The following is a 286,586-nucleotide window of genomic DNA, read 5'->3' as shown; positions in this document are numbered from 1 at the left end:
AACAACCAGTAGTGCCACCTAATCTCCAAAAGGAGGCTGTTCCAGAGGGTAGGAAGCTTCATGAAAAAAACTCCTGTTGTATGTATAAGTCTCTGGTAAATTAGAACTGAGGGCATGGAATCAAACCTCTCTAGTCTCTTGGCTATCTTTGAAGCCATCGCACAGAGATATTAATTTGGCATTGGTCCTTTTGTTGCAAGGCTGTAGTATTCACTTTCCTTTCCACTATGCATTTTCCCTTCATTCTGCCTCTCTCATGTATTTCCTACCTTGCCTCTAAGAAACTCAAGGTGATATATATGGTAGATTCATCCTCACAACAAGTACTGTATTGGGGAGATAAGCGGTGGGTAGTTGTGGAGGACTCCCTGGTCCTGAATGGGGTAACTGTACCTCTGAAGGACCAGGTGTGCAGCCTGGGAGTCATTTTGGACTCACAGCTGTCCATGGAGGTGCAGGTCAGTTCTGTGTCCAGGGCAGCTGTTTATCAGCTCCATCTGGTACGCAGACTGAGACCCTAACTGCCCGTGGACTGCCTCGCCAGAGTGGTGCATGCTCTAGTTATCTCCCGCTTGGACTACTGCAATGTGCTCTACGTGGGGCTACCTTTGAAGGTGACCCGGAAATTACAACTAATCCAGAATGTGGCAGCTAGACTGGTGACTAGGAGTGGCCACCAAGACACCGGTCCTTAAAGACCTACATTGGCTCCCAGTACATTTCCAAACACAATTCAAAGTGTTAGGGCTGAACTTTAAAGCCCTAAATGGCTTTGGCCCAGTATACCTGAAGGAGTGTCTCCACCCCCATAATTCACCCCTGACACTGAGGTCCAGCTCATGGTTCCCTCACTGCAAGAAGTGAGGCTACAGGGAACCAAGCAGAGGGCCTTTTTGGTAGTGGCACTCTCTTATGGAATACCTTCTCTTCAGATGTCAGGGAGATATATAACTTGTAGAAGACATCTGAAGGCAGCCCTGTATCGGGAAGTTTTTAATGTTTGATGTTTTTATATGTGTTGGAAGCCACCCAGAGTGGCTGCAGCAACCTAGCCAGATGGATGGGGTATAAATAATAAAATTCTTATTATTAATTAACAATCCTGTGACATAGGTAAGGATGGGAGGTGGTGACTACCCAAAGGTTATCCAGTAAGTTTCATAGCTGAGGGGATTTGAATCCAGGTCTCTGGTGTTCCAATCTTAGCTCTAACCATACCACCACAATGGCTCTGTTTTCTTTTCCTAAAAAGAAAAAAAATGGATCCAGCTGAATTTTTATTTGATGCCTTTTTTGATGCTAAAGTCTAAGCCACAATAGTAATTCTGAAAAACTAGGGCAACATAGGGAGCTGTGTCAGATCCACCATCCATCTAGCTTGTCTACATCAGTTGTGAGGAACTTTTGGCCCTTCAGATGTTGCTGAGCTACAAATCCTATCAGCCCCCACAACCACAGCCAATGGCCAGGAATGATGGGAGTTGTAGTTCAACAATATCTAGAGGCAGTCACATTTGACCTCTTGGCCAGAGGTTCCCCATCCATACACTACATCAGCCCACATGGGGATGCTGGGTCCAGGGAACTATGGTTCTCTGGCTATAGACCCCACAGCTCCTGCCCCCTGTCATGACTAGCAAAACCAGACTAAAAGATGCAGAGGAAAAGGAAAGGAAGATTGGAAAAGAGGAGAAAACCAGCAAATGTGCATTATTTATACATGTCACAGAATCCTGTCTCTCAGTCTTAGTGTAGGGTTACTGTTTTTTTCTTTCTAATCACAGATAACCAAGCAGATCTCCTGGAAAAGGGTAAGCACTGGCTGCTATATGTGGAAGAATATCAGCAGTTCCAAGAGGAGTGCTCTGCTTCCCTCTCCTCTGTGCACCTGAGCAGTCTATTCCCTTCTGTGCAAGCTGCACCAAAATTGAGCTGTAACAAGGATGTTCCCAGTGGCGAGTCAACTCCTCTCTGCCCTTTTCAAGTTGCTCCCAGGCAATGATGAATGTTGCTGATACTGATCCGCCATCCTTCTCTTAACGAATCAAGTTCCAGCAGGCTCACTAACATGACTGTATCAGACAGAGGGAGTCAGAACAGGGCAGACCAAAGGTCAGCAGTATTTTTTACCTTTTCTTTTTCGAAATTACAAGGCAAGTCACTTCCACAGCAGAAAGCATTCCTTAGATGAGAACACACACTTCTTTCAGGAAGCATTATAGAATTCCCAGGGAGACATTGTGCATAAGCAGCCCATAGAACTGTTAAGAACTTAAGGAGATGCCTGCTGAATCAGACCAAAGACCATCAAGTTCAACATCTTGTGCTCACAGTGGCCCACCAGATACCTATGGGAAACCCACAAGGAGGAGCTGTCTACCTGTGCTCTCCCTTCCTGAAGTTTTCAGCAACGTGTATTCAGAGGCATAACTGGCTTTGATGGTGGGGACAGAACATAGCCACTGTGGCAAGTAGTCACAAGGCTATTATTGCCTTGCCCCCCATGAATTTGTCATATCCTCTTTCCAAGCCACCGAAGTCGGTGGCTATCACTACTTCTTGGGGGAATGAATTGTTGTTCTTGAGCATCCTGTAAATGCCATAAAAATAATAAGGTGAATGGGTTCTAAGACTAAGATTTAAACAGAGGAAGCCTTTGTTGCCAGTGCCCTAAAGGACTTGAGGCAGCTTCACGTCCTCTTCTGGGGAATCTAGGGGTTTCTTTTATCAGGTATCAACCCAAGGGGCCCCTCAATGGGATTCTCACCAACTTCATCATTGTAATCGTAGTCGTAGCAGTAGTTGTATTTTAATCCTTTTGATTTAATGTCAATTTCAAGTGGAAAAAAATCCCCATACGAATAAAAATGTATGTCAGTTGTAAATCTATTTTTCGGATGTCGAAAATGACTTCCATTGAGGACCTTCACTGAGGATTTAAATATCTAGGTATCAGTGTATGGGAAACTTTTTCAATGGCATGTGAATTGGAACAAGTGAAGGAAAATCAGATGAACTCTCCACAGTGGTTAATCATTTGGAATAAATGATACAAATAACCAGTGCTTTTTAAAAAAAGAAGATATGCACTAGTGTGCTGTACTGCCACCTCTCCTCTGCCCCCCATCTCGCCACTGCCTGAGCATGAGAAGGGCTATAAAACCTATGAAACAAAGTATGCCAATGGTATAGGGCAGTTGGGGCTTCTTTTGCCCATGTGCAATCTGTTTGGGTACATCTCTCTAGAGGCTCAGGGATAAAAAAAAATCTTGCCCATCCCTGGCTACTTTTAAATTGAAGATGCCAGGGATCAGGACTAGCCCAAGACATCTTGCTGCCTGAGGTAAAGGATAAGATGGTGCCTCCTATTCCATGTGCAGGATACGACCAGTTTGGCAGCTGAACCTTATATCAACCCTGTTTGGTGATAGGATAGTGTCCTCCACCCAAGGTCAGAAGGTTAGTTCCTTCCTGCCTAAGGGAGATGCCCCACTCTGCCCAATGGTAGGGGTTGGCCCTGCCAGGGATTGAACCTGAAGGCTTTTCCATGCACACTACCGTTGTACTGTCACACTGTCACCCCTCTCTAGTCTTACCTCTAAAATTTATTTTGCATTAAATAGGGCAGAACATTGCTGAACCACTGAGGGTTCAGTTCTTTAGCTGACCTCTTTTCTGCATACTATATCCCTCGCAGTACAAGTAGCAGAAGACAAAAGTGAGTGAGGGTTGTGGGGTGTCTCTGTATGTGCATGGTGGGTGTGTAATTTATAAACCTTGGCTTGGCTATTTGCTTCTGATCCTTTAATTTATCAACTGCCGGGACAGCAGTTTCCATTTGGCAAATAGAATCTGTCACTTGGGCATGGAATGTTCCTCCCCATAATCATGCATGGCTGGAGTTTAAAAGCAAATAATTGCTCTTTGAAGGGAGCAATTAGTTTCGGGGAGCAAAGCATTAGAAAGGGAGAGAGCAAAGGGTTGTGCCTTCTGGATATGTTCAAGTCAGAAAGTACACTTTCCTTTTATCGTGGCCAAAGATTTGTTCCATTTAGTTATTTTATTTTTAGAATAAAATGTCCTTCATTCCTCAAGATTCCAGGGCGATGCACAACCACAATATAACATACATAACAAATAGTTAAAATCTCAGTACAAAAAATGAATACAGGCCAGTAGTGGGCATTATTAAACCCTTATACAATCTACCCTCCACCCCAAAATCCCTATGTGACGAGATATGTCTTGAACCATCAACAAAAGATCATCAGTTGAGAGGGCAGGCACATTTCCAAAGAGAGGGGCTTCTATAAGCAGGGGGCCATCACACAGAAGGCCCTCTTGTTATGGTCTGGTCCAATGCCTGATCCCAAGGAGGAGGCAGCAAAGCGATGCTGCTCTGATGTTGCAGGACCACAGACAGCTCCAAGCAATCAGCTAGCTCCAGCAAAATTTGGAAGCACACAGTGAGGCCTTTTCAGCCTTTTTCTCCAAATAAATTCCTCCAGATTTCACTCCTTGGGGAAGAATTTCAGAGCTCTCTGGCCTGAAGACAGGAAATCCTCCTTCATTCCTTAACCTGATGTGCTTCCTGCATTGCTTTTCTTAAAAACAAAGCTAAGATTCCAGTCCTGATGGTTCTTAAGAAAGTGTTGATTAAATAGGAACACAGGAAGCTGCCTTATACCAGGTCAGACCCCTGGCCCATCTACACTGACTGGCAGCACCTCTCCAGGATGGAGGACATTCCAGTCCAACCTCAGAATGCAAGGCAGATTGAACCTGAAGATTAAACCTCAGCCTTTCTGAACACAAAGCCACCACTGTGACCCCTCCCAAAAGGTCCACACCCATTAACACAGGTGTGCAAGTATTATCTTCTAGGAATTGCATGATTGCATTTGTTTTCCTACCTGAAAGCCTCCTTCACCTTGAATTTCAGTTGTGAGCATCACAATATGTTTTGTGTTCCCTTCAGTGACTAACTTCAGGCAGACCATCATGTTTTGTCTTGACCCAGGGTGCTGACTCGCCATCCTCAGAGTAAAAAGCCATTGATTTAGAGGACATCTTGGACCAGGGGGAGAATGTGCAGGGAGATCGCCACATCTTGGTGCTATATTGGGGCTTGTATGTTTTTCCCTGCAGGCTGTTACTGTATATAAAAGGACCTGGATGAACCTGGGAAGGCATCTTCACTGTGAAATCTCTCTCTCTCTCTCTCTCTTTTTTTAAATAATATTTATTCAAATTTTAAAGGTTACAAAAAGAAAAAAGAGAAAAAATAAAAATAAAAAAGACAGAAAAAATACAATCAATTAAAAAAGAACAAATCGAACCTTTACATAGCTTTCTTTCCTTTACTTATTTCCTTGACCTCCTCACACCTCCCATTTTTGTATTCTAATTCAAATTGTTATTTCAGCAAATCCTTCCAACCTTGTTTTTATCTTAATAATTTGTCTTAATATACTATAATTTTACGTTCTCTCTTTCACCAATTCATTTTTACTTAATCCTTTTATGTCATTTCTGCCAAAACCACATAATTTTCTTTTTCCAACATCTTTCTAACAATCCTTAATTTTACAATATTTTTGAAGATAAACTTTAATTTTTTTCCAATCTTCTTCCACCGACTCTTCTCCTTGGTCCCGGATTCTGCCAGTCATCTCAGCCAGTTCCATGTATTCCATCACCTTCATCTGCCATTCTTCCCGGGTGGGTAGATCTTGTGTTTTCCAATACTTTGCAATGAGTATTTTTGCTGCTGTTGTGGCGTACATAAAAAAAGTTCTATCCTCCTTTCGCACCAATTGGCCGACCCAAGAGAAAGGCCTCTGGTTTCTTCTGGAAGGTATATTTAAATACCTTTTTCATTTCATTATAGATCATCTCCCAGAAGGTCTTAATCTTTGGGCATGTCCACCAAAGGTGAAAGAATGTACCTTCAATCTCTTTACATTTCCAACATTTATTATCGGGCAAATGATAAATTTTTGCAAGCTTGACTGGCGTCAAGTACCACCTGTAAATCATTTGCATTATATTCTCTCTTAAGGCATTACATGCCGTAAACTTCATACCTGTGGTCCATAACTTTCCCCAGTCAGCCATCATAATGTTATGTCCAACATCTTGTGCCCATTTAATCATAACAGATTTAACCATTTCATCCTGTGTATTCCATTTCAACAGCAAGTTATACATTCTTGACAAATTCTTAGTTTTAGGATCTAACAATTCTGTTTCCAATTTTGATTTTTCCACCGAAAACCAATTTTCTTGTCCAAGTTATAAACCTCCCTTATTTGATAATAATGAAGCCAATCTCGTACTTTATTTTTTAGTTTGTCAAAGCTCTGCAGTTTTAATCTATCTCCTTCTTGTTTCAAAATTTCTCAATATTTCGGCCAATTTGCCTCCATATTGAGTTTTTTCAGAGCCTTAGCCTCCATTGGGTTCACTGTGAAATCTCTTGTGATCGACCAAGCACTTGCCCCATATGTCTTGGGCCATCTGATTCCATCTGTCACCAGAGACAGCACCTGAGTGGTGAATGAAGGAAAGACACCAGGTTCAATTCACTTCAGGCTGCCAGTGTGGCAGGTTGTATTTCAGGTGATGCTTGGAAAACAGAAAACATCTGTAATGGGAAAGGATTGCTGGCGAGCTTCCTGTGCTTGTCAGTCACAGGTTCTGCCTTTTATAACTTGCAGTATGTGGTCAGGATCAGTTGTCTTATAAACAGTTTTGGTGCAAGCCGGCCACATATTCAGTAGCTTAACTCTTTATTCCTTGTTCCCCCATGTGAACCAAAAATATACATTTGCAATCCTATGCACAGCCATGTTCACTTGAGATTCAACCCATCATTACTCTGGTCGCCTCCTGACAGTCATCATCTTGCAGGGATCAATTCAAGGGCACTGGGAATTCTGGTTTGCAGAGCAAAGCACTTGCCCTAGCAAGACAAAAGCGAGGAGCCTACAATCACACCCATCTGACATAGTAAATCTGCACGCATAAGAAGCCTTCCATACGCAAAGGTCACATCCAAGTACACATTTAAAGATTATGACCTTCAGGAATTCTACTTTATCCCTTACAGAGCTACAATTCCCAGCACCCTTAACAGACTTCAGTTCCCAGGATTCTTGGGAGAAGCCATGTATTTAAAATGTATGGTGTGAATGTGACCTTAGTTGGCACAGAGGTAGGATGCACATTGCCATATGTGTGTGTGATGCTAATCCAGGCCTTATTGAAGCAGTTGGGTGCTTGTTTTTATGCAGAATGGAGAGCTCTACACTCTCACCTGGCTACCACTTGCTCATGAATTCAACAAGATCTGGACCTCAGAGGCTCTCTTCCAAGGAAATATGCACAGCACCGCGCTTAAAGTACCTGAAGCCACATTTGCTAACATTCGTCTCTCATTTCCCTTTCTACTCCCATTGTTCCCTGCCTCTAGTAATTCCTTACCTTTGATTCTTATTGTTAGAGGGGGATTTTCCACTGGTGGCAGATGACAGAAGACTGTGACACCATGAGACCAGTGTAAAACGAAACTTAAATAAGGACTTTATTACAAAACAACAAACAGCAAAGCTTGTGGGTGTTTTTCCTGCAGGCAGAGTTCAAACTGCAGCTTTTCTTTTGTAGCCATGGCCAGCTGCAACCAATTAGCCCAGAGCTCACAAAAACTGTTCTTAAAGGTACAAACATGTTTCTGTGCAGAATGAATCCCAACACTTATTTGACTTTTCTCCTCATCTGCATTTCCTCCTCTTTCCACTGATTGTAAGCTGATTGTGAGCTCCTTAGGGCAAGCATCTGCACTTTTTGCTTACGTTACTTGGTAAACTTCCATTTACATTGCTGACACTATATAAGTAATGTTATAATTAATAAATAAATAAACCTACTGTATGTTTTGGAGAGCTGTTTGTCCACCTGTCTGTCCATCCGTTCTCTATGCATTCAGTAAAAGGTGAAAGATTTATACGATCTGAAGAGAAACCAGAGTATGTTCTCTATGCATGCAGATGCCTCTTGAAATATTACCAACAAACTTGGCAAGAAGGCTCCCAAGATGAAGGAGTCACTTTTCATCCATGTTTGGAAACCATCCAGTTTTGAAAGATGGGGAACTGAACCATTCCAAACTGTATTGATTTGTTCACTTCTAAAGATGTCATTGCCCTGTTTGGCATGACAATTTCTGAGATGAAGGAGTGGGTTTGGGACTATATTGGGGTATTATCAGACACCATTTTGAATTGAGATGGTGGACTGAATCATTCCAAGCTGCACTGATTTGAACACTACTGAAGATACTGTGGCCCTGTTTGCTGTAGCAGTTCATGATGGCTGGTTTTGGTTATGTTTGGATACTGTCAGACTCTATTTTGAACTGGGATGGTGGACTGAACCTTTCAGACCTTCACTTATTGGTATCAATTCTGCATTTAGTATTAGTATTGTTATTTAATTAAAACCCTCAAGCACTTCTGCTTGCAGGGTGGCTAGTGAATAATATTTTCAAGCAGGTGACTTCCCCCTTTAAAAAAACACACACCTTTAGGTTGGCAAATTCTGCAGGCATAAAAAAATGCCATTAAACCACCATCAAAGTTTACAGCTTCTGTAAAATGGGTTTCATCATCTAATGAAATGCTTTCTCTCACTCTGACTGTCCAGCACAAGTCAAGCTGTTCTTTTTATTTTAAAAAAAATGCACACACACGAAATAAGGTGTCTATAAATCAGCACTTGTCATCTCAGCATTGATCGTGAGTCATAGCAGATCTGTTCTGCACCCACAGCTATAGCCTGAGTTTATTTTTTCTTCTTCTAAGAATATGGTATGAAGTCTCATCTAAGAGTTGTTCAATCTGCTTTCGAGAACTGCACTCAGGTAGGAGCAGCAATCTACAGAAGTGTCTGCAGACGATATTTGACTATCACATTTCAAAAACACAGACAGCCTGCTACTTCAGCCTAGCATCAGAACCAGGGAGAGGAGGGAAGACACACAAAGCAATGTTGAATAGCTGCAGCAATTTGTGTGGTGTGTGTGTGTGTGTGTGTGTGTGAACAAAAGTTGTTTTTAATCCCCCTTTTCTGTCTCAACATGGGACACTCAAAGCAGACAGAGATAAGATCAGTAGAACGTGAATCAAGAAGCCTACAGGTTAAGAAACATAGTGGAGAGCACCTAATAGAAACCAAGTTACAGCAAGGGTTCCCACCTAACACATGCAGACAGAGGGTCTTACCCATAAGTAAGATAGAGATCTTTATTCAGGCAAGCAATGGTACAGGCTCAGCAGCAGGCACAGTGCTTCAGAGGGACAATTCAGAAGTCCATGAGCAAGGCATGAACTTCAAGAATGGACAGAAGGAATGAAGATGCCGCAGCAAAAGTCCCCTTCCCTCCCACCACACTTTCAAAGGCATGCTCCATCATGGGACTCTTGTCCTGCGAAACTGCCTAGATTGCAAGCAAATCCTCTGACAGGGTGTGTTGCTCTGTTCCCATCTGTGAAGGCAGTGCCTGGTTCTAGGTGACAGGACTGCACAAGCACGTGTACACACACAGCCCATTCCAGGTCTGGTTCAGCTACTGCTGCTTTCTGCTTGAATGTCAAGATGCTGCCCCCCCCCCCCCCGCTCTAGAACAGTCACCAACAGTTGACCAGCCTCAAGCACAGGACACAGGATATTGGGTTTTGGTGCCTATCCTTTTGCATTCCTGAAGAGCTTCATATTGGGTGAGAAGGGCAACCAGGAATGTTAAGTGTGAAAAGTGGAGCATGGACAAGCTTCATCCTATCATCTTTATTCATTTAAAGGCATCTATAAACTGCTTATGATTTTTAAAATATTTAAGCAGTGCACAATGTAAAACAATACCATTAAAGCAAAAATGCAGATTAAAACTAACAGAAGAGCTGTATAAAACCCGATAAAAACAGGTAGTCGGGGAATTCAAACAAATAAGAACAGGGTCTGGTCTAATGGGGCAGAGAAAGCATAGGCAGAAAATATGGGTTCTTCAAGATGTTTGAAGCAACTGATTGTTCCTGCTTCACATATGGCTCAGGGAAGGACATTCCACACTACAGGGGCAACAGCAGAAAATCCCCATTTTCCAGTTTGTAGGGCATGATAGAATTTTCTATCTTACAAGTCTGCACAGAGACAGACTGTCTTTCAGGTAACCTGATCGCAAATTGTTCAAGGCTTGAGCACTCCCCCAGATTGGAGAGAGGAGGTGTCGCGGTACCAGTCAGGAGCGATTCTACACTTGCCAAATGCATCCTTCCCAGGAGCCATCCAATGGTATTTGGAAAATAATAGACATCATTTTAGAGACTGAGAATAGTTTCCTATCTAACAGGTAGTGCGGTGAGATTTATTTATTTGTTTGCTTGCAACAATGGGGTTGGGGTTTTTTTGCGGGGGGCGGGAGTTAACAGTAGCTTCCAAAGTTCTTCTGGCAGGAGAGAAGCTCCAGAGAGGGAATAATTGATTGCGAAAGCAGCGAAAGTCTGGGAGGATTGCACAGCAAAGGAGGGGAGCGGAGCGCAGAGGGTATGCTGTTTTCCTGCAGGCAAATGCTCTTGTCAAGCAAGCTGATTCCATCTTTGGGAAACACATTTGTTCCCATTGCAGGGGGGAAAGCAAGAAGAATCTAAAGGCGAGTTTAATGAACACTGCAGAGCAGCCGAAGGATACTCTGCTAGAGAAACAGTGACACCTACAGCCGTCTTTTGGAGAACTGATTTCTCTGCAGTGCGGGCACAGACATCGTTTTTCCCTGAGAATGAAGGGCATTCCTGCATCCAGAATGAAACCGCCCTGCTTCCTGGCTGCATCCAAACAGAACTGAAGTTAGTGCGAGCTTTGGGGTGGAGGGCAAACTGTCAAGCTTGCTGGGTTGGGGGGAATCAGAGAGTTAGTTAATATATTCAGTGTTTGGGAACAGAGCAGTATTTGTTTCTAACACTCCTATTTTAGTCCCCCGGCTGCGTGTATCTTGGATTGCTCTTTGCCTCCTCAGGCAGCAAATATGAATTGTGAATGAATAAAAAGAGATTACAGTAAATGGAAGCTGAATCTTTCCATGGAAAAAAGAAAAACCCTTCAAGTATCCTAAGCAATATTCTATGAGATGTTGCTGGATCTGTTTGCAGTTCCTCCATCGGGTCTGTGACGGACATAGCTTCCCACCCTGGGCTGGTTCCATGCACACAGATTGACCACTGGGTCATCCTGGGGAGGAAGGAGAACAAAGGGGCTTCCCATGCCAGTTGAGGCTGCTTTGAACAACATGGTCTTCTGTATCATTGGTTATTCTTTGGTCTTGGCTTCTGGCTCTGTCCATCGCTCTTCCGATGCCAGGCTGCTGGCTGACCTTAGATTTCTGCCCCCTGAGATATATCCCACCCGCCACCCCTGGTATCAACACTAGAGGGATGCTCAGCAATCTTTGGCTTTTGCAAGGCTGGAGAGGTAGAGAGGTACTGCAGGGACACATTATCGAGACAGGATGGTGGCAGGTCCATGTCTTCCAGCCAGCAGGACCCTGAATAACTATTAGACCTCCTTCCTCTGAGGAAGTAGAATGAACCTGGTTCTCATCCAAACCTCCACTGGGCATTGTTGTGCGTTGTGTAAGAAGGAGAGGGGAATTTGGTCAATGAAGGAAGAAAGGGCCTTTGATGCAGCTTTTGCAGACTATTACACAAATTTGTATACTTCCTCTTACCCTGATGCCTCCCAGATCAAGCAGGTTTTGAATAAACATAACATTTGTCCTTTCTTAGAGGGGTATAAAGAAGTATGAAATGAGTTAATATCAAAGGAGTAGATTAAAGAGATAATTAAAAATGAAAACGCTTTAGGTTGCCTGGCCCAGATGGACTGCCTGGGGATCTGTACAAGCAAATGTAGGCGGGGGGGGGGGAGAAGAAATCTAATACCCAGATACACCCTTCCACCTTGAAGGAAATATCCACTTTGGCCCTTAATATCTGTTTCTGTCATAGAGGGTTTTTAAATTTTAAAAGGGGGTGGGGAGACAGAAATGCCTTGTTAATTATATTGCTTCCAGCAGACGGTAGGGCTTTTCATCATTCTGTTAATTAGACCAGCAACTGTGTTTAAGGAGGGGATGTTTTTAAATTCAACAACTCATAAGGTAAAGAAGCACAATATTGCTCAGAAGTAAAGAAAATGGCTACTGCTGTGGTGTTGTAGCATAATAGCATTTTTAAAATCCTCTTTGCAGCCCTCACATGCATCTCAGTGTTAGGTAAATAAGCTGCCTTCTTTGTCTCATTTATTTCATCGTCAGCTTCCACAAGACCCTTTTTCTTCCTTTCAAAAATGCCATCTCATTCTACCACCTCCAGGATCCCAACACATTTCCTCCGACACATTTATATTACACCAACAGACTGCAGTGGATTAACCTTTGAGCAAACAGTACAGAGATTGCAAGCAAGCAGCTTTTCTTCTCTTTTTTAATTGAACACCTTCCGACCTCTTTTGGCTACTCCGAAAACTTACTCAGGTTCATTTCTGTATATGTGTCATTCTTTATGATGCATTTGAAATCTTTCTATAGTCAAAACTTGTATTGGTTTTACACCAGTTTAAGGGTCACAGCTTTGCGGTTGACAAAAAGGAATCAGATGCCATTCCTAGTTCATAAGGTCTAAACTCTATTTCACAGTTTGGAAGAGCTGTGATGACATTCATTTTAAACATAAGCGGAAGGCTATCTAACTTCCCTTGTTATTCACTCAAAGACGTGCTCTGGACTTTGCCCCCTGATCAGTTCAAACTTGAACTTTCTAAGAATATAAAAAGGGCCCTCCTGGATTGGGCCAAAGGCCCATTTAGTCCTGCACCCTGACTGCTGTCCTAATCCTCTTACTTAGCTCCACATACATTGATGTATCTTTCAGTTTATAACTTAAGCAAAAGAAAATTATTATCACAATTATCTATATAATTTCAAAACAGAGTTGGAGTTGAAGAAAGCTTGTTTAAATAAAGTTCTGTGTTTTATAATACTCCTGTCTGGTCCTTAATGATAATTAACTTGAAACACATACTACCTCCGATAGGAAAGGAAGAAAAAATCTATCAGGGTTAGTAGCCCTTCATTACCATATCCACCATGCATTTGTCTAATTGTCTTTGAAAGCTTTCCAAGTTGCTCACCGTCACTATTTCTTGTTTAACTATGCACTGTGAGAAGAAGAATGCTGAAGCCCATTTGTTTGAGCACCCAGCTGGGCTCAGCATAGGTCCCTTCAGTTGCTCGTGGCCTGCACTCTTCCCATCATGCTCCAAATTACCCACAACTCCCACTGAGGAAGATCCTCTGCCCCCATGCAGAGCACATACTCTCTGGGCATTTATTCCCCTAGCCACTTTCAATGGCTTACCTACACTGCAAAACTGTGGTGACCTTGGGCTGTCCAGTCATACAATTTTCTGATGCCTGCCCCTCATAAAACACTGTCCCTCTTTTATTATAAGAGCCCTACTAGATCAGGTCAAAGGCCCATCTAGTCCAGCATCCTGTTCTGTCAGCATCCCAACCAGATGCCTACTGGAAGCCCCCAAAGCAAGTCTGGAGTGCAAAGTACCCTCAGCTCTTTGTGATTCCCAGCAACTGGCATTCAGAGGCATACAGTAGAACAGGGTTTTCCAAACTTGGGTCTCCAGCTGTTTTTGGACTACAGCTCCCATCATTCCTAGCTAGCAGGACCTAGCTAGTCAGGGATGATGGGAATTGTGGTCCAAAAGCAGTTGGAGACCCAAGCTTGGGAAACACTGCCATAGAGGAAGAACATAACCTTCACGTCTAATAGGCTGTTGATAGCTTTGTCTTCCATGTATTTCTATAATCCCTTTTGAAAGCCATCTAGGTTGGTGTCCATCTTATAATTGTGCGGATGCAGACTCCAAACTCCACTCTGCACTGTGTGAACTACTTTTTTTGCCTAGCCCAAATCTTCCAGCTTCCTGCTTCACTGAATGAGAGAGGAAGAAAAATGTCTCCCTATCTGCTTTCTTATCCCTACACATAATTTTGTACACCTATTTCATGTTCCTCCTTACTCACTATGTTTTCTAACTGAAAAGCCTCAAATAGTGTAGCCCCTCCTCATAGGGGAGTGGCTCCATCCCACTGATCATTTTGGCTGCTTGCTTTTAAACATTTTCAAGCTCTACAATATCCTCCTTTTTTGAGACAAGAATTGTAATGAAACTATAATGTCATTGGGTGCTTTTTTTAAGAAAAAGAAAACCTGTGACTTATTAATTCAAAGTTTCAGATCAACATCTAAGTGCAAGTACATAATAACGTAACATGACATAAGATGTAGATTGGTTTTAGAACTAACTTTAAAAATTTCTTTGATCCTGCAGCTGTAGTTAATTTCGAAAACTAAATATTTGAAACAGTTATGTTCTGAAAATATGTCCCTGACCTATAGGAAAGGGAGACGTTAAATGAGGACGTAGTGCTTCAGTAATGGTCTATTCTCGCTTCCAGTAAATCTGATAACCACTTTTGTGGTAGAGGATAATGAGGTCTTTGGGGGATAAAACTGACATACCATTTTGCATTGTTTACTGGTGCGAATGTGTGGCCAGCAACAATCCTGCTGACTGATATGTTCTGTTGCATCAGGTTATTTAAAATTATTAAAAAATTAAGCTAAGGAAGATCTCAAGTTGTCGAGGCCATGCTAGTTCTTTTCTTCTTTGTTTAGCTAACATATGGCAAGCTTCTTTATCTCTTTGTGCGGAAATGTTCTAGCTTAGGAATGTGCATTAAGAAGCCCTTTCCCACCCTTTGCCCATGGTCACCTGGGGCGAGAATAAGAGTTATCATGACCTGAATCTCCCAAAGATTCATTTCTTTCTCATGCAACACGAGATAAGCTCCCTTGGCATAGTAATGGCCCCTAGCCTAGATGGCACTTTTCCAAATAGGACAAGGCCAGGCAAAGGGAACCTATGTCTCTCCAGTAGTTTCTGCATTACAGCTCCCACTGTCTCTGACCATTGGCCATGCTGGCTGCAGATTAACAGAGTGGGAGTCCAACAATGTCTGGAAAGCCACAGGTCCCTGTGCTATGGGTTAGTCAAGAGGGTCACTAAGAATTCAGTAGGCTCTAGATATTTTGGACTACAACTCTCATCAGCCCCAGGTAGCATATGTTGCCTGGGGGTGACAGGAGTTGAGGTGCAGAGCATGTGGAGGGCACCAAGTTGGCAAAGGCTGGGATAGCTCTGTCCATGGATACTAGTCAGGGATGGGGAACCTGGTACCTTCCAGATGTTGTTGGACTACAACTGTCATTGGCCATACTGGCTGGAGCTAATGGGAACTGGAGTCCAACAACTTCTGGATACTGCTTAATGTACATGCAGAAATAGTATAGCCCTGAATACCAGGTGCTGGGGAACAAAACAGGCTGTCTCCCTAGTGCTTTCTTGTGAGCTTCCAAGGACATCTTCATGACCACTGTGGAACAAAAGTGAACAAAATGGACTTTGTTGCGCCTCGAGGCCCCAGGACCCACCTACAATAATAACTTCACTCGGACACATATTTTAGTTTTAACTTTTGGGGCAAATTTTGGCCACAGCTTTATTGAATTACAATCACGTGAGCGGTATTGGCTTAGGCATTGACTCCCGACTATAACTGGCTCCACCTCTCTGGGTGGCAGTCCAATGGGGTAAACCAAACGAGGGAGCAACGTCAATGCGGACCAACCAAAGCTCACCCTGGGGTTCCTGTGGTCCTGGCATGCCCTAGCCCCTCAAGCGGGCTTTGGACGAGATCCAGGACCCCCAGATTCCTTTAACAGAATACCCAGTTCCTGGAGGGGCAGGTGATGGCCACACCTCCCCTCCCCACAATCCAACTGAGCCAATGCCTAACCGCCACCTTACAAGTTGTGACGATTGCTAAGGGGTAAGCAAAAACCAAGTGGCTAGAGCCAGTTTGCCAAATGGAAAAAAGTCTTACCCGGCCCCTGTTCCAAAACAGGCGACCCAAACCAAAGCAAGGCCAGACGAAACTACCTAATTCTAGGGAGGGAGGGCGAGTGTTCGGCAGAAAGACGCAATTGCCCCTACCTGCATCATGCTGCCACCTTTTAAAGCCCCCGGGATCACACCACCCTCTGGGGATTGTCTAAAACAGCCTGGCATGATCCAGGGGCTATAGCCAAGTCTTTAGCTACTCCCCTCACCACTTAACCCCTATGGGGGAAGTCCCAAGGCCCACACGCAACCAGGACCCTCTAATAGGAGGATCCCATTTACCCAACAATGTGATTCCGGTGTCTTTGTCAGCCCAGCACAGGTGCTCCCTTGCTAATAACACAGCAATGAAATCCCCAACCTTGCTAGACCCCTGGGCACATTCAAAAACCAAAGACACCATTACAAGAGCCATACCCATCTGGATTGTGTGTATTTATTATACACACTGTTGTGTGCATTTCCTCTAAAATACATATTTTCAAAACTTGTCAATGCATTTTATTCCTTAAAATACATGTTTTATATGCATTTTTAATTATAAAATACATTGTGTGCACTTTTTGTACACTGAAATGGCATTGCAAAATCCAGAGAAGTGCATAATCTAAACGGGAGTTATGATCCAATCTGCAAGCAAGGTCAGGATTTGTGTTGGTCCCCGGCAAAAAGTGAACCAAACTTATCCTACCCTATTCAAAGTACATATGATCAAACCTTTTTGCTCACAATCATAAAGCCATTAATATTTAGCCTGCCTGCCCCCTCCCTGCCAGTAATGTTTCAGCTGTACATGTGATATGATGGGGGGCACTCAGATATTTGAATGGGTTATTTAAAAGAAAAAGAAAAAAATGGGGTTTTTAACAGTAATGATGACAGTCATAACAGCAGCAACCGCGCAAAGCTACTGCTATAACTTGCCAGTGGAGAGATAATACATTTATTAAGATTTGACAGGACAGTCAATCTCCCACTGTTACACTAATCACATTTATTAACTGCAAGAGTTCTGCAATGGGAATAGAAAATCCAATTTGGCAACTGTCCTGTAGGATACCTCTTCAAGAGGAATTGGGGGGGTTGTTGGAAAATTATGTATTTTGCTCAGATCCTGAATCTCAGAAATGAAAGATAGCAAATGATAAAAAGATGGGATTCTGATAAAAGAACATTTCTGAAATGCCTTGATGATTGAGGGTCAAGGAGCAATAATGTCATCCAATAACAAGTAGGCAGGATTTACAATGCCTGTCTTTGGCGCTGTGATTTCTCCAGGTTTAGAAACCCATTTGAGCAGATTACGGATGGCAGGCTGGTGGGAGCATATTTCATATTTAATTATCTAAATTCCATGAGTGCTTATTTACAGTATTTTATTTTCAAGCTTAACAGCTAGTTTAGATGGCTCTTTCCATACCATGCTATGAATGGGAAACAAGTCATTCAAGGCCTATCACCTATGAGAGCTTATTAGAACCTCCATCTATATAGGCAATCTCTCTTGGAAGTCACATTCACAACATACATTTAAAGCAGATTAAAAACATATTCCCTCCCCCTAAAAGAAGCTTGGGAACTATAGTTTGCTAAGGGTGCTGGGAATTGTAGCTCTGTAAAGTATACAACAGTCTCCAATCCCAAATTCATCTAATCATATTTGATCAAGCCAGCTCCCCAGTTGCAGTTCTGCCCATTAAAAGGGAATGGCCCAAATCTCATATGGTTGACTGCCAAAATGACCAAAACTATGATTGTGGGGAGGAAAGAAAGCTGGGTCCTAAGTTTCAAGCCAAATTATAAATTTGTATAGCAATTCGCTTCCTCCTTGTAACATGCTATTGTTTGTTAGTATTGTAGTGTGGAAGGCTGGGTGGTATGCTTCTGTTTTTGCTGTTTTGAGTGATTTATTATGTTCAATCAAGGGCCTTGAACTTACTGATGAAGATTTGATAGTTCCCAGGATTGGGGAGCGCTTTAAACGTATGCTGCGTGCGTAGCTTAAATATCAGATGGTGGAAACAAGGGGGGTAACCATCGCTATCATTCCATTTTTGTAAGTTTCCAGAGGGATTTGGCCACTCACTATGAGAAACAGGATGTTGAACTGGACGGACCTTGAGGTAATTAATTGGTACACAATAAGTTCAAAATATGAGTCAAGCGAAAGTGTAGATAAACCCTAAGTCTCATACATGAAGGAAGTTTTTATGTTCTTCATGGGAAGTCCAAGTAGCACCTCTCTATTTTAGAACACACTTCCACAACCATGGAGTGATATAACTCACCGCCATCTCCAGAGCTGGGAAAGTACCCTGTCGAATGAATGAATGAATCTTTATTTGCGTCAGCCATCGGCCATAGCAATAAAACAATATGATATATGAAGAATAGAAATAAAAGTCAATTATATAAAATACATTTTAGGGTTTTGAATCAGTAGTCAAAGAGTGGGTCTTATTCTAACTGCCCCAGCTAAAAACCTTGCAACCTCTGGCGTCACCTGCTCATCTTGATCTGCCAAGAGGAAGAACACTGTGGCAGTGGCTGGGCGACCCGAGATGGACAATAAAAGAGGGGTGACAATCTCATTCCAGAAGTGCCACGACCAATCAGCATAGATGATACTGAGCTAGGTGGAACCATGGTCTGGACTCAGTATAGGGCAGCTTCACATCAGCCCAAGCTGCCAGGCCAATGTTCAAGGATGATGGGAGCTGTGTGGTCCAGCAACATCTGAAGGGTGTCAGTTTAGGAAAGGCTGCTGCATAGATATCAGATACTTTCAGACCATTTTCTAGCTACACATCCAAAGAGGGAATGAGAAACACAGAAAGCTGCCTATACAGAGTCAGACAATTGGGTTTATCTAGCTCAGTCTTGTTTACACTGACTGGCAGAAGTTCTGCAGGGTTTCAGAAAGGGGACATTCCCAGTCCTTTCTGGAGATGCTAGGGATCTGCATCCATGGCATATTTCCTGTAATTCCTTCGGATGTCCCGAGAGAAGCCATATCCATCATCAGCAGGCTCCTTCAAGTCGTAAATAAATATTATAAGCTTGTGCATTTGTGGAAAGTATGTGTGTTGCATGTGCAACTTGCCTGCAATGCACCAACCCACATGACCCCAGTGTAGCTTGCAAGGCTGCAAAATGTTCCCAGCCCTCATTGCAAGCATTTTACCCTGGCTAGCAGAGTTCAACAGATAAATGTTAAAGAGGAATGGTAAGTCTTTACACAGGAGGAGGAGGAGATAGGAGCCACGCTTCCTGCATCCCTGCTGAAACAAGTCCAGCAATAAGTCAAGCAAAGTAGAAGAATGAAATACAGTTTGAATGGACAGCTAAGGTTAATGTTTAATGGTCAATCAGAACCAGTGTTCCGTGGTGAGTGAGGAGAGTAGCAGTGTTCCCATAAAGCACATAATGAAATCCCACCTTATCCAGGCGCAGAGGGCAAAAGAGGGTACAGAAAAAAGAACTACTCTTCAAATCTTTTCATTGGCCTCCCATGCTCTTCTGTACCCAGCCAAAGTCCTTAACTTCCAAATTAAAGGCAGGCTCCAGGAGCTTCACCTCCTGCACCAACAAATGTTCTCTTCCTCCTACAAGCCTGGCAAGTTCTGCACTTCAAGCGCACCTAGACTGCAATACCAACCTGCTTCATTATTCCGTCAGCTGACTCCCAAGGGCCAATTTCCGACTGCCAGGCCCTATTATAAAGCCCTAGCCTCTGAGCACCTTCACTCTGGAATAAGGGGCATCTGCTTCTGGCTTGTATTATTACTCATGCTTGGAAACAACTGTGCTCTTCTAGTCCTGGTCTGCAGCTCTGGAACTTTGCAGCAGCTTGTTTCTGGATCACGCACCCGCTTTTGGGCTACTTGAACTGACAGCCAACTCCCCTGGACTCTAGAACCAGGCTGACATGTCCAGATTCATTGCTTTTGTTGCATTGTTGTTTTTATAAATAAATAAAAATTGTCCAGTAGCACCTTAGAGACCAACTAAGTTTTATTTTTTTTATTTATTTCAACTGTGTCAGACCAACACAGCTACCTACATGAATCTAGAAGTGTTGTCTTTATAATTGTCTTTTTCATTGTTTTTAGTGGTTGCCTATTAGGGGAGGTTAAATATTTTTTTAAAAAAATTCTGAAAACTTAAGGATTCCCCCAAGAATGCTGATACCTCACCCCTGTTTCTCATTGGCTCCCTGCTTTGGCATCAAATCTGTGGGCACTCGCCACAGTTAGAGGGAGTAGATTTTTTTCAGTCGGTAGATTTTCTCTCTTTTGAAACTACCTTTAAGGGAGCCCAATTAGCTCAACTTGCATAATTCATACAGAAGGTACAATTCAGCTTGTCTTGGAAGTCACACACCCCTAACCTAGGATCTGTGATGGGCTTTCTGCCCCTTCTGCTTCAGCTCTGCGAAGGGGGGTGGAGAACCAAGGAAAGACAGAATTGGGTGCTATGATGATGGCAATGAAGCTGAACTCTATACTCAGAAGGAGGTGGCAGTAGGTTCACTTAAAACATTTAAGTTCATTGCTATTCCTTTTTGCCAGCAGTTGCTCAGTGACATGTTCCTAACGCTTCTTTATTATGAGGAGTCCAAAGCTGATCACACCATAAATACATGTTTAAGACAGAGTTTGGCTTGGAAGAACATGGCTGTCAAATAAAACCAAGGGCAGGAGGAAGGGAGACGAGCAACCGCTGTGATATAAAGCTGCCAACTGAAGGCTGACTGCTTCATTACACAATCAAGGCAAATATTCTGCCTCAAGGACAATATTTTACATAGTTTATTCCTGCAAAAACTTGAGGCAGTATTTCCTTCATTCCAATTTCAATCTGAATTTTTAAAGCCTAACGATAACAGAATGAAAGGAAAGTTTTGTTTATAAAGCAATGTGCTTCTGAGATGGGAGGAGTGGGGTGCAGCAGCCCTACATGTCCAGGATCAATATGAGGGGCCGGTTTTAACATAGGGATGGGGAGCCTGTGACCCCCCCCCCAATGTTGGTGGACATTTCAACTACCATCAGTTCCAGCCAAAGTTGTACTCCCAACAACTGCTGGAGGGGCACTAGTTCCTCCCCTTTTTTATAAAGTCCCAAAAGTCTTGGGACCCATGTACCTAAATAATTCCTCCCCCCCCCCATCTGTTGTCTCTTTTATTCAGTTCAGCATCAAAGGCTTTTCTCAGGGTGCCTCTGGTCAAATCCACACCAAACATTTAAAGCACTCTTACAACACTTTAACCATCATGTCTTCCTCCAAAGAATCCTGGAAACTGCTAAGGGCATCACCCTCAGAGAGCTACAGTTCCCAGCACCCTTAATAAACTACAGTTCCCAGGATTCTCCTTGACTGTTAAAGTAGCATGATAGTGCTTTAAAAGAATAGTGTGGATATGACCTCTACCGAGAAATCTGAAAAAGTGTTGTGGGTGCCAGTCACAAAATGGCTGTCGTGGGGACATGGCATATTACAAAATATATATTTACTAAGATCCCTTTTTGCAGGCACTATAGGAAGCACTGGTGGGCACATTGGCAGTTGCTGTTCTTTTTCTTTTTAGGCCTCTGAGGAAGTTAAGAGGCCAGGGCCCTGAGGCCTCACCCAGCCTTCTAAACAAAGTTTTAACAAAAGGAGATGGAAACAGGCAAGAGATCTGACGCCAGTCCCAATGACCAGGAGCTCTGGCCCTGTCCCAAAACGCTCAAACAATGGGTGGTTTCCAAGGTCAGGTATACTCAGCATAGGCCCATTGAAATTAATGAGCATGACTAATTTGGCTCCATTAATTTCACTGGGTCTAATCTGAGGATGATTTAGCTGGATACAACCCGATGTTTGTTGGGAAGATCCACAATGATTTTAAAAAATGCATTGGGGTTTGAAGAATTGATTTAGCAAAACAAGTTATACTGGAGTCTTGATTAAACAAAATGCATTTCTTTTGAGGCTGACAAACAAAGATACATGTTGTTATGTACTGAAGTTCTCACCCTGGGCCAGCAGGGGGATACTGTAGATAGTTATGCAAATGAAGGATCGAAAGTGACGTTTAGTGATTGGATAGTTTTGTATGCAAATGAAGGATCGAAAAGTGACATTCAGTGATTGGATAGTTTTAGAACGTTGAAACAGTTACAATTGTTCTGTAGCTCTATATAAGCAGGCTGACTGAGCTCCTGAGTTCAGTTCTGTTCCAGCTTACAAAATAAAGAGCTGCTTTGGAGAAATCACTGTGTCGTCTGCTATGTCAACCCACAACTTAACACATGTATTCCTCAGCTACCAGATCATCAACTTGGTCACTGGTCTGGACAGATTTTAAAAGCTCAAACTGACTCAAACTGGTCTTATGCAAGACTTGAGAAATCTCAGATTGAACTTCATCCCTTCTTACTGGTTCTTTTGTGATTGTTTATGCCATCATTGTGTTAGTTCATTGCTCACTTTATGGATTAGGAGTGAAGAGGATATGTGGGGGTATTCAGCTTGTGTAAAAAAACCCCAAAACTGTTACAGTATATAAATATTGAGGTTTTTTAAAAGAATACATCTGAGGCATGCCAGCTGATGATGGGTGCTTCCTGGCAAAAGAGGGCAACCCACTCCCTCCAAGAACACAAACCATGATCAGAATAAGGAGACAGAGCTGGAGCTGTTCCACACAGACATAGAAAACATCGAATGAGCCTGGCTACCATCTTCACAATGCCAACACCTACTGAAAGACACAACACTCAAATACATGCATGCGGGCCACTCGCATGGTTTGAATCCATGGTCATGAACACAGGCTACAACTGCAAAGGACCGGTTTCCCTTATCTATGGGAATTAGTGGGAAGTCAGACCAAAACACTCCAGGGTTTGAAGCAAAGCTTGGAAATGGACCTTGAAGAGCACATAGGAGATCAAGATTGGAAAAATATTTGGCTACATAAACCAGCCAAATCCATATCAGCATACATTAGGGAACTTGCCGGCAGATGGTATAGGAGCCCAGTCCAACTCTCCTATACGACCTCAGATTCTTGTATGAGGGTGTGTACACATAGGGTAGTGATTTCCAACCAGAGTGCCATGGCACCCTGGGGTGCCTCAAATGATGATCAGGGGTGCTGTGGGCAACACTGGCCTCTGTCCCTCTTTCTTTTTTTCTCTCCCTCCTCTCATGCCCTCTCGTGCCTTTGCCTCCCCAAGGCTTGCACAGCTGTTTGCTGCAGCAGCCCTGGCTACAAGCTCCCCAGGCGAAGGGTGCCTCTGGGGCTGGCCAGGGGGTGCTGGTCGCCAGGAGCTGAGGCAACCTTAGAGTGGGTAAGCAAGCAAGCAAGCAAGCAAGCAGGTGAGGGAGCCCAGCTAGCCTGTCCACCAGCCTTTGCTGTTGGGAATGAACAGAAAAGTGGGAGGCCAGGCAGGTAGGAAGGTGCTGTGCTGGCCTTTCTTGTGCTTGCTGTGTGGAAGGCCTGCCTGGGAGTTGAGTGCCCAGTGCTGAAGGGGAGCCAGTCTGCCATGCAGATCCAGCAGCTCCCGCTGCTGCCTCCCAAGGTAAGGTGCTGGCCTCACGTTCACCTTTGGCCAGTCTTCGTTGGGCCACTAAGGCTGAGGGCATCCTCTGCCAGGCCCCTGTGGGGCATTGCGAGGAGGCACCTCTCTTTGGGGCAGGGGGGGCAGCTCAGAGACCAGAGGCAGCAGCAGCAGCTGCCCAGAGGACACCCAAGGAGTGGAGAGAGGAGAGGAGGTTGGAGAAACACTCCACAAGGGAGTGTTTGAAAATGGGTGGGAGGCTGCCAGCTCTGCAGGCAAGGGGTGACATAACTGGGCTCCTGAGCCCCACAGGGGTGACACAGAAAGAATGTAGTTGGTCAAGGGAGCCGTGGACTCAAAAAAGTTGAAAACATCTGACATAGAGGAACATATTTCTATCTCTGGTGGGAATGCACAAAGGTTAAGGTATCCTGGAATGTAGTCAGGAAATATTGAAGATAACTGGGGGAACAGGGCTCTTTCACCCCCACAGCTGCTGCTTCTCTTCATCTTTGTGGGAGAGAACAAGCAGCTTAAGTATGAAGCACTGCTGACCTTCTTGGCTGCTGCAGGGCTGGCAGCAGCCCAAGTATGGCATGATCCACAGGGCCTCATTCTTGAACTGTGATGCAAAAATATTGGGAAACTTGCAATATCAGAAAAGATTACGCATATAGTCACAGTGACCCATGGAAGAGAAAGAACAGATGGCTTATTTGCAACATGGTGGTCCTTTATTACATACACAATCTTGGTCTCATAAATAAACTTTCAGAAACAGCTTTGCAAATCTGGAGGTCATGAGCAGTAATCGGGCTCATCGCTGCTCTTCTGACAACAATTCTCAGGCCACATCACCCCAACTCTACGCCATCTTCACCACCCCTCTTTTAGAACTTAGTTATGACATTCATATGTCTTTTCATTCTGTAAAATCACAGAAGGGGGGTGCTTTTATTGTATCTGTATTATATTTTCTTTCCTTATAATTAATTTTAAAAATCCTTTTAAAAAAGTATGAGACGGAGCAGCAGTGAAGGTTGATCTCTTACAGCAAATGAGGCACTGTCCCACCAGCCTCTGGCTATTCTGAGCCAGCTCGCACTTGCCTACCAGTGATGGGCGACACTGCCTGCCTGCTTGCTCCTGCTTAGTCTCACTGTTGCCCTTGTAGCACTTAGTACTGAGGAGGAAGGGGAGAAAACTAGAATTCACTAGCTGTATCCAAAATTGGCTCTGGCTCCACCTACTGTTGGTATCCTGCCAACACACACACACACACACACACACACACACGGGGGGGGGGGGAGCCCCAATTTGTACCAGGCCACCACTGTAGAGCAACATTCTCTACTTGCTTTGCAACCTTCCTCTGGACTCCAGGAAAAGAGGAATGAGGTGAATACCTTCCAGGTGGGGGCCCACGGACAGCATCTTGTCAAAGCCCTCCTGGACCCATCACTGCTGGCTGTAGCATTTTGGATCTATATAACTCTCTCAAGGCTACAGGCCAGAATGCACTCTTGCAGCTACTTTCAAAGGCTGCTTTTCCCCCACGACTAGGGAATACAAATTAGAATACAAATAGAAGATGTGATAAATAACCTTCTCTCCGTCTAGCACCCCCAACACACCGATTTCTTCTTTGACACGTCAACCTTCTGACACAACGTAAATTAAATCCCTTCTGCGGTGGGATCAAAAAAAGGGGGGGAGACCCAGTGAGTGCACTATTTGCAAGGAAAGCAGTTTCTAAAAAGCACAGAGATAAAAACACTCTCTTGAGCAATGCAGGCTATATTTCAGTGTGCCATCATGATTTTGATGACAGGCTTCTAGGTCTGCCAGTTGCCTCTCCCCAAAAAGCTCTCCTCCACACTGCTGCAATGGCCTTTTGCTGAATGAGGTGCAAAACCTTTAGCTCTGTTTTCCCTCCCTCTAAACTTCCTTTTCAAAATAAACTATAAACTTGCCAGCATCCCTTTTGAAGGTCACTGTAAATAATTACCTCTCTGAGCAAGTGGGGGGTGGTGGGGGTGAGAAACAGCCCCCCTCCCTTTGGTTCCTTGGAACGGCAACAGATTTCATATTAGAAGGTTGGAGAGAAGAAACATTCAAAGATGGACAGACTAATTTTTGATCTTGTCATATATTTTTTCACTACACTGCTCCCGGCGATGATAAATTGCTGCACAGTGAGGACCATGCAGACAGCAAGGGTGCTCTTTTAACTCTGCCAAGTGTAAGTGCTGTCTGAGCAGCAAGCAATGGCATAGTTGTTGTTGCAACCTCATGTATGGTGGGAAGTTAACAAAAGAACAAGAAGAAGAAGACCTGCAATAAATTGTTGCAGTGCCGAGTGCTCCTGTCCAAGGTTTAGCCAGCCAGCCAAGATGCTCCATTTTCAAGGTGCTCCATTCCGTTGCCACACCTGGTTCCTCCTCCACAACAGTCTGAGCATCCCATAGTGACTGAGGTTGCTCGATCTTCGTTGATTACTTCTCTCCCATAGACTTGGGAGTTTACCCTCCTCCCTGTGCTAATAAATAAGCAAACAAATGTATTTCCACAAATGTTTAAAAGCCAAGACTCATGCATGTAAGTCATTTTGGCTACATAAGAACACACACTTGGGGAACAAGTTTGCTGTCACTGCCATCATCCACAAGCATTCTTATTAATTTATATACCTCTGAATGCCAAAAGTGACTTTAAAAAAAGAATGAAAACCAAGCACACAAACATTAGAGTACAAACATCCAAGCGTTTCCTGCTTGGCAGGGGGTTGGACTCGATGGCCCTTGTGGTCTCTTCCAACTCTATGATTCTATGATTAAAATACACACTAAAACAATCCCACGGAAACAACAATTAAGCAATTAAGACAGTGAAAAATTGTTAGAATATGTCGTCTACATGAGGACCATTTGCGAGACAATAGAGGACTTCCAAACAGGGATTCCTACCAAAGGAACCCAGATGAGTTCTTGCACCACATGGAAGCTTGCCAGGGGAGGAAGGTGCTGGTGTCCTCTGCAAGACACCTCTGTGCCACTGCTGTGACTGGCGAGAGAGTGGCGTTGCAGCTACCATTTCAGCAGGCATCAGGTGGCATGAGGAGACAATGAGATCCCACCTGGTCCTATAAAGGAGGGTTGCTTTGTGGGAGGGACTAACCTTGGCATCTGGAGCTGCTACTGACTGTAGCTTTAAGAAACTTTTGCTTGAGCTTGCTTTTCCCTTCTCCCTCCCACTCCTTTTACCTTGTGTGCCATGTCTCTTTTTTCAGATTGGAGCCTGAGGGCAGGGAATGCCGTAGAACTTCCTTGTTAGGCCGGATCGCTGCTATAAAGATGAATGTATTGCCAAAAATGTTGTTTCTGTTCCAAACTTTACAGATTGTGGACAAGATGGATTGTTTCAGGAAGTGGCAAAGAGATATTTCTAAATTTGTCTGGCAGGGCAAAAAGCCCAGAATAAAGTTTAAAATATTGACTGATGCTAAAGAAAGAGGGGGGTTTGCCCTGCCAGACATGAAGTTGTACTATGAATCAGCAGCATTCTGCTGGTTGAAAGACTGGCTACTTCTTGAGAACACTGACATTTTGGACTTGGAAGGGTTCAATAATGCTTTTGGGTGGCATGCATATCTGTGGTACGACAAGGTAAAAGCTAATCGAGCATTCAAAAACCATATTGTCAGGAAAGCTGTGTTTAATGTCTGGATAAGATATAAAGACCTATTGGAAAACAAGACCCCAAGGTGGTTATCACCTATGGAGGCTAAGGCTTTGAAAAAACTCAATATGGAGGCCAAATGGCCGAAATATTGGGAGATACTAGAACAAGATCGAGACACATTGAAATTGCAGAGTTTTGAGAAATTAAAAGATAAAGTGCGAGATTGGTTACATTATTATCAAATTAGAGAGGCCTTTAACTTGGATAAATAAAATAGGCTTCCAGGTGGAAAAATCGAAATTAGAAACAGAATTGTTAGAACCTAAAACTAAGATACTTTCGAGAATGTACAACTTGCTGTTAAAATGGAATACTCAGGATGAAACAGTTAAATCGGCTATGATTAAATGGGCACAGGACATTGGTCATAATATTATGTTTGCTGACTGGGAAAAGTTGTGGACCACCGATATGAAGTTTACGGCATGTAATGCCTTAAGAGAAAATATTATGAAAATGATCTATAGGGGGTACATGACCCCAGTCAAGCTTGCAAAAATTTATCACCTGCCTGATAACAAGTGCTGGAAATGTAAAGAAACTGAGGGAACATTCTTTCACCTTTGGTGGACATGCCCAAAGGTTAAGGCTTTCTGGGAAATGATCTATAATGAACTAAAAAAGGTATTTAAGTATACCTTTCCTAAGAAACCAGAGGCCTTCCTTCTGGGCATTGTCGGCCAATTGGTGCTAAAGAAAGATAGAACACTCTTTATGTATGTAACAACTGCAGCAAGAATACTCATCGCAAAGTATTGGAAGACACAAGATTTGCCCACTCTGGAAGAATGGCAGATGCAAGTGATAGACTATATGGAATTGGCAGAAATGACTGGCAGAATCCGAGACCTGGGAGAAGAGTCGGTGGAAGAGGACTGGAAGAAGTTCAAAGAATATCTCCAAAAACATTGCAAAATGTTTGAATGTTAAAATGATGTTGGATATAAAGATAATATGGCATCAGTGACATAGTAAAAAGAAATATGTAAAAATGTTTTAAGAAAAAAGGGTAAGACCAGAGTAAAATTATGTCGAAACTAAACAAAAGATATAGGGGATTAAGTTACAAAGAATATGTAAGAATGTATTTAAAAAGAAAGGGAAAATAGAAGACATAATAGGTTGGAATGTATAATATTGACTAAGATTTGAAAAAGGGTAAGGAGCTGCTAAATTTGATTGAGTAAAGGGGAACGCAGGAAAGGGAGATGTGAGGAAGTCAGGAAAGAGGGTTATAAAGATAAGAATTAAAAAACTAATTTTTCTTTAATTTTTGTTCTTTTTTACTTTTTCTGTTATATGTTTTTATACTGTGTTTTTTATGTTGTTTTTTATTGTATTTCTTTGTTGTTTTGTTTGATTGTAATATCTGTTTTATTACATAAAACCAAAATAAATATTTATAAAAATAATAATAATAAAAAAGGGAATGCCGTAGAACTGATGTTTGTAAGATGTGCTGAGAGAGCCTTTTTGGCTAAAGGGTGGGGGTGCAAAGCCACAGGTGAATAAATAAATAAATCTTTCCCAAAAGAGGACTGCAACCAGGTGAGCTGCTCAGTTTGCTGTCCAGGAGCTAAGTGCTAAAGGCCAAGTTCAAAGTCCCTGCTGCTATCCCTTCTTAAGGTTCTTTATCTTTAAATTAAACTCAGACCAGACCGCCCTTAAAATATAGAAGTCCTTCCAACAGATAACTGTTCTCCAAATATTAGGACCCAGATCACCTTTTGCTGGGCCCTGATAACACCACCCGCAAGCAGTCTCAGCTTCCAGGCCTACTTTACCTCCAGCGTGACTTTGTCAACTGTGTACCTTCAGTTTTAAATCAATGGTGATGGATTAATCAAGGTTGATTTGAACCTGCTGCACCCTGTCAGAGTCTTTAAGTCTGATCTTCACGCTACAGCGATTCTCCATTTTAACCAATTCTGTCAGGGATGAGGTTTTCAAAACAGCCACCATGCTCCTTGCTCCTCTTCCACAGGCAGGCAATTTTCACTAAAGCCGGCAATGAATTGTCTTTTAATGGCGAAAGAAGGCGGAGTGAAGAAACGGCTAGTCTCGTTTTTTTGTCAGCCCCCATCAGGCAGTCCTGTGAATCGCACACATCCTGTTCTGGTCTGATGCTGGGAGAAAGCAGTGAGGCTGGTTGAAGGATTTAGGTCCATGGATAGGTCACAAAAGATATTTGTATATCTCCCTTTTAAAATCTGCAGTACATGAGATACAGTGTGCTCTTCTGTCAGTTCCTCTTTGCAGCAGGTCAGCTTCTCCTACACTGAATATGCCCCTTCAGAGATGCCAATATTTCACTTGATGCCAGGTTTGGACATTCACCTTTCCTTCTGTTCTGAAGAGAGGGGCAAATAACTTCTCTACGTGAGAGACGAAAGTGATGGCTGGTACAGGGGTCTTCTTTTTCCATGGATGAGTGAGCTAATTGCGGGCATTCCCACACCTGCTTGTGGTCCCGTCTCACTTTCTATTCTTTTAGATTCGGCAGCCAGTTTGTTATGCAGTGTCCCCTGCAGCACCCATTTTGTCTTATGTCTCACCCTCAAACAACTATGTTGTGACTGACCACCACAGCTTCTCTATTTTTTCAGATGTGCCCAGAAAAGTTGGAGAACCTTGCATCCTTGAGCGACAAATTAGCCTGAGGTTTGAAGAGCTGGAATGGAAGATCAAGTGGCTAAAACATAAACATTCTGAATTCGGAAATAAGCCGGGCAAATTTTTGGCCCGGCAATTAAAGAAAAAACAAGAATTATTAATAAAATCAGAATAGATGATAAATGGTTTGATGACCCAAAGGAAATTAGCAGGTGTTTTGTCAACTGCTACAGAGAACTATACAAAGAAGGTTCCGAAAAAGTGGAAAAATTGCAGAATATTTGAAGAAGAATGGTAACACGAGGTAAGGTAAAGGTAAAGGGACCCCTGACCATTAGGTCCAGTCGTGACCGACTCTGGGGTTGTGGCGCTCATCTCGCTTTATTGGCCAAGGGAGCCGGCGTACAGCTTCCAGTCATGTGGTGAACCAGAGCAGCGCACGGAAACGCCGTTTACCTTCCCCCTGGAGCACTACCTATTTATCTACTTGCACTTTGAGGTGCTTTCAAACTGCTAGATTGGCAGGAGCAGGGACCAAGCAACGGGAGCTCACCCCATTGCAGATTCGAACCGCCAACCTTCTGATCGGCAAGTCCTAGGCTCTGTGATGTACCACTGTACATAAATAGGTCTCAGCCGGGCCTAAAAGTGATCACTGCTCTCATTACAAGGGTAGATAAGAAGATGCCTTATACTGAGTCAGGTGGTTGATCTATCCAGCTCAGCATTGTCTCGGCTATTGAGAGTAAGTTGGATTGCTGAGCCAGCATCAACTGTGCCTCCATCTCTTAGGACATAGAGGTGTCAGCACCAAAACAAATACATCTTGCAAGCTCAACCCACTCAGAGCAGTGCCCATTTACCTGCCCAGTTTTGGGACTCTGTCCATTTGCTATGGTAGGTGCTGCCTTTCCAAAGGGAAGTGCAGAGATCATGTCACTTGTTGCATCAACATCTTGGCTTACACCTAGTCATCCAATTCCGCTATATTGTATAACATGCCTTGCTTATGTACCCCTTTGATTTAAGCATTCAAGTCTTTGGCAGAAACCAAGCTGGCAGTATGAGTTCTTCACCTGGCAGTGAGGGCCAGGACGGATTCCTGAGAGATGCTGCATTGCTGCCCTTTCTCAAAGCCTTTCTCAACAAACACATTCTCTGCTTATAAGCCTCTTTGGGGCTTGTGCACTCCCAGCCTACAAGCTGTAGACATTTCTTCAGGTCTTCTTAATCAAAAGCCAAACATATATTTTGTTGTTTGTCAAACACAAGCACTTCATTACATAGGAATGAGGCAGATAGACAACATGCATTAAGACAACATTATTGGAAGATAACGGTGCCATTAATACTCCCCAATGAAAACAGCCGAACAGAGTAACTAGGAGCAGTTGAAGGAAATTGCAAATTAGGCAGGCTTCTTTTACATTTTATTGGAGGAATGAGAGTCTTAATTATTCAAGGGGTTGGTGTGCTTCTTTCTAAGCAAAGCTTTAGACCATTCACTTTGCTTCTCTGGTCTACCTTGCAGGCCTTCCATCAAATTGGCTTAAAGGAGACCCTATGCCAGGAGTCAGTGAAGACTGATCCATTAGGTCAAATGGGGCACTGCCCCACCAACCTCCATCCTGATGCCTCCAAGCCCACCTGCCTGCCTTCCTACCTACAGCCAATCCAGGGGGTGGCACTGCCTCTCAGCTTCCTCCTCCTGAAAATAAGTTTGGCCTTGCAGAACTCAGGAGGGAATAAATTGGGACAACCAGGGACTCAAGTTGGACGCCGACAAGTGTGCACCAGAAGAGGGGGGCAGTGGTTTCTGGGGACCTGTACCAGCCAGGAGGCAAGAATTAGAAGCAGGGGAAGCTTCAAAGCTGGAGGGTGGAGCACAGGATGGGTCAGAAGATGAAGAGGAAGAGGCAGATCAGGCAAGTGAAAGGTCAGTGCTTCCTCACCCTTTCCTGTACCACTGCCTCCCAGAATCAGGAGGGGGTTGAAAAGGGAGGAGCAAAGGCAGTTTTTGTGCAGACACAGTTTCCAGCTGCATGCGTGCAACCCGTTGGGGGAAGGTACATAAACTGGTGCAGGGGGAGTGGCCCCCTGTTGCTGCAACTGCTCCATAGAGCATGGATCTGTGAATAGCTGCCTAGACGCTAGATTGGTATGTGTAAATAAACAGAACTGTAGAAGCGACTGTAGAAGTGACCTTTGACAATAAGTAGTTGGCTATCTGCCATGTGCTGGGAAGCACTCTTTGTTATGTAGTGAAGTTTCACCCTGGGCCAGCAGGGGGATACTGTATATAGTTTTCACTCAGGTCTGTCGATAGTTTTCACTCAGGTCCACGTCAGTTATTTTAGGCGGGAACTCTGGGCTGTTGTTGCTACAATGTTGACAGCCGGATGCCTATAAAAGCAGGCTGGCTGAGCTGTTTGCAGTCAGTTCTATTCCAGCTTACGAAATAAAGAGCTACTTGGAGAAATCGCTGTGTCGTCTGCTATGTCAACCCACAACTTAACACTGGCGACGAGGATGGGATACGATCCAAGAGAAGCTCCGCAACCACTACGCACCAAAGCCGTCCAAGATTGCTGCCCGCCATGCATTCTACTACCGGAACCAGGCAGAGGGGGAGTCAATCAACAACTACACCACCGCCCGGCGACAGGCTGCAATGCACTGTGAGTTCCGAGACTTAGACGATGCCCTGATGGATCGAATCGTCTGCGGGGTCCGGGACATCCATCTGCAACGGCGTCTCCTTGCCAAGCCAGACCTCACGCTGCAGAAAGCCATTGAGGAGGCTGTGGCCTCAGAAGCTGCTGAAGATCCACAAGTCCAGCAGCCCGCGTCTTGCTAGGGAGCCAGTTCCGGTGCATCATGAAGAGGCCAGCAGTGATGAGGCATCCTCCAGTGAAGACGATGACGTGCACCAGACAAAGCGGGAGCGCAGGAAGTTCCAACAGAAGTCCAAGGGCCAACAGGAATGTGCCGGCTGCGGAGGCAACCATTCCCGTGCCAAGTGTCGATTCAGAGACGCCATCTGTAGGAAGTGTTCCAGAAGGGGCCACATCGCTAAGGTCTGCCGATCGGCTCCGTCTGACACCCCCCCCCTTCATCGACTCGCAAGTCCAAGTCTTCACTCCAGTCTGCCAAGGGAAGTTGTTTCGCTCTCACCAACTGCCGCTGCCCGTCTGGAACCACGATTAGCCAAACCGACTCGCCTACGCGACGCAAGCTGAACGTCACGGTGCTCATTGAAGGAGCTCCATGTGACATGGAGATCGACACCGGGTCTGCCCTGTCCATCGTGTCATGGAGCACCATCAAAAGACTGGTACCCAGAGTGTCCAAAAGGCAACTCGACTCTCACCGCGTACACCTGAGAGACTACCAGGGAAACGACATTCCCGTGGTAGGCGTTGGCCGGTTCCGGATCGCCTTCAAGGATTTTTCGGGCCTGCTCCGGTTGGTGGTGGTCGAAGGTCATCGGCCAAGCCTCCTAGGGCTAGACTGGTTTGATGCCCTCGGCCTGGAAGTCACCGGCATCAACTGCATCTCTAACGCAGAGACTGAGGGTCTGGTCAAAGACTTTGCCGAGGTTTTTGACGGCACCTTGGGGCAATATACAGGTACGCCCATCTCCTTTAGCCTTGATCCACAAGTCGCCCCCATCAAGCTAAAGCCACGCCGGGTTCCCTTTGCTCTCAAGGCTAAGGTGGACGAACAACTGGACAAACTGATCGCCCAAGGAGTTTTGGAGCCGGTTGACCACGCCAAGTGGGAAACCCCCATCGTCACACCTGTCAAGCCAGATGGGTTGGTGAGAATCTGCGCTGACTACAAGTGCACGATCAACAAGGCACTTCAGCAGCACGCTTATCCGGTTCCTGTTGTCCAACACCTGCTGCATTCCCTGGGTGAGGGTAAGGTATTCGCTAAGCTGGACCTTGCCCAAGCCTATCAACAACTGCCAGTCGATGATGCCACTGCTGAAGCCCAGACGATCGTCACCCACCAGGGGGCATTCCGTTGCCGCCGGTTGCAGTTCGGGGTGAGTGTGGCTCCTGGCATCTTCCAAAGCCTTATGGAGCGTCTCCTGCAAGGGCTTCCGGGCGTGGTACCATATTTTGATGACGTCTTGGTGTCTGCAGACTCACACCAGCAGCTGTTCGAGCGCCTCCGTGCCGTGCTGACCAGGTTCCAAGAGGCCGGGCTCAAGGTAAAGAGAGAGAAGTGCCAGATCACCGTTCCACAGGTAGAGTTCCTGGGCTATCTTATCGATGCCTCCGGCCTTCACCCGACCACATCCAAGATCCGCGCTATCCAGCAGGCCCCCACTCCAAAGAACAAGACGGAGTTGCAGGCATTCCTGGGGCTGCTGAACTTTTATAACATGTTCCTGCCCCACAAAGCCACAGTGGCTGAGCCTCTTCACCGACTCCTTAGCACTAAGACGCCTTGGGCCTGGGGTCATCGGGAGACGGCGGCCTTCACCGCGGTCAAGGCTCTCCTTTCATCAGACAGTGTGCTGGTACAGTACAGTGAATCCAGGCCGCTGGTCCTTGCCTGCGACGCCTCACCTTTTGGCATCGGTGCTGTCCTTAGTCACCGTTTTCCAGACGGAAGAGAAGCACCGCTCGCCTACTTTTCCAGGACGCTATCTCCGACGGAACGGAATTACAGCCAGCTCGACAAGGAGGCACTGGCACTTGTGGCTGGAGTGAAGAGGTTCCATGAATACCTCTATGGCAGGACTTTTGACCTCATCACTGACCACAAGCCACTCCTGGGCCTCCTCGCCGGTGATCGTCCAACTCCACCAGTCCTCTCGCCACGCATGCTGCGATGGACTGTTTTCCTGGCTGCCTACCACTACCGGCTCATCCATCGCCCGGGGAAATTGATGGGCCATGCCGACGCCCTCAGCCGTTGCCCTCTTCCAGCATTTGTGGAAGACCCAGCTCCAGCTTCATCGCTCCTTCTGATTGAGGATCTTCCGGCAGCGCCTGTATCGGCTGCCACTGTGGCCTCCGCGTCTGCCCAGGATCGCACCATCAGCCGGGTGCTCAACTGGGTGTGGAGGGGGTGGCCACAAGGGCCTTTTGCATCAGAGTTCCAGCCCTTCGCAACCAGACAACATGAACTCTCAGCTCATCACGGCTGTCTGCTGTGGGGAGACCGCGTCGTGATTCCCCAGGGACTCCGTCAGCGCATCCTGAAGGCTCTGCACGTTGGCCACCCGGGAATTGTCAAAATGAAGGCGTTGGCTCGGTGTTACGTCTGGTGGCCTAATATGGACGATGCCATCACTGCCTGGGTGTCCGCCTGTCAAGCGTGCCAAGAGTCGAGGCCTGCACCACCGGCAGCTAAGGGACACACCTGGGAGACGCCAAAGACACCCTGGTCGAGGGTGCACATCGATCTGGCTGGCCGTTTTCACGGCCGGACCTTTATGGTAGTGGTGGATGCCTATTCCAAATGGCTGGAGGTCGCCCTGATGCCCTCCACCACTACCGAAGCTGTCATCCGGGTGCTGCGAGGCCTGTTTGCAACGCATGGGTGTCCTGATGTCCTTGTCTCTGACAACGGACCGCAGTTCACGTCAGGCACGTTTGAGCGGTATCTTTTGGGACTGGGCATCCGCCATGCCCTAACGGCACCCTTTCATCCATCCAGCAACGGGCAAGCGGAAAGAATGGTGCGCTTGGCAAAAGAGGCACTGGCGCGCCTGGACCGGGGAGACTGGCATGAGCGGGTCGCCGAATACTTGTTTGTGCAACACATCACCCCTCATGCGGCCACAGGGCGGAGTCCTGCTGAACTGCTTATGGGCCGCCGCCTCAGGTCACTGCTCGACCGGCTACACCCGGACTTTGCCGTGGCTGAACCCCCAGGCTGTGCCAACGCGCCACGGTCATTTGTCCCAGGAAACCAGGTCTTTGCCCGGAACTATGTGGGGGACATTCCTTGGGTGCCAGCCACAGTAGTGGGAGTCACTGGACCTCGCTCGTACCAGGTGGCACTCGAAGACGGACGCTTGTGGCGACGGCACATGGACCAGCTTAGGCGCAGGGTTGGGGACTTGGACACTACCGAGGTGCCCCCAACTGCGTTTGCGGCTCCAGAAGAGACACGTACAGATGGCGAGGCCCCACCTACACCTCCCTCGCAAACTGCCAGCGTGGAGCCGAACCAAGCCGCTTCAGAGGGTCTGCCAGACTTACCACAGACTCAGACCACTCCACTTGCGGAGGCTCCACCCACAGCAGCGGATCCAGGGGAGTTGGTTCCAACGCCACCTAGGGTCGCACCACAGCCTCAGCAAGAACTGTGTGGCCCTCCGGACTTGGCTACCAGTCCCCGGCGGTCTGGCAGAGTTCCCAAGCGCCCAACTTATTTAAAGGACTATGTTGTTGGACAGGTATCACTGTTGGTCTAAGTATGGGAAATGTAACCGATATGCTTTTGTGCCTAATTGAACCATTACGCGTAGTGCTGTATATAAGGAAACCATTACGATTGTAACTAACGCCTTATCTCGGTGGGGAGGGGTGTTATGTAGTGAAGTTTCACCCTGGGCCAGCAGGGGGATACTGTATATAGTTTTCACTCAGGTCTGTCGATAGTTTTCACTCAGGTCCACGTCAGTTATTTTAGGCGGGAACTCTGGGCTGTTGTTGCTACAATGTTGACAGCCGGCTGCCTATAAAAGCAGGCTGGCTGAGCTGTTTGCAGTCAGTTCTATTCCAGCTTACGAAATAAAGAGCTACTTGGAGAAATCGCTGTGTCGTCTGCTATGTCAACCCACAACTTAACACTCTTGACAGTTGTTCACTGTTGGGCTCACTGCTTTCCACCCCACCAGCCACAATGGGATCCAGCCACCACTTCCAGGAGCCAGCATAGCCCCTGGTCAGGGATGATGGAAATTAGAATCCAGCAACATCTCCATGGCCTCAGGTTCCCCATTGCTATCCCATGTTGAACCATTCTCTCTTCTCTTATCCATCTTGCACATTCCTCGCTGCAGGAAGCTTTCACATTTAATGCAGTTTTAAGCACACTGCATGTACAGCTGCTTATGCTTCTCTGAGGTAACCCTTGACAGAAAGTTCAGGATAAAAAAAAACCCCACAATGTCTTTTTAACACAACTAAAGAGCATTATTGGGTGGATGAGACCAGTAGTGGGTTCAATGGTCAAGAAAGCAGTTTCTGCACGTGCTGTAGGGGAATATGAGGGGCAGACGGGACTCATAAACCTGGGAAACTCTAATCCTAAACCTCTGCTGCCCTGTGGGATATCTTCAGAAGAAGAAAAGGCTCAGGTGTAAACCCTACACAAATGCAGAGTGGCATCCCTAAGAGGGTTGGATGACGCCTTGTATGCCTCCTTCCGGCAACTCCTGCAGCCAAGCTGGTGCCAAATGTATTGCTCTGCTTTTCATTGGTGCACATCAGGGAGGCCAATGAGGGGGTTGTGTTTTCTGGGCAGTCCCGGAGAGGCCATGTGGGTCCTGCTAACACAGCGGTTTGACTTCACCCTCGGAGGCACACTCCATTGTGTCTTGAGACAGTAGGGTGGCAACAACAAGAGATGAGAAGCATGAAAGGGCATTGAAAGAAAGTCAGTACACCAACCCGGCTCACATATCCAAGGTTTCGTAAAGAAAATTACTTGCTTATTGCTGTGCTGCAACCATATGTCCTCTTGGGATTTGTGTGCATGCAGATTGTTATCTGCGCGCACACACAGCACCTCTCTGCTTCATTGAAAATTCACACCATTTGCTACTAGAGCCAGTATTTGAAACAGACCAGCGACAACAAAAGAAAGAATGGAGAGAGTTACCGTAATCAATACAGTCTATACTTCTAAGAAGCTCAAAATGACTGTTTGCAGCAGGAAGGTAGGCTTGTCACTAAAAATTGCTTTCCATCCCCTTAATTAAGCTTCTGGTTATATCTTTCTCAGAAAAAGCTTCAGATCTCGGCTACACCTTGCCTGCCACCATCCCTCCCAAAATGTTACAAAGACAACAGCCGAATGGAATTAGACGGAAATGAGTTAGTAACAACAGAAAAAAAATAAATGCATCAATTCCAGTCATCTGTGTATGTAATGTAGCCTTCCCCAGCATGGTGCACTCCAGAAGCTATGAACTACAACTCCCATCAGTGCTAGCTAGCTCGGCCAATGGTCAGGGATGATGGGGATTGAGGTCCAGCAATTTCTAGAGGCCACAAATTCCCTGTCCCTGGTTTAAGTTGCAAAGCCTCCATCCATGCTCAACCTGCATATTTGTAAATAAATGCAAATAATACCAAAAGCCTTAAGTTTCCAGTTACATCATTCAAAGGACGTCAAACCCTAGAGTAGGTGCAGGAACTCCTGGAGCCTCATCACCCAGGTAATTGGCTGCATATAAAAAAACTGAGGGAGCAGGCTGGAGTTTCCAAATGGAGCATGTTCAGAGAAGGGAAAATATGGGCTACATCTACATTGATCTTTTAAACGTTATTAGAACGACATTAGATAGATCATTCTATAACTTTACCTTACCTTTAACATGCAGTTTCCCTACTGCTAGTGGTTCGTTGCTCTGTAGCACCCTTTGGTGTCACATTTTAATAACACATTATTAATGTTATAAACCACAAGTGCTGATCCGCCCATGGTCAGCAAACCAAGACCTAAGAAGAAATATTTAATCTAGAGAAGAGAATACCGGGGGGGGCAGTCGGGGGGAACACATGCTCACACTCTTCAAATGCATAAGAAGCTGTCATGATGAAGAGGTCAATTGGAAGACTCTCCCTCTTGAAATCCACTCTTGGTCTCATCCACTCAATCCACCGAAGTCTGTCTTTGCATGCAAGGTATGTCCTTAACTCACCGAGGGCTTGAGAACCAATGGCTACACGCACAAAGCTCTTTCCAGGGTGTGGCCACTGTCACATGCTGACAACTTCAAGGAGTCACATGGTGTTCTCCACCAGAGGTACTGCCCCTCCCCTAACACCCCCTCCCACATCTGTCTGTACAGCCACAGCAGGAGCTGCAACTTTCTAACAGCTTCACCTCACCCCCAGAGGCCCAGTCCTCCATTGTCTCCCAAAACAGATGGATGCCAACAAGCAATTGAAATCTCATGAAATCTGGCTGGCACAAATGCTGGTTTTCAGCACTAGCTAAAACTTTGCCTCTACATCCAGACATTGAAATGTTGTCGAATTGTTGTGAATTAGACTGCTGGCTTGTAGGAGTTTTTCTACTTATTGGCTTTATATTGTTTTAATGTTTTTACTTGAATCCTTGTATCATTAGTTTAATTTTATCACTACCTAGGGATCCCTTGTTTGATTATGGATGGGGAAAGGAGGGAACATTGGTTTCGTTTGATTTTAAGTAACGTATATTCCCAGAAAATACTTTCAAAATTAAATTCTTTACTAAGAATATGCCCAGGATAGTCGACTCCAAGACTATCATTATTAAAAATGCACTTACAAATTAAACAAAGAGGATTTGGCTTTCCAAATCTGGAACTACATCATCAAGCTTATATTGTCAAATATTAGATACTGGAAACCCAAAATAGAGATGATTTTCTGAATTCAGCAATCCTAGAATATCTTTATCTTTATCTGGATTAACAGCATTAGAAACAAAATATATTAAAACTCAGGAATCTCTCAAAACAATAATCTCAGTCGGAAAGTGATGGAACATCATCTCTAACAAAACTTTATTGTTAGACCAGTTTTCCCACGCTAAACTGACTGTGGGAAAATCCTATTCTAAAATTAGGGGGGGGGTGGTAATATGGAAGAATAAGGGTGGATGCAGGTATACTGACTCTGACAGACGAGAATGATTAATTTTATGCTTCTACTATATTAAAAGAAAAATATTATCTATTAAATTCAGCTCAATGGCAACATTTCCAGCTGAAGCATATGTTAACATCGCTATTTGGACTGACAGCTTTCACAGCCTCTCATACACCTGAAATACTAGAACGATTGGTAAAATCCTTTGAGACCAAAAAGCCAGTGATTCTTTTTTTTTTTTTTACATATATTTGGTTTCAATTACCGTATTTTTTGCTCTATAAGACTCACTTTTTCCCTCCTAAAAAGTAAGGGGAAATGTGTGTGCGTCTTATGGAGCGAATGCAGGCTGTGCAGCTATCCCAGAAGCCAGAACAGCAAGAGGGATCACTGCTTTCACTGCACAGCGATCCCTCTTGCTGTTCTGGCTTCTGGGATTCAGAATATTTTTTTTCTTGTTTTCCTCCTCCAAAAACTAGGTGCGTCTTATGGTCTGGTGCGTCTTATAGAGCGAAAAATACGGTAATCAGTTTACTGCTGGCTCACTCCTGACATTGAGCTACAATTCCCATCAGTGCTAGCAAGCACCCCAGATTGTAAGGGACTGGGGGGAGGGGGGCATAACATTGGCTATCCCTACTCTAACAAAAAAAAATTAATCTGCTGTCTGCTTTGTCAATATCAGCCTTTAAATCAATCCAACATCTGTTAGTGGCTTACCCATCAACAAAATGCTGCAGAGCTTTTACCCAGATGCTTACTTAACTTTTGGCCACTTCCTTTACTGGTTCACACTCTGTCAATTTACAAGGTCTCTCCTTCTTCTGACCTATATACATTTGTAGATTATCATTCCAAAGAAGAAATTGCAGAATTGCATTCTGAGTGTCTTTCTTTCCTCTTGTTTCACAAGGGGAAAAGGAGGAGCACAGTACAGGTGGCTAAGAAAGGAAAGGCACTGCCTAAGCCTTTTTCCTTGAATGGGAGTCTAATCAGCTACAGTGCAGCTGCAACATAGCGTTTTGTGTTCCGTTGATTTATTACCACAAGGGCTGGCAGACCTCATCAGCCAACGTGCTCTTGTGAAATAACAAAATAGTTCCCCAAGAAAACATAAAATGGAACCAGTTCAGCATTTTTTTTAAAAAAATAAAAAATCTTGATTACTGTTTCTTTTGGAAAACCATTGCAGGAGCTCGGAATGATGGTGGTGAGCAGATCTCCCTTTCGCTCACAGGAGTTTCAGGAAGAAAGGCCAGTTGAGGGTAGAAACTGCAAAGGAACACTTATCCAAAGAAAGATGTTGAGAACAATATCTAGGGGTGCTGGTGGTTCAGAACCAGGCAAAAGGCTCCTCCAGACGTTCATATTGGTTTACTTGCACAAAGCTTACACAGAGGTTAGACCAGGCATAGGCAAACTATGCCCTCCAGATGTTTTGGGACAACAACTCCCAAAACAACTGGAGGGCTGAGTTTGCCTATGCCTGGGTTAGACTATGCCTGATCTTTATTAAGCATTTGTTCTGATTTGTTTGCACAAAACTTATGCAGAAGTTAGATTGTTGATTGTTTAAATGACTTTTTACAGTAAAGAAAGTGATGGGGGGAAGCACTGGGAAATGTGGAATAACAATTGCTTGATGTGCCACTGCAAAACAGCCCCATAAACAAATTGAAACAAATTATCAATAAACAGTGGGCATTGTATAACCTCCCTGCAAACTTTGTGCAACCAAATCAGAATGAGAAGTCAGGCCATAAAAGGGAATGCTCATTGTGCTTGCAATTTAAGACGATACCTCCCAGGACAAATTTTGCAGCAGCAACAAACTTTGATTCTGATGGCAGAGCAAACAGATATATGCTTTTTATTAATGCTAATACATATTTTGAATTTTAAAAAATGTATTTTGGCTGTATTTTGTCATTGCATATATTTCGTTTTCCCTCATGCAAAATGTGTAGGCTGCACATCTGTTCAAGTCTGCTACAAGCCAGGCAGTTTTCCAAATGATCCTTGAAAAGTATCAAAAAACCCGCTAACAGGATTCCCAGCATCTTTTGCATCTGGTCATGCTATCTATGAATCTAGCTCACATTGTGCCAATCACACTTTCTTTCTCTTTTAATGTCTGCCTCTTCCAAGTTACAGCTTGTCATCCTGACTCTCTGAGAGGCATGTATTACTGCTTATTGACTTTGATGCCTTATCTACCTTGGCAGCTGAAGCTGTTGCTCTTCTCACCCTAGTTGTGTGGTGTGCATCTGCAGAAGCGTCTGAACAACATGTGGAACTCAAAGGCTGAGTTATTGTGAGAATGATCAGATACTTCAAACCAGTGCTTTTTTTCTGGAGCGATGGAGGGGTACGCATACCCCTAAACATTTGTGAATCTTTGTACTTTTGTCCATTTACTGTGTTTATTTTTCCCGATTTGAAGTATAAAATGGAGATTTTCTTGAGTCAAAATGAGAGTATCTCTAAACATTATTATTATTATTTTAGAAAAAAGCACTGCTGCAAACCAAGGGAGATATTTCCAGCAAGTGTCATGCATCTCTCCCCTGCTCCCTCTCTCTCTAAATATATGTGTGGATGGGTCTGTATGTGTGTCTTCCCACACTTACTCTTTCTTTCTCTTTCTCCCTCTCTCTCTGTGTGTGTCTCTCTCTCTCTAACTCTCCTCTTTCTCTGTCCCTCTCTCTTGTCTAGCTGTCTCTCTCTATCAGGTAGTGTGGAAGGCAGGGAGACTGGGACTGAGCAGAGAGGGTACCACATCTCAAAGCCCTGTAAGGGAGGCTCTGGGCTTTAGGAAGGAGGCATCAGGCTCTGGCAGGGTCATAACTTGGGAATTCAAAGTGAGCTGCTTTGATTCATGTGCTAATATTAATTATTTTTCTGTGCAGATCATAATATCCCTTTCCATCAGGGTTTTGTTGCATCAGTCAGCTCTACCTGTACACACACACACACACACGCGCGCACACACACACACACACACACATATATATATATACATATACACACACACACACAGTATATACACGCATGCAGATAGTAGACATTCACTGAATCTGCTTAGGGTTTATAGTGAAGAACTCCAGATGCATCGAAAGTAAATTACAAAAGGAGACACCAATAATTGACTGCATTTTGAGCACTTGGCTAGTTAATTATGCTGATGTTATCTTTATAGACAACAACTCAGACAATGCACACCACTGGATGCAGAAATGCTATTAAAGATTGAATAATGGATGTGAATTCTGCCTCTAAATTTAGATACCAACCTTGAATAACTTCAGCCTGGAACTCTAACTCTCCGTCAACAGACAGAAGTCTCTGGTAACAGGGAGATAAATGAGACCTTTTTTCCAGGGACTGGACAGTCATTAAAATGCCGCCGTTGCAAAAGACGTCAGTAGGCATGTCAGTGGTTACAGTTTGACATTACTTGAAATAAAATTGCCATCAGGCATATCTTGATTATAGCTCATCTCCAGAAATGGGGAAGCTGTGACTCATAGGTAATGACCAGTGATTTTAATGTCCACGTGGAAGCTTATTAGACAAGGGTGAGGCACCTTGTTTTTTCTGCTTAATATCTTCATTCACTCAGAGGCAACCTGTTGGTGGAAGGCCCACTTGCCAGTGGTGGGTGGAGCCAGAGCCAGAGGTGGGTGGGGACAAAAAGATGTGGGAAGGGCCAGAATCAGTGGTGGGCAGGGCTGAAGACAGTTATGGACAGATATAGCATCAAAAGTGGAAGAGCTAGCAGTCAAAGCAGGGGAATTTTTCTCTCTTTCTGTTATCCCCATTTCTTTCTCTTATTTATTTCTCTGCCATTGCCTTTCTCTTCCCTTACCCTCATATTTCCCTCCTTGCTACCAGCATGAAATCAGGCCCAATGCCAAATGAAATTAAGCCAATACTATATGCAATCGTTAAGCTGCAAGTTTCCCAGCCCTGTATAAGACATTGCTGGCATCCGTCTGCCTCGGGAGACCAGCTTCGTTTGCTAAGCAAAAGCTACAACAAGGATGTTGTCTCTCTAATGAAGAGTAAACATAGAAACGGAGAATAGAAATTGGACTACTTGAATTATCCTACCTAGGCAGACTAACTCTTACTCCATACCCATGAAGAATGGAGTATACTCACAGCTACTGTTGGCATTCACCTGTCCTGAGAGACCATGAAAGAGTGTGCCGTCGGGGGTAAGGTCAAACCATTAGAGGTTACAGTGCCTGCTGTGGCTGTAGAAACCAATATGGGAGAGACATTCATTGCAGCTGGAGCGAATGAAGGTGTCTTGTTTTGCTGTTACAATTGCGCAATGGAATTTCTTCTCTCTGCATTCCTCCCAGCAATCATTTCTCCTCTATTTATTGCTGTGTATTTACCACCTGTCTGTCTCCAGGCACTGTGGTCATCTGCAAGCGATTCCTATAAGATGGTGCTAATGTTGCCAGCCTTCATGTCACGTTTACAGACATTTTTTGTAACATAGAGTTGGTCTGCCAAAGGCATGGTGCCGGGAGCCAGCTCTCCATAGAGCACATCCTTGATGATCCTTCCATCTTCCATTCTGTGGGCATGACCAAGCCAGTGTAGACATCACTGAAACAGGAGTGTGAACATGCTGAGAGAGCATATATTTGTTTGAGACTGTGTTGCTATGTGATGCCCAAAATCTTCTTGATGCAATGCATGTGGAAGGCATTGAGGCAGCACTCCTGGTCAGTGTAAGTTGCCTATGACTCATTTCCATTAAGCAGCATGCTCAGCACACAAGCCTGGTAGACCTTCATCTTGGTATTGTTTGCAAGCGTCACATTTTCCGAAACCGTTTTGGAGAGGCAAGTCATTGCCAATACGCTTGACCCGCTCAGCATGATGGAAAAGTTGCTGGTTTCAATGGAGCCCAGGCAAACTTCAAATGTGTGGTCACCAACACTGATGCGTAGAGTGCTGTCGACGTCCTGACCCAGGATGTTGGCTTTTGTCAGGATGACAGTGAGTCCAACCTTCACACAGGCTTGGGCAAAATGGTTGATGAGTCTCTGTAGACCTTTCTTGGAGTGCACAGTCAAGGGTGTCATCTAAAAACAACATCTCTTGGATAAGGACCCCCTGCGCTTTTATTCTGGTATGGAGAAGTGACAGGTTAAACAAACCCCCGTTGCTCCTTGAATGGAGTTTATGAAAATGTGTGCATTAGTGAAATTACCATACAACAACAACAACAACAACAACAACATATTAAATGATATTGTTTGCAAAAGTGTGTATTTCAGGCAAAATTTCATCCAAAACTGTGCTTATTAGGAGAACACAACCATGTGTGCATTTTTGTGTGAATTGCTTCCTTTAAAAAATATCACAAATTGTGTGGAAATGTGGAGAGCTGAAGTTGGAAAAATAAGAGAAATCAGAATTGACAGATTCATTCATCTCTGCCTCTCACTCTGTGAGTGTCATACCTAGCTCATTCCTGTATCAAACAATATTGTCAGTCCAGTTACAGGCCTTAAAGAGCCACATCAGGTTAAGAGCTTTTCCTTGCTAATCTTCTTTCCAGTAAAAGGGGGACAGAAAGGTCAAAAATGTATTGGGGTGACACTTGAAATCTGCTGCTGCATTTGTCATGCTGTCAAGAGCATGGAGAGAACCTGCCTTAAAGAGCAGCAGGAAAGCAATTTGTTGAAGCAGCAAGTTACAACTCATTGAAAAACATCCCCGGCACCCTGTTACATGATCAACAGCAGCTGAAGTAGGGCTTGATGATGCAGAACAGAAGATATATAATGCACACTTCAGAATGACCTCCAGTCTGCAGGATTTGATCACCACCATCTGCATCTCATGCTGGGAAATGGTCTGAAACATGGATTGCCCCGGCCGTGTGCGTTCAGAGCTATGACTTGAATGTCAGTGCTCAGAATGCAAAATGTGAATATACAAATGAAACCTATATCCTCAACTCCGAACTTTTTCAGGGTTTCAGACCATCAGCCAGCCAGTGATGCCCTCTCCATGTATACTATAAATTGTAAGGTGTTCATCAGTTTTACTGGGGGAGGGGGGTTCTCCCCCAGCTGACACTCAATATTCTGTGGTTTCTGAGCATATTAGGTCCTCATTGGACTGGTGGTTCTCTCCCCTCTCCCTCTATTTTTTGTTTTATTATGTGTGGGTTTGTTTGTTTGTTTGTTTGTTTGTTTGTTTTGATCTGACTTGACTTGATTTGATTTGATTCTGCAAACCTTGGGGTTTCTCTCTGAGCATGTCAATACCCTTTTGGGCTTGAATCCTGCTGGCACTCATTACCTGAATTCACCATTTAAAGGAGGGATAGCTCATCCAAGTTACTATTATTAAAATAATAACAAGTAATTGTCATACCATACTCACTATGTCAATTATAAGGATAATCAGAACTCTAGGTTGAGCCCTTTACTCTCACAATTCTGAGCGCTCTTCCCATCATTGTTCCTGTCCGTTTGCATGTTTCACTTCCTTCTGTAAGTATACTGTACTGCTTGCTACATTACCACAGTCTTTGTTTAAGCATAAATTCCCTGCCTTACAAAAGGTTCCCTTCTCAACTCCAGTAAGCTGCACTGGATGTTTCCTGGCCCTTCCCTCTAGACCAGAGCTTGTTCCAAACTGTGTGTAGCGACATGTTACTGTGTCGGCTGCAATGTGCAGGTGTCACACAAATGCGCCCTGTGCTCCTCCCAGGGTTGGAAAGGGGTTAGTTTAACCTCAGTAAACTGAACTACTGTGTCTTGAAATGATACATGTCTAAAAAGTGTGTCACCAACATGAAAAGTTTGGAAAGCTCTGATCTACACCTTCCTTACCAACTCCTTCTCCGTCTCTCCCTCTCTGCCCCCGCTTTCAGATTTCTGCTACACTTTCTCCCAGTCTCCCTCTACCCTTCAGATTCAGTTTTTCGGGCTCCCCTCTCCCCAAAGCTATCCACTTTGCCTGCTTTCTCGCTCTGGGTTTGGGGCTCTCACCTCAGGGGGGATGCTGTGGGTTGGAAAAGGTTCAGAAAAGGGCACAGAAAATGATCAAGGGGATGGAGCAACTATGAGAAAACTATGTAAGTTCAGCTACGAGGAATGATTGCATCATTTGGGGTTTCTGGTTTGAAGAAAAGGAGGAAGACAGGAGATATGATAGATGTGTATAGAATTATGTATGGTGTGGAGAATGTGGGTAGAGAGAAGATCTATTATTTACAAAACAGGAATGCAAGAATTCCAGGAAAACCAACCAGACCAAAAATAAAAGTTTAAAGCTTTATATGATAAGCAAATGTTACAGCAAGGATGTTCTCTCCGTCATGAAGAGTAAACCTTGACATGGAGAATAGAAATTGTAGTAACTGATTTATCCTACCCAGGGTATACTATTTCTCACACATAACATAAGGATTCAAGGAAGAGATCCTGCAACAAGCAAAAATAGGGGAACAGCTGAACATTGCAGAGACGTGCTTCATTGGATATTGCTGTTTAAGTCTTCTCCGAATTATAATCCATTTTTTACTTGTCTTCCTCCCAATTGGTTCTTGGTCTTTTCAGTTACACTAGACCTTAATGGGCTTTTCTGTGCCAACCTGCCTTCTCCACCTTGGCTTCTCCACTGAATTGCCTTCTCCAAATTAGCACTGAGGCAAAACTGTCCGTATATCCATATGGGGTGGTGAAGCACTGTGCTATCTCACAAGATCCAGAATGCCATTGGGCTGCTAAAGTAGCATAGGCAAAATCCAGGTTTGTTTCTATACGGTCCTCCTCACGTGCATGGGAACATCTCACATTTCACAGAGGCACAAAGCTCAAAGTAACAAAAGTCCAGATTGTCTGCTTGCTCATCTGCTTCTTTGCCTCTTAGCCCTCTTTGTAAGCAAAATCCATTCTCGTACAAATACACACACACACAAATGTTACTGTTCTGTCCATTTTGGCTTGGTTTCAAGGCTGAATTGCTCTGCAAAATTAGTGGTCCATGTAACTGGGTTAAAAACACAACTTAATTTGTAAAAGGATGTAATAGAATAAAGAGGTTTAAAATTATATATGAATATATCATAAGCATAAATGTTTCTAACAGTAACTTATTATGTTGCCAAATACACAAGTTGTCCCTGGTGTGTCTGCCTATTTTTATTGAGCTTAACAATTAAGTTTGCTTGTACTGTACTGTACTATATCAATGAAAGATTCAGTTCAGAAAATTCTGGGACGTTCTTTTCTTCGCCACAAGATGGCAAGCTTTCCCTTCTTACTTCTCTTTTATTCTTCTCAAATTCTACAGGAGCTCGCAAGAGCAAAAGTCCGCGGCAAAGCTTGAATGACTTCAGTCTTGCAGGGTGGGCTAAATTTAGCTGAAGCCCCTTTCCCTTGCTACATCCCACCAATGTGTTTTAAACAAATAAAGCAAGAGCACGCAGTCACTACAATTGCGTAAACTTAATCTGCAATCTTACCGATCCCTGACTCTTTCCTGCTTATGAAGTTCCTGGACTGGATCAGAGGTACCAGGTGTCAGAACTCACCACGAACATCTCCCCTTGTTCTCTTCTAACGGCAATGGTGCCCACCTGAGAGGTGCCGGAACTGAGTTTTGGTGAGTTCCGGCTGGGGGAAAAAAGCCCTGATTGAGATAAACGCTTTTCTTCTCTCTGCGATCAGCAGGCTGCTTTCCTTCTGCCCCTGGGAATAATTTTAGGATTTAATTTCACCCAAGGATCACTAGAGTTCACCCCTGTTTTCAGTACTAGAGTTCAGCTCTGGAATAAAGTCAAAGGTTTTATTAGTTAGCCAAGAGACATCAACTGCACACACACATGATAGAATCCTTAGGGTTTTTTCAGTAATATTTTCTGTTATGGGGTTTCGTTCTGGCTTCTTAGACAGGATGGGCTTCTCTTCTTGCCTGACCCTTGTTCAAAAACAGAAATGGGGATATAAAATTCGGCATTTATATTTAGCCTTTATTGTTGTTGTTGTTGTAATTTGGGATGTCTTTATGTGGTTTGTATTGGATTATGTATTAAATTGGAAATTTTAATAAATATTATATTTTTTAAAAAAAAAATAGAAATGTGATAATGAGAGAGCCATAGTCTTGTGACACTCCAGCTGTTACTGAACCATGACTTCCATTGCCCTTGACCATTGCCCATGCCACTGGGCTTGATTGGTGTTGGGCCATTTCGGCTGTGGCTCGACATCTATAGAATGCTCTCCCCAGTGAGGACCACCCAGGACCGTTGCTGACATCTTTTCGGGGCTAAGTAGGCTTGCCTTTCCCCCCCAGGCTTTTGCTGAACTGAGCTGATTTTGTTCTACTTAGCTCAGCTGGTAGAGCAGAAGACTCTTAATTTCAGGGTTGTAGGTTCAAGCTTCACGCTGAGCAAAAAGATTCCTACAATACAGGAGGTTGGACTAGATGACACTCAGAGTCCCTTCCAACTCTACAGTTCTATGATTCTACAGTTAGTGCTACCAAGGCTTCCTGTGGCTTTTATGGAGGGTGTGTGTGTTGTCTATATAGATATGCATTTGTGGGTAGATATGAACATGTGTGTGCATATGTGCATGTATGTGTATTAATGAGTTATAGGCATATGAAAATATTGGCATTTTATAGGAACTTTTTAATGGTATGGTGTATTTATGTTTTTAAATTTAATTCACTTGGGGAACGTTTAGGCAACAAGCAATCAATTGGTCTCGCAGCAACTGGATGGGTATGGGCCATATATTCCCTGTCCCAAACTTTGACCTTCCTGGGCCATTATGGACTCCTTCAGGCCAAGTTCGTTTTTGCAGTTTCTGTAGGTCCTCTTCTGTCCACCTCATAAAAGGGAAGGCAGGAGGTCAAATGCCAACCAGCAGTCACAGACATTTGCTGGAGAGAGATAAATGCCTAAGTATTTTCCTGGGCTGGTGTGTCGCCATTGGTGCGTCGCCGAAGCCATGAGCAATCCCTCCCTCCCAGCGCCGCAAGGAGGCTTGAAAGAAAAAAGTGTTGAAAGCACTTTGCAGACTGCAAGGTTCTACCGAAAGAATTAACAAACAGAAAGTTCTACAGAAATGATTACTGCTTGGAACATTCAGAGAATGCACCTTAACGCCATCTTGGTAGTCAGAATAACCCCAAACTAATTGGTAGTTGTTGTGAGAATGAGCTCATATATGTTTATATTCTTTTGCTTTGATCTATGCTGATTTTCTTGCTTTGATGCTGTGTTTATCTCCAGATGCTGGGCTCTCGGCCCTGAGACAGGAACAACTTTGGACAGTTGCCACCTCTGACCTCACTGGCCAGGTGTGATGGAATTCCTGGCCAAAGTTATATATGTTGCTTTTTAAATGAAGGATGTATGCATGTTTGCTTGGGTGCAGGCAAGGAGATGTATGACTCTGTACTTTATACCCTTAGTCATGTTCCCCTAGACATATTATCTTAGAACTGTAAGGTTGGAATGAACCCTAAGGGTTGTCTAGTCCAATTCCCTGTTGATTTAGATGTATGCCTACTATTCCTCCGGCCACCATCCCACTTCTTGACTAAGATACAACATTTTATTCAGGTAAACACAAATATGCCTATTTGTTATATGCTTAGATACACCCTAAAAAGAAAGAGCTAAGAACCACACGAAACAAAAATCAGCACCCTCAACAGCTGAGCTATTCTGCTCATATATTTTTTACCCAAAGCCTGGCAGAACAAAAGAGCTTGCTCTTCCCACACCCCCAAAGGTCAGGAATGAGGTCCATAGATGAACTTGATATATCTTGGAGCTGTAACAAAAAGCCTTGAGTTTTGCTGCTTGAGGGTGTTCTAACCTCCTGTTTAAAAAATAAAAATGCAGAGCAGAGCCCTGTATCAAGGTTTTAACAGTTGGTGGATCACAGGATCTGCCCTATACCAAGTCAGATTATTCTATTATAGTAAACATTTCTATGGTGCTTTCAAGCGTTTAATACATTTTGTGTACATTATGCTCCTTGCAGGAGCCCTGAAAAGCAAATCTGGACTATTATGTCCAAATATTACAGGTGTGGGAGATGATCAAGGAAAGTAGTAACTGGCAGCAGGTTTCCAGCATCTCAAACAAAGGACTTTCCCACCACTTGGCTGTGCTCAGTGAAATCTCTGAAGCCCCTTCAAAATCTCCTGTACCTTTCCTTGGATTAGTGCTGCCACTGCAGCAGCACCCATTCCTGCCCAATAAGAAACACTATTTTGATATTCCTCAGACTTATTACCTGGATTCTAAAAGCATTTTCATTCATCTCCCCCTCAACACACTTAGAAACATACACCTATATAATTTTTCTGCCTGGCATAAGAAAGAAAGAAAAAGCTCCAAATTACTGTTCATATTCAAAGATTTACAAAATTATATCCTGCTTTAGAACTAGAACACATTATTGTCTTAGAAATGTAATAATTACTGTTGTGGATGGTTTTCTCGAGAGGGAAGAAAGGAAAACAGAAGCTTTTCAAGCTGGATTTGGATGCTTTCACTGTTTAACATTTTACACTTTTATGATTCTATGACTTGTCTGTGGTTTACCAGATTAGATATGGCCCATGGCAGTAGCCAGTCATTCCTCTGCTGCTTCAAAGTTATCAGTGAACCTCCTCCTTCAGTTCTTCTGTGAACTGGGAGGGCATCATAGACTCCTAATGCTATTCATCAGTTAGAAAGCTCACTCAGATGCCCTCTTAAATACGTAAATATTTAGCTTCAGCTGTTTTCTTTAAATATGCTCCACATTACATGAAAGAGAACTCTAGGAGAGTTGAGACTACAACAGTCTGCTGTTTTGTTGACTTTTGCCCAAATATAAAATGTTAGTGAAACTATTGTGGATAGAAGAGATGAAGACTAGCTTGAATGTTATATGTGTGCCTACAGCTTCAGCCTTCCTGGCTTTTCTAAACTACCTCTCCCAACATCCCTGGTCATTGGCTATGCTTGCTGAGGCTGATGGGCTTTGTGACTCAGCAACATCTGGAGAACCAAAAGTTCCCTACATGTGTAGTCTGTGGAGCCATTTATGACATCTGTTTCCTTTGTTATATTTGCCATTGAGATGCATTAAGGCAAATAGCTTAATTTGAGCAAGATACTGATATTTAAAGAAAGCCACAGTGGCATTTTGTCACACCCTTCCAACAAACTGGTATCACTGGATGCCTGTTCCTTGGTGACTAGATCACTCAAGGTGGGGAGGGGAATGGCTATCCAAGCCTTGGATTAAATGACAATGGACAATTATCTTCCTCTGCTACCTCAGTGCACCATTCTGAGGGTTCTCCTGACAGACACACACACACATCAATTTGTGGGGGTGAGGGGTGAAGCCCGGAAGCCTGTTACACTAGCAGAGGTCCTTGCGTGAGCTTCTGCTAGCTAGTGGGACCAGTTAGCTGAATCCAGCTCACAAGGCCTGCATGACTTGTGACCCACCAGGTGTTGTGTATTGAGTCAAAGGATTTTATATCTGTATTATTATTGTCTGTAATTGAATTAGGGTAAAGTAACTGCCTTTTGGTTCCAGAGGGTACAGCTACTATTGGTTCATTTAAGCTGCTGTATTTGGATCCTCTGTCTTATTGGTTGCCTCCAAAAGGCAGGACTGTGATTGCCTGATATTGTTCCCTCCAAAATGTATCCCTTCTAGCTTGTTCCCTGTCCCTATAAATGTAGCTCTCCCCTCCTCAGGTTTTAGTCTTGTTGCTTTTAATAAAGAAGTGTTACTAGAGAACTGTCTCCAGCATATTATGTCAAGAGAGCTGAAATCACAAACCCCACGTCACAACAACTGGCGATGAAGGTGGGATCCGGAATGCTGAGGAGCGGTTAAACGCAGCCCTGCCTCAGAGTCCGGATTGTAGCTAAGAACAAGACTCACTGGCCGGCTGAGAAGACGACCCTGCCCACAGGACAATGGAGAGTCCAAGGGTATTGGAGCCCTTCCAGCCATCAGAGCCCCACACGTGGGAAGACTACATCGAACGCTTCGAGTTCTTCGCAGTGGCTCAAGGGATCACCGATGCCAGCAAAAGAAGGGCCACATTCCTGAGCTACTGTGGGCCTGAGACCTTCAAGCTGGCCAAGGCATTGCTTGCCCCAGCGAAGCTAAGTGAGACATCTCTCAAAGATATTCTTGCCTGCCTAACAAGCCATTTAGCGCCTACTGAGACCAAGATGGCCCGGCGGATGGAGTTTCATAAGAGGCAGCAGCGTGCTGGGGAGTCTGTATCTGCATTTCTAGCTGAACTGCGGAAGCTCGCTCAGCACTGCGACTTCCAAGATCTGGAAGAGACTCTCCTGGATCGGTTTGTCGGTGGTCTGAGCAGCAAGAAAGCCAGAAGACGCATCGTGGCTAAAGAAGAGGTTACCCTTGCTTCAGCCTTGAAGGAGGCCACTGCCACGGAGAATTATGAAAGAGAGGAGCTTGATGCCAGTCGCAGGGCCCCTAAGCCACAGATAGAAGTTGCACATGCCATGGACGAGCTAGAGGCTACTCCGAGCCAGAGCCCAGTCCGTGGGGTCGAGTCAGTGCGTCAGGCCTGCACAGTGCACAAAGATCACTGAGGCAGGTGCCCTGGTTGTGGCGGAAACCATGAGCGGAAGAGTTGTCGTTTCCGGGATGCTATGTGCCGGACGTGCGGAAAGACAGGTCACATCGCCAGGGTCTGTAGATCGGCGGCATTGGGAGCGACAGGAGCACCTAGACTGGAGCATCGCAGATCGCCCACAGCAAACCATGTTCTAAAGGACTGCCACTACGTAACGGAGATCAACGGGAGGGTCGTGCAGTTTCCAGCGCAAGGCAAGGCACACGTCAAGGTGAAGACTGAGGGTCAGCTGTGCGACATGGAGGTGGACTCCAGATCTGGATTCACTATCGTGTCGGACCAGACCGCGAGGACATTCTTCCCCAGGGGTAAGTTGCCCCCTCTGGAGCCCTTCCCGGCAACTTTGCAGTCATACTCAGCGGGCCGCATCCATGTCATGGGAATGTGTGCCATGAGAGTACAGTTCCAGGACAAACAGGCGGTACTGAAACTGGTGATTGCGAAGGGCAGTCGCCCCAGTCTCCTGGGCACTGACTGGTTCCCCGCCCTGGGACTGAGTATATCAGGGCTTAATTCAATCCAAACCTGCCCTGAGATGAGCAAGGCATTATGCAAAGAATTTGCTGGTCTCTTTAAGGGAAAACTGGGTTGTTATAAAGGGCCCCCAGTTGACTTCGAATTGGACCCTGGGGTGGCCCCAATCCGACTCAAACCAAGGCGAGTGCCATTTGCACTGCAACCCAAGATTGAAGCAGAGCTGGATAAATTGGTCAAGCAGGGAGTTCTCTCACCCGTGGACTCCGCTAAGTGGGAGACTCCAATTGTCACGCCCCTTAAAGCAAATGGGGAAGTCAGGATCTGTGCTGATTACAAATGTACTATCAATAAGGCACTCAGGGGAAACTCATACCCCATTCCAGTCGTATCACATCTGTTGGCTAAACTGGCTGGGGGCAAGGTGTTCGCCAAAATTGACCTGGCACAAGCTTACCAACAGCTGCCAGTAACCCCACAATCAGCAGAAGCACAGACTATTGTCACACATAAAGGGGCGTTCAGAGTTAACAGATTACAATTTGGAGTTTGTGTGGCCCCAGGGATTTTTCAAGGGCTCATGGAACGCCTGTTAAGAGGTCTGCCGGGGGTCTTGCCATTTTTTGATGACGTTTTGATTGCTGGAAAAGACCCACAGGAACTGGTTGCGCGTGTCCGTGCAGTGTTGCTCAAGTTCAAGGAGGCGGGGTTGCAACTAAAAAAGGAAAAATGCAGTTTTGGGGTGCCAACTGTGGAATTCTTGGGGTTTAAAATTGATGCATCAGGCATCCACCCCACAGATGCTAAGGTTAAGGCCATCATCGAGGCACCACGACCACAGAACAAGACAGAGTTGCAGTCATTCCTGGGACTTATTAACTTTTATCATTTGTTCTTACCCCAGAAAGCTTCGGTAGCTGAACCATTACATAGACTGTTGCAGAAAAAGAATGTGTGGCGATGGGGGCAGGAGCAGCAGAAGGCTTTTGACTCCTTGCGAGGAATGCTGAGTAGCAAGAGCGTCCTTGCTCATTATGATGAATCGAAGCCGCTGGTCCTGGCATGTGATGCCTCTCAATACGGCCTGGGGGCGGTGCTGAGTCATAGGGAACCGGATGGGTCGGAAAAGCCCATCTCTTTCTATTCCCGTACGTTGTCGCCCACGGAGCGCAACTATGCTCAAATTGACAAAGAGGCGCTTGCAATGGTGGCAGGAATCAAAAAGTTCCATGATTATGTGTACGGTCGCCATTTCTCCATTGAAACGGACCACAAACCACTGTTGGGGTTGTTCAACCCGAACAAACAAACACCACAAATTCTCTCCCCCAGAATGTTGCGTTGGTCTATATTCCTGAACGGGTTCCAGTACACCTTGACCCATGTGCCGGGAAAACGGTTGTGCCACGCTGATGCGCTGAGTCGATTGCCCCTTCCTGGCGGGAGCAATGAGGATCCTGCTCCAGCTGAGCACATAATGATGCTGGAAACACTTCCTGGGGCTCCTGTAACGGCTACTGATATTGCTGAGAAAACGAAGAAAGATGCTGTTCTCTCCCGTGTGCTCACTTGGGTGGGGAGCGGGTGGCCAGGTGGTCCGCATGAGGACAAATTCAGGCCTTATGCGACAAGGCAGCACGAGTTATCCATGCATAAGGGTTGTCTCCTGTGGGGAGATAGGGTGATCATCCCAGCACCACTGAGAAACAGGGTTCTTGAGACGCTTCACATGGGACACCCGGGAATGGTCAGGATGAAGTCGCTAGCCCGATGTTATGTGTGGTGGCCTGGAATGGACCAGAACATAGAACAATGGGTACGAACATGCAAGGCATGCCAAGAGGTGCGGCCAGAAGTGGCCAGAGCACCAGTTCACTGGTGGGAGCAGTCCAGATCTCCCTGGAGTCGGCTGCACTTAGATTTTGCTGGGCCATTCCAGGGGAAGGTCTTTTTGGTTATCGTTGATGCATATTCCAAATGGTTAGAAGTGGCGATGGTCCCTAGCATGGCATCAGCTGCCGTAATCAAGGTGTTGAGGCAGCTGTTTGCAACCCATGGGTTACCTGAGACCATTGTATCAGATAATGGGGCAGCTTTTGTATCCCAGGAATTCAGGGCATTCTTGGCTGATAACTTCATAAGAGGGGTCACATCCGCGCCCTTTCACCCATCCTCCAATGGGCAGGCTGAGCGCATGGTAAGAACAGCCAAAGAATCCATTGCGCGCTTAATGGAGGGTAACTGGTCAGCTCACATCGCGCGAATGTTATTTTTGCAGCATGCGACGCTGTGTACTGTGACGGGCAAGTCGCCAGCTGAGCTGCTCTTGGGTAGAAGATTGGTAACGGTGTTGGATTATGTCCACCCGGATAAAATGCCAAACCGTAATTCAAGAGCAAACCCCCAGGCTGAGACTGACACAACAAGGTATTTCGCCCCTGAAGATCTGGTCTGGGTGAGGAACTATTCACGAGGTTCGCGGTGGGTGGCTGGTGTGGTCACCCGGGCTAGTGGACCTGTGTCCTATTATGTGACCTTGGAAAATGGGCAAGTTTGGAAGAGACATATAGATCAGCTGAGGCGCCGGGCGCTCAGCAGGGAGGAGTCTGATAATTCATCCCTGGCTAACGACGCAGAGCTGCAAGACCAGAGTGAAAATGGCCCAGAGGTGCAATCACCAGGGGCTTCAGCAAATGAACCAGGGTCTGCTAGTCCTCAGGATGACGAGGTACAGGTAGGGGACCCTGAGATGTCTGGGACTCCATCTGTTCCTGACGAAACCCCTATAGCAGCCCCCCTACCACTGGTGACACCCAATCCAGAACCAGCAACACTTGTTGTCAGGAGATCAAGTAGAAGTTGTAGGACCCCACAGTACCTGAGAGATTACGTCTGCTGTGCTCACTGGGGGGGAGGGGTGTTGTGTATTGAGTCAAATGATTTTATATCTGTATTATTATTGTCTGTAATTGAATTAGGGTAAAGTAACTGCCTTTTGGTTCCAGAGGGTACAGCTACTATTGGTTCATTTAAGCTGCTGTATTTGGATCCTCTGTCTTATTGGTTGCCTCCAAAAGGCAGGACTGTGATTGCCTGGTATTGTTCCCTCCAAAATGTATCCCTTCTAGCTTGTTCCCTGTCCCTATAAATGTAGCTCTCCCCTCCTCAGGTTTTAGTCTTGTTGCTTTTAATAAAGAAGCGTTACTAGAGAACTGTCTCCAGCATATTATGTCAAGAGAGCTGAAATCACAAACCCCACGTCACAACACCAGGTACTTGGCAGCAGCCAGCAAAATGTAAGGAGATCTGTTCTTTGTCTAGTCCTGCTTGCTTCTAATGACAGAAGTCAACCAATGTATTTATGTCCAAATATTACAGGTGTGGGAGATGATCAAGGCAAGTAGTAACTGGCAGCAGGTTTCCAGCATCTCAAAGGACTTTCCCACCACTTGGCTGCAGGAAGCCCACAAGCAGGGCATAAGCACAATAGTCTGCCTCTGCTGTTGTTCCCAGGCATATTGTATTCAGTGGCATATTGTGTCTGAAGCTGGAGGTCCCATATAGCCATCACGATACTGTATTTTATATACAGTATTTGTATAATGTTGCTGTACACCACCTTGGTATGTTTTATTGTGGGTGACTGATGCATATGTTTATATATACGTAACAGCACTCGGTGATCCAGCTAGAATTGGGCAGTGGCCCATCAATAGATCAGAATCCACCTGCAACCCCTAACACGGTGGTACCTTGGGTTAAGTACTTAATTCGTTCCAGAGGTCCGTTCTTAACCTGAAACTATTCTTAACCTGAAGCACCACTTTAGCTAATGGGGCCTCTTGCTGCGCCGCCGGAGCACAATTTCTGTTCTCATCCTGAAGCAAAGTTCTTAACCTGAGGTACTATTTCTGGGTTAGTGGAGTCTGTAACCTGAAGCGTATGTAACCTGAAGCGTATGTAACCCGAGGTACCACTGTATACGGGGCAGGGAATGGAGATGCCTGGGGCAGATGACTGCATTTGTATTAGGAGCGTTATCATGGCCATCACCTGGCATCTGAAGCTGGCTGCTAGCCAGGCAGAGCAATATCTGAGAGAGGAGTTGACTTCTATGCTATCCATTGCAGGGAGGCAAACTGGCAAGCGGAGAATGAGGTCCAGGGGCAACAGATTTCACAGTAGACTCAATCTCTGAGCAGGCAAAGGAGCAGTTACTTTTCAAAGGCAAGGCCCTCTGCACATGTTCATCAACTCCTTACCCACCCTTAAAAATAAATAAAAATGATTAATTCTGCTTTGTGGAAAGGAACTCTGCACGTACTCAAGAGATACCCAAACTCAAGTGAATTTCTACATAGCGGGAAGGAAATCTGCACGTCCTACAGATATGCAGGCTTGGGTGAATTTCTACATGGCTGGTAGGGAACTCTTCACATGCTCAAAGATGCTCTGACCCAAGTGAATCTGTACTTGGTGGAAGTGAACTGTGCACATGCTCAGGCATATGCAGCCCTGTACGAGGCAGTTTTATTTAAATGCAGCGTGTTTATTTCCCCTCCCTTCTGTCGAGTCGATTTAAAGGCGCCACGCCTCCCAGGATTATTGCTTCTGAACTGTTTCCGTGGCAACACCGGTGGTGAATGAGGGAGAGGCAGCTGAAGCGTCACAGCCTGGAAAAAGAAGACGCATGCGCAAGTGAACTGGCACGAGGGAAGGGAGACTCGCGGAGTTAGACCGTTCCCAAAGGGGTCATAGATTTAATGCCACTGAAGCAACACTTCCGGTTTCCCAATGCAAATTAATACTGTAGAGGAGATAAATACTGTAGTGGAGAGTTTCTTAAGATTTGGACCTGGGTTCATATTATCCCTCACTAGGCGACCACTTTCTCATGCAAAACGCAGGAGGGGAAATTTTCCACCTGGAAACTGGAATGAGAATGTCCAAGATGAAATAAGACTTATTTCATATTATTATTAAATAATAATGTTATTAGATTATTATTTTAATATTATTTTTAAAAGCGCTCGAATGAGTACCGGAAATGATAAGCGTGCACAGAGAGCTCTTTTCTTTCTACCTCTAAGAGGCTAGTTGCGTCACGCTTTCTCCTCCCAAGCCCTCCCTCCAGAAACGAGTCCGCGTGGGGGGCGTGGCCAAGGCGGAGCTGCGGGTTCCACCATAGAGAGGAAGCGGAAGCGGATCCGGTTTTTCTTCCTAGAGCGGGAGGGGGGGAAAGTGGAGGTCGGTGGTGGCTTCTCTTGGCCCAGCTCCTGCTATTGCCAACCTACCTAGGTGAGTCTTATGAGGTCAGGGGGGGGGGCTTCCCCTTCCCCTTCCCTGATGCAGGGACACTTTTAAGCATTTGTTAATTATCATGGCATTCGCATCCCATCCTTCTTCCTCCCTCCCTTCTCTGTTTTATCTCCACAACAGCCCTGCGAGGTGGGCTAGGTTAGGTTAGGTTGAGGGATATAGTTGGCAGGTCTAGTAGACCTCGTGGTTGAATGGGTAGATCTTCATATTCTTTCTGTCCCTGTTTTCCTGCAAGGAGCTTGGGGTAATATAGCCGTTTGTTTCCTCTTTCCCCCCCAAACCACCCTTTAGGTTTAGGTTTAGGCTGAGAGAGACCATGGGTTTCATGGCTGAGTGGGAGATGGCTGGGTTTTTTTTTAAAAAAAATAAAAAATCCAAAACCCTAAACTGTTCTTCATCCTGACAAATTGCAGAGGGCTGTATACAATAATTGGCAGGCTAGAGAATAGTAATAATACAGTAATAAGAATGCAATGTCACATCCCCCCTGTAGAAAAAAACGAGAGGCTACAATTTATTATAGCACTGCAAAGCAGGCAACAGTCAGTTTGAAATGCCTAAGCAAACAATAATCATGTGAGCAGGTGGCAAAAAGATTGTGGTGATTATTCAAGTTGAACTTCCTTATAAAGGCAGGGCACCACCACAAAAAAAGTCTAAAACACAAGTATTCTGCCTCTCTCCCCCAACCCCGGCCACCACCACCATTCCTCGTTTTGATGCTCTGTCTGCTGTACTACATTGTCTTTTTCTCACCCCCAACCCTCATTTCAGTGGCCTCCTTGAAAGCTTTGTGCATTTGTGCATCCGTTTAATGAGCTGAACAAAGGAAACTGTCTTATACAAAGTTGCACCGCTGATCCATCTAGGCAAATATTCTCTACACTGGCAGGCAGCAGCTGTCCAGAGTTCAAGACAAGAAGTCTCCCAGCCCTACCTAGAGATGCTATTGGGGATTGAACCTGGGACCTTATGCATGCAAAGCAGATGCTCTCCCACTGAGTCACAGCCTTTCTAGGACTATACCATACACATTCAGACTTATTATTGAGGCACAGATGCTGCACTAAGACCAGATCCCAGCACAGGGCTGAATGATGCAAACTGCCTAAGTAGGAGAGAGGGAGCAGGGAAGGGGGCGGATCGTCTCTATCTTTGTGGCCTTGATTTTACCCCCAAAAAAGGAGTATATTCACACACATCTGCTTTTGAAACGTTTAAGGCTGCCTTAGGACACTGACAACAAGGGAGTGGCCTGTGAAATGAATGCCAAAATCAGCCTCTAAAGCAGCCTTCCCCCAAACTGATGCAGTCCAGATATTGCTGGACTCCAGCTCCCATCAGTCCCAGGTGCCATGGACTATGGTCAGGGATAAATGAAGTTGTAGTTCAAATCATCTGGATGGCACCAGGCTGAGGAAGGCTGTTCTCAGGCATCAAACCTATTTGTCCTGCTGCTGCATACCATGTGTCATGTTTTCCAAGGCCTTCAGTCATCCTTACAACAACTGGGCAAGAGAGGTTAGTATAGGTATCCCCATATTACAGGGTGGCAATGAGGGGAGCCAAGAGAATAGTTGCTTGCCTAAGATCACCTTGTGAATCCTTAGCTGTTCAACCAACCAGGATCTGAACCAGCTAGGGCCTTCCTACTCACACTCTCACCCACTAGACTACAGTAGCTTTCTAATGCAGTGATAGGCACTGTGGACCTTTAGGTCTTGTTGAACTCCAATTGCCATCAGCTTCAGCTAGCATGGCCAGTGATCAAGGATGATGGGAGTTGTAGTTCAACAACATCTAGAAGACCACAGGTTCTATCCTCCTAACTGCAGTGTATTTAGATTTTAAATACAAGGGTGGACTAAAAAAAGGAATTATTAGTTACATATAACTAAACATGAAAGGGACACGGATGGTGCTTTGGTCTAAAGCACTGAGCCTAGGGCTTGCCGATCAGAAGGTCAGCAGTTTTAATCCCCATGACGGGGTGAGCTCCCGTTGCTCGGTGCCAGCTCCTGCCAACGTAGCAGTTTGAAAGCACGTCAAAGTGCAAGTAGATAAATAGGTACCGCTCCGGTGGGAAGGTAAACGGTATTTCCGTGCTTCTCTGGTTTTGCCAGAAGTGGCTTACCATAGTCATGCTGGCCACATGACCCGAAAAACTCTGTCTGCGGACAAACGTCGGCTCCCTCAGCCAGTAAAGCAAGATGAGCGCCACAACCCCAGAGTCGTTCGTGACTGGACTTAACTGTCAGGGGTTCTTTACCTTTACCTTTAACTAAATATAGAGAAGGGGAAAGGTAGTTTCCCTTTTCCCACTCCACCAGTTCGAGACCCAACAGTGTTGTGCTGATTTCAGCTGAAGACTGAATAATCTGTATAATCCTTCCTTAGGTCCTTTCCTGCCATATGCACAATATCTAATTTATCTTCAGTCTAGAGGAATAGTCATCCCCTAGTGCAAATTTCTATCTCACTGTGTCCAGAAATAAAGAACATTATTGTACAGTGGCTTTTTGCTGCTACAACAGCATAGTTAAATGATAACTAGGTGATATTAAAACAAAAAGTGTGGGCATCTGCTATTGGTATGTTAGCTTCACAGCAGCTATGCTCTGCCTTTTTTTTGTCCCTCAGAATGTACAATGCTAAGGTAAAAATTATTTAAAAGACTTTCATAACCAGATAAACCTAGAAATTAAGTTGATTTATTTGGAGCTGGAGTATCTTTTCTCATAGATCACAGAATTGTAGATCTGGGCGCAAGAACGCCTTTGTCTTTTGCAAGGTAGTAATGCTGTTCAGAACATTATATAGTTCTGCCCATATATGCTGGCCAAAGAAAAGAATGTTGACCTCTGTTCCATGTTCAACTGTTTCTAGATTAGGCATGTTGGAACTACACCTTTGTTCCTGCTTTGCTTTTCTCCACTCTGCTAGCTGCTGGTGGAATTTTCTGCTGGCGTGTCAATTAAGTTCTATCAGTGAATATGTCATACCAGCACTGTTGCTCCAGATCTGCCAAATTCTGCCACTTTCTAAAGCCCCTCAGGCAGGGTAACTGCAGTATAGGGTTGTGTCCTTCGTTTGCTAACAGTTTTCTGTCACTATATTTCTCTCCTGTAAACTCCTAAACAGTAGGTGAGAGATATGTATGCCAGAGAATGATCATTGTCTTAAAACATTGACATATACATTCCAAATGAAAACAGAATATATACTTTGGGCTGCCTGGCTGTTTTGTGGTGGGAGCTTTCAGATTTTTATATAGCGCATAAAATTAACATGCCACACTTCTTTTCTTCTTTTTTTAGTGCTATTGATTTTTTTTTTCCTTTTGGAAAACCCACCTACTGACCAGAGCACTGTGTGACATCAGAACAAATATCCTTCAGGTTTGTGGAAATAGGTTTACTGAGTGATATTCAGCTACTTCATAATCAAGGTGGACCTACTGAAACAATGGTTTTGAGTTCAGTTAACGTCACTGATTTCAGTGGGTGTGGTCTGAGTATGATTGACATTGAATAACACCCCATACTTGCAGGGGCATACCTAGGGGTTGGCCAGGTTGGGCTCTGCCAAGGGGGAGCCAAAATCATGCCTTTCAGCTCTGGTTCTGAGTGGCTAGGAGGCTGCCCACCCATCTGTGCACTCCTCCACTGCTCTGGATAGCCAGGCAAGGCATGCAGGCTGCTCTGGGCACCTCCATGGAGGAATTTGCTTGCTGGTGTGGGCCACCACAGCAGGGGGCCCTCCCCAGTCGGCCAGCTATTAGAAGTGTGAGTGGAATGCCCAGCAGAGCTTGGGGAGGGGGAAGAAAGACAGGAAGAGCAGGCAAGAGTTGCAGGAGGAAGAAAAAGGAAGGAAGGAGACAGAAGGGAAAGCTGCGTACGGAGAGAAGCAGGCAGGCAGATGGACAGATGGAGGAGACACAGGAGGGGGAGCAGAGCAGATCCAACCCTGATGGCCACAGAGGAAGTCACTGGCAGAGAGTGGAAGATGACAAAAAGCAAACTTTTTGAGTTTCTGATCCATGGTGTCGCCTGGCTCAAAGGCACTGATACACCTCCTTCTCTATGGTGTCGGGTGGTCGACAATACAGCTGCTTGCCAAGTGCACAAGTGAGCTCTGCCTACTTGATACAAGTCCTCTTTCCCCACCACCACCAGCATTGGTAGAGTTTGTGGGATTTGTTAGAGTGGTGGCTGCTTAGAAGCTTATCAGGTTGCTCTCTGAGAAAACTAGTAATGGAAAGCAGGCATTCCCTGAATGACACATTGTCTACCATAATCAATATTTCCCCTGCTGCATAGCTGCAGGAGAGTGTTTGGTATGTTCAGTTCCATGTTTGCAGGTGACGGGTCTGCAGGATCTACCTTGCATTTTACTAGAACTTTGGAGACCACTAACCAGAACCGCACCCCACCCCTGGAGGCGTGTGGAGCCAGATCCAACATAGTGCCTCAGGAGGCAAGCCAGTTATCTGCTGCACCCTATGTGCAGCACATATATATGGTGACCTAATCTCCCTAAGGTGAAGAAGGGTATTTAAATATAATTAAAGAACAGTTCAAGGATATGAGAGAAAAGCTACTATAGCTGCAATAGTGCAGCTGGTTCCTATAGTAAGCCCCACTGAACTGTTTGAAACTTAATTCCAATTAAACATAGGATTGCACTGCAAGTAGCTGTCAGACTATTGCTGGTATAATGACCACTTTTTCCAATTAAGAGGTTGTTATCTTTTATCACAGTTTAGCCAGTCCCAGAATGTCTTTGTCAGCAAGCCAGCGTGAAAGGCTCTCTCTCTTTCCTCATCCTCCCTTTCACAGAGATATTAGGATTTTATGTAGCTATGTCATTCTCAGAGTATGCCAGTCGAAATCAATCAACTTGACTTATTTTAGTCCATTGATTTGTGTGGCTGTATCCTGAGTATGACTTCAGTTGCATATAACCACTAGACTCCTGCACAGGAAATACCATCCTACTTTATGCTATGTTATGAGTGTTTGTTCCTTATCACCAGTGGGGGAAAATATCATGCTAAACCTCCTCTTCATTTAAGCACTTGAAAGCAACAGCTGCCTTTCTAAGATAATGACACTGAAGCTAGAACATTTACAAGATTCTATTAGATTCCCTCAAGTCTTTTTCTGGTAGACCGGGGTAGTCAACTTTTTTAATACCTACTGTGCCCACTAATGCATCTTTCTTCGTGGTAATATTTCCTTACCGCCCACCAGTGCTCGATGGAAGGATTCAGCTTGTGCCGCAGAATCCCCACTGCCCACCTAGAATCCTGAAACACCCACTAGTGGGTGGTAGGGACCAGGTTGACAACCCCTGAAGTAGACAGTTTGTCTATTGAGCCTAGTGTTGTCTCCTCTGACTGGCAACAGCTCTTCATCATCTCAGGAGGCCACTGTCCCACCACCTGCTACCTAACTGGAGATGCTGGCTTATATTCAGTTTAACACTTAAGTAACCATCCCATCATTTACGCTTGCACAATGATACTTCAATGCACACCAATCCCCACCATGCTCTGGGTGGGTTCTCCTAACACTCCAGAATAGATTTGGGGAGGATGCAGGGGAGAAAGAGGGGGCGGAGTCCTGTTGCAAGTGTTAAATCCTTGCACTGATGGGGATGGTTACTTAATGCTGCATTGGATACAAGCCACTGGAACTTGAACTCAAGCCATTGTGCACACATGGAAAGCATGTGCTGCGCTCATTGAGCTATGGTTCCTTGGGAGAAAGTCCTGCCATACTCAATGCAGTTTACTCCTTAGTGTGTTGAGGATTGCAGCTGTAGTTGGTTACAAATTCAGATGGGGTATTTGTTTGTTTATATGTTTGGCAAAAAGCATGTGTTTCTTCCCCACCTGCCCACCCACCCAGATCTCTCTTAGGAAACATGATTTCCGAAAGCGGCTCATTTGTGAAGGGCATGATGCTTGGAGGGATTTTCTGCATCTTGGTCACTCTTCTAGGACACATTAAGATGGGCCACAGCACTACGTCTCACGAGCATCGCCATCTCCAGGCTCCCAAAAAGGAGGATGTTTTAAACCTCTCGGAGGACGAGCGCCTGGAATTGAGCCAGAGCATCCGTGTATATTGCATCATCCTTGTCAAACCAAAGGATCTTGGGCACTGGGCAGCTGTTAAAGATACATGGAGCAAACACTGTGACAAGGCAGAATTCTACAGTTCCGAGAAGGTCAAAGTCTTTGACTCCATCGTGCTAAACACAGATGACATGTGGTCAATGATGAGAAAAGCATACAAATTTGCCTATGAAAACTACAAAGATGACTTCAACTGGTTCTTCCTGGCCCACCCTACCACATTCGCCGTTATTGAAAACCTAAAATATTTCTTGCTGAAACAAGACTCGTCCCAGCCATTCTACACGGGCAGAACGGAGACATCTGGAGACTTGCAGTATGTGAACGGTGATGGAGGAATCGTCTTAAGCATAGAGTCACTAAGGCGCCTTTACAAAGTTTTTGAGGATCCAGACAAGTGTCCTGAACAAGGGGGCATGATTTGGAAGCTCTCTGAGGATAAGCAGCTAGCTGTCTGCTTGAAGTACACTGGGGTACACGCTGAGAATGCAGAAGACTCTGAAAAGAAGGACATCTTCAACACCAAGTCAGTTGGTTCTCTCATTAAAGAGGCCATGTCAGTTCACCCAGATGAGGTGGTGGAAGGCTGTTGTTCAGATATGGCTATCACCTTCAGCGGATTAGCTCCTAATCACATGCACGTTATGATGTATGGAGTTTACAGGCTCAGAGCATATGGGCATAGCTTTAACGATGCCTTGGTTTTCTTGCCTCCCCCAGGTTCTGATAACGATTAAGACTTGTTCCTCAGGAGATTGTATGTGAAGGGTGTAAAATGTGTAGTCTTAATGTATAGTATCCTTCAGCAAACAGCATGTACATAAGCTGATCCAAATTTTGTATTTGAAGGTAATGATGTAACTACATGTTTTGCACAAACTGGTTTTATAATCTTTACAAGTGGGGAAAAGGGGTAGGGGCTTAAAAACAACAACTCTCTCTTCCAGAATTTGAGTTGTTGCCTTCTGAAAAATTGTTCAAGGTTTCCTTGTCAACAAAAATCTCTAGTGGGTATATGGATATTTAAAATGAAAAATCATCCTCAGTCTACTGTAAATTAAATCTATTTTTTGCAGTTTTGGGGTTTGTGTGTCTTCCATCCTTTCATAGTGGCAGCTTTTCATGCTCGAAGGGGATGGAAAAATACAAATAATGCCTTTAAAACAGCCTTCAGTTATTTCCTTTTGACTTGGTGGGATGGGAGATGAACTCAACCTTATTGTTTGTTTTTAAATAAAACATTTCTGTTCTTGTCATTCATGTAAAAATGTGGTTAAGTACGTACTCCATTAGGCACCCCGAGGCTACTACTCCCCATCCATACGCCAGTTCTTACTGCTAGACCCCATTCAGAGTATATGCAGCAATGCAGATAGATGCACTGAGGGGGCAGTGGCTAATGAAAACCTAACCTAGGGGAAACCTCAAGTGTAGGAGTCAAATTTGGTCCTCTAGCCTAAGGACTCTTCACAGGCCACAACTCACTTGATCCATCATTTGAGTATTCTTGTGTGAGTGGGTTGCATCCCTGGAACTGTAACAACTTACTTGCCTGGATGGAGGTGGGAGGGTCAACATCTCTGCCTTGTAACCTAGTGAATAGCCATCTATTGCTCTGCCCACTTTTACTTCTGGCCTCACAGGTTGCTGATAAAAGGAATGAAGTTCATGGGCTTTAAAAGTTTATCCACTGCAGTTTCATGTTTCCAAGGACTGCTGCATGCCTAGTAGACTGTTCTTTTTCCTTTTAAGCAACAGGCTTAGGATATCCAGAGCTCCAGTTCCACTAATGCAAGAGACTTCTGCTTGTGGATCAGAATTTCCCCCTCCTTTCCTCCCCCCTGCAGGGCTGGGGACCCTCTGGAGCAGATTTTTGGGGCACATAGGGAAAGGAGAGACAGAAGGCCCATTGCATGCACAGAGTTCTGATCATGGAGCACTGGATGCAAATTGCAGTTACTATCATTGTTTCTGAAGCTTTTCAGTTTCCAAATAAATTAGGCCTCTGGGGTAACTGCTGCCTCTTAAAAGTCACTCTGAAGTTGTGGGTGTATGTTTTGTTGTGGTTCGCAGCTTTTTTAAATTTTTATTTTCATTGTTTATAAACTGCTTTCACCCTAAATGGTCGCAATAATAAATATACTGATTTGTGTTTTTAAAAGAATACGGCAAGTTCAAGTTCAATAAGCAGGTGTAGTACAAATTACTTAAAATGCCTGCTGAAATAGAAAGGATTCTGGCAAGCAGCTGAAATTCAACAGGGAGGGAACCTGTCTAATCTCAGGCAGGAGGGAGTTGGGCAACATCAGAATCACACCGCTGAATGTATGGATCCTGGTGGATTAGCCACTAACAGAGGCCCCCTCAAGTATCTGAATGACAGGGCAGGGATATAAGGAATCAGCCAGTACTTCAGGTAACCAGGCTTTGTAAATTAATAGAAGAACCTTGAACTTGCCTCAACAAAATACGGGCAAGCAGGGCAAGCTTTTAAGCATCAGGGTTATATTCAGGCATTGCGGGCTGCACATTATAAACTCATTTTGTACATGCTCTGGTTATTTGCAGTAGTCATTTATTACACTAGCTATTACTGAAGCACATAAAAACTTGGTTTAACAATTTCATGGATGTAGGCACCACAGTTCATGAGAGTTAGAACGCCAAAGGACAGGTGTAAAGAAAACCATCTCAGCTGATGATATTTCAGCATTCACTTGATTTATTTAGCATCACCACAAAGTTTACATTTAATCACACATTTTAAAAGAAGAATTAAAAACAGGCCAAGATGAAAGGCAATGGATTCTTCCTGCTGTTTCACTTATACGTCTTCATATGCCAGAGACCATCATTTAAATAGTGGATATTCTCAATGCCAATTCCTTTGTTGACCTTTTCACTGCAGAGGAAAGGAGGGGAAGAGAACAGCAAACACTGATTTCCAGATCTCCAGGATAGGTATTTAGAATATAAACCAACAGGACTAGCCTTCACACCAACTTGTTGAATTAAGACAAATACCTTTTCCATTGATCCTTAATAACAACTCTCAAAACTATGAGCATTTTATTTTTTGGGGAAATGGCCACATTGAGAACTTTTTATAAACACATACACACCTTGGGTGTCTTTTACACTTTTAAAGTATAAGAACTGTGAATCATCCTCCCTCCTTCCAGCATATTAATCCTGTCTCAGCAGAAATCTTGCTCTTTTTATTATTTATAATTTTGAGTGTATTTTTTCTTGTTCAAACATTCCTAATAGTTTATAGGGAAGGATAGTTGATGGAAGGGAAGCAGGGGAGTTAATTTTATCACCATCATACATCAGATTACATACTGTATTTATGTAAATCTAATGCGCCATTGAATCTAATGCACACCCTAATTTTCGTGGTGTGATTTGGCCAAAAAAGGTGCACATTACATTTGAGTAAATACAGTAATTTAAAACTGTCCTATACTAAAACAGATTACTTAGTCCATCTTGCCCCATCTTGTCAACGCTGTGTTATACCGAACTACATCATACTTGGAGTAGACCCTTCAAAATTTGTGGACATGACTAACCTAAGGCCAATAGGTATACTATAACTTAGCTAGCTAAAGCACAGTGACCGACATGGCTCTTAGGCAAAGACTTTCTTCCAGCACTATTTCAGATCCTTTTAACCAGATCCTGGGCCCTTCTGCATAAGAAGGTTAACCACTAAGCTACATCCCCTCTTATTAAATTATATGGAGTACTGCCACCACTTATTAACAGATGCAATTGGAAGGAGATTTGGATGAACATCTACTGCTGATCTGGAAGGCAATTCGTTTTGCAAATCACCTGGGCAAGGAACTCCAGTTACTGATCTGTGCAAAACCAGCATGGTGTGCTGGTTACTGCCAATATTAGGTCCTGGGAGGCCCAGGTTCAAAGCCCCACCAGCCATAAAGTTCAGTGACACTGCCATCTCTCAGCCCAACACGCATCATAAGGTTGCTGAGGGGGGTGGGGAATGGAGGGGTGGGGAAGAGAACTATGTACATCACCTTGAGTTCATTGGAAGGGAAATAAATGGCACAATCTCATGTAATAATAAAAGATTCCCCGAACTCTCTAGCCAGCCACAAAAGATCTATCCATCATCATATTTGTTCAAGGGCTCAGAGAATGCTAGCAGTAAAAGTGCAATAGAATGTTATTAAGGCATATACTTCAAAATCCTGGCTGAGGAAATTTATAGCTGAGGACATTTCATTTTTGTGGGAAATCTCAAAACTCATAGTTAAGCCCACATTCCATGTCTGGATCTTAGTTTTGAATATATGCACCTTTTAGGAAACAAATTGCAAATATACATTTCATCTAAGAGCTTCATTTCACTATTTAGTTGCCACTTAAAGAAAAAAAGAGGAGAGGATGTACAGTTACAACCAATGAAAAGTGAATAATTTATGGGTTTTCCGAACAATTATGTAAATGGAGAAAAACCTAAAGTCTTCCTTTGGGGAGGAGAGCTTTCAACCTGGATCAGAAAATTAATTTACAGTACTCCTATAACTGATATGCAGTTGAATTACACCCATAAGGAACTACTGCTTTGTTTTGGAGATGCAGCAATATATAATAAAAAATTCCAATGAAACCTATAATTCTGCTAGACTTGGAAATCTATGCAATAATTGAATACAGGCAGGCACCATTTGCATGGGGGTTACATTGTGTGGCACCACGCACGTCAGTGAAATCACGTATAACAAACCCATTGAAAAAGCCAGCAAATTCCCTGTTCTGCCCTGCCCTTTTAGTGATGTTTCAGTGACAGCTTTATGTTGTTTCTGGGTCACTTCCAGGTTTGGCATGATATGCATAAAACAGTCACACACATATAGAACACACGTAAACAGAGGGTTGCCTGTATGTCTCAGTTTTGGTTATGTTTGGTTTGGTTTTAAGTTGCTTTGTGTTGCCTCGGGCAAGATAAAGTGACAGCATTATCATTATCAGCACCATAATCATGTTAGTAATTTTTCTTTGTTAAAATCCAACTTCTATCAGATGAGACTTGTCTGAAATATGACACTAATGCATGCTTCTTTCCAATACTTTTGGAAATAGAAGAACAAATTTAAAGTGAAACACTGGAGGTGATGGGAAGAGCCTTGTCATTCAGTAATGGAAAAGGACAATGCAAGTTTGTATTTAAGCATTCACCTGGTAGTCATAGAATCATAGAACTGTAGAGTTGGAAGGGACCCTGAGGATCATCTAGTCCAACCCCCTGCAATGCAGGAATATGCAGCTGGTCCATACAGGGACATATGTGACATTGACACGGAATTGCATGCAAGCAAGTGGGCTGGCAGAAAGAGAGAGAGAGAAAGAGAAAGCATTCCACTGCTCTTCTGTACCCAGAAGAGAACCAAGCTGCCCAACCAGGCTGCCCAAGGAGAGACATCTCCTCCTCTGCACCCAAATGCAGTCATGGGAGTGGACATACAGGAACTCTTGGTGCCAGCTGTACCAAATTAGTGCAAAAGGTAACTTCACAGCTTAGCAACTTTTGTGGGCTTATTTACAAGGCTGGGCCAACACCATCATGAATGATCATCAGACAATATTAGATATTCACAGAGATGTGAAAAACAATGAAAGACCTATTTGAAGGTAGATGCTGTGGATCGCATCAGCTCAAGGGATCACCAACAGCCTGAGAGAATTTTATTCTACATTTTGGACCATTTGCTTTAGTATTTGAGAACTATAAGCCATCTTGGGTATCTTGGCAGAAAGTATATTCATTGCATTACCTACTGCTACTATTACTGCTACATTTCCATGTTACTGTGGCAGCTGGATGAGTTTGTGGGTCTGAGTCAAAATAAGTCTGAAGTTTTCGAAGCCCTTCATGTTGGCCTGAGCTACACCACTCTAAAACAGGCAATGACAGTAAAGAGGTACATTATTTTTCTTAGAAAATTAACTCACATATCCTCTGCCGACATCTTCATGACTCCAACACACAGGGCATGTTGTTTTCCTTCGGCCATTATTGCCTATAATCACCAGCTAAGGAAAACATCTGATATGTAGTATGAAAAAAGACAACAAGAACAGCAGCAGAAAGACTAACAAGGGAAACACTATTTCAAAATGGTCACAAGAATAGCGTGCTGAAGCAACTAACCTTTCCCTGTAACTATGGAACATTTAGGTTTATAGTATAGCTAGAGGCACTGAAAAATACAAGACTCTCAATCCCTAAAACCTCAACCCTTTCGCATCCAAGCAACCAATTATGTCCACCCAATTTATTTCTTTTATTTTTAATCACACTTTTCAGACATAAATATTGTCTCACAATGCAGCTCACATCAAACTAAGTAGCCAGCTAACAAACTAAGAAGACAAAGCATGCAAGGGAAAGGTAGAGGAAGGAGATCATCCAATCCAATCCAGTCCCTGGACCCTCTACAATCATCCAATGGTTTGCTGTCCCCCCAAGTTGTGTTAACATTTATGTGGAAAGATCACCACACTGGACTATAAAACCTAAACATTTAATGCAACTTTTTAAAAAAAACCTAACCCTTTATGTTCAGTACAGCTTGCCCTGTCAGATGCCACAGTGAAAAAGAAATATTGAGCAACACAGGGCAGCTATCCAAGGATACCACGATTGTATCAGCAGCTGATGAATAAAGTTTAGCTCCTGGAGACGTCAGACCAGGGCACATGATATTTGCTCCGCTAAGTACAAATTTAATGGCTCCTTTATCAACTTGTTGATGTGGTAGAATGAATGGATCTGAGAAGGGGCAGGGGAAAATTAGAACAGATACAACACTGACTGTTATCTGAACATTTAATACAGTCATTTAGATTATACAAACATGTACTTTAAAGATATATGAAATTGTATTGGAAGAAAAATGGTGTCACCAGCAAAATATTCCACCACTTCCATGTATTCTCTAAAAAGTGATCTTACACTTGGTATGTTTTAGGTATTTATAATCTTAATACATTGATGAAATTTAAATCCATTTATTCAAACATTTATTTCAATTAGGTATTTTCAAAGCAACTTGAATAATTGTTCATGTTAATTCTATAAACAAATTACGAAATAAACTATGACACTGAGAAAAAGAAGCCATGAAACTGAAAAAAGCAGTCATAAAAAGCCTTCAGCAGAAAAGGAACAATTCATTCACAACTCCGCTGACTACCAGTTAGCTTCCGTGCCCAATTCAAAGTGCTGGTTTTGACCAATAAAGCAACATCTCAGGACCACAATACCTCAAGGATTGCCTCTTTCCATATGAACCAACCCAGACCCAGCAATCATAATCTTAGGCCCTTCTTTGTGTGCCTCCTCCACAAGAGGTCCAGAGGGTGGTAACCTGAGAATGGGCCTTTTTTGTGATGGCTCCCCGCTTGTGGAATGCTCTTCCCCGGAAGAATTGCCTGGTGCCTTTGTTACATAGCTTTAGGCTCCAGGCAACAACATTCCTCTTCAGCCAGGCCTCTGGGTAATTAAACAACCTATGGCCTTTTAAACTGTGGGGTATTATATTTGTTTGTTACTAAGTTATGTATTTTTGTGTTTCTATATTGTAAACCGCCTGGTGATCCTCAGATGAAGGCTGATATGGAAATGTAATAAATGATATAATAGTAAGCGCTGCAGACCCTCACTGTTCAAAACCAGCAATTAAAGCAGGCAACCATTTTGCACGGGGGTTACATTCCTGACCCCCACAAATGTCAGTGGAGTGAGCATAAGCCCTCTCCGCTCGCCCCCTTTTCTGGCCATTTCCGGGTTGTGGCAATTGCACACATATTGAACAGGTAGTAATTCTCTCTTTTTATCCACCTCCATGTTCCTTTACACTATGGGTAGGCAAACTAAGGCCTGGGGGCCGGATCCGGCCCAATCACCTTCGAAATCCAGCCTGCGGACAGTCTGGGAATCAGCATGTTTTTACATGAGCAGAATGTGTCCTTTTATGTAAAATGCATCTCTGAGTTATTTGTGGGACCTGCATGGTGTTTTTACATGCGTAGAATGTGTGCTTTTATTTAAAATGCATCTCTGGGTTATCTGTGGGGCATAGGAATTCATTTATTCCCCCCCCCCAATATAGTCCGCCCCCCCCACAAGGTCTGAGGAACAGTGGACTGGCCCCCTCCTGAAAAAGTTTGCTGACCCTTGCTTCACACTGTCTAACTGTAGTAGCTAACCTTCTATTCCCCTCAACTTAGTGGATGCACTGGAGGAAGATAACTGAACCAAAAAGGCAAGCCTCATAAACGGCAAAGTGTAAGTTGGAGGCAAGCAAAAGGGAAGTATAAATATGTAATGCAATGGGCAGGAAGCTGTTGCACACTAAACAAAATAAAGGACATAAGCAGAAGAGCACATCAGTGGTATATGAATATACCCATAATGCACAATACAGCAACTGAAAACACTGGAGAATGTACAACTTAATACAGATACAAAGTAGTGAGCCAGTAGGCTTTTCACTTCTCACTTGTAGTTATGAAGCCACCTATTTACACATATCAGAGTGCAGAAAAAAAATTGCATGCTTTAATAGTTATGACAACCCCACTGCTGCACTCTTTCAACTGCAACCCAACATGTCTTCTCCAACACACTTACATTTATGAAGTAATCTGAGCGTGGGATAAAATGGTCCTTCCCTTTGCCTGAAGAACAACAATTCTCCATTTACTGTGAGGATTTCTATATGTTCATGACTGGAAGATACAAAGTTTATGGGAAATTTCACAATTCTGAGCAATAAGGAAGTGAATATTTCAGACTGTGCATGCCTACATTATTTCATGTATTCCTCAAAACCAAATGGTTTAGCTCTTTCAATATTTACATCCACTCATCTAAATGAAAACCATGACAGAGCAATATTCCAGGATTACTGGATATTATTACCGGCAAACATGAATAGACCAATATAACTTGGAAAACAGTGTGAAGGGAAATACTGACCAACGTACTATCTTCACAGGGTCTTTCTTTGGCATAATTTGGTTTAACCATGGTTCGATCCCAGGAAACTGGTCTATCAGCTGGTTCTTAATGCCTTTAATAACAGACGTTTTTAGTTGGATGCAGTTGGACACATTCTCCTTTTCATCAAATCTGCCAAAGGGAACAAGATTTTCAGATGAGACTTCCCGATGCACACAGATACCACTCCGGGCAATAAAAAAAACACAGTACATAAAACATTAAGTCACACCCGAGGGTGCGAATGCAGAGTCTGTGGTTTTAAGCAACTTGAGTCCTTTTGAATCTGGCAGGTCATACTCCTGAGTATGCTTTATTTAAGGTCATCAGCAGTAAAAATAAAAATAAAAAAGACATGCAATCCTAGGCATATTTTCTTTGAGGAGAAGGGGGGGGGGCTCGATTCTGAACTAACATGCCCAGGATCCCTCTGTGAACAGCCAGAAAGCCCCAGGCTGTGAGGCCTTCGGGTGTCAAAATCCTGCCCACGTTTCCTGCCCGCCCCTTACTCACTTTTTGAACATCTTGGCGGGGTTCCCGGGAAAGCACTAAGAACCGAGGACCTGGAAGGCCAGCGACTGACAGCAGCAGCAGCAGCAGCTCCCACACAAGCCCTGTTCCCACCCTCCAGCCCACGCAAGCACGAGGCCTCTCGTGGCTCTTCCTTTATCCCCCGCGCCAGCCGCAAAGGAAACCCGCGCTGTTTTACCGCCCCCTAGCGTCGCGGAGGACTGCTTTTTCCGCGGGGCCCTTTTCCGAGAGAACACAGCAGCAACCGGAAAGCAAAATAAAATGTAGAACTACAACTTCCAGAAAGCCATGCGGTAGCTTGGTTCTTTTTTTGCCTTCCGGACTTTGGCGCTGCTGTTGCTATGGAGACCAATCAACCACAGTTTAGCGTGCCCTTTTGTTTTTTGTGGCTGGAGACGAAAGCTGCAGGTCTAACCCCACTTACCTGGGGAGTGCAGCCCCACTGAATTCAAGCAGGACTTACTTCGGAGTGGGCATTGTTCAGATTGCAACCTAGGCATCTCTCAAACACACCCCTATACATACTGTGTGTGTGTGTACATTCATTATATATTCATATATATATAATTCACTGTACAGTATGTATAATTAAGTGCTTTTGAAAGGGTTTTTTTTTTATTAAAAATAATAGAATCACACCCTTGCCCCCTTGCTTTATGGTCGTGCCACACAGGTTCAACATTTGATCAGAACTGTTGCTTCAACCAAATTATTATACTTATGCTAGTATTTTTGTCACTTGGTATTTCAAGTTACTTTGAAATGCTGATTTGCATTACCAAACTGATGCAGGCTAGAGTTTCAAACTGAATTGCCACCAAAATCAAAAGGGCCTCCCATATGAATGCTTCTTATTCTGAGAACGCCCTGAGACTCCAGGTACAGTATAGGGCTGTGCAGGTGTATAAATTCAATAAAAAATAATAAATAAATAAATAAACAAAATAAATAAACAATAAATAATAAATTATGCCCTGTTCAGGGAAGTTTTTAATATGTGACATTTTAGTGTATTTTTCATCTTTGTTGGAAGCTGCCCAGAGTGGCTGGGGAAACCCAGCCAGATGGGCGGGGTACAAATTATTTATTTATTTATTTATTTATTTATTTATTTATTTTATTATTATTATTATTATTAATATATTCATTAACCAGACTGGAATCCCCTCTTCCCACACAGCCTGACATCAAGTACCCCTTTCAAATATTATTTTACCAAGCTCCTAATAAAACAAGCAGGCCATGCTCCCAGGGTTGCAGCCTTAGCTTTAATCTCAAGGAAACATTTGGTTGCGTCCAGCATTAGTCCTCATCAGAGTGGACTCACTCAAAGCCTTAAAACATGATTGACTTAGACCCATTCATTTCAGCGGGTCTCTTCTGAATTAAAACATAGCTATATTTGCAACCCAGTATTTCCCAGTTCTGGACTTTTTGCAGTAAACAAACTCCTGCTTTTTAAAGGCTACGCTTGCCAAGTCAGATATGCAAAAGTATGGAGCATCCCAAAGCACATGTTGTGCTGATAGGAAGGTCCATACCCTACTAGCATCTGAGATAAGAAACAACCATTACTTTATTTGAAGTTGTGGGCTGCTGACCCTTTTAAAAATAAGGTTTGTGAATCTTTGGAGTTGTGAGGCCCATTTGCACAACATAATTAGATAATTCAGGGTTTGGTGAACCTCCACAGTGTTTGGTATGTTGAGAAGTAATCTTGGGATAAAATCGCTCATCTGCTGCTCAGGCCATATGCCATGAAAATGAAGGAAGCATGGTTGGATTGTGTCAGCTAGTCACAAGGAAGTACCGGTAGGTACATGAGAGCATTTTGCACCATGCTGAAGCCTACTGTCATGTAGCCTGATTGTAGACATGGTATACTCAATAGCTCACTCGAAGGTAAGTATGCAGTTCTATTTACTTAGTTGATTATATCCATGTGACATCCTAGGTTTTCTTATAAGTGCTCTTAGTAGGAAGCAATTTCCTTTTAAACTTGGGGTGGGTGTGGGAGGGTGTCAGGTGGGGGCTCAAGTGCAAGAGCAGAAGAAATGCCAGAAACTGATTTGACTGCTTGAATCTAAGAATCTCTTCTTCAGAAAGTGAGTAGTAAAGAACTTGAGACCACAAGCCGCAAGACTTGCTGACTTGTTATGGCTTGAAACCCAAAATCCACCGCTGCTACCATAACTTCTCTGGTTTCATCTTGAATTCCTGCCCTTGACCTGCATCACTTTCTCTCTCTCTTATCTAACCCTGTAAATGAGGCTTCATCAACTTGGTGCCCTCTATACTTCAATTCCCATTCATGGGAGACATAGTGTGCATGGCTAAGCTTACACATAAAGGCTGGATTTAGACACATAAAAAAGGGGTTTCAGGAAAACACATTGTAAACCTCAAAGTGGGAAATCATGTTGGCAAAAGATGGAACACACAGTGCAATCTGGTGTCACAGTATTCTGTACTAATGAATTTGTAATTTTTGCAGTTTTTGTTTGTATTGTTTTATGGGTTGTTTTTGTTTTTTGTTTTTATTGTTTTAAGGTTTTATTGTGTTAGGCTGCGAAAGAATAGCATTAATTGCCATCAATGGAGGCTACTATGAGGCTTGGGATTGCTACCGTGGAGGGGCGAGGGAGGTATGGTGGTGGGGGCAGATGTTATAGGCGAAGGGGATCGAGATATGGATATGCTCATACCCCTTCCAATCTGCGCCTCATCCCGAGGGACGAGGGTAGGGTGAGCAAGGATTACTCACTTCCGTCACTGGTGCTGTGCAATGCCAGGTCTATAGGCAATAAAACCGCCACGCTGCGAGATTTCTTTATCTCGCAGGGGGTCGACCTGGCTGCGCGAAGGGGCAACAGTTACCTTACGAGAGATGGCGCCCCCGGGTTTCTCCGTCCTCCACCAGTCGCGGACTGTGGGCCGGGGGGGAGGGGTGGCATTATTAATCCGGGAAGATTGTCCTTTCAGGGCTCTACCATCGCCATCGATCCCCGGCATTGAATGTGTTGGCCTAGTGTGGGGCTCCGAGGAGAGCTTGGCTGTCTGGCTGGTGTACCGGCCACCTAGCGCACCAGCAACCACCCTGTCAGGCCTATTGGAGGCGGTGGCCGGCTGGGCCTTGGAGTTCCCTAACCTATTGGTATTGGGGGACTTCAACATCCATGCTGATGCCACTCCCTCCTCACAGGCTCTGGACCTGGTGTCTTCCATGGCGACACTGGGGCTCTCCCAGTTTGTTTCGGGCCCCACACATCAAGCAGGCCACACGCTGGATTTGATCTTTGGCGTAGGTATAGATATGATCATGTCTCCTTCAATGAAGGTGCCATGGTCTGATCACTACGCTCTGAAAGCCAGGATTGACTTTCCACCCCCACCCTGCTTAGGTGGCGAGTTGATTTGGGCTCGCCCGCAGAGGCTGATGGACCCTGATAGATTCCGCCAAGCCTTGCGGGACCTTGCTCCCCCTGGCGACTCATTGACTGAGCTTGTTGAGGGCTGGAATACCCAGCTCCTGGCAGCCATCGAAGAGATTGCACCTAAGCGCCCTCTGCGACCCCGCAGAAACCGGGCTCCCTGGTTTACCGAGGAGCTCCGGAAAATGAAGCGGGACCTCAGACGGCTAGAGCGAGTATGGCAGGGTGCCCATGATGGAGCCTCAAGAACATCTTATAGGGCTTTTATGAAAACCTACGAGATGGCAGTGAAGGCTGCTAAGAAGTCTTACTTCTCAGCCTCCATTGCATCCGCTAGCTCTCGCCCAGCGCAATTATTTAGTATAATCAGGTCTTTAATGTCCCTTGAGGGACAGCCAAATTTAAGTAACAATTTGACACACAGCTGTGAGGCATTTGCAAGCTATTTTGCGGAGAAGGTCTTGTTGCTCCGCCATGACGTCCCTGCCAATTTGGATACAATAAAGGAACTGGAGGCCCCTCGACTGTCCTCGGGTCCAGTATTGGACCACTTCGAACGGATATCCCCAGCCGATGTGGACAGACTCCTCCGAGCTGGAAAGCCCACCACCTGTCCTCTCGACCCGTGCCCGTCTTGGCTGATTAGAGCGTGTCCAGACGAGGTGCGGGCCCTCCTGAGGGATATCATCAATTTGTCCCTTGGCACGGGGACATTCCCAGGGGAACTGGAGGAGGCAGTGGTGCGCCCGCTCTTAAAGAAAACATCATTAGATCCTTTAGATCTATCCAATTACCGCCCTGTTTCGAATCTTCCGTTCCTGGGTAAGGTGATTGAGAGAGCGGTTGCTGAACAGCTTGGTGGGTTTCTGGATGAAACATCGGCTCTTGATCCATTCCAGTCCGGCTTCCGCGCTGGTCATGGGACCGAGACGGCTCTGGTTGCCCTAACAGATGATCTCCGTAGACAGCTGGATCGAGGCGGGTCGGGGCTGCTGATTCTTTTAGATCTGTCAGCAGCTTTCGACATGGTCGATCACGAACTTCTGGACCACCGCCTTGCCGACGTGGGGATCCAGGGCACAGTCCTTCAATGGCTGCGCTCGTTTCTCTCTGGTCAGGGACAGAGGGTGGCGCTTAGGGGGGAATTGTCATCGCGCCACTCCTTGGTGTGTGGAGTACCTCAGGGTGCGATACTCTCCCCAATGCTTTTCAACATCTTTATGCGCCCCCTCGCCCAGCTTATACGGAGTTTGGGGCTGGGTTGCCATCAGTATGCCGATGACACCCAACTCTATCTGTTGATGGATGGCCATCCTGACTCGGCCCCAGACACACTGACCAGATGTTTGGAAGCTGTGGCTGGATGGTTACGTGGGAGCCGGTTGAAGCTAAATCCTTCAAAGACAGAGGTCCTGTGGCTGGGACGGGACGATATGGGATTGGGGGGGGCAACTCCCATCTCTTGCGGGGGCGCAATTAGTGCCAGCACCGTCCGTTAAGAGTTTGGGTGTAATCTTCGACACCTCCCTTTCCATGGAGGCACAGATTGCAGCTATAACAAAGGCGGCATTTTTCCATCTCCGCCAAGCTAAGCAGGTGGCTCCTTACCTCTCTCGCCCTGGCCTAGCCACACGCAACGGTCACCTCCAGACTGGATTATTGTAACTCGCTCTACGTGGGGCTGCCCTTGAGACTGACCCAGAAACTCCAGCAGGTGCAGAATCCTGCAGCGAGACTCCTTACGAGGTCTTCGCTGCGAGATCACATTCACCCGCTGCTATACCAGCTGCACTGGCTCCCGGTGGAGTACAGGATCAGGTTTAAGGTGCTGGTTTTAACCTAAAGCCCTATATGGCCTAGGACCCTCATACCTACGGGACCGCCTCTCCTGGTATGCCCCACAAAGAAACCTACGGTCTTCACATAAAAACATCTTGAAGGTCCCAGGCCACAGAGAAGTTAGGCTGGCCTCAACTAGAGCCAGGGCTTTTTCGGCTGTGGCTCCGATCTGGTGGAACACTCTGTCATAAGAGACCAGGGCCCTGCGGGACTTGACATATTTCCGCAGGGCCTGCAAGACAGAGCTGTTCCACCAGGCCTTTGGCCAGGGCACAGCCTGACTCTCTCCCTCGGCAATCTTTGTGGAGCTCTGGCCCAATGGCTGCCGGTGGCTTGAATTAATTAATTTTATAATGAATGATTTTAGAGTGTTGTTTATGCTGTACTTTTGTACTGTTTTATTGTTGTTAGCCGCCCTGAGCCCGGCTTCGGCTGGGGAGGGCGGGATATAAATAAAATTTTTTATTATTATTATTATTAATGTAGCTCAGTCCACAGTAACAAGAAGTGTAGGAAGACAGTGAGATAATATCTTTATGGGGAAAATCATTGGCCTGTAGAGTTGGAAGGGATCCTGAGAGTCATCTAGTCCAACCCATACAAAGCAGAAATCTCAGCTAAATTATCCATTGGTTGTTTTATAATGTACTAGAGCAATAAGGAACAACATAAACCCTTGCAATAATAATATCTATTCTACTTGATCTTGGCATGGACATTTTCTTCCTCGGTGTTCAGTTCTAGAATGCCCTTTTCATTTTTTATTGTGGCATCTGTTGTTATACTTTGTTAACATTTTATTGAAAATAAATATATGGGGAGTGGGGGGGGAGAGACCAAGCGATAGAATACAAGCTCCCGTTGCAGATGGGGGGGTGGGGATTAAGTGGGGCCAATCTTCCTACTTGGTGCACTAAAGTGTGATATAGCTAGAAAAACTAAATGATAAGCTGTGTCATACCTGCTTGGTCTGATTTTATTTCACTTTGGGGAATAACATGGCTGAGCTCCCCCCTCGGCCGAATATGGCTGATGCAGTGACTCAGGGCATTTGAATACTTTAATTCCTTACCTTTGGTATAATAGGGTCCAAGTTTTGTGACCCTGTCTTGCTTAACCATGGACTCGGCTAGATTGGTAAAGAAAAAGCACCTTATACATATTGTATACAGTATATGAAATAATACTGTGACAACAGATGGCGCTGTGGAGTCCCGTCTTTCCCTACCAAATTTCCCTGTATGAGTTTACAACATGTTTAACTGATCCAGCCCATTATGTCTGTGCTGTAAAAGAATTATACAGTGGTACCTCCGGTTAAGTACTTAATTCATTCCAGAGGCCCGTTCTTAACCTGAAACTGTTCTTAACCTGAAGCACCACTTTAGCTAATGGGACCTCCTGCTGCCGCCATGCCGCCGGAGCACGATTTCTGTTCTCATCCTGAAGCAAAGTTCTTAACCCGAGGTAATATTTCTGGGTTAGCGGAGTCTGTAACCTGAAGCGTATGTAACCCGAGGTACCACTGTATAACACTGGATAGTGGCAACACTCCCAAGGGAGGCTTGCCTGGCACCTTTATTACATATCTTTAGGCACCAGGTGAAAATATTCCTTTTCAACCAGGCTTTGGGCTGATTAACATCTTATACCTCTTTTTAATGTTTGTGGGGGGAGGTTATTGTTTTGGTTAGTTTTTGTTTTAATTATGTATTCTGTGTTTTTATCTTGTATTTTTTAATGTTGTGAAATGCTCTGAGATCTACGGGTGAAAGGTGGAATACAAATAAATAAATAAACATTATTACAGTTGCATTGTACTGTTCCTACATGGAATTCAAGGTTCTATATACATGAGTGATGTACCATGCACAGGGACTGATCAGATTCAGATCTGGGTTATGTACACATTACCAGCTTAAAATGTAGCAAGGTTGTTTTCTCAATTTGGATTGAAGCTGTTTTAGGGGGAAATGCATCAAAACACAGTATATCGTAAGAAACATCAGAATTGATACAGGACAGATTTCTGGGAAATAAATTGCTAGCAGGGTAGGAGTTTTGCTCCTCTAACCTGGGCATATTTCTTCCAATACCTGTGTTTGGGCCAATACAATGAATCTTACCTTCCCCAGTGGAGCATATCTATATTATTATTAGGACAGGTGACAAAGGCAGGAGTCTTACGGTTCAAAAACTTCCTGCCCCTTCCTTTCAGGTTGCCTTTTCCAGGCTGCAGTTCCCTTTCTCTAGAAAGTACAGGGAATGGATATCTAACTTTTCATCAGAGGGTGATTATTTTGACAACCTTCTAATCCAAATAACCACACTCTGTCAGCAAACATGTGTTAGAGACCAAAATTTATCGTATACATCAGGATCCTGAAAGCTTCGATACTGCCCCTCTGGTTACAATTAGGCAGGCATTTATGATGTAAACAATTTCCTAAATCCAAGGAAGTCCCAAAAATGGCTTGAATTCCTGCTTGAAGTTCATATTTTGTTTTCATTATTCTGCTGGATTTCTTCACTGGCCAGTTATGAAGGACAATCTGTCTGAAGGCCTCTTCCTAGAAGAATCATCATTGGAATTTGGACTTTCCCTCTCATACCTTTTAGAGCATGTTTGTTTATCCATCGTTCACTGCCTTTTCCTTCCTTCCTGTACAGTAAGAAATGTGTAGAGCTGACCTGAAACCTCCCAAATTCCATCAAAAGACACCACATTGGGTCTTGAACAAATTAGATTAGGTGGAGGGCCAATATAATTTCTTTGGAAGGTAGCAATTGAGTTGTCAGCATACTCATCCACTATCAGTAGCCTTGGATCTGAAGGGTTTAGATTAAGAATGGAAAAGAACTCATCTAAGCCCATCTCTTGATCATTCATATTGGTGCAAAAGCAGGTTTCTGAATTCAAGTTCCAATATTTATGGATGTCATTTAATTATTTAGTTACAGAATCTGAAAGGGGCTTGGCAAAATCAGACCTATCCCCATCTTGATGTACCTTCAAACCATCACTAACTTCAGTTTCTTTGCTGGTAGGTATTTTCTGCAGGGGCTAGTCAGAATTCCTGTCTCCACTAACCCAACCAGTGTACCAATTACAGCACACACAAGTTTTTCCCCCACATCTGTTTAGATAATAAACATTGTTCACATAAAAGTTCCCATGGTGAAGGAATTTTTTGTTGTGGTTGAGCCTACTAGGCAAAGATAGTGATTCTGCATTGTTCCCACAGTGAGGGAATTTCATTTTCTTTTGTGGCTGAGCCTACTATGCAAAGATAGTTATTCTGCATTGCTGAGGTTTCGTACAATGAAGAAAGCTGAGGTTGCCTATAGGCATATGTATCAGCTCCTAACAAGTCCAGATCAATTGACCACTTTGCTAAGATTTCATTAGAAGAACAAGTAGCAAAACCTCTAACTTGGGATAAGGCATATCCAGCTCAATTTCTTGCACACTTGCCATGTAAAGGACCAGGGCTATCTATACAAGACATATTAACTATATCTTGCTACAGTGTTGAAGCAATGATTCTTCAACATCAACTTCGTTGGACTGGTCATGTTGTGCGGATTCCTGATTATCGTCTTCCAAAGCAACTACTCTATTCCGAACTTTAAAATGGAAAGTGCAATGCTGGTGGTCAACAAAAGAGATTTAAAGACTGTCTCAAGGCAAATCTTTAAAAAATGTAGTATAAACACCAACAATTTGGAAACACTTGCCAGTGAGCGCTCCAACTGGAGAACAGCCTTTACCAAAGGTGTCATGGGGTTTGAAGACACTCAAACTCAGGACGCAAGGGAGAAACATGCTAAGAGGAAGGCACGCTTGGCAAATCCATGCTGTGATCTACTCCTGCCAGGAAACCAATGTCCCCACAGTGGAAGGACGTGTGGATCCAGTATTGGCATCCACAGTCACCTACAGACTCATTATTAAAAACCATGTTTATGGAAGACAATCTTACTCAGCTATGAGTGATCACCAAAGAAGAAGATCTTGCTACAATTTCTTTACAGTTATCTCTATCTCCCTTGCTCCTATTGCTGGGTTACAATTTCTGGACTAAATTTGGCAGTGAAGTTCTGGAGGATTTGTATAAAGCACTGCGGGTCCGTGCTTATGTGGTAACCATCTTAAAACTACAGAGTGTCCTTCGGGCAAGTTGGAGTGGGTAAGCATTCCTTATCAGCTAAATGCTGAGCCAAAGCAGCTGCACTCCCAGTGCTTGTCCGCCAATTAAAATATATGGCTTTCAAGCCCACGTAAAAGCAAAACAGATAATACAGATATGCTCCTTGTCTGTATGTTGCAATTAACACTGCTGAGCTAACTGACTTTAAAACTATTCAAAATAAAAACAAACCAAAACTAGGACAGTAGAGTTCCCATATTCTATACTTGTGGAAAACAAGACAACTTTCCTGCCCTACCCTCCTTCTCCTGGAGATTTTGCTGGACTCCATTTCACATGATTTTAACATGTGTCTACAAGCGCCACGTTCTGAAATGTTATATATTTATAAGACAAAGTTGACAAACTTCTGAATTGCAAGAAGTCTTCTTCAAACAGAAGTGCTAAAAGTCTGGCTACTATTGAGTTGCATGTATATTTAGGATAGCCATGCTGTGTCTCTGAGGTCACATACAGCTTGGAAGGTCCCATGTTAAATCCCTGGCATCTTTAGATAAGTCATATTAGGAAAGCCTAGAGAGCTGCTACCACTCAGGGTAGACCATGGGTGCTGGTGAACTACTTCCATAATTCCTGATCACTGAACATGCTGGTTGGGACTGATGGGAGTTGTAGTCCAAACGTCATCCAGAGCACGGAACCTTTATTTCTCCTGATGTTGTTGAACTACAACTGCTATCAGCTCAAGGGGCCAATGATTTAACTCAGTTTAATACAGCTTCCAATGTACTCATGAAGAGAGCAAATGACATGATTTCCAAGTCCCAAAGTGAGATATATGGCAAAACACTGCAGAGCAGAATGCCTTTGATTCAGAGTTCCATTCAGACAATCATAACTTTTCCCAATATACTCTTATATTTCCTCCTCACACTCCCAAGTCAATCAATATTTCACCACCACAGAGCATGCTCTAACCTCATTTTACTATTCTGGAGTGCTCCTTCAGGATATTTCTTTTATACTTGTGTAAACTCTATGTTTTTTCTAAGCTTACTAATACCTCACATGTGTGTTTGTCTGGGAGCAGTGCCATTCTGGTGTGTGAAGGTCCATATTGTAGAATGCTGTTATTAATATACAATGTAGCATACTGTGAGTTCATTGTGCTCTACAGCAACAAACAGCCAGCTTTCCTGCCCTAGTGGAATCATAGAATTGTAGGATTGGTTGACTCCAAGGGTCATCTAGTTGCCTTCTGTAGTAAACAAGAGTGAAATGATAATCATGCTTCCTTTTTAAAAATTCCTCATTAACTTTATTTCTCAGCATATATGCTGTTGTAAACAAAATCTGCCCTTTTTCCCTCACGGAGAAAGTGGGTTCCCTATCGGTAGGAGAAAATAACAGAGGCCAACCAGAGAATATTGAGAAGCAAAGCAGGAAAGAGGAGGAACCCAGAACAAATGTGTGCCAGCCCTTATACAGTGGTACCTTGGGTTAAGAACTTAATTCATTCTGGAGGTCCGTGATTAACCTGAAACTGTTCTTAACCTGAGGTACCACTTTAGCTAATGTGGCCTCCTGCTGGCGCCGTCGCGCGATTTCTGTTCTTATCCTGAAGCAAAGTTCTTAACCCAAGGTACTATTTCTGGGTTAGCAGAGTCTGTAACCTGAAGCGTATGTAACCCGAGGTACCACTGTATAGACTTTTGAAATTGCCCACCCTCAAACTCAAGACCACCCCCAGAAACATCATACATACATCACAGAAGGGGTGTAGCCCAAGACCACCACCCCAATACATCATACATAAATCACAGAAAGAGGTGGTCACCACTCCAGCAAAATCCTGTCTGGCAAAAAACCGTCAATGGTCACTGATTGGATCACACGGGCAGCCTGGCCATTCTTTTGTAATGATAAATACTTAATTCCTGAGCCAGGTCACAGGCTCACCCTATTCACACCTTAAATGTGCCCTTAAGGGCTGGATTTGTGAGCACAGAGACAATGAGGAGTTTTGTTTTTTTCATTTCCTCCCTCCTTGCAGAGAAACATTTGGTCAGTTTGGGAGAGTCAAAATGGTTTCAGGACTGTCTTCCTGTACTGTTTTGGACATGTGGTTTATATATTTATGTACGTGTTTGCCTTGTACATTTAATTTACATATTTGAGACCTTAAATTCTTGTAACAATGCACAGGTATGATCCACTGTGAAATGATTCCTTGCTCCACAAACTACACATAACAAAATATATTTTACCTAAATGTCCCCACTGTGGGAATTAAGACTCTACAGAATTATGTGGAAAAGAGCCCGGTTGTTTGACCCTTTAATTAGTTCTATTTTTACTCCTATAAAAACTACAGAAGACACTCCCTGTTTAAAGTTTAAATAACAAATAAGTTTTACTTAGTGCACTTGCAGGTTAAAACTCTGAGGCAAACAGCAGTGCAACACTTCAGCTGCTTTCACACAAAAGGCTGTTCATAACTGTCATAACTGTATCCACTGACATAACTTGCCTCAGATGTATGACATCACAGAGTTCTACTGCCCTTGTATTAACCCTTTGATTAGCATCTTGGATGCTTCCATCTCACCCCTCCCCGCCCCTAATGCAAATACGATCTGTACTTCAGGCTGATAATTATAAAAAAACGCAAGCCAGCAAGGAGGACGAAACTATCTACCAAGTCCAACTTCCCACTCGTCCTGCTCAGGATGATGCTATGTGCATTTATTATTTTATTATATTTTTAAAAATGTAGGTGAAAAGTGGAGGCGCACTTCACGTCGCTCCTCAACTGCAATAAAAAAAAAAGAAAGCATGGAGGCGTGGCGGGAACCGGGACCATCCCCTCAACCAATTTCTGTCCAGGAAATAAAGGGGGTGGGACACGCGCCTCCTCACCCTTTCCCCTGCAAAAAGGCAGAGAGGAGAGAGTGGTGAGACGGAGAGGTTGTTTCTCAAGGAGCTCCAGCTCCTCCGCTCGCGTGTGCGCGAGGCAACTCCGAAGCCAAGGAAGCCAGAGGGTTTGGGGCGCTGGGAAGGCGAGGCCAAGGAAGGACCAAGACCAGGAGGACGAAGAGTTGCTGCAAGCAGCAAGAACCAGGACCAGGGCAAGCGGCGTGGTTCGGGAGACCAGCCGACACACTTCGCCGGGGAGATGCAGCACTCCGGAGGCGGCAACCCCGCCTCTTCCCGCGAAGAAACATCACCAGAGCCTGGAGCGCGGGACTCCCCAACCACCCCGCCTGGGCACGAGAAGGACTCGCGCCCCCAGCGCCGTCAGCGACGCCGCCGCCGCCGCCGCCAGCAGCACCACCAGCAGCAGCAGCAGCAGCCGCCCGGCAACATGAGCACTTCCGGTAGGTCAGAGGGCAGGAGGAAAAGCGGGTGCCAGGTGGCCGGGGGGGGGGACGTTGGGGCGCGGGGCCTGGTCGGGGGCGAGCGGGTGAGTGAGAGAAATGGGGCAGGGTGTTCGGGACTGCCCCCCCCCCGCGGGCTCCGCACACACGGAGCGCGAGTTCCCCTTGCCGAAGAGCCCCCTCAGCCGCCTCTTTCGGAGCTTCCGGGCGGGGTTGGTCTCCCAGCATGCCGAGCGGCCGGATGTACCGCCATGTTTTGGGCTCCCTGCCTCTTGTGCCTATAGTATTGACAATAATAAGCGGCGCGGCGGCCTCCCTTGTTCGTTTCCCCCTCTCCCGGCCGCGAAGGAGGTGGCGGGGAAGCGAGAGGGAGAGGGAGCGGGAAAGGGAGCCCGGCTCCCCTCTCCGCCCCTCCTCGGGAGAGAGGTGATCTCGGGGAAAGGAGCGAGGCAGAGAGTGGAGGGGACCCTGGCCGCCTCCGGGAGCTGAGAAAGTGAGGGGACGGGCAGAGGCAGAGGTCCGCGGGAGTCCGGGGCAAGGTGGCCAGGCGGAGCTGCCCTTCCCCTCTCGGGGAGCCAGACGCCTTTTCTGAGAGATCGATCCGAGCGAGAAGGGGTGAAGGGAAGGCCGGCAAGGGCTTCCTTTCCTCCTGAGAGGGAAGAGAAGAGAAGCGAACCGGCTGGCAAGGAGGCACTTGTTCTGCCTGGACAGACGAGGCAGAGATCTTCCGCGACTTGCTCTTCCTACCTGTCCCACCAGAAGGATTTGATGCCCTTCAGCCTGCTCACCTCTGTGGTGTTCATGTTTCCCACAGGTTTCACTTCCCCCAACCCCTCAGCAGCAGCAGCTCAGGAGGTCAGACCTGCCACTGATGGTAGTAGTAGCAGCAGCAGCAGCAGTGGTGGCGGCGGTGGCGCCTCGTCTTCTTCCAAGAAAAGAAAGCTAAATAGTAATAGCAGCAGCACTGATAGAGAAGAGGTTGAATCCATCACCTCCTGCTCCTCCGTTCTTCCCAGAAATAACTCTTCCACATCCTCTATTGCTACTACTACTACCACGACCATCACCACCACCACCACCCCTGCCACCTCTGCCTCCTGTTCCTCCTCATCAGGAGTTGCCTCTTCCAACCATTACCTGCAGAAGAAGTTGCGCTTTGAGGACTCCTTGGATTATTTTGGACTTGATGCGAAGATGGCTGAAGAGTCTTCCTCCTCCTCTTCCTCCTCGTCACCTGCTGCCTCTTCTCAGCAGCACCACCAGCAGCAGCAGTTCAAAAACAAAAGCCTCTTAATTTCCTCAGCTGTGGGACACCACGCAAATGGCCTGACCAAAGCTGCCTCTTCCACTGTCTCCAGTTTTGCCAACAGTAAACCTGGGTCAGCCAAGAAGTTAGTGATCAAGAACTTTAAAGGTAACATGGTTATTTCATTCCTTATCTCTGAAATGTGTATCTACATAAAGAAGGATGGCACGTACTTTGCAGAAATCTTTGGTGTGTGGGATCATATTCACCACTCTGCCACGGAATCCCTTGTTAGAGGAAACCAGACCACTTACCAGGGATCCATTACAATTTTATCCCCAAGTGTAGTGCTTTCTTTTTTGCCAAACAGAAAAAGCGTCAGGTGTTCATTCATATAGCTGGTTTGAAAAAGATATGTTTTGTGGAGTTAACTCTCCCTGTAATTGGTCTTTGCAGAGGGGAGGGACAGGAATTTTTCATTCCTTCTCCAAAGGCTCTAAAAATGAAACCAGTCCCCCTCAACATATCCCCAGCTCTTCACTATACATCCATGCTCCGGTTTCCCCTTTCTTGCTGCAGTTCTCGAATTAAATGGAATGTGAAGCTTTTAAAAGTATGACAAAAAGATAGAATATTGAAGACAGACTATTTTTAAGTTGCAGCTTAGAAAAACTTAGATTGATGCATATGCTTCTGTTTCTTAAACATGTTTGTGAAATTACAGCTCTTTTCCATAATCATGTGTTTAGAGATTTTTAAACAAAGTTTTATGCTATTTCCTGCAGCTGCATGTGTGGATCCCTGCTCTGAAGTACTAGTATGCAGTGCTGGTACAGAACAGGGCAGAGCATCCTTGACCTCCTAAAATCATACACTGGGAGTTTTCATTAGAATGAGGTAGTAGCTATTTCATCCTTTCCTTATTCCTCAGTCAGTTTAGGATAAAATTGTAGGGATACTACAATCATTTCCACAAATATAATGTGAATCCTGTACAGTTGTTTGCCAGAGACATTCATCTTGGGTGGTAGGGAAGGAAATGAGAGGATCCTATCATTTCTGGAATTTTGTATTTTCTCGAGGCATGTGTGTCTCCATAGTTTGAGAACCTGTCAAATATTCCCTCTAATGTTTGGTTGAGTCCCAAGTAAAAAGCTTAAAATTATTCTTGTAATCCACATACATATATTTATTACATGGAGGAGGCTAGATGGAAAATGAGAGGAAGCCAAAGAATTTTGCCTGGACACTCAGGTTTTTAAAGCAGCATGTAATGTGGGTGTTAAATTAGGGTTGTAGCACTCCTTAGATAGAATGAGTTCTGTTTGGTTCTGGTTCTGAAAAGAAATTCCTATGCTCATAATGTGCTCAGAGGCACCCTGCTCTTTAATTCTAACTGCAAATCTTTTGCACTTGTCGCTGGTTGGCAGATCTTGGGAGTCTAATAAAAATAGTAGATCTGAGCAGTGGGAAGATTGCCCATTTTTAACCAAAAGTCTCAAAGTTAGGTACTGTAACTTCAAATGGGGTTAATTTGTTAATTTGTTGCAGTAAAAAGACAAAAAAGCCATGGGGGACCTGATGTACCAACCTTAAGTCTGTTGTTAGTTTTTTTAAAAAAATGTTTCTAATATTATGTTGCAACTGCTGCAACCCACCTTAGGGTGAATGGTGGATATAACATTCTCTAGTGAATTTTGATATCTGTATGCGTGGGGGGGGGGGGAGTTTATGGATATACACATACCAAGAATGATAAAGCAGGCTTTGATGTATTAATCTCTGGCTTTGAAGAGCTTCGTTATGTCTCTGAAAAAATATATTTTGTTTTTAAATATCTGTCTCAAAACATTTCTGCTTTCTAATCAAGTTAATTAACTTGCTTTTTTAAAGGAAGTATCTTACTTCAGGAAATGATAGAGTATATTGGCTGTTTCTTACTTCTAAGTACCTTCCATCACTCTATAAAAGAAAAACAATACAGATGGTCCTTATTTTTGTAATTATAAAAAATATTTTTATAATTTTGGCCTCACCACCATACACACATTCCTGTTTGTCTACCCTTAACATGCAGGTCAAGCTGTCTTTTGTTAAACCGTGTTTGCCTTTCCCAGACACTTTCCACTCATTTCTTTGCTTCTGACTGGTAAATGTGAATCTTGCATTTCCATTTCCTGACTCGTATACAAGTCCAGTTCTCACTGAGCATCCATTTGACTCTTTTTATGCTTCTTTTGGGCAAATGCCTCACTGACAAATTAATGGTACCAAGCATGTATGTATTGTGAAGAATCTGTATTTCTTTTCCTTTCCTTGCTGTATATATACTATTCTTGCCACAATTGAAGAGTGTAGAAATGTCTGTGGATGAGGATAGGAATACATCTTCAGCTGAAATGGTAGATCTAGAAAGGGAACATCATCTGCTAGCATATAAACTGTACTGCAAATCTGATGTTCAAGCCACACCACATGAGGAATATGCACAGTTCCTCAAGAGCTGCTTATTAGTAGCCCTGGCTACTAATCAGTTTGATCTTACATTATGTTGAAATGATGCTAAGTCAATAAGAACATTTGTATGGCTTGGTTTTCAAACTCCATACAAATGATATGCTTAAGGGGGCATTTTAAAATTGATCCATGAAACTAGCAGCACATGAGGAATGAATCTTATCTACTTCGTAAGTAGGATATAGTATTTAGAACGTGGTAAGATAAAAGCCAGTACCTTGAATCCTGCCTTGAAGACTTGCATATTGGAATACTTGTGCTCCTTGTGATATTTCCGTTTCATGAGACAGGCATTGTCTGTATACTGAAGATTCTGAAAAATAATCAAGAAAGCTTTGCACACAATACATTACAGCAGCTGATTTTTTAAAACATAAATGCTTTTTAGTTCTGAATTACGGGAGCAGGGATAGGCAATCGAAGGCAATCTAGTTTTGTACTGGTCAACTATTGCTTAATAGAACTGTCAAGTTCAGTAGCAAAGTCCCCATGATCTGCAATCCATTTGGTAAAGGTAAAGGAACCCCTGACCATTAGGTCCAGTCGTGGCCGACTCTGGGGTTGCGGTGCTCATCTCACTTTATTGGCCGAGGGAGCTGGCGTACAGCTTCTGGGTCATGTGGCCAGCATGACTAAGCCGATTCTGGCGAACCAGAGCAGAGCATGGAAACGCTGGAGTGGGTACCTATTTATCTGCTTGCACTTTGACGTGCTTTCAAACTGTTAGGAGCAGGGACCGAGCAACAGGAGCTCACCCCATCGCAGGGATTCAAACCGCCGACCTTCTGATCGGCAAGTCCTAGGCTCTGTGGTTTAACCCACAGCGCCACCCGCATCCCGCAATCCATTTGACTCATCCCGAATTCAACCATTTCACCATTCTGATGGGTCAGTTTAGCAGAGATCTGTATTGTTCAGAGACAATGTCTAGTTTTCATTTGTTTACTTGCAAGTCACTATTGTGACCTGGCTACTGATGGGGCAGAAACTGGTATGTTGAGCATCTCCTAGAGGGATTATTTGTATGTAAGCATAAGTACAAATGCTTCCTTGATTATGAGTTTTGACAAAGAAGTAAATCTTGTGGGTCACTATTGAAAGCTCACTAAATCGCCTTTGGTCTGCTCCAGAAAGGCTGTTCTTATGTTCTTAAATTATATATTTGCTGTAAAAGACACTAATTTTTAATATCTTGCAGATAAACCTAAACTGCCTGAAAATTACACAGATGAAACCTGGCAAAAACTGAAGGAAGCTGTAGAAGCTATTCAGAACAGTACTTCAATTAAGTACAACTTAGAAGAGCTCTATCAGGTAAGTGTCAAAACTTGTAGCATTCAATAACATAGGTAAAGCCGTACTAGACTGTAAACATCCCTGAGGTTTTTAGCCCACTTTCTAGGGCCTCAAACTATCTGGGTTTGAAGTGTGGATAAGGACCCATAATTACTCAGTGAAGACCAGGTTGGACTGATGGTACTTCAGAAAACTAACGAGAGCTCCTTCACAAATTCATCAAGCCAGATATACTTTTTCCACCAACACAGTAAAATATTCAGATGTTCATCTGAATTGCTTTTTTCTGGTACATTCACTATGGCTCAGGCACTCTAGAATTTGTAGTGGCTCTTCAACAAAACAGTGAAGACTGGTCACAATTTTAGGTGTCCGGCACTTCAGAGAGGGACAAACTACAGTTTGAAGTACATCTTCAGGAGTACTATGCTGGCGTGACCAAAGATTCTCTGGATAGATAGGATGATAAGCTTCACAGGGAAACAAAGGTTCTGCTTATTGCTGGGACGACAACTTCCATCTCAGTTTGTTTCTTGTTCCTAGTGTGCTGACACAGACCTATGTGAGGCTGAAACATTGCAGGCAGGGAGGCTCTTTTAACATGAAATTGAAGTAGAACTTCCCCAGTTTTTTGATATTTATTAGTAATATATGTATATATTATATATTGCACACTTGTTTAAAATACAGTGGTACCTCGGGTTAAGTACTTAATTCGTTCCGGAGGTCCATTCTTAACCTGAAACTGTTCTTAACCTGAAGCACCACTTTAGCTTATGGGGCCTCCTGCTGCCGCGCTGCCGGAGCACGATTTCTGTTCTCATCCTGAGGCAAAGTTCTTAACCTGAGGTAATATTTCTGGGTTAGCGGAGTCTGTAACCTGAAGCATATGTAACCCGAGGTACCACTGTATCAAGATGGTGTTCGGCACATATAATAGAACATAAAAAATACCATAAAACATTAAGAGGAATTGTTGGTGCTTGCAGAAATATGAGGTCATCCACCTCTCTGCAGCACTCAAAATACTTTTAATGCTAGTGGGAATGTAAATTAGTATACTACCATTAGTTTACTCTTCAAATGAGTAAAGTTAAAGTAATCTGAAAAAGCTAGAAAGGCAAGTTGTCATAAGTAGATCCAAGTTACAGTATCGCTAAAAGTGGGGAACTTAAGTTGCTTACTGACTTTTTTATTTGGTATTTACCTACTTCTAGAGAAGCAGGAAGCAATGATGAAATGTTTCAAACTCCAGCCTCAAATACTTGAACACCTGGGATTTTGCTTGTTTTTATAGGAAGCACACTTAAGATATCAAAAGACATAACTTCAGTAGTCCCTTTTACTACAAATGCTTGGTATATTCTTTTCTTTGTTGCCTTAAAAGTAACAGATTCCCTTACCTTAAAGAAGCAGCATTTACCATATTTTTCGCTCTATAGGACACACCTTGTTTTAGAGGGGGAGAACAAGAAAAAAAAATCCCCCTCTCTGCTCAGCGCCCCTTCAGCGAAGCGGCAGGAGAAACGGAGCTCCTTCCATTTCTCCTCCCGCTTCGCTGAAGGGGCGCTGCGCAGCTCTCCCTCTCCTGAAGCCAGGAGAGTCTTACTCTCCTGGCTTCAGCAAAAGGAACCCGCTGCGCTCCGGAGGCTTCAGGCGGAGTCTTGCTCTCCCAGCTTCAGCATAAGGAACCCGAAGCCTCTGGAGCACGGAGGGAGCGCTCCCTCTGTACTTTGGAGGCTTCACGTTGCTATCGCTGAAGCCAAGGAGCCTGCATTCTCTCCATAGGACGCACACACATTTTCCCTTAATTTTTGGAGGAAAAGTGTGTCCTAAAGAGTGAAAAATACGGTATATGCAGAGTTAAGCATTTGTATCATTTTCTTGTATATTTTACAGGATTACCTCATCTTCTTTATCACTTACCATCCCTTCTTCCCTATCTGTTCCTATATTATTTTGAATGCATGTTTTTTCTCTCTCACTTTAGTTTTGCCAGTTAACTGTTGAGTTTTCTGTAGAACCACAGTATTTCACAGACCCACTAAGCCTTTGCTTAAGACTTTATAATCTGATTATGTGTGCTTCTATGGAATTACTTTGCATCTTCACTGATTTTTGGAAAGATAACCTTTACTTTGGGTTTTGTGAATGTCAAAGCAAAGATTCTTAATCTGCATGCAGTTTGTATTCAGTTTGTTCAATACCTGTCTTTCAAAGGTCTTCTTAATGTAGAGTATTCTGTAGCTATTCCGGTTAATAACTGTGTAGGATTTTGAATCTTTGAAACTACTATTTGGATATCACTTGTTAAGTGTACTTTTTATCCAAGGGGGGTGTTGAATTGTTTCTTAAATTATCACTATTATCACTATTAAGAAGTGAACATTATTCCATAGGATAGTATAATCAAAAGACTGAAAAATAATGACTGAAAACATTGGCTATTTGATGTTGCTATTTTAAAATGGGGGGTGGGAAGAATCTTGTTAGAGTGCTTCTTGTTGCATCGCTGTTTAGGACAAAAGTTCCTAACATTTAAAATATAAAAACAACACTCAGTTATTATTATTAATATTTTTTTAACTAGTTTTTTACCCACAAAGTTCTCAAAGTGAGTTACAAGATTAGATACAGCAGATAAAAGCAATAAAAGCCAGAAAATGTAAAACAATGTATAGTGCAAAATACAGAAAATGCTAACACAGTAACATACGAATAAGTCCTATTATTTGTGATACAAATTTGATACACATACGTCTCCTGACATAACTTTCAAATGGAGTAAAGTCCAAATTTTACAGTTGCATAGTTGGAGTTGGAATGGCCTTGAGCAGGCAGCCCTTGCTTCTAAGAGCTGTTGTTCTAATTGGCTTGTGGGAATCTCTCTGGCCTCAGAAGACAAAACTAGATTTAATTGGCTTAAGTTACAAGAAGGTAGATTTTGGTTGAACATTCGGAGAAACATCTTAATGGTTGGATAAATTCAACCATAGAACCAATTACAAGATAGGCTTTCCATTGTTGAAACCCTGCAGGCACTGGCTGGGCAGGCCAGCATCTTCCAACAGGGTTGGGAGAGAATGCTGCCAGTCAGTGTAGATGCTACTGTGCTGGATGGGCCAGTGATCTCACTATATACAAGACTGCTACCTATGTTCCTCTGGATTTTCTGCCTCAAGCAGGGAATGGGACTACGTGGCCTACGAAAACTGTGTCAACTCTTGAATTCACATAGGTAGAATACTGTACTAGGTTGATTAACATATATTCCAAGCTTTGCGGCTGATGGGAGAACCTTCAACATCTTTTCTCCTTGGGAGTCCCTTAAAAGAAATAGTAACTAGAAATTGAGTTGTAGGCATACCACGCAAATTGTCTTGTGGCTTATCTCCATGTTTCTCTTACCTCTTACTTTGAGAAGGGTGTCTTGCTACGTTATTGATAATGTTAATGCATTGTGCTTTCTGGCACACAGCAATTACTGAGAATTAATTATCAAAGCATTCAATTGGCATTCTGCTTTATTATTTATTTATAGCATTTGTACCCTGCTCTTTAGCCAAAAAGGCCTCTAAAATGACTTACATAAAATCAAAACAAGACACTCTTTACCTACAGGTTTACAATCTGAGAAAACAACCAAACAAACCCCACAACACACAAGGGGGAAAGGATGGAAGAGGAAAATAAAAATAAAAACTCTGGCACCAATTTCTAGACTGTTTTTCCTATATACCTGTCGGCACAGTTCAGAGGCAGATGGTGCCTGATGCTGGGCTTCCAGCAGAGCCAATGGACTGACCCTGCTTACTCTCCCATTGAGGCAGTCTGGTGGAATGGCTTCCCCCAGAAGACAGTTTAGGGAGAGGAGGCTTGATGGGTCTAGTCAGTGTGTCACAGCAGAGCCTGTGTAATGAGCTCCGCTTCTTAGCTGTACATTAGGAAATAATGGTTATTTAGCAGAGTAATTGACTACCTCCGGAGGTAGCAGGTCTCCTTTTGCTGGAGTTTTTAAGGCAAGAATTGGGTGGTCATCTGTTAGAGATGCAGGAGTTTCATCTTGTATTGTAGATCCTTCGCTGAAGAGGGGCTTGGACTAGATAACCGCTCTTTCTAACACATTCCATAGACGAGCCTTGTGGAAGATAGTGAAAAGCTCATTTAAGGGTTATTTGGGGATAAACTTGCATGTTTTCAACCAGTACTTCTGACATCTTAGGGTAAGATATCCTAGTATATTTTTATATGTATGTTCTGTGGAAATCTGTCAGCCTCCTAAGGTTAAGGCCTTAGGGGACCCCTCTCTAGTATGTGTTCAAAGTGATCTCTCAGCTAGCACCAGATATTTTTACAGCAAAGTAACTGTATTTTCTATTGACACTATTCGTTTGCATCTATTTTTAACATGTGTTAAAAAATAGTAATATAAGTTGCTGGTGATGTGAATACTTGATAAAACTTCTGCTAAAGAGCAGCTGCCCGGTAAATGTAGCCAATTCCAAATGTGCATTTTAATGCATGATTATGTATGCCACAGAACAAGATATTTTTCTCCCACATTCCTCAAAAAGATTCTTACGAGTATTGTTTTGATCAGCAATATACTCCTTAGTGCACTACTTCCCCTGCTGGCAAAAATCTTTGTAAAGCAACACTAGATTATTTGAGTCTCCCACTTCTTCAAACCCCCTTAGTAGAGCTTTGAGGTGAACTTATTCATACCAGTCCCCTTCTCTCAAATGTGCTAAATTTCAGATTAGTGAATAAATTTGGATCTCCTTTTCCAAGATTTGTCTGAATTTAGTCCATAATAATTTATTTAAACTTCTTCATCAGTAGACCTGGTGCTTTTGCAGAAGAAGGGAACAAGTGACATAAACAAAAGAAAGATTTCTGTCCTGAAGTCCTTACAATAACTATGCTTTAACATGGAGAGGGCGAGAGGTTAGAATTAATATGAGCAAATACAACTAACATGTACATAGACTTTGTTTTAGTTGATGAGGGTACTTAGCATTTATAGACAATGTTCACAGAGGTAGCTATATTACTGTTGCAGCAAAACAAAAGAATCTTGTAGACTCTTGAAGGCTTGAAAATGTATTATGGTATAATATTTCTGGTCCACAAAAGATTATGCCACAATAAATTTGCTAGCCTTTAAGGCTAACAAAGGGATTATCTGATCCATAATCCCTGACCATTGGCCATGCTGATGTGGATGAAGTCCAACATCTGGAGGGTCACATGTTCATGTTTCAGTGTGTTTCAAGGCTTCTTGTAGTATTTACATAGTGTAGTTGAAGTGTTCATAAGTGCTTTGTGTTCTTATTTGATGAGTATTGTCTCCATATACCAGCAAACAACTGAAATGACATTTGAATAATTTTAAAATACAGCACCTAAAATAAAACACAACAAATATATTCCTTGTGGTTTCAACAGCCAGTAAAACAGTAAATTCTAGCAGGCTTCAATAGTAACACCCAGCAGATATTTGTTGCATGGAAGCATAACCATATTTACTTTGAAGTAAATTCCGTTGCGGAAAATGCAGTTTAAGTAAAGGTGAAGGGACCCTTGACCATTAGGTCCAGTCGTGACTGACTCTGGGGTTGCGGCGCTCATCTCACTTTACTGGCCGAGGGAGCCAGCGTACAGCTTCCGGGTCATGTGGCCAGCATGACTAAACCGCTTCTGGCGAACCAGAGCAGGGCACAGAAACGCCGTTTACCTTCCCACCAGAGCGGTACCTATTTATCTACTTGCACTTTGATGTGCTTTCGAACTGCTAGGTTGGCAGGAGCAGGGACTGAGCAACGGGAGGTCACCCCGTCGCGGAAATTCAAACCGCTGACCTTCTGATCGGCAAGTCCTAGGCTCTGTGGTTTAACCCATAGTGCCACCCGCGTCCCTCAAAATGCAGTTTACTTACTAGTAAATGTTCTTAAAATTGCAGCGTTGGTTTTAGAGTAGCGTACAAATAATTTTATGTTTGAACTATAATTGTGAATCTTTGCTAAGCAAAATTAAGGTTATGCAGTCTTCATCACTGGGTCCTGTTTGGGCTGCATGTCCTTTAAGTGTCAGAGTTCTTTGTCTAAAATGTTGCTTATTTGCTAGTCTGATATTCCATTGTTTTCTTCCATTTTCTTCTTCACGGTGTTACTGTAGTTATATTAAATGAGCTCAGTCAGCTGAAAGGCACTCAGCCTAGGGGAGTATGAATGCAACTGCAGTGCATTCTGGCATGTATTTTTGTTCTGTGAACTAACAGCAAAATTGAGAGCCAGATCTTTGGGGTCCCATTTTAAGTGAGTAGTGTATATGCAGAAAGTATCCAAAGACTGCAAATGACTTGAGACCTGTGAGCAGACTTCCATTCACATACTGGGGATTTCCCACGCCCATTGTAGTTCTTGGCATCTCCTGAAAAGCCACTCTTGTGGGTTAGTCATACTGTATTCATTTAATTGGGTCTAATCAAAGTAGGTCTAGTTTTGAATACCACCCTTAACTTTGATCTCTAATTGTCTAGTGATGCCCCCACATCGGATAGGCATGTTTTTTTAAAACTCGCTGGGAAGAATCATTTTGACTTGTGTTTTTCTGAGAGCTGGCATGTACAGAAAAAGTTACGAATTGTAGATGGAGTCTTGCAAATGTTGGTGGAGTTTTTTTTCATGTGTCCTCCTTTTCCTTTTTTTAGGCTGTTGAAAATCTCTGCTCATATAAGATTTCTGCAAATTTGTACAAGCAGTTAAGACAGATTTGTGAAGACCATATCAAAGCACAGATCCATCAGTTCAGAGAATATCCTTTTTGTGTAGTAAGTCTGCTTGTGGACTTCATTTTTATAATGCCTGAAATCCAGATACATACACACATCTGTGTTCTTCTGTGTTTCCCTCTGAGCATCTTCCCTGTCAAACTTCAGGGTGGATATTTACATCCTTGGAGTCTTAAAAATCAGTTTAGTGTCTAGGATAGAGTCTTTTGAAACAATAAGTACTGGGAAGTAGGTAAGATTTGGTCTCATATCCTCTGAGGCTGTGTATATGCTTATGATATTACTAGATCACAATGCTTTGAATATGGGTATTATCAAATGTGGACACCTAACTTGAAAGATAAGATAAGTTCTTTCATAATTTTAAAGCTATTGAGTTCAATGGAATTGTGTCATCACAAGTGTTTGATTAACATAGTGGCCCATTAAATTAGAATGGTGGTCTCTTGGCCTTTAGCTGATTTTAAATAAACATTTTTTTCATGATCACATCCTAGCCTAAAACAAAGGCTTTAAAATTGGGCTGGGAGTTTCTTTTGTTTCTATTGAGTTTTCCAGCGATGACGCAGAAGAACAATGTCATCAGGCATTGGTGTTGTCCCAGTTGTTGTGTTAAATTTCTTAACTCCTTCATCATGGATTCATTGGACAGTGTTCTTTTTCTCAAGAAAATAGACAAATGTTGGCAAGACCACTGCAGACAAATGGTAAGGCTTGTTTTGCTTCCAAATAATACTTTTGTGAACTTGGATCCCAGATGGTTTCCCCCCACGAACACCTGCAACTTCCTGAAAACTGCCTTGCCAGTTGGAACAGGAACCATCTTGAGTAGCTTTCCAGGGGTCACAGATAGATGTGGAGGCAGGGGAGATCATTAGCTGTGCAGAGAGAGAAGTGCTTTCTGCTCACAGATATTTAGGCAAATAGAACTTTTTGTTTTATACCAATATTAGGAAATGATGCAAGCAATTATATATTTAGGACCTATTTTTGTTGTATTGCTTTTGTGTCCTGACATCTAGGCATTCAGTTCTCAACTCTTGGTGACAGTTTCTGTTACTTCAAATCTGGTACATTAAGCTGCATAATTTTTAGGAGTCCCTTAGGAAGGTAACCCTTTTTGCAATGCGCCTCAGCAATTTTAAAAGGGCAGCGCCATAAAACCTGCTTAAAGAAGTATTTCATCAGAATATTATATGAAGAATTAGATTAAAATGTGCCCTCACTTCAGTCTCTGGAGGGAATGAAGTTTCCCTAGGTGACAGGAAGTGCAGCAGCTTTTCAGTGTCTCTTACCCTGTCCTGGTTGTGGAAACCTGCACATTAATGGGGCAAGTAAGAGGATGTGCACCATTCATCTTAAGGAACATGGTAAAGCAAGAGGGAGGAGTCGGTCAGTTAATATGTTTGACTTTCTAAAGTTGCAGTCAATAAAGCATATTTGGAAGCAAGGCCTGTTAAAATTGGTGGCCTTTCCAACCAAGTAATCATGTTTAGGATCAGGGCACAAGAATGATCTTGCTTTATGTCAAAATGTTTATGGCTTGATTTTTTCACCCTCCCCCTTACAGATAATGATTAGAAGTATCTTTTTGTTCCTGGATCGAACATACGTTCTTCAAAATTCAATGCTGCCATCAATTTGGTGAGAATGAAAAGAGAAGTATTGATTTTAGACTTCCAAATGCTTTGTCAAAAATATAGATTCAGTTTTTCTTCCCTTCCATTGTGATTGAGAGTCACAGTGAACTGACTGTGAATAGAGAATCTTTGTAGCATGGCTGGTATATATGTTTTCTTTGCTATCCTGACCACCCATATTTTCACAAGGGGTGTGTGTGGCAGTTTAAAGCTAAAGTTAAGCTAAACCAATTTCATATTTGGAAAGTATCAACTAGCTCCAGAACGGTGAACGAGGTCACTGTGCATATTGTTTGGATACCAAGAATGGCAGCAGTGCTACATGTTGGGAACAATTGAGCCACCAAGAACCAGCTTGGCAAAAGGGTCTCGTGTCTTCTGGTACCGTGTTCAAACATTACAATAAGCCGTACACAAGCCATTTATGCCTGCGTCTTGCCTCTCCACCAGCACTGTGGAGAAACAAAGAACAATTAGCATTGTTTCTTTTGTTCCTGGTTTTTCAATCACTGTTTGCGTGAGCACAACAATTCCTGGTTCAGGTATAATGCCAAGCAGGTGTTATCATGGTTTGTTTCCTCTGCACGCTCACAGTGAGAAGCAAAACAATCCAGGTTGACGCATTCATGGTAAACCATTAATTATGCTTTACTATGAAACGGGCCAGTGGCAAAAGCAAATAGCAATTTAGTCTTGAAATTTTAAAACAGGTGATGCAAAAGTAGAATGCTGCTAGCCTGGAACAATTGACTGCTTGTTTTTGTTTTTAACCATGTAGTTAAGCATGCTTAACAAAATGCAGACCTTTGGGTTATGCCCTCCAGAGCTCTACTCATTGTCTGTGTACTTATTTAAAAATCTCCTCAGTGACTTTTACAGGAACAAAATGTGTCAGAGTTTGGTTTAGAGCCTTGTGTTCCCAGTGCAGTATCAGTGTTATAAGTGGTGCACATTAGGTTGGACCTCAATTTATCATACCGTTTATAGAAGGACTCCTTTCGTGAAAGGAGCTATAAGTTTTTTTCCAACCTATTTATTGCTTGTATTAAACTTGTTATTATTATTATTGCTTGTATTAAACTTGTTATTATTAAATTCTGGAAGCACTCCTTTTGTTTTCTCCCCCAGCCAACTGCCTGTTTTTAATCTTTTAAATCCCATTCTCAACTTAACTCTGGAAGAATTCCTAGTATGTATGTATTTATCCAAATTTCAGGTTATATGAGTAGGTATATCCAATTCATATGAATACATGCCTCTTAAATGCATTTACACACATTTTTTGGTGCTTGGAAAAATGTACAGGTAAAATGGGCCCATTCCACCCTTGGGGTAAGAGCTTGCTATGGACATTTACACAGATCACTTAAGGCCTGGTCAACTACTAGTTTCTGAACCCTTTATGAGAATCTGGCTTGCTGGGTTAGGTCATATATGCATGAAAGAGCCAAAAACTAACTTTCTCTTGTGCTGTATTCAGAAAGTAATACCTGTAGATTACTTCTGCAGTTGAGCGCTTAGACAAAATAAATGTAGAACAAAGTTGCCTCTCTGTGTTGGTCTCTGCTTCCTTATAATGATTTATTCGTTTCCAGGGATATGGGGCTAGAATTGTTTAGGACTCATATAATTAGCGATCAGAAGGTCCAAAACAAGACCATTGATGGCATCCTTCTGTTGGTTGAGCGAGAGAGGAGCGGCGAGGCTATTGACAGGAGCCTTCTTCGCAGCCTTCTCAGCATGCTTTCAGATCTTCAGGTAAGCAAGGGATGCCCCATCACATTGAACCTGTACTTGTGTTGTGTTGTGTTGTGTTGTGTTGTGTTGTGAGAGCATCCTAAGCAAATGACCCATTTCTGTTTTCCACAGATTTATCAGGATTCTTTTGAACATAGATTCTTAGAAGAAACAAATCGCCTATATGCAGCGGAAGGACAGAGGCTTATGCAAGAAAGAGAGGTATTTTATTATCTTATTGCTCATGGGCACCATGGGGACATTAACCTCCTGGTTAATGAGGGCAGAACAGTAGCTCCCAAGACTTGCTTTGCTGTGCTGACACAGGCTACAATTAAGTATTTCAGCAATAATACGACAATATATAATAATGCCCCTCCAATTTGTTTCTCAGACATTTTTCCCCCAATAAAGGATATACCATTCTCACCTTATTTAACTTTTCTCCATAATTTATTCAATCTGTCAGGTTCCAGAGTACCTCCATCATGTCAACAAACGCTTGGAAGAAGAAGCAGACAGGATTATCACCTACTTGGATCAAAGCACTCAGTAAGTGTGGGGACTCCCTCAACCTGGTGTGTTAAACATGTTAAAAATGACCTCCTGGTTTCAGCATTTCTTTTTGCCAAAGTGTGGTTTAATTTCCTAGACATAAAGAATAATGTCTAGCAAGGCCACACTCACATCAGTTGTCAGAAATTACATAGTTTCCAGAAGAAAAGACAAGCGTTGACACCATTAAAACCATGAAAAACTTAAACAAGTTCTGGGAATAAATTGTCAAAGATGAGAGTTGTAGCTCATCAACATCGAGAGGGCATTGCATTGGCTACCTCTGCTCTAGATGATTTATCTGCTTTATATAAAAGACAGGAGAGACCAGAAGCAGTTTTTTATACACACCCACACCCACACCCACACCCACACACACCCACACCCACACCAATCTGGACCATAAACACATTGTTAACAAGTAATTGAAATGTTATTGTTTGAAGCATCTAGGTGTTCCAGTTGGGTTGAAAATGGTTAACTGGTAAGCAAAAAGAATGTAATTCTAAACACTTTTTCCTATAGGAAACCACTAATTGCTACTGTAGAAAAGCAGCTGCTAGGTGAACATTTAACAGCCATTCTACAGAAAGGTAACCTATCTTCCTTCATATAAATCTTTCTTCTTACTGCTTCTTCAGGGCTTTCAGTTCCCTATACTAAACAGAAACGACCCAATCAGATTCTAAAGTCCTTCTTGCCCACCCAGTTCATGAAATAGCTGAACAGTATACGAAATGATGACTTGCAAGCAGTGGCGTAAGCAAGGCCAGGTGGTACCCAGTGTGGAATTTTTTTTGTCAAACCCCCCCCCCCATTTGAAATTATTAAAAGGAAAGATACTTACACAAGTGTTATTTTCTGTTTTATTTACTTAACATTGTGAGCATAAGCACCTAAAATGTTTTTTCCCTAACTTTGTCTCAGAGACTGTATTTTTAATCTCTTTTCAACCATCAAGGCATTCTTAAGTGTTCCCTGCTTCCCGCCCCTACCATCCATATCTACCCTATGTGTCTCCTGAGTTTTTTTCATGTTAGTCTCATCCATTTTTCCTAATTTCCTCCCTTCCTTGCTTCAAGACATTCAATTCTTCTGTTATCAATGGTTCTATCTTAGTAGTCAGTTCTGACACTATTTCCATATTTTTATCCATTTGGGCTCGAATCTTGTCTGCTAAATTATCCCAAATTTCCTTCATTTCCTTAATCAATTCTTCTTTCCCCACAGAGAAAAGTCCCCTCAATTCCAAGCAAACCTTGTTCCTTGATATGTTTTTAACTACTCAAAATACTCAGGACCGTGTGGAATTCACATAATTTACTCTGCCTTCCCTGGTTCTCAAAACAGTCAGTTTTTCAACAGTACCTTATCACTTTGTCAAGGCTGCTTTCCCAGGAAACACCACTTCCTGTACTTTCCTGTACTCTAGTCTGTTCCAAACTTTAAAATTCCAATTTATCTATAAGAATTCTTTGAAAACAAACTCAATCTTCTTTAAACCACTCCAGCCAAGGTGTATTCACAATCCAGTCATAAATCCAGTTGAAGGTAATAAAGAATGGGTTTCAGTTACCGTATTTTTCACTCTATAAGACGCACCAGACCACAAGACGCACCTAGTTTTTGGAGGAGGAAAACAAGAAAAAAAATATTCTGAATCTCAGAAGCCAGAACAGCAAGAGGGATCACTGCACAGTGAAAGCAGCAATCCCTCTTGCTGTTCTGGCTTCTGGGATAGCTGCGCAGCCTGCATTCGCTCCATAAGACGCACACACATTTCCCCTTACTTTTTAGGAGGGAAAAAGTGAGTCATAGAGCAAAAAATACGGTAATTTTTAGTCTGAATGTCACATCAACAGGCAAATATACCATTGCTGCTTGCCTTGAGCCCCGCCCCCCGCTGCTGGCGGCATTGGGCTCCCCATCTCTACTGGACCGACGCTAGTGTCCCCAGAAGCGCAGAGCAGGGCACATAGGAGGAGCAGGCAGTGGCACCCCCAGGCAGGGCTCTGTGGCATCCCTGCTGCCTCCGCTCTATCGCAGGGGCCCATCCCAGCACATGTTCAGGTAGGGAGAGCAGGGCCTGGCTATGGAGGTGCAAAGGGGATGTAATACAACTCAACCCCGCTCAGTTCCTAGCTGTACGAGGACAGAGCATGGCCAGGGAGAGCAGGGCCTGGCCTGGCCGACAGCGCCTGATGCAACTCAGTCTCAACCCCACTCGGTTCCTCGAGGTAATTGCATGTGCGCCCTTCGCCTCAAGTACAAATTCAGAGATGAGTTCAGCCAGCATTTTGTCACCCGCCCCCCTCCTGATGGCACCCAGGGCAGACTGCATTCACCACACACCCCTTGCTACGCCCCTGCTTGCAAGTCCTGTCCTCATTGCAGGTAAGGAGCCACTGTAGTGCCTTCAGATGTGTTTCAGAATGAAAACATAATATTCCTAGGAACAGAAAAAGAGAAAGTTTGGGTACAGGTTGTCCGATAAGATTTGTCAACCCTATATAGCATTAAGAGTTTCAAGGCAATATGGATGTCAACTTTCAGTGGAAGACAAGGGATAGGTGAGATAAACGAAATGTTTTGCTTTCTTGCCTTTTAAAATGGTCATTATGCTTAAGACACCATGCTTTTCAAAGAGAATGAAATCTGCTTTTCCTGAAGGGCAGTTAACATAGGATTACCAGAGAGCCTGTAACCCATATTGGTGGGAGTTGGGTGCATGAGATACAGACAGAAGCATTGTCCACGAGATTCTAGAGCAACATCCAGGAATGCTGCCACTATCGTGCCAAAGCTGATGGAGGGAAAGGGGGTGTTTTTAAAATCACATTTTGCTTACTCTTATGTGGTGTGTGAAAGCACTGAAAGGGCTCCCTCTAGCTGTACAGAATGGAAGTGTTTGTTTTGCTTTATCCCATTCTTTATCCTAGGAGTTTGTGAAGGTGTACATTATTATTCTCCTTGCCACCATTTTTTCAATGTTATCCCATTTTAATATAAAAAACCCATTCTTCACTAGAAATCATGTGGCAGGAGCAGCAGCCTCAGCAATAGATTTAAGACCTTCACTTCTGAAAACTGTCTCATCCAATGTGGTTTCTCAATTCATCTGTTGTCTCACTTTCAGTCTTCTCCCACCTTTTAGACCTGTAGTTTCTTAAATATTCTCAGTTGCATTTGTTTCATTTGGAGTAATTAGTAACACATTTTTATCTTGCAGGTTTAAATCACCTTTTGGATGAAAATCGAATTCAGGATTTGTCTCTATTGTATCAGTTGTTCAGTAGAGTGAAAAATGGAGTGCAAGCTCTCTTGCAGCAATGGATTGAATATATAAAGGTATCAATATGTGACTTATTTCGAAAAGTTAACTTGGAGGAGCAAGTCTTAAATTTATTGAGGTGGGGAAAGATGTCTGCAAAATCTTGGTTTATAAGCCATATATGACTAATCATGTGGCTAAGCTGTCACCAAAGTTTTCTAAAATATAGGCTGAACAAGTTTGCATCAACATTGTTGTGAGCACAGTGAGGAGCCATCATCTCTATTGGATCCATTTCATTCCCTTTCTTAACATTCTGAAAATCTTCATGGGTTAACATAAAGCTTCCCTGGCTGACTTTGTACCAGCTTCGTTGAGTTGTTGTGGTAATTAAATGGGGGTGTAGGAACCACGTACACCACCTTGAGCTCCTTGAATAAAGGGCAGGGTGTAATGAAATAGGCAATAAATTGATTAGTGCATACTGCTTTTGTGTAAAGCATGCAATGTGTGTCCTTACGCACTGGATCTTGTTCAAACTATATGTGGCATCCAGCACAAGTGTGTGATAAATAACTTTCCTCCTTCGCAGGCATTCGGCAGCACCATAGTAATCAATCCAGAAAAAGACAAAACCATGGTACAAGAGCTACTAGACTTCAAGGATAAAGTTGATCATATAATTGACATTTGCTTTTTGAAGAACGAGAAGTTTGTTAATGCCATGAAAGAAGCCTTTGAGACCTTCATCAACAAAAGACCAAATAAACCAGCTGAGCTTATAGGTGGTAGTTCTTCTTCTTCTTCTTCTTCTTGTTATTTCAACTTGTTAAGACTCCTACTAATAATAGTCTCAAGATGGTAGTGGAAAGCTCAGTGAAGATGCTGAACCATGTAAAAAAGATGAATTGCATGCTAATAATCATTAGGCATCCAAAACAAAGCTGCTGCTAATACTATAGTGCCGTTACACAAATATATGGAGCAACCACATTTGGAATGCCCTGTACAATTCTCATTCCCTTGCCTCAAAAAGGATATTGTGAAACCGGAAAGGGTTCGGAAAAGGGTGACCAAGATGATCAAGGGGATGAAGTAACTCCCCTTTGAGAAAAGATTACAACATTTGAGGCTCTTTAGTTTGGAGAAAAGGCAAGTGATAGAAGACAGCAACCAACTTGGACAGCAACTCCAGTACTCCTGGAAACATTCATATAATCACAGCTGGCACAATTATAGTCTAGTGAAATACTTATTATAGCTAGCAGATACCTTGTGCAAGGTTGTATTTCTGAGTTTGGTTCTCGATCAGTCTAGTTCCTCTGATGGAGCTTTGCAGCCCCTTGGCTGTGAGAGGGAAGAAGAGGGCTGGCTTCCAATCAGACCTGATATTTAAGAATTGGTCATACAGTCATACCTCGGGTTAAAGTAGCTCCAGGTTGAGCATTTTCGGGTTGCATTCCGCGGTGACCTGGAAGTAACGGAACGGGCTAATTCTGGGTTTCGCCGCTCATGCACAGACGACCCACGCAGACGCGGGTTGCATTCTGCTGAGGATGCAAACGGGGCTCCGGAACGGATCCTGTTCGCATCCAGAGGTGCCACTGTACTTGGGAGCAGCAAGGTAGGCTGGAGAAGATGGTGGTTTTGAATGCTCAGAGTTTTTAGTTCCCTTTTGCTTTCCACAGTGATGTCACATTTGGTAGATGCTAAGGCTGTTGCTGGCATGACACTTCTTTTCTGTTAGAACTGACAATGAGCCAGTAGAGGTTATAGAACACTAGCCTAGTCAAGAATAAACTAAGACTTAATTTAGGAGTTCCTACTCAGATCTATCTCTTCCTTTTTGGTTTTGTGTTTCTAGCCTAGTCAAGAATAAACTAAGACTTGATTTAGGAGTTCCTACTCAGATCTATCTCTTCCTTTTTGGTTTTGTGTTTCTTCAGCTAAGTATGTGGATTCAAAGCTTCGTGCAGGTAACAAAGAGGCTACTGATGAAGAGCTCGAAAAGATGTTGGATAAAATTATGATTATATTTAGGTTTATTTATGGTAAGACCTGGTCTTCTTCTTTACATTAGGCACCCATGCATATCAGCAAAAAATATAGGCCCAATAATGCTGACTGAATAAGACTTAATGAATGAGAATAAGACTGTTATTCTCCCAGCTTGTTTTGGGGTTTAGGTCTGCAGGAATCAGAGTTAATTAAATACTCAAGATTGCATAACTCAGGTTCATTGCCTTAACACACAGGAACTACGCACATCGATTTTTAAAAATGAATCTGTAAACTATTTGTGGTGTTAAATTTGGTGGGTCGGAATGCATAGATAGCAACTGGTTCTAGCATAGAGCCACCCTGAGGAAATAATAAGAAGGTTGGGTCAAACCTTCCACTGAATCTCTCTGCCATCTCAAAATAATCTATCAAGCCCCTAGACCTGTTTGGAATGAGGGGAGCTTCAGGGTTCCCCTCTGGAGAACATGTACTTGGAAAGGAGCTTTAAATCTGCTTCTCTTCTACAGGAAAAGATGTTTTTGAGGCCTTTTACAAAAAAGATTTAGCAAAGCGGCTATTAGTTGGCAAAAGTGCATCAGTCGATGCTGAAAAATCTATGCTTTCCAAGCTCAAACATGGTAAGGTTTTTTTGTTTTATCCTCTGCTAATTTCTTTTGTGTATACTTTCCATAGGAAATCCCCAATGTATGTTTTTGTACAATAAGTCACTTGAGTATTCTTTAGCCGTTGTAATGTGCATACCTTTTTCCTGCACAGAGCGTATTCCTGTACAGTGGTACCTCAGGTTAAGTACTTTATTTGTTCCGGAGGTCCGTTCTTAACCTGAAACTGTTCTTAACCTGAAGTACCACTTTAGCTAACGGGGCATTGCGCTGCCGCCACGCCCCTGGAGCACAATTTCTGTTCTCATCCTGAAGTTCATAACCCGAGGTACTATTTCTGGGTTACCGGGGTCTGTAACCTGAAGTGTATATAACCTGAACCGTATGTAACCCGAGGTACCACTGTATAGAAAAACAATGTCATGTGTGAAGGATTCCTGAAAGACAGTGTCACTGCTGCTTTACTAGGACAGAGTAGTGAGGGAACACCAGCAGAACCAATCTGCAGCAGTGGTCACCAAACCAGCCACTCCTGAGCAGCACTGCAATACTGCCCTAATCTTCAACTTGAACTGAAACAGAAAATATATCTCTGCCCTCTTGTTAATGATGCGCTCTTAGTCACTTGTTGACAGTGACAAAATTCCTAACTGCAACTTCAATACACAACTGTCCTTTTGTAGAATGTGGAGCTGCTTTCACCAGTAAACTTGAAGGAATGTTTAAAGACATGGAGCTTTCTAAAGACATCATGATACAGTTTAAGCAGGTATGGGTACAAAGTGGCCATCCTTATTTCATCATTATCCGCTTGTGTTCAGTTACATCTGAAAAGGACATTGCAAGGACTCCCTCTTGCTTTGCTTTCTCACAACACGCATACCTGCCTCTCATAGAATTGTAGAGATGGAAGGGGCCACAAGGGTCATCTAGTCCAACCCCCCTTCAATCCAGGAATCTTTTGCCCAATGTGGGACTTGAACGCACAATCCTGGGATTAGGAGTCTCATGCTCTACCAACTGAACTACTCATACTTTAGTTCCATCAACACATTTTTGCTTCTGCAAGCCAAATTTGTAATGCTGTTAAGGATTTTTGGTTTTTTTTGTTGGAGCTAGTATGATGTAGCAGTAGATAAGGAAATTCAGCTTGAAAAATCTGGGTTTCAATTTCATGAAATTTACAGGGTGACCTATGCCCAGTTTCCATCTCTGTTAATTTCAAGGTGATTGATTGGGGAGGTGGGAGTTGATTTCTGCCACTCTGAGCTCCTTGGAGAAAGGATAGGATCTAAATATGAAGTGGATAAATGGCTAATAATGCCTGTAGCTTGTTTGTAGTTCTGTATGGCAATTCTATCCATTTGATTCTATTGTAGTATATGCAAAATCAGAATGTACCTGGTAACATTGAACTCACCGTGAACATCTTGACTATGGGTTATTGGCCAACCTATGTGCCTATGGAGGTGCACTTGCCACCAGAGGTAAGATAGCTGAACAACACTTCCAAAATGAAATAAATTTACTGCCCTTCTTTGATGCTGATGACTATAAACTACTGATTAAAATTAAACATTAGTTACCTAATAATTAGAAAGCTGGAAGATGGCCAAGAAACATCTGAGATTGCATCAAGCTTTAGATTGGATATTTTGAGGGGTGATTATTTAAATTAAGTAGGTTAAGTAAGTAGTTTGGGAGCCTCTCCCTTTGTAAAAATAAATGTACAAAACTTAGAGAAGAGTTGAAGCTTCTTGCACTTTTAAAAAAAAGTGTATTTAAACAATTTGGGATAGAGGTGACTTTATTAAATCTCTTAAGAAGCTGTGGCACAAAGATTTACTTAGTTGAAACTAGCAGTTCTTAATTGAGGATTAGAAACTAATTCTAATCTTAAACCCTTTTGGTTGTAAAATGCTGGTATTAAAATGACTTGAGTATAAAGTTTCATGGTACAAATATAATAGTGATAGAGCCTTTTCAGATAAGCAGTCAGAAAGTAGAGGGTGGGGGGAAAGGGCAGAAATAAGGAAATAGTAATTGATCATTTCAACTTTAAGCTCATATTTCTCTTCTCTTCAGATGGTGAAACTGCAAGAGATATTCAAGACATTTTATCTAGGAAAGCACAGTGGCAGAAAACTTCAGTGGCAATCAACATTAGGACACTGTGTACTCAAAGCAGAATTTAAAGAGGTAATGTTTTCTTACCAGTATAGTGTTAATCACTCATTGAAGTCATTTAGTAAATGTGGAATGTAACAGGTCTTTTTAAGTGATCAATCCCATTTTAAAAAAATGGTTTCTGGCTTTTGTTCAGTTTTATTGAACCATTTCTGCCTTATTTCATTTAATGTGCTTTCGTTTCTTCATCAGTTCTGCCACCAACATCCTGTACCATCACTGGATGAAATGCCCATCTTTCGGTGAATCTTTTGGTTGAACCCTGGATGAGCATAGACTTGTATTGGTTTCCAAGTTGTAAAAGGACTTTATAGGTTGAAACCAGCACTTTGAATTAAGCCTGGAAACAGGGAAACATTAGGAAGACAGAATAGCTGGAGAATCGGGGAAACTGTCCTAACGAGGGTTTGCTCGGTATAGATTTCAGCATTGTTAATTCAGACTGTCTGCAATTTCACAACCACATTCATAGCCAATCCTAACTGGTCTAAGTGTTTCAGATACATAGTTAAGGAAGGCAAACCATAGTTACACATTATGTCTTCATAGGGTATTAAGTACTCTGCTCTAAAGACAACACAGTTGTCATGTGGATAATATTTCCTTTTCTGCAGAATGGATGTTATTTCTGCAAGCTGTAGGACTTCCCTCTGCATGCATATAGAACTATCATTAAACAAATTCCTTAAGTTTTCTAAGGAAATGCAGAAATATTTTTATCATTCTTTTTTTCTGACAGGGGAAAAAGGAGCTGCAGGTTTCATTATTCCAGACTTTAGTGCTGCTTATGTTTAACGAAGGTGAAGAATTCAGTTTAGAGGAGATAAAACAAGCTACTGGAATAGGTTAGTATTGGATGCTCCTTGTTGTTTCTGAATACTAGTGACTAAAAAACTAAACCATCTCCTTTCTATTCTAGAGGATGGAGAGCTCCGACGAACCCTCCAGTCACTAGCCTGTGGCAAGGCCAGAGTGCTAACAAAAAGCCCCAAAGGCAAAGATGTGGAAGATGGTGACAAATTTACCTGCAATGATGACTTCAGGCATAAGCTATTCAGGATAAAAATCAATCAGATCCAGATGAAAGAAACGGTACCTGTTTCTCCCCACCCCCTTCAGATTACTGTCATATGTTTTCTGGTCGCCTGATCAGTGGCCTAAATCACCCAGAAGCAGATCAGTGGCAGCTATGTTGACTCCAGCTTTCCATTTATTCTGCTGGAGTCATCAGGAGCTATTTGATATGCCAGAGGCAGGAATTACACAAACCTCTTTTTTCTGAGCTTGGGAAATCAAGACACTTGCTCTTGACTCATTACACACGAAAGCTGTCTTTTACATTAAATTAGATTTTCATTTTCCTAGTGTTTGGCAAAGCATCTATTTACATTGCATGCTTACTGGTTGAATTATTCATGGCCATCAGTTCCTTGCTGGGTGGCTTGCTAGCTATAGCTTATTCTTATAATATACAGTAGCATCTCGGCTTACATTACCCTCAGGCAAAGTAAATGTGAGGTTGCGAAAGCGGCAAACCTGGAAGTGTTTCTCGCACACACATGTGTAGAAGTGGTCTGCTGCCACGCGTGCACGCATGTGCAGACGTGGTCCCTCCGGCTGCGGAAACCTCAGGGTCTGACCAAAGTTCTGGAACAGATTCCGTCCGCAACCAGAGGTACCACTGTACTGGTTTATTTCCATTTCCTTCCTGCCGCTAAACGCCCACTAAAAGATGACCAGGAAGAGGGTAGAAATCATGTTTCATTGCAAATGTTTAAATCATAGCTTCCTCTGAGCCACCAGGTCTTACACCCCACACAGTTTTTCAGTTGCTGTTGGTGTTACAAAATGTGCATTCTTCTCATTGACACTGCCTGCACCCCAGCAAAAAGACTTAATATTTATTTAATGTAAAAAAAAAAAAATCACTTTCCATGCAGCTTTACCATTTAAAAATGAAAGCAAACAGGGCAGTTGTTGTTTTTTTAAAGCTATAGAAGTCATAAAACACTAAAACATCATTTGAATCAATGTAGCGGTAGTCACCAGTTTGGATGGCTTTAAAGAGGGGTTAGACAAATCAATGGAGGAATAGCTTATCAATGACTACTAGTAATGATGGCCAAGTACTTGTTCCAGTATTGTAGAGAGGATACCACTGAACACCAGATGTTGGACTATGAACGGTCAAGGGCTGTTCTCATGCCCTGCTATAAGCTTCTCATTTTTTTTTAAGAATAATTTTTTATTAACCGACCAATTACATCAAATCAAACCAAATTACATAAATTCCAAATTACACAGCCGAATTTTAAATTTTTGTTGGGGGTACCCATATTTCAAGTTTCAAAGGGGGTCCAATCAACTTCTTGCTTCTTACTGCTGTTTTAATGTCCACAAATCTAATCTTATGATGTTCACAGTACTATCCAGTCCTTTCTTACTGTTTTTCCACATCTTTTGTTGTTATTTTCATATATTTTTCCTTTCTCTTTGTGACCTCTGATAATCTCCGCAAGCTGGTTAGAACAGTTTGTAATCCTGCGTGGTTATTATTATTTTTTATCCAGTAGCCATATCCAGACGTTTTCCATATAACATCACTTCCATACATCAAAACAGTCTTAGCGTCATTAATCTTCACCAATCTGCCTCCTTTCTCAAAACCTCTGAGGAGATTCACTAGGAATGCAGTCTGAAAACAAGTCCTTTCTTCCTCCCGGCTATAAATGCTTTGGCAAGATGGCGACTCCAAATTAATTGCTGCACCATTCCCAAAAGCTCTTATTGCTTCTCGATCTTCATATAGCATACTTTTGGTTAAAGTTTATCTCCACACAGACCTTAATCATCCTGCTTGGGTCAGTTCAACCGACGATTCTAATGAGGAGGGGTTATTGTAAATCACATAGAAGGAAAGTAAAAAAGGTTTTCCCCCCGCATTCAGTCCCGTTGTTGTCAACATACCCAGCCTTTGGTGTATCTTCATCGTAAAATATTCCTGTTTCTCCAACCTGTCGTCTTCTTTCACAGAGGTCACTTAAATTAGCAGACTTCACTCCCCTTCTTCACTTGAAACATGTGCATTTGCTTCTTTTGTAATTAATTATTCCAAATTGCTGCAACTAGTGCGCGATCAGAGACAGCGTCCAGGAGAGCCGAGGTCCACATGGGGGCATTTTGCCTAGGGCCCTCACCCCCTTCTTTTGAATTAGAGGGTGATTTATGGGCACAGCAGGCAAGGGCAGTGTTCCCCATTTCCTTGGGGCAACAAGGGAGGCTGCCTACTCCCATAACAGCCTCTTAATTACCCCGTGTGGGTCGGAGAGATGGTATTGTCAGCCATCTTCCAATGCGCCCCCTAGTGGCCCCCACCTTGCTATAAGCTTCTCAGTGGTGTCCAGTTCACGACTGCAAGAACAGATTGCTGGATCAGCTAGACCTTGGGTATGATCTAGCAGGACTCCTGTTTATTCTTAGCCAGATGTACAATAATCAGCCTTTAAATACTATTGCAAAGGTCTGAACAAATAACAGCTTTTCAAACTGGTGCTTAAAATGCAGGATAGTAGGCGTATACAGTTATTGGAAAGGTATTTCAAAGGCAGGATTCTCCTCCTGAGAGATGCTAAATATTAGTCATTGCTTCCCTGCCTGACTTCTAAATGGCCACACCCAAATAATTAACTTGATGAACAGAGATGGTTTGTGTAGAAGCAGGTGACTTAGAATACAAAGATATATTTAGGGTATTCAGGTTTAGGGGGGTGGCTTTTCTTATCAGAAGTAGTACCTCGTGGAACACCAATGTAATTTCATCCACCCATCCCAAATTAATGGCTGATTTAAATTAATCCATTCACTTTAGAGCTGACATAATTAAAAAAGTTTTTCCATTTCTGATATGCTTTCCCCCCCAAATGTCCTGCTCCTGCAGGTGGAAGAACAAGCAAGCACTACAGAGAGAGTCTTTCAGGATCGTCAGTACCAAATTGATGCTGCAATTGTGAGAATCATGAAAATGCGCAAGACGTTGAGCCACAATCTGCTCGTGTCTGAAGTATACAACCAGCTTAAATTCCCAGTAAAGGTAGAGTATGAGTATTCTTGCTTAAACTATCGGCATCAAAATTAGTCCTGCAAATTCTCTGCTTGTTACAGAACTTTCAAGATAAAAATAGTTTTGTTTTTGAGAATGTCCAGTGTAGCAAAAAGGGATGCGGGTGGCGCTGTGGGTTAAACCACAGAGCCTAGGGCTTGTCAATCAAAAGGTTGCGGTTCGATTCCCCGCAACGGGGTGAGCTCCCGTTGCTGGGTCCCTGCTCCTGCCAACCTAGCAGTTCGAAAGCACAAAGTGCAAGTAGATAAATAGGTACCGCTCCGGCGGGAAGGTAAACGGCGTTTCCATGCGCTGCTCTGGTTCGCCAGAAGCGGCTTAGTCATGCGGGCCACATGACCCGGAAGCTGTACACCCGCTCCCTTTGCCAATAAAGTGAGATGAGCACCGCAACCCCAGAGTCGTCCGCGACTGGACCTAATGGTCAGAGGTCCCTTTACCTTTACCTTTAGTATAGCAAAACCAAAAGATTTAGTCATCAAATGATAAACAATTCCAATATAGGATAAGTTAGGACGGCTGTGAGCTTTCAACACTCAGAACATATGCCTATATGCTATGTGTTGTTTAGAATAGGAAGATTTTGTAGATGCAGTAAAGTGCATGTCCAAAGTCCACCTGTGTTGTGAATCTTAATTTCTTTCTGTTTATAAACCTTTGCACCCATGTGAAGGAATTGAATTAGTACACTAATATGTAAAAACTGAATGATCATTATATACATATTTTAATACTACCATGATTAAAAAATGGTTGCTGACTTCCTGAATTGCTTTCACAGCCCGCGGACCTTAAGAAGAGAATAGAGTCGTTGATTGACAGAGACTACATGGAAAGAGACAAGGAGAACCCGAACCAGTACAACTACATTGCATAAACACACAATGGGCCTTTCTTTCTTTCCTTTTCTGCACACTTGATGTTCTACTTGGTTGCTGATGGATAAGCAAACCTGTTGATCCCATTAAATTAACTTTTTCTACTACCAGTGGCTGAAAGGAAGCAACACAAGGGGTGGGGTGGGGGTATAGTAGAGTGGGCATTTCAATTGATTTTCACATGCCCATTTTGGTATTTACATTTTCAGAAGAATGCTGTTGAACTCTTCGCATGATATTCAGTATGGTGTGCAGAAAACTGTATGGAAGTATCTGGTCTTTGTGGTTCCATTGGGTCCTTGGTCTAAAGGGAAGCCCTTTTTAAGGGTTTGATAATAAACAGCCAAAGTATTGATTTCACTATCACTCTGAATAACAAAGGGCAATCTCACGTTCACCCAAGTTTTTATTTCTTTAGAAATAAAATTACACTCCTGTGAATGCACTTGTAAGGCTGATACTGTTCGTTGTTTTGGCACCCCATGCTTGGATTTGTGCAACCTTGAAAGTGCAGGGGTTAAAACTACTGATGCTCCCTTTGCTCGTTGCCTTCAAACAAATAAAAAACATTATTAATGTATTTTAGTATTAGTAAAATACATTTTTTTTAGTATTGCAAAGAAGAAAATGTTAACACTGTATACTCAGAAATTAATAATACCACAGTTGTTGGTTTGGGATTCCCTCTGTCTTTACGTAAGCACTACAAGAACAAAAAGCAGGGGGTTTCATCCTTTGCAGAATCCTATGGGGCTTCCTATTGGGCCAGGAATCTAGATGGCTTTTTTGTAGAGATGCATCTAATGTCAGCTGCATTGTGCCTTGAATCAATCTGCCAGGCTTCCCAGGCTCTCCTTAACTGTATAGCTGCAAAGAATCTAGAAAGCTAGTCTTCTTGAAGTATTGCACAACCCTCGGAAGATACCAGGAAGTTGGGAAAGGCAACAAGGGCATTGAAGCCTCTTTCTGACTTTGGAACAACCTTTACACCCCCCCCCAAACCTTTATACCCACGAATGGGTCGACATTAGCTTGGCTGCAGGGGTGGGGGAATAATCATATCCTCAACCTTCTTTTGTGTGTTACATTGTTTTTGAAGCTCAGTTTTCTGAATGTTGTTTGTTAAATTTGTTTTTGTTCTCATGGTTTCTCTTCAGGCTTCTGTTGGAGTGCTCCTGTTTAACAAAAGCTGAGCAATTCTATACTGAGCATGACACAGTATTGATAACAGTTACAGCTCACCAGAGCTGACTTCCCAAAGCTCCTCACAACTCCTTAAGCCAGAAAATCTTTTGATGGCTTATCTTCAGATTCTGCCCTGGTCACCTAGGAAGGGGCAATGCTTGCAGCAAAACAGACCCATTTCAAGTATGAGAGCCTGCCATTTACAGAGTAATATTGCTAGATCAAGTGAGGTTTGGGAAATCTTGGGGAGACGGTAACTAAGAATTCATCACGGGATGTGCTTTTAAAGATTGTTTTGCGTCAGCTGCAGGATGCCTCTTCTGTTGTTGTCATCCTTGCTCCACTTATATGTGATGTTTCTCAAAAGTGTCCCCCAGAATGAGCATTATTTATAGAAAATAAACTTAGGAGGAGTTCACAATGGGGGATGGATGGAAATGAAAGCTGCTGTACAATTTGGTGTGCCTGATACAAATTTGTGATTTGAATGCCTTTTGGGGAAGGAAATAATTCCTTTTAAAAGATGAATTTCAACTCAAGCAAACTCTTATCTGGGGTAAGTTCTTTGGAAACTGCACCTTAATCCTATTCTGAAATGTGCCCACAATTGTGATTGTGATCCATTCAATTGTCACATTTCTGCAAAAAACATTTTCCAGAAGCAGTGTGTTAAAATATGAACAACTAACAAACTATGCCTTTGCTTCACATTTTTCCCCCCAATGAGCATTACTAAATTACTAAGTCACTTTCCCTATCTTCCTGTAATTGATATTGAGCTATGGCAAAAACTACTTTCCAGCCATATTCTCCAGCAACTTTTTTTCTTTTTCCTGTTTTTTGCTGGAATCATGTGCCTGCTTTATTGAGCCATAAAGATATTTATAATAGATATATATAAATACATTTTCTTGCAGTGGGGTTAGACTGCGACCCAAACAGTCTGTGTGGCCAGACATTTTCAGATCTTCCTCTGTTGTGTGCAGTTCAAAGCAGTTGCATTTCTTTTAAAAACTGCAAATTTATTCTGACAAATATTTTTGTTTGGGGGATTTGTAAAAAAAAACACAAAAAACTTTATACCCTACAAAATGAATTATTTTTTCTTTCTTTCTGATTTAAATACATTTTTAAGAAAACCGTGACCATTTTGTTTCAAAACTAATGGCAAATGTGTTGTAAAGATTGTTTTGTTCTCTAGCTTACAAAAAGGTGCCAAAGTATATATGGTAAACTTTTTAAAAAGTAGAATTAAAAAAAACTTACGTTATCTATGGTTTTACTTTCCTGATCTCTTTCAGATGCTTATTTTTCTGTTTGTGTGTATATATATGTGTGTCCCGGTCTCTTAACTTTTCCAAAGCAGAGCATCTGTCGTAACTTTCTTTTTAAGACAAAATGTTTTTGGTTTTGTGCATTCTTAAAGTATCACTTTCATTTTTGATGAATTCATATAGTTGAGCATTTCCTCCTTTTAAACACATTTAAAGTTCTAAGAGTACAGCAGCATTCAAAAATGTAATATACTTTTTGTATAAAGAAGTTATTCAGAAGAATACCTTTGGAGTTGGGTTGTGGGAGGAGGCACACATTTGTGGGAGGGAGAAATAACCTGTTCCTTCAAAAAAAATGTTCTACATACACACGTCTGCAAATGGGGCATTGCATCCTTCAGTGCAAAAAACAAAAAAAGTGAAAATTTCAAAGTCAGTGGATGGGTACAGCAAGTCTTTTCTTTGGTAAATAATGTAAATATGTGTCCTTTAAAAAGAGTGAGTCTGTTATCTAGGTATTTTGTGTCATTTAATAAATAATAAACAGTTTTGTGTTGCTAAACTCTTCATTTTGTCATGTGGTATGGAATGTGTGCCATGTACATTTGGGAGTGTTAAAATGTGTTGTTTTCTCTTGACCGTTTACAAAGTCATAAGAATTCTCACAGCCAAAAAAGTTGCACCTGAACCAACCCAAAGAAAGCACTTAAACTAGTTTGGCATTACATGTAAGTTTCAGCTTCAGGCACACTTTCCTGCCCTCTTTCCCTGTACTTCCCTCTTCAGAGCAAACCATAGTTTGCTGCTCAATCCAAGCTACCAAATTATGGTTTGTGCTTCCTTCCCACCAAACCAGAATTGCAAACCAAAATTTGATACTAGTTTTGAGGGGAAGGGTCAACTGTAGTTTACCACTTTGGGAAGTAATGTCAGACAGCTTTGTTGCAGAAGGAATTGGAAAGGGGGGCACTCGCATTCCAGAGTTGCATGTGCCATGCACATGCGACTCAAGTTTTTGTCTTATTCTTAGAACTTGTATAGCCTTGTAAAATTGCCCTCCTTTCTTGGCCGCTGGACACAAGGAGGTCTATACCAAAAACTGTTGCAGTGCCATTGTGTAGCTGTACATACCACATTGATGCTGTCTTTAGGCCTGCTTGCCCACTCCTTAGTGGTTCTTAAGAAGGTTGCTTTAGTGTGGATAAACATCTGGCAAAACTTAATTTGATTTTAGATACAGCTGTTTTCAAGGCCAAAAGCCCAATAAAATAGCATTTTCACATAGCATTCTAGCCATTATAATAGTAATTCTTAGATGACAGAAGAGACATGGGGTTGGTTCCCTATGTCTCTAAGAACCCCTTGAGACTGGTTCCTTTGTATTTCCAGGAAGATCAACTGCAGTTTGAAATCAATGAATGTGGGTAAAGCAAATGACCTGGGCTCCTTGTCCTGGCATAGTATGCACTCATTGTGTATTTCGGATGTAACATACAGAGAAGACTTTTAAATGAACTTTCAGAAGCTGCACAGATGCCTGTGCCAGGAAAAACCTGGTTCCATCGTCACCTACCTGCTTAAAGTTAGCCAGCCATATGGGCCAGCAACTGCTGACCTAGCCAAGATCTGTTAAGCCCAGGGGCCAAATGTGATCCTCCAGGTGTCAGAAGCCACAATTGGGCAGGTCAGCAGTAAAACACCCAGTGTCAGTGAAGCTAATTCATTATTCCAGGGGTCGGCAACCTAAGGCCCATGAGCCACAAGCAGCCCACGGGGGTCGTTTAACCAGCCCACGAGCCACCCCCGAACCGAGCCACCCGCTTGGCAAGTCCCTGAGCTAAACCGGCACAACGCGGCATGGGGACTCGCTTCTGTGGCGCCAGAAATCGCAGATGTGCGCGCTCACAATCCAGCCCGCGGAGGGGACTCATCTGGAATGAACTGGTCCAGGCGAGGTAAACCTTTGCCAACCCCTGCATTATTCAAATAAACCAAAACAATGCAGTGATAACAGCAACTTTTATCCGTAGATCTTTCCCCAGTGAGGCAGTTGCGAGGACTGAAGATCCCTGGCTTCTAATGCTCCTTCACCAGGTCCCTCTTGCACCACCCTCTTCATTTCTCTGCATGTTCTGAGAGACCAGGGGGGAAAGGAGCTGGTTGCATTAGGATGAGATTCCCTGACTTCTTCAGTAACCTGCCTCCACTCTGCCTATTGGCCCCACACCACCTGCCTCTGAACCACTCTGTGCCCCAGCCTCTTCCTCTTCACTAAACCCTGTTGCCTCTTCAGGTTATGGCACTTCCTCCCAATCTGCTCCCTCTTCTCCCTCTGACCACTGATCTTCCCACCTCACACCCCTGGCTCTGAGCCTTCTTCCCCTGCCTCCCACCACTCCTCTGCATCCAGCCAGCCCACCATGGGCATCACCAGGATTTTTGTTAAGGGGGGGCAGTCAAAGTTGTTGAGCTTTTTTCTTTCCCTTTAAGGAAAGGGGACATGCAATCCATGACACCAGGTCTCTGCCCATTGACTAGTTGTTTTCTTTGTTTTGTTTAATGCCCTCTTGTGTGGTTGAACAGAGGATGCTTGCCACTTCCCTCCCCCCCCCCCCCAAGACTTGTGCAGGAGGAATTAACAGAAACCACCAGCAGCAGTCTTTTGTGACACCAGCTGGCTTGGAGTATTGAGGTCACAGAGCTGAGCAAAGCCCAGCAGCTTGGTAATCATCCTGAAAGGCAGACCTTGCCTCCTAAGAGGATCAAGTCGACTGGAAAGTGGTTCTGAATGACACTTCTGATGAGTTTCAGCATAGCCATGAATCACAAATTCTAGAGGGGATAAAATGATCGCAGGCAACTAGCTAGAACCCATTGGTGGTTATAGTCCTTTTACAGGGCTAAAGGCTGTGGCACAGTACTGCATGCAATGAAGTCACAAAGTCTCACCTTGTCATTTGCAGGGGATGAGCCTTGGTCCTTCCATTGCAAGGGAAGTTGTTCAGTGATCAGAGTAAAAGCCTTGCACACAGGAAGCCCTGAGTTCAATCTCCAGGTAGTGCTAGGAAAACGCCCTGAATGAAACCCTGGAGAACATTGCTAAATAAAATAATTAGTCTGCCTTGGCAGCTTCCTATGCTCCTAAGAGTTTGCTCCTGTGACATCTGCTAATTTATATATATATGCCTTCCTATAGTATGTGAACCCAAAAGTAGTTCACAATGGATGAAAAGGAGCCACAAAATCACCATGGTAGCAGTTTCAGTAAATCATAGTAGCCAAAACACAATAGAAGAGACTATATTTAAAAGTGTGATTAATAATAATAATAATAATAATAATAATAATAATAATAATAATTTATTTATACCCCGCCCATCTGGCTGGGCCTCCCCAGCCACTCTGGGTGGCTTCCATAGAAACCAAAAATACAGTAAAATCACATGTTAAAAACTTCCCTGAAGAGGGCTGCCTTAAGATGTCTTCTGAATGTCAGGTAGTTGTTTATCCCTTTGACATCTGATGGAAGGGCGTTCCACAGGGCAGGCACCACTACCAAGAAGGCCCTCTGCCTGGTTCCCTGTAGCCTCACTTCTCGTAATGAGGGAACCGCCAGAAGGCCCGCGGTGCTGGACCTCAGCGTCCGGGCAGAATGATGGGGGTGGAGACGCTCCTTCAGGTATACTGGGCCGAGGCTGTTTAGGGCTTTAAAGGTGAAATAGGATTGTATTGGACTGCAGTGTGGTGAAGGAGCCAAGTGAAGAAGAAACTGCCACACTGGAGTGTCACAGCAGAGAAGGCTCTGTTGTCCCTCATCCCTCATGCCTCAGGCGGTAACTCAGGTCTGTAGCCTGCAGAGAGTCCAAATAGGCCTGCAAGGTTGCATTTGGCCTGTGGTCTTGAGGTTCCCCACCCTGGTGTAGAAGTATAAGAAACTGCCAGCCCTTAAGATCCTCATGACGATCCCTGCTCCATGTCCTACAAGCAAGCCCACCCACCTACACCCACTGTCCCCACTGAAGCCATGTGGCTGCAGCAACTTCTAACAAGATATTGCAGAGCTCTCGCAATATCTCACTGGAAGCAACCACAACCATGCAACCTCAGTACCAGAAGCAGGGCGCAGGGTTCCTTTGGGGGCAGGATTCCACTACTTGATGTGGCTGCTACAGTCTGCCTCATTGGTGAGCTGGCCCTGCTGCTTGTGCATTTTTTGTGGTGGTTGTTGTTGAATACTGTCCATTGCTTGATAGAAGATCTGGGTTGATGCTTGCCTGGCACAGCAAAAGTAGGGGGTAGGGATTGTTGCCAAATACCTGGTGCATCACAAGTCAGTCTATTATGGTGCTAACAGACAAGGAATGTCTGGAGTGATGAGTTATCTATTGTCAAAAGTACACTTACAAGGTAGGGAAAGACAAGTCCATCAGTAGCATGTGTGTCAGTTACTTCTAGGTGTGCACCCAGTGAGGCAGTTTCTACAACAGAGGCCCCGCCCCTGTTCTCAGCTTATGTATCTCCCCTCCCCCCCCAAGCTTCATGCAAGTTTTTGCTCCTCCCGCTTCAATCCTCTTCTGGTCCTGGGGGAGAGTGGAACAGGAGAGGTGGGAGCAGGAGGAATAGGTGTGGCAGCCCTGGACTCTACACCAGCTGGATCTTTCTCTCTCTCCCTTCTGCACCTGTTCTTCACCTGCCAATCCTGCAACTTCTCCTGCCTCTGACTCTCATCTCTTAGCTGTAACAGGTCCCCTCAGTTCACCGATCCTTTCTTCCAAGTCAGCCTCCAACCCCCACTTCTCCTGGTGCACACTTATCAAAATCCAGCCATAGCTCCTCAATGTTGCTTGATCCCTGCCTTGCAGGCCTATTCCCACCTAGGAAGGCAAGACCCCTGACTGACTCCAGCTGCAAAAGCTGAGGCTGCTGAACTATGACTGGGGGGGCTTGGTATTGATCACAGCAGCATTCTCAAGGAGGGAGAGGGAGGGAGGGGCAGGAATGGGTGCTGTGGTGGCAGCACTAATCCAAAGTAAGGTAAAGAAGATGCTGAAGGGGCTTCAGAGATTGCACTGAGCACAGCCAAGTTTAGAAAGATCAGGTGGTGGGAAAGTCCTTTGTTTGAGATGATGGAAAATTGCTGCCAGTCAGATGAGATACTACTAGCCTTGATCATCCCCCACATCTGTAATATTTGGACATAATATTCCTGAATTGACTTCCAGGGTTGCTGCAAGGAGCATAATGCACACAAAATGTATTAAACACTTGAAAGCACAATACAAATATTAAGTACTATCTAACCTGGTATAGGGAAAATTCCTGTGATGTGATCCACCAGTTGTTAAAATATTAATACAGGGGCATATGGGGTGTTAGGGAAGGAGGAGTAGCTCTGCTGGGGGACACAGTGTGCTCCTTCCAGGGTAGCTTGGTCCCCACCCTGCACTCGGCTCTCACCTGTGGCTTCTAGAAACTGTCAGCATGCGACAGCGGCCATACCCAGGTAATAATTAGGGATGTGTGCCAAGAAGCCACATTAAAGGCTTCAGGAAGGACCACAAACCAGCAAGCGTCTCTCCCTCACCACACCTCTGCCTCTTCTGATTACTCTCTGTCTCCATGCCTACAGCCTCACATTCACCAAGCATGGTTAGACACTGACCACCAGTGGCGAAGAAGAGAATATCATTGGCATGTAACCCCATAGTCGCCTTTGACTGCACTTGACCATCCAGGGGGTCCTTTACCTTTTTTTACCCTTTTTACAGAGCTGATTCACTGTGGAGCAGCCAGTGTTAGGAGCATCCTATCTGGTGAAGTTAGAATTTCAGCAACAGTACAGTTCCACATGAGTATTTTATTTTATTTTATTATTATCCCTAGATGCTACCAAACAAGCCTGGCATGGATAATTCTTTCCATTTCTGCAATGCATTTCTGAGCATGCTGGCCCCCAAATAAGAGTTCAATGGACAAATATGTGTGCTTAGGATTGCCACTTTCATATGCTTGGTGTAAACCGCTGGACTTACTCAGTAAACATGCATACAACTGGACTTTATCCTTCATGCAAGTACTGTATTATCACCACGAAGGTAGTCCCAACAAATTGGAAGTTTCCCTTTATCTCTACCTTGGTCTTCCATCTGTGAAAGTAGGGTCATGATACTCCAAGGAAGAGAAAATATAGATGAAATATAGATGAACACTTTAAGTTCTGTATATACGGTAATTGTTGATTTATATGAGCATCTTCTCCTTTTTACTATCATGGTGGTTGTTTACTCTCAAATGTAATAAATGTGTTTCATATAGGTTGCAGGTTCGATCCCTGTATGGACCAGCTGCATATTCCTGCATTGCAGGGGGTTGGACTAGATGATCCTCAGGGTCCCTTCCAACTCTACAGTTCTATGATTCTATGATTCTATGATTCTATGATAAAATCAACCTGAATTCCTAGGTATCTAAATAAATGCCAGAATGCATCCTAAAGCAAAAAATGGTTACTTAAAATAAATTGCAGCATATTTGTTAGTGAGTGAGTAAAAGCACAAAAACAAAGGCCCATTGTATGTCCACTTGGGAATTCAGGTTTCACATAAGCTGCTTTTTGTATACATCTCTCTCCTGATCTGCTAAGGGTGCGAAAGTGCCGGCGCCCATCAGCAGTGCTGTCAACCTTTACAATTTCAAATACTGTGTACAAAACATACACTGCAAACACCCACACCCACACGCACATACAAGTAGCACTTTCTCGTGATGTGAGTTGCAAACTGTAGCCTGAAATCTATTTTTTGCTGTTGTTGACGCCCAATCTTGTTACCCCCGCACAACAACATCAGGCCCTTTATTTGCAATTATTACAGAAGCTGCACGTGATGGGAAAGTGGGCGGCGGGATGTGCCTTATAACTCAGCATTTTCTCTCTGTGGTTTGTTTGGTTTAATTGTTTGGTTGACTTTCTTTCAAAACACCGCTGTTGGTTCTTGTTATGACCGTGCTGTTTAGGCATAGCGTGTCAGCCATACTCGGGAGAACCACTCAAATTAGAAATAGCACGACTTACTCAGGTTTGCTCTGAGTAGAATTTAGCTCAGGGGTGAGCAAACTTTTTCAGCAGGGGGCCGATCCACCATCCCTCAGACCATGTGGGGGGCCAGACTATATTTTGAAGAAAAGAAATGTACATATGCATGCTTCTACTTCTCAGAGGTCCAATATTGCTCTATTTGCAGTCCTTGTTTTGCTGATTTCATTTAATATTCTAATTTTCTGAGCTTGTTAATTTGGGGTTTCCATCAGCTCTACGCCATGATCATCACAATTATAACAAATAAAGGCTTGACATATCTCGCTTTGCATGTCATGAGTCTATCTCATATGTTAGTTTCACCTTTTAAGTTGAATTACTGAAATAAATGAACTTTTCCACGATATTCTAATTTTTCGAGTTTCACCTGTATACACGCATTATGGCTCTGAAAATGTCATGGGATAGCCTTGGTGAAACTGCCAGAGCTAACAGCCTTCTGCCTCGCATAGGGGGTGGGTTGGCAGTTCTGGGGCTTCCTGACTTTGCCTCATTTTACCTTTGCATGCGGACCCCTGGAACTGAACCCTCATGTAAGTGGCAGGCCCTCTGTATGTGCATACCTGTGTGGGTTGACAAAGTCTTGTGGCCTTTCATATAGATATGTACATATTCTGCATGTATGTACATGCTTGCGGGCTTCTGGTGTACATCTAGTTAGCCACTGAGAGAACAGAATGCTGGCCTAGATGGGCCTTTGGCCTGATCCAGCAAATTTCTTTAGACACATACACACACGGAAGTGAATGCAGGTATGAATACAGGTATTCAGACTCGGATAACTCTTGCCACCCACCCATCAAGGTTGTCCCTGAGCGAACCCTTATGCATCTCATTCCCCCAGAAGAGGACTTTGGTAATATGATGCCCTGAGTAAGGACGAAATCTGGCACGCGCCAGTTAATTATTTCTTATTTTCACAATAATTCATTTTGGCGCAGTTGCTTTTAAAATGGATATTCTCAATACTGTATTGTCATCATTTTGCATCCCTTCGGCTTGGTGCCCTGTGAGGGGGGCACCCCCTTAAATCCAGTGCTAGATACATCCTTAATAAACTTTTTGGTTTTTAATATTCCGAAGACTGTTGTTTCTGTTGCAATAAGCACAGCTAACCTTCTGGAAATTCACAAAACAGCTCTGAAGGACAGGTGTTCTGGCCTTGGTAAGCCACTTAGCACAGATAGTGTGATTAAACACACACACTCACAGGAACAGAGAGAAAGAGAGAGTGCACATACATACACACCTTGTCTCTTTTTGTCTACAACTCATATGTAGATCTTGGTGAGCTTTAATCTCTCGTGCTATTATTTTTTCAAAGATTATAATTGTTTTTAACTGGGGTTTTTGTGTGTGTATACTTTTTAGTATCTCTTGCAAACCACTTGGTTTTACTACAATCAAGTGATATACAGATTTTATTAAATAAAATAAATGAGAGGTTAGGTGTATTTAATATGCCTATAATATTTCTTTTGCCTAACCTAAGAGGGAAAGGTCCCTGCCCCAGGCGCTTCCAGTGTAAAATACAGGTAAGCAGTAACAACTAAGAGTTACAGGTGCGTTTTTGTTGCTTTATCATTTAAAACAAAACCGATCTCTGTGTCTTACTATTTTTGTAGCGCTTCCCCTTCCCCTTTATAAGCCCCTCAAAAAAGCTTTTAACAACGTGGAAGAGGAGATAGGGCGGGCTTGGTACAAGGCTTAATGAATGGGCTAGTTTTATTGTAATTATTTGTACGTTGTAATCAGCTTTTATATCCGTATATACTGTCTTAATTCTATTAAGAACCGTTAGCGGTTCTTTTTTTTAATCAGTAAGGCGCCTCGAGTCCCGTCAGGCGGACTTTAATAAACAAAGACACTCTTAACAGCAACAGTGAGGAAGAGAAGAGGATGACAGCCTGTAAACAATCACGAGCAGCCCAACGTCACCCTCCCTTGCTGGTTGCCGGAGAAGCGGCTGAGGCTGTGAACCACAAAGACGGTGGCGGGGCGGGGTCGGCGTCGTGATTGGCTGCCGCCGCGAGGCCACGCCCAGCGACTCCTCCTCCTCCCTCCCCCGCCCCTTTCGCTCGTTCTACTCAGGTGACTGGCATCGAGGTCGCCGTCGCCACCTGCGCCTGCCCGCTCGTTTCTTCCGGCTCCGAGGAAGCCGCTTCCCCGCCGCCGGCATGGAGACGCAGAGCTCAGCCGCCGGTCGCCTCCCGCGCGCTTTCTTCTGCGCCCTCGTCCTCTTCTTGCTCGAAGGATCAGGTGAGCGCCGGCTCTGGGAGGAAAGCGGGGCTGAAACGGCTGCGGGGGGGGGAGGGGCAGTGGGATTGGATAGACAACCCGCCCCATCAAAAAAAGAGCTGGAAGGGACCCCCAAGGGTCATCTAGTCCAACCCCCTTGCAATATGCCGGAATCCCGCCCACAGATGCCCCTGGGTGGTTTCGAACCACCAGCTTTCTGGTGTTTACACCCAGACGCTCACACACACTGCACCGCAGAGAACCCAGACTGAAGCTGGGAGGGTGCCTGTTGGGCTTCTGTGTGAGTTGCCAAACCGCTCTGTGTCCGTTGCCACTGTGTTGATATAATAATAATAATAATAATAATAATAATAATAATAATAATATTACTGTGTTGATAGAAGTAGCATCCAGGTTTTTTGAGCTGCTGGAGAACAGAAGCTCTTGAAATGACTTGGGAGCCTCAAGCTGGGAGGGTGCCTGTTGGCCCCCTTCATGAATCTTAATCACGGAATTGTAGAGTTGGAAGGGGCCACGAGGGTCATCTAGTCCAACCCCTTTCAGTGCAGGAAGCAATGAATTAATCATAGAATTGTAGAGTTGGGAGGGACCATGAAAGTAATCTAGTCCAATCTCCTACAGTGCTAGAATCCTTTGCCCAACATGGGGCTTGAGCCTCAGGTGGAATCTACACACATATTAAAAAAACTCTGTGAAGATGCTTTTTAAAATAATAATAATAAACATTTTTTAAAATACATTGAATTTTGCATAGCTTGCTGTTAACATGTAGTATCACATTTGTATATTGCACTTTCAACACATTTTATTTGCAGCTGCGTAGATGAGTTAAGATCTTCATGCTCTATCTCCTGGGCTATCTCAGCTGTCCAGCTTTCCTCTCTGCAACTAGTGCATCCTGGATATTCAGCTGCTGAATTTAGCAGATCAAGAAGAATGGGCTGTCTTCAGGGGAGGCTCACCTGTTACACCCCTGCTTGAGTGGGTGTTCCAGGCACACTTGCTTCCCCCAGTGGTTCATTATTGGGGATGTGGGGTTTGGTCTATCCATGCACTATATTGAACAGGAACTGCTGTTAGTGATGCTGAGGTGCACATCAACACTGGCTACTCCAGGGAAGGAGATGGCCTGTGTTGTACAGTATGTCTCTGCATTACCTGGCAGGACTTGTTAGGCTCCCAGGAGAACTCTGCTGGTGTGTGCCTCTACCTTGAGGGCAGCTGAGTGATTCAGTTGTCAGTTGCCTTCTTCCATCTCTCTATTGGGAGGGTATTCAGTCATTTGATTTGTGTGGATGCTCATCAAAATCAATTGTTGCATCCTCTGCCTAAGTTGAGACTTGCCTCTTTCCTGTGGGAGATGTGCTCAGCACAGTGGGGTGTGCAGAAATGCAGGAAATTGGGTAACTGCTGCTCTTCCCTGCTAAAAGTGAACTTTGGGATCAGGAGTGAACTGTGCCTTCAGTCAAAAAGTTGGGGTGTATTCAGGATTGGGAGGGGCCGTAGCATGGGGCAGAGGAATATCTGAAAAGTAAAGGTCAGGTAAGGAGCCATTTTGGAAATACCGGTAGGTTGACATCTTATATTTTCCTAGCCCTTTGAAAATTCTAACCTACTTCTCAGGCAAATAAGGCTCCAGAAGTGCTCCTGTTAATTAAAAAACAGAAACCTTTGAATTATAACTTCTAAAGCATACTCTTAAAAGCACTGAAGAAAAACTAAAGATAAGCATTTCTTTTCTTTTCAAATAACGACAGGGCAGCAAAGCTAACTTTGAAATGTTAAGATTGTAGTCCTAAGCATTCTTGCCCCCAAGAAGTAAGCCTTGCTGAATTTGGAACCTGCTCTGCAGTAAACATGATTAAATGTTACTCAGGCGGTGAATGACTGAACTGTCCATAACTTGCCCAGTTAAAAGCATGATTACCTGGATTTTGAGATGGTCCCATAAAGTGCCCCTCTCAAATGGTAAACAAAAAAGGGGGGGTATTGCACTTTACTACCTTAATGAGAGTGCAGAAAACAATGTTTTGTTATATGTGCAGATGTTCTTTAAACACTTGACATGGCACTAAGGCATTGCTGTTTGCTAAGAGCAGGACATAGTCTTCAGGGGGTCATAGCTTGGTGGTTAGAGCATCTGCAATGTATGCACAGAGATTCCTCACAAATCCAGTTTAAAGGCTCTTGAGAAAGAATCTGAAGAGCTGTTGCCAGAAAAGGCAACTACTGTGATGGATGGACCATTGTTCTAATTTGGCTTAAGGCAGCAACATGTCCTTGTTTAAGAAGCCAAGCGTGAAGCTTTCCCATACCTACATATGAGTTAAACATGGCTTGAGTATGTTGCAGCAATGTTTTATCAGTCAAGATCTCTTACAAAAGAGTTAGCTGGTTGAAATAAAGTGACTTCAGAAGAACCTTGGGGTTCTATGCTGATGCTCTTGCATTTGGTGAACCAAAGTCCCCAGTCATTCCCAGGCTCCCAAGACATGTGGGAACAGGACTAAGGTTTACTCACTGTAAAGATCCAGAAGCAAACATACTCTCATGCATCACTCACTTTGTGGTTTTCTCTTAAGCAAAAGAGAAAGCTGGTTTCTTTGGAGACCCCTTACCAGAAAGTTAAATTCATAGCACAGAGAAACAGTTTCAATGACAAATGGCCCCTCTTCAGATGACCAGCTGAAAAAGCCTACCTATCGCCTTCTTTAAAAGGTCATGTACTGTAGTGTCATTATTCCAGCCTAAAGATCTGGCATACTCTGTGTCTTCCATCAGCAGAAGTAAGTCACAGTTGCAAGTCACAGTTACAAATGCTAAGCTTGTAGCTATGGAAAGAATAACAGTGGGTATTACAAATGTAGTGATCATTCTTCCAGAATAAATTTTGATGTGGGTGTTGGCAGCTGGGGAAGGGGAGGAGAGAAAGCATGCTTGTGAACAAATGGTTGTAAAATTGAAATTCGTGCTTCTACAACAGCCTTCTCAACCTGGTGACCTCCAGATGTTTTGCACTACAGCTCCCATCATTCCTCACCATGGCTCATGCTGGCTGGAGCTGATGGGAATCAGAGTCCAGCAGTATCTGAAGGCTGTTGGAATGGGGAAAGCTGCAGAATAACTGTTTCTTCCACTTTAGTTATCTTTAAAAACGCTTGATATAAATACTGCCTGAAGGTGTGTTTTGTTTTGTTTTAAATGTGGTGATTCAGTCCTTTGTTTAAATATCACCATGTCCAGATATCTGGTAGACGGCTTCAGACAAGCAACCATCCCTTGACACATATTTCATAACACTAACCTACACTTCCTGTTCTGTAAGAATTACCAAGAATGTATGGTGTGCCTTGGCTGGGATTAAATAGGGAATGTGTTTTTATTTAAAGTTGATGGGCATGTTATCATGCCTTATAATAATGGGTTTAGCAGGTAATATTATTTTGCAAGCTTAATGTAGTTAATAAGACTTCTCAGGCTGCCCTGTACTTGGCAAGAAAACAGAATGAATACTTCTAAGTTCACTTAAATGGTGAACCCTAATGTGTTGCCTTTTGGGATAGGTGAGTGGACCTAGGTCTTTGCATTGGGTTTCCAACAAAATCCCCTTGTATCTATGGCTCTTACCCTACACTCATCCACTCTTTGGGTACTTGAGCTACTTTCTCCCAAGAAGGCTTCTTTAATCCCTTCTCCTACTCATTCTCCTGGAGTAAAGGACCATCTACTCACTGCTGTATACAAGCAAGCACTGAGGTTAACAGCTGGGAGTGCTCTAAAGCTCTTTGGAAGCCTCTTTTGGGCAAGGTGGAAAAACACTTCATATTTCCCACCCCTTAAATGACCACATCTCTCCTTGCTCCCCTTTCCTTCTAATTATATCTGCACATAATTAATGAATAAAAGAATGGACAAATGAAAGGGACAAACGGACAAATGCAAACCGTAGAAACGGACAAATGCAAACCGCTTTGTAATGCTGCAAGTGTAAATGTAATGTATCCAGTGTTAGTCCTACACAGAGCAGACCCATTGAAAATGAACATGACTAATCTAGGTCCACTATTTCAGTCTGTCTGCTTTTGAAACCCAGTTTTCCCTTTCTGCTAGCACAAGAGACTCTGTGTCTCTAAAGAAAGTGGCTCACACAAAATGCTACCCAAAAGCGCTGAGGTCCCACAGAGGCATTTTGGAGTTGCACCAGTAAGCTCAGGGATGGTGTTCCTCTGAAAGACAGCTTGCTTACCACTGCTAATGTCCCTCTGTCATGTGCTGCTGCAGAGGATTATTCAGGACCATTTTATTGTGTAAAAATGTAAGCCTGTCAAAGGAGCCTGAATGCAAAGTGTGAGTTTCTAGAGATGGTAATAACACATTGTCTAATGAGCAAACAATATTCTAGTTGTTTACCAGGCTTATGCTGTGGATGTAGAAGTGAAAGATGCATCCAATGAGACATGCCTATTTGGAAGATGGATTATGAACATCTCTATAACATATGAAACTGAACACAATGAATATGTAAGTATCTAACCTGTTATTGAAACTTTCAAAATCTAGGGTATGTGTGTGTAAACATATGTTCCCATATTAAGTATGTGCCATGAATAGTTCCTATTTGGGTATCTTAATTCTAAAATATAGTAGCATTGCACTTTAATTCCTAATTAAGATGCTATTTCAGCACAAGCAAGATATACCTACTAGTGTTAAAATATTTCTTGCTAAATTTAATATCCCACTCTTCTCTTAGGTGATGGTGACTGACCCAAAGTTATATAGTGAGCTTCATAACTTGTCATAGGGTTTCAGCCTGGTTCTCTCCAGTCTCAGTACCATAGCTGTCAACTTTTCCCTTTTCTTGCGAGGAATCCTATTCGGAATAAGGGAATTTCCCTTAAAAAAAGGGAAACGTTGACAGCTATGCTCAGTACAGCAGACCTGGGTTCTACAGTCCTGATGGTAGTGTTTGTTGCAGCTTTAGGGTTTGATTGGAGCTTCACCAACTTTCAACGTCTCCCCCCATCCAAAAAATACATTTACTTCTACCTTCCACAGGCACCTGCATCAAGCATTCAGGCCCCACCCCCCTATACATACACTTTCTCATAGGCAAGCAAACAAATGCATACATGCAGCCACAACTGGTAATTTTAGCTTTCCCCACTTCCAACACTGGGGTGGAGGTGACAAGAGGCATCCCTGTTTAGACAAGATCTTTAAAGAGAGAGAGGGATTTTATCTCCCCATCTAGCACTAAGCATCATAGCGCCAAATTCCGAGATAAGCCCCTATACTTGCTCATGAATTGTAAAAGGCAGCATTTCTACCTACCCCAGTGCTGGGGTGGGGAAAATGCTGCCATTTGGTCTCAGAAGAGCAGGCAGAGAGCTTATATAAGAGACAAGAGAGATTGCTTTAGTTGTTCTACACTGATGCTGGGTAATTGGCAGATAGGTGTGGTTTCCCTCCCCAAATGCCCTACAGGCCAAATTCAAGGAATCTGGTGGGCCTAGGTAGGTCCACTCACTGGCCAGAGGTTCCCCACAACTGCACAGCACCATTCTTAGCAACACCCTGGAAGAAAAATCCCTTTAAAATCGGCTTAAAACCAGTGCGGTAAATGGGTTGCATTTAAATGGATGTACCAAATCTAACAAAAGGGATTATCTTGGATATAGGTAGGAGAACTTGAATTCTCTTCCAAAACTCAAGTACAGTACAGTCGTACCTTGGAAGTCAAATGGAATCCGTTCCAGTTGTCCATTCGACTTCCACAACATTCGGAAACCAAAGCATGGCTTCTGATTGGCTGCAGGAGTAGCCAATCAGAAGCCCTGTAGGATGTTCCGGGTTTGCGACGTTCGGGAGCCAAAATGTTCAGGAACTAAGCTGTTCAAAAACCAAGGTACGACTGTATATAGATGGCGCTTTCTAGAAAAAAGACAAAAGTCCTCCTGCTGATACTGGGGAGTACTGATCAGTGACTGCTGTCTGTTTTCTTCAAAATGTTTCAGAAAAACACAGTTCTTACGTTCCCTGAACATGTAAGGTATGATGGAAGCAGTTGTGACAACGAAATATCTGGCCCTGTGCTAGCAATAGAGTTTGGAGAAGGTCATTCTTGGAATATCAGCTTCACGAAAACAAACGACACCTATCAAGGGATCATCTCCTTCACCTACAACACCAATGATACAGCACTGTTTCCAGATGCTAAAATGAAAGGTAAGGTGGCATTCCAAGTTACCCTGCAATAGTTGTTGCAGCTCTTAACAGGGTGAACTCCTCACTTTAGAAAGAAATACCCTTTTTAAAATTCAGAGGCTGAATAATTCAAGTTTACAGCAAAATTGATTCATTACTTGAAAAATTTGCACAACTTTATATTTGTGAAATTTCCATGGATGAGGATATTACATAGTAAGTGTTATATTGCAAAGCTTTGTAGAATTCCAACCTATAATTGCTGCTCCTTTCCACTATGTGGCCCAGAAGTCCCTGTGGTGGCGTCTGGGCAAGGGCAGAGATTTTCTATAATAAAAAAAGTATCAAAAGTGGCACTCTGTTTCCATGATCCTAGTCCTAAGCCCACTGCTGTTCTTGCTCCCCTCCAACAATTGCCACCTCCCTGCAACTCTAGCTAGGATGGTCTTACTGCCTTGACCTCTCTGTTTTAAAGAGGTGTGATGATGATGATGATGATATTATTATTATTATTATTATTATTATTATTATTATTATTATTATTAATAATAATAATAATAATATATTATTTATACCCCACCCATCTGGCTTGGCCTTCCCAGCCACTCTGGGCGGCTTCCAACAAAATATTAAAATACAATAGTGCGTCAAACATTAAAAGCTTCCCTAAACAGGGCTGCCTTCAGATGTCTTCTAAAAGTGTGGTAGTTATTGTTCTCTTTGACATCAGGTGGGAGGGCGTTCCACAGGGCGGGCGCCACTACTGAGAAGGCCCTGTGCCTGGTTCCCTGTAACTTGACTTTTCACAGCGAGGGAACCACCAGAAGGCCATCAGAGCTGGACCTCAGTGTCCGGGCAGAACGATGGGGGTGGAGACGCTCCTTCAGGTATACTGGGTCGAGGCCGTTTATAAGCCTTTTAAATGCCTTCTAGTAAGACAAATTTGGGATTTGGTACATGATAAAATGTACTTTTGTAGTAAGATAGTCAGAAGAGCCTGCTGGAGCTGGTCATTAGCGCATCCCGTTGGCCCATCTAATCCAGTTCTCACCATAGCCAAACAGTTCCCTGTGGCAAACCAGCAAGCAGAGTTTGAGAATAAGACCACTCTTCCCTTCCTGTGGCTTCCAGCAACTGGAAACTTGATAGTTCAAACCATTATTGTCTTGAGCAATTTAACCACAGAGCTTTTTGTAGCCAAAATTACAACTATGTACCTGAGACGCACAAAGACCTGCTTACTTCATAATATCAGTTGTCTTAAAAGCATCTGTTCTTTTTCTTTTTAATAGGACTAATTACCACCTCTACAAACTATCCTTTGCATCCAGTTAATCTAGACACAGTTTTCATTTGTCAAAATGTGGACTTCGTTGAATCTGGCAGTGTTATACAGAACTTCCAGAATGTCGTTCTCGAGGCTTTTCTTCCATTTGGCAACCTAAGTGACCAAAGTTAGTAGTTCATAGTCTTGTGCAAACATTTTTCCCTCTCTACCCTAGGGGTTGGGGAACCTGTGGCCCTCCCGATGTTGTTGCACCACCACTCCCATCAGCTTCAGCCTTCATGGCCAGTGGTTGCAATCATGGGAGTTGTAGTCCGACAGCGTTTGAAAGACTCCTATTCTAGCAGTTTTACAAAGCTTCTGATGAACTTTGCCAGTTTATCTAGTCAGCATATGTATTTGATTAGCTGCAGAGTTTAGAGATCTGACGTGGGGACTGCTAAGGTTTTTTTGAGGCTTGTTGCTTCTTCTAGGAATGCATTTTTATTTTCATTTACTTTTTACTTCCAGAAAATAGGTTCTGTTGCTGTGGTTCCAGAGTGTTAATCTTTGGCAGTCCTCTAGTTTAAAAAGTTGCTAGTTGGCCTTTACTGGTTGTCTCCTGTTTTGTGTGCACAAGCTATAGGAACATAGGAAGCTGCCTTAAACAGAGGAAGACCATTGGGTCCATCAGCTCACTATTGTCTACACTGGCAGGCAGCAGCTCTCTGTAATTTCAGGCAGCATCCTCTTCCAGCTGTACCAAAAGATGCTGGAGATTGAACCCAACAACCTTCTGCCACTGAGTTCTGGCCCTTTGATAGTCTTCATAGTTTGATAGTATCTTCATAGCTGGAAATAGGTGAACAGATTGATGTTCTTCAGGGTCTGTGAATTTAGTTCTGTGCTGCTAGTGTATATATTTCTATTTTTCAGAGACCGTGTGCGATAAAGATGCTGTAGTCATCCCTGAGTCTGCTGTTCCTGATACCAGCTCCACTGATACCACCTCCATCACCAATACCACCTTCATCATCAATGCCACCTCCATCACCAATACCAATATCAATACCAATACCAATACCAATACCAATACCAATACCAATACCAATACCACCTCCATCACCAACGACACCACAGAGGAGGCTAACACAACAATTTTATCATCACGTTCCATCAGCCAACCAGATGAGATACCTGCCACAGGAACCTACTCTGTTAAAAATGACGCCGAGATCTGTCTTCTGGCAACCATGGGGCTGCAGCTGAACATGACAAAGGTCATTATTTTAGTCAATGTTTTATGTATTGGGCACATAAGCTCTGGTTTCAGGGCATCTAACAAAGTTAAATATAAATCGCTAACAAATGCATTTATTTATTTATTTATTTTTTTAAAAATCCATTAGCAGCCTATAAAGCAGCAAAAAGACAGATTAAAGCCATAGAAAATGCAACAACTTGTAAGGTGTTGCATAAATCAAAAGGTGGGTGATCCTCTCCCCGCCCCACACCTTTAGCTCTGCAACCACTGGCTTGTATAGTTGTATGCTTGGTGAAAGGAATGCAGTTTGTGGTGTGTATTTAGCAGGTGAAAGTGCCTTGGAATAGGACCTCCCAAAACCTTTGAAGATGGCATTCTGTTCTGCAAATTGTAAGTGCACAGCTCACCCACAGAGGGAGCCCAAGTGCATAAGGCTGAGAAGCTGGTGCTTGTTAAGGTACCGGTTTAGATCAGTTACTCTGATCTAAGGGGAAGGGGAAATAAGCATCCCCTTTTATTCTTTTGGAATCTAGCAGTGCTGATCTGCTTGGATAGTCAGGCTAGTTCTACAACAGAGTGTAGAAGGTATTCAGTGTTTATGAACAAGCATTTGACATTCTTTATGGGCATGGGGAAGCTTGTGAAAGAAGTGTTGTGAGCTGCTTAATTTTCGGTTTGCTCTGGGTTTTCATTTCTTTATTAAATTAATTTATTGAATTTATATTGCACTGCTCTTCCCAAAGACTCTTATGAACATTAATCCAAACACAACTACAGCTAGTGGGCGTTGCGGCAATAGATCTTCGGTCCTCACCCTGACAGATACCGACATCGTGGTTGTCTTAACTTTTGCTGTTGTAAGTAACTCATTATTCTGTGTGCATATATGTGGGAAATGAATTCAGCTTCATTGCAGGTTCTTGAAAACTTATATCTCCATTCAGATTGCATCACCCTTTTACTGTTATGATGGAATTAGTCACTCTCGCAAGAGCAGCGTAACAACTCAGTTATTGTATTGGGAGGGGGTGCATGAGTGTTAAGAGCCCTGTTTGTGCCTCTTGTGAAAGTGCAGGAGGATAACCAGAAATCAAGCTTTTATTTTTAAAAAAACTCCTGCTGCGTGTTGACAAAGTCGCAGCAGCATTGCTGGGCACGGTTGACATAGAAAGCTGCCTTATGCTGAGTTAGACCATTGCATCCATCTAGCTCAGCACTGTCAAAACTGACTGGCAGTAGCTCTCCAGGGTTTCAAGCAGGGGCCTCTCCTAGCCCTACCTACAGGTACTGAGGATTGAACCTGGGACATTTTGCATGCAGGGCAGATGTTCCACCTCTGAGCTACAGCACACCCTTACATTGCAATTAAGTTTTACTTGCTGTGTCACATGCCCTCGACTCCTAGTTTTTAAGGAAGAAGTTCAGCAGCTGGTGATAAGCCATTGAAGAAAATCTCTTTTTCAAGATGACTAAGGAGGGAAGAAAGGGACGCGGGTGGCGCTGTGGGTTAAACCACAGAGCCTAGAACTTGCCGATCGGAAGGTCGGCAGTTCGAATCCCTGCAACAGGGTGAGCTCCCGTTGTTCGGTCCCTGCTCCTGCCAACCTAGCAGTTCGAAAGCACAAAGTGCAAGTAGATAAATAGGCACCGCTCTGGTGGGAAGGTAAACGGCATTTCTGTGCGCTGCTCTGGTTCGCCAGAAGCGGCTTGGTCATGCTGGCCACATGACCTGGAAGCTGTACGCCAGCTCTCTCAGCCAATAAAGCGAGATGAGCGCTGCAACCCCAGAGTCGGTCACGACTGGACCTAAGGATCAGGGGTCCCTTTACCTTTAGGGGGGGAGAAGCTTCTCTAGTGTCAAAACTGAGATTTATTAATGCTAGTGGTGGCTTATTGTTAAGTCGGGGCCCCTAAAACTTCTTAAATTCTGTCTGATGCTGAACTAGAAAGTTTTTGCAAAGGTATTTTTAGGTTGTATATGTAACTTGATGAATTGCTTGCTTAAACAGAAGAACACAAGCTTTGAAAGATTTTACCTGAAAGCGGTGGACGTCACTGTGACCAACCCTGTAAATGGTAAGATTCTAGCTGTAAGAAGTCAAGTCAAGTCATCTTTTTATTTGGTCTCAATATTTAAACAACTTTTTAGTGTGCCAGCACCTTGGTTGTACTTAGCTGACTGTATGCATACTAGGGCTAATGCAAAGTTAAGGCCACTCTGCTTTGAGTCAAAGGTATCCTTGTGTCAGAAACTGAATGGTAGATTTCATGGGACTTGTTTGGGGTGGCTGTTTCCTTGCCACCCAAGATGGCAGTGTCAACAAGAGATCACCTTGTGGCATCAAGGCACCATGAGAAAATGCCTTACTGTCTTATAAAAAAGCAAGTGGGTGCTCCCTCTGAAATTGTTCACAGAATTCAGGCACCCACAAAATCAGCAAAGTTCTCCTCATTTTGCCACACACAAATGGAGTAGCAAATTTGAGCATGGCATTTTACTACAGCCCTGATTTGAAAACTGCTTATCCTATAATAAATTCAGTTTAGATCTCCTCATTATGTACACATTTCATCACAGGTAAATTTTTCCAGTTAATAGACCTCTCGAACAAAATTGGTCTGCAGTAGTACTTTTAGAAATGGGAGCTTATAAACTGTTCCCCTGCAAGTCTTCATGCAAAACGGCTTTTTCCTCCACAGGAACGCAGTTTGCTGCAAGTGACAATCTCACTTTCTGGGAGGCCTCCCTCGGAAGCTCATACATGTGTCGAAAAAAGGAGACTCTTGTAGTGACTCCTTCATGTAGCCTGCATGTCTTCAACTTAAGGATCCAGCCATTTCAAGTACAGAATGGCCAGTTCTCCATAGGTAAGAATGAATCCCCTCCCATCCCCTCCCCCCAAAGAGCAGCCTTCGGAAGCTTTTGAGTTTAGAAACCAAAGTTTTAGATAGGTATAAAACAGCAAAGAAAACTCACTATTTACTTGAGCCCAACAAGTGAGCCAAGTTTAATTTTATATGACTTGTACATTGCTTTATGCTTAACTCTTAAAAATATTTACAATACATGATAATACAATAAAATGCAATGAATAGTATCTTGGCTGGCTCTCATGGAGCAATTGGATGCTGTGCAGTAGTTAAACTTACAGCTGTGCTAGAAATAATGGAAATGCAGCTTTTGTCAAAAGTGCTATTGATGGGAGTGAGTATATTAGACTAAATTGCTGCTGTTGAATTTGGGATCTGTAAGAGCTGGGGCAAAGCCCTCTCCCAGCTGCACCATTCCTATGGAGGGATATCCTGGCAGAGATCAACCTTGCAATTACATGGTAAACCTGTTTTATTTCAGCCGATAGCTTTTAGTTCTGACATAACCTGGGATTGTATTTGTGTACTGTTAGTGCGGTTCTAAGGTTACACTTTATTTTTTGTTTACTGAGAAGGAGGAATTATTTGAAGGATGGAGTGGATCTTAAAGAGCAAACCTGATTCAGACAAGTGCATGTCACGCTCTAACCATTGGCAGGTGACTCTCCAAAAGCAGAGGCTTTTTCTATGTGGCATTTGTTCATTTATTCATTCATTTATTTGAATCTGGCTTGATGGTTAGTTTTCAAAAAGCCTTTGAGCCCGGTAGTTACAGAATAATAAATTTTAGGCAGCAGACTTGCTTGTCACCTCTCCCCCGCCAAAAAACCCCCCCAACTATATTGCAAGAGCAATAGTGATTAAAGTTATAATTGTAAATTTGCCCCCCAAACCCCCCCCCCCAGTATTTCAGGATTCAGATAACACTTCTTTAAGGCATAATGTATTCTGCAATTAGGAATAAGCATCTTCTATTTACCACAAAAATCGATCTACTATAATATAGAAAAATAGATTTTTCCTTTATAGCATTCATAGTTTTTATAGCCATAATCAGGGTTACTCTTGACATGCTACCTGTGAGCTCACAAAAAAATGAATTCTAAACTTGCTTCATTCTCCATACCCACAAAATCCTTTCTATAGACAAAAGATTTTAATTTAATTTAATTTAATTTAATTTAATTAGATGAACCAGTGTCCCAGTACCTAAACTAGTGCTAGGAAATGAGGCCCTTTGGTGCAATCTTTTGGTATTTCCATAAGTCATCTAAGGTGAAAATTGTTGGCTTTAAAAAAGGGGATTAGACAAGTTAATGAAGGATAAGTCTGCCTGTGACTGCCAACCCTGATTCCTACATTCTCCCTCCACTCCCAGAAGCTGTATGCTTCTGAATACCAGTTGCTGTAAACAATAGGGTGTAATTGCACCCAGATACTTCCTGTGAGCTGCCCACGAGCATCTCCTGGTCACTGCGAGAACAAGATGCTGGACTGATCCATCAGGATTCTTTCTAATGTTCTTATGGCAAGCATTTGATTTCTAACAACATTTTCTTGTAAGCTTAGTAACTTCAGGCATATATCTGCAAATTTTGAATCATTTTAGTTATCTAATAAAACTTCTGTTTTCCAAGTCTAGAGAGGGTTGGGATAACTTGGTTGTTTGTCAGACCAAAGGCCAGAATTCCAGCATGTAGGATTGTAATGCTGCTCGCATAAAGGCGAAGGCATAGCTCTTGGCAAACATCATATATATATTTTCTCCCACCTTTCTTGTCTACAGCACGAGAATGTTTGCTGGATGATGACACCTATCTAATCCCAGTTATAGTTGGCGCTGGCCTTATGGGCTTGATTATGCTTATAGTGATTGCTTACGCGCTTGGCAGAAGACAAAGCCAACCCGGATACCAAACCTTGTAAATTTTGTGTGACTTGTTCTTGGCTTTGGCTGTGATGTCTAAAGAAAAGTGCAAGCTCCCAAATGGAAACCAGCCACCAAAAAGGTCCACGATTCTCTCCTCCTCAAAACTGTGGAGATGGCCCCCAAAAACAAAACATGATCAAGAACGTACCTCTTCTGAACATAATAAGGACATCATAAAAATGTATTGGGACTGACTAATGGCCATGGCAAAACCAGCCCATGGAAAGTTAACCTTGCAAATACGTTTGTGTGCTAATTTCATGTGTGGAAATATACCTGTAAAACAGGCAATGGTACAAAAAGGAATCACACTTAGGGTGACCCACTTATAGTATCAGAGCAGCATGGAAAAGCTGGGGTTTGTACTTACTGCTTTGTACACTCCATCCTTTACAGCTGAAAGGTAACCTAGCTGACTTGGTGACTGTAGCCTAGGATACCAGCCAGGGGAGCTGTGCAGTGCTTAAGCAGCATTTTTCCAGCTCATGGCATTCAGCAATTAAAATCCCTTTGTAGCCACCTCAGCCCAAGCAAACCTGAATAATGCCGGCAAGGATGTAAAAGCTTTTCCTTTACTAGCACCATGGCACTAGTAACTTCTGAAGCTTGTAAATCCTAATTACTGTCCTGTCCTACCTGGTCATTTGGAAAACCGCAGAGCTGGATCTTGCGGGAGCTTAGTATTGCTTTCTTGCTATCTGCAGGGATAGAGGAGGAACCCTTCATCTTAGCATTCTCATTCCTTCCTTTAAAATAAAAGAGAGAGAGAATCAGAGTTCAAAGTGCCCTTAACTTTTACAGCAAATAACTGGGCTTGCTGTTAAAAGTCTTTTGGTTCCATTGCAGCCATTGATACTGGCTTGAAGCTGTTAAAAGTCTGTTTATACTTACTTGTGTGCTAAAATGAAAACTACGTTCTTGGTTATACAACCTTGGATATTAAAAAAATAAGATTCATGATTATCACTACATTTGGGGCAAGCTGCTACCTGAAGTATACTGCCATGGGCAGGGTGAGAAAATGTGATCAAAAATAAATTTCTGCTCTACATTTTGCAGCAAATGACTTTGGTGTACGATGTACTACTCAAGTTTCCAGTAAGAGATTTAGTTACATAAAAGACCACTGAAATATGTAGAGTTTCTGCAACAATTGATTCTCTAAATATGAAGAGTGCCCTCCAAAAGTGAACCATCTGTTCTGAGAGTTTAAATTGTGCCTGTTCAGGACCACCTCAGTTTGGAATCCTCTAGCCTAGATGAGTAAGAGTAGGATTCCCCTTAAGTCAAGGATTAATTCACTGTGGCCCTTTAGCCCTCGTGGCTCATTATGTTAAGAATGAAGAGAACAAGGTGGCAATCCCCACCCATGCTGCAATTTACCGTATTTTTTGCACCATAACACTCACTTTTTTCCTCCTAGAAAGTAAGGGGAAATGTATGTGCGTGTTATGGAGGAAATGCCTACGGGTGGCATGCCTACGGATTTTCCTCCTCTAAAAACTACGTGCATGTTATGGTCGGGTGCGTGTTATAGAGCGAAAAATACGGTATCTGCTTGTGTTTCCTCCTCCAAACATAAATCAACTTGCTTAAATCACTCTTGTGAGCTGTCTGCTAGAAAAGTCTTTCCTTGGCTTGGCAATTTGATGATTTTTGCATGTGTGTTTGTGTTAACATGTACCAGCTTACTGAATTTGTCATAGCAATTTGTCATTGCACATATGCCATAACAGATTTAGACCAGGCGCAGTGGGTAAGAAATGATGGCAAAAATGTGTCCTGGAAAGCTAAGCAAAGTGCACACCTTCATCTTGAAGGTATAGAAATGCTTCTGCTAAGCACACGAGCTTTTCTACTTAAAATCTGTACAGCTTAAAAGTGACTGGTTTGTGTTAAAACACCTGAAACTTTAATGTCTGCTTTAATCTGTTGAAGCCACTGTCTTTCTTATATAATTGTATTTCTACGTAAGGACTTGATTGTCTGTGCACAAAATGCTTTAATAAAGAATCTTCTGTTCCTAAGGAAGTTTGGTCACATTGCTTGATTGAAAAGCTTTTCTGGAAAATCTCAATCACCTTTGCCCTCTCTCTAAGGTTGGACAGTAGATTATGTGTTACTATAAAGCTTTGGTTTTCCAGATGGCTCCTTCAAGGCAACTTACCTGCTGATTGAATTATTGGTGCATCTATCATGGAAACCCTACAGAAGTCCTAGTATACCCACAGATTGGGGTGAGGGGCTGCTGTCCACTCTCTTTCGACTGCACCCTATAATGCATCCTGTGTCTGCTTTGCACAGCGTAGAGGATGATCTGTAGTGCTGGGGAAACTGTCTCTCAAGAATGTTTTGTCCCTTGTCTTATCTCCATTTTTGAAACTCCACGGTCACCTCTTTCTCCATTTTCCTGGAACACAGTTTGAAAGCTACTGCTGCAAGGGCTGAGCCAAACGACATCAACTCATCACTTGCAGTTAAAAATAGCAAAAGCTTGTGAGGGCAGGGGAAAGCATATGAGGATCGCAGAAGATGGGGGTGTTTAAAACTCTTCCTCCCTGATGCAATCCTGAGAAATTTAAGAACCCTAAAAAGTTGCTCCTGGTCTGGACAGAAAAGCCTCTGTTGGCACCAGTGCAGACTTCCCTGCGAGGGCTGATGCACCAGTTAAAAATAACAGAGTGGGGACATCAGGACCATGGCATGAGAGGAAAAGGTTAAACCTCCACTCCCCATGTTCTGTGGGCCTGGCAAATCCTTCCTTGCTATTTTTAACTAATATGATTGCAAGTCCAAAAGTTGGCTCTAAAAGCAGAGATGGCTAAAAGCTAGACTAAGTGGACCAGACAGAGTAAATAATCCTGGGAAGCTGGACCTTGAGCTCATCCAGCAGGACACACTTACATGCAGCTTTTGCAATCCTGCAGGGTTTAAATATGTAAGCTACGCAAGACTGGACTGTGGTTAGGATTAGACTCCTAAGATTCATTCCAGTGCAGACCATCATATTGCCTAGATTCTGCCTCTCCATAAATCCTCTTTATACACTTAGATGTCTTTAATACCATATTTTTATCCTATCTGAAAAGAAACAGGAAGAGCTGGGAAAACCATGTTAATAGCTGAACCCTGCATGCTCAGATGTTCTGAAAGCACTCACTTGGGCATAGAATTTGCAGCATTAATAGTTGGACCCATATTACAGTGTCCAGGTAGTATATATCAGGGCAGCTTGATTCACTCAATTAGGGTGTGCTTGTACTATTTATCAGTTGCATTGTATAAAATGGTGGCTAGCATGGCCAAGCTGCCTTATGCATGGAGGATTAGAATGTGGGGCCAAGTCCTTCCTATCTTTGGCTTGGACTAGAAGGCATCAGGTGTATAAACTAGCTGATGTCCTTGAAAACTACCCTGAAACCCCCTTAGACTAGGTGGTATCTGAGAAGGTACACATGTATGACTTACTGTCTGTATCTGGGCACTCATGTGGAGCTAAGATTTGGGCTGCTGTTAGGACACTTTCAGGGCAGCCACATCCCTAGAGAGTAGCATTAGGACAATCGTTAGCCTTGCCATAAGATGTGCATGATTTAAATCAGGCATGGGCAACCTGTGCTCTTCCGTATGCTATTGGACTGCAGCTTCCGGAAGCCCTGGCCATTGCAGTTAATGGCCATGGAAGAGGGGAGTGGGAGCCCAGCAACCAAACATCTGAATGGTGATTGGTTCCCCATCTCCTGCCTAAATGGGCTTAAGGCTGAGCTGTCTGACCTTGTGCTTGAAGTATCGCTGAAGTAGAGGCAAGGCTTTCAAATCAGCATGGCTGGGATCAGGCTGCAGATCCTGGAAACGCGCATAGTAGTAGTAAGAGAAGCTCCTTTCAGTTGTGTTAGGCTAGCTCTAGAAAATCACAGGCCCTCTGAAAGTGAACTAGTGCACTTCTATGCTTGTAATACATGTCCAGTATAAAAAGGGTGTTTTTTTAAGTATACGTAGGCATTGCTTCTTGGGGCAGCAGAATTATCTGCTCATTTTTACAGACTGCTCATTTTTACAGTCACAATCCCAATAATGTCATAGCAGGGACAGGGAGTTTTTGATCCTCCAGCTGTTGGTGAAAGCTAGCTCTCATGCTGATGGGAGTTGTCCAACATCTGGAGGGGCATAGCCCGGCACCCCAACAGTTGCTGGATAGCAAAAAGATTGGACAGTTAGGGAAAGAGAATGTTTGCAAGACTATATTGTCATATGCATTTGGAAGAAGGAAATAGCGCTTCCAAGTTACTACTGTTGGTGGGAAGGACTGCATCTGTAAATAAACTTTGTATTTTCTGCAGCTGGAGACACACAATCTGTACTATAAAATGGGTAAACTATTTCTGTGTTTGGTATCGTAGTATTTCCTGTAGGGGGTAAACTCTGTGACATCCTAATTCAGTAACTCCTGAGCGAAGTGGAGGAATTTTGCAGATTTCCTGAATTTGTACCTCATAAAATGGGCTCTCTGAGCCTCCATGTTTGGGTAGATTTGGGCCCAATTTCGTGGTCTGTAATGATACCCTAACATTCCACCAAATTCTTGGCATTTTGTATGCAAGAAAGCTGCACACATTTCTAATAGCCCTAGAGATGTTTCGCGTTAGTATGCTACCTTCAGCTAAAGTTACGACTTTTGGGGAGTGATGAGGCCAGGGTTAGCCCAGGAAATTATTTTTGCAAAAGCAAAAGGCCCTAGTTTTGGCCTTCCCAGAAAACATCTAGCTCACTATTTATGGAAACAGGGTCCTGAGCAACAGAAAACAGTTTTTGTCCCAGTAAGGTTCTCCTTTGTTTCGATATCCATGGTGGAAATGCATTGCAGAATAGTTTACTTTGATACCGAACCTTTTTGCGCCTTGGGCCCAGCAGTGAGACCATGTACACACAGTGGGGTGGGTGGGGGGAAAGAAAAGCTTTGGGTTTGGGTTATAACCTGCTGCTGATAGCTACTCAGGGAGGAATGGGGTTTATGCCAGGAATATGACTGGTGGGGATAAATATCCCAGTATGTCATCCTCCCCAACACAATCCCTCCTTCCCATCACAGTTGTGCCTTGCCCCCCCTAGCCACCAAAAGGCTATTTGGTGGGCTGGAGATAGTGCATCTGGAGGAGTGTCAACTGAGAAGGCATCTTGGGTGCTTGCATGCCCACACATGCCGCAAATGGGAAGGGGGCAGAATTACTTTGTCATCCAAACGGGACCTCTCAACTGCTTAACATTCCTGTTACCCTTTCTCCATCCAGCTGAAGATTGCATCCCAGAGGTGGACTACTTCTTTGTGCCCATTATGGTGGGAGCATGTCTGGCAGGATTAATTGCTCTCGTACTTATGGGTTATTTTGTCGGCCGCAAAACTCGTCATAATGCTGGCTATGAGCAGCTCTAAAAGCAGGGTGCAGCTTGGGCTGAGCACTTCCACTTTCAACCCGCTGAGGAGTGATTTGCACCAGAAGAGTGTTCTGTTGTCACACAGATGTTGTTCAGAGAGACAAGCCTACTGCATGCTCATAATAATTAAGTGTGAAGTGACTTGTTTTGAATGTGGATAGGCCACCTTAAGCCAAATGTACTTTTTTCCCCAAAAAACAAATCATTGCAGTGCCAAATACCATGAAGGCACAAAGCCACCTCAGATGTCTTGTCCTCTCAGACCTGATGCAAAGCTAATACTTATTTCCTGCATGCCGTAGTTTGCAAACGGACACAAGGCTGGCTGTGCAGGAAACCAGACTTTACAACAGGTTAAAACACAAGCAAACAGGTCTTGAGCGTATTTTAAAGCTCAGGTGAGAATCTGATGAATGAAATGTTGTGGACTCATTATGGGGCTTCTTGAGTGATGTGTATTAAAAAGGTCTTAAGCCATTTACCTCCTGATTTTGTGAAGTAAATATTTTGCGTTATTGGGTCCCTCTCCCATTAATTGAGCATTTTGAGTTTTCTACTTTTCAGAAGTGACTTATACCCTGTTACTAAAAAAATAGTAATAGTCCAAACATTACTCTGGTTGTGCCAGCCAGCATTATATAAAATAGGGCACTCGCTGTAGCCTCATTCTAATGTTTGTGAACGACTACCAGTTGTCTTGCTGTGGGTTGTGTTAAATAACTGTGTTTATAGAGTCATTGTGTATGTAATACACTGCCTATCATTTTGGCAGAATTGGCTTTTCATCTTGTGCACTGTTTACTAAAATAGCTGCCTTGACGTCCCTTCCTGGGGCAGAAGAACAGAATATATGCTTTTAAATAAAAATGAAGATACCCTTTTAGAACACTGTTACTGGAAGAAACATTCAATTATGTAAAGCAGAGATGGGAAACCTGTGGCCGTCCAGATGGATGATGCTGGAGTACGATTGCCATATGACCTTTGGCTATGATGGGAGTTGGACTCCAACAATATCTGGAAGGCCATAGCTTCCCCTTCCTGCTATAAGGCAAGATAGCCTTTGGGTCATCATAACTATGTTTCAGTACCGCACATGGAAAGAAAGTAAGTCAGGATCCTTAACTTTGTTTAAGGACTTCCTGTAATAACAACAACAACAAAAATGTTTATCAGGATGTTGTAATATTCTGGAAGTTGAAAATGTTATGATAATAAACTGACTTGCCTTATTATTCAAGCAGCAGGGTAGCTGGGTGAAGCCTTATGATTATTATCTGACTCTTCTTCTAGAGGCTTCCTTGAAAATCTTCCCCAAGGCTGCTTCTGAAATCCAAGCCTCTTGCTATTTAAAGTGTTGACATTCTGTTTGCCTACGCGCTGTTAAACTCTAGGTTAGATTACTGAAGCTTGTTACATGTGGGGCTGCCTTTGAAGACTGCTTGGGACCTGCAGTTGGTGCAGAATTGCGCAGCAAGATTGTGCACCTGTTTAAGGCAGTCCAAGCATAAGACGCCAATTCTGGCACAACTCTGCTGGCTGTCAGTTAGTTTCCAGGCTCAATTTAAAGTGCTGGCTTTAACCTATGTAAAGCCTTATGCAGTTCTTTACCCCCAATACCTTAGAGACTGCCTCTCCTCCCCACAGAAGCCACCGCACAGCCTGCATTTTTCATCTGAGACCCTTCTCCATGTGCAGAAAGTGGCAAAACAAGTATAGGCCTTTTGAGTGGTGGCTCCCTGTTTGTGGAATGCTTTCCCCATGAGGTATGCCTGATCCCATTATTATGCATTTTCAGGCATCAGGCATGCCTATTCATCCAAGCTTTCAATCGTTAAATGTGGAGGGTATTGGGTATTTCTATGGTGGTCTCTTTTTGCTTGTCTTTTTATTGGGTGGGGTGTTGAGTTACTTATACCTGCCCTTTTATATATATTACAGATGTGCTGTTCGGTTTTTAGTTTTATTCTGGTTTTTATGTTTTGGTTTTAATTTTTGGGTCACTTGGTGTCACCTTCTCTGAAAAAAGGAAGTAATTCAATAAGTAATCATAATAATATTTTAGCTTTCCCATCAACTCTGCAAAAGGAGAACAGGGCACAGAGCCTATCTCATGCTCTATCTTGTTCTTTCCTTGAGGCAAACATCATCATGACAGGCAGTAGTGGCCTTGCAGTTCATACACAGATGGAGTTTGAGGTGCCATATTTCTCCTGTCTTGTTTGTGTAGAGATAAGGGAACTTCCTGGCTCAGGCTAGAGGTCAGTTCCCAATTTCAAGGCACCAGCATCAGACTTTTTTGAGGCTGGGATGATGCTGGGATTTTGCGAATTAAGCAAGTTACAATAAATTGCTTTAACAGAGTTTAGACCTTTGGGGAGTGAGTCAGTACAGCCTGGCCAAAAAAAAAAAAAAAAGTTATTAACCCCAAAACAGACTAGTTATTTTGCTGCCATGTACCTGTGTTAGCATATCTGTTGCATGGATTAATTACTTAAAATGAAGTAACTTCCATTGAGATTTGCTATCTGGCATCCTGGAGGAGACTTCGACCCATCATGGGCTAGTGGCTATTTGCAAAGCTGTTTCAACACAACTAGACAGGTATATTATTCCTGCCACCTTTTCCTGCACATCTGCCTGCAGAGAACTCTTAGTAAACAATGTATGAACTTTTAAACTGTGCATGGGATTATCATTTTTGTTATTATGGTATGCATTTTTTGTGTTTTTATATTGTAAACCGCCCTGCGATCTTTGGATGAAGGACAGTACAGAAATGTAAATAATAATAATAATAAAGTACATGCTGAGAAAATTTAATAACTTGTTCCTTGTGCAGCCAATGATTGACCATTTTGTTCTCTTTGCCTCCTTACTTTCTGTTTTAAAATTCCTCTTTGCCTAATACAGTATTTCTTGCTGTTTCTGCAGGATGGTGCTAAGTCTTCAGTTTATTGTAACTCATGGATAAATGTAGAGAGTTACTCTCCTTTCTGTAGCACAGACTTCTGTTATCTCCCTGCCGTTGGCCAGATGGCAAAGTGATCTGTTTACAGAAAATATTTGAGTCACATCTGCACCGTATATCTAAAGCACATGGCTTCGCCTGATGAATCATGGGAAATGCAGTCTGTTAAGGGTACTGGGAATTGTAGCTTTGTGGGGTAGGTAAGCTACAGTTAACACGATTCTTTGGTGGAAGCCATGCTTTCTAAAAGGTGTGGATGTCATTGATCTCATGCTGAAAGCAACACTACATACCTAACAGCTAACAGCAATTCACAATCCAATTCTAATTATGTTTACTTAATGAGTTCCACTGAGTTCAGTGGGATGTACTCCCTAGTAATGATGCTTAGGACTGCAACCTAAGTAATGCATGGACAATTGGGGGAGATTTCCCTATTAAAACATGCTAAGATCCTGTGCGAAACCCTCTGGTTCCTAACCAGGACCAGTCCAAGACAATTTGCTGCCTGTGGCTAAAGAACAAAGTGACATCTCTTCCCTATTATGTGTACAAAAGCAGTTCAATCCTACCTACTGGCAGCAGAATGTACTCCACTGCAGCTGAGGTCAGCTGCCTGGCTGAGGGAGTGCTTGGCAGACATTGCCCTGCCCACTCCCTGCATTTATCCACAGAGGCAGCAGCCTCACTCTTGTCTCATAGGACAGCTAGCTCTGCTCCTAAACCCAGTCACAAGTTCTAAGAATGAGGTCAAAGGAAATCTGCTCCTTCTCCTAGAGCATGAAAGCCACAGCAAACAAAGTGAAGAAAATCTGGGCTAACTGCAAAAGCATTCAGAGCTGAGCTTTAACACTTCACTGATCACAATGCTAAAGTGACTTGCACGTATCACATTCTGGAGCCTATTTATCAGGAGTGAGGCAATGGGGTGTCCTGTAGTGATGAGGAAAAGAAACTGAACTACATATTTAATCTAAATCTAGACTTCAGGTGTGGGGTTTTTTGCTTTTCTTTAGCTGTGTGCTTTCCTATAAAACTGGTGTTATGGTAAAATCTGGGTGTGAGGCTGCTCTGCCAACCAGCTCGTCGGACTAAGTCCACGGGTCCCTGCGGAGGAAAATGAGCTCAGCCGGAGACAGGAGCAAGCTGCAGAAGATCCAAGTTTATTGCGCAACAGGTTCAAGGCGAGATTGAACAGCGAGAAAGGGGTGACATGAACTTTTGAAACTTCCCTCCATGTCCCAGAATACAGTGCAAAATACATCACAGTTACATCATGAATACATTAAGGAGAGGTTGGGTTACACAGATTACGTCATGAATACATTAGGAAGAGGTTGGGTTACACCGGATTAACATATGGAGGCGGGAATATGCAGAGCTGGAGATATGCACAGATAAGCACATCCTGAGTACCGGTGATGAGAAGACAATGGTCCATGTATACATAGTCTGCCACCTGGCATTGCCCGGAGGAAAGGCTTGGCAGAGTGATTTGATAGGATTAGACTCTTCCTGAGAGTACGTGACACTTTGCTTGGGGGATTATGGAAGACAGGGGAGGTGTCATGGAGTCCTAGAGAAACTGAGCTGATTGGCACCAGAAGCAAGAAAATCGGAGTTGTGGTTGATTTTATATGAATTTCTAAAGATTTTAGTCCATTTTATATTGATAATTGAGATTGGAAACAAAATAGATACATTGTAGCGAGATTTGACACTTTTATGGGTTCACAAGTTTCGATTCCAATGTTCTCCCAGCGGGAGCCGTCAGCAGTTTGTGAAGAGGTTAAATGAGGCGTGCAGGAGCTTGCTGAGCTAGCTCTGCAAAGACGAATGCATGGTTCTGATTGGGTAGAACGCACCCATTCAAGAAATACAAAATGTCTGTATACACGGTCTACTAATGGAAACAATACAGCGGGTATAGCGAAAGGGAGACATAAGGCGGTTTGGGCTTATTTTCGCCCGGTCTATTTATTCTAGCGAATGGACATAGGGAAAGGAGAAAGGCACTTTTATTTATGGGGTTCGGAGTTAAGTGTGGTGCTTGTGTAACAGTGTGGGGGCTGAGGGGTCCATATGGGGCTGGGTGCCCTAGAAGTCATCGCCTCAGACCCTCTGGTGACTGGCGGAAGGGGTGAAGAAGACATGCCCCCCCTTCCGTATCACTGGCAAATATTTCTATTTAGAGCCACCGTACCCGTGAGTAGAGCTGAAGCGGGAGAATTGGATTTCTAAAAGTTTAATTTGGTATCGTAACGGGGAGGTTCAATACAGGAAGTCCGCCTTCCCCTTTTGTAAATAGACTGAAGCATTGAGGCTGCAAGCTGAAGCCTTGGAAAGCCTATTGTAAAGGACTAAATTTCCATCGGTAAAGAACATTAAACCCCCCCCCTTGGAGGCAGGAGAAGGGGGGGAGTTGTGAACTGAATATGCCTGCGGGAGAGAGCGAAGAGAGTTAAAATACCACCGCTCAGACCCTGGAAACGGGCTGCTAGCAGGACTGATGTTCTTTGGAAGGCTCACTGACAGCGCGATTAGAATGTTCATTGACAGCTAGCTAATAAGAGAAATACATTGTTTCTACTGTTTCCGTCTGCTTTTAAAAAGGAGTAAAAGTAACTGAAAATTGAAACTGACTTCATTGTTTGAGCTGTGTTTAAAAGAGGACATTATTAACTAATATAAACAGAAACTGTTTCCCCCTAGAGGAAGCTTTTGAAACTGTTACAAGAGCTGGGCTGGGGAATTTCCAGCTGCAAGATAAAAAGCTGTGAGACTCTGGGACTGACCTTGAATCGGTTAAGTGTTATGGCAAATGGAAAGGAAAAAACGGACTAGTCAATTCCTGAAAAAACATTAAGGTCTGGGAGGACTTGGCAGCAATCTAGGAGGGCCTCAATATCAGGCCCCCCTGCTTCTTCCGCTATTGCTTTTGTAACAGTATATTCAAAATCAAGAGGAATGTTGACAGAAGAGGCCTTAGCGGTTGCATTAAGTAAGATAAGTGATTCACTGGAACAGCTTAACAAGAAAATAGATGTGACAAATGCGAAAGTGGACGCTGCAACTATTAAAATTGACTTAAATACAGAAAGTATAAATAATCTGGGACAAAAGGTGAATATTAATACAGAAACAATCCAGAAATTGATACAGTAATCTACTTTGATATGGCAGACTGCGGAGGAAGCTAGGGAGAAAGCCGTTGCTGCTGAATGTAAAGTAACACAATTGGTGAGAGAGAGAGAGTCCCAGCCTTACAGAGGCAACTTGATGACCATAAGTCGACGCTTGCTATGATTGAATTTAAAGAAAAACAGACGAATTTGAGGATCAGAGCCCTACCTGAATTGGAGAAGGAAAGTTTGATAGACTTCTTCACACAGGAATTTGCTGATTTTTGGGACTTGGATCTGGGTCAAGAAGAGTTTAAAACTGTGAGGGCCTTCAGATTTGGAAGAGGAGGGAAAAAAGAGAAGAACAGAATAAGAGACTGTTGGCACTACCAGAAGAACCTAGAAGTACAACAGCCAAGAGTGGAAATTTTTAAAGACGTCCCGAAATACCTTTTGGATCTTAGGTCTAACTACGGAGATTTGGTTGCCCTGCTGAGAAGGAATAAAATCATCTTTAGGTGGGAGTTTCCCCAAGGTCTATTCTTCAGCTTTAAAGGAAGGGGGGAAAAAATAAGATCAGTAGAAGACAAAGTAAGTTTTTGTATAAATACGAAGAAGATCTGCAGAAGGGACTTGGAAAAGAGCTAAGAGCATCGGACAGAAGATCACCAGGTTGATGGACTATATGGAATTGGCAGAAATGACTGGCAGAATCCGAGACCAGGGAGAAGAGTCGGTGGAAGAAGATTGGAAAAAAGTTTAAAGACTATTTATAGAAATATTGTAAAATTAATGAATGTTAGAAAAATGTTGGAATGAAGTTATATGGCTTTAGTAGAAATGTTATAAGGAATTAGGTATAAATAGATTATTAGAGTATTAAAGGAGTATAATTAGAGTATTAAAGATAATTATAGGACAGAAAATAGAGGAAGATGGAAAGGAATTGCTGAAACAATTAATAGAAGAGGAATACAAAAAGGGAGGTGTGAGGAGGTGGTTGGAACAAGTGAATGAAAGATAAGATACTGAAATTGTATGATGTGTGCTAAACTGTTTTTGTTTTCTTTTGTTTAGTTTATTGCGTTAGTGTTGTGTAATCTTTTTATATTGTATTGTATTGTCTCTCTTTTTTCTTTTTTCTTTTTTCTTTTTTTTTCTTTCCTTTTTTGTAGTGTTTAAAAGTAATAAATATTATTTTTAAAAAAATAATAAACAGGCATGGCTTCCTCCCCTCCCCCCCCCAAGAATCCTGGGAAGTGTAGTTTGTTAAGGGTGCTGAGAATTGTTAGGAGACCCCCAATTCTTCTCAGCCAGAATTCACAGAATTCCCTCTTAGGAAGCCTTCTGACTGTTAAACTACTCTGGTCATTGTAGGCCTGTTCGGGGGAATAAAGGTAAAGGAACCCCTGACCTAGGTCCAGTCGTGACCGACTCTGGGGTTGCGGCGCTCATCTCACTTTATTGGCTGAGGGAGCCGGCGTAGAGCTTCCGGGTCATGTGGCCAGCATGACTAAGCCGCTTCTGGCGAACCAGAGCAGCGCACAGAAACACTGTTTACCTTCCCGCCGGAGCGGTACCTATTTATCTACTTGCACTTTGATGTGCTTTCGAACTGCTAGGTTGCCAGGAGCAGGGACCAAGCAACAGGAGGTCAGCCCATCATGGGGATTTGAACCTCCGACCTTCTGATCAGCAAGTCCTAGGCTCTGTGGTTTAACTCACAGCACCACCCACGTCCTGCGTTAGGGGGAACAGGACATCCTAAAAACACTGAACACCCTTAGCAGACTATAGCTCCCAGAATGTTTTTTTTTTGGGGGGGGGACGACGGACGACCTCTATGGCTGTTTAAACTGACAGGATGCCACTTTAAATGTGTAGTGTAGATGGGGCCTACGTTAGGAAATAAGAGTTTCAACTATGTCACTTGTGCTTTTGCTAATTTGTGCTCAGATGCTTGCTCTCTTCACTAACTTCCTGTCCCTCGCTCTGTGTTCTCCCCTCCCTCCTCTCTTTTTCAATCTTGTCTTCCTACAGCTGAAGAATGTACCAGTTCGGATTTCCTCTTTATCATCCCCATTGTGGTGGGTGTGGTCATCGGACTCCTTATTGTTTTTGCCTTTGTCTTTTATATGATCGGAAGGCGGAAAAGTGACAGTGGCTACCAAGCTGTATAACCCTGTTATACAGTAGAAGCTGCTGCTGCTGCTGCTGCTGCTTCTGCTTTTCTTCCTTTCTGTTTCCGCTCGCCCCGTACCCTTAACTGACTTTCGAGCTCATGGTTTTCTTACAGTAAAAGAAAAGAAGAAGGAAAACACACACAAGCAAGGTAAATATAATTTGTGCATACAACAGGAGGTAGGAACTGCTGACTGAGGCTGCTGCCTACTTTGAGAATCTTTTTTTGGACTCCCCTTCACCACTTGAAAACAAGACTGATTTCTGAGGAAAGAAGTGTTGGAAACAAATCTCATCCCTCTTCAGCTTACGTTTCCAATTTGCATTTCCTGGATTCTAGTTATTGTGTGTAGCTTTAGGGAGCAGCAGCAAATGTCATAGGAAGTTTCCTTATACCAAGTAAGACTGTGGGCGGTCAAACTTTTCATACCAAGTGGGCTGCAAGAGTTTTCGACATGGAACCCACGGGCTGTACACTGCCTTGCACAGGAAGGGGAGTGAGGCCAAAATTTGACACATGCACCCAGCCTTCATTCTGCCTCCCCAAAGCCAGATAAGCAAGGGGCTGGGTTTTGGGAAGGCTTTGGGCAGGTCCCAGAGCCCTTCCACCTTCTTCTCAAAGCTGCGAAAGCACTAAATAGGCTTTGAGAAGGAGGATGAAGGACTCTAGGACCCTGTAGAGCCCTCAAGCCTCCTTCCCTAAGCCCAGTGCCTCAGTTAACAAGCTTTGGGAAGGCAGGAGGAGGGCTGGGGATGAGGTGTCAAATGTTGCTGAGGGCCACCAAAAAAGGTTCCAAGGGCCACAGGCTATGCATTGAACCACCCTGATCTGGCCTGATAACAGTGCTTTTCCCCCCTAAAAAAATGTTTTTGGGTACTCTCATTTTCCTACTCATATTGAAATACTGCCCCTCAATGAGGCCAAACTTAAATTCACAAAATGTTTAGGGGTATGTGTACCCCTGTGTACCCCCAGAAAAAAGCACTGCTTGATACTGTCGACACTGACCACCAGCAGCATTCCAGGATTTCGGGTAGGAGAACTAACCAGCCCTAACTGGAGATGCCTTGGATTTAACCAGAGAGTTATTGCATTTAATGCAGATGTTGTACTGCTGAGACACGGCTTTTCCCCTTAAAGATTTTCAACATTTGTGGGAGTGAGGCTCTGGTTAAAGTTCGATTGTAACTTTAATTTCTGTGGCCACTTCGTACATGGGTAGGGAAACTGTGACCCTCCAAGGTGCTATTGGATTCCAATGTTTGGCGGATAATTGAGGATGATGCAAGTTGTAAGCAACAGGCTTAGTAGATGAAAGTAAATCAGCTGCCTTATAGCAGACTATGCTATTTGGTCATCTAGCAAAGTAGGAACATAGGAAGCTGCCTTATACCGAGACAGCTCAAAATTCTACCTAGTATTGTCTGACTGGCAACAGTTCTCCAGGGTTTCAGATATGGGTTTCTCCCAGACCCTACCTTGAGATTCTGGGACCTACTGCATGCAAAACAGATGCTCTACCACTTCCCCGTGTCTTCTCCAGGGACTGGGAACCTCCAGCTGCTATTGGGCCAACTGTTGGCCAATGATTTCGGATGCTGGGAGTTGTAGTCCAGCAACATCAGGAAGGCCACAAATTCCCAAGTAGTTTGCCCAAGGCACAAATTGTCATGCACCCACGGGAGCTTTGGACTTGAATTTCTGGAGCAAGAGCCTCACCCCTTAACCACATCACCCCACATATCAAACTACTTCTGACACCAAAGCTGCATGGAAGGAGACATGCCTTTTCAAAGAGAATGAAAAGGTCAAACAAGCTAACTGGACAGGTGGGTTATTTCTTCCACAGTACAATTACTTACAGCACAGAAGCTTAGCTTTGGGTAGGTCCAAAATACTTAATTTACAGTGACCAAGGCACTACCTATTACAAGCAAAATGTGAATGCCCATGGAAGTTTGCTACTCATTCTGGAGATGTATAAGCAGGTAAGTCCTGTTGAGGCCAATAAGACTTACTTATAAGTAGGTTTGCATAAGACACATAAAACATAGGATAGTCACCAAACATGTATGCCTGAAGAATCTTGGCTGCCTGGCTAGAGATCCCATTACAGATGGTTATTTTTGTAGGCATTTCACTATGCCATAGGGTTGGGGAGGAATCTGTAGTCCTGCTGGAATAAAACTCCCATCAGCCCCAACCATTGGCCTTGTTTGGTGGGAATTGGGAGTCAACCAGCATTTGAACAGTCATACTGTCCTCATCCCAGGCTTTAGGTAACGTGAAGAGCCTTCTTCAAATGTAAATACACCTTGATTTATCATACTGGTATGTCATTTTTCATTCCCAAGGATGCTCGGAGCAGTTCACAATAATAAAATCAGAAGTGCAAAGTGCTGTGAGTGGTACCACATGACTTACAGCTGCTCTCTTGTATCCCTGACAAAGACCTGGAATGTATATGCTGGAAGTTGTCCTTGCAGATGGATTTGCTGAGAGAGCTGATCCATCTGTTTTTGCCCTGGCTGGTTACCTAAGTCAGGAATGGGGAAATGCATCTGGCTGGCAGGCCAAATCTTTACCTCTTCCCACTACACCCCTTGGGCCAAATTTGACAAGTGGGTGTGAGTCCATCAACTGACATGTTTTCTTTTCCTTGCACAGTTTGAAATAATACCACATGGGCAAAGACACAGCACTTTGCAGGTGCCAGACATCATCTGATTGCGATGCATGCACTCAACAGTCACAGCGGTGCTTGCAAACCCGACTTTACATAACATCAAGTTGTGTATGTGTGTGTGTGGCTTGGGCCAAAATGGTCTCACAGGCCATATGGGTTGACCTGACAGACCAGATTAAGCTCATGGGCTGGAGGTTTCCCATTGCTGACAGAAGTGAATGGGTATGTACTTTTGCTTCCAGATGAATGTGAGGGATAGGAAGGGGAAGCACACTATGCAGTGATCTGAAAGGACACAGGCTCTTGCTATGTTGTGACTTAGCACCAGAATGTAGGGGCTCAGTTGCTTTTTCCGTGTTCATTCATTCATTCACTTACTGACTCACTACTTTACTCCCCTTATTCATGATGCCATTTCCATTGCACAGTTTTCTTTCTGGTGACTGGGGCTCTCACAAAAGTGTTTCCAGTGCTGGAATTAGGGCAGTGCAGGTGGTTCCTCCATGCAGGGCAGAGCTGGGTGTGTGTGCAAAACTGAGAAGATCCATTTGGAGATGCCAGATTTTGGCCTTGCACAGGGCACCACATTATGAAAGATTACCAAAGTCTGCCCCTGCTGCTTTGCACAGCAGCCCATCCTAGCCCATTTTCTTCATGATTGCATGAGGTGGTACCCAAGCTGGATTGTGCAGCACACACCCAGCTCTACTCAATTGAATTGCCCTATGACTTAACATGAAGGCATGGCATATTCCCCCAATGGTATTTTGAATTGTTAAAAGCTACTTTAGGTTTCTTCTGGTGTTAAAAACAGGCCAGCACTTTAAATGTTGTCATAGTATGTATGACAAGTGATAACGAAGATGGACGTATGTCTGTGCTAAACAATAAAGTCAACCATGGTTGTCTAACTTGACTTTGTGTTAAATAATTCTTGGAGCATAAACGTGTAACTTTGAATGCGCTTTTCCAAGTTCAAGTTAAGTGTTGTGCATGCATGTTAACATAGCCCAATCCCACACCAACCTTTGATGCATGTTCTAATGGCAACTCCCCTCCCCCCTTAGTCTCCCAGTCTGTAATGCTGCACAAATAAAGAGACAAATGGGGTCAGTGCACATTATGAAGATTTTTACTAATTCATTTTGATTTATAGTCCACCCTTTCCAAAGAGTGTGGGGTCGAAGTGAAAATACATTCATAACAAAACTCCCAGTTACACTGATTAAATCTACCACCTGGCCCTGGCCCTTGCTGCTCACAGCCAAAATGGATAAAAAAATCAGTGTTACAGCAGTAACAGAAAGCATGTTGGCTTGGGCTACAATGAGCTGTCAGAGGATGGGAACACCAGAGCCAAGGGGCAGACCCAGGTAATTTATTTCTATGTACACTTTGTGTTTACAGTGCACATAAACACTAAGCTAAATGAGAGCATTCTCTCTATAGGCAAATTCAGGGGTGGAAATTATCTCTTGGCTAGGGTGGGCCCAGGGCTGTTTAGAGGTCATTGCCACTACTTAGAACTGAGCTTGAAAAGCAAAAGGCAACCAACACGCTGTATTTCCCCTGTTCTAGATCAGAGCCAGGAGGTCTCAGTAGATAGGCCAATAGTCATCAACATGACATTTATACTTTCTAACTTCTAAATTGGTGTGTCTGTGAACTGCCTGCCTCAAACAGAGGAGATGTGGACATGGAATATTCCATCTGAGCAGCGAGTTTTGGAGCACGTGCCTTTTTAATAATCTAATACACACACAACTATCCAGAGAGGAGATTTCCGGGGTTTATATAATCTCCAGACTCCCTTGCTCAAGTTCAAGTGCACATACAACATATTAACCTTGGGGTGTTTGTTAATTGATGAGCAGCTGATTTGCATCTGCCTGGGCCCAGTGAGGGTGGGGGTGAGTGACAATAGCAATGGTTCCTTTTGGAGTCCAAATTGCCTGCTTCATACCAAATACCACACTTGTTGATGTGCCAGTGAAAAATCTAATATAAATACATTGTGTGTGTTTATGTTTTAATAAAAGTTTTCCAACATGACATGTGTTCATTTGCTCATAGGATGGATGTTTTAAAATATGTCATCTATACTTAGATTTAGATTTGAGTTATCCATATTTCTTTCTGTTTGCTATGAAAGCCAAATAACCCCCCCAAATCAGGTTTGAATTTTCCTAGTGTGTGTGAATGGCCTATTTCTTCTTCTTTTCCGTCCTCCATGGTGAGAAAGATTTGCTTGCCATTGGAAGAGCGATAGCAAATGCTGCTCTGGCCTATGTTGTGATTTTCAGCATGAAGACTACCCGCCCCAGAAACCGGTCACTGTTGAAGTTGTTGATGATACCCTTGCCGTTCAGTTGGCACTGAACATTTATCTCTTTGTCCTTTGCCACGTCCGAAAAATGAATGCCCACCAATGGTTGTGTATAATTTACCTGGAAAAAATATAAGCAGATGAGAGAAATAGGAATGTCCAGTGATGGCTCAGAATAGCTCAGTGGGGAATGATTGGGCTAAAACGTAAACAGGGGGCAAGTCAGCTGAAGTGCTCTGTGGCTTGAATCCAATATATATGTCACGTGAGCCAGATACAGGTACAGTCGTACATTGGTTTTTGAACAGATTACGGTAGTTCTCGAATGTTTTGGCTCCTGAACGCTGCAAACCCAGAAGTGACTCTTCCGGTTTGTGAACTATTTTTGGAAGCTGAATGTCCAACCGGGCTTCTGCGGCTTCCGATTGGCTTCAGGAGCTTCCTGCAGCTAATCAGAAGCTACGCTTTGGTTTCTGAACATTTTGGAAGTCAAATGGACTTCCGGAACAGATTCCATTCAACTTCCAAGGTATACACAGAGTGGAATTTAATGCACTCAATCTATTAGCACAAGGATTTACCATTGTGCAATAGACTGAAGCAGATCTGGGGGTGGTGTGGGGTGTGTAGGGGGTGGGGAGAAGGAAGAAAGTTCCATTGTGTAAGTATACATCCTTACACTAAAGGAATGAGTGCATTAGATACTTCATTGCGTATACTGGCACGGCCTGTCCCAACGTTAGACAGAGGGAAGCATATGGCTCAGGCGGCAGATGCTGGAGAATGGCAAAGAGCAGTGAGGTGTTGGAGGACAGAGGTATAGGTGTCACCTGGCCTGCCCTACACCCTCCCTAAGATACCCTGCTTTACAATAAGCCCACAACTTATGTGGGGATTACGTTCCAGGAACTGCACCTAATGCAAAAATCGCGTATTGGGTTCAAGGGTGGGTGTGATTACCAAAGTCAGTTTTTCCCAGAACGCTGCCCCCTTTCTAAGTTTTTAATATATATCTACCATGCACACAAGTCACAGACTTTGGCACATCCTCCCAACTACAATGTGTCACAATGGTGTCAGTTTACACATTCAACTGCAGGAGATTAGGACCTTGTCTAGACTGAACACATCTGTAAACTGTGCCATTTCAGAATACAGAGGGGTATGCCACTGCTGAATGTTTTTCCCACATTAAATAAAGAAGCCCTGTCCCCAGCCCTGCAACCCCAAATGGTCTCTAGCACATCAGGAAGAAGTTGTGCTACACTTCCATTAAGTGGAAACATTTAAAAAAATGAGACCCAACACCCACTGCATTCTGGTGCGATCCGTTCTGCTATCTCAGAACTCTAATTACCCACTGCCTACTTTGGACCTCTTTCTCCTCTTCTGTTTAAAAACTGCTTTTCTTATTCTCTGCTATCCGACAAACTGCTAAAGCCAGGCAAGTGAAAAGCACGCTTGCCCAACAGCTGCATTTCTACTTACATGTGTGTGCTTGCCGTAGTAAGGGAAGTACATGTGATCAAATGTTGAAGATGGGAAGAAATCCACTGTCTTGATATCCGCCGCATCACCTTTCTGCATTAACAAAAATAAGGGCACGAGTAAGATACAGTATGGATTCATGGTGCTGATGCCAGCCATGCAATAAGCAATACAATCAGGTGGAAAAGGACTCACGTGTACATTGCAGCTCACGGTCACTGGATTCCCATAACCAGGTTTATAACCTACAATCTATGACAAAAGACAGTATTTTTAATTATCTTTGAATTAAAAACGAAAAAGGTAGCCTATGATTAAGACGAAGCCCTATTTTGCTATATGGTTCCAGCAGGTCTGCAAAGCACAGGAGGATACACATCTGTAATACACTGCCTTGGTTCGCACATAAAGTATTCCATGGTTTGTTTGGCAAACCATGAGTTGTCTCCCAGACAATAAAACAAAGGATGGGTCTTTTCTCTAACGTTTTTTATGTTTTCCAGTTGTTTTCACCTCATGCCTTTATAGTTTAGTGGCCATCTGGAACCATGTGGGCAAACAAATCATGGTTAAGGAAGGGTGTAGGGTTTACACAAAACGCCAAGCCATAGTTATAACAAACCAAGGTTTGTTAGCCATCAACAAACCATGGTATCAGATTGGTTAAGCTGCTAGGTAGGGTTTACACATAACACTTAGTCATGGTTTAGCATTACATGCAAACCAGTCCAAGAAGTATTTTTGGCTATTGAGCAGTCAACACAACACACAGGAACCTGAGAATCCTAGTGTGCATTCAGTGAAGTAACAGCCCTAGTATAACACCCAGTATAACACATTTTAATCAGCTGGTTGATTAAAAAAAAAAATCTGTTCATCAGAAATGTGCGACTAAAAAGATTTCTTTCTTTTTAAATTCCCTACAACAAATTGTGATGTAGATCCATGACTTGGGGTTTTCCCAACCCCAAAACCACACCGCCAATTTTGAGAACAGCCTAATGCCCTCCTCCAAAGTGCATTTACTGGGAAGCAAATCCAATGGTTTCAGTAAAATGTCCAGAACAGGCAAGCTTATGAAAGCAACATTAGGCACCACTATGTGTCAGGATCACACAATGTACATTCATTTAAATCAGTGTAATAAAACAGGAGCCCAGCAAAGAGTAATGTTCCTTCTCTACACTTCTTACCAAAAATTAGAAGCATTTTAAATGAAATATGTTGCACCTCTCACACAAATTTACTGTGCTATGATTCAAAGCAAATAAGCAGATATGAGACAACAGTTGTTTTTAATCACTAAGAGGGGGGTTGGGAACCAATAGTGTCGTTAGTTACCGTAACTCCAACTCCCATCAGCCCCAATCAGCATGGCCAATGGTCAGGAATGATGGAAGCTGTAGTCCAGAATCATCTAGATAGCCACAGGAACCCCATCCCTACACTAAGAGGATTGTGCACTAACACAACCATGAACTGTGAGAGTTCAATGAAACCTGCATGGTCAGAAACATGCATATTCTAGGAGGCAGCTGTCATCTTGATTTGCACAAAAACTGGCCACCACTGCAAACAGCATGCCATTTCAAAAGACTTATTTTTCTCACCAGCAAGGCTATTCTTGTGTTTCTTCATCAACCACATGTATGTGAGCACACACCTCTCTCATTCCAGGATACATAAAAAGAAATAAAAAGTAAGCCAGGGAACATACTCTATTCATCTTCAGCAAGATGCAAGGTTGTCCTGTTGAATAGCCAAACGATGGATCATCTATCCCAGAACAAGCATTTAATGCGGATCGCTTGAATTGGCAAGCCCTTTTCAGACCACTTTCTTCACCGTCTTGGATGAAATAATTGCCTTCATTGCATTTAATGTTCTTCTCTTCTTGAACTTTGTCATCATAATCTAAAGGTAATAATACAGAGAACGTTAATATTCCGTATGCCTTTCACCACAACATTTTCTCTTGCTACAGGAGGCAGAAAGGTCCAAAGGGCTCCACATTCACTTGGTTATCCTTCCAAGTAGTGGCAGAATTTGGGATTTCAAAATTCAGCAGCACCCTGTGCAGTGCCAAAATTCAGCACCCCCTGCTTCCCGCCTTCTGTCCTACATTGTTGTTGCAGCATCCCCTGTGGGGCCCTAATGGCTTGCCGTCCAGGGTGGGTGAACCAGTTGTGCTGCCCTAAATCTGCCTCTGTTTCCAAAGGCCACGTGCCAGTGGTAGGCAAGGCCAGTGGGTACTGTTATGTACTGAGTTGAATAGGATCCAAAATGCAACAGTCTGATTGGTCCTAGAACAATAGGATTTAGAATGCAGCAGTCTGATTGGCCCTAGAACAATGCAGCAGTATGATTGGTCGGCAGAAGCCACCCTATCTAGCTCCAGATAGAAGTGAATCCACAACCTGATTGGCTTACAGGAGAAGTCCGGAATTAGCCAATCACATGCAGCCCATTGTGTAAATATTGTATATAAAGCAGATACTTTGAGGGGACTTCCATTCCTCCTCACCACTATGAGCTGAATAAAGAGCATGAAATCACTTTGCGACTCTGAGTATATTTCACTGGCGACGAGGATGGGATCCTGCTGAGCTGACTGCCACACACAGCACCGCAGCACTGCCACCTGCCGCACCACTGCCTCGCACCATGTATCCAGGCTTCAGCTCCGGGACACAAGGAACTCAGAATGGCAACCGACAGCAGCTTCTCGCCGTTCAACCTGGTGCGGACCACCAAGGACACCCTCCGCCGCATGACGCAAGGGGATTGGGAGTACCGCCCTGCCTCATTCCTTATAGCACAGCACAGCACCCCCAGCTCAACGACTGGCCGGAGCCCCGCTGAACTACTAATGGGTCGACGACTCTGAGTATATTTCAGGTACATAAGATTCCTACAGGTTGGCTGAGTCACATGACTTGAATGTCATTACTAACTGATTCTTCTTCCCAGTTTGACTTCATCAGATTGGCTAATTTATCCTCTTCCTCCCCCTTCTTTTCCCTCTTTTTCTATTTCCTCCTCTCTCTCTATCCCTACTTCTCTTTCCCCCTCAACCCCATATTGCCTGCAACAAAAATGTCTCAAACTGACTGTAATTGACCTGTATGAAGGATTCTTACAATTTAAAAACAGAGACACTGAATGTACTTTTGTTACTTATGGAAAATCTTTCAATAGAATTTTTTTTTTTTTAAAAAAAAGATTGGCTAATTTATATGGAGCTGGGGGCGGGCAGGGTGTGAGTAATATACAAAAAACCCCCCCAAAAACAGAAATCCCACCTTGTAGGAACGCATGCAGGTTATCCACATATTTCTGCCACGAATCGGCGTCAGCGGGTTTGAACGCAATGTTGACTGAGCTGCTAATGTGTGGTCTAATCATAACTCCTGCAACAGAAAAAGCCAGAAAACGGAAGTGTGAATCCAAAATGGAGCTTTTTTTAAATTGAACAGAGGTTGGCAAGAAGTTCCCTGATGGGCTTTCCCTGCCCTTTGATGCCCCATCTCTATAGCACCGCTTCCTATAGTTGTGGTGGTTCCTCCTTTCCACCTCCCTTTGCTCTCTCAACTGAACCCACCATCCAGAGCGAGAGAGCAGGATGCTGCTCCTTCTTCCATAGCTGTTCCTTGCTCAAGCACCAGAGGAAGCAAGGGGGTAACAATGGCAGCAAGGACCTGCGGCCGCCCCCTGTCTTGTCCATTTGGACAGCAGGTTGCAGTGGATATACTATAGCTCCTCATCTCAAAAGAACGCAAGAAGTGGGCTGCTGGATCAGGCCAAAGGCCCACCTGTGCCAGCATCCTGTTCTCACAGCGGCCACCCAGGTACCCCTGGGAAACCCACAAGCCAAACCTGAGAACACCACAGTCTTCCCAACCATGTTTCCCAGGAACTGGTATTCAGAGGCACAACCCCATGCAGAACAGCAGTGGAGGGTCAGGGGACAACTGTGAAATGTCCCCCCACCCCACCCCAGGAGGCAGACCCTCAGAAACTACCCAAGGATGTAACAATAGCCCAAAACCAGATGCTAGGCTTTCTGTTGGTACTGAGAGGGGAATAGGGCCTCCAAACAACTCTCAGTTGCAATCCCCAGCGGGATTTATCAGTCAACTCTTCTTCCCAGGAACAGGGATTTGTCTCCTACATACTTCCAGAACAGTTAACATACTAAAATCTCCAGGATTCTTTGGGGGAAGCCATGACTGTCAAAGTGGTATGATACTGCTTTTAAAGCATAGTACAGATGGGGCCTTCCTTTCTAACATCAACATCCCACACCTGTCTTCTGGTATAGAACCCAATGTGGTGTATGTGTGGTCCCTAGGTAGTCACCCTCCATCCAGGCATTGGCCAGCCCCAGATCTGCTTAGTTTCAGCAAGGTGGTGGTCTCATGCACCTGGGATATACATGGTGCATCACCACCAACATACGTAGGGTTGATACAAATTCCATGAGCCTAGCAAGCTGTGCTCAGAGGCAACTGAGCTATAGCGATCTGAGTTCAAGTATATCATTTACCTGGTGGAGCAACTCTGTCCCTGTGCTTCGGTGTATAGGGGCTCAGAGTCATTAACATCATATACATGCAAAATGCAAACATCCCAGCCAGGAACAAGTACAAAACGAGGTAAAATAAGAGTATCAGGCCTGCAAGACAAGAGAAGACGAAACGCTGTTGACTTCCCATGAAGGTAAGAGGTATCCTGTATGAAGCAGCAGCAGTAATTATGCTGGTCCCACAAACATAGAGTAGGGGGCAGTGAGGCTCTCTATCCAGGCATACAGAAAAGGATGCTGGACTTGATCGGCTGCCCCCCGGTACTTTGTAAAGGAGCTGTAGTTCAACAGTCAAGCATCTGCTTTGCATGAAGAAGGTCCCAGGTTCAATAATCTCTAGACAGGGTTGGGAGAAATCTCTGGGCACCCACAAGTCAATGAGCAAAGCTGGAGGGACACAGCCAGCCAACCTCTGTGGCGCTACCTCTGAGAGAGAAGCTGTTCAGCTCCACCTTCCACAGCCAGCCAGCGAGTCACCCTTTGCAGAGGGGGCTCGGATGTGGAGGCAGAGTCTGCCCCCCAGTCCAGGCCCTTCCCTGCAGAAAAGGGTGTCTCACTGGCTGTGGAGAGGAGGAGAAGAGGAGCCCCCCTTCTCTTCTAAGTGCAGGCGTGTGACATCGCACGTCCATGTTACGGTGGCAGGCACTCACAACCCTGAGGGTGAGATGGCACCCCTGGCACTGCAGACAGTACTGAGGTAGATGGACCAATGGTCTGAGGTACAAGGCAGCTCCCTCTGCCCCTATTTGCTCCTGCGTTAAGATGCAGATAGTGTGGTTGAGGAGGGTGTTTATTTTATTGGGTGACAGGGGTGCCAACTTGAATAAAAAGCAATATTGATGCATGCCTTTAAGGTGATAAGATTGATAGACAGATCAATAGATATAGATATATGTTTAAGGTAATGAGGGTGCTGCATTTCCTGTTTCCAGAGCTACTGTAGTGTGTAGTGGTTAGAGTACTGGACCAGGACCTTGGAGACCTAGGTTCAAATTCCCACTCAACCATAAAGCTCCCTAGGTGCCTGAGGCTGTTTCTACTTCTTGACCTAACCTCCCTCCCTCGCAGGGTTGTTGTGGGTGTGAGAAGGAGAAGCATAAAATGGAAAAATATTTATATAAAGTAATGTTTTCCCCACTATGCATGGAAGTAGGTTGGTAACTGAGAGGTGATAATAATAATGATGGTAATTCTAAATTACCATTGCTATTAATTTGGATCAGGTAGTACTCAAAGCTGATCGCCGAAGAATAGATGCTTTTGAATTATGGTGCTGGAGGAGACTCTCAAGAGAGTCTCAAGGACTGCAAGAAGATCAAACCTACCCATCCTTAAGGAAATCAGTCCTGAGTGCTCACTGGAAGGACAGATCGTCAAGCTGAGGCTCCAATACTTTGGCCACCTCATGAGAAGAGAAGACTCCATGGAAAAGACCCTGATGTTGGGAAAGATGGAGGGCACAAGGAGAAGGGGACGACAGGACGAGATGGTTGGACGGTGTTCTTGAAGCTATGAACTTGAGTTTGACCAAGCTGTAGGAGGCAGTGGAAGACAGGAGTGCCTGGTGTGCTCTGGTCCATGGGGTCACGAAGATTCGGACATGACTAAACGACTGAACAACAACAACAGTACTCAAAGCACATTTGCTTAGCAAACCTAAGCCATGTGGAAGAAAATAATTTGGGGTGCAGGGTATGAAATGCTCTTCCCTGATGTTACCAGGAGGTTTGCTAGGTACTTAAAGGACTCTATGCGCAGTCCCATTGCCACAAATTTGCATACAGGTGTAAAGTACCTCTGGGCAAATTAAAATGGTAGTGATGGGGATCTTACTGCCCCTATGCCTTGCCGCATGTCAGCAAATTTCTTAAAAGTAAGTTCTTTAAAACATAGGAAGGTGCTTTATACTGAGTCAGACAATTGCTTCCATTTAGCTTGTTGGCTAAGATCAAGTGTAGTGTGTGTAGCTCAGTACTGTCTGCACTGACTGGAAGCAGCTCGCCAAGGTTTCAATCAGGGTTTTCTCCTAGTCTTACCTGGAGTTGCTGCGTATTGAACCTGGGACCTTCTGCATGCAAAGCAGATACTCCGCAATTAAGCTACAACCCTTCCTCAAAAGGAGAAAGGGTCAGGAGACCAGGGACCCAGCCTCAAAAACTCAAGTGTTGAGCCCTCCCTAAAAATAGACGTGTGGTTACAGCACAGAAATGCCTGTTTGCCTTTAGGCTCTGTCCTGACCAGAGACCTAAGATGATGGACAGATTGTCTCAAGAGAACAAATCCCAGGGGCTTTAGAAATAATAATGATACTGAAGCAAACTTCTAACCCAACCTATTTCTGTGTGTTTATTTCCCAGGAAAAGCCCAAGTCCAGTTTCAGGACAATCTTTGAGAATGCAGATGTGGCCTTTCACCTCCACGTTCCTGAGGCTTTTATGTTGAGAGGAACTTTTAGGTCTGAGAACAAACTGGGGCGGGCGGGGAGGAGAGCAAACTTAATTTGGGCCTGTTAGTGGCTTTGGAAAGGGGCCAGCAAGGGTGGGGAGGGCGAGAAACCCTTACTGGAGCATAGAAAAGCATCAATGCAATAGGCAAGAGGAACTGTGATTGTTCTTTCCTTTATTTTAAAACATTTTTAATAATTCACGAGGACAAGCTAATTGGTGCTATTTCTGGCATTCCCTCGGATCTGGAACCTGCACCTAAGTTCTCTCTCTCTCTCTCTCTCTCTCATTCACCAATTTGCCTTGAAAGACAGTGTAGTATTCTGGCTAGAGTGTCAGAATGAACCCTGGGAGTCCTGGTTTTGAATCACTTCATGAACATCACTGGGTGGCCATTGGATTATTCTCTGCTGCTTGTTCTAATCTACCTCAGAGGATCGTGGTTTGTTTGTTTTTTGCAATGTTGGGGGGAATGTTCATTGCCCTGCATGCCTTGGGCAGGGGGGACAGAAAATAAATGTCATACAGATGTCATAAATTCCAACACCCATTACCAGCAGCGGTGGTGGATTGAGGGCAGCGCAACCAGTTCCACCACAAAGGGCGCTGGAGCCAAAGGATTACCTTTCTGTCTCCTTCCCAAAGGCTAGTTCATGGGTAGGCAAACTAAGGCCCGGGGGCTGGATCCGGCCCAATCACCTTCTCAATCCGGCCTGCGGACAGTCCAGGAATCAGCATGTTTTTACATGTGTGCTTTTATTTAAAATGTATCTCTGGGTTATTTGTAGGGCATAGGAATTTGTTCATTTTTTCCCCTTCAAAATATAGTCCGGCCCCCACCAAGGTCTGAGGGACAGTGGACCGGCCCCCTGCTGAAAAAGTCTGCTGACCTCTGGCCTAGTTAGTGCTTACCTAGCTTTTGGAAGGAGGCTTGAGGGCTCTAAGGTAAAGGTATGGGGACCCCTAGCCATTAGGTCCAGTCGCGAACAACTCTGGGCTTGCGGCGCTCATCTCGCTTTACTGGCCAAGGGAGCCGGCGTACAGCTTCCGGGTCATGTGGCCAGCATGACTAAGCCGCTTCTGGTGAACCGGAGCAGCGCACGGAAATGCCGTTTACCTTCCTGCCGGAGCGGTACCTCTTTATCTACTTGCACTTTTGACGTGCTTTCGAACTGCTAGGTGGGCAGGAGCAGGGACCGAGCAACGGGAGCTCATCCCGTCGCAGGGATTCGAACCTCTGACCTTCTGATCGGCAAGCCCTAGGCTCTGTGGTTTAACCCACAGCGCCACCCGCATCTAAAGCCTCATGCTTCCTTCCCAAAATCCGGTGCGTTGCTTAGCTGGCATTGGGAAGGCACCCCAAGGGTGTGGGTGTCTAATTTTAGACTGGCAAATAAAATCATAGCATTGTAGAGCTAGAATGGACCCTGAGGATCATCTAGTTCAGTGTTTCCCAAACTCGAGTCTCCAGCTGTTCCCATCAACCCTGACCACAGGTCCTGCTAGCTACAGATGATGGGATCGGTAGTTCAAAAAAACCAGCTGGAGAGACTCAAGTTTGGGAAACGCTGATCTAGTCCAGCCCCCTGCAATGCAGGAATATGCAGCTGTCCCATATGGGGATTGAACTTGCAACTTTGGTGCTATCAGCACCACACCCTAGCCAATTGAGCTCTTCACTACCTGGGTACCATACTACCAAGTTCTGCCCCTTCCAGCAGCCTGGGAATCCACCCATGTGGGTACTAGAATCAGTAGAGGCTGGTTCATTAGGGCAAATGGGGCACTGCCCCACAAGTCATGGCCTGGCCACTTCCCTGCCTTCTTACTTACAACCAGTCCAGGAAGCAGCACTGTCTGCTTGCTTCCTCTTCCTTATTCTTAGCGTTCATCCTTGTAAAACTCAGCAGGGAGGAGGATGGGGACAAAATAAGAATGATTGGGCTCTGCCTGTCATTGGTTCTGGCTCCATCTTCTGTTGGCCTCCCTGTTTTCTGCTCCACTCAGTTCCAATGAGTGCCAGCCATCACTGATCACAATTTTCTATTGAACATGGTAATCATCACTAATATAATTCCTTTAGGAAGCAGGATCACTCCCAGTTTTGTCAAAATTGGCCCAGAATTTATTGCCATCCAAAGCAAAGCACCAAATGGATGTCCACCTTGCCTCTTTCCAAACAAAAAAGGATTTTCCTTGAGTTGATCTACATAGGATTGTGAAAAGTAGTGGGGAAGACTGTGGCAATATATATAAGAAGAGCCCGGTGTCTAACCAGATGCTCATTGGAAGCCTGCAAACAAAACTTGAAGGCAACAGCATTGTGCCCGCCTTTGACTCCCAGCAATTGGTACCCAAAGGCATACTGCCTCTGTTAATGGAAATACAACACCAGACCCTCTAAGTGTCCCTATTTTCCAGGGATGTCCCTGATTTAGAGAAGCAGTCCCAGTTTCTGATTTGATCCTGGAATGTCCCGTTTTTTCTTAAAAGTAAAGGTAAAGGGACCCCTGACCATTAGGTCCAGTCGTGGCCGACTCTGGGGTTGTGGCGCTCATCTTGCTTTATTGGCCGAGGGAGCCGGCATACAGCTTCCGGGTTATGTGGCCAGTATGACTAAGCCTCTTCTGGCGAACCAGAGCAGCACATGGAAACGCCATTTACCTTCCCGCTGGAGTGGTACCTATTTATCTACTTGCACTTTGATGTGCTTTCAAACTGCTAGGTTGGCCGCAGCAGGGACCGAGCAAAGGGAGCTCACTCCATCACAGGTATTCGAACCACCGACCTTCTGATCAGCAAGTCCTAGGCACTGTGGTTTAACCTGCTTTTCCTTAGGACATCCCTATTTTCATTGGAGACCCCTGAGCTGTCTGAAGGCAATCCTGTATAGGAAAGTTTGTTTAATGTTTTGTTATGTTTTTATATGTGTTGGAAGCTGTCCAGAATGGCTGGGGCAACCCAGTCAGATAGGTGGGGTATCAATAGTAAAATTATCATTATGGAATGAAACGTCCCTGTTTTCATTAGATAAATGTTGTAGGGTATAAGAACACCAGAAATTGTAGCTCATACATTTAGCACTACCACATGCAATTATAGGTTCCTTTTGCCTTTGGGGGCAGAATAAATAAATGGCCACCCTTCAGTTTTCAGGGTCCCTATCCTTGCTATATAACTTCAAAGCCCTTCTCGTATTGCCCTTAAACCCCGACACATCCCTGCCATGACCTTCACGGACTCAACTCCACATCAGCCTCAGACGTTGAAAGCTTTCATGCTTCTTCACAAGACTCTGCCCTGCCTCTTTCACTGCCCAGTGTGGCTTGGAACAGCCTCCCAAAAGAGCCTCTGCAATTCCATTTCCCTTCATACCACCTTCATTTCTTTACCCCCATCTTTGGCACCAGTCCACGATTCCCAACAGTAGCCAAGCCTAAGTGGGTGCAAATGATATCAACGGAAGGCTTTCCTGCATTTATTCCTCTGTCCACATCCTGCTACGGTTGCCTCCCATTTCAGACGGGGTGGAAGGGAATGTTGGACTTACCCCAGCTGTGAGCTGTTCTGCCCATGAACTGCCTTGTCTCAGGATTCCAAAGGAAGATTTTCATACCCTTGGCCATATCGCCCCGGGTTTTCTTGCCCATTTCTTTCTTTCCCTCCTCCTCTTCCTCCTCATTGCCGTGTCGCTGAGCTGCCTCTTCATTCTTATTTTCCTGGAATGGTGACAAAGCAAACCCCAGACACACACCATGTGAACAGTGTTTTTGTTGTCTTTCTTTCCACTCCCCCACCCTCCCCACTAATGGAGGATATTCCATTAGCCAAAAATAAATGCCAGTGAGTTCACTAGCTGGAGTTTTTCCATTTTCTCATCATTGCTCCTTATGTTACAGAAAGGCCAGAGAAGTACCTAGGGGCTGGCGAAACCCTTGTCAAGGGTGCAAGCCCAGGGCAAGGTGTGCAAAAAACACCTATCAAACTATGGGTTGTGTGTGGTGCTGTGCCATTGCTGTTACAGCAAGATCAAATGTGGGGGAAGCTTTCTGTCTTTCTCACACCATGGCACAAAAACATGCAATTTTTTCTGCCCTTCTACTTCACCTTGCCCTCACTCTGGATGCTTTGAGCACTTGGGTCATGTAAAATGTAGTAATTGCTCAATTCTATTGCAGTAAAGTGTAGTTTTCAGGGGACAATATAGCTCCTTGCCAAGGGCACAAGGGACTCTATGTACAGTATGCCTCTAAAAAGGCACAGTTTATTTACAGTACTTCTCTCTCTCTCCCTCCCCCAGAGAGTATGGTTTAGAATAAATGGTTTGTCCTTATTTTTGCTATCCTTTGGGGAAGGTCCATAGCTCAGGCAGCACCAGGTAGGGATGGAGGAGAATTTTGATTCAGTACACATGTAAAGCTAAATCTATCCTGTTTACACATTATGTGAATCGAAACACAACCATCTCTTCACACTTAAGCTTCGCAATGTAGTGCTCCAAGAGGTTAATAATAAGAATAAGAATAAGAATAAGAATAAGAATAAGCAATGCACATTTAAGGAGAAAGCATGCATAAAATTAAATATATTGTTGAAAATAACATTTAAAAGTACATTATATATGGTGAGATTGCTTGCAAAAATGTGTCAAAACTGCATATAAAAATGTGTTTATAGAAAAAACAATGCGCTAAAATGCTAATGAATTTTCATGAGTGTTTTTTTAATATGCAAATTGCTGCAAAATGTGATGAACTGAAGTTAAGACTGACAAAATAAGAAACTGAGAACAAAAATTGATGGTTCCTTCTATCCACATCTCCTGGTGGAGTTGGGAAAGACCCTTGTGTGCAACTATTATGGATAGCTGCTGTTGATCACTGTCGATCAACAGCAGCCCAGAGTGGCTGGGGAAACTCAGCCAGATGGGCGGGGTATAAATAATAAATTATTATATTATTATAGATCAAGTGGCCATGCTTGCTGGGGCTGATAGGAGTTGTAGCCTAGCAGCATCTGGAGAACCAGAGGTTCCCCATACTTCTTGGAGAAAATACTGAGCTAGACAAGCCAATGTTCCAATTTGGTACAAGGCGGCTTCCTATATGTCTATTCGTTCCTTCTAGTTCCAATCTTCATGCTGTGAGTGCCATTCCTTATTTAGCCAAAGCAGCACCAAAGCACACTAAAGAGAAATAGCACAAGGCTCTGGGAAACCTCAAAATCTGCAAAAATTTCAAGCGATTTTAGGGGGAAACCTACAGGGAGAAACCCCAACCCCCAGCCCCTCCTACAAAGACCAGGCATGCTCAGTGGCCACAGAATGCTGACTCTCTTTTGACTCACTGTTGATGAAAACATGGAAAAACCAGTGGAGGGGCAAATGGGAAGGCTGGAATCCTGAACAGAAGCAGCAGAATTTTGTTGCAGACAAAAACATTTTGTCTTGTTCTTACTTGGCATGTTGTTCCCTATGTGATATTTCCAGCAGCACCTCCTCAACCTGAACCCCCACACACCTCACTTTTGTGTGTGTGGTGCTTCCTTTTTATTCCTAACCCCCTGTATTTCTAAGATGATCAGAAGAAGAAGATGCCAAAGCAAGAATTGTCACCAAGGTGTGCCTGAAGCAACAGAAAGCTACAGCAGAGGTGATCAGAAAAACTGATAATTTTAACTGCCATCAGAATCAAGTTTCTCCACCCCCTCTAACTGGATCTTCTGCAGCCTGGAAAACCTGGAGACATGATCAATGTTTGTCTCCATGTTGTACTAGAAGCTCTTCGAGGCCCTCTCCAAGCTCTCTGACTGTATGACTAAAAAAGGTCCAAGCTGAACCTGCCAAGCCCATCTCATATTCGGCCATCTTTTCATGAAGTCCACCGTTCAACAATCCACCCAGAGTTTTTACAGGTTACTTCTGAACACTGAACTTGCCATCAGTCAGTCACTTCAGACCTGATGATGGAGCAACTTGGCTAGGACAATTTGATCCATCTATCCAAGGCTGACCCAGGAAAAAGCCTTTCCTGTCACTTACATAATGGGTTCACAAAGGGCAGCCTGTTCATCAATGGATCATGAGTGCATGAGTCACATAAGATGAGAGAGAAAGCAAAAAATTAATGCAGGAAATTAAAAGCACAATCTGGGCCCCCTGAAAGCACTTCCATGAGTTTCAGTGGGAGAATTAAACACCAGATTAATAGTACAATTTTAGGCATGCCAATGGAGAAGTCTCACTGAGCTAACTAATTAGGCTTATTGCCAAGGACCTGTGCATAAAATTGCTGCATTAATCTCTCTCATTTGAATCAATGGGTCTTAACTGTGCTTTTGCAAGGTTTTCCTTCCCATAGAAATGAAATCTGGTCTCATAAAAATGCCCAAAGGTTGTGCCTTGTCTTCTGTAGCTTTCCTTCTGGGCTAGCAAAGTGTGGAAAGTCAAATACTCACCATTCCTTTGCTGACGAAGGATCAACTCAAAGCAAAATCACTCCACAGCTAAGGAATAGATTTTGTAAAAACTGCTTAAAAGTTAAATCTTTTCCCCCTTGTGTGGGTGTGTGAGATCTTATTTCACAAGTGCAGAGTGCATCTGATTCAAAGAACCTTCAGACCGGTTCCCCACACGTATGTCCCTCTAGTGACGAGTTCAGTGTGTGAACGAGCTGCCACGGGCAGAAAGCCCGCGTTGCCTTGCATGGGCTCCAATGCATGAGCTCCAATGACCATGCTCAGCACTCCTGCAACTCATTGAAATGATGAGTCTTCAAGAGGTGAGTCATAAAGCATTATAATACATATGAGAACCAGCCTTTGGCACAGTGGTGGGGGAGATGTGCCCCCCCCCGGTGTTTCTGGACTATAGTTCCCATCATCTCCTATCATTGACTATGTTGGCTAAAGCTGATGGGAGTTGGAGTCCAATAGCATCTGGAGGACAACACCTTCCCCACACCAGTTCTAGAACTATCAAGTATCCCATACAACAGCTATCTTTCTGACCGACTGTCACTGATCAAGCCAACCACTTGAGACAAGCAAAAGACAGGTGCCTATCCAAGTTCCTGATTGCTAGTGTGGAAGCAAGCCAAGTCAGAGCCTGCAGGGCAAAGCACAAAAACCAACCCTACAGTTACTAGCCAATATGACCTTGGGAAGAGGAATTCCCTTCCTGTCTAAATATGGCAACTGGCAAAAGCCATCTGCAAAGGGTCAGAGGCTGCCTTTTGGCATCGGAAGTTATTCTTTTGCCTGTTTGGGTGATCTCAGAGTTCCACATCACCACAATCATTCTAACTTCACAACCAGAGATATAGGAAGTTAGGCAGCATTAAGTCCCCCATCCCATAACATGTTCTCAAAATGGCTCTGAGCTAGTTTAGGTATCACCTCTGCTATGTCAACCCTGTCTCCAAAAAACACACCCTCCTTCCTTTAGTTGCATCCCAAGTAGAATGGATAACATATTTTAATGCCCCTAACCCAATGTGTTGTCTCCATCACACCAGATACACACCAGAGCTGATGTACCCTGAATGGAAGAGTGCCACCATAAGTGGGGCAAGGTGCTGTTGTACTGTTACTGCTAAGCTGCTCTCAGTCAAGTGCCCTGGAACCCCATGTACCCAGGGCCAGCCCAAGGCATTGTGGTGCCTGAGATGATGGACAAGATGGTGCAGCCTTCTATTTCCATGTACTGAAGCCAGTTGGCCCAGCATTGAATCCATCTGAAGGAGCGTCTCCACCCCCATCATTCTGCCCAGACACTGAGGTGCAGCGCCGAGGGCCTTCTGGCATTTCCCTCCCTGTGAGAAGCCAAGTTACAGGGAACCAGGTAGAGGGCCTTCTCGGTAGTGGCACCCGCCCTGTGGAACGCCCTCCCACCAGATGTCAAAGACAAAAACAACTACCAGACTTTTAGAAGACATCTGAAGGCAGCCCTGTTTAGGGAAGCTTTTAATGTTTAACAGACTATTGTATTTTAATATTTTGTTGGAAGCCGCCCAGAGTGGCTGGGGAAACCCAGCCAGATGGGCAGGGTATGTATGTATGTATGTATGTATGTATGTATAAATAAATAAATAAATAATCTCACTTCGGCACTGGCAACTGAACAGTGTCCTCCACCACCTCTGAGGGCAGCACAGCTCTGTTATCTAGCACCTCACCACCACTTCCTATCCTCCAGTATGTGCTACCTGAGGCAGCCGCCTCACTCTACCTAACTGTAGAGCTGGTCCTGAACGTACCATTCTGAGCTGATGTTTTGGTTCTAATAAAAGCACTCAGATGGAGCATTTTCCCATGAGCTTGGTTCTTTTTCATCTTCGACAGACAAGTTAATTATTTGCATCAGTGAGCCAATTCATGCATGCAGACCTTTCTTCTTATTATTATTTGACTAATTCTCAATTATCTGGATAGTCTTTTCCTCCTGGGGGGGGGGGGGAATCTAGCTTTGTTTGATGCATGGCCATACTTTCCCCCTTTCTTCCTCCAACACTTAGGAGGAGAGTGTGGACAAACCTTCTGCTCTGCTCACCAACAGCAGAAACAAAGGGTTCGATTCTGCTCACAGATGGAACCTCTGGAAATCTATTCCTCATTACCCTAAGGGGTTGCTTACTTACTGGCATTTGGTGATAGTTGAGCGGGTGGTCCTTGGCACCTCCAGAGGTTGCGTTCACTTCCATGGTGAAAAAAGGAAAAAAGGGAAAAAATATGAGATGGTTAGTATGTCAGGATGTCAACTCCTGGTCTAATAACGCTGGTCACGTCTCTTCACTGAACCCTGGAATTATCCAGCAATCCCATTGCACAAGCAGATTCAGTGGGTTTTTTTTTTTAAAAAAAGAAAAATCAAGCAGGAGCAGGGGCTTTGCGACTATCACCAGGTGACGAGTTTTGCTTTACAACACTGCAGAGAAGACAGAGCATGTAAGGAGGAGACCAGCAAGCTGATTGCTCTCATCAGGCAACTGAGATCATGCAGCAGGATTCCATACAAGAATTCAGGCCCTCATCCACCAGAAGTCATTCACGTGTAAAAAGCAGCCTATCGCATGAAAAATCCCAGAGAGGGGGAAAGACCAAGAATCTTGCCCGGAAGGAAATCTTTCTGCCTTGGGAGGCTGAGGATCACCTGTTTATAGAGCGTTACAAAATAATCAGTTCTTAACAGACAGAAATGTATGTGCCAATATGTCCCTGTCAGTCATGGGGAGGCCCCTTGTCTGAATGCTTCCAAAATTGCTTTCACAGTCTGACATCGCTATATTTATCACTTTGCCTTCAGACAGGCCAGTGGTGGGTTCGTGCAGTGTCACTTTCCCAACCACCGGTAATTCCAGGAACCATCTGAAGAACCCTGGAGAAGAGCCAAGAAGGACAGTGTGGAGAGGGAATTTGGAGGGGCACTATCAGGTTAGAAGTGGACATATCCACATGCCTGCCACAACAAGCAAAGGCATCACCACCGTATGTGCTTGTTTATTTGTCGCTTTTTGCAGAAAGCTCTCTGTTCAAAGAGACTTTCAAAAATAAAACACTGAAAACAAGTGTAAAAGCAAGCATGAAACAACCTAAAATGCTTATCTATAAATAAAGGTAAAGGGACCCCTGACCATTAGGTCCAGTCGTGACTGACTCTGGGGTTGCGACGCTCATCTCGCTTTACTGGCCGAGGGAGCCAGCGTTTGTCCGCAGACAGCTTCCGGGTCATGTGGCCAGCATGACTAAGCCGCTTCTGGCGAACCAGAGCAGCACACGGAAACGCCGTTTACCTTCCCGCCGGAGCGGTACCTATTTATCTACTTGCACTTTGAGGTGCTTTCGAACTGCTAGGTTGGCAGGAGATCTATATCTATACACACACATATATATAATACAGAGAGAGAGACCCTACCCCACTGAAAGACAACCAGAAATCTAGGGTCCAAAATTCTAAGTGAATAAGCATGTTTCTTGCCTGGCATGTAAAAGCAGATAGTGATGGTGCCAGGCATGCCTCCCAGGGGAGAGAATTACCCAGGCAGGAAGCCACTACTGAGAAGGTTGGTCTGGTGATATTAATGACTTACCCTCCAACTGTCCCATTTTTCCAGAGACAGTCCGGAATTATGAAAGCCATCCCGGCTTCTGATTTGATCCTGGAATGTTCCTATTTCCCCCACAAGTGCTGCCGCCACCAAGCTTGGGAGAAAGGATGAACCGGCGCTTGTCCCAGGTGTCAGCGGCTGCAGCAGCTGTGAGGCAGCATCCCATTGCCTCTCCATGGTCTCTGCTGCTGGCCGCATCCCTTGGGCAGCTCATAGCAACCGCTGGAAAGCAGGTGAGGAGGAGAGGATGCTGCCGCCAAGGACCAGCCCCACGGGACACATTGGCTCCGAGATGCAGAGCCAGGGAAAATAGGGACATTCCAGGATCAAATCAGAAGCTGGGATAGCTTTCATAATTCTTAGCCTGTCTCTGGAAAATAGGGACAGAGGTGGGAAAATAAATGGACTTATTCTGCTAACTTTCCAATGACCAGCCCTGTGGAACGCCCTCCCACCAGATGTCAAAGAGAACAACAACTACCAGACTTTTAGAAGACATCTGAAGGCAGCCCTGTTTAGGGAAGGTTATTATTTAATAGGTTATTGTATTTTAGTGTTTTGTTGGAAGCCGCCCAGCCAGATGGGCGGGGTATAAATAATAAATTATTATTATTATATTATTATTATGACACTAACTTCCCACTATGTTCTCCTCCCTTGCTCTTCCTAAAAACACCAAGTGAAACACTCCTCACCGCCCCCTAGCCCCCCTCCCAAGAGTAGTAAAAACAAGAAAGTCCTTTCGAATAGGGACATTCTGTGACACACAATATCCTGTCGCAATTAAAGGCTCAGATGAATTACAGCCTCAATGAAGCATGTTTTCCTGCATTGCTCCATGAAGCAGCACACACACACCATCTCCTCTGCAATGCTTTCCAAAATGTTTTCTATTTTGGTTTGAGGCTGCTTTGCGCATTAGCTGCCTCGTGTTACAGTAGTTGATGGCCCAGGTTTCATTTCAGTATCTTGTTTGACTCCCTTCTGCCCCCTTCTGCCCTGAGGCACTGGATCTTCTGCGGCAATGTGCCACTGTTATCTCTTCCAGTGACACATCCAAACATGGGCACAACCTGAAAAAAGCAGGTTATAAACTGGCAGCAGCTGTTTTCAATAGAGACATTTGCTGCAAAGAAACTTTGTCATAATGTGGTAATCTTCTGCTTTCTGAAATGATGGGGAACCTGTGGCCCTCTGGGTGTTTTTGGACTCTGAATCACATCAACCCAAGCCAGCATGTCCACTGCAACTCTGGGAGTCCCTCAGATTTGCCATCTCTGTTGTCCCCTCCAGATTTTGCAGGACCACAGCACCCAACAACCCTAGTCAGCTTGTTCAGTCGCCAGGAATTATGGGATTTGTGGCTTAAGAGAATTCAGAAGTGGCCACATTGTCTACCCCTGGTTTAATCTTAATGTGGTTTCAGCACTATTTTTTTTTTTTGCCCTGTTGTTATTTTAACTTTTATTTTTGCTGTTTATATTTTGTTGTTTTCCTTTGCTTTGCTTTTTTCATCTTGTACTTCCCTACTTCTTTGTAATTATTATTATTATTATTAATGACTATAGACTTAAGCTACTGTTCTATATACACACTTAACTGAGAGTAAACCCCCCCCCCAACTCCAATGGGGCTTAGTTCTGAGTAGATGCATACACGACTGAGCAGCCAGGCTTGTCCCACAAATTGTAATGGTTTGACTTGGTGGTTCCAAATTTTGTTTTAGTTTTGTTTGACATTTGCCTTCCCCACTCTTAATTTAGATTTCTGTTGTATTATTAAATAAGTATTCTTGGCGGGTTTTTTGCCCCTTAGCCACATATTCATGTTCTCAGGTAAGGGTACATGGCTTTTCAGTCTTCAGGAAATCCTTTACTCTTCCTACAGAATTAAAAGGAGAAAACTGCTTAAATTTGGAAGAAATAGATTTTACTTTAAGCAGGGTAGGATGGCAATCTCAGTCCTAATGCAAAAATTAACCCAGTTATGGTTGCAATCCCAATCCCACATATTTCAGTGCAATGAATGAAACCCCAATGAATCCAATAGAACTTACTTCTGAGTAGACATAGTGAGGGTTGTATATCACCACTTTGCCCCACTCAGTGTCCCTTGATCACAAAAACCAAGGATTTTTAAAACTGCTGGCTGAACTCCAAAAAGAATAACATTTCAGTAAATATGTGGGCCGGCTTTCGTTTTGGCATCAAAATAGATGTGCCTATCACTAAATGAGGCATAGCATTACATGCCGAATTCTTTTGAGCTGTGGATGAATGGTAGATCTGGTTGAGAATGCAAAGTCGTAATTATCAGAATGCCTCTGATCACAAGCCAAGTGCATTTTTCCTCCATTACAGAGTAACTGCAGCTAACCTCCATACTTCTGGGATTAGAAAGTAGAATACCTAGGTGGGCTTGAGTTTGCAAATGTTGCTCTTTTTAGAAATTAATCATCAAGAACAAAAAAAGGACATTGGCTACGCCTTGGTAATTAATTCACATTTAGTACACTTGCATGTTTGAAATCCAAAGCTAAGCTTTTTTAAAAAAAGGTTAATGTACGTTAATTTAAAAGATGCCAAAGAATAATTTATGAATGGAAAAAGATAAGTACTGCAACCAATTACCCCCACTTGCAGATTCACAATATTTAAAAAAATAATTGTGTTTTTCCTCAAAATGACCCCATAAATCCAGATCTTCTCTTTTCACTGGCCCACTAAGCATAGCTGTCAACTTTTCTCTTTTCTTGCGAGGAATCCTATTCGGAATAAGGGAATTTCCCTTAAAAAAAGAGAAATGTTGACAGCTATGCCATAAAGTTCCAAAAAAATAATTACTGTAAAATCAAGTAATAGAGAAGTACTTCATAGGTCATCTTGGCTAGACCAACTAGGAAATCTTACACCACTGAGGCATTCCTGATAATGATTTATTGCTACTAGTACTGCCAATTTTACTATCATCACCACCAAGAAAAATAAGAGTTTTGGGTGATTGTTGTTTCACAATATCTAGGATAGCAATATTTAATTGGCTCAACTGATAGACAAATCAACCAACAATTTAGTAAATTAATCAAGGAGGAAATTTTTAATCATTAGGGCCAAGAGCTGAGAACACACTTGTGTTTTTCTAAGGTTACTGTATTTTGACCACGTTACTCTAACAGTAAACTACTAATATGAAAAGTGGCATTTCCTTGTTGCAAGGATTAGTAATTTTTGTGCATTCAGTTGTAAGTCTCTTTCACTTCCTCCAGTCCAAGGGCCATTCAGGACCCACGCTGCAATTTGTTTTGATGGTTTTTAATAACTAATTTTTAGTTTGCTGCAACTCGCCCTGGAACCTGGACGCCTCGGGCTAGGTTTTTAAGTCGCATGGAACCCGGAGAGACATCCGAGTCAATAGGTATAGGATCAGGCTGCCAAGCGCGGCAAAAGTTCTTGAATCGGTTAAAAACACATACCGCATGATTTTTCGAGCTCTCCTATTGATTTCTGCATGTTTGCGCCTTTCTTTCTTTTTTAAAAAAAAAGAAAAAGGAGCCACCCAGCTTGGAATCTTGCGCATCGAATAACGCATGGAAAATACAGTATACGGGACTACAGGTAGCAAACCCGCCTGCAACCCAACCGTGGCGAAACAGGAAGGTTCTCCTCTGCCCCTGCCCACATTTTATAGCGGGCTGGTCTGGTTGGCTTGTCTCTCCAGTTTGCGCAAGCGCCACAGACCGGCTCTGGTGGCCCGGAGCATGAACCTCGAGCAGCGCAGGAGGATGCGCCGCGGCCGGTAGCTCCCGCCGGACACCTTGCATTGAGGGCCCGCCACTATGCGCCAGGCCTTGACTCAGCCGCGCCCCAGCGCGATCCCCCTCTCCGATTCTGTGGGTGAGGCGCCTCTTCGCCGAGGGGAAAGGAAAGGAGGGTTTGGATTTGGGGAAGGGGCGCCTATAGCAAGTGGGGCAGGAGCGCGCGCGGGAACGGGGTGTAACTGGGTGCCGCCTTTTGCGCAACACTCTTTGGGTCCTTTTTTTTTTTTCTTTTTTGCAAAAACCAGAGTCGGGGGTGGGTGGGTATTGGGTCGTTTGGGGAAGTCCTGATCGCCTGGACATGCAGCACGCGCCCCAGGCCCGCTCCTCTCTCTCAACCTGCAGCCCTGTCGCTTGCATTGCAGCTCAAGGCCAGAAAAATTTTTTTTTAAAAGCTTGCAACGGGAGTGGAGGCGGCCCCGGGTGAAAGGCGAGCCTTGCTGTTTTCCACATGCCTGAGCAGAGAAGCTTGGGACCGTTTCTATTTAAAATCGCCACTGCTTGTTTGTTTTTAACAAGGGAGGGGGGTTGTATGGAGAAGGCTTAGGTTATTGCTGTTTGGAGACCCTTGGTTTGTATCACTTGGCTTCCTTTGGTCTGGAGGCCACGGGGCTGTTTCCCCCCACTGATTGAGTGGCCTTGTGTTATTAGAGGATTTAATTTGCCCTATTGATGAGTAGGCTGAATGTGTGGTCACCAGGCTGCTGCTCCATTCATTTATTGGAGCAAGGCCTGCAACTCAGTGGGAGAGCATCTGCTTTGCATGCAGAAGGTCCCAGGGAACCCCAAGGCAGTGCTGCAAAACACTCCTACCTGGAGGGTTGCTGCCAGCCAGCGTAGACCAGCCTTCCTCAGCCCCTGTTAGGTGGGCTTCATGTAAAACAAGGTGGAGGAGAGTCTTAACTCAGTACAACTTGTGCTTTCCACACAAAAGAACCTCAATTCAGCCTGGCATTTGCTTGTAGGTCTGGGAAATACTCCTGCCTGGATAACTGCTGCAGTTGGTGTAGACCAACCTTTTCTGGTTGAGGATGGTGGGAGCTGTAGTCTAACGGTCTAAAGGGGAGCAGGTTGGGAAAGGCAGCAGTGACCTACATGGAGCAGTGGTTTGAATCGCTCATAGGTACCTTCCTATGTCCTTGTTATTTATTTCAAACGCCCATCATCCCTGACCGTTGGTCCTGCTGGCTGGTGCTAAGAGGAGTTGGAGCCTAGGAACATCTTGAGGGCCATCATTTCCCCATCCCGGTTGCATAGGATTGTGCTAAGAGAATTTCTGCAATATTGATATAACAAGATGCAGAAATAATACGATATATCACAAGCTTTTGAATATAGAAGCCTCATTGCTGGGCAGAACTTGACAATTCCTTAAGTCAGGGAGGCAGATTTCCTGGGGACAGATTGAGTGGGCCAACTGCCAGTGATGGACCTTGGGATCTTAGATTTTAGTGGTGCCCTGTGTGATGCCAAAATTCAGCACCAAATTCATGCCAAACTTATTGCACCCTTAACTGTATTCTAAATCATAGCTGTAGCACCCCCAAGGCTCTGCACCCAGTGTGACCAAACCAGTTACGCTCCCCTAAATCTGCCTTTGCAATTGCCCTGCTTCTCCCCCCCCCTACCGCCTGTTCATTTGCCCTCTCCCTCTGGACCCAGTCTGTATCTCTGGGCATAAAGAAATAGCAAGGCAAGCAAAACCTTATGTTAGAAACATAGGGAGTTGTCTTATACTGAAGTCAGACCATTGGGTCCACTTAGCTCAGTATGTCTACACTGGCAGCAGCTCCCCACCGTTTCAGAGAGGGCTTCTCCCAGCCCTACCTGCAGATGCCAGGGCTTGAACATGGGACATTCTGTATGCAAAGCAGGTACTCTGCCGCTGAGTGATGGACCTGTCCTTGCTTTTGGAAATGCTTGTGCACTTAGAGAACAGCAGAAGAACAGGGAGCTGCTGCAGCAACAACAACAGCAAGGAGTTGGCTCAGGGTCGGGGAAGAGATTCAAGGGTCAGCAGCTGCCCCTCTGTTGTGTGGTCTTAAGGCAGATGCCCTACCATGCCAACTTCTGACGCCAGTTGTGGGAACAGGACAGACATATTGCAGAAGAGAAGGGTTTTTTAAAGAAAGAAAGAAAATGAAGGAAAACAAAGAAGTCATATTGGATATTAACAAATCGAATCAGCTGTTCAGAGTTAACTTGCTGCTAATCTGGTTGTGTTCTTCCTCCTCTCTTAACAAATTAACTGAATGAGGTTTTTCCTTGCCATGGGTTTTCTTATTTGCCACACCCTGTTGGTTAAACCACAGAGCCTAGGGCTTACTGATCAGAAGGTTGGCGGTTCGAATCCCCATGACGGGGTGAGCTCCCGTTGCTCGGTCCCTGCTCCTGCCAACCTAGCAGTTCGAAAGCATGTCAAAGTGCAAGTAGATAACTAGGTACCGCTCCAGCAGGAAGGTAAATGGTGTTTCCGTGCGCTGCTCTGGTTCGCCAGAAGCGGCTTAGTCATGCTGGCCACATGACCTGGAAGCTGTACGCCGGCTCCCTCGGCCAATAAAGCGAGATGAGCACCACAACCCTAGAGTCGGCCACGACTGGACCTAATGGTCAGAGGTCCCTTTACCCTTTACCTATTGGAGAATGTGAGGCACTACTTTCTGCTTGCAAATGTGAATTCGTGTCCCTTTTCTCAAAGATCAGCAAGAGCATTCCCCACATTTAATGTACTTAGCCTTGATAGCACAACTGGTGTGGTCACATCAGAAAGGAGTAAATCTTCAGACTTAGAGATGCCACAGGAGAGGGGGCGTGAAATGTGAAATGCAAAGTCTTTTCACGTGAGCTTGGAAGTCTGTGACAGCGCATGTGTGTGTCGCTCAACTGAATGCTGGGCAGGAGCCCTTGAAGCAGGTTCAAGATGCAGAACTGGTTAGGACCCTGAGTCCATTCTTTGAGGGAGGGTATGCCTCATTATTTGGTGCTTTGCAATGTGATTTAGGTTTCTTAGCTGGCAGCATAAAAACATAAGGAGAGACAGCTGGATCAGGCCAATAGCCCACCTACTCCAACATCCTGTTCTCACAGTGGCCAACCAGATGTCTATGAGGAGCCAAATTGCAGGACCTGAGAACAAGAGCAATCTCCTCTCTTGATATTTTCAGAGCTGAAGAAGCATTACTTCATTTGACCATAAAGGCAGAGCATAGCCCTCATGGCTAGTAGCCATGGGTAGTCTTAGCCTCCAATAAGTTTTCTAATCCTCTTCTGTGAGTATTATGCAAGTGAGATGGGCCTTTATGAACTACGGGACCTCTGTGGTGTGTATTTGACCGGCCAGCCACTAATACACTCAGCGGGTCACTGGTTTGAGTCCCTCAATGGGCAAAGCATTGCTTCTTTCTGCTGCCTTGGAGGGAAAGTGCTATAGCTCAGTGGCAGAGCATTTGTTTTGCACACAGAAGAGCCCCAGGTTCAATCTTCGGCATCTCTAAGTAGGGCTGAGAACATCCTCTGCCTGAAATCCTGGTGAGCTGCTGCCAGTCAGTGCAGACTGCATTGAGATAGATGACTAGGTGATGTGCCTTGGTAAAAGGCAGCTTCCTATTCTCTTATGTAGAGGGTAGTGCTAGATCTAATGTTGTGCTAGAGTATATTTTAGTTGAGTGTTGGCTGAAACTTTTTGATAGAGCAACTACGAAACTAACTATCTAGAGCAGGGATGGCGAACATCAGACCAATGATGTTTCTCCCAGGCCACATGCCCCTTTCTTACCCTCCTGGAACACTTTTGCCTGGCTGGAATATGTCCTGGAACTCGAACCGTGTTTCTTGTGTGCCCAGATGAAGGCTAGAGTGTAGATTTAGAGAACTTGCTCTGTCCAGTTTTGCCTCTGGCCCTGCGCACCTCTGGTCTGTGGCTCACACAGTTAGGGAATATGCCCCTCAGGCTGAGAAAGGTTCCCCACCTCCGATCTAGAGGGCTGGTGGGCTGTGCTTCACAGGAGATTTTTCAAGAATGGACGGCCACCCATTGGGAGTCTGGTCTGGATTTCCTGCACTGACTTGGGAAGTCAGGATTTTAGGAAGGTGATACAAACCTGCACAATTTGTGACTCACCAACCTGAATATAGCCTGCTGGTCACATACAGTCACCTGCTAAGTTCTTGAAAATTCCCCTTATTTTTGCCTTTCCTGGCATTTGTTTCTCAAGCCTTTGGTGGGGGGATGGGTTGATTTGGGCCATTATTTAAATCACTAAGGAGGGAAAAGGCAGGTTTAAATGAAGTTTCAAAATGTCTACTTCAAAGTTATGTGATCATTTAAAGATGATTACGACTGAATACAGCCTTTCTTTTGCCATGGGTCATAATCCCACACCTCTTGTGATAGAGCCCACAAGGCTTTTGCACTTCAAAAGAAAAAAAATTAGGCAGGGGAACAACAATAAAATTAAGGAGCTCTATTTTGGTTCGTTGTACATATGCAAGGACACTAAGAAAGATCGTTTCCTGGAAAACCAATGGCAAAGTCCTACTTAATGTTATTGGTATGCTACCTTTCCACAGTTCAAACCATGCTCAAGGTGGCTTACAACATTAAAGCAATATATAACTACAACATAATAAAAGCAGTCATAAACAATAAATAAAACATTTAAAATACTGCAATGCCTTATACGTAGGGCTGCCTCTGAAACTTGAGCTGGTGCAGAATTCTGCAGCCAGGTTGCTCACTGGTGCAGGTCGTTTTGAGCATATTATACCAATTCTGGCCCAACAGCACTGTTTCTGGGTCCAATTCACAGCACTGTTTTTTAACTACAAAGCCTTAAATGGCTCAGGACCGCAGTACTTCAAGGACGCCCTTTCCCCATATGAACCAGTTTGATCCCTGCAATCATTCCCCGAGGCCCTTCTTTGTGTGCCTCCTCCATGAGACGTCCAGAGTGTGCCAACACAAGAACTTTTCTGCAGTAGCTCCCAGTTTGTGGAATGCTCTCCCCAGGAAGTTGCCTGGTGCCTTCATTATATACCTTTAGGTGCCAGGCAAAAACGTTCCTATTCAAACAAGCCTTTGGGCTGATTAACATCTTATACCCCCTTTTAAGGGGTTTGTGGACAGCGTGGGGGAGGGAGGTTTCAGTTTCTTGTTATGGTTTTTTTTAATCATGTGTTTTGTGTTTTTATCTTGTGTTTTTATGCTGTGAGTTGCCTTGAGTTCTACAGATGAAGGGCAGTATACAAAGTTAATATAAATAAATGAAGATACGCAAACAAACAGAACAGATTCCACGTAAATCGCAACAAGATCTAAAATAAAGATATAAAAACCACGAGCAACAATTCTCCAGCAAACTACACCCCAACACAAGAGTCTGTTCAGCAGCCTTGGCTTTTGTAGCTGGAGTCAGTCAGGGCCCTGCCCTCCCAGGCCAGGTAGAAAAAGCCTGTAAGGCAGGGAGCAGGTCTTCCAGGACTCTCAGCTAATATGTTTTCTCTGAAGGAAGTCCCACATTTATTTATATTTGCGGCATTTAATGCCGTAACCCCTAATTATGGGACCTTGCAGTGTGCAATGGAGGTCTCTCTTGAGTTAAATTATCAGCACCCTACTTGGGGTACTCCCAGCTGGAGGATACAGCCCATTTGCAGACTCACAGGATGAGTCCCTTGCTCCACTTCCCCAGCTTTGCAGAAGTCAAAGAAAGGAAAATAGCATGATAACATTTAAAGAACCTAGGCAGCTGCTCTAGAGAGGCAGAGTAAGCCACATTAGCAACCTGCATAACCCTTCCTTTGAGAATAGCTTCCCGCCGGGACGACTCTTCAAGCTGCTTTTGAAGAAGGAATCATTACCTAACACTTGGAGCTAACCAAGGTCCTGTTTTTCTTCGCTATCTATGCAAAGAGTGCTTGCTTGTGGCTAGACTTTAGCAGCTTGGTGTGATCTTGTCTGTTGTGATTTGACCTGCTTAACCGGACTGGGCTTTACCTGCCCTGACTTGACTTCCCTAGATGCTCCCCTGTAAACACCAAACACTCCCAGAACAGAATTCTTAAGGGCCCAGAATTTTCTAGAGGCAAGAGTTGGTGATTACTGGACAACACCTACTCTCTGCAGGGAATGGGATCTAAATGGCCCCGTTCTTTTGCTGACGGATTAAATATTCATAGTCTGCAAACAATCAATGCAATATACACGACTTATTGTGTCATATTTAGAGTCGTTTGACTTCAAACGCCCAGCGATGTGGGATGGAACATTTTCTGCTGCTGTATTTTTCCAAAGAGAGTTCTCAGAATCAAGTGCTTCATAAAATTAATAAGTAACATAATGGCTGTGGGCAGACAATCAGATCTCTGCTTAATAAGCCGAGACAGGAATGAGCCTCTTAGTTAATGGCTTGCAAACAATGGTGTTTGATCTGGAAACTGCTATTACTGCAGGATGCAGCAGCTGGGTTACTGAGACCTTGTCAGCACATAACACCTCTGCTTAAAGACCTGTGCTAGGCGCATTTGTTACCAGGCCAAGTTCAAAGTATTAATATTATTATATAAAGCCCTTAACAGCTTAGTGCCTGTTTACTGGAGAAATCACCTTACCCTGTATGTGCCTACTCAATTGCATCAATCTGTGGAACTGGCTCTGTTTACAGGTGCCACATAATATTCATTCCACCCTTGTAAAAAACAAAACCCAGTCCTTTAGTGGAGCAGTGTCTACACTTTGAAACTCCCTGCTTGAGGACATTAGGCTAGTACCTTTGCTGTACTCTTCTTGGTGTCTGCTAAAAACATTTTTTTTGTGGTCAAGCCTGTCCAGACACGTAAAAGGAAATGTGCTTTAACCTGTTTTTAGCTTATTGTTGGTTTTAATTATATTTGGGATTTTTCAATTCCTGTTTTTTTTTTTAACTGTCTTCTATTGATAATTTTAACGCTTGTTTTATTTTATTTTTTTGTAAACTGCTTAGAGGCTCTGTTCACAACCAAGCACCCTACAAATTCCATAAAATAAATAACAATAAAACAAGCAAGCCAAGAGATGGGTGCTGACGTTATACCATGGTTTCATATTTCTGCTCATTTGGAAGACCATGGACATAATTGTTCCTTTCTTGCACAAAGGGAAGACCAGAGCATCTGTGTGTAGACACATGGAGCATGTTCATATCCTGGCTGAGATTTGATCATCTGAATGCTGCCAGTGAAAAATGCTGTGCAGGTCAAATTGGGCAACTAGAGTAGATACACTACTTCTTGACAGATCTAATGTCAGAGTGGTTATTAACTTTTTAAGGTGACTTTCTCTAGAAAGCACACAAACCCTTTGGAATTCCCCATCCTGTTGCTTGTCAGACAGGTGCCATCTCTATTGACTTTTTGGCAGCTTTTAAAGACCTTCCTTTTCCAACAAGACTTTTAACTGAACACTCTTTATCCCAGTTGGCTCTGTGTTGGTTTTGATTTTGTCTTTATATGTGTAATTGTCTGCCTCCTCCCCCCAGTTGGTGTTTTCATTGCTAGATCGCTTTGAGGTGTTTTATAAAGGTAAAGGTAAAGGGACCCCTGACCCTTAGGTCCAGTCGTGACCGACTCTGGGGTTGCGGCGCTCATCTTGCTTTATTGGCCGAGGGAGCCGGCGTACAGCTTCCGGGTCATGTGGCCAGCATGACTAAGCTCTTCTGGCAAACCAGAGCAGTGCATGGAAACGCTGTTTACCTTCCCGCCGGAGCGGTACCTATTTATCTATTTGCACTTTGACGTGCTTTCGAACTGCTAGGTTGGCAGGAGCAGGACTGAGCAATGGAAACTCACCCCGTCGTGGGGATTCGAGCCACCGACCTTCTGATCGGCAAGTCCTAGGCTCTGTGGTTTAACCCACAGCGCCACCCGCGTCCCAAGGTGTTTTATAGGAAGCAATTAATACATAGAGTGGAATGAAATAAATAATATTCATGCACACAGCTCTTCAGGCATTCTAAAAATCAGTATATCACTTCTCAGCACCTCAAGAGGAACAGGAAGTGTAAGGTTTTGGGTTGTCCTGTCTTAAAATGATTATAAATATCAGAATAAAAAATAATTTCCAAGTTAAGCCTCAGATTGGTTTGAATATAACATTTAAACCACGCTGTAGTGGTGCTTTATTGAATTCTTTTGCCTAATCAAATATTCGTTCAGCTAAGTTATGATTATTTCAGTAACTTGAAATATATATATATTGTATACAGCATGTAAGATTAATATGGCATCCTTTAAAAAAATCAGTTTACTAAATGCTAAACTAAATTGCCTTGTGTTTAGGGCAGTGGGATTCTTCCAATTCATAATGTTCTACATGAATCTCACCACTGCAAAAGTCAGCTTTTATTCTAGTTTTTGCCCAGTTCATTCAACAGACTTTTAACTTGGTTTATTTCACAGAGGGCCACAGATTCAGTTTTAAGAGACCTTAAGTGCAGATATTAACTTTCATTGTTGTTAAATTCAGATTTTGTGTTTAAACCAGGGTATTTTAAAAAGATGCCTAACAGAATTTTCTTTTTTGAAATTGGGTTTATTTATTTATTTAAAAATAATGATTAACTTGCCCTGTCTGATGGATTAATTAGTTCGGTGGGTTATAAACTATGCTGGCTTGCTGAAAACTGAGCACGTACCATTGCTCCTGTTATTTTGCAAAGTGTCCTTGAGAAGCTATTGATGTCAGGAAGGTGATTCGAGATTTGTTTGTTTTTATGTTGGAATCGAATTAGGGCCATAACTTGTGTCCTTAGTTCAACTCTTGGAACTGCCTTGGTGGGGATTTGCAAGTGTGCCAGCCTTTTATATATTTCTGTAGGGTTGAATCTTATCTGAGTCACAGTGCAAGCAGGACAACTTCTGCTCATGCTACAGAACTTTACCAACTTTGCACTGTTTCCAGATCTTTTCTAGAGGGTTGGGAGAACCCAGGACAGATCAGGGGATGGGGTGATGTGGGTGGAAGAAGAGGAAGGGGCACACTGTTCCCTGAGCAAAAGTAATTCTGTTTGTGCAATGACTTAGGCTACAATCACAATAACATTTATGTTATGTACTAAGCTTAGATCCTAGAAGAATAGGCAGGTAGGATCCTAGAATGCAACAACCTGATTGGCTTGCAGGAGCAGCCCAATCAGATCCCAGGAGGAAGTTTATCAGCCTATTAGGCCGGTAGGATACTAGGATGCAACCACTGATTGGCCTGCAGCAGCCACCCAATCAGGCTCCAGGAGGGAAACATAATCAACCAATCAGATGGTACTCATTGTATAAATAAGGTATATAAAGCCTGAGTTGGGGGGGCAGGATTCAATCACTGTTCCTATGAGCTGAAATAAAGAGCATGAAATTACTACTCGACTCTGAGTATATTTCAATTTAAAACTCCGCAGTACCACTTTCAGCCAGTAATAGCTTCCCACAAAGAATCCTGGGTACTGTAGTTTGCTAAAGGTGCTGGAAGTTGTTAGGAGACCCCTGCTCCCCTCATGGCACTATAATTCCCAGAGTGCTTTTACAATCAATCCCTCTTCACAAGGAACTCTGGGAATTGGGACTGCAAGGAATAACCCTCAGCACGCTTATCAAACCACAGCTCCCAAAATTCTTTGGGGGAAAGTCATGACTGTTTAAAGTGGAATCATTGTGTTTTAAACATATTATGCAAATAGGGGATTCTCTCTTGTGGGAATTAAGAGCTTCCTGCATCTCCTGTTGTAATATCCTGGGAACAATATGTCCAATAAAATATTGCCCTCATGGACAACATTCCGGGGGCCACATGCCAGTGCTGGGCAGGGCCAGAGGCAAAAAGGTGGGAGGGGGCAACAGATGTGGCTTTTAGCTTTGTATAGCCATAAAGAAGCCAGTGGTTTCTGTACCCACTCATCTATCCATTCTCCATCCAGGCAAACACTTCAAGGACGCCTTCCCAGCAGGTGTGTAGCCAGTGAGATGTGAGGCCCAGGGAGAAGGCATGTGCTGGGAAGAGTCTTGAGGTCCAGATGGAGAAGCTTGGAAGGCTGCATTAGAATGTAGTTCAATCCTCCTTGGACAGTATTTCCTCCCACCTACACAGGTTATATTTGACAGGTGGGCAGGACTACCCACCTGCCAATCACCCAACAACATTGTGATGTCAGATGATTGACAGGTGGCCAAACTGTTTCCCCACCCCTGGGCTAGACAGGTGGACCAATAGCCTAGTCTGGTCTAAGGCAGCTTCCTATGTTCTTGATATGGTATCTCATGATACCACCAAGAGAACTGAAACTGAATATGATGCTTATGGGGAGAGGGTATGCTTTGCTATTCAACGCTGATGGAATTAGCACATTTTTTGCATATGTATATATGTGTGTGTTTTAGGGTCTTTCAATAGAAGAAAAAGAAATTCCCTCTACGTAACGGTGACTCTTCTCATTGTGTCTCTGTTAATTCTTACGGTTGGTCTTGCTGCCACGACAAGAACGCAAAATGTGACTGTTGGAGGTTATTACCCAGGGGTTATTGTAAGTATAGAACTCCTAGGTAGGTCAAGAAGCTGTGTTGCTCCCGCCCAAGTCCCCACAAACCTTCCAAATTGATTAGAATGTCTTAAGTGTTAACCTCTGCTCATTTGCTTTCTGCCTTCATTGAATGTTTTGTTTCCTTGAGACTTTCCAGATTTTGTTGGAATGCAGCTTCCATCCTTCCTCACCATTGGCCATGCTGGATGGAGCTGGTGGCCTCAAAGTCCAACATCCTATGGAGGGTCACAAGTTCCTTACTTCTGCCTTAAAATATGGGGGTGGGGGCCTGGTCCACACATGCATGTTCATCACTGGGTGACTGCAACACGATTACTTGCATGTGTGGGCATAACACCCTTGAGCCAATGGTTTCCATATGGAGTCACATTCAGTGGCAAATCATTTGGGACTGGTACACACATGAGTATCTACCCCTGATAGGAGGAGTGAAGGAGCTGTGGCCCTCCAGATGTTGTGGGGCTCCAGCTTCTATCATCCCTAGCCAACAAGGTCAGTGTTCAGTGACAGTGGGAATTCAGTAGCATCTGGAGGGTCTATCTCTGCTCTACAGATTGCTGTTCACTTGTTGGCTGGTAGCTGAGTGTCTGACCTGACTCCGCTGGGTAGTGTTGGGAGTGAAGTGATATGGATGTTCTGTCTGTGGTGTTAAGCTTGTGGTGGCTCACTTATGCATGCAAAGGTCCCCTTGGTTATCCAGCGAGAAACATGTGCCCCTGAACAAGTCCATGGTTTGTCACTTAGTGCTTCATCCACCAAATGTGTGACCCACCTCCGTTGACAATGTGTTTCACTCAACTTCATATGCAAGTTGTCTCTGTGGCTATTTAGCTGAGGGCTCACACCTGCAGCCTAGTGCCACACCACACATGCAAGTGTGAACTAGTGTTATGCTCATACCTGGAACTAATGGTGAGAACTGGGTATTTGTGCTAGTCTCCCAATGACTTCCATTGGTGGTGAGTAGATCGACACCAGTAGATCAAAAAGGGACCACCATGGAAAAAACCTCTATGTTCCTGTGCTGTGGGTTTCAGATGTGCAGTGAATGCATGCTCAACTCCTTCCAAAACTGCAACATCAATGCAGAGGAAAGATCACCCGGGACTACTGGAAGGGTCTAGTCTTCTGGAGCAGGAAAATGCAGAAATGCCTCTAAACCCATGTCTGCAGTCGCACCAAGGTGTGATTCACAATTAACTGCTGCAGGCTCATCTGCCATATTTATGCCCCTACTCACTTAATGAGGTACATAAAATAATGGAGGCTACACAGATGGTTCCAGTCACTTGGAGGAAACGTAGCTGGAAGCTGCATTTGGTTGTAGCTAACTGACAGGCCAGCACCCATTTAGAGGCATTCAGCTCCACTTCACATGCTACAAGTGCCCCACAAACAAGTCTTAAATCTGCTGCTGTTACGTGTGAGCTATTCCTCTGATGTCACACTGAGGACACAAGACAGTGGCTTGGTACATCCATGCATGAACCAGCCTCCATTGCTCAGCCCTTAAGTACTATGACCTTGTTGCTTTACAGCTGAACATGTGAATCAATCCCATGAAAACATGTTGGATTAGTGTGGTGTGGAGTGCTACAAAAATTTCTGGTTCTGGTGTTAAATCTCTATGCTGAACTGTTTGTCCGTGTTTGCCTTTGATGTTGCATGTCCTGTACCATGCATGTCTCTATTAGCCCACAGAATGCCTTGCTGCTGAACTTATATCTGCTGAATTTGTAGCCTATCTCTGCCATCTGGATTTGTTTTTAGCAAGCTGGCTCAGAATGCAGGGTGTCCTGAGATAGCTTAGTACATATGAGAACTCAGAAAGCCAATGTTGGATTTGCCCAGTGCATGCTTAAGATAGTTGGGTCTTTGCAATGTCCTACCCCTTCTCTATATCTTTTCTGTATCTCTTCTGGGTGGAATACACCAACCCTTTTCAGAAGGGATCTTCATTCTGCTCTTATAATATTGAAACACTTTCTGTTCTCATTTTTCTCATCAGAATGTTGGAAAGTGATCCCGTCAAAAGGGCAGAGTCAGAATATCTACTACTCTGGCCCCTTAAATGTCAGTCCATGCAATCTTGGCCGCAGGATAATGTAGGTGCACTGTGGAGCAAATACTCTCATTTCAGCTGGAATGATTCAAAATGTCAGTACACGGTGCAAGACTGTGGACATTTCCACTCTGATCTCTAGGTTGCAGAAAGAAACCATCAAGCTAGCAAGTGTTTCTTAGCTTAGCACACTTTGGGTTGGTTCACACATGCATTGCCTTATTTCTCACAGTTAAATGTGTAATTGTTTCCATTAGCAGACCATTTGCTCTTTGTTATGTTATCTCCCTGCATGTAAACCTCTAATGTCTTGTTCACACATACAAGCCCGATGCTGTAATCCTAATGTACCGGTATATATGAATTGGCATTTCATAGAGAGTGTAAGCTGATTTTGTAGCCTGGTAGTGGCATCAGAACTTTAGGTTGGCACACTTAAAATGGGTTAAGGCACTCTGTCAACCTAGCACAAGAAACCCACTTAAAAATAAAAACATAACATTTTTGTCATTTGGAAAGCGATGAGGAAATGCATTTAAAAGTGTGGGATGAACAAATGACTAGTGGGAAGATGTGTAAGCACCCCACAAGGAAGTCAGGATGAATGCCCATTGTCTTAAAACAATAATTATAATTATAACAATAATCATAATTTGTCCCACAAACAAATTGGAATGACTGGTAAGTAAAGACCAGATATAGGGCCCTTCCAGACATTCTATTTATTGAGCATTCGTGATGATTTATGCTCATGAAGGTGTTGAGGCAGTTACACGTCATCCCATTTGCACCTGCAAAAGTTTCAGTTTCAACTGGTGCATGAACTGTGGCTTCCTGCTGAAGTCCTGTAATTTTTCATACCACAAATGCTCCTTTGTCCCGTTTCTGTTGTGCAGGTGTAGCGCAGGTGTGCCCCTCCACATGGCAGTAATGTGGTCATGTTGGGGAAGCATCAAAGAACTACCAAAGCATAATGATGTTGGGAAGGTCCAGTCAGAATCCATCACCAGTGCATGATTATTGACATGTTGCAAAATGCATCCATGGGTGACTGGAGGTGAAACACTAGTCTGGAAGCGCCCTTGGTCTAACCACCATGTAAGCATTCTGCATGCGAATAAGGATGAATGTTCAAAGAGGTTCTCAGGAGGGGCCATATCTGGGAATCTGTGCTTTTGCTACCTGCTTAGGTCTTGTTCCCATGCTAACCAATGCATATGAACCAGCCCCTAATGTAATCAGTACTCTACTGAATAAACTGATGCATTAAATCAAGGATGGGGACTCTGTGGCCTTTCAGATGTTGCTCTCCTCAACTCTAACCATGAGGTGTTCCAGCTGAGGCTTGGAGAGCTACAGATTCCTGACCCCTGTGTTAAACAGCTGTATTACACAACACCTTGTTTAATTCCTTTATAATATTATCTGTTAGTACTCTAAAGTCCACTGTTACTTCCTGCCAGTGTTTAATACAATCATAGAAACAGATCTGGAAGTTATCCCATCCAGTTTTAAGGATCTTTCATGTACAGTGGTATCTCTGGTTGCGAACGGGATCCATTCCGGAGGCCCGTTTGCAACCTGAAAAAAATGCAGCCCGCGTCTGCGCACGCACGGGTCAAGATTCGCTGCTTCTGCGCATGAGCATGATGTCATTTTGCACGTCTGTGCATGCATGAGCGGTGAAACCCGGAAGTAACCCTTTCCGGTATTTCCGGGTCGCACGGGATGCAACCTGAAGCAAACGTAACATGAGGTATGACTGTACTATAACACTTCCACAGCTTACAGCTGGGAAGAGGAACCTGTGACATCCCAGATGTTGCTGGACTTGCAACTCCCATCAGCCCTAGTCAGCCTGCCCAGTGCTTAGGGATGACAGGAGCTCAGTGCTTAGGGATGACAGCAACATCTGGAGGACCACAGATTCTCCACTCCTGCCATACAGTGAGCCACCATTCTGTCACATTCTAGCATGATTGGGCAACAAAACGCTGGAAGGAGTTGTGCACAGATAGAAGCAACTTCATTCTCAGTTGATTGACTCCCGACCCCTGCAGCTGGAACCACTAGGAGTAAACTTAGTATACAAGTACATCTCATTTTCCTCCCTGCCACATCTGCTACTGTTGGGGAAGTGAGGTGCCGCATTTGAGAACATTTGCAACAGTGAAAAATAAAACTACCCTTTGACACAGGGTTACCCTGCCCTTAATAACGCTTCGCTCCTTCAATCATGTCCCATGGATCTGTCATCCATCATGGGCTTTTTGCTAATTTATTCCATTAAGAGCATTTTGGCACTTATACGCTCTGGTGGATGGACAGCTCACTAAGCAACCACTGTGACCGGCAAATGACCCAGGTTATGGGTAATTAGATGCACAGGCAGATGGAATCCATATCTGGATTCAGTGTTCTCTGTCCGAGGATGATGTGCTAGTACAAGGGTGAGAATAATGGTTGCATAACATGATGTCCTATGCAACAGTTTTGCTAGGAGAAACTTGTTATGCAACAGGATGTATTGGGGCAACAGAAGACTATTCTGTGATCAGCCATGAGAACTTGCTGCACCATATCCTGTGTCAGATATTACGCTTGCGCAACTAGTGCACCACTAAGGGACTTGAACTTAGTGCTGCACTGAATTCTTCTCCCCGCCCCCATCCATAATCACTAACTATATAGAGGATGACAAGGCAAGGCAGCCCATCACAATTGGGGTGAATAAGCAACTTGCACTAAGACACCTCATGCACTACTCACTGAGCGGAAGGTTACACCTGTCTACAGGGATCTTGGCCACCCTGAAGTTTTAATTCTCAAGTAGCAGTGGTGTTTACTAATCAGCACATAGTGCCAGCAGGTTCGGTTTACATGTGCACATACGTCATGTGTTTATGCTCATCGAGACATGTGTGAACTGTTTCAGCAAGGAAGCGTTTCTTCCTTGGCTGGTATGAAAACCCTGTCTGTGACAATCAACTAGTGATTGCACATTTATGCATGCAAGTTATTGCTTGATGAGAGGATAGAACAGGATGAACCCATGTTAGGATCATATTAGTTTCTGCAAAGAGGTCTGCAGAATCCTCCTCTTCTTTACAACCTCATCCTTTCCTACTCTTGCACCCAGAGGTCAAAGTTGAGAATCGGAAGAGCTGTTTGAGGCAAGCACCTGGCTCTGTTCTGCTGTGTTGCCCCTAATACCTGGCATGCCTGTCTTTCTGGGTTCCCAGTAAACAGCAGCTTGTGTAGCTGAGCTGATTAAAGCTGTTCTCATCCTCCTGTGGAAGCAGCATCACAGGTAGCAATAGCTGTTGCTTTGGTACAGAAAAAAGACCAAAAATTCTGCCAGCGGTGGGATAGTTTTTATGCTACTGCCAGATCCATGTGATGGCTCTGAGATTGGTGGTGCCTGCCAACTACATTTATTAAGCAGGTAGCATAAGAAATGTATGAATAAGAAGTCCTTGACTCAATCGGAAGTCTGCTTCAGTTGGCTGCTCCAGTTATGTCAATCATTTGTAAGACCATTGCTGCATTATTGCCGCCAACCTGCATTAAAAATTATTTTTGCATTCATTTTGCCTAATTTCTAAAATCTCTTTATTACATGATTTACTTCCACTGGTAAAAATCAGGAATACTGTTGCAATATTTCGGTGATTCTGGTTTTTTGTTTTGTTTCTTTTTTAAAAAATATCCTCAGATTTTTAAGGTTTCTGACTGAATATGTGGTGTGTGGTCTCCCCCCCCCCTCCCCAACCCTGGTTTCTAATTCTGCATCTGTACTAAATGGTTAAAATGGATAGCTTCTAAAAGATCTAAAACATTTTTTAAAACCTTGCCTTTCAGCTTGGCTTTGGGTCATTTCTTGGAATTATTGGATCAAATTTGATAGAAAATAAAAGGCAAATGGTAAGTTTTGTAACAGTTGTAAAGTTACTGTCATGTTAAGTTAACTGTCATGTTGGCTCAATATTCCTCACACTGACTGGCAGCAGTTCGCCTGGTCTCTCAGGCCAGGGTCCTTCCCAACCCTACCAGGTGGTACCAGTAACTGAACCCAGGGCTCTCTGAGTGCAAAGGGTGTACTCTGTCACTGAGATACATGGATTCACCTAATGAACATTGGAAGCTACCTGAGACCACTGATCCCCATCTACCTTGGTAATGTCTGCTCTGACTAGCAGTAGCTCTACAAGGTCTGAAGAGGTAACCACCTATTAACCTGATCCTTTCAACTGGAGGTATTGGGAACTAGACCTAGCTATTCTTTTGCTTGCAAAGCATGTCGTAGACCAAAGTATTTATCTATTAAAATGTTTATAGCCTCCCCTCAATAAATATTTCCTGGGTGACTTGCAAGCATTAGAAATAATGTACAGCAATAAAAATCAACAGCAGATAATAAAAGACAGCAAAAGCATTGAAGCAGAAGCAACGCTTCTCCTAAAAAGCTCAGCATTTCCTCAAGCCAGAGGTTGCCAACAGATTGAGCTGTGTGCTTCGCTGTGGTTTGCCAAGGTGCCCGTGGAACCCAAAAGTGGTCCCTCTGGCACTAACCCTTAAACAAGGCCACCACCTTTCCCCAGATGGATGGGTCTGAGAAGCAGGGAGCAAAGCCAGAGCCCCAGCCAGGTGGTTACCCCATTAACTCAACTCGGACCTATTCAGAGCTATCCATTTCCCATTTCCTTCGTTGGCAGCAGTTCCATCAGGCTGCACCTCAGGGGAAAGTGGTCCAGCAGGGCCCTCCCTGTTGAACGGCTGCTTTCTGTGGGTTAGCAACCTGAAGATCAGCCAGGCCAACCCCGAGTCCACCTGCAAATCCCTCTCCCTGGAGCCACAGTGGGGGGAACTCTAGCCGTCCAGATGTTGGGCCACAGCTCCCATCATCCCTGATCATTGGTCATGCCGGCTGGGGTTGATGGAGTCCAGCAACATCTCCGAAGGCCATAGGTCCCTCACCACTGCTCTATAGGGAGGAGTCTAGAATCCAGACTATGTCATCAACTGCCACAGGCCTGAAGAGGCCGCCATACATAAAAAGAAAGACATCTGTGTAACCCCAGTGGTTGTATATATCTCTTCTGGGGTTTTCATTGGCATAAGCAGCTTTTGGAATCCGATCTCTGCTGTTATGTCAAAATAATCAAATAAACGGTCACTTCTAGGCCCCTTCTCTTCCCAGAACTGACTCCTGGAGCTCCACTATATAACTATTTCGCTTATAATAACATTGTGAAACAGCCAGTATCTTGAATCGGCTTGCTTTCCTTCCCTTCTCCCCCCATTTTCCTGACCCACAGCTCTTCTCTTAAACTGTGTAAACCACCCGTTGTGACAGAGAAGCAGTAGTTCTATGTAATAATGCAAGTACCTTGGGGCAGGTAATCAGGAAGTAGTCAGGTGGAACAGCAGTGGCCTGGCAGCCCCAGGGGATGCTGCCCCAGTAGTCTTCCTCAGTGGCCGGTTGCCCAGGCTGCAGGAGTCATGCAGGGATCAGCTAATCTTGGTCATTCCGTTCCATCTTGCATTCCGAGTTGTGCTTTCAGAATTCCATTCCTCTGTCTTCTGTCATCAGCTCAAGACACTGGCTCTTTCCCTTTTGCCAACCACAGTCTTGGGACAATGCTTCCAGTCCTAACCCTCCCAAAACTTGGGAGAATAGCATTTTGCACACATGCCTTTGCAATTGCTGTAGCATTGAGCTGAAGGGAGCCTCTATTATTTGTAGGTATTACATAGAGAAAGGGCTCATGGAAGCCTTTTTTAAAAAAACTTTACTGAGAAAGCTCTATGAGCAATTAAAGTACTTGACCAAGCTGCCATGATGATTGATCAAGAAAACTATGGCTTTGGGGACTCGTTAGCCAAAGATATAAAACAAGACTTGAGAATCTTGTGGAGGGGAGTAGATTACCTATATGTCTTTTAAAAAAATGACAACTAAAGAAGGACAAACAGCATTAGAAACTGACCTCCAGAGTAGGTGTGGGGAACTCTCTGGCCCTGCTGATGTTGTTGAAGTACAACTCCCATCATGGCCAGACTTGGTAGGGTTGATGGGAGTTGTAGTTTAGCAATACTTGGAGGGCCGAAGTTTCTCCTCTCCTGTTCACTAGGTCAAAATGTAGTTGCTTATTACTGTAATCTATTTTTGTATGATAATATTAAATAATAGCAATAGCTTTTTCATGAAAATAAGAAATTGTGTACACATTGAATGTTTATTAATTATTTATTGGGATGGAGAGTGTTTAAGAATCATATGCATAGATGTATTGTGGTATGTGTTTTTTTTATTTAAAAAAATACTGTGATTTTCTTGTCATTTATATCCAAACATTAATATTTTAAAGGATATTTCAGGCAGCAGAAATCTAACCATTAGCTCCTATTAGCAGATTGATCTGGGTTATTAAACTATACAAACCTGCTTAAAAAAGGAATAAGCAGTTGTCAGCCAGCATATCAATAAATCAGCAACTCCAGAAAATATAATCGGGGATAGGGCAAAACCTTGCATGTTTTTTTAAAATATAGAAGCAGATGATTCCATGTAGCTTTATCTTTTCCCACAGCTGGTTGCTTCAATCGTGTTCATCAGCTTTGGCGTCATCGCTGCCTTCTGTTGTGCCATTGTGGATGGTGTGTTTGCTGCCAGGCACATAGTGAGTAGCAGCCGACTGCGATATGTGACTGCGTTGCCACGTCCTCCATGCTTGTGAGCAGGGCTGCATACTTGCACGCCAGAGAGAGCTGTGGGAAAGCACAAAATAAAGGATTTGTGTGCATAATCCAGTTTCTTGGTCATGGCAATGAACATGCCTGAAAGCATGTGGGCATTGCTCAGTGGGGAGTCCAGGGGACCTCATGAGACCTGGCCTATGCATGCAATGGAATGAGTTGGCAGCAAAAATTTGGTTGTGGGTGCTCAGCACCCACTGCAGGCCCCCTGATGCAACTTCCAGGGCTTTGCAAAGCAGAGGAAGTCACATCCGAGACCTTGGAGATGCTGTCCAACGCCTTGTGAGGTCTGGGAACCTGGCTTGCAGTGCCACTGGAAGTCAGGTTCTGAGGCTGCGGGGCATCATGACATCACATTTCAACATGATGTCATGAAGTCACATTGGTGTGCTGGCCATCCATATCCTGGGGCCCAAGTTGGTCCCCTGGTTCGAAGCATAGGGTGTTCCATTTCAGGCTTCAGATGAGGAGGTGCCAATTTTTAACACTTACCTTCTATTTTTTTTAAAAAAAAAACCTTACAAATAAAAAAAAATCCTTAACCTAACACACCAGGGAGAAAGGTGATAGCCCAGCCCAGTCTGCTTTGCTGGTTTTCTATTTGCATAGTGTGTTTTTGTTTTCATTGTAGAGGAAAAAGCATTTCAAAATGTGACACAAACACACATACACACACACACACACAGAAGTGGTATAGCCTATTTTACCACCTCATTCAGCTACAGGTTTAACATCTCTAGCATTTGGGGGGTGAAGTCAGTGCCTGCTATAGCAGCTTGCCCCTTGCTATGACTAGCAGAATCAAAATAAGTTATGCGAAGTAGTTATAATAGCAAGATAAAATGCAAAGTTCTACAGACGCCTATCAGTTTGCATTGAGATGCAGAATCCAGCTTTTCTTTGTGTTAGGAAGTTAGCGGAAGTGACCTGGTCACTTTTAGGAACAACAGTCTTTACTCCTTCATGCACTAACTAGAGCTAAACATACTAGTTATATCAGGCTGCCTTTCTCACATTTTTCAAACCACAAATATTCCATTGCCTTGTTGTTTCTGTGCCACTTTTGTTCTGCTATAACATAAGAGTGTCCCACAAGAGTACTCCAGTATCAGAAGTATCTGTTGCTGGGGAGCACCAATGAGGAGGGTGCTATTGCACTCATCTCTTGCTTGGCTGAAGGGCACTGCAGAGGCTTTTCCTGATATTAACCATTAAGGAGGCTGTAATGTGCAATAAAAGCCCAAACAAAGAGCTTTTCAAAGTGATAAAAAAGAGGTTGAGAATGGAGGAAGTACCTTTTCCCAGTGAATTGTGGGAGTTGTAGCTCTGTGTGGGAAATAGCAGGGTCTCCTAAAAACTCCCAGCACCCTTAGCAAACTACAGCTCCCAGAATTCTTTGGGGGAAGCCATGGCTGTTTAAAGTGCTTAGTGGTATTGTAGTGTTATGGGTTGCCATATTTTGAAGAGCAAAAAAATAGAGGACACATTTGCCGACTTCTACTTTCAACTGTGGATCGCCATGACGACTCTCATTGTACATACTCATGAAAAAGAGGACATGTCCTGGAAAAAGAGGGAACCCTAGCAGCTGCAGATAGCACTCAGGAGGGTGGACTTTGGCCTGATCCCGCAGGCCTGTTCTTATGTTCTTGCACACTACTGGGTGTCGTTTTCCTTTGTGCTTCCTTCAAGCAGGCGGTAGGATGTCTGAAAATATGGTTAATTTGAGCATCTGCCCACTGTTTCAGCAAAAAAAAAAAAAAAAAAAAAGGTTGATTCACTTCCTCTTTTTTCATTTTTTTAAAACTCTACCCTACTATTTTTCTTACCTTTTTTTTTTAACAGGATCTCAGGCCACTGTATGCAGGACGATGTCACTACTATTCCAAAAGCACAGCTCAGCCAGAGGTGGGTCACTGCTCCTGCTCCCTCAGTTTCTGCAACATGAGTGGGCAGGAAATTCTGGGTGTTAAATGGGGGAGAAATGCAGTTTGGCTGGAATTTTAATGCAAACCTACCTAATTCATCCTTTCTAAAACAATACACGAACTGAAACACAGCCATCCTTTGAAATCTGCACTTCTCCAAATGTTGGGATGCAATTCTCCAACCAAATAATTGTGTAAAAAAAAAAATGTGCATGTTAAGGGAAAGTGTGCATTTTGAAATGTGCAGAAATAATGTATAATATTGCTTTGCAAAAATGTGTATATTAGACAAAATTGTCTACAAAAATGTGCATGTTAGGACAAAATTGCACTACATTTTTGAGAGGACTTTAAAAAAAAAACAGGATGCAGAAACACGGAGAACTGAACTGGAAAATTGAGAAGAGAGAAAAACCCAAATTGGCAGATTTGTTGATCTCTAAAGTTGCCTGTTCAAATACTCCACCTGTCTGGTCTGCAGGTACCAAACTTTTCCAGCCCTTCAGAAATCTTGTTCTCATAAACAAAAAATGATGTTTCTAGAGTGCACGACTACAGGGGGAGGAAAGCACATGCTCCTCTGCGTTAAAAAATAAAATCAGTGCATATTGAAAAGTTTGTCTCAGGGGAAATAGTTTATATAAGATATCTTCTTGATGTGCTAGGGATGAAGGTCTGTAGTGACATTTTTTTGTTTACTGTTTGTGGCGTGGGAGCATTCAGACGCATGCTCTCGCACTTGCAATTAAGCAGAAGTGGTACAAATCAGAAACAGGCTTCTGGAAATGCTGTAGGAGCAAACCTGCCAATTCCAGAAAGAGATGGTCTTCAGCTTCTGTAAGCCCTGTCTCTGTTGTTCAAACAGGCAGTCTGCCACCCCCAGCACCGCAGTCCCTGCACGCCCAAGATCAAAGGCAACACCTGCTTCTGCTGCGACCTCTACAACTGTGGGAGGTGAGTGGCATGGAAAAGCCTCACCTGTAGGCAGAGAGTGAAATGGGGGAGCTCAAGCCCCTGGGTCAATCCTGCAGTCTTGAGTATGAAGGAGTTGTTTCAGGCTGAGACCCTATCTGCACTAGACATTTAAAACAGTATCACTCCACTTTAAACAGCTGTGGCTTTCCCCCAAAGAATCCTGGGAAATGTAATTTGTTAACAGCACTGAGAGTTGTTAAAAGGTAAAGGTAAAGGAACCCTGACCGTTAAGTCCAGTCGCAGATGACTCTGGGGTTGCAGCGCTTATCTTGCTTTACAGGCCGAAGGAGCCAGCGTTTGTCTGCAGACAGTTTTTCTGGGTCATGTGGCCAGCATGACTAAGCCGCTTCTGGCACAACTGAACACCGAAACCAGAGCAGCACACGGAAACGCCGTTTACTTTCCTGCCGCAGTGGTACCTATTTATCTACTTGCATTGGCATGCTTTTGAACTGCTAGGTTGGCAGGAGCTGGGACAGAGCAATGGGAGCTCATCCCGTTGTGGGGATTCAAACCACCAATCTTCTGATCGGCAAGCCCAAGAGGCTCCGTGGTTTAGACCACAGCACCACCCACGTCCCTGAGAGTTGTTAGGAGAACCCTATTCCCCTCACAGAGCTCCACTTCCCAGAATTCTTTGGGGAAAGGGATTGCTTATTAGACTTCTCTGGGGATGATAGTTCTGTGAGGGGAATAGGGGTTTCCTTGCAACTCTCAGCACCTTTAACAAACAACAGGTCCCAGGATTCCTAGAGGCAAGCGATGACTAAAGTGGCATTATACTGCTTTAAGTGTAAAGTGCAAATGAGGTCTGAGCTTTGTGCTATAGAGATAACTTTTAGTGGGTCATGTCATTCAGCTGGCAGCCTGCAAAGTCAGATTGTCCCTCTGTACCTTTTTCTGTTTACTGTTCTTGGTGGTTTACTTAAAGCCAGGAGGGTTTAATGCAACCTACCAAGGTTGGGTAAGCATCATTATGAAATTAGGTAATTAACTGGTGCTGTCAAAGTTGGCCCACAGGGTAGAGGGAGATAAAGATCTGGCCCAAGAAGATTCCCCACCCCTAGGGTATAGGGTTGCAGCCTGAGCTGCAGATCCAAAAGTCCTTGGTTCAAACTTGTGGACTCACTAAGTGACCAGAGACTAGCAGCGTTGTCATGTGCCTTATTCCCCACATCTGCAAAATGGGGAAAATAGCACTGATTTACCTTACAAGGTTGTTGTAAGGATTACAGTTAAATGATGTTTGTGAAAAGATTTGAACACTTGAAAGTGCAAAAAAAACCCTGTTAGATAGCTGTTTTTAATGTTAAACAATCACAGCCATCTGAAACCAGAGCAGCAGAAAAATCCACAATGGACTCCTTTTTTTTGCAACAGAAAGACTAACTGGTCCCCAAAGGCCCTCCTGAAATACTATAAATTTACCATGGAGAGAAAATGATACAGTGATATAAGAAGAGCCCCTGCTGGAAAAGACCAAGGCTTATATCAGGTGTGGGGAACCTTTGTCCCTGCAGATTTTGCTGAATTAAACTCCCATCACCCCTGGCGTTTTGTCATGCTTGCTGCAGCTGATGGGGGTTGTAGTTTGGGAACATCTGGAAGGCCAGTGGTTCCCCATACCTGGCTTAACACATCCAACTCCCTGTTTTCTACAGTAGGCAGTCAAGTGCCTCTAGGAAGCACAGATGCAGAGCACAAAAGGCAATAAACCATCTTCCATTGTTCTCCATCTCAAGCAAATGTTATCTAGAGACATGCTCCCCCTGATCCTAAAGATGGCACTTAACCACCTTGATTAGTAATCATTGATAACTTTTATCTTCCATGAATTGGCCTAAACCCCCTTTAAAACCCATATAGGTTGGTGGCCATCACCACACAACTTGTGACAGCAAATCCTATTCTTTTAACTTTGCACTCTGTGAAGGAGTGTAGTTCTGCCAATGGTTGCTAACTGCTATGGCTTAAACCTACCTCTACGGTTGGAGGCAAGGGGTCTCTGAATATGAATTGTTGCGAATTACAGGTGGGGAGAGCTCTGTTGCAGCCAGGTCTTGCTTGCGGGCTTCCCACAGGCATCTATGAGAAGAGGATGTAGGACCAGATGGGCCTTTGGCCAAATAACAATACCAATAACTTATTTATACCCCGCCCATCTGGCTGGGTTTTCCCAGCCACTCTGGGTAGTTCCCAACAGAATATTAAAAACATGATAAAACATCAGACATCAAAAACTTCCCTAAACAGGGCTGCCTTCAGATGTCTTCTAAAAGTCTGATAGTTGTTTATTTCCTTGACATCTGTTGGGAGGGAGTTCCACAGGGCATGCACCACTACCAAGAAGGCCCTCTGACTGGTTCCCTGTAACCTCACTTCTCACTGAGGGAATCGCCAGAAGGCCCTTGGAGCTGGACCTCAAGTGTCCAGGCTGAACGACTGGGGTGGAGACGCTCCTTCAGGTATACTGGGCCGAGGCCATTTAGGGCTTTAAAAGTCTGCACCAATGCTTTGAATTGTGCTTGGAAACGTACTGGAAGCCAATGTAGGTCTTTCAAGACCGGTGTTATATGGTCTCGGTGGCCACTTCCAGTCATCAGTCTAGATGCTGCATTCTGGATTAGTTGTAGTTTCCGGGTCACCTTCAAAGGTAGTCCCACAGAGAGCACGTTGCAGTAGTCGAAGCAGGAGATAACCAGATCATGCACCACACTTGCGAGACAGTCTGCAGACAGATAGGGTCTCAGCCTACGTACCTGATGGAGCTGCTAGGCAGCTGCCCTGGACACAGAACTGACCTGCGCCTCCATGGACAGCGGTGAGTCCAAAATGACTCCCAGGCTGTGCACCTGGTCCTTCAGGGGCACAGTTACCCCATTCAAGACCAGGGAGACCCCCATACCTGCCTGCCCCCCAAACAGTAGTTCTGCAGGACTCTTTTATGTTCTTACGTCCCTCTAGCAAAGGTGTCCCAAAATGATTATCTACTGAAAGATGTTTTGCCTTTCTGAAAGATGTTTTGCCTTTCTTTGGATTGAACAGAGTGGAGATTTCCGGTGGTTATTACGAGTACATTGACGTCAGCAGCTGCCAAGATATCATTCACCTTTACCACCTGCTCTGGTCAGCAACCATTTTGAACATTGTGGGCTTGTTTCTCGGGATCATCACCGCTGCAATCCTAGGAGGCTTTAAAGATATGGTAAGAGGATGTCCATAGGAAACATAGACAAGTATAATTTTTTATTTATTTCAAGTGTGTTGTGTCACTTTTTAGAGCTATGTGCTCACCATGTGGTGTGCAAAGGAATGAGAGACAAAGGACAAATAGACAGACACAGCAGAAGATAGAGAGATTAAAAATTAGAAGCTGCTCTGGAGACCAGAGCAATTTTGGGTGGGCACCAGTTAAAGGTGACGAGACATTTTTTGGTAGCTATTAAAGGCAGCCATGAAGTGGGAAAGGCTTTGTGGCCTCTCTAAATGCCAGAATTCAAGTGGCAAGGTTCAAGTTCATCAGGAAGGAGTTGCGTAGTTTTCGGAGCCACTGTAGGAAAGGCCATATCTCTTGTGCATGATGACCAAACTCATGGGTGGGGAATCTTTTTGTCTTGGCAAGTCAGATAATTATATCCTCCCACCTGCAGGCCAGCTTTGACAGGTGAGCGTGACTGCACACCTTCTCCATCTTCTGTCATCCTATTGATCTCGGGTAGATCATCCCACCCACCTGTCAGAGTTGGCCCACAGAGTAAAGGCATTTGAACTCCCCCATGCATTAGCTAATGGGCAGAGGGATCCAGTCTTACATTCTGCAGGATTTGGGTGCAGAGGAGAGTTCCTTACACACCTGAACCAACCAGGACTGAGCTCCCCCCATTTCAGATGATGTACAGGGATATTTCAACCCTGCTTTTTACAGCCATGTACCTGATGTCATATAGGATGTCAAGGGGTGGGGCTGGTGGGTGTGGTTTGGGAAGAGCAGCCCAGCTGCCCAAATGAGAAGGAGGTTCCCCACAGCGGGACACTTCAGAAGGACTCCTGAGGTAGATCGTAGTGTACAGGCAAGATCTGTATTTCTCCCATTTCTCTTGCAGTATTCTGATCTCCTCTGGCCATTTGAATAAATGGACCACAAGCTAAGTGAGTTTTCCGTTTTCCATTGTGTTCATAGACTCCCTCACTTCCTGCTATAAACTGCACAGTTGAGAATGCACGGCCCACTGTATCTTACTACTCGAGACCCCAGGTGACGTCATACAATACATATTACCACAGCACGCCTCACCTGCCACCGTATTCAGCATATGACTTCCAGGTATGTTGGGTCAAATGGCTGCTGTGCTTACTTAAGAGATCAATCTGCTTTTTTTACAGAGGGGGTGCACCATCAAGCAGTTATGTTACAACTGCCTCTTTTTTCTATGCAATCTTTTGTGTTCCATCTTTTGGAGGAGAGAAAACTATTTTGCCTTCGTCTTGCTGTCATTTCGCCTCTGTTCCTGGCTCCAAATTTTACCTTGTTTTTTTGCAGGTGTGGTGAAACAAATTTCACTTTTCTGCTCAGTTTCAGCCTGTATAATTGTAGAGAACCTGTGGGCCTTCAGTTGTTATGCGGCTTCAACTCCCATCAGCTCCCAGATGATATGGCTGACAATCAAGGAATGATGGGAGTTTAGCTCAGTCGATAGAGCATGAGACTCTTTGGGCAGATCTACTCTCATGGTTTATAACGTTTAAAATGTGCTATTAAAATGTGACACCAGAGGGTGCTGGCAAAGAGGGAATGCATGTTAAACGTTATAGAACGTTACTTTTAATATCTTCCTAATAATGTTTAAAAGATCGATGTAGTTCCAGCCTTTATCCCAGAGTTGTGGGTTTGAACCCCACGTTGGGCAAAACATTCCTGTATTGCCCAGAGTTGGATTCTATAGTTCTAATATGGAGGGCACCAGGGTTCTCACTGCTGGGGTAAATTGATCCTCCTCTTCCTGCGATGATCTTCATATTTCACCAAGTTGGTCCTTGAAGCTGACATGGGGGAGTAGGGCATGAAACTTAATTTTTACAAATTTCTTCAGTAAGCTGAAGTCTTAAATATGTGTTTTGGGGGTGTGAGGAATTCAAATCTGCTATTAGTTTTGTGATTGGACAACATTTAGCTTGGCAAGTCTGTGCCTGATGAAGCAGCACATAAACTGCTTTCGGAAAACCAAAGAATTCTAATTTTACCTTCCGAAAATGTCAGGAAGTGCTGAACAAAAGGAATAATAAATACAAATAATATAAACATACAGTATAACTGCAAGTACTTGACAGTCTCTTTTAATGATTTCTATGCAATTTTACACACATTTTTACTTAACCAAGCGAAACTAAATTATATTAATTTAACCAAAACATCTTTTGAATTCCCAAGCCATGTTACAACTTTTTAGCACCCCTCATTCTGGAATTCAAAAGCTGAAAAATTCAACATGCCCTAGCGGGGGAGGCGATATAAACTCTCCTTGAAATGCCTCATAGCCAGGTCGTAAAAGGTAACAACCAGCGCCTTGCCATGGGTGGAATTCTTGTAAGGACCTCAAACTGGGCTACCAGGCTACTGGGATAGCTCAGTCAGCAGAGCATGAAACGCTTCATCTCAGGCTGGTGGGTTCAAGCCCCACATTGTGCAGAAAGATTCCTGCATTGCACAGCGTTAGATGACCCTTGTGGTCCCTTCTGACTCTACAGTTCTATGAAGCAGGAATTTATATACAGTAATACCTCCGCGAACATCCGCCCCCGTCGACTATCCATTTTGGCGAATGTCCGCAGCAAACCCGGAAGTACTGCAACAGGTTGCTTCCGAGTTTGCTGCTTGCGCATGCGCAGAAGCGCTAAACTGCACTTATGCGCAGAAGTGCAAACCACTCGACGCGCATGCGCAAAACGGCGCTTTATCGAGCATCCCTTTTGTTGAGTGTCTGGGGCTCTGGAACAGATCCCGGACTCAAAAGAAGATACCACTGTATATAGTTCAGAAGTGCATGACCTAGGAAGCTGTTTTAATTCCAGGTCATGTCACTGCTACACCTAGCTCAGTACTGGCAGTGGCTCTCAGGTAAGAGGTATCACCTGGGCTGGGGAGGCCTGCCCAGGTAGAGTCCTGAGGGCCAGAAATAGGGGCCTAGAGTCCACATTTGGCTCTCAGGCCGAGGATTCCCCCTCCCACGGTGGTGTTGACAATGATAAGCTAGAAGGACCAAAGATTGGGCTGTGCTTGAGGCAGCTTTCTCTATACTGAAGCCACCTCTCTCCCTTTCGTTGCAGCATTCCAGTGTCTTCCCGGCCTCCACACCATCTGGCCTTTCTGACGATCCTTTATCGCTGTCGCCGTCGCCAAGCTACGTCTGGTCCCCTACCGCTCCTCCTCGTTACTCCCCACCGTATTTTCCACCTTTTGAAAAGCCACCACCTTACACGCCATGAAGGAAGGACGGGTAGAAACTGTGCCACTGGGGCTAATTGTGAAACCTTTTTGTACTGGAGGGAGGGTGGGGAAGAGAGAGGGGGCACACTTATTACATAGCATACATAATCCATTTAAAATAGGGGAACCCTGCAACAGTCTTCCCATAGACCAGGCCTAGGCCAAATTGATGCTAAGTGCCAGCAGCAAGAAGGGACAAATTCTGCATTCAGCACCTGCAGTCTTGCTCTGTTTGCTTCTTCAAAATCCATCATGATTAGTTGGCCGCTGTGGACTTGTTGCTTTGAGGGTTTGGTCACTTTGAGCAAATTGCTGAAATTGCTGTGTGGCTAATCAGACACACCCTTCTTTTCTCAAAAAGTGTTGATAAACTGGTGTTCCTAATTCCTTTTCTCCTCTTTAACAAAATTGCTGGGCTGAGTGGAATGTAGCTGATGGTGAAGATTTAAAGGAGGAACCCAAGAGCTTGAGTGTATGAAATGAATGCTCTAGACTAGTAGGAGGAAATAATAATAATAATAATAATAATAATAATAATAATAATAGACATATGAAGCCTTAATTTTGCACACTGAAAATAGGCCTTTAAATGGGAATTGAAGGTCACTGTAGGTGCAGCTGTTTGTTAGGCAAATGGCATTCTACTGACACCTAGCGACATTCTGTGAGCATTACCTCACAGTAGAAAAACAAAAGTTGCTTCACACACTACTTTTTATCTTTACATATGTTGGTGATGGATACATATAAATTGGCCTTTATTTTCCTAGTTAGGTTTTTAATATAGCCACAATCAAAAATAGGTGCTATGCCAAATATTTTCTGCTCTTGTAAACAGCACAAAAGCCACACAGTTTGGCTGGATGCACATGATCAAATGTAACTTCCCCCTCTTTCCTTGCAAGAGGATGCTAATTAAGCTGCTTAGCACCATCAAGCACTGGATTTCCACCATCTGTTGCAACATAAGCCCTGTTTGAGTGTTCAGGCACTCTGCATGTAAACAAACAGATGTAAGAGATGTGGGAAGGGGGGTGCCAAAGCCCACCCCTTACAGCTCATCCTCCACACCCCATTTTATATTAAAGTTCTGCAGCTGGAGGTCTTCTGTACTCACAGTGGCTGCTTCTGCTGCTCAGTGGTAGGGCATTTGCCTTGCGTATAGGAGTTCCAAGGTTCAGTCCCTGGCATCACTGTGTAAACCGTTGCCTGAAATCCTGCTGCCAGGCAATGTACACACAATCCTCAGCTAGATGGACCATTGTTCTGATTCATTATAAGGCCGGCTCCCCGTGAAACTGACACAAATAGGGGGGTTTAAATAGTGCAAGCAGCTCAGCCTCCACAAGAAGAGGCGGCTCCCCACCTGTCTTCACACCACTGGAGTCCCTCAAGTAGAGAGTGTTCGGTGTAGCCATTTTGGGACTCTTGGGTGATCAGGAACTGAGGCTAACATTAACTGTCCTCTAAGCTGTGCAGCTAGACCTAGACTGCATGCCTGCATTATTCATAGGCTTACACAGTCAGCTTCAAATGACACACAACTCTGCATGCAGAATCCTCAGCTTGTACAAATCCTAGGAAATCGTGGTCTGGTTTACACTTTATGTTGCAGTCTCTCATACATCTTAATAGGGACCACTCAAATGTTTGAAGCAGGTATGTATATAATTGCAAGTCTCCCCCCCCCCCAAAAAAGACCCACAGATCCTTAGTGAGTGTTCACTGTGTCTTCTTACAGATCTCTCCCCTTATTTGCAAAGTCCACCACAGTCTGAAGTGGACCGGAGATTCCTGCTTTTAAACAAACAAACAAACACCTTAATGAATTTATTATAAAGGGCTGCTTCTGCTTGCGACTGAGTTTGAAGGAAGGGGATTTGCCCCGAATAAGAAAAACTAGTATTTTAAAGAACAATGCAATTGGAAAGCTTTTAGCTCTCACAGCTCTAGCAATTTAGAAAGTTGCATTTTGTATGTGTGGCCGGTTTGGTGAATTGGACCATGGTTCACTGCAAACAGCAATGCAGACCTAGGTTCAAATTCCTGCTGAGCCGCCAGCCTAACCTACTTCTTGGCATTTGGGAGGAAAACACATGAAAGAGATTTTACTGCAACATTTAAATACCTGAATTGTGTAATTGCTTCATGGTAGCTAATCAAGTCTGTATTTTAAGCTGTAGGAGATGGAGGAGTTTGGGAAGCCATGCATTGCATTGCTTAATAGAGGGGTATCCAGTGTGTCCTCCAGATGTTTCTGAGCTACTTCATTCTACACCATTGGCCATGCCTGCTGGAGTGATAGTTGTAGGCCAGCAACATTTCCAGGGCACTACATTGGCTACCCCATATGTGCTAAGCATCTTAATACTGATACTAGGGAGCTCTCAAGACTTTGTGAGCTTGTGTGTCCTATCACCAATTGAGTGCTGTTCTGGATTGTGGCCAGAGACTGTATGCTATTCATTCTGGGGAGGAAAGAGTTGTACAAAAACAGGTATTAGAGCATGTTCTTCTCACCTTGTCAATTCATTCACCGGTTCCCTGTTTGCTTGGGATTCACAGAATGCTTTGCACAAACCAGGGTTAGCCAGCATGGTAGACTCCAGACACTGGACTGCACCTCCCCGATCTTGCAGGCCAACCTCATTGTGTAAAGTCACAGAAGCAGGTGGTAAAAAAAGCCTGAGCTGAAGAGTTGTGCATTTCAATAGCCTCGACCTTCTCTTCTCATTAATGCCACTGCCCCGGCATCACACTAAAGCTGCAAGGCTGTATCTACTTACTTTGCAGTAAGCCCAATCAAACTTGGTGAGATTTAATTCCAAAGTAGCCAAAGATAGGAATGTGCTATAAAAGTTATTCATTGCCTAAAATCATCTGAGGATTTTAAGAGATGTTTTCCATCAGGGCTGGGGAACCTGTGGCCCGTTGGATGGCATTGGACTCTAAATTCCATCAGTTGCAGCCAGCAGTCGTCATCAGCGACACCAAAAGCTGGAGTCCAGCAACATCTTGAAGTCCACAGGTTCCCCAGTGTAGCTTCTAGTTCATTCGGCATTATATAAAACGGGCGTAACTCATGCATGCTCTCTTGCATCATAAGCCCAAGGTTTGCCAAAATGTTGTAGTGTTCTCATTCCCTTCTGCAGGGCTTTGCTCAAGGTTTGTCAGGTTTCAAAGCAACTTAAGCAGAGCAGTTAAACACTTCCTTGCCCCATGTCCATCTTTTCTCCAGAATATCTTAGGGCACGAGCTTTTTGGAGTGGGAGGGGTTGACTCTGCGCTAGGATTTCATTAATTGTGTTAACCTCTTAAGGGGCTACTCTAGAACAGGGCTGGCCTCTAGCAGACTACACAGTACCTTTAGATTTCATTATCATTGAGTGCCAAAGACATCTGAACAAATGGAATGGTTATGTCAGTGTCCTTGCTGCTTTTTAAAAAGTCTCTTTTTTTACATGAAGAAAATAGCAGTTATCTCCACCCTAGTGACCAGGTTGCTTTTTAGCTTTGATAGAAGTGTATGCAATCACCTGTAAATGTAAACACAGAAGTCACACGCGCTGTATTATCATCTTCAAATCCATTTCTTGTGAGAATGTAATGCACACATGGTTCATGTGCCCTCGGAATAATTTATAAAAATAAAAATGCTAAGAATTTTGTTTACGTTTTCATTTTGTGGCGGGGTTAGCTGGTTCCCAAATTCTTATCCCTATAAAGGGCATATCTGCCTATATACATAAAAACGTAAGGCTGTCACTATACAGCCCCATTAAGAGAATGTGTAGCACCTCCTAACCTGGATTTGCATTAATTCAAGGTGGAGGAGGGGAGAAGACAGGTTTTAGAATCGTGGTTATAAACAACAGCAGAGGTTTGAATAAAGCAGGGTTGGAAGGATGCAGAAGAGCTGTGTATATGGGTGGGTGGGGGGCCTTGAAGGAGCTTTGGAGGGTTGGGCAAGGAATACTGTAAAGGGAGGCAGTAGGTGAGCAATACAAGTAGGAACAGCAAACCCTAGCATGCTTTTTAAAAGGAACAGCATGCTTAAACAGCCTGGCCCCGAACTCTCATCTGCTGGCAGTACAAAGGGTTTCACTCCCAGCTATACAAAGTGTTTAAGGAGACAAGGTGCCTTTCAAATGCTGTTTGACTACAACTCCTATCAGCCCCAGCCAGCATTGCCAATGCAGAGGGGTTACTGGGAGATGTAGTCTAATGATATATGGAGGGCACCATGTTGGGAGACCACCCCATGTTTGCACAGAAACATGGCTTCCATTATAATCCCGCTTCTGCAGCTGAATTTTGGTCACTGTAAATAACTGCAAGAATTCTTAAGTACAGGCTTTTGACCAAAAGCAGAAATAATGGCACATAGAACATAGGAAAGAAAGGGTGGTTGGCAGGGAAGGAGAGAGGTGAGCTGAGCTGCTTGTATTTAAGGCCCTGGTAACAAAGAGGAGCATTTGACGGTGAACATGAAAAGTACGCTGCTTCTTTTCACAGCTAGCAAAATAAGGGGGGCCAATAAATGAGTGGTAGGGCACACTCTTTGCATTCAGATCCCAGGCTTAGAGTTTAAATAAAGATAGCAGCAGGTGATAGGGAAAATGCCTGCTTGATACTGGGTTAGATGGGCAAATGCATCAACTTGGAGCAAGGCAGTTTTCTGTGCTCCTAAAAAAAAGGTAAAGAACCCCTGACAGTTGAGTCCAGTCGCGAACGACTCTGGGCAGCTTATTTATTATTTGTGCTCATAATGGTATTGGGGCAGTTATATGCAGGCATGCTTTCCATACTCATCGAGCCTGCAACACTTTGGGGGCAGATACAGAACATGCACTAAGTGGACATGTAGCAATGTAGCATCAAGCCCTGTTAATGTTTTGTACTACAGATGTCCTGGTTCATTTTATTTTTATCCTAGCTGTTCTGCTGTAGTGCAAGAGTGCCCCCTCCAGATAACATTGGGGAAGCATCACAGAACTACTACTACAGCAGAATAATGCACTATTATTGCATAAAGACATGTTGCAGAACACATTCACAAAAAGACACCAATCTAGAGGGGCTGAGGGACTTTCTCAACAAGGGAAATTTGGGGAAAATGTTGGGTGTGCTGCTACAGGGTGCCTTCTCAGCTCACATGGGCAATAAAGGCCTAGCCAGTGAATTGTGTGAACCCTTAAAAACACACCCTCTGCTGCAAAATGGTGTGTGTGTCTGCAGTAGATGGAAAGTGCTTCGTAAACAAAAACGTTTTTAAAACCAATCGCCTATATAAAACAAGCTAAATGAATGGAATAATAACAAAATGACTCCATATTCTTTTACCCCAATTCAGCCAAAAATAATGTGCACAAAAGCAGCCTCTCTTGTGTGTAGCTGGTACCAATGTCCCGTTTGCATCACAATTTAACTCTCCTGAACTGATAGGTCCATCTTTTGATGACCCAGGGTCACCAATTGTCATATGGGACAAGCAGGTTGTGCCTTGAGTAGGATGCAGGGCTCTGAGAATTGTCACAATCAAGTAGATGCTGGGCTACTTGATTGCCTCCACTGTAGGACACCAGCTCTACCTCATTTTGGCATCAGGCCAAAATCTTCCTCATCTGGCATCAGGCAACAGCAAATAGAGAGATGCAAAGCAGAGCCATTCCATTGCCTTTTCTCCCTGAATTGTTTTAATCCCAGCTGGTTTTTAAAATTCCTGTTTAAGAATTGTGCTTGTTTGCTCCCCTTTCCCCCCCTTATGCAGGCCTTTTTGATAAGCTTACATAAAGTGCTCTGGGATACTTTCTGTTGTTTTGCTAAACTGCAGGGTTAAAGTAGTCTGAATAAATAATATTTTTTTTAAAAAATAACAACAGCAAAAAGAATTAGATTTTGAGACATACTACATAAATGAGTTAAAACAATGGTTTCTCATTGGTAAATAAAGGTAAAGGACCCCTGGATGGTTAAGTCCAGTCAAAGGCGACTCGGGGTGCAGCACTCATCTCGCTTTCAGGCCGAGGGAGCCTGTGTTTGTCCACAGACAGCTTTCCATGTCATTTGGCCAGCATGACTAAACTGCTTGTGGACCTGACATTGGACCCAACAGACTTGTCATTGTCCCTATTCAGACTAATTGCCTCTTTCCTTCAGTTTACGCCTGCAAAGGAATCCAAATCTGACTTTCAAAAACTGGGCAGCAGCAAAAGCCATCCATGAACAGCAATCCCAGAAACAACTGTTTCGTTTTGTTTTCTCAATAATAAACTGTTTGCACATTGGGAAAATTAATAGCTTTTTATTTTTTTGCCATACAAAGCTCTAAGAACTAAAGGTCAAGTATTGGTTAATGAAAAGCAAAACACAATTCCCAAGAAAGTATGTTAAGGAAAAAAACTGTACAAATTATATACATTACAGTACTGTATTGATTCAATATTATTTTTTAAAAAGGATAAAGCTCAGTAGAAACCAGTATGGAATAAACCACGGCCCCCACCCCTTAAAAAAAGTTCTATGCTTTAGTAGGAAATAAATACGCAATGCACTGATATTCCCTGCCCCCTTACATGTTTTAATTTTATACTGGAATGTCATGATATGGATTATGAAAAGAAATCATTAAGGAGAACTTAACACTCTCCTACCCACCTCACCCTCGCAATACCACTTACTTGGACTTAAGGGTTGTTTGTATACATTACAGTGGTACCTCGGTTTAAGAACAGCCCTGTTTACAAACTATTTGGCTTACGAACTCCGCAAAACTGGAAGTAGTGTCCTGGTTTGCGAACTTTACCTCAGTCTAAGAACAGAATCCGAACGGTGGAAGGGCTCCAGCGGCGGGAGGCCTCATTAGGGAAAGCACGCCACAGTTTAAAAATGGTTTCTGTTTAAGAACGGACTTCCAGAATGGATTAAGTTTGTAAACCGAGGTACAACTGTATACAGAAAGGTCGTGGCAGAATCAAAGACTGTACCACCTCAGTCTGCAGGTAGGTCAGGTGCATAGCTGTCAACTTTCAGATTTGAAAATAAGGGATCAGCAGCCTCAAAAATAAGGGATCAGCAGCCTCACCTGTCCCGGGGACAGTCTACGGGATTGCTAATAATCCGGGATCATAGCTGTTAACTTTCAGATTTGAAAATAAGGGATCAGCAGCCTCACCTGTCCCGGGGACAGTCTACGGGATACCTAACAATCCGGGATAGCAGCAGGAAGCAGCAGCAAACGGCGCTGGAATAAGGGAATTTCTCGCAAAAAAAAGGGAAGCTTGGCAGCTATGGTCAGGTGTCATGCATTAAACTTGCAAGAAGAGGGATATGCTGAACTGTTCTCCCTTGCTGCATGCAAGGTGATGGGCAAAGCACTCGAAAAACACGAATGCAGACTGATGTGGTACTTCCAGAAGCGTGCCGCATTATTCTGGGTAACGTGCAAGATGGACGCAGCAGAACTTGCCTGAAACAAGTTCAACCAAAATCAAGGGCACTTAGTTCCAAGCAGGACATGTTTGGAATGGTGTCAATAAACCACTATTATTTTAACCTTGAGTACAGATTTGCTATGGGGTTTCTGGTTAATATCTAGCTCTTCTGTACAAACACATTTTTAGGTTACAGTAACCTTCCTCCCCACAGTCAACATGCTAATATTTACAGAAAGGTGATAAGTGAGGATAGAAACCAAAAGTGTTTCTTTTTAACCCTACAGAAAGCAAAAGTCAGGTGCTTTAATATCGAAACGATAGGGTGTCACCAAAATGGCTGAAGGTACAGAACGGGTACAGCGTCATCTCCAACCCATAATTACTAAAAGCAGAGGATTTCAAAAATATAAACACACTTTATACGGACTTTTCAACTTTGGATACTGAAACTTTCTTCCTAGGAAAAGCAAGGAACCTGAGATGCCTGCATGTATGATTCTTCTACCAAAAACATACAGCTTGGAACCCTATTGTCCAGTTTTCTTTTACACTTAATCGAAAGAAAAAAGAAAAAGACGCCTTCTATAGGCATGATTTGGGGCTGTATCTAACATTAAGTCATACTCAAGAATAGAACCACTGAAAATAAAGGGCGTGAACAACTTAGGTTCATTAATTTCAATCAGCCTACTCTGAGTAGGATACGATCCCTTTAAGTTTTAAAAAGTTTCAGCAATTATGTCCCGGTTCTCCTGAAATTACCAGGGAGCCTAGATCTGCAGTGGCGCAGTGCAGGACGGGGACAGAGCTGCGAGTTGGAAGGGATGAGGGTCATCTAGTCCAACCCCCTGCAATGCAGGAATCTTGTTGCCCAACCCAGGACTGGAATAAGACTCCCTTTCTCAGGTATAGTTGCAGGGGGGGTGTTAAAAGGAGAGGCACCCTCCATTTGCCCTCATCTTTCCTTTGGTGGCAGCAAAGGCATTGGGTCTGGAATCTAAGAAGGGAAGCAAGAAGGGGCACCCGGACCTATTTGAGGGGAAGTTCCCCTTAAAGGAACTTGGGAGGGTGGTGCTCCCTGTCCAGAAGTCCAGTTTGGGGGCTGAAGGGTCGCAGCACCCCCTACCAGGTTGTCCATGTTTGCTTCAAAGCTGTACATGCTATAGGGGACCCTGACCTTGGACAACCCCCTATTGGTTGTACGAGTATTCACCAGCACTCAGGCTGTTCAGTCTTTTGATCCATGCCCTAGGCCTACACTAAACCTATTCGCTGTAATTAATCAATAAAGTTGTGGCCTTTATTATTCTCAGCTATGTATCATGGTTTATTTCTGTACTCCTTCCTCTGCGCTGCAGCTAGTATTCTCTGGAAGTGTAGGTTGTTTGACTCCATAGCTAGCATCTGCTATAAGATGCACAAAACCTATCGTTTGAAGGAATACTGAGCAATTTTTACTTAGCACAAAGCAACTTTTCTTTTGCTAAGAACTACTAATATTTTCTCTTTAACAGGGATCTGGTTCACTCCTAAAATTTTAGAGAAACTTGGAAGCATGCCTCCTGTACCAGAAGGAACACACCAATTTCAACTAGTGATTAAAATTATCATCACCACCACAAATCACAGATTTAAATATGAACCACTCACTTTAAAACATGATTTATGGAAATATTTTCTTTTTAATCCCCCCCCCATAAACAAAATGTATTCTCAGTCTAGATAACAAAGGACCTTTGCCCATTACTGCAAACACAGATTTCCAATATCCTTTTTGTCATAGCTTATCACATTTCAACAGACCTTACTTTCTTGCCAGAAAAGTAGATATATATTTTTTTTAATCAAGGGATTAAAATCTAAAGGTGAAGGACCAGGAGCAAGACCTTGGGGGGTCATGGCAGAGGGCTTGGTGAAGACGTCAAACCAGTGGTGCAATAGCCATGAAAAAGGGGGTGACGCTCCTTAGAGGAAAGATTACAGACTTTTTAGTTTAGAGAAAAGGCTAGGAAGAGGCAAGATGATAAAAGTTTATAAAATAGTGGAAGAAGTGGATTTTAAAAAAATTCTCCCCCTCTCATGGACATCCTAGGAAGCTGAATGTTGGAAGATTCAATATTTCTCCATGCAGCACATAGTCAAACTATGGAACTAGTTTCCCCAGGAGGCAGCGATGGCCAACAACTTGGATGGCTTTAGAAGAGTATTAGACAAATACCTAAAGGAGAGGGCTATTAATGGCTACTTGCCATGATGGCTATATGCTCTGCTTCCACAGCTGGAGGCAGCAATGGTTCCAAATAGCTGCGCTGGAAACCATAGAAGGGGAGAGGGCTCTTGTGCTCATGTTTTGCTTTCTGGTTTCCTGCAGGCACCTGGCTGGCCACAGGCCGCAGGACTAGACGGGCCATTGGCAAGATCTAGCAGGCTATTCTTATGTTCTTAAAATTAAGGTCCAGAGGTGGTTGTGTTTAAAATGAAATGTTTATTTCACAAAACATGGGGAGAGGGAATTCTAAAGTGGTGGGAAGAAGAGATTTTAACGACATACCACTGATTTCTAGCTACTTCTATTCATCACAATCCTTTCCCGTCTTCTATAACGTCTCCACACACCCCCTACATCCCCGCGTAATTTACAAAAATTTAGGACGTCATTCAATGTAAAGCAACAGACTACATGACTGCTGACCAGTTTACTTGGGACAAGCTCCCCCACAACTCAAGATGGACTTTTACTATAACCACAGCATTAAAAAATGTGTTACACTGTGCAAGAGGGGGAAGTAAACAGGCACAATGTCTGAGACCTGACACACCCCTGCCAGTGAACGTACGTGAGATGTTAAATCCTTATCAGAACTCCTAACTAACCTGACAGTTACCTTGAAATGAAGTCAAACTAACTAAGTTCATGAAAAACTATAAATAAGTTCAAATATGGAAAAAATGACAGTAAGCCTGCAACTTACACGGGGGTTATGTTCTGGGGAGAGTCAAAGCACATTGGGTGCAACAGCAGCTGTGATTGCCAGTCTTTTTTACCCCTGAACACTTTCCTCCCTTCTGCCCCCTTTAAAAAAGTTTTGCCAAGCACATAAAGTTGCATGCACGCTAGTTAAATGTAAGTTGTGAGCGTATTGTACATCATTTGAAGTGTAACTTTGGGAAACAGCTTCCACACCCTTCAGCACAAAACAAAAACAAAAACCCACCTATACAGTTATACCTGTCACCACCTTTTCCCATGGTAAGCTAAATGGAAAACGGCAGCTTAATCCAACATGATTTCAGCAAAAGGAGGGTCTGACATAATTCCTTGATATTGCAGGGTTGAAAATGTGGGCAGACTGAAGAAGGGCAATGTCACTGGACAATTTTGCTGACAAAGCCCCTCCTGTGTTGTTTAGGATAGAACACAATGGTCCAGCCACTGCGTCTTTTTAATTACCAAATATAAATAAAACTTGTTCAGGCTTCTTCAAACAAATAGCATCTTTTCTCCTCCAAGATAACAAGCTTACATTATGAGCAATTTTTGTGAAGGCAGAATGGTTATTTTGGAGCAGAACAGATTTAGGATGCCACTTAGAAAATAATTTGATTTATGGACAGGATGATTGGACCTTCACATACCCTCCCGCAACAACACTGTATTTTCCATTAAGTTAAAAGGAGTGCAATGATTTCTACTATAAAAAAAGAACTAAGCTATAATCAGGAAACCTATCCAGACTGCCTTTACGTAGTCTCAAACAATTTTTTAAAAAATATCAGTTTTAAAGTGCTAGCATGAAAGAAGGGATTACATAATAAGTGGTTCAAGAGGCAAGAAATGTTCCCATTATTCTACAAGTTATCGGGGTCATTTCTCATTACAAAAGACTCTCAACTTACGTGGGGGTTATGTTGCAGGGACTGCACCTAATGCCAAAGTCATGTTTGGTCAAAACACACTGGGTTCAACGGCAGGAGGGATTGTCACAGTCCTTTTTCCTGGACATCTGCCCCCTATTTAATTTAAAAAAATAAAAATTTGCCAAACACATGAAGCTGAATGCGCATGGGTTATAAATGCATAAGTTGTGAGTTACCTTTATTGTAAAGAAGCCACACCTTTTCAAACAATTATTTCACCAGATTTTGATCCATGATAATGAACCAAACACATTTAACACCTAGCTTCTCAAGTGCCTTTTCCCATATTCAAGTGAAGCATTTTTCTTTCCCTGACCAATTTTCTTTCACAAGCATCTCTGAAACTTATAGGCATTCTAGTCTTATCATACTACATTTTGTTGGCTAGGTGTTAACACACTGACTTGTTATATAACATGAGACATCCTACAACTTTTTTCAAGCAGCCCATTTAAAGAAGTTTTTCTTTATATATATATATATATATCTATATATATATATATCTATATTTCTATTTCGATCAGAGAGAAGATTCAGTAAGATTCCGGTATAACAAACTCAAATTCAGTACTGCCATCCGATGGATTTTGTTTGAATAGTGATTCACTTCCCTGGGGAACAAAGATATCATCCCAGGTCATTGGCTTTGCTGAAGGGTTAGGGGCTGGTTCTTGAGGGGCTTCTTTTGCAGGGTCAACAGGATAAACAAGAGCATCGTCATTTACCATAGGTATATCGCTGGAACTACCTGAAATATATGCATAATTTCTGATCTGCAGAGACCGACAGGGATGCAAGCGATATAGCTTGGACTCGCCAGAAGGATCCTGGCTGTGAACCGATCTTACATGTGTGGCCATGACCTGATAGTTGATGAAACACTGACCACATGCCAAGCACTGGTACCGCCGCTCCCCGGTGTGGTGAATTTCATGCTTGGTGCGGTATTCTGCAAGAGGAAAAACCTTCTCGCAATAGCGACATGGATACTTCTTCTCCCAAGAATGCACGTTGAAGTGTCTCCGCAAACTTGTAAGACAAACATAAGACCTCCTGCACACAATGCAGATGTAGTAGACTTTGCCATCCATTATGAGCTCATAGTGATCATCATGCTTTACTTTGAGGCGCTTCCTGTTTGTAGAATCGTCCCCCGATGTTCTGGGCATGTCATCCAACTGCACTTCTCCATCAGCCTCATCTTTCACAGGAATTACAATATCATAGGTATCTTCACCAATGTTTGCATAGACCTTGCAACCTGTCGACAAGCCTTCTATCTCAGTAGCTTTATCTAAAGTGATGGTCTTCTGGCCTTCCGTCACATGCTTTGGCACAGAGCCCGCTGGAGCGTCCTTGTTGCTCCCAGGAAGAACATCAGAAACTTTCTTTTTGTACTTTCTGGGTGGGGAGACTGGTTCTTGGGGAAAGCTAGGACTGTGCTTCTTCTGTACTCCTGTGGCATCAGGTGCAGCAGCTGGTTTAGGAGTGGTGGGCTGCTGGACCAAAGAACTGCTGCTTGCTGACCCTGGGCTGGACGAACCGAGGATGTCGTCATCATCTTCAACATCCTCATCCTCATCCTCTTCTTCATCAATGGCATTGGTCTCCATGTCAGTTAAGGAGTCGTTAATAGATGGCTGCTGATTCTCTTCGGGGATAGGAGATACCTCTATTTCATGCGATGAGCCAGCATTCGGCAAAGCTCCAATCTGCGGCCTATTTAACACAAGCATATTTGAAGCCGCAGGTTTTGGAAGCAAGGGGACAAACGGCTCAGCAGGTACTTGGTTTTCAGTTGGATTTGACTGCCCAGGGCATGAGTCAAGCCTCGGAGCTGTCGCTGTAGCTGACTGAGGCGGGGAACTGCTAGTACAATTTATTTGGTCAGGCACTCCCACAGGATTTAGGCAAGGCTGGCTCTGTGCTACTACAGTAGGCTCCAGGGGACAGTCCTTTGGAGGCACAAGCTCGGAGCAGAAAATGACGTCGTCATCGTCAGAATCACTAATGGTAATCTTTGCAGAATCACACACTTCCCCATGCAATGAGACCGTTACTGCGGGCTTCTCATCAATTAGATTTTGGCCCCCAGCTGGTGTTGGAGGTTTCTGTACTTCGAGGCCATTAGTTTCAGAGTTGGGCCATTCTGAAGCGCCAGGCTTGACACTTCCTGACATACTTTTCACCTGCTGCAAAGGACCACCCAAATCAGCAAGGAATTTAACCCCCAGCAACTGCCCTGATTTAATTAACTCATCGAGCAAGTCCGATCTCACCCGGACTATTTTGGAGCTGTAAATGTAATTGAGAATTTCTGCAAAAATCTCTGCTCTGATGAAGTTCAGTTCAACTACTTGACCTGCAAGTGCGAAAAGCTGGTGGAAGTAAGTGCTGGAGGCTGAAAGGACATTTCTGTGGGCTCGAAATTTCCGGTCCTCCACAATGATGGTAACATCACAGAAAAGTCCATGTCCTCGCTGTTCGTCCAAAGCCTTTAACAACATGCCAGAGTACTGGTTGTTTGTTGCGGTGATTAGCTTCTGGGTCTCCATTCCTACAATGAGAAAGAGAAGTGTGTTCATATGTATGTGCTACAGAAGGAGATGCGTATACTATGCGCCCCAAATATCATCTTGAATGTTCAGTAGCAGCATCTTGAACCAAAATGAAAGTTTTTAAGTTGGAATGTTAATGAATTTGACTTATGAGATTATCTTGCTTGGAAGCCATGTATTAAGGAACAACTCAGAGTTCCTCAAAACGGAAAGCATTAAGAATATTTACTACTACATTTCCCAATAACCTGGGCTACAAACTTAAACTACAGTGGTACCTCAGGATGCGAACAGGATTTGTTCCAGAACCCCATTCGCATCCTGAAGCAAACGCAACCCGCTTCTGCGCACGACGTCATTTTGACCGTCTGCGCATGAGCAAGTGGTGAAACCCGGAAATAACGTGCTCCGTTAATTCCAGTTCGCCGCGGAGCGCAACCCGGAAGCGCTTATCCTGAAGCATATTCAACCTGAGGTATGACTGCACTCATTTTAAAAGTAAATTTTCATAACAATAATGGCCCTTATTTTTGCATGATGTGTTTAAAGTTGCATGTGTTACGGGGGGGGGGGATCATCCAAGAGAGTGTGTGTACAAAGAATGGGTTCAGTTCCAGATACTATCAGATAGAAAGCTGTGCTTAAAAAACCAAATAATTTATTAATGTCCCAAACTAAATACTGTTTCCCTTCAAATAAAGCCAAATGTTATAAGGCTGCAGCCTCTTGGTTGACAGAAAAGCAGCTTTGAAAAATATCTAAGCAACGCTGTCAGTGACAACGCTTTTCCTAGAACTATTTTGCAGAAAAACGATAAATATTTACAAACCTCAAATGCCAAACATCTGTGCAAATCCAATACATAAAGAAGACTGATTATATTATATCAGCCTCTTTGGGGATAAATGCATCTCTCATTCTCCTAATTACCGTATTTTTCGCCCTATAGGACGCACTTTTCCCCCTCCAAAAATGAAGGGGAAATGTGTGTGCGTACTATGGGGTGAATGCAGGCTTTCGCTGAAGCCTGGAGAGCGAGAGGGGTCGGTGCGCACTGACCCCTCTCGCTCTCCAGGCTTCAGGACAGCCACAGCGCCAGCCCCACAAGGTCAGGGGACAGCAGGGAGGCGGAACGCCGCCATCCCACTGTCTCCCGATGTGGTTTGGAGGCTGATGGCGGGGAGACGCATGCTTCTCCCCGCTGCCTGCCCCGCAAGCTCCGGGGACAGCTGGGAGGCGCAGCGTGTCTTCCCGCTGTCCCCGGACCTGGTCTGCAGGCGGGCGGCGGGGAGAAGAGTGCTTCTCCCCGCCTCCTGCCCCGCTGTCCCCAGACCTGGTCTGCAGGCAGGCGGCGCGGAGAAGAGCGCTTCTCCCCGCTGCCGGCCCCACAAGCGCCTGGGGGGGGGGGAAATAATTTTTTTTCTCTTTATTTCCCCCCAAAAAACTTGGTGCGTCCTATGGGCCAGTGCGTCCTATGGGGCGAAAAATGCGGTAAGAGGAAAACTAAAAATATTTTTAAAGAATACTGTTAACTGAAGCAAAGAAAATGCAAGGGGGCATTTATATATTGTTACACAACCGAGGGCTACTACCTTACACATGTATTGTTAGTCTGGTTGTCAGACTAACAACTTGGGCAACTGTTAAAGACATGGGAGCCCAGTTCCCTATTGCATCCTTAGAGCAAAGAGCTTATCCAACCTTCTTCTTGTGCAGCTGCTTTTACCCTGGGGGAAAACTGCTCTTTAGCGACCAGTCAGAACAAATGACAATTTGGCTTTTCCTCATATGTTACCTGACATTTGTTCCGATCTATAGCTGAAACTGCTTGGACCTGTGCTTTCTAGGATGGGCCCAGTGAGACAACGTTGTATATTAGAATAATTAAAGTGCAGACAGCTCCTGTCCTGTATGAAAGAGAGTGAGAATGAAGTCAGAAATTCAGTGCTTGTAAGATCCTACAGATTGAGAAGCCAGCTTGGTTAAATAGTATAGGCATGCTGAGACATATCCTTGGAGGTGTTTGCATATATATATATATATATATGCAGGTTTTGGTGTCCTCGGGTGTCTTCCCGTGTAAAAGTTGGGGTGTCTAGGCGACGTTTCGACGAGGTCTCACTCGTCATCTTCAGGCTGGTGCTTTCGGCTTCTTGTTACTGGAACAGAGCAGGATCTCAGTGTTTGAGTTCCTATAAATACTGTAGAGGGGGTGTGGTGTATAGCCTCCAATGTTCTGGGCAGAGAGGAAGTTCCCAGGCTTCCTCTCTGCCCAGAACATTGGAGGCTATACACCACACCCCCTCTACAGTATTTATAGGAACTCAAACACTGAGATCCTGCTCTGTTCCAGTAACAAGAAGCCGAAAACACCAGCCTGAAGATGACGAGTGAGACCTCGTCGAAACGTCGCCTAGACACCCCAACTTTTACACGGGAAGACACCCGAGGACACCAAAACCTGCATTCCTGTACCCGTGAAAATCTACGAAAGCATATATATATATATATATATATATATATATATATATATAACTACTTAAAGGGACTATAGACCAGATATGTGGGAGGAGAGCATGTGAGAGCGTGAAGCCTGGGAAAGGCCCACTTTCAGGACTAAATCTAGCTCCATCACAGCCACTACCACCATCAATGGCAAAGACAGCTGTAGACCAGCTCCCTCTCACCCTGTGCTGCACATGTAAAAAGGGATAACCGGACTGAAGCTTCCATTGGCTGCAGAGGGAAGGGCAGAACAGAGTTTTGAGGTTCCCCTTTGGAGACTCAATTCAGGGCTACATCACCTGGAAATCAAGCTCACTTTGCCAAGTTGGCTCAGTTACCCCTACCCTAGTTGAAACAGCACCCTAACCCTAACCCCAACCACAGCTGGGGAAAGTTTCAGCTGCAGTCAAAGCTGGAGTAACAGAACCTGTAAACAAAGCATCAACTCTTAGGAGTGAAGCATAGAGGATTATCATGCAGAATATATTTGTCAAACTGGAGCAACAAGTTTCTATAGGAAAAGCAAAAACCTTGGGAAATCTTTGATTGCTACATACACATGTTCTATGCTCAACTCCACTCAGCTTCACACTGTGTCCAGAGACAATCAGCTAGTGCATGCAGTTCTTTTGTGATTTTGCTTTATACATGCCCCAAACTGAAGGCTGATGGAACCACTGCAAACAGCAGCAGCAGCAGCAGCAGCAGCAGCAGCAGCAAGGAGAACTTCTGGGTGGCTGCTGTGAAACACTTTCAAGTGTAAATGATGGTATTCAAATTGTAAGTGTGTGAAATGGAAGAGGCTTTAAGGTGCCATTTGTGGGGGGGGGGAGTGAGATGCAACTACAAGGGGAAGATGCTAGGTGGAAAAAGAGCAGAAGCAGAGATGGGGAGGGGGAGGGAACACTTGGGAGGAAAATAAACAATGAACACCAAGGAGGGAAGAAGCAAACAGCAACCTCAGGAAGGGGATGTGCTGTAGCACCCTAGGAACATGGGATGCTGCATTATACCAAATCAGACTTATGGGTCTATCTGGCCCAGTAACGTATACACTGGCTGGCAGGGGCTTTCCAGGGTTTCAGACAGTCCTACCTGGAGTTGCTCAACCCGTTGAGTTGCAGCTCTTCTATTGGGGGAAGCAGGGGGTGGGGTGGGGTGGGGTCATGGCAGACCAACTCAAGCTGCAAGTCCCCCTACACTAAGCATCTACTGTACAGCTCAAGTATACTCTCTAGGCCCTTGTCCCCCCCAAGCATAGCTGGACCAGGGGGCTCGTCCACACTTCTACCTAGGAAGCATGGGTCCAAGTGCTTTTCCACATTCTAGGCATATGTCTGAGTGGTTTCCCCTTTGTCCCTCTCTTTCCTAGGGCAAACCTGCTCTTTAGCGATAGACTGGAACAAATGGTCATCCAGGGAAAACCCGAATTGCCTTTACAAGAGGAATTAGGGATAAGCCCCTTAACCAGCAACTTCCCCCAGGGAAGCTCTTTCTTTGGTGCTGAACTGGAACAAAGGCAATCTGCAGAAAACTCAATTGTTGTTTGCTCCGATTCAGCACAAAACCATGTGTTTCCCTGGCGGGCAGGGGGGTGGGGGGGGCAGGGAGATGCAAACGGAAGTATGAACAAGCCCTGATCAATGGGGGCTGTCCTCTTATTTGTTATTTACCCTTTGCTTCCAAAAAGAAAATAAATCGGCGGTGGGGGGGGGGTGCTCTATCCCTGAAGGGAAAGGAAGAATCCCAGTAGGGGCAAACCAACACACTTGAGGGTTCAGCACAAGTTGGTGGAGTGGGTGGGGGGCGCGCGCAAAAAATAACGGGGGAAGGGGAAGCGGCTCTCCAGGACACCCCAGGGGGCTGCTTCCTCTCCCCCTGGCTCCTTCTCCCCCCACCCTTTCTCCAGCCGAGCTAATGGGGGAAGCCGCTGAGCCCCCCCCCCCGTAGCATGCTGGGGGCGGTGGGGGAATCACGCGCAAGGCGGCACCGGCTTGCACAAAGGAGAGCGCGCCGCCTTCTTTTCCTGCCGGCCTCACCCGGCGCTTCACCTTCCCTGGGACCCCGCCCGCACCCCGCGTAAGTGGGGGTTGGGGAGGTAGGAGAGAGAGGGAGAAAGAGAGATATATACAGGCCCGGTACCTCCGCCGCGCTCCTTGCGCCGTCGCCCAAAGCCGCCAGCCCCGAAGACAGGCGCACGCGAAAACTCGCCGCCCGCAGACGTCCAAGACGCCTCCCCGTTAGCCACGCCGCCGCCAGGGGCCGCTGTTGCAGGCTCTCCGTAGCGCCTGCGCCGCTTCCTCTCCCCGCCCCGCCTCACGGTTTCAAGAATCGGGAGGCGAACACGCGCGCACGCTCGGAAGGTTTCGGCGACTTCGCCCGAGCGCGCACGGCAACGTTGGGAAAGGGCGCGTTCGAAGGGAGAGCCTTAAGGAGAGCGCGCTCGGCTGCTGTCGGAAAATTCCGGCGAAAGAAAGGAAATCCAGAAAGGAACCCCGAAAGCTATTCGGCAACTTTCGGCTTTTGGGACGAGGACCGCATTCTGCGCGGCTCCAAGTCTTTTTTAAAGAAAATAAAAAAATTAATTGATCGATCGGGTGGTTAATTTATTTTATTTTATATTATTATTATTATTATTATTATTATTATTATTATTATTATTATTATTATTATAAAATGGAGCTGCCAGAATGCGGTCATCTCGAACACGCCAAAAGCCGAAATTTCATTAATTAAAAGTAATTAAAGTCATGAATAAAAAAGAATTAATAGATGGATGGATGGCTAGGGCTCAGCAACCACAAAGCCAGGGTCCTAGAAAGCCGCCGCCCACGTGGCTGAGAGACATCAGAGCATCATCGCAAGCTCTCAAGCCACGTGTGCCGCAGAACCCAGGGAAAGTCACAGTCTTACTAAAGAATGGGGCTTCCGTGTAAACATAAAAAGGAGAATGCTGCGAACTCCTATGCATGCTCTGTACTTGGGAAGGAGTCTCTTTGAAGCTTACTTCCGAGTACAGCAAGCACCAGGTTGTTGTTTTTTCGGGTCGGGGGTGAAGGGAAGGCATAATCAGACATCACCTCTACCCTCAAAGCCCACAGACTCTAAATAAAAATCAGCATTTAAATACTCGTTCACTTTGGCTATAAAAAAAATTATGCTGCTGCTGCTACACCTGACTACCTACTACAAATACAAGTCCCACTTCAGTCAAGAGTGCTGGTGTTAAACTCACCAGTACTGTACTGAGAAAGAAAAGCAAGTTGATGTCCTGGGAAACAGCAGCTTATTCCAGGCAGCCACTGAATGACTGGAGGTAGCTGGGCATACTTCACTTTATGATGCATAGTCAAAACACAACTTGCATGTAAAATGCTTCCGACATTCTTTAAAAGCATACCTTGCAGCTAATCTCAGCAGGGGCAAAAATAAAGATTTACTTACCAAGTCTGCAAAGTGCTATCTGGTTGTCCCAGGAGCCACTTCAAATGCTAGATACCTATGCTAATGCCCTGACCTGCATTTGTCAATCTTGATAAAGACAGCCTAGAAAGCAGCTTGCCCCTAGCTTGGCTTTGGCTTTTACTCTGGAAACTGTTGATTTATGCACATCCAGTCAATCCACAACTGTATGAGCTGCCTACAAGTTGACAATGCAAGCCACTTATTAATCACTTCAGATTAGGCAACTGGTCCTAACATACGGTATATAAAAAAAGAACTTGATTCAATAACAGAAAAAACACAAGAAGCAGAAGTATCCTTTAAATCACCTATTGTCATTTAATTGTAATTACCTATTGTCATTTAATTCCCACCTGTATATTGATGGTGTCAACTATCTATTCAATAGAAATGACTGCAGTTTGTTTGTATTGCTAATGTACTTTCTCCGCTTGCAGTTAGCATAGTTCTGGGATTCATACCCTGCTTTCTCAGTAGAATCTGCAAGTGTTCTCTATTGTTTTCTGGGAGAAGCTCAACTGGTGAGCAGCCCTTGGAATGCTTGCCCACTAGGAAATAAGTGTGGAACTTCCAATAGTTAAAAGAATGTGGATGTATTCTCCTTCTTTCTGGGTATTTCTAATATTCCTCCCTACCCACATCTCTTTTCACTTTTAAGACAGAGTCAATTCCTCAGAGAGAGAAAAATTGTGGTAGTGCCTGTTATTTCCACAGTCTCTTGTAACTCCAATACTACTTTAACTTTACAAGTCCCCAGGTCACTTCCTGGGCAAGATGGTGTCAGGCAGCAGGGAGTCCTATTGAGTGACTCGCTGGATCATCACCTTGTGGTGAGTGGGCTTCCACATTCCTATGACCCTTGTGAGCGAAGCCATCGGGAGTCTCATACTCCCAGCAGGGTCACCAAAGGCGGTAAGGTCAAAAGGCAGGAGCTAGACCAAGAATGATCCAAGAAGTCCTCAATGGCAGAACAGGCGGAAGATACAACGGCTGTGATGGCAGATGAAGGCTGCATCAGATAAGAATCTACCAGTCGTCGTGATACTCACGCCATCGGAATAGAGCCTTACTGCGAAGACTGTGCGTTGGTCAGCGTGCACTGATCTAGACACATAAAACAAATGCATGCACAGGTGTCTTCCAAAAACCCATCGCAATCCCAAACCCCAAAAGTCCCATGGCGATCGGCAAATGGTAACAGGGGCAGGACTGTGAAATCTGGAAGGCCCTAGTCATGAACCGGTACATGGGCGGTGGATAGATTCAGTCGCCCTGACTCAAGGAATGAGGCAGTTGAGCATCTCGGCAGCTGTATCCATGACTGAGCAGCCCTATTTAGGATCCACTCTGTCGGCTCATCCCAAAAAGAGGCTAAAAAAGGTGCCCTAAACATAGTCTGCCTCCCTATTTCCCTGACTGGATTACCGTGCCCAGTGGGGTCACCCAGCGGTCATAAAAGAGAATTGAACTTTGGAACATGGAATATATGGACTTTGCTGGATGACACAGATGATGAGCATTCTGAATGCTGAACTGCCATCGTTGCAAGAGAGCTGCGACGTTTTAACATCAATATTGCAGTGCTTCAAGAAACTCGAAGAGCTGGTGAGGGACAACTGAAGGACAGAAAGGAGGCTACACTTCTTCTGGAAAGGTCTACCTGAACAAGAACATTGAATACATGGAGCAGGCTTTGCTATCAAAAAAGAGCTTGTGAAGCTCTTGCCAGAAGTCCCTATCAGCATTAATGAGCAACTTTCAACCCTTCGAATAAAACTCACCATAAACCATCAGACTATGATTCTAAGCGCTTATGCACCAACGCTGTATGCCAATGAAGGCATTAAAGATTTTTTTTTTTTACTCTCAGCTGGATACCATCCTCTCAGAGACACCTAAGGAGGATAAAGTTATTCTCCTGGGTGATTTTAATGCAAAAGTTGGGCAAGATTTCGATCTGTAGCCTTGGACTGTTGGGAAAGAAGGAACTGGCAACAGCAACCAGGACAGAATCTTACTTTTGACTATATGTGCAGCACACAACCTTGTTATTACCAACACACTCTTTCAACAACAATCATGGAGGCACCCTCAGTCAAACCACTGGCACCTCTTAGACTATGTAATTGTCCGAGTAGAAGATCGCTGTTATGTGCTCCTTACCAGAGCTGTGATGAGTGCTGACAACTGCTGGACAGATCACCGATTAATACACTCCACGATGGCTATCAAGATTATACCACAACATAAGCTTCAAGGTAGGAAACCAAGGTGCAAAACGAACACTCAAGCCCCTTAAGATTGCTTCCAAACGACTCTTAAGGACCATCTGCATTTGGAGTTCCCTGATAACATTGAGGAACACTGAACCAAGCTAAAAACATCAATTACTGCAGCATTTGAACAAACTATTGGATACCAAACCAAGAAACACCAGGACTGGTTTGATGAGAATAACAGTAAGATTGGAGACATTATTGACAAGAAAAGGAAGGCTTTTCAGATCTGGTAAAGAGATAGAAATAAATAAATAACTAATTTATTTATTTATACCCCATCCATCTGGTGGGGTTTCCCCAGCCACTCTGGGCAGCTCCCAACAGAATTTTAAAAACATGATAAAACACTAAACATTAAAAATCTCCCTAAATAGGGCTGCCTTCAGATGTATTCTAAAAGTCAGATAGCTTTTTATTTCCTTGACAACTATTGGAAGGGCGTTCCACAGGGCAGGCACCACTACTGAGAAGGCCCTCTGCCTGGTTCCCTGTAATCTCACTTCTCGCAGGGAGGGAACCACCCTCAGAGCTGGACCTCAGTGAACGATGGGGGTGGAGACACTCCTTCAGGTATACTGAGCCAAGGCCATCTAGGGCTTTAAAGGTCAGCACCAACACTTTGAATTGTGCTCAGAAACGTACTGGGAGCCAAAGTAGGTCTTTCAGGACTGGTGTTATATGGACTCAGCGGCCACTCCCAGTCAGCAATCTTGGTGCCACATTCTGGATTAGTTGTAGTTTCCAGGTCACCTTCAAAGGTAGCCCCAAGTAGAGTGCATTGCAGTAGTCCAAGCGGGAGATAACTAGAGCAGCGTTTCCCAACCTTGGGCCTCCAGCTGTTTTTGGACTACAACTCCCATCATCCTTAGCTAGCAAGACCAGTGGTCAGGGATGATGGGAATTGTAGTCCGAAAACAGCTGGAAGCCCAAGGCTGGGAAACACTGAACTAGAGCATGCACTACTCTGGCAAGACAGTCTGCAGGCAGGTAGGGTCTCAGCCTGCGTACCAGATGGAACTGGTAGGCAGCTGCCCTGGACACAGAACTGACCTGCGCCTCCATGGACAGCTGTGAGTCCAAAATGACTCCCAGGCTGTGCACATGGTCCTTCATGGGCACAGTTACCCCATTCGGGACCAGGGAGTCCTCCACACCTGCCCAACCCCTGTCCCCCCCAAAAAAAACATTACTTTTGTCTTGTCAAGATTCAGCCTCAATCTGTTAGCCTTCAGACACTCACACAGGTCATTCACCGCCTTCACTGGTGAGGTAGAGCTGGGTATCATCCGCATACTTATGAACACCCAGCCCAAACACCCTGATGATTTCTCCCAGCGGCTTCATATAGATGTTAAAAAGCATGGAGGAGAGGACAGAACCCTGAGGCACCCCGCAAGTGAGAACCCAGGGGACTGAACACTCAATCCCCAACACCACTTTCTGGACACGGCCTAGGAGGAAGGAGCAGAACCACTATATAACAGTGCCCCCAGCTCCAAGCTCCTCTAGACGGTCCAGAAGGATGTCAGGGTTGATGGTTTCAAATGCCAAATCTGGGAGAGCTGTGTACAGCTATTAACCAAATGAAACACAACAAAGCCAGCGGAACTGATGGGATACCTGCCGAAATCTTCAAAGTGGGTGGAACTGAACTTACACAACAACTTCACAAGCTCATCAAAAAAATCTGGGAGAGAGAGGAGATCCCAGCAGACTTTAGGGATGCCAAAATGATCAAAAGGTGACAGAATGGATTGTGGAAACTATTGAGGCATTTCTTTATTAGCTGCGGCCAGCAAAATTCTGGCAAGGATCTTAGCAAACTATCTCTTAACAATATCCGAGGCTACCCTTCCTGAATCCCAAAATGGTTTTAGACCTTCTAGGGGGACAGTGGACATGATTCTCACCACTCAACAGCTTCAAGAAAAATGCAGAGAACAAAACCAGCCCCTGTATATGGTGTTTACTGACCTGACTAAGACCTTCAACACTATAAATCGTATTGCCCTGTGGCATTTCCTTCTGAAAATTGGCTGCCCAGATAAATTTGTGAACATCCTTTGGCTCCTCCATGATGATATGACAGCAACAACAGCAATGGTTCTCAAAGTGAACCATTCACATTAGGACCAGGTGATAAACAGGGTTGTGTTATCGTCCCAACTCTATTCATTATTTTCATTGCCATGATCCTACACTTTGTCGAAAGGAAACTCCCCACCAGAGTAGAAATCATATATCAAACAGATAGAAAGCTCTTTAATCTGAGTAGGCTGAAAGCAAATAGTAAGGTTACCTTAACTTCTGTCATAGAGCTTCAGTATGCTTAGAGGATGACCTCCAAACCATCTTAAATATCTTCACGCAAGCTTACAAAAAGCTTGGCCTTTCACTCAACATCCAAAATCCAAAGTGCTGCACCAACAAACACAAAGCAACCCCTCTGCAGTGCCACAAATCCAACCCAATGGTGTAACGTTGGAAACTGTTGATCACTTCTCCTACCTGGGCAGTTATCTTTCTACAAGGGCCAACATTGATGCCAAAAGCCAACATCACCTGAGCTCTACAAGTGCAGCTTTCTCCAGATTGAAGTGCAGAGTGTTTGAGGACCGGGACAGTCGCAGGGAAACAAAAATGCTTGTACACTACTATTGTACTACTAACTGTATGCTTGTGAAACATGCACCTCTTATAAACACCATCTCCTCGAAAGATTCCATCAATGGTGTCTATGAAAAATTCTACACATCACTTGTGAAGACAGGCAAACTAATGCCAGTGTACTGGAAGAAGCAAAGATCGCCAGTGTCAAAGCAATGATTGTTCAACATCAACTTCGTTGGACTGGTCATGTTGTTCGGATGCCTGATTATCGTCTTCCAAAGCAACTACTCTATTCCAAACTTAAAAATGGAAAGCATAATGCTGGTGATCAACAAAAGAGCTTTAAAGACTCTCTCAAGGCAAATCTTTAAAAAGTAGTATAAACACCAACAACTGGGAAACACTGGCCTGCGAGTGCTCCAATTGGAGAACAGCCTTTACCAAAGGTATTGAAGACACTTGAATTCAGGACAAAAGGGAGAAACATGCTAAGAGGAAAGCACGTTTGACAAACCCTCACCATGTTCAACTCCCGCCCAGAAACCTATGTGGAAGGATGTGTGGATCCAGAATTGGCCTCCACAGTCACTTACGGACTCACTGTTAAAACCGTGTTCATGGAAGACAATCTTACTCAGCTACAAGTGATTGCCAAAGAAGGCGGCTTTAACTGAAGTGAATCAAATAACTCTACCTATTATACTTCAGCCCAGTAAATGTTCACATTTTTATTATTACTCCTGTAAGACAGGCTTCTAATAAAATTTCTCTCAGTTGCCTAAGGTGCTAATGATATTTCATCTTTCGCAAAATGGGAAGGCGTAGGGAGAAGCGTTATAAGCACTGTAATTTCTTTAGTCTCAAACACATAATGAAGAACGCTTGTTGAACTGCACTAGGAAAGCTCTGTTGGTTAGAGCAGTGGCGCCCAATTAGGGGTCTGGGGATCCCTGGGGGTCTGCAGAACACACCCAGGGAGTTCGGGGACCCAAATTATATTTGGGGTCATTTTTGCATGGTAATATCTCAAATTTTATGGTCTGTTTAGTGCTGTGTGATTTTTCAACAAACTGGCCAAAATAGGTTTGGATATCACATCACGATAACAATTTTGACCCAGCAATGCCCAGCAATATATTGCTCCTCACGCAAGGGAGAGCAGGGCAGCCAGTTTCAAGGCATCGCTGATACCACATGATGAACTCAGCCCTTAACATTGCTGATCTGAGCTTGCCTTCCTCATGCTGAGGGAGACAAAGGCAGCTGATAACACTGCAGTCTTACCTCACACTGAGGGAAAACAGGGTATCTAACTGTGAGGCGCTGCCTTTCACTCATGCTGACAAACAGAGCAACTGATCACCTTTACTTCAAGGCACCATGGCACTATCTTCCCTGGCACTGAGGTGGAGCAGCTTTTCTCAGTCAGCAGGAAAGCAGCAGCAGCCCCACTGGACGTGCATCTTAGCTGGCTGCCACTGCTGGCTGTCCCATTGAAGGGGGCTTGATGCACCACCCATCCCCATCCCATCCCCCTCAAACAATGTGGTGGAGGTGACTCCGCTTCCTCTTCTCCCCCCCCCCAACCCATTCTGATCTCCATGACTGCTCCTTCCCTCATCCCCACGCCTGATCTGCACGCACCCCACCCACTGGATCTATGTGACTGCTCCTTCCCTCACCCCCAATTTCAGGTATCAGAATATTGCAAGGTTTAGCAATATGTGTCACAAGGTTGAAAACCAGATATTGCTCAGCCCTAGCCTGTTTTTCAGTATACCTAAAATCCTTTGCTTATTAGGCACTACCCCACATTTTGTTCAGAAAATTGCTTTTTGAAAATAGGGGGTCTGTGGCTTGGCTTTTGAAAAATAGGGGGGTCCCTCAGTAATTAGCTAATTGGGAACCACTAGGTTAGAGCATGGAGCTGATTACACCAGGGTCGCAGGTTCAATCCCAATACACATCCCAATACACATTCCTGAATTGAAGGGGGTTGGACTAGATGATCTGCAGGATCCCTTCCACCTCTACAGTTCTATGAAACTACTTCCTAATTATGTTGTCTACATTTAGGGTACAAGAGAAGTATTTGTGTAGCTTCCCAACAATGTTCTCTAGTAACTTTTAGGATCCAACCTATCCTGAGAATCACATTCCAGAACTTCAAAATGAACAATGAATCTGCCACCTATCCTGCACATATGATAGGTATCAAAATGCTGACTATCAAAACACTGTTTTCCTTTATGGGTTTTGTGGATCTCAGCCCTGGTAAAGCTTAGCTGGGAAAACAGAATTGCCAGTTCAACTAATCTGTAGAGATAAAAAGTTTTATGAACGTATGGATTTGTGTGTGTGTGCATGTTTGTGTGTTTGTGTGTATTTATATCTGAGAGACTCTTATGTGGTAGGTGTGATAACAGGTACTGAGATGGTTCTTAACGCCAAGAGAACTAATTTTTATTCCTACATTTTGCTACCCAGAATCAGAAAACGTAACAAACCCTTTAGTTCTTAGTCCTATTTTTTTTAAAAAAATGATCCCCAATATTTGGAGAAAGGGTATCTGCACCCCACAGAAAAGAAAGGCGCGCAGCAACCCAGCCAGGACCTTGCTTCGCTTTTTCTTTTATCCAAAGGGGTTGGGTCAAATGGTCCCTAATAAACCTCCCCCCTCCCCACCTTTCTCAGTTGCTTGCCCGGCTCCTTAGCCGCACCTCCGAAGCGCAATGAACTGCGAGGAAAGGTTGTTCTCACCTGGAGTTTGGCCTCCCGCCTCGGTCATGGCGCCAGCCTCCATTGCTCCTTAGGGGCTGCAGCCCATCCAAGCACAAAGGAACCGTCTCTAGGAACCATTGCGAGTCACCTTGTAGCAGCACGAGCGCTATACGGTGTTGCGCCCGGATGCAGAGGGTAACCGTAGAGATAAAAAGTAAAGAAACGTAATCTACGTAATATTTGACCCGTGAATATTATAAACGGCATCATTCACACAGAGGCTAACTATATATATATAAAGAGAGAGAGTGTGTGTATGTGTCTTTATTTTTTAAATGCCACAGAAAATAGAAAAAACTAGTCGCTTAGAGTTAGACCCATCAATATAGGATATCAAACGCTTCACGGAGGAGTTTGAAAACAGCGCCGGAAGTGACGTGAAAGGGGAAATAAAAACACACACCGACGCCACATCCGGCGGAAGGAAAAGGCCTCTCTGTTGACCGTTGGCGACGCTTCCGCTACTCGAGGCGTCGGAGGACCTCCTGCCGAGGCCATGGCGCCGGTGTCCCGCTCGCGGAGCCCAGAGGAGTCGCCGCCGCCGCCGCCCTCACGGCGGGATCGGAGCGGCAGCTCAACCAGCCCTTCCCCGCCCAGGTCCAGCCGGAGCAAGAGGTCCCGAGCCCGGTCTCCGTCCCGGTCTCGGTCCCGCGAGCGCGGCGGCGGCGGCGGTGGCGGCGGCGGGTTCCGTCAGCGGCCCGGCCCGCTTCACCACTTCGGCCACCGCCATGGCCCAGAGCACTACGGCAAGGAGCAGGAGGAGTCGCTGAGGCAGAGGTACGTGAGGAGGCTTGCTTGCTGGCCTCATCCGAGAAAGGGTCCTGGCGGGGTCTCCCCTCTTGAATATCTCCCCTTTTGAATATTTCATCCCTTCCTCCCTTACCTGTTTAATGCGCCGCTTGATTGAGGCTTGCAAAAAGATAGCAGCGCCGAGGCACGTGCCCTCCTTTATAAACATCGGAAGGTTAAATAAAGTACCAAAAGAGAGAGAGGAAAGTTACATGCAAGCTGTGCAGGAAAAGGTGCAGCCTGCAGGAAAAGGTGCAGCTTCGGCTGAGGCTTCCCTTTCCCGCCCCCTCCCCGGGTACCTGTTCCTTTCCCCGCTTTTGCTAGCTGCAGCTACGAAACGGACAACTGTGAAATCAGTGTGGAGGAACTCAACCCAGGGATAAGGAACTTGAGGCTCTCTGGATGTAGTTGGCTGTGCAGACTGGAAGTTGGTGCCCGGCAACATATGGAACGTCCCATGTTCCCCATCCCTGATCTATACAAATCAGTGTCCAAGTTTAACCAGTTTCTCATAAAAAGTTAACACAAAGAGTGGTTGTGCCTTTATGTGGTTGTGGTTGTGCCCAAGTCTTTTCTCTCCCACCCTTTCAGAATGTAGGTATATGGTTAGTTTTGCCATATTTGCAGATCTCCGTTCTTCCCTTATTTCTGTATACCAGAGTTGCTGTTAAAAAGCACAGAAGCAGGGCTGTTTTGGGGTTTTTATGACAATCTAATTCTAAACCATAACAAAACCATTTGTGACATAAGATCTAATATGTTGGCTTTATACGGGTTCCAATCCTTATTGGGACCAGGTTGCTGACAGCCTACCGCCTTCAGAAGTTTTGATCATCTTTGACTTTAGAGCTTGGGATGGGGAAGAAACATGAGAATGGGATCTTCTTGGTGGCAGCACTTTGCCTGTGACAAGTAGTATTGCAACTCATTCCCTACCCTTGTTATATCATAACAGCTAGAAGGTTATTACTATGACTCCTAGCCATGGAGGTTTAAGGTGTGATACATGGTGCAGTTTAAACTGATGAAGTGATGGCTAAATTGACTTCAGTCTCAAGCATAAACCCTGTTCATACCTGCATGAAGTAGGTTTCTTTCAATTCAGAAAGGATTTGCTTTTGAGTACATATGCAAAGGTTAGGTCGGGTAGTGATTTTGATTGGGCAACATATCACTAAATGTTAGTCCATTGGTGCAAGCATCTTGTATGTTGATTTTGCTGTTGTGTAACTTTTGTTCTGATTTAAAACAATATCTTTATTTTTATTTATATCTTTTTTGTACCACTTTATATTCTTAAGGGGAGAAAATATCAGAGCAGTTTACAATGTATTAATACATCAAGTAAAACAATCCAGAATAAAGTCATGGATAAAGTATACATCCAAAGCAATATAATTAACAGGAAACTTAAATATTATTTTAAAGATTTAAAAATAAAACTTTACTAAAGGAATTCAGATATAAAATGCACATTTAAACCAGCATAACTAACAAGAGACTAAAATATTATAACCACATAACGTTGCTACTGCCACTGCTGCTAATTCTTCCAGTGGGGTTTCATGGCAGATAGCAGTTGTGGAAGTTCAGGCTTGATGACCTAAGAGACAGCCAAGATGGTCTTTGGCCTCTTCAGAAGCCTCAGCTTTAGTAGCTAGAGTCAGTCAAGGCCCTTCTCTCCCAGGCCAAGTGGCAAAAGGTGTGCAATGAAGGGAGCAGGTGCCCCAGGACTCACAGTTAAGATGAGCCTTCAATGATCTCACCTCTCTTGTGACCTCTGGACATTAATTTGTCTAACCTCTTTAGCGTGTTCAGCACTGCAATGCATCTAAGGCAGAGCTCTCCAAATTTTGTGTCGTGACTTGTTAGTGTGTTGGCTGCAATGCATAGGTGTGTTGTGCAAATACTCCCTGTGCTCCTCTCTGGATTAGTTTAACCTCCGGTTTGCTAGTAAAACTGAATTACTGTGTAGCGAAATGATGCATGTCCAAAAACTGTATCACCAAAACGAAATGTTTGGAAAGCTCTGATCTAGGGAGATTGTTTTCCCTTTAAGAAAAATTTAAATACTGTTACTGATAAATTAAGTTGTTTCTTGCCTTAGCAGTTCCATTCAGCTGTGAGGAACCTTAGCCCGGGTCCAAACGCAGTCTTCCTGGACTCCCTACATCATGCTCTCCTTCCCAGACACCCAAACTTGCACTGTTCACACCCTCCTTGCTGGCTTAAATGTATCATTGAACTGTGATAAAGCTTCTTAATTACCCAGTCAGAGAGGTGTGTGTTGTATGTATTAAGGATGGGCAATACTGTATCTGGTTTTCAACATCACAATATATCACCAGCTAAATGTCGCAATATCTCAATATAGCACAATATATATCTGTGGTGGCGGAGGGCCTTGCTGGGCCTCCCTGCGGGGGCAGAGAGTCCTGCCATACCTCCCTGCAGCAGTGGAGGGTGCGCAGAGCCGTAGCTAGGTGATCTTGCGCCCCTGGCAGAACCGTCCAGATTCTGCCCCTTACCCATGGACAAATTATTCTTTCCGCCTCTCCTCCAACCTCCCCCCATTCAATTCACCCTCTATTTCAAAAGCTTTTCTTATGAGGCAGTAATTGATATTTTTATTTATAGACATATTTTAGGCCGATTTTGCACCCCACTCTCGCCTGCGCCCCTGGCGGGGGCCCACCTCACTACCTCCTAGGTACAGCCCTAAGGGTGCGCAGTGCTTTCCTGCAGCAGCAGAGGGCCTTGCTGGGCCTCCCCACAGCGGTAGGGGTCCCACAGTACCTCCCCACAGTGGTGGAGAGTGCACTGCACATCCCCGCAGCAGCAGAGGGTGCTGCTGTAGCTCCTTGTGGTGGTGGAGGGTGCGCTATGCTTCCCTGCAGCAGCTAAGGGCCTTGATGAGGCTCCCTGTGGCAGTGGAGGCCCTAAAAAAAATGTAAAAGTAGATTTAATAAAAATTGTAAATGAACTTCCATATATTATATTTAATATATTTTTCAACTAACTTATGAGTAGTTTAAGTGATTTACTAGTCAAGTTGCATCTGCTTCCCCACATAGAGGTGTAAGTGGAATACAGTATGTGCATGCATAAGCCCCACTGAGTTCAACTAATACTGACAAACACCCTCATCATCATTCTCACACAGTACCCAACCTCCCATTTCAGCATAAGGCAGCCAGCTAAATCTTCTACCCTCCACCACCCCCCCAAGGCCCCCCACCCAAGCCCTCATCCTACCAATCGCTCCCTTTTTATCAAAGGGAGGGAAGGAAGGCAAACAAGCAAAAAGAGAGTCTCCTTTAAACTAAAAAAAAAAATCACCCTTCTTAATATGGAGGAAAGCTTTTTAGGGGGAACCAACAACATAAACAGCACCAGAAAATAAAAACAAAAACTCTTCCCCCACCCTTTTTTCCACTGGTGAGGGAAGAAAGATGTGCTTTCCAGTTCTTTGTTTACTTTGCCTCTTTGATTGACTAGCTGTGGGGGGTCCCTCCTGGATTGCTAGCAGACTGAGCTCTTAAGTGGACCAGTGAATCTGAAAGAGCTTGCTGGTTTGTGTGAAGGTTTTTCTTCATTTCTCATGGGTTAGGAGAGAGGAGGGAAAGAGCAAACAAAGCTGGATACACTTTTCTACAAATTATTATAATGGATACTTTGCAGCAGTATTGGTATCTGCTGCAAAGTATCCATTCAGCTGAGGTACTTTCTGGAAAACTGTCAAGTCTCTGCCTTATTGAAACACTTATCATGTTGTTATTTTGATACAATATGGCAATTTATTGCACAGCCCTAGTGTGTGTGTGCAGAAATCTCTTGACTGTTTGCATGACAGGAATATAGTCTACTTCGCAAAGCTAATATTGCTCTACCCATTTTTGTCTCTGACCCCATTCCCCACTGGCATGTGGGCCCCAGAAGGTTGTCGGTGAGGTAAAGTGGTTCTCAGGCTGAAAAACAGTTCCCCACTCCAGCCACCCTTTTGCTCTATAGCAACGCTGTCTCTTATCCCTGTGTTGTGCTTAATTTTTATACATGGAAAATATGCCCTGGGTTTTAACAGAGATGCATCTTTTACAGGCGATTAAACGAGAGAGAGAGAATAGGTGAACTTGGAGCACCTGAAGTTTGGGGATTCTCACCAAAGGTTCCTGACCCAGAGTAGGTTTGTGGTTTTTTAATAAATAAATAAATAAATACTTCTGTTTTCATTGCTGTAACCTGTCTTGAGGACCTTCTCCTGAATTCTAATAAGGAGGATGGTGATTACCTTTTTCTATTTTGTTTTGTTGTCCCCCCATGTTGGCTTATTTAGCATCATGGTTTTGTCACAAATGCATTTTGTGTTCAACTTTGCTACATTCCTAAAACCAAATTGTAGAATCCCTTGGCATATTTAGCCCCATATATATAATTAATATTTTAAAATCTGAACAGTGGTAAGCTCTCATACAGAAATTTATTTTATTGAAATACTTAACACTGAAGTCTTTATATGCTTTTGACCGCAGCTTTTCAAATTATGATGATATATTTTGCACTTCTACCTACACTAATATTGTTTTGTGCTCTGCCTTTAAATCTAGCTCTGATGAACACACTCCTGCAGAAGATGAAGATGGTACATCTAAAAAGAGCAGCTCTTCTGATTCCAGCTCAGAAGGTATTTTGCACTGATTTGGTGGCATTTGGGTAACATCATTAGTATTTGTAGGGACTGAGTTGTCTTTCCTTCCTAGAACGAATGCACTCCAAATGGAATTGCTAAAGTAAATTGCATCAATAATAATTAAGGTCGCCAGTTCCTGACTCGGTGACCCTTCCCATTGCCTTAACAGTTGTCATATTATTTGCAAATGATGTCTCCCACCCATATGCAACAGCAGTCCCCTACCTGTTCCAGAAAGCAAGGCTGCAGCCTGGCCTCATAGGTGTAGCAGATGCAATCTGTTGGTCAGGAAGTAACAACCCATAGAGTGGACTGTTTGACTTGATTGTAGAAACATTTCGTTTTCAATTCTTTTCAGAGGAGGAGAAGAGGAAGAAAAAGAAGAAAAGGAAGAGAAAAGCTGCTTCACGTATGTGTGAACCTGTTGTGCAAGACTTGTGTTCCCAGCTTGGAATTGGCCTCTTTCTTCTTTTGAGCTGCGCACTTAAAGGGGATTCTCCCAACCCACCTACACTACAGTTCAAATAAGGAATAGCAAATTCCCATAGTCTTTAAAGTCATATTTATTATTCCATTCATTCTGAAGTATTAACTTCTTCAGTTATCAAGAATTTTGGCAGATTGAGAATCATATCACAATAGCCCCATACTAACATTGTTCCATTGGACCCTTAAGCTCTCAGGAAGATGAGCTACAATTGAATGATATTGCATGAATGTTCATAAATCATAGTGGGGTTTTTTAAAATGAATATCACGTGTGGCATAGTGGTGCTGGGCCCTCCAGCTCCCATTAGCCTCAGCCAATGCAGGGGAGATGACAGCTGCAGATTCTCATCAGGAAAGCTGCTGCTTTTCCATTCCTATTGTGAATAGTCCAGGACTGCAATGCATTATACACTGGGGAATAATTAAATTCCTTATTCAGCTGCTATGTAATGTATATTAGGCTGGGAAAGTGAGTAGGTGGTTCAAAGTTACCCAGTCGGCTTCCTGGCTGATTTGGAATTTTTGTTCTGGTCTTCCCAGTCCTAACCCAACACCATTCACACACCGATTTTCCACCCTTCTTTCACTCAAACATATTATGCCTTACCCCTGCTTATTTTTGTTTTTCTTTGTTATTAACATTTCAGGTGATGAGGAAAAAAAGAAATCCAAGAAGAGGAAAAAGAAGCATAGGAAGTAAGAGCTGTTTTTTTAAAAAAAAAACTTGTAAAATTGCGGAGAGTTTGTGTGTTTCATAACACTAGTATCAAACTCCTGTTTCCCCAGCTACTATGTTGTCACCAAGAGAACTCTTGACTCGGCTTTCAACTTCTGCTTTTTGTTTATTTCATTTTGCATTGTTAATTTCTGTTTTGGATTTTATTTTCCTTTCCTTTTGGTCTGGTTATTGTCACCAGTTATGCCAATAATGTAGTAGAAGTTTTGTTAGTAAATAGATATGGAACAAAACTAAGGCCACATTCATCTGAAAGAAAGCCTCACTGAACTTGATGAGAGTGGTTTCTGAGTTTGTGTTGTAAAGGAAAAGAGAAGGGGGACCAAATGTGTTTATGCTCTCGGTGCTTCACATCTTCCTTGTGAGCAAGCTTTGTGCTGCATTGTGTGTGTTGTTGTTGTTTTTTATTTGGCCCCAAAAAGGTTTTTTCTTGGGTTATGGTTTTCCCCCCATAGCATCCTTTATACATATGGCTTTTCTTTAACCCTTTCATTGATAATATTCTTTATATTGATATATTGATAATATTCTTGTAAGCGACACGAAGCCAAAACATTTCTTCTTGTTCTTACCAACCTTTCTTCTTCCTTGCTTTGATTTTACATATTTATCCCATTTCCCTCTCACTTCTCAACAGAAAAAAGTCCAAGAAAAGAAAGAGTAAAAAGAGCAGGAAAGACTTCAGCGAGTCAAGCAGTGAAGATTCTGATGACGATGAACAGCAAGAGGATGATCTCTGGATTGAGAGATCAAGTAGGTTTTGAATGCTCATAGTTTCTTGGAAAAACCTGCGCACAGGAGCAGCCTTCACTGTTAGATTGGTCTTTGTTAAGGAAAGGCATCCCTAAAGAGATGTCAACTGAAGTAGGCTTAAATTTATTCCTTTTGTAAGATGGTTATTTAGTTTATATGTATACTCCACCTTTTCCAACAGGAAAAAATCAGGTGGGCTAATAAAATGAATATGCCATACAAAATAGAGCAGCCCACTCATGCAGAGTGGCTGGCTGCTGATGGAGCTCAAAGTGGGAGGGTCAAGGTGGCAGTTAGGCCAGGCAGACCCCACAGAAAGGTTGGCAATGATAACATTTGTAGTTGGGTTAAAAAAACCTGGTTAAATAATGCATTAGAGAAGGTTTTGGCTTCATTCTTCCTTTTATTGCTTTCTTGCAGAAAATGCAGATGCTGTGGATTTCATAGGACCAGAAGCTCCCATTACTCATGCCTCTCAAGATGATCGGCCCTTGAAGTAAGTGCTGCACCTTTAGTTTATTTCAGCATTTGAAATCCAAGGTAGCCCAGGAATCCAGATGCAGTTCTTAACTGTATAGCATATTTAGATGTTCACAGAGCTCAGATAACAGAGCCTATATAATCCTTAATAATCCTCAGCAAGCATCCTGTAAGTTAGATCAATACTATGTTTCCTGTACAGTGGTACCTTTGTTCTCGAACTTAATCCATTCTGGGAGTCTGTCTGACTCCTGAAACTGTTCAAAAACCGAGGTGCAGCTTCTGATTGGCTGCAGGAGCTTCCTGCACTCAATTGGAAACCACGTCAGACGTTCGGCTTCAGAAAAAACGTTCGCAAACCGGAACATTTCCAGGTTTGCGGCATTCGGGAGCTGATTTGTTTGACAACCAAGAGAACTGTTCTGGAGCCCCATGAAAACTTCTCTATATTTTGCTGTGACATTTGCTTAAACTAGATGTTCTTACACTTCCTTTTCTAACATGTCTCACCTTGACAGTGAAGGGAAACAGGTAGCAATGTGGAAAAGAACAAACTCTGGCTGCACTGCTTGTCCCAGCATTTTCTTATTGTTGCCCAGACAGAATGGAAAGCTTAACAGGAGGAAATCTAGGTGGAATAATGAGGCCAAGATAATTACGATACCTCCTTTTGTCCTGTCTATCTTAGAGGCACTTTGTAAGGAAGCTAGGATTGCAATGGTGAACTGAGATGAGATCCAAGGTTCTGGCTTCCCTTACCTATCTAGGACATCTTGCAGAAAATGGGCCTGAATATGAAATAATACTTTTAAGTTATCTTGCTTTGTCCTTTTCAGCTTCTCTGTATCCATAGCTAGAGAGAGAAGTCAGCGGGGCTTTGGGATGCATATATATATATATATATATATATATATATATATATATGTGATGTAACAATCCTGTCTTTTTCTTAAAGCTATGGACATGCTTTACTCCCCGGTGAAGGCGCTGCCATGGCGGAATATGTAAAAGCTGGAAAACGCATCCCTAGGAGAGGTGAAATTGGTCTAACCAGTGAAGAAATTGCATCATTTGAGAAGTCTGGCTATGTGATGAGCGGCAGCAGGTGAGTGTTCTGGTGGGGATTGCTGTGAAATTTTGCTGCTGTTATACAGTGTAGGGGGTAATGGCTAATAGAAATTGAGCTAGTAATGAAGGAAATCTTCTCTTCCTGTTGAACATTACTGGTTTTTTGATGCGCATCTTGTTTCTCTTCAGGCACCGGAGAATGGAAGCCGTGCGTCTGCGTAAGGAGAACCAGATCTACAGTGCAGATGAAAAGAGGGCCCTGGCATCTTTCAACCAGGAGGAGAGGCGGAAGAGAGAGAACAAGATTCTGGCAAGCTTCCGAGAGATGGTCTACAGGAAAACCAAGGGCAAAGACGACAAATGAACAGGATGCTCTTCTTGTGCATATTGACAACCGTCCTGTTACAGCGATTCACAAACAGGTGTCCAGCATCACAGCCCTACTTGCAGGGTGTACTGCTGGTTGAACTTCAGGAAATGGTTTATATGTATCAATAGGAACCTTGACAGGTGTATGTGGATAGCCTGTTCACAAATTTGCTGTATGGCATTAACAGCAGCAGAAGGACAATTACCTAAATGAAATGAGACAAGGCTCTATTGCAAACTATCCCAAAATATTGCTAGGAATCCAAGGAACTGTGCCAGCTGGTGGATTTAAAAGACACTTTGTAAAATTCTGAGCAGCAAATCAAGACTTGTGGAACTGAAACTTGGCATTTTGTTAAGGTTGCTTTGTTTTCAGTCCTAAGAGAATGTTGAGTGTACAGTACGAGTCACAGAGTGGATCAGGGTGATCTTCCAATGGCATTAGATAACCAAATAAATGTTGGTGCGTGTGTGTATATATATATATATATATATATATATATATATATGGGAATTCATGGGTGCCAACATTTCAAGTTCTGGGCAAGTACTCTTTGGTGAGAGAACCCCAGCAGGGAGTTGGAAGTCACAATATATTCAGCAAAGTAAAGCATGGAAATATAGGCTGTTTTACCTTTAAAATATGCGCTTTCAGGTGAGTTCCAAATTTTCCCTCTTCCCCCAGAATGGGATATGACCACACATTTGACAAGTTAAAAGATTGTTTACTAACAAACTCTCCAAAGGTCAGATTCATGTGCTCTTCCACACATCAGTCAGAAAAGTTGCACAGGCAGTAAAACTTAACTTAGTTGCAAAGTGATGAAAGTTCCTAGACATAGGAAGTGAATTGGCCTAGGAACTGGCATAGGAAGTGAAGAGTAGTTTGTGAGAAGCCATGCTGCTAAGCTGGAGTAACCAGTTCAAACCTCTTCACATGCTAAGGTGCTCAGGTAGACTGGGAGGAAATGATAGGTTTGATTCCCAAGGTAAGGGAACTGACATAGCTAAGCCTGGCAGGGCAGCTAACTCTATTGTATTAACCATTTCATGCATTAATTAGACTTAAGCATGTTGGTTATATGGGGCTGGTTATCCCACAATAACAGATGGTGCAAATTGATTGTACCATTGATTGCACAAAGACAAAAAGTCATTAACACAGCCTTTTTAAGCTTCAGAACAGATTTGTTTGTTGTATATTAGTGAGACTTGATTCTCTTTTACTAGATTTTAAGTGACTTAAATTATAGTCTTTTTCAGTGGCTCTGATTCCTTGTAAATATAGTTGGAGCAGCTCACTTTGGTCAGATTTGTACATTTTAAGTATTAATATATTTTATAATTTTAATAAGAAGCTGTATAATGCTTCAGTAGAGTGTCTTCCAGTGACTAGCCTGTTACTGAGCCAGCAGTGTAATGGGCATTTCTCTTAGTACAGATTTGCTTTCATCATCCTCTACATTAACTAGTATGGGGAGTCTGACTGATAGCTCATCAAGAGAGAGAACTATTTGAAGATTGGAAGCATCCTCCTATCTGACTTCATTGTGCAAATAGAGTTTCAGTGGAACAAAACAGGTTAGATATCCACAGGCTTTGATGGGCTGAAAACATGACCCCTATTGTAGGCAAAGTCTTTATGCCAGTATTGAAATGTGTCTGGCATGTGCCATCCACTGTGACTTCTGAGCACCTCTGCTTTTCAGAAGCCTCAAACCCAGGCCTCCCAAGAAGCCTCAAACCCAGCCTCCCAAGTTCAGGGGACCCTCAGGGGCACAAGGTACTGTGATGCAAAAGTTGGGAGGGAGTGGTGAAGTCATAAAATGTGTACAGGGAGTGGGCTTGATGTGCATCCTGTGTACCATTCCTTTCACAATTCCAAAACCATGTATTTCTGGAAAGTTACATTTAAAATTGTTTCCCTGGGTGCACCTTAGTTGTTTTTTATCTATGGCTTGTCAGTTTCAAGCCATGACTCGCTCATTCTTTGAAACAGCTATAAAAATAAACACTTCATTTGACAGTGTTTGAAAGCACTTGCCATTTGGAAAATTGGAACCCGGGGCTGTGGCTCCCAAGCAGGTCTTGAATAAAGATCACATGTCAACGGCTTAGTGTGCATGTTGCAGTCTATGGTACTAACTTGCTATTACTCAAATAGGTGAACAACTGGGACTGATGAGAGCAAGAATTCCCAATAATAAAATTGTGGGATGTAATCCATTGGTGCAGTCAAATGCAACATTCCTTGTTTTCCTAGAGTGGGCACAGGCAGGGGGACATCCAGTCAGTGTAACTTCCTATACCACCGGTCGGGAGCTCCTTCCACTGCTTGTGACCTGGGAGATGGGCATGGCTCTGCCTCACTCCTTAAAAGAGCCGAGTCATGAAGCCATTTTCTCACTTCCTGTTTTTCTCTTGTCTTCCTTGCTGATCTTTTGCTGCCACGCTGCTCTCCTGCAACCATTTTCTATTCTTCATGTAATTTTGCTGTCTGCTGGCTCTTAGCCAGCAGCACAAGTTCAGTCTCCATATGAGATGAACTCACAGTTTCTTTGTGTAACTACCAAGTAAAGTCTGCCTTTCAGGAATCATATTGTGAACTGAAATGTGAGTAAACTTTTTGTTACTTTGCTCAGAAAGACTCTCGTATCTTTATTTTTTTCAGAGGGATTAAAGGCAACACCAGAAAATAATCTTAACTACGAGATTCAAACGAATCTGCAAACTAGCTTCCAGCTATATTGAGGGAAATTTGCTCTGCTACATCATAATACTTAATCAATACAGTGGTACCTCGGGTTAAGAACTTAATTTGTTCTGGAGGTCCGTTCTTAACCTGAAACTGTTCTTAACCTGAAGCACCACTTTAGCTAATGGGGCCTCCCGCTGCCGCCGCACCCCCAGAGCACAATTTCTGTTCTCATCCTGCAGCAAAGTTCTTAAGCCGAGGTACTATTTCTAGGTTAGTGGAGTCTGTAACCTGAAGTGTCTGTAACCCGAGGTACCACTGTATATCCTTCCCTACCATCCTTAGCATTCCCACAAAAACCATTAAGCATATTTCAATGAGTTTCAAGAAAAATAATACATAAAACATTTTAAAAGGTAGAGGAAAACAAAAATAACAATACAACAGTAAAATATAATTAAGTATTCCCAATAGTAAGGGATAATGGGAGTTGTTGTCCAAAACATCTGGCGGTCTAGCTTATGACACAAAGTGACATGCAAATTCCCTTAAACAGAGTTTTGCAGACATTGGCAGTGTGGCTATATCTGTGTAAGCAAAGCTTCGTTTCCTAACATGGTACCCTCCAGATGTTGTGGAGTACAATTTGCATCTGCCCCAGCCAGCCTGGTGAATGGTCATGAATTATGTAGGGAGGGGAGCACCACGTTTGCTACCCTTGGCCTACATAGACTTGGAAGGTTGCAGTAAGTGGAGATCTCTGCCGTGTCTACTGCAAGATTAAGGGCACTGATGCTTCGCGGGTTTGATCAAATAACATTTGCTCTCCAGGAATTAAGCCTTCTAACACAACACAGAAAGACCAAAAATGAGAAGCTGACTACAGATATGCACAACTTTTATTTATAAAAACTAGCAGAAAACCTAAAAGAGAGTTTTTAGTTTGTAACAATTCTAGAGGAACTAAAAAGTGATGGTCTCCATCATGATTATTTTGCTTTCAATCACATCTTTGAGCCATTTTTCTTTGAATCGAGACTCTCCTGGCCTATAGAGAGAGACAGCAGAAGAAATATAACACAAGAGCTGGGTTACTTAACACAACTGAGTTGGGAACTGTGGTTTGTTTGTTTGTTTTTGTTTTTGTTTGTTTTTTTGAAAAGTTAATTCCCTTACAATATTCATCATAATCATCTACTATCTGCAGGTCTTGGGTTACAACAGTTTAAAATAAAAAACAGATTACAGTCATAGGAAGAGGAATAGGGTGGATCCTGATTTTTTAAAATGGCTTGTTTTGACATTGCTCAAATGCACTATGTGCTAACACTTCTGTCCTAATGTCTGTGCCACCTTTAGCTTGTTCTTGCACACATCTGTACTTTTAATGCACTGATTTGTGCCTTTTAACCCATTTATGGTGACTTTAAAAAAAACCCACAGGAAAAAACCTTAAATTTCTGCAACCAAAATCTGAGTGCTCTTGCACACAGAAAAACTAAAACAAAATTTGTGTCAAGGGATGGTATCCAGTGAACTTGTTCCATTAGCTAGGGCTGCCATAAGTCCAGAATTTCAAAGCTGGAATTGATGTCTGGGGGCAATTTCTGAAAGGCAGTACTTTATCCTGGATCTTAGGCAAGTCAATCGAAAAATCGTGATTTTTTTTGGGGGGGGGGCGTTCTTTGTCAAAGCTCAACAACTTTCTGGGTGTCCCGGATTTTTACTTTTTGAAATATGGCAACCCTACATTAGCAGAAGGATTTACACTTGCACAATTGAATTTTGCCCCCTCTCTGCACACTCATAATCAACTCCTGAGAGTTGGGGGAAACCCAGGACAGATCTTCGAGTCACACAGGGGTATACGAAGTCGCGCACTTTACACAAGTGTAAATTCCTGCACTACCAGAATGGGTTATTTAACACTACATTGGATGCAACCCTCTCAGGTCCCTAATGTAAAACAAATCTCAGTCAGTCATAGGCATGGTGTCCAGTAATGAGCATGTGATCAAATTTTGGGGAAGCCTCTTAAACTCAGGGCACATCTTGAATAAACAATCCTTTAGCACTAAGCAGCAGAATCCTAGACATTCCTGGTAGGTAGGTATAGGATTGCAGGCTAAGAGATGAATCTTCAGTGAATGTAGTTGGGGAAAAACAAAAAACAGCCATGTGTCCTGCAAACTGTAGCAGATTATGGTACATTTTTTTGCAGCTGATTTCTGCATAAGAGCAGGCCTGGCCTCTTCTAAGCCAGCTGTCCTAGTTGCAAATCAAAGAGACACAGAGATAGGCAGGTACAATTCACTCCTAGATGGGTTTACAAGATGAGCAGATCTTTCCCCATAACGAAACATTTAGCAGAATTTATCATACCACCATTATTTCATGGATTATTTTTAAAATAGAAAATACCTGTGAATTAGCTTATTCGTCTCCACCACAAAGAATACTTCAACAGGTAATGTCTGCATTAAATGAGGGAGAGAGAAAAATAATACTTTGTTTAAACTCTGAGAATGTTGGGTTTCCATTTTGCTTTTTAAAATCACCCTTCCCTGCAAGGGCTTTCTGGTCCTCATGGACACTAGTAAACTCAAAATGCAATAGCAATAGGAAATTTGCAAGCAAGAGAAGCCTGACCGTAATGTTGGGGTCTGATGGACCTCTAGGGTCTTGGTACTATGTGTGATAGGAATTTTATGCTCTTAAATATATGATAATGTTCATAAGTGTACCAACCAAGCACATACATACCGGTAGATCAGCACAGGAAGGCCAGCCTGGAACCATTTTGATTCCTAAACTGATCAAATCTTTTCTCTACAAGGTCAAAATGGAAAAGCCTCCCCATTGTCCAGTGGCGTAGCGTGGGTTGTCAGCACCCGGGGCAAGGCAAGTGATTTGCGCCCCCTAACCCGTGGATTTGCGCCCCCTAACCCTAACCCCCAGATGTTGCGCCCCCCCTGCACCCCCCACGCTACGCCACTGCGGAGTCGTCCGCCATCCTGAGCCAGCGGACCGACCGATCGCTCGCCCGCCCGGAGCCGCTGCGGCCGGAGAGCTGCGCCCGATCGCTCTGCGCCCTCTGCCCGCCGCTGGCTCTAGGCCAAACCCCGGGCCCGACTCGGGAAGCAAATACCGCGCATGAGAGGAAAAGATGCGCAAACCCCCGGCGCAGGCGCCCCGCTTGTTGACACGGGAGGGGAGGGGGGGAGAGGAAACGCTGCTGGTGCCGCTGCTCCTCGGCAGCGGCTCCTCCTCTTAGCCCGCCCTGCTTACATTTGCGCCAATCCCCACCCACTAAAGCCTTCGCGCCTCCCAATGGGAAGCCTTGCCGGGCGGCGGCCTCTGCTGCCTGAGAGTTCTAAAGCCACGCCCACTTTCCCAGAGACTGGCTGTTCTGAGGGATCCAGGGCAGGGCCGGCGTGCGCGCGCGCTTCTTGCTGCCCGGGCGCTTGCTCTAATCCCGCCTTCCCTGGGAGGGAGGGACGGCGGTGGCCGCGAGCGTCTGGGGTGGGGCGCGCGCTGGCTCTCCCTGGCGGCCCCCGCGCCTGGCGTTCTATCAGCGCGCCCGCCCGCCTCCTCTCTCTTTCCCCACCCATCCTCCACGTGCTGCGCTCTAACCCGGAGTTAGAAGGGAATTAGAACACGCCCCCCGTGTGGGGTGGTTTTTTTTTTTTGCTGCTTCTTCTTTTTTTAGGGCTTTAAAGTTATGCTTAATATCTGCAACACATTGAGTGCTCGTCCAGAAAAGTTGAGACTCACCCTCCAGTGCTATGCTCATGAGGCGCTTTCCTTCTCGTTGCTTAGGACTTCGTAGCAGCGGGGGAACCGCCAAAAAAGCCCCTTCGGGCGCGCGGGAGGAGCGAGCCGCCCGCTTTCCCGCCCTCGCCGGCCTCCTGGGGCGCACGCAGCGCTCGCGCCCTCCGCAGCCCGCCCAAACGCGCGCCAATGCCGGGCGGGCGACGCGCCCCCTCCGGGAAGCGCGATGTAGGCGCCGCTCCTGCACCCGACGGCCTTTTCTGCAGGGCTTCTAGCTGCAAGCGAGTGTGCGCGCAGAAGGCGGCGCCTGGGCTGGGGAGCGCGCAGCCTCGTCCTTTCCATCGCAGCCAGCACTGTGAGAGAGAGAGTGAGCCACCAGGACCAGGTAGGGGCAGAGAGCTCCGAATGCGCCCCCAAAAATGTTGCGCCCGGTGCGGCTGGCACCCCTTGCACCCCCCACGCTACGCCACTGCCATTGTCTTTTCCTTCACAAATCCTGTCTTAAGGGTATGTCTGTGTTTGAATAGGGTGTGAGCCTGTGACATTGCCCAGGAACTAAGTATTTATCATTACAAAAGACTGGCCAGGCTACCCAGGAAATCCAATCAAGTAACCTGCCAGACAGGAGATAAACAAGGACAAGAGAAAAACAACATTAAAATTTCTGTTTTAGACCGCCTTTTCTGTGATGTAGGTGTGATGTATCTGAGGGGTGGTCTTAGGTTACACCCCTTCTGTGATGTATGTATGATGTTTCTGGGGGTGGTCTTGATCTACAGGGTGGCAATTTCAAAAGTCTTTATAGGGTCTTGCACACCATTTTTCTGGGTCCCTCCTCTCTCCTGCAAGTGAGGGGAGCACCCTGTTGCAACAGTTCAATAAAGGCCAAGCCTACAGGCTGCTGTTTTGCTCCAAGTAATCCTGGTTGGTGTCTTTGTTTTTGTCCAAGGGAGCCCTCGGATTTTTCCGTTAACATATGTATACAATAAGCCTCTGCAGCTCAACCTTTCCAACTGGGAAAAATTGTATTTCAGTTATTTTTAAACATTTCAATACCGTGGTTCATCAAAATAAATTCCAGGATGGTGTGCTGCATATGCAGATTAAAATGTAATAATAATAATAATAAAAGAATAGTATCCTAAAAAGGCAGCAGTAGTTAGTCTTTTAACTTGGGAAAAAGGAGAGGAAGACTTGGTCAAAGTGTGTAAAATTATGTGTTGGGTAGATCAGCAACAGTTTTCCTGTTCTTACAAAACAAGAAGCCAGGACATCTGATGAAGCTGATTGGGAGATACAGGACAGGCAAAAGGAAGTGCTTCTAGGTATAAGGAACCTTTGACTCTCCAGATGTTGCTGACCTCATCATCCTTGACCATTATGGGCTGTGCTTGCTGGGGTTCATGGGGGGTAGTAATTCAGCAACAAATGGAGGGCCAAAAGTTCCCCATACCTGCTCTATTGGTTTTTAGCTGAGGTTCTCTTGCCTTGTTCTGCTGTTTTTATCCCTGGCATTTTGCTGCTGTCTGGTTTACTGTACTGTATTGTTTTCACTGCTTCTAAAGACCCCCTTGAAGCAGTGTAAGTTCTATATATAAACCAATTCACACTACAGCCATGTGGGGTCACATTCCCTGCCTCTGCCATTTTTTGGGTGGATGACAAGGTAAATCATACCTAAAGACAGAAGTATATGGGAAGATCCTTTCCTGTTTGTACCATTACAGAGGAAACGGTCCAAAACTTGTTATTGGTTATTTGCAATGTAAGTATTAAAGGTAAAGGTAAAGGGACTCCTGACCATTAGGTCCAGTCGTGGCCGACTCTGGGGTTGCGGCGCTCATCTCGCTTTATTGGCCGAGGGAGCCGGCGTTCAGCTTCTGGGTCATGTGGCCAGCATGACTAAGCCGCTTCTGGCGAACCAGAGCAGCGCACGGAAATGCCGTTTCCCTTCCCACCGGAGCGGTACCTATTTATCTACTTGAACTTTGACGTGCTTTCTAACTGCTAGGTGGGCAGGAGCAGGGACCAAGCAATGGGAGCTCACCCCGTTGTGGGAATTCGAACCGCCAACCTTCTGATTGGGAAGCCTTAGGCTCTGTGGTTTAACCCACAGCACCACCCGCATCCCTTAATGGAAGTATTACTGTAACTATTATTGTTAAAGTTAGAAACTGCTTACATGCCAAAATGGCTTCTACAAGTATAAAATCAGTTACAAAATCAAAACATAATTTAAATATATGACAAAACAATTCCATCAAAGCCTTAAAAGCTTTCATAATTAGACTATACTATAAATGTACAACAGTTTAAACAGTGTATAAACAATTAAATGAGGAGGGTGGATTTCAATGTCATGGTTCATAATCATTCCGTCAGCACAAGTATTTCTGATACTCCTCTCCTCCAAATTGTGGGGGGTGTGGGGCATGATGGGGCAGAAGAGTGGGGGGAAAGTCTCATAACGCTGACAGGAGTCTTTAATCTGTCTGCTACTAGCACAATTATTTAGTTCAAGTTCTTAGGAAGTTCAGGTTCAGGGGACTGTTCTGCCTAAATATGTGTGCCTTCAAATAAAGGGCATGAAGGGAGTGTGATCAAGCACTTGGCAAATGATCAAGTTTATAGATTTCAGAAGTTCAAACTTGATCCTAATGAGGGTGTTCTCTCCCCCTTCCTGCTTTTTTATTTTTATATAAGAATATTATCCTCTGGGCTTATAGGTCTTCAGAGGCGATGTCAAAATACTTACTGATGGTCTGATTTTGGAAATCTCTATGACGAAATAGACACATGCTGTTGCTCGTGGGATGGGCTTTCTACAGGTCGGGATACTCCAGCGGACCCGGTAAAAGTACCTCGTGGAATACTCCAGTTCCTCTTCGCTGATATAGTTTGTCCAATGTAGCCAGCTCTCATGAAGCTCCCATGTCTGTGGAATAAAAATAAATCATGATGTGGCCCCATGCACAAGCATTTGCCCACATCTGCCAGCAATCGAACATAGTGGGTACAACCCGCTGTGTCAAGCACATGTCAAGCCTTTGTAATGTTATGAGTCACACAATAAGGACTCCTGGTTTCAAATCGCCTGCCAGGCTGCAAAAACTCTCTGACTGACTGGGCCATTCGCTTTCTCCCAACTTTCCAAGATTGTAGTGAGGAGGATTAGAGGCAGGGGAAGGTTTGAGGCCGTGATCTGAGGGCACATGATGGAGGTGTTATCCAGGCCCCATTCTTGGCTGCCTGTCACTTTAAGATGGCCCAGTACTGATCACCCACAGCCTCTGGGAATCTCTGGGCTATGTCATGGTGGGCAATCAATCCCTTTGTGATTGGCTGAGCAGGCCACCTGTCAGTTAAGACCCACTTGGTAAGAAACTCTTCAAAATGGACTGTTGCCATACAGTCCCTTGTCTGCCCAATTGACCATCTATGCTGCAACAAATGTGGAGACCAGAAGCCCATTTGTAAGTCGCTGCAATAGAACTGACGTTCTAGTGAAGGGCAGGTAACAACAACAACCACTTTTTTAAAGTCTGACAAACACAAACCATTCTTTGCTCCTTGCTTAAACAAGATGTCTGTGGAGGCTTCCCCATAGGAGCTGATAATTGTTATCTAATATACAAAAATGATTCATTTGTGAACCTGCATCGTCTCACAAAAAAAATGTGTGCCACTATTTATAAGGATGCGACAAAAAGTGTTACCTGCCCAAAGATAGGGTTGGGATAGATCGATCCTAAGGGGAATGTGGTGTTGGCCTACCTGAGAGCTCCTGGCACAAATGGATTGCCTGCACTAGCAGTCATGAAAGGATGGGAGAAAAAAAGGCCTCTCCCCCACCTTCTGTCACAGCAGCCAGATAGTGAAGAGAAACAGGGTTGGGTGTGGTTTGTGCATGTACTCTGCCATGAATTCCAAGGTGGAAGAACGATAGCTATAAATGAGCATAAATGTTTAACTGTGTGGTTGAGGATGTACATTGACTGCGGGTTCCTTTGGTCTTTTTCACATGAGGTGCGGAAGAACTTGCAATTAATGATAACAGCCAGATTCACTGCCCAATCAGAAGGTCAGCGGTTTGAATCCCCGCGACGGGGTGAGCTCCCGTTGCGTGGTCCCTGCTCCTGCCAACCTAGCAGTTCGAAAGCACGTCAGAGTGCAAGTAGATAAATAGGTATCACTCTGGCGGGAAGGTAAACTGCGTTTCCATGCACTGCTCTGGCTCGCCAGAAGCGGCTTAATCATGCTGGCCACATGACCCGGAAGCTGTACGCCGGCTTCCTCAGCCAATAAAGCGAGATGAGCGCCACAACCCCAGAGTTGCCCGCAACTGGACCTAACGGTCAGGGATTCCTTTACCTTTACCTATGCTATTAGTCATTCATTGCTGTATATTTGATGTACTTGCAGCACCTACCCACCAAAATTTAGGAAAAAAGATAAAGAAATATTGTTGCTCTTATTAACATAGTATCAATTACGGTATTTAGTACAATAAAGCTGCCATCCTAAACCCACTTACCAAGGACGCAAGCTCACTGAACACAGTGGAACTTATTTCCAAGTACACATCTACAGCAGTGGTTCCCAATTAGCTACCTAAGTACTGTGTTTTTTTTCAAAAGTCAAGCCATGGACTTTTGAAAAATTTGAAATCTCTGTGGTAGCTTTTGTTATGTGAATGGTGCCACAGACACCCTGGGTGGGTTATGCGGACCCCTTAAGGGAACCATTGATCTAAAGGCAGCGGCGTAGCATGGGTTGTCAGCACCTGGGGCAAGGCAAGTAATTTGCGCCCCCTAACCCGGGGCAAGGCAAGTAATTTGCGCCCCTAACCCCTAACCTGCCACCGCTGCCAGCTTCTTCTTGCTGCTGCCTGGGCTGGTCGGATGTGGTTCTCTCCCGCGCTCAGCGCTGCGCTGGGCGGCCACTACACTGTCCCTCCCCCAGATAGTCCCTCCCTCGCTCTCTCTCCGCTCCGCACCGCAAGGCATGCCTGGCACCCTCCCCCTCCACAGTGGGCGGCGACCCGGCAGCTCAGATCGGATTCGCACAGCCAGCATTGCAGTGAGAGAGAGTGAGTGAGCCAGGTAGGGGCAGAGAGCTGCGAGTGCGAGCGCCCCCCCCAAATGTTGCGCCCGGTGCGGCTGGCCCCCCCTGCACCCCCACGCTACGCCACTGTCTAAAGGATTGCACTGTGTGTTGCCTTCAATGCCACCAAACATACAGGCCCTTTCCAGCTGATTCTCACAGCATATTCATGCATCCAGACAGTCATGTCACTTGGCTAAAGGCATTAAGTATCCAATTTTAAACTTACTTTTAAATAATCCTCAATCTGTGCCAGTCCATTAAATACTGTGAAATCCTTGCACTTCATCCATGTAATATTTGGTACTGGATATTTGATTCCTGGAACTGAAGGGAAGGGAATAAGTTAATCTCTGGTAAGGGTGGCTTTTATACTTTCCAGGAGGCATCAAAAGCATAGCAAGTTAATATTGTAATACCTGCCTCTGTCTTTTGCAGGTGTCTAATAGTGTATATTGCATCTCTGATAACATTTTTCACAATAGACTCTGCTGCCTTCCTGATGGCTTCTAGAGCTGGATCTTCAGCTTCCACAGATGCATCTTCAGCTTCCATGGATGCATCTACAGCTTTCACAGGTGCATCTTTGCGTTCCACATTAGTGGTCAACTCCATTGCCCACAACTCTAGAAAGAGAGGATAAGGACAGCACACAGGGTCATAAGGATCATTGTTCAGAATTTGACCAACACAGCAAGCAAAACTGCATATTTGGCATAACCTACTCTGCCACTGCTAATCATAGAAAAGATCAAAACCCCATCATCATTCTTAAGAAAAACATTTTGGGCTGTTACACAGGGCAGACCTGGTTTACCACTGAGTGTATGCTCAACTGGAAGCTGCAACTAGTCCTGGTTCCCTGTAATAACATGGAAAGGGCCTTAGTATAAGGTAGCCTATTGGCCTACCTAGCTTGCCAGCATGGACTGGCAACAGTTCTCCAGGGTTTCAGACAGGATTCTTTTCCAACCCCAATTAGAGATGGGGGGGGGAGGGTTTGAACCCTGGCCCCTTTTGCTTCAGAGCATGTGGTTCCACCACCGAGCTATGGCTCAAACACATATTTGTTACATTATTTCATTACATTTTGCAGTGTACGCCTTGAAAAGTATTTGGTGTATGCCTGCAAATCATAATCTGCAAAGAGGGAATGAGAAATCATGAACAAGCCTGGTTCCTTTGCATTTCTTTAGTCCTCTCATTTCCACTGCGTTCAGCCACCAATGCAAATAATTAAGAATGAGAATGTTCTGAGAAATAATCATCAAGGGATGTTGTATGAAAGTCAGCACTTCCTCTGATCCCGCAAAGGATAGTAGATCACTCCATTACCAGCTTGAAAGTGCTTTCCAGATGCTTTTCTCTTGCGATCGGAGCTGCTTTATTTCCTCCGAGATACAGGTTCCCAGGGCTCATTAAGCAGCGGGCTCTCAGGCTTCTGTGACAAGTGTTTGGTCACAATCATCGCCTGGGCAACAGCAGTTCATCCAATAGAGCTGCAGGTTTGATGTACAGGCATTCCATCCTACTGAAAGGAAAAAATAATACTGGTGGAGATCAGCTCTTAGCACACAGCGTGCAGCCAATGATATTGTTAGGCGTTCAAGAGGCTGGGAAGTGATTAATGCGACTTGGGTGGTGTTTTCACGTTATGGAGCAGGGCATATCAGCCCACATCATACGTGCACTTTTTGCATGTTACTTTTTTGATGGGTGGGAGGGAATTGGGGGTGAAGCCCTTTAGAATGGCTAAAAGATGCGTTTGACTGGAGGGAGGAAAATACTTGGTGCTTTCTAGACCACAAAATTTGAGCATGCAGCAACCCAGTTTGTGAACTTGCTAACCATTAAATAGTCAAACATAGGCTGCATACACATCATTGCTTCCCCCAAAAACTGTAGTTCACACCCCTCCCCGGGGTAAAATTCCCAGCACCCTTAACAAACCACAGGTCCCAGGATTCTCTGGGTACAGTCAAATGCTTTAAATGAGCATTAAATATATTTCATGTGAACAACCACAGAAGAGGATGCCAACTGCATCTCTGCAAGATTCGTTGCTCTGGCTTTCCCACTATCGAATCAGCCTCTGTCTCCTAGCTGTATACTTGTCAGGAATGGGAAGTTAACGGTGTGCTGTTCCCTAAACATAATTTAGACTCACCCTTCCCTCTTTTCCCATGGCCTGAAACAAAGCCTGTCACAAGCCTAAATTAAAATCCTGACAGGGAGTGATGTTTGTATAATCCTATTAGTTACAGATAGGTAGCCGTGTTGGTCTGCCATGGTCAAAATAAAAAAATTCCTTCCAGTAGCACCTTAAAGACCAACTGAGTTAGTTCTAGGTATGAGCTTTCGTGTGCATGCACACTTCTTCAGATACGTATCTGAAGAATACGTATCTGAAGAAGATACGTATCTGAAGAAGTGTGCATGCACACGAAAGCTCATACCTAGAACTAACTCAGTTGGTCTTTAAGGTGCTACTGGAAGGAATTTTTTTATTTTGTTTTAATCCTATTAGATTACCAACACCAGGGTGGAGCCTGAATTGGCATTTGAATTGGCATTTGAATTGGCATGCCTGAATTGGCATTTGAAAGCACACAAGTGACATTTCTGCATAGAATGTTATCATGGCTGTATCCCTACTCATTCAGAGAAGCTGTAGAATAGCTTGCCTTTACAGAAGGCTACATACTGCAACTCTTCACAAGCATATCAGGAGATATGCCAAGAACAATGACTCATGCAGAATGACTCCTTACTGTTTGTAATCAGAGGCCCTGTACCTTTTTGTCAGGAATAGGGAACTCGTGACCCAGGTGTAATACTTGAAATCATCATCAGCCCCAACCAGCCTGGCCAAACACCAGGGATGCTGGAAGCTGTAGTGCAGGGATGGGGGAATCTGCAACGCTCCAGATGTTGCTCCCTCAGCCTTGCCCATTGGCCATGCAGGTTGGTGAGCTGGAATCTGACCACATCTGGAGGGCCCCAAGTTTCCCACCCCTGCTGTAGTGCTTCAACACCTGGAGGCCTATAGCCATGTGTTATGTACTGAGTTGAATAGAATCCAGAATGCAGCAGTCTGATTGGTCCGCAGGAGCCACCCAATCCAGCTCCAGGTAGAAGTGAATCCGCAACCTGATTGGCCAACAGGAGAATCCCGGAATTAGCCAATCACGTGGGGCCCATTGTGTAAATAATGTATATAAAGTAGACAGTTTGGGGGAACTTCCATTCCTCACTACTATGAGCTGAATAAAGAGCATGAAATCCACACTCGACTCCGAGTATATTTCACCATGCCACTCCTGTTTTTAAGGCACTTCTGGCTGGGATGCAAGGCAGGGCCTGTTCGGTTATGGCTCCCAGGATATGGAACTCCCTTCCCCTAGGAGACCTGATTGGCCCCTTTGATAATGGCCTTTTTGTTAGCTGTAACAAAAGAGAACACCCAGCTTTTCCAGGACTTTAGTCTGCATTGGATTTTAGTACCTCTGCTGTGAAGTCTTCTGGAAATTACCATTTTAATTTTGGATTGGATTGGAAGAGCTTTTACGGTCTGTTTCGCCCTCATCTCCCCCTAAAGAAAAACCCAGGGTAAAAGTATTTGGATTAAAAAAATAAAATAAACCACAGTGGATCATCTTGTGTGCAGGAGCTTAGTTCCTGCACATTCTAAAAGAAATCAATGCATGTTGGTGCCCCCAGTTTTAGAAGTGGCAATAATGTCATCTCAGAAGTTTTGGAAACAATGATTGAGAACTTTCATGTTTTTGCATGTTAGATATTTAGCCTCCAGATCAGCCGTCTCCTCTAACTGCTTGTGACAGGAAATCTGGGTTCCAGTTTTAATCAATTTTAAAATGCTTGTTCTGGATTTCTCTGAAAAACAAACCAGGCTTTTTATTTATTTCAGTGACCTCAACTGCTGCAAAAGACACGTGCAGATAGGAAGCACAATGAATTTGCCATTATTAGAGGGCCAAGTCCTACAAACAGTTTTCTACAACAACAACAAAAACAAATTATTATTTTTTTTGCAAGCAATGTGGTCTTTTTTCTTTTTTCACGGATTTTGAACTACAATCCCAATCACTATTTAAAAACAATAAACTAAACTTTAGAAACTGAAACACAGATGATATATTGTCACTCATTTGGGAAGGAACATCCACAAATTCTCAGAGCAGAAATGGTTTTAGTCTCTCACTTGCTGGAAATGTTTATTAGTATTAGTATTAAGTACTAGACATAGTTCACCAGAAACTAGAGCTTTTAGCAAGCTTTTAAAGTGTCATATAAGTGGGGGATAATCAGTCTCATATAACCAACATTATTAAGACTAATTAATGCATAAAGGGGTTAAGACCATAGATTAAGCTGTCCTGCCAGTCTTATCCTAGGTCACTTCCCCTTATCTTGGAAGAAAATAAGTAATCAAGTCTATTGTTCACCATCAATCTACTTGAGAAGCTCAATGTGTAGCGAGGTTTGAGGTGGTTGCTGCAGCTAAGATTGGATGGCTCTCACAAGTCACTCTTAAATTCCTATGCTAATAATTTAGGAACTTTCACAACTGTAACTAATCCCAAGTTTTACCGCCTGTGCAACTTTCTAAAGCACATTAATCTTGACTTTTAGAAAGTTTGTAAGTAAACCATTTTAGCTTACCAAATGCCCCATCTTTTCCTATAAAATATGCCCTTTTCCCTTATGGGGTATCCAAGAGCCCATATAGAGTCCTTACATAGGTTCCCTATTGGTAGGAGAGAATAACAGAGGCCAACCAGAGAATATTGAGAAGCAAAGCAGCTAGTAAGCTTGATCTTTATTGATCTGTTGCAACAGGGTGCTCCCCTCACACGCAGGAGAGGAAGAGGACCCCCAAAATTGCTGTGCAAGGGCTTATAAAGACTTTTGAAATTCTCAACCTGTAGATCAAGACCACCCCCAGAAACATTATGCATTCATCACAGAAGGGGTGTAACCTTAGACCACCCCTCAGATAAGGCGATCTAAAACAGAACATTTGCATGTTGTTTTCTCCTGTCGCTTTGTTTATTTCCTGTCTGGCAGGTTACTTGATTGGATTTCTTGGGGAGCCTGGGCAGTCTTTTGTAATGATAAGGCTCACACCCTTATTCAAACACAGATTAAGACAGGATTTGTGAAGGAAGAGACAATGGGGAGGCTTTTCCATTTTGACCATGCAGAGAAACATTTGCTCAGTTTAGGAATCAAAATGGTTTCCAGGTTGGCTTTCCTGTGCTCATCTATGTACATGCGGTTATGAACGTTGCCATATATCTAAGACCATAAAATTCCTATCACACTATGTTGGGGGACGAGGAAAATTTTGGAACTCACAAGGGCATATTTTAAGGGTCTAACAGCCTATATTTCCATGCTTGACTTTGCTGCCTGTTTTGTGATTTTAAATCTCCACTGGGGCTCTCTCAGCAAAGAGTACATGCCACCCTCAATCTGGATCTTGGCATCCAGGGAATAGTCCTTTCTGTACCTATTACTGGCCAATGACTCATCTAACCCAGCAGTCTTCTCACAGCAACCAGTCAAACGCTTCTGGGAAGCTCACAATCAGCACCTGAATGTAACAGGTTTCAGCAACTGGTATTCAGAAGCATTACTACCTCTTGACTGTACAGGTAAGATGTAGACGTCAGGGTTAGTAGCCATTGAGAACCTTCTCCGATCCTGTTTTAAAGCCATCCAGGCTGGTCACCATCACTGCTTCTTGTGGGAGTGGATTCCATAGTTTACCTTACCTGGCTCCTTACCTCTCACGCCCTGACCTAGCCACTGTGATCCACGCGACGGTCACCTCCAGACTGGATTATTGTAACTCGCTCTACGTGGGGCTGCCCTTGAGACTGACCCAGAAACTCCAGCAGGTGCAGAATCCTGCAGCGAGACTCCTTACGAGGTCTTCGCTGCGAGATCACATTCACCCGCTGCTATACCAGCTGCACTGGCTCCCGGTGGAGTACAGGATCAGGTTTAAGGTGCTGGTTTTAACCTTCAAAGCCCTATACGGCCTAGGGCCCTCGTACCTACGGGACCGCCTCTCCTGGTATGCCCCACAGAGGAACTTACGATCTTCAAATAAAAACATCTTGAAGGTCCCAAGCCACAGAGAGGTTAGGCTGGCCTCAACTAGAGCCAGGGCTTTTTCGGCTGCGGCTCCAACCTGGTGGAACGCTCTCTCACAAGAGACAAGGGCCCTGCAGGACTTGACATCTTTCCGCAGGGCCTGCAAGACAGAGCTGTTCCACCTGGCCTTTGGTCAGGGCGCAGCCTGACTCCCTCCTCTGGCAATCTTTACAAAACTTTAGTTTATGGTTGCCATCAATTTTGATTTTAATTCATTTTAATCCATTTTTATACTGTTTTATAATGCTGTACTGTTTTAGTGTTGTTAGCCGCCCTGAGCCCGGCTTCGGCTGGGGAGGGCGGGATATAAATAAAATTTATTATTATTATTATTATTATTACCTATGTTCTGTTTGAAGAAGTACTTTCTTTTGTGTCTCCTGTCTCTTCCAATGTTCAGCTTCATTGGATAGCCTCAAGTTCTAGGTCTCAGCTACGTTTGTCAAAACACAGCATGATAAATGCGTTATAACACTGCAACACCAGATGGCGCTGTAGAGCTGAAATCACATCTCAGTATTTTCGATTGTGAGCTTTGCAACGTTTATTCGCAGAGCATTTTCAGTGTTTTTTTAATAGCTGCGTAGATCCAGCCCTAGTGTTATGAGAGAAGGAGAAAGGGCATTTCTCTCTTCTCTTTCTGCATGTCATGCATAATGTTATACACTTCCATTATGTCGTCTGATTTTTCACTCCTCCCCATTTTTCGCTTTAATGCATTTCTTATCACTGCTTTGACAAGATTTGATTATTTGTGCTGTACTTTATGATGTTTGCCTTTACTTACTGTTATTGGGTATGAAAACAGAAGAGCAGGTTGGACATAATAACAAATACGGTGATGTTTTTGACAAAGATGATCACCCAAAAAAGAATTTCTGTTTCTCCCTAGTTGGAAATACCTCAATAAGACTGAGAACAAACACTCGTTTGTTGGTGTTGGACTACAAAGCCAGCACAGGTGGTTTGATGCTTGCAAGGAGAGCCAACGACACAGAGATATTGCAGAGATAGTTAATAATATAAGCCATTTAATCTTCTCTGGGTAAATGTCCCGCAGTTCCAAAAATGTGGAGTCACTCACCACTGCTGCTTTATCCTCACCCACTACTAATACATTCTATTCATATCAGCATTTGCAAATTTGTCCTACTATTAATATTGCTTTGGCTCAAAAACACTTGGGGGGGGGGTGAGTTTGAAAGGGAAGAAAGGAAGAAGACTTTCGAGGTCTGGAGCTGATCTAACACAATAGCTGCAACTGTATGCCAGACATCAGAGGACTGTAAAAAGGTGCTGATGAATGCTTGATGGCTGAAAAAGTATTTTGCATAGGCTAATCAATAAGTGTAGATGCAAATGATAAATTATGGGTACTATCCCTTGGTAGCATGGGCATAGCTGGGGGGGTGGGACAGGGAGGTGCAGCTGCCCTCCCCCAAATCAATAAAAACCAATAGCTAACTGAGGTTCTGCCCCCGCTAACAAAAATCCTGGCTACGCCCATGATTGGTAGTTATACTTAAAGTAGACCCATTGGAATTAATAGAGGTGGTTCATTCAGGTCCATTAATGTGTCTACCCTGAGAAGAACTCAGTTGGGTCCAAACCCAATTACTGTTATTTAGAAGAAATGCAATGCATCCCACTGTAATGGGAAAGTTTTTTGACCAAGTGACCCATGTGCTTAAGCCAGGTGTCGGCAAACTAAGGCCCATGGGCCACAAGCGGCCCCCGCGGGTCATTTAACTGGCCCACAAGCCGGCCCCAAACTGAGCCATCCACTTGGCAAGTCCCCGCATGCTGCGCCAAACCAGCGTGGTGCGGGGACTTGATTCTGCGGCGCCAGAAATTGTGTCTGCGCAAATGCTGGAAATCCTGTCTGCGCGGATGCCGGCAATTGTGTCTGCGCAGACGCAGACATCAGAAATAGTGGGTGCGCACACTCACATGTGCACGATCCACCCACGGAGGGATCTCCGCTGGAGTGAACCGACCCAAGGGAGGTAAAGCTTGCTGACCCCTGGCTTAAGATAGATAGATAGATAGATAGATAGATTCTTTATTGTCATTACACAAGTGCAACATTGCACAAGTGCAACGAAATTGGATGCCATTCCTTAAAAACAACAAAAGCAAAACAACAACAACAACCAAACAAACCACATTCCAGCCACACCCACACCCACACCCATCAAACTCCCAGGTCACACTATCGAGTTACTGCATTTAAGAAGGCCACAGCTCTTGGATAGAAACTATTTTTCAGTCTATTTGTCCTTGACTTGATGTTTCTGTATCTCCTGCCAGAAGGCAGTAGTACAAACAGACTGTGTCCCGGGTGAGATGCATCCTGCAGGATATTGTTTGCTTTCCTAAGACAACGGGAACCGTACAGTTCTTCCAAAGATGGGAGGGGATGACCAATAATCCTTTGGGCTGTGGTTATGACCTTCTGGAGCACCTTCCTCTTCCTAGCTGTACAGCTGGAGAACCAGGCACAAATACAGTATGTGAGAATGCTCTCTATGGAGCCTCGGTAGAAGGACACCAGCAGTCTCTCACTCAGATTGTTCTTCTTTAAAAGTCTGAGGAAATAAATTCTCTGCTGGGCCTTCTTCACCAGAGCAGTGGTATTTGCACTCCAAGTCATGCCCTGATCGATAGTCACTCCCAAAAACCTGAATTCCGCCACCCTCTCCACCCGTTCCCCGTTGATATACAAGGGCTGAATGTCCGCCTTTTTTTTCCTGTAATCCACCACCAATTCCTTGGTCTTAGCCGTATTAAGAGCCAGATTGTTCTCTCCACACCAAGCACAAAGCCGCTCCACCTCGTCCCGATAGGCGGACTCATCCCCTCCTGAAATGAGCCCCACCACCGTAGTGTCATCAGCAAACTTGATGATTTTGTTGCTGGAATAAATGGCTGTACAATCATACGTATAGAGAGTATAGAGCAGGGGACTCAACACACAACCCTGTGGTGAGCCGGTGTTAAGGCTAAGGGCTGTGGACATATGTGACCCTACTCTAACCCTCTGAGAACGTTCTGACAAAAAGTCCAAAACCCAGAGACAGGTGGAGTTGGAGAGTCCAATCGCCTCTAGCTTGGACACCAGTCTATGGGGGAGGATAGTGTTAAAAGCAGAGCTAAAATCCACAAACAGCAGCCTCACATAACTCCCCGGCTGCTCCAGATGGAACAGAGCAGCATGGAGAGTGGTAGTGATAGCGTCTTCCGTGGATCTATTTGCCCTGTATGCAAACTGGTAGTTGTCAAAAGTTGATGGAAGACAGGAAATAATGTGACGGCGCACCAGTTTCTCAAAACACTTCATGATGATTGGAGTCAGTGCAACTGGTCTGTAGTCGTTCAGACTACTGATTGTGGATTTTTTAGGCAGAGGAACAATAAGCTGTTGTTCTAGTGCTAACTGCTGACAGGCAACCTCCACCAGCACCACATCTGTACCATACATATAAAGCAGCACTATCACTTCAAACAATCTTGAATTCACCTAAAGAACCTAGGAACTGTGATTTGAGGGTGCTAATATTTTTTTAAAGAACTGTATCTGCCTCACAAAGCTGCAACTTCCAGAGTCCTTTAGCAATCAGCCCCTCTTCCCAGGGAACTCTACGCAGCCAAGCTCCTTGCCGAATCCATCAAAACCAGGATATACCGTATTTTTCGCTCTATAGGACGCACTTTCCCCCTCCCAAATTAAGGGGAAATGTGTGTGTGCGTCCTATGGAGCGAATGCAGGCTCCTTGGCTTCAGCGGTAGCAACGCGAAGCCTCCGAAGCACAGAGGGAGCGCTCCCAGTCCCACCAGGAGATGCTGGGGACTGAACCTAATGCCTTCTGCATGCTAAGCACTTGTTCTACCACTGAACTATGGCCCTAGCTCACAATATTGCTGTCAGGATAAAATGGAGAAGGTGGAGGCTGAAGTGTGTATGCTCTGTGGAGGAAAGGTGGGATAGAAGTATAAGAAGGAATAAAGTATGTAAACTAGCCTATAAGTGAATAAACTACAGTATATTTTTAACTTACTCTCCTAATAATTTGTATATAAATTATAAAAGTGGTATATAAATTTTGTTAAATAAAAAAAGAGGAAATGTTCAGACTTTCAAACAGTATGTTATGCCTGAGCCTTCATTGCTGAAACCCCCAACAGCATTTTCATGCTCACAAACACCTGATGAAGGAACCATTGTGACATAACCCATTCAAGCGAGTGAAGGGACAACAGGCTGTCAACAGTGGCAGTAGTTGGGGGCTCCCATCTATTCAAAAGCCACAGAAAGTCTTTTCATACTGCTTGAGGAATTAATCCCTTATTTAACATTCATAATTGCTGGATCGATTTAACAGGACTGGACCTAACATTTGCTTGGATTTGGCACCATTGATAGGGAACTGCCTGTTGCGTCCTCCACTTTGAAGTCACCCTGGTCTTTGGGCCTCCAGCACCTTCTTCAGCATGTCCAACCCATCTAAGAGGCGTATGATACTGGTGTTCCACTGGGTTAGGAAGAAGCCCCTGACAGAGAAGCCGTGCTCTACCATCTCGGCCAGACCTTCTGCCTCTGCACCGGCTTGCAACACTCCTCACATTTAACCCTACTTCACGAGGAGCAAGACACAACCCGCTCCGCTCAGGAGGTCCAGCAGGCGCAAGGTGCTGCAATTGCCAAATCTCACCGACCCCAAGTTTTTAAGATCCATCAATGGCAGCGTTGGCCGGAAGAGAGCCCGCAGGCATGGCAAGCAAAAGAAGACTCCAGTGGGAACAGGAAAAGGGGTGAGGGCTAGGCTAGAGGCAAGAAGGCTCCAAAGCTATTTGAGGGGTGGGATTGCTTTGGAAGATGCCTTCTCACAATCTCTACCCTTGAACCACGTAAGGACATAAGAGGTGCCTTCTCAGGGATAGCCGTCTGAAGCCTTCGGAGCGCAGTGCAAGTTCCCGCTGCGCTCTGGAGGCTTCAGGTTCCTTTCACTGAAGCAAGGAGAGTCTTGCTCTCCCAGCTTCAGCAAAAGGAAATCGAAGGCTGTGGAGCACAGTGGGAACTCGCGCTGCACTTCAAAGGCTTCAGGGATCTTTGAGGCTGGTGGGGGGGGAAAGCAGCGCTTCGCCCCCACCGCCAGCCCCACAAGCTCAGGGAGCAGCGGGAAGGTGGCACGCAGCCTTTGCACTGCTCCCTGACCTGGTCTTTGAGGCTCGGGGGGGGAGCAGCACTCTCCCCCCCCCCGCCAGCCCCAAAGAGCAGGTCGAAAGGAACCTGAAGCCTCCGGAGCCCAGCAGGAACTCCCGCTGCGCTCCAGAGGCTTCGGGTGAATGCACCTTGAATGCACAGAACGCACCTTGTTTTAGAGGGGGAGAACAAGAAAAAAAAATCTCCCCCTCTCTGCGCAGCGCCCCTTCAGCGAAGCAGCAGGAGAAATGGAAGGGGCTCTGTTTCTCCTGCCGCTTTGCTGAAGGGGCGCTGAGCAGAGAGGGGAAGAATTTTTTTTTCTTGTTCTCCCCCTCTAAAACAAGGTGCGTCCTATGGTCGGGTGCGTCCTATAGAGCGAAAAATACGGTAATCATTAAAATAAATAGGAATTGTGGGTCAAAACTGTACTTTAAATCTGTGGGTTTTGTTGCACTCTTATTTTAAAAGGCACAATTTCCATGCAATTTGTCTGTATATTTTTCTCTGCTGTGGTGGTCTTGATAACCCTGTGCTCTATCTGATGAACAAATGAACTGAAAGTTTGCACACTTTTCTGTTTTATGACATGTCAGTGTAGTGTGTACACACACTAGGAAGCAGCAACCGATTGCAGTTTCCCAACAGATGCAGTTCACTCAATGCTTGTGTGTGTGTGTGTGTGTGTGCGCGTGTGTGTGTTTTAATATACAAGTGAACAGTGGAGAAAACTAATGCCCCTTTGAAACAGGCAAAAGCACTGTAAAGTCCTCACCGTGCAAGTTCCATAATCAATTTCCTTAGCTCGTGTCCATATGGAAACCTTAAGAAACAATATGCAATTCTCAATTTGGAAGTCATGTGAGCAAGAGAAGGGGGTTATAACTGCATCTGAAATGAGTAGAAAGTGAATCTGTTATGGGTCAGTGACTCAGCAAAGCTCATGCTTTCATCATTTTGAAGATTATTCAAGCCTCTGAGAATTCATTCTTGCTTCCAAGGAGCAGGAGAGAGTGAGAGAGAGAAAACCAGGAGCCACTTCTCTTGCAGACATGGCTTATTGGAACCCCTTCCTTCTCTTCAGCTTGATGGCCCCCTGGACCATGCTCTGTCCATCTCATGCCTTTCCAACTGGTGCGCCTGCATCAGCCTGTGAGAATATGTTACCTATTCACACAGGGACCCAGCCTCAGCAGACTCCAGCACCCTATGAATTCCTAGTTAGTACACCCTATTTCCTAAACGGGCAGCCTGTTAATGGTAAGTTTCTAAACTGGATTTTAAAAACTTTGGTTGATGATAGATAGATGTCTGTAATAATACCTTTGTTTTATTCAATAGTTTATTAAAAATGAGGGGAGAAGAAATCAATATATTCTCATTAATTAATTCACAAAAGTATTTTTTAAAAAACACAAAAGAAAAATGTTATATAATGTAATTACTAACCCGAGCTAACATATTTATCAAGTTTTTCCTCCTAAGATATAGGTAGGCACAAATGCAAAACCCTTTGCAACCTTCTCTGTACTTCATCATAATGGTGGTATGCAACTAAGTTTTACTCAGAGTAAACCTACTGAAATTAATCAAAGTGACTAAGTTTTGTCCGTTAAGTTCCATAGGTGTAATTGAATACCAGATAGAGTTACAGTTTACACTTAGTCTCTTTCCAGAAAAGGCTTTTGATAATGTTGCTGCATATGTCTCTAGTTTGTTGTGGGTATATGGGTACCCTCATCCACCCACCCTACCCTGTTTGTGGGTGCCCTGACCTCCTGTAGATTCCTCAGTGCTGGAGTTTAATCAGTTATTTGAGAATTAAGATGGGCTCATAGATAGTTTCATTTAACAGTGGGACAATGCAGCCTAACTTTGTTTTTCTGGACCAGGGTATCACTTTGGGTATAAGTCATTAAGAACAACAAAGGCTGGTGATGGCCAGGCATCAACCCTTCAATTGGGTGACGCCTGTGAAAGACAGGGAATGGGGGCTCTCTTCCAAATGTGTGTGTCAGTGGGCAGAGAAGGAAAAGGTTAGGGTTTCAGCAGGGATGGTGTAGGCCAGTGGTTTTCAACCAGCCTGCCATGGCACTTAAGGATAATCAGAGATGCCGCTTACAAGCTCCCCAGGCTATGGTGCCTCTAGGGCTGGCCAGCGGCTGCTTCCCAGGCCTCGGTGGGGCAGTGTGAGGAGGCACCTCTCTTGGGGGTGGGGGAGCAGCTTAGAGACCATTGGCGGCAGCTGCAGCTCCCCAAAACTCCCAAGGAGAGGAGAGGAGGCTGAGGGAACCCTCCACAAGGGAGGGTGTTTCAAAAGGGGTGAGGAGCTGCCAACTCTGCAGGCAAGGGGTGACATAACTGGGCTTCTGAGCCCCACAGGGGGGCCGAAGAAAGAATGTAGTTGGTCAAGAACAGCCAGAGAATATATAAGGAATGGGGAATCTTTGGTGCTCCAGATGCTGCTGAACTAAAATTGCAATCAGTCTCAGCAAGCATAGCCAATGGCCAGGGCGATTTGAGCTGTAGTTCAGCCACATCTGGAACTCCAAAGGCTCCCCAAACATAATATATAGCCTGTTCCTGGACAGGTTATAAACACCATTATAGATCCAGCTGCGGAAAACAAGCAATTTAACCAACCCAGGCTTATTTGTTACTTGATGCCTGTCATCTTTCTCCAGTTCAGATCCTTGGTTCTGCATACAGAGGGTTATTGTTGGAAGCTCGTGCATTTGGTTCCACAGCTGCACTAGGTTTTTGGCAAACTCCTCCCAATAATACTAAATTATTACAGGTAAGAGACAAATGGTCATTCTTTAGTGTCTGCTGTAGCAGAATCATTGCCAGAAATAGTCCCCATTCCCACCCCAAACCAGAGAAGGGTCACAGATTGAACGATACAACTCATAGTTGATCCAGCTAGTTATTCATTTTTTCTGCACTTACAGTTTGATGAGGCACTATGCCAGTAGTTAAGGAGTGTGGCCCTCCAGATGTTGCTGGACTCCAATCAGCTCCAGACAGCATGGCCAGTAGTCAGAGATGATGATAGGATTTGTAGCCCAAAATTTGGACAACTTAAATATCCCCATCTCTGGGCGTCTTCCAGATGTTTTGGGCTACACTTCCCATCAGCTGCATTAGAGAATTTGGCCACATCCTAGATCAGGGGTGGCTAATCTGCGGTCCTCTGAATGCTGTTGAAGCTCTAGCTCCCATCATCCTTGATCATTAGACATGCTGGCTTGGGCTAGTGGGAGCTGGGGTCTAACAATGTCTGGATGGCCACAGATTAATCATCCCTGCCCTAAACAGCCTGTCTGTGAAGAAATGGCAACATGTTCAGGAGAGCAAGTCAGAAAGGAAGGCTCACATGTATTTTATTAAAATAAGTGGGAAGTTCAACACTTCTGATATCTGGACAGCAGAAGTGACCAAAAATCCTAAAATGGCTGGTTTCAAATGTCCAAAACAGGTTTGGGGGAACTTTAGCCCTCCAGATAATGGGATAATGGGAGTTGTAGTTCAGCCACAGCTAGAGGGGGGATGGCCCCCCACTCTTGGTCTATAAAATGTGTCAGGAATCATAACCTTCAAGATAATGCCATCAATTTAGCTCAGATTGTAAAATTCAACATTTGAATTTGAACGTGCCTGGTTAGCTTTTAAAGGCAAACGAATCTCTGTAAAGGATGAATACTAAGTGGCTGCTTTAAAAAAAATGTTGCAATATTAAAAATCAGAGCAGGAACCTGGGCAATGTGGGAAAATGAATTTTGTTTACTAATGCATGGTGAACTAAATAAATTTATCTCCCAATATTTCTGGACTGGCTCTATAAAAAGTGTTATGGGGTCTTGGTTCTGCTTTAAAATAGATAAATTTGAGGAAGCTTATTTAAAGTGACGTTGTGTCTCCTTTTGCAGTGTTCTGGAAATCCACAAGGCGCAGTGACTCATTCTAATACCAATTTAAAAACAGGACAGGACAGTTACACATGGCTTTCACCCAACTCTGGCTGCCCTTCAGTAGTTATATTTGTGTAAGTTTCACATGTTCTCTAAAATACTGCCTTCCCTAAATCATAAGACAGTTGTGAGGAATCTTCAGATATTGCTGAAATACAACCCTTGTTCCTGGCCATCCCTGGCTTGCTTGCTAGAGCTGATGGGAATTGTAGTTCAAGGCAAAGGCTCCCCATTCCTGATCTAGATTTAAGCTCCTTCCCATGGCTTCAGAAGCCTCTTTTGATGGCTGCAAACATTACCAGGCAATGAATGAGAGATAATTTTCTCTGTCTGCATGCTATGATTTCATTCTGCAAGAAGGCAGAAGGCAAGTTTATTTTAAGAGTATTAGGGTCGTTCATTAAAGATTTCCTCTGACCCACTTCCGGTTATCATAGGAGGATGAAATTGCACATGATCTCTGTTGCGGGTGCTAATGTGGAGTAACATCTGATAATGGAACCACTTGAATGCAGGGCAGTCATCAGGTTCCTGTACTTGAAAGCGCACACACCACGGCAGACGTTCGATGAGATGAAAGGGACTTATGGGGAAGATGCCCCATCGTATGACGTAGTCAAGCACTGGCATCGTCAGTTCAAGTGTGGTCAGACTTTGGTGGAGCAGCTCCCATTCCTGAGCGACCACAATCTGTCATTGATGAAGCCACTTCATTGATGAAGTGCAGATCACCATTCTGGAGGAACATCGCACAACCATTCGCCAGCTAGCTGCAGATGTCAAGATCAGTGTGGCTCTGTAGAAAAAAATCATCCATGACCATTTTTTCATGGGAAAAGATGTCCACACTGTGGGTTCCTCGGCTGCTGCCTTCCCAGAAGCAGGAACGAGTCACATGCTCATGGGCTCATTTGGCCATGTGTCACAAAAACTATGATGGCTTCTTCGCCAGACTAATTATTAATTACTCAGGATGAAACATGGGTCCATCATTATGACCCAGAGACTAAATCCCAGTCCAAACAATGGAAACATTCCGCCTCACCACCTCCAACCATCAGCAGGCAACGTCATGCTCATGGTCTTTTGGGACCAGCATGGAATAGTGATGATGGATTTCCTGGCAAAGGCTACCACAATTACTGGGACATATTATGCTTCACTGCTGCAGAAATTGTGGAAGGCCCTCAAAAGTGAGAGGCATGGTATGCTGACCAAAGTTGTCTGCCTCCTGCAGGATGACGCCCCGGTTCACAACACACATGTTGCTCAGATGGAAGCATAGTCCTGTGGCTATGAAATCATTCCTCACCCCCCTTATTCTCCAAACCTTGCACCATCAGACTTCCACCTCTTTCCAACCATTAAGTTATTTTTGAAAGGCAAGCTTTTTCCATACAGTGAAATGCTGATTTCTGAGGTCGTTGTGGCTTCTGACGCAACCTGCCAACAAGGTCTCCACAACTGCATAAAGCGATGGGAGAAGTGTTTGACTCTTGCTGGTAGCTATGTGGAGAAGGACTAATAACTGTGCGGAGTTTCATTTGTCTCAATCCATGGGAAAAATGTTGAGGGAAATCTTTAACCCTCGGATAATGAACTTTAAGAACTGCATCAAAGTAATTACAAACTGAAGAGGGTTTTTTAATAATAATAATAATAATAATAATAATAATAATAATAAATGATGATGATGATGATTGTAGGAGTAGGCAGAACCCAATCTCAAGATGCATTGTAATTGTGATGTCCCTTTTCCTATTGTATCAGGGCTACAGTCGCCCAGTCTCATGACATCTACTGGACCAACGTCAAATCCAAAGTGATCTGGAGAAGTGAGTAACTTACCTCTCTGTTATGTGAAACAAGTTCCCAGTCTTAAGGTAACTATGCATCTCCCCTGAAATTGAATAGGCCACAAGTACAGATGGCATTGGGATCAATATATCCCAATAACACAGCCTTCGCCAACCAGGTGCCCTCCAATGCTAGTAACTAGAAGTCCCATCAACTACAGCCAATGCTTGTGGGATGGTTTTAGACTTGTAGTCAAACATTTGAAGGGAACAAGATTGATGAAGGGCAATAACATATCAGCTGGTATAGTGCTTTGCTTGGGTACTTGATACTCCGCTATGGGATCAGGAGAAATGTTCCTTGTTTTATTATGAGTCTGAAGGGGTTACTGGGTTATATGAGACTGCCTTGTTTGATAGTCTCTGGCCCTAGTAAAATCATTAGCTATGATGGAAGTTGATGAGTGTACCTTTCATTTAAAAAAGACACCTTATTGTTGGTAGAGAAACTGAATGCATAAAACTCAAAAGATGTCAGGATGTAGTTTTGCAAATTTCATGCTTTGTGCCCCATTGGAGCCACAAGCAACTAACACTGACTAGAAAAGATGCACAATGTATTGATGTAATTTTTGAAGCATCACTGAAAAAATGCCCAATGGTCTGAATGATGTGCCTTGCCTGTTTCTTAATGCACACTAACACAATGAGGAGCATGTGTGCTCAATGGCCATGGCACGCTGACCGACTGTTGATGGATGGGTAGGAAACAGAAAACCAGGTGAAAATGGGGAAAAATGAAATATACTGGAAAGGGCCTGGTTAGGGGTCTGACATCCCAAACAGGCCCATTTCACACCACAACATTTTGTTGCAAGCTCCACTTGTATCTCAACTTTAACCTGTATCTTCATGACTCTGATTTTCTTTCCACCATTGCAGATTCCAAAGCTACCTGTGGAGTGGAATCATTTACAAGGTCATCTGCTGATGCAGCAATCTTTTCTCTGCTCCTGATTTTACTGGGATACATTTAGAAACCAGCATACAGCAATTTACTTGCATTCTTTAGTAATCTAAACGCATTGTTTTGTGTGGGATATGCATTAAATAATAAAAAGCTTTGCTCATTGCAGTGAATACTTTCCTGAAATTGTGTTTACTGTTTCAATTGGCATTTTGTATACAGCTTTTCTGCTCCTTCTAATATAATCTTTAAGATACTGGGGATGGGATAGATTAAAAAAATAAAAGTGTTTACACTCCCAAGTGCATGTTTAATGAAAACTGGGCAACATCCAGTGATGTTCATCCACTTGTACAAAGGAAATTCCCTTTTGCAACAGGACTTCTGGTTCCTCTTTCCCCCCTACAGCTCCTCATATCCCCACAATATCTGTTCCAAAGCATCCCTCAACTCTCCAGAGGTTATGAGTGACACTACCATAAAAAGGCTCTGCGCCTAGTATCTGCTAACAGAGGCATGTTTGAGAGCAGAGTCCCTGAAACCAACTGGAGGCTCAGACAAATTCATGTGGCAAGTTCTGGTAACTTTGTCCCAGGCTATTAACAGCCTTAAGGGTCAATGTCTAATTCTTTAAACTAGGCTTAAAAGCAAACAGGCAACCTAGTCAATTGATATAAAATTGGCACAATACGCTCCAAGTTTGAAAACCCACAAACATTCTATTCTGACCACTCAATTCCAGTGTCATAGATTGATTTTCTCTAGATCAGGGGTGAAGGGACCACATTCCTTTATGAGCAATCTTTGGAGTGGGGGCACATGCCAGTGGTGGGTGGGCCATGGGTATGACTTTAACCTTTGCACAGTAGGCTACATTCCAGCCATGCAGAAGTCAAAGTTGCCTATACTCCCATACCACACATTTTTCTATCCAGGCAAGCGAGAGGCATTATTATTACAGTTAACATTCCCACCAGGCAAAACTACTCAGGGAGGGTGAGGAACTGGCCTAGGGAAAGTCACTATGGCTGGCTAGAAACCTAAAGGGTCAAAATTGGCACAAAAGCCTGTTCTAGAAACATCCACAGCTTGTGAAATGGTAGATACTACCTGAGGATCCAAAGATAAAGCTGTGTCCAAGAGCACCATGCCTGCATATTTGTTCCTTCAGGAAGAATAAAGGCATAAGCCCTAAACATAGTACTTTCATTTTATCAGGATTAAGTTTCAGCTAGTTCCATCCATATTCATACCAAAATGGAACTTCAAAACACTGATTCAGGATAACCACCACCTCCTTAGGTTTAGACCAGGGGTAAGAAACCTTTGGCCTTCCTATTGTTGTTAAACTGCGACTCCCATTGGTCCTAGCAAGCATGGCTAATGATGCAGTTTAGCATCATCTCGAGGGCCAAAGGTTCCCCACACCTGGCTTAGATGGTGAAAATGAGAACGAACTGTGGTCATTAGTATACCTAACTCTGCAGCTGATGTTTCCTATTGGTTTCATGTAGTAATCAAAGAGCAAAGAAGAACAATCTGGTACCCATTAAAATAGGGGTAAGTCAACATGGTGCCCTCCACATGTTTTGGACTACAAGTGCCATCACTCAAGCCAACAACAGCAACCATGTGTTAAGAGTAATGTATCAAATGTACCTTTCATGAAGGTCAGCATGAAAAACAAACCCAATACAGTATTCTGTCTGTCTTGTCAACATTCTCACATCTGCATTATTTCAATCTGTATTTTATTTCTTTATTGCAATTTTATTGATACAGTATTAGAAACTTATTGTCCTCTCTCCTCATGAGATTATGATCAATATGCTCCACACTTTGTCAAATACATGTTTATTAAGTTGCTTTCATTGCATCGTGGTTTTACTTAATGTTCTCCAAACCCTGGAAAATAAAAAGTGAAGCAAATCAGTTAAATGTGCACAACGCTACTGCTATCAAATTACACTATATAATCAGGTTTAACAAACCTCTTTTCAAGGTGGTGTCCCCCTTAATCCCACAAACAGAAAAATACTAATTGCGCAAACACATAGCAAGTTGCTCAACTTTTAATACTAGCAAGCGCAGGCAGGTTTGCAGTTTCCTTTGCTACATCAGGCTGCCACTGACAGAAGTGCTCTGCCATCACAGGACCAGGAAAGAAGACTCCTTAGGGCAGGAGTGGGGAACCTTTGGTCCTTGAGATGTTGCTGAACTGCAACTCCCATCAGTCCTAGCAAATATGACAAATGGCCAGACATGATGGGAGTTGTAGTTTGGAAAGTTATTCAGTCTTTAAAGATGCCACATAACTACCCATGGAGAATCTACACAAGTAATGACAGCTGTTCTCCAACTTGTGGAAGATGATCAGGAATGCACAAGAGGGGACAGGGCATACACGGTCATCCCTGTTTCTTTCTTCACATCATTAACATCATGTGGAGAAACACATTTCTGAAAAGGGCTCTGCTATGAGCAGAACATGTCATGCACATTATAGTATTGAACACAGATTAAGGATAAAAATAACATTGTGCAGAGGAACAGAAATCATTTAGGGGCCAAAGCAAATGTAAACTGTTGTGGCATTTAGCTTCCCACCCCCACAAAAAAATAGTGTTGTGACTTTGCAACTAGACAGCAGCATGCAAGGAAGTTTGTTCAAACGAACCTTGGAATCATAGTACTGATTTACTCCAGACACACGCCTGTCTCTCTCCAGCAGGTACCACTGATAGGTGTTCCGAGCAATTCTCTTCTCCTGGGCACATAAGAAATAAGGTGGACAATGTGTAAACAAGAGGCAGTGGAAGACATATAGTGAGAAGACTTAAAGCAAAGTTGACAAAAAATGTGAAATATTGAAAAATTCAACAGATGCGGGCAGACCTATTCCTTTTTGAGATGAAAAGCAGACTGCTCAGCCCTGCTTCACAGCCTAGCACCAGGGCTCAGATATACACATGACAGACTGTCATTGTCATTCTTAGCTGAAGGTATGATTATTTGGATGCCGTGGGCAATTCAGGGGACAACACTGTGGGGTTCAACAGAAGCAGTAAGAAAGCCTATGTCTGAACAGCACTGCTGCAAGCTGCAGGTGTGAGTGAGGCTTGTTTCACTTAATATGCCCACCCCAAAAAGAATATATTCATAAACAAAGAAAATCAACTAGAGTTTCAGCTTGAACATATTTGTTCATGCTTTATTTGTTAATTTAATTTAATTTTTATTAAATTTAATAAAAAAATCATCCTACTGAGCCTTTTCCTTACAATTATTATTATTTTATTTTATTTTTTTTTAATAATATTTATTAAAATTTTCCAATTAATTACAAATTAATAAAACATCCAATTTCAAATCTTTTTCCAATTACATCCCTTCAGGACTTCCCCTTCCCTCCCCCCCTTGTATTCCCAATCTCTCAAATGATCTCAACAAGTTCTTCTCCTCAATTCAAACTTGTTATCCTTAACCCAAACTTTTTTTTTTCTAAAAAAAAAACATTATTTTCCATTCCCCTAAAATCGGCTTATTCCCACCACGAGTTCCCCCCTTTAGAATACCATGTAGATGTATATAGCCTAAATAAAACGTAGTTTACGCCTTTAAGGATTCCACATTTCCCACCCCCCCTTTTCCCGGTTGCGTTCCCAATGTTCCTCAATGTCCGATATTTCCACGTCTCTCTAAATCATAGTCCTTTGCCAGTCCTCTTTAGTTTCGAATGTCCAATCATGGAAGGATTCTGTCTCAAAGAGAGGCCCATTTTTTCCATCCAGATTTTTATATCCAGGAGTGAAAAACTCCAAATTATAATCCTTAAGCTTGTCAAATCTGGATGTCCCAAATGTCCCCACTTTTAACTTGGTCCAATTCTTGTTATTTTGTTGTTCTTATTGATCACACTCCTCTTTCTATTTCTTTCTGTCCCTGTTTTCCTGCACAAATGTCCTAATTCCAAAAGTTAGTTCCTTTGCAGAGGCTTGTTATTCAGAAACAAAACATTACGTCAAGTTCCTTTCATTCCACAACAGATGATTCCATTGTCTTCTTCGGTGTAGTAGCCTCTGTAGTCATAATAATGTTCCATTTCTGCAGTTTCCCAGGAGATAAACAGTTCAGTTCCAATTTCCAGCTAAAACTTGTAATGTCCCTCGGCTCCTCTAGGTGGATTGCAAAAGCTGAGTTCTCTTCCAGATCACATCCATTAGCCCTAGTAACTTTGTAATCCTTATTTAAAACAATTTGTATTCAATTTATAACAAATATAACCAGCAAAGTCCTTGTAACATAGTCTCTATCTTATTTTCCGCTTTGACAGCTCTTTGACAGCTGTCAAAACTTGCCTTTCTCCTCTCCAAACTCCGTCATCGATCGCTCCCGGGGTTCCAGGGGGGGTTGTTTTTAAGTCCGAATTCTACTTTCCTCCTCCAGCTCAATCTCATATTCTTCACTCGTGAGGTTAAAAACTTGCCAAAATGATGTTACTCCGATCTTAGTTATCAGATCCTTTGCTTTGACCCTTCTACAATGGAGGGGGTGGCTGACTTCCTTTTTTGCGCCTCCCCCGCTCGCTCCGAAATTTTTAAAATTTTTGTCCCTCTTTTTAATCCAAGTTCCAATTACTTACAGGTTGTTCTTTTAGGTCCGAATTTTCAAAGGAAGAAGCCAGCGCTCTCCGCCGAATGGCATGCGGCTTCGCACGGCAGGGATAGCAGAGGACTCAAAACACCACGCTTCTCCCCGGCACCCGATCCGTAGCCTTTAAAAAGGCTCCTTCACGAGTCGGGAGGGCGCTAACGGTGTCAGCCGAGTCTCCATGTCCACGGCCCCCGTGGCCGTGGTTTTTAAGGGTCCCCGCATCGCCGGTGCGGTAGGACCCAGCCCCTGCCGTGCAGGCTCCCTCCGGAGTTCGGAGGGAGTCCGCCATTCGGCGATGGCGCCGACCCGGAAGTCCACAATTATTATTATTTTAATTTGCTTTTTTTTTTTTTTTTTAAAGTCGTCATTTACCATTCTTCTTTATTTTCCTTTTTTAAAAAAATCATCACCTTAACTAATTAAAACATTGCTATATCTCCCTTCATCCAATCAGAGTTCAGGGTGGCCTATATGTAACCTTTTATTTTTTAGAGCCCAGCTTGGAGCCCAGAGACCAGTTGGATACTTTTCTTCTGCATCAATCTGCCTATCTACTGGGACAGGGATCTGAAAGGTACACATTTCAAATAGTAATTATTGTCTGTTATTGTTAAAGGTAAGAGGTAAAGGTAAAGGACCCCTGACAGTTAAGTCCAGTCGCAGACTGGGTTGCGGCACTCATCTCGCTTTACAGGCTGAGGGAGCCAGCGTTTGTCCGCAGTTTTTCCGGGTCATGTGGCCAGCATGACTAAGCCGCTTCTGGCGCAACAGAACACCGAAACCAGAGCAGTGCACAGAAATGCCGTTTACCTTCCCACCGGAGTGGTACCTATTTATCTACTTGCGCTGGCGTGCTTTCAAACTGCTAGGTTGGCAAGAGCTGGGACCGAGCAACAGGAGCTCACCCCGTTGAGGGGATTCGAACCACCAACCTTCTGATCGGCAAGCGCAAGAGGCTCAGTGGTTTAGACCACAACGCCACCTGCGTCCCATCTGTTATTGTTAACTACTTTAAAAATATTTATTTTCCCCTCCTGTAATACTCTACTAGCTGCCCTAGAATGAATCTACAATGACTGTGTAGGGCAGTGGTTTTCAACCAGTGTGCCATGGCACCATGGAGTGAGTTGAATGGTGGTCGCGGGTAACAATGGTTTCTGTCCCTCTTTCCTTCCCTTCCTCCTCTGATGCCCTCTCACGTCTCTGCCTCCCAAAGGCTTGTACGGCTGTTTGTTGCAGCAGGTGAATGGTGCCTCTGGGACTGGCCAGAGGAGAGGAGAGGAGGAGGCTGAGGGAACACTCTACAAGCGAGGGTATTTAAGAAAGGGTGAGAGGCTGCCAGCTCTGCAGGCAAGGGGTGACATAACTGGGCTCCTGAGCCCCACAGGAGAACCGCAGAAAGAATGTACTTGGTCAAGGGAGCTGTGGACTCCAAAAGGTTGAAAACCTCTGGTGCAGGATATAAATTACATAAATAAATAAAACTTGTCCAGGCCTCATGTACTGTGCCTTGGTCACATTCAGACTAGGCTGCTGAAATGCACTCTACATAGGGCTGCCATTAAAGAAAGTTTGGATACTTCAGCATCCTGTTCTCACAGTGGCCAACCAGATAGAAATGGGAACCTGAGTAAAACACCACTATCCCAACATGTGAACCGCAGCAACTGATATTCAGAGACATACTGCCTCTGACACATGAGGCAGTACATACCAGTGGCTAATAGCCCTTGAAAGCATTAGCCTCAGTGAATTTGACCAACCACTTCTTAAAGCTATTCAAGCTGGTGGCCATAAATGCATCTCCTGGGAGTGAATTCCACAGTAGAAGAGTGTTTTCTTTCGTTTGCTTTGAATCTTCCAGCATTCAGCTTCATTGGATGGCCCTGGGTTTTAATATTATGAAATGGGGACGGGGGACGACGACACTACTCTCCCTATCTTTACGGGCTTTAAAGCCTTTAAAAGGTTTTTGTCATAGTTATTCGAAGGGCTGTCAGTTCCCACACCCAGTTGCCCATTCTCTGAGACCAACCACCAGGTGAAGGTGAATTGCCAGGCACAAGACAGTCTAAGAAATAACTCAAACCTGCTGGAGCAGGCCAATGGGCCATCAAATCCAGAGTCCTTTTGCTCACAGTGGCTGCCCAGATGCATATGGGAAACCTATAAACACAAACACAACAGCACTCTCCCTGTCATTTCCAGAAACTTGTATTTGGAAGCATTGCTGTCTCTGACTGTGGAGGCACCAGAGCATAGCTATGAATAGCTGTGTCCTCCATAAATTTGTCCAATCCTCTCTTAAAGCCTTCTCCATGGTAGCGCCACAGCTTTGGTGTTCATTATCAACAGAATCAACACTGCAGCCCTTTCAGGAAGGTCTGAAAACACTTTTTCTTCTTGCTAGCTTTCTCCTGAAATATATTGCTTTCATTATTATGATTTTGCTGCTGGCTTTGATTACATTTTAGAAATTCTGGGTCACTTGCTTTTTTTCTTCGGTCTCTTAGGCCTCCTGGCGTTTATACGCAAGTACTGCACGTTGGATTTGGGGATGCATATTAGACGACTTCTTCAGAGAGTCTCAAAGAAGGTGTGCAATTCACTTAAATTTTTATTTACACCCAAAAGGTTCTCACGGCAGCTTAACGCCCCCCCCCAACCCCACCAGTTTTAAGAGACTCTCTGAAAAGTCATGGCACGCAAGGGAAAAGAACGGTGGGAGGAGAAGGGAAGAGAAAACTCAAGCTCTTAAAGCCGCTGTTCCTAAATCGATCACATAGATGTAAACGCAAAACAAGTTCTTAAAGATACAGCAATTCCTAAATCAGCAGTATGGGATTTCAGAAAAGAAGAGGGGAGATGGGGATTCGTGAGGAGCCGCTTCCATGGCACGCACCTTGCCCCCGTTGGTGTATCTGTGGATGTAGTTGGTGGCCACGCCAGGGATGACCAAGCACACGTACATGAGGCCCAAGCTGGGCAAGATCTCGTACCACATCCCGACGGCTGCGCGGCTCTTTCCCTCCGCGACCCTGGCGACCTCTCAGTCAGCAGCGCTGCCACACGACTTCGCCCTCAAAGCACAGCTGGCGCTCCTGCGCATGCTCCGCCAACAGCCCTACTATCGCGAGCTTCAGGCAGCGTGGCCCAGAAGGCAACCTTCCCTCCCTCCCCCGCCCCAAAGGCGTCAGCTGCGCATGTGCCCCCCCGCGCCCCCATCATGGCCACGACAGGGTTAAGGGGTGATGTTGCTATGGCGACAAGCCCCGCGGAACGCTCTGAGGCGATTTGTTTGGTTTCTGTTTAAAGGCTCAGTGGATATCGCTTTCCGCTGTTACACTATATATCTTACACTATATGTTACAGTATA

General features: G+C 44.0%; 10 protein-coding genes and 1 long non-coding RNA gene across 19 annotated transcripts; 7 read left to right on the top strand and 4 right to left on the bottom strand.

Moving 5' to 3' along the window:
- The first annotated feature begins 59,149 nt into the window (after positions 1-59,149).
- Positions 59,150-66,703, top strand: C1GALT1C1 (C1GALT1 specific chaperone 1). 2 transcript variants are annotated; one of them, XM_081848168.1, is made up of 3 exons: positions 59,150-59,284; positions 62,623-62,703; positions 65,218-66,703. In XM_081848168.1, the coding sequence occupies exon 3, from the start codon at positions 65,234-65,236 to the stop codon at positions 66,182-66,184; it is 951 nt and encodes a 316-aa protein (XP_081704294.1). In that variant the 5' UTR covers positions 59,150-59,284; positions 62,623-62,703; positions 65,218-65,233; the 3' UTR covers positions 66,185-66,703. The 2 variants fall into 2 exon arrangements, with proteins under 2 accessions (XP_081704294.1, XP_081704295.1); XM_081848169.1 differs by lacking the exon at positions 62,623-62,703 and having other exon boundaries at positions 59,166-59,284.
- A 1,443-nt stretch (positions 66,704-68,146) lies between these two features.
- Positions 68,147-75,179, bottom strand: MCTS1 (MCTS1 re-initiation and release factor). Its single transcript, XM_081848206.1, has 6 exons — positions 74,998-75,179; positions 74,464-74,616; positions 74,116-74,213; positions 72,119-72,252; positions 71,433-71,500; positions 68,147-68,349 (listed from the first exon to the last, which is right to left on the bottom strand). The coding sequence occupies exons 1-6, from the start codon at positions 75,006-75,008 to the stop codon at positions 68,268-68,270; spliced, it is 546 nt and encodes a 181-aa protein (XP_081704332.1). The 5' UTR covers positions 75,009-75,179; the 3' UTR covers positions 68,147-68,267.
- A 12,142-nt stretch (positions 75,180-87,321) lies between these two features.
- CUL4B (cullin 4B) lies at positions 87,322-117,668 on the top strand. Of its 2 annotated transcripts, XM_081847940.1 has the most exons (21): positions 87,323-87,813; positions 88,628-89,227; positions 92,775-92,890; positions 99,585-99,688; positions 100,303-100,372; positions 101,236-101,309; positions 102,901-103,063; positions 103,175-103,264; positions 103,512-103,594; positions 104,123-104,190; positions 106,827-106,945; positions 107,461-107,653; positions 108,815-108,919; positions 109,397-109,507; positions 110,176-110,261; positions 110,872-110,979; positions 111,578-111,691; positions 112,419-112,524; positions 112,599-112,771; positions 115,617-115,769; positions 116,578-117,668. In XM_081847940.1, exons 1-21 carry the CDS (start codon positions 87,612-87,614, stop codon positions 116,671-116,673), a joined length of 2,934 nt encoding a protein of 977 aa, XP_081704066.1. In that variant the 5' UTR covers positions 87,323-87,611; the 3' UTR covers positions 116,674-117,668. The 2 variants fall into 2 exon arrangements, with proteins under 2 accessions (XP_081704067.1, XP_081704066.1); XM_081847941.1 differs by lacking the exons at positions 108,815-108,919; positions 109,397-109,507 and having other exon boundaries at positions 87,322-87,813.
- Positions 117,669-128,290: 10,622 nt separating this feature from the next.
- LAMP2 (lysosomal associated membrane protein 2) lies at positions 128,291-155,849 on the top strand. Of its 3 annotated transcripts, none has more exons than XM_081848096.1 (9): positions 128,291-128,488; positions 132,891-133,009; positions 134,506-134,716; positions 135,988-136,149; positions 136,896-137,239; positions 137,967-138,080; positions 139,233-139,299; positions 139,924-140,091; positions 155,591-155,849. In XM_081848096.1, the coding sequence occupies exons 1-9, from the start codon at positions 128,407-128,409 to the stop codon at positions 155,728-155,730; spliced, it is 1,407 nt and encodes a 468-aa protein (XP_081704222.1). In that variant the 5' UTR covers positions 128,291-128,406; the 3' UTR covers positions 155,731-155,849. The 3 variants fall into 3 exon arrangements, with proteins under 3 accessions (XP_081704222.1, XP_081704220.1, XP_081704221.1); XM_081848094.1 differs by lacking the exon at positions 155,591-155,849 and adding an exon at positions 147,313-148,700 and having other exon boundaries at positions 128,293-128,488; XM_081848095.1 differs by lacking the exon at positions 155,591-155,849 and adding an exon at positions 141,881-142,149 and having other exon boundaries at positions 128,293-128,488.
- A 233-nt stretch (positions 155,850-156,082) lies between these two features.
- Positions 156,083-159,329, top strand: LOC309334126. Its single transcript, XR_014152901.1, has 2 exons — positions 156,083-156,816; positions 156,910-159,329. It is a non-coding gene; the product is annotated as an uncharacterized lncRNA (long non-coding RNA).
- A 205-nt stretch (positions 159,330-159,534) lies between these two features.
- On the bottom strand, positions 159,535-239,537 carry ATP1B4 (ATPase Na+/K+ transporting family member beta 4). Of its 4 annotated transcripts, none has more exons than XM_081848137.1 (9): positions 239,480-239,537; positions 177,898-177,953; positions 172,812-172,980; positions 166,779-166,907; positions 165,535-165,642; positions 163,950-164,146; positions 162,428-162,484; positions 162,233-162,325; positions 159,535-160,865 (listed from the first exon to the last, which is right to left on the bottom strand). In XM_081848137.1, exons 1-9 carry the CDS (start codon positions 239,520-239,522, stop codon positions 160,704-160,706), a joined length of 1,014 nt encoding a protein of 337 aa, XP_081704263.1. In that variant the 5' UTR covers positions 239,523-239,537; the 3' UTR covers positions 159,535-160,703. The 4 variants fall into 4 exon arrangements, with proteins under 4 accessions (XP_081704263.1, XP_081704265.1, XP_081704264.1 ...); XM_081848139.1 differs by lacking the exon at positions 239,480-239,537 and adding an exon at positions 201,192-201,335; XM_081848138.1 differs by lacking the exon at positions 239,480-239,537 and adding an exon at positions 182,837-182,960.
- Positions 183,084-215,616, top strand: TMEM255A (transmembrane protein 255A). The gene is made up of 9 exons (XM_081848165.1): positions 183,084-183,257; positions 193,580-193,722; positions 199,664-199,726; positions 202,396-202,485; positions 204,407-204,469; positions 205,355-205,443; positions 208,510-208,669; positions 209,645-209,788; positions 211,789-215,616. Exons 1-9 carry the CDS (start codon positions 183,200-183,202, stop codon positions 211,945-211,947), a joined length of 969 nt encoding a protein of 322 aa, XP_081704291.1. The 5' UTR covers positions 183,084-183,199; the 3' UTR covers positions 211,948-215,616.
- On the bottom strand, positions 221,047-230,626 carry ZBTB33 (zinc finger and BTB domain containing 33). The gene is made up of 2 exons (XM_081848043.1): positions 230,508-230,626; positions 221,047-225,859 (listed from the first exon to the last, which is right to left on the bottom strand). Exon 2 carries the CDS (start codon positions 225,855-225,857, stop codon positions 223,836-223,838), a length of 2,022 nt encoding a protein of 673 aa, XP_081704169.1. The 5' UTR covers positions 225,858-225,859; positions 230,508-230,626; the 3' UTR covers positions 221,047-223,835.
- Positions 239,538-239,932: 395 nt separating the features above from the next.
- Positions 239,933-251,516, top strand: NKAP (NFKB activating protein). Its single transcript, XM_081848126.1, has 9 exons — positions 239,933-240,277; positions 244,388-244,468; positions 244,894-244,970; positions 245,335-245,385; positions 246,113-246,161; positions 246,839-246,954; positions 247,375-247,450; positions 248,390-248,539; positions 248,692-251,516. Exons 1-9 carry the CDS (start codon positions 239,997-239,999, stop codon positions 248,864-248,866), a joined length of 1,056 nt encoding a protein of 351 aa, XP_081704252.1. The 5' UTR covers positions 239,933-239,996; the 3' UTR covers positions 248,867-251,516.
- A 931-nt stretch (positions 251,517-252,447) lies between these two features.
- AKAP14 (A-kinase anchoring protein 14) lies at positions 252,448-261,925 on the bottom strand. Of its 2 annotated transcripts, none has more exons than XM_081848200.1 (6): positions 261,710-261,925; positions 260,860-261,067; positions 260,670-260,767; positions 258,093-258,272; positions 253,988-254,040; positions 252,448-252,614 (listed from the first exon to the last, which is right to left on the bottom strand). In XM_081848200.1, the coding sequence occupies exons 2-6, from the start codon at positions 261,053-261,055 to the stop codon at positions 252,530-252,532; spliced, it is 612 nt and encodes a 203-aa protein (XP_081704326.1). In that variant the 5' UTR covers positions 261,056-261,067; positions 261,710-261,925; the 3' UTR covers positions 252,448-252,529. The 2 variants fall into 2 exon arrangements, with proteins under 2 accessions (XP_081704326.1, XP_081704327.1); XM_081848201.1 differs by having other exon boundaries at positions 260,860-261,066; positions 261,776-261,924.
- A 10,800-nt stretch (positions 261,926-272,725) lies between these two features.
- Positions 272,726-278,743, top strand: LOC309334027 (putative defense protein 3). The gene is made up of 5 exons (XM_081848205.1): positions 272,726-273,083; positions 274,508-274,620; positions 275,753-275,868; positions 277,565-277,629; positions 278,533-278,743. Exons 1-5 carry the CDS (start codon positions 272,876-272,878, stop codon positions 278,625-278,627), a joined length of 597 nt encoding a protein of 198 aa, XP_081704331.1. The 5' UTR covers positions 272,726-272,875; the 3' UTR covers positions 278,628-278,743.
- Positions 278,744-286,586: the final 7,843 nt, after the last annotated feature.

Source organism: Podarcis erhardii (assembly GCF_964252035.2).
Source record: "Podarcis erhardii genome assembly, chromosome: Z".
Classification (NCBI taxonomy): domain Eukaryota; kingdom Metazoa; phylum Chordata; class Lepidosauria; order Squamata; family Lacertidae; genus Podarcis; species Podarcis erhardii.
Note: the sequence above shows the minus strand (reverse complement) of the source record. Positions and strands in the feature narration are given on the sequence as shown.

Excerpts from the sequence above, each read along its gene's own strand:
- ZBTB33 (XM_081848043.1), bottom strand. The coding sequence starts at position 225,857 with ATGGAGACCCAGAAGCTAATCACCGCAACAAACAACCAGTACTCTGGC.
- LAMP2 (XM_081848094.1), top strand. The coding sequence starts at position 128,407 with ATGGAGACGCAGAGCTCAGCCGCCGGTCGCCTCCCGCGCGCTTTCTTC. Across the intron at positions 139,300-139,923 it reads TGTGACCAACCCTGTAAATG|GAACGCAGTTTGCTGCAAGT; the intron begins GTAAGATTCTAG and ends TTTCCTCCACAG. Across the intron at positions 140,092-147,312 it reads GAATGGCCAGTTCTCCATAG|CTGAAGATTGCATCCCAGAG; the intron begins GTAAGAATGAAT and ends TTCTCCATCCAG.
- LOC309334027 (XM_081848205.1), top strand. The coding sequence starts at position 272,876 with ATGGCTTATTGGAACCCCTTCCTTCTCTTCAGCTTGATGGCCCCCTGG. Across the intron at positions 273,084-274,507 it reads AAACGGGCAGCCTGTTAATG|TTCAGATCCTTGGTTCTGCA; the intron begins GTAAGTTTCTAA and ends ATCTTTCTCCAG. Across the intron at positions 274,621-275,752 it reads ATAATACTAAATTATTACAG|TGTTCTGGAAATCCACAAGG; the intron begins GTAAGAGACAAA and ends CTCCTTTTGCAG.
- CUL4B (XM_081847940.1), top strand. The coding sequence starts at position 87,612 with ATGCAGCACTCCGGAGGCGGCAACCCCGCCTCTTCCCGCGAAGAAACA. Across the intron at positions 104,191-106,826 it reads AACAGCCATTCTACAGAAAG|GTTTAAATCACCTTTTGGAT; the intron begins GTAACCTATCTT and ends TTTATCTTGCAG. Across the intron at positions 115,770-116,577 it reads AGCTTAAATTCCCAGTAAAG|CCCGCGGACCTTAAGAAGAG; the intron begins GTAGAGTATGAG and ends TTGCTTTCACAG.
- ATP1B4 (XM_081848136.1), bottom strand. The coding sequence starts at position 180,283 with ATGCGCAAAGCAGCCTCAAACCAAAATAGAAAACATTTTGGAAAGCAT. Across the intron at positions 177,954-180,222 it reads AAAGCATTGCAGAGGAGATG|TGAACGCAACCTCTGGAGGT; the intron begins GTGTGTGTGTGC and ends TCACCATGGAAG. Across the intron at positions 165,643-166,778 it reads GGACAGAGTTGCTCCACCAG|GAGTTATGATTAGACCACAC; the intron begins GTAAATGATATA and ends TTTCTGTTGCAG.
- AKAP14 (XM_081848200.1), bottom strand. The coding sequence starts at position 261,055 with ATGGAGTTGACCACTAATGTGGAACGCAAAGATGCACCTGTGAAAGCT. Across the intron at positions 258,273-260,669 it reads AGATTGAGGATTATTTAAAA|ACATGGGAGCTTCATGAGAG; the intron begins GTAAGTTTAAAA and ends TTTATTCCACAG. Across the intron at positions 254,041-258,092 it reads TTTCCAAAATCAGACCATCA|ACATTACCTGTTGAAGTATT; the intron begins GTAAGTATTTTG and ends CATTTAATGCAG.
- C1GALT1C1 (XM_081848168.1), top strand. The coding sequence starts at position 65,234 with ATGATTTCCGAAAGCGGCTCATTTGTGAAGGGCATGATGCTTGGAGGG.
- TMEM255A (XM_081848165.1), top strand. The coding sequence starts at position 183,200 with ATGCGCCAGGCCTTGACTCAGCCGCGCCCCAGCGCGATCCCCCTCTCC. Across the intron at positions 193,723-199,663 it reads GTTATTACCCAGGGGTTATT|CTTGGCTTTGGGTCATTTCT; the intron begins GTAAGTATAGAA and ends CTTGCCTTTCAG. Across the intron at positions 199,727-202,395 it reads TAGAAAATAAAAGGCAAATG|CTGGTTGCTTCAATCGTGTT; the intron begins GTAAGTTTTGTA and ends CTTTTCCCACAG.
- MCTS1 (XM_081848206.1), bottom strand. Across the intron at positions 72,253-74,115 it reads GCTCAGATTACTTCATAAAT|ATCCATTCATTCTACCACAT; the intron begins GTAAGTGTGTTG and ends GCCCCTTCTCAG. Across the intron at positions 71,501-72,118 it reads CAGCTGCTGATACAATCGTG|GCAATAATGGCCGAAGGAAA; the intron begins GTATCCTTGGAT and ends TGGTGATTATAG.
- NKAP (XM_081848126.1), top strand. The coding sequence starts at position 239,997 with ATGGCGCCGGTGTCCCGCTCGCGGAGCCCAGAGGAGTCGCCGCCGCCG. Across the intron at positions 240,278-244,387 it reads GAGGAGTCGCTGAGGCAGAG|GCGATTAAACGAGAGAGAGA; the intron begins GTACGTGAGGAG and ends CATCTTTTACAG. Across the intron at positions 246,162-246,838 it reads AGGAAAAAGAAGCATAGGAA|AAAAAAGTCCAAGAAAAGAA; the intron begins GTAAGAGCTGTT and ends ACTTCTCAACAG.